This window comes from Pezoporus occidentalis, unplaced genomic scaffold (assembly GCF_034315485.1).
Source record: "Pezoporus occidentalis ecotype Australia unplaced genomic scaffold, CSIRO_AGI_Poc_V1 ctg252, whole genome shotgun sequence".
NCBI classification, from domain to species: domain Eukaryota; kingdom Metazoa; phylum Chordata; class Aves; order Psittaciformes; family Psittacidae; genus Pezoporus; species Pezoporus occidentalis.
The window spans coordinates 116,045-382,003 of record NW_026914416.1 but is presented as its reverse complement, the minus strand read 5'-3'; the positions used below and the strand labels follow the sequence as shown (position 1 = coordinate 382,003).

The window sequence follows — 265,959 nt, the reverse complement described above, 5'->3', positions numbered from 1 at the left end:
CAAATGCCCATCACCCTAAATAGAAAAATCTAAATGTTTCAAATTCATTTAAGTTTCTGCAAGGGATGGACAGTGGGGTGTGTGTGTAAATAAATGAATAAATAAATCACAACACATCTCCTTCACAGCTATTGAACACAGCTATTCCTCACACAAACAAGCAATGCAACTCTAAGAACAGAGTCCCTTTGAAGCCCAAGGAGCCACTAGAGATTTCCCCATTAGCAGTATGTTGTGCCTACTACTAGAATGCTCCAAATCCCCATACTAAAACTTGCCACCTTTAAAAAGTCCCATTATACAGAGGTACTATTGCATTTAGAGCTCACAGAACCAGCAGAGTTGGTGATGATTTCTGGTGCCCTCAAAGTTGAAAAGTTATGTTGATGACATTTCTTCTGAACACATCAAACTGAAGGACGTCTCCTCTCTTCTACATTAAACAGCAAAGAAAATACACTGGAAAGCTCCAACACTGAACTAGATTTCCATGAGATTTATTCTGGGATAAGAGCTAGCTAGAAATATTTATAGTGAAATTCAAACTTCCTGGAGTACTTATCTTCTTTGAAACACAAACCATTTAATTCAGAATATCAAATACATTGGTCAAGAAGAGCTCCAAGGAACTTGCTGCAGCTTTCCTGTCAGTGGCCTGAATATACCACAGTCTTTACTACAGCCAGAGCCAAACAGTCCTGTATGAGCTGGAACTCTATCATTACCTAATTCAGGCTGGGTAACTGCTCCCTCCAATGAGCCTCCTTTCACCCCAAGAAAGGTTTCATCCCTTCCAAATCCTAAAGAATAACACAAGAGAATGCCCTGAAAAATTATTGCTTTTGTGCTCACAGTCTCCTTCAAAAGGATACTAGAAATACACTATTGCTAGCAAAACACCAGAATGAAATTACATCTTTGAGTAAAGTCTACATCAACGTCTTCTTTGGGGTGTCTGTGTATTGCAAAAACCTATTAGAGATTTATGCTTATTTGGTGAAAGTCTCCACTACAGCAACCATATGTAAATTTATATAGAATGGTGAGTCTTAGAAGAGACCTTAAAGATTGTCCAGTTCCAACCCCCTGCCATGGGCAGGAACACCTTCCACTAGGCCAGGTTGCTCAAAGCCCCATCCAGCCTAGCCTTGTAAACTTACACATACATATTTGGGTTTATTACTATTCTGGAGAGATGGGGGATCTTTCTTCTTAAAAATAAGTCCATACACATACATGTATTTTATCTGTATTACCTAAAAAAGTTCAAGATAATTCTTAAAAAATACTTTTCTTGTAAAACCCAAACAAACAAACAAACCCCCCCAATAAGCTGTTGTGTGAGTCAGTAAAACGGAGAATACCTTTGGAAAGCATTAACTGACAAACAGATTGGTGCAGAAGGGGCAAGGAGTGGTAGCATTTTACACAACTGGGTGACTGGGACTGGGGGAAGGGAGAGGAAACAAAAGAGCCTAAGCCCTTGCAGAGGCTTTGGAGTGTAATTAGGATAATTGTTCTTGAGAAAACAGATCGAATGGGAAATAGCATCTTTTCAGATGTGGCTTTTTCTAATGAAGGGAAGCTGCTTCCTCAAGCTCAGCTGCTAAACCAGCCTTTCACTCCACGCTGTCTTAAATGATTACAATTCACTTTTTCTGGTGTCCTGCTGAGATGGCTTACTGTCTGGGGCAAGATATACCAAAAGGTCATAAAGTGCATTCCAGCCTGGAATCAGGCCTCAGATAAGCACTGTAATGGCCAGACACAAATAAAGTAAATAAATAAATAATTTTAGGCACCCATTTCCCAGAATAGGTGCCCACTCTTAACTGGGAGGCAGATATGCTGTCCATGATAGGCAAAACTATAAGCAGGTACGATCTAAATTTAAGACGAACTGGACTGAAGCAGATTTTGACAACATGAATACAGCTACAAAGGTCACCATGAGCTAATTAAATTCACTCAGGCAAGCTCTTGTATCCCTACTTTGTGCCTCTAAATCACTCAGTGTTGGTCATTTTTAGTACAAAACTTCATCTTGTTTTCCTTTAAATGTGAATTCCAAAAAAGGTACATACATTTTGTAGCCCAGGAGATGAACAGTAGACTGTACATCCCCTCTGCCCTTGATTTTCATGAGAACTGGGAGCACTGAGGTTCGGAGAACATGTTCAGTCCTGCATTTACACACAAAAAAAGAAGGATGAATGTAGCAACTCCCATTTCACAGTCCAGCATATTAAAGTACCCTGAAACTAGCAATAGTTTAACGCACTGGGTCATTGTTTAGGAGCTCTTACACATGCCATTCAGCTCTATCTGCCTTACAAAGGTCATATTCTTCTGGATGGTAAACATTAAGGCTACTAAAACTAAATGCTAGTGAAGAAGTATCTTCATCCAACTCAGTGCTAAAGCTGAGAGTATTTTCTCAACATCACTTTCAGCCAAAGTTTTCTGATTCCAGCCTCATGTAATCAAATGCCCATCAAATCCAAGTGCCCATCAAATCTAAGAGTTCCTTTGTTCCAAAGTTATTTCTCAAGCTTGAGGACTCAACATATGAAACTATTTTTTTTTTTTTTGCAGCTTTCATTTGCCTTCAATACAACCATCTGCTGTACTGAACTTAGGCAGTTTTAAGAAAATCTAAAATTTTTCAATGCCTTTACTGATTTTATTCTCAAGAATAATTACTGAAGAAGGTTGACCTAGACTTCGTTTCAGGCAAAATGAAAAGTTATCTTGGATGTTGTTCTCATCTCCATCAAAAGACCTTTAAAGTTATTACATTTTCCACAACTATTACGCTAATGGCTGAGAGAGTCGCCTGGAAAAATTGAGAAAGCTGCACATACTCCTATCACCCCTCTTTCACCCCCCTTTCTTCTACATCTTCACTGCCTTACCATGAAGAATACATTGCAATCTAAAGATTTCTTTAACTTTGTTATCAGACGGACGAATGTAACAGAACTGAACCGGGGAAATAACTATGACTGACTGCTTTCTGGTTAACTCTGCTGTTGAAAAGCACAATCTAAACAGTAACTTCATGTGGCCTGATGGATACAGAGCTGCTGCAACTATAAGGTATAACTGGAGACAAAGTCTGGTAGCTGAGAACAGACAATAGTATCACAAGCCAGGCCATGGCTGTTGAACAAGTTCCCTTGATTTGTTTTTTTACAAGAAGGCTTTTAAGCAAAAGAGACAGTGAATCAGCATAACAGATGAATCATAAGAATTCACAAAAGGCAGACTGATTAACAGTAACCTAAGGGGTTATACTGATCAGCTGCTTGTCAGACAACTGCAAAATCAGACAACTACTCTGGTATTTTTTTTACAGAAATGTATTCTTTAGAAATTGAAAACTTGGTTTATATGTGGTAGAGGAAAGGAGTGGTTTCTGAAAAAAAGAAGTCTCTTCAAGAGGGCTATTCATTACCCATACATTTCTAAATCAAGGTCTTGTATAAGATAAAACAAATCTTAGCAGATATACATTAAGCAGCAATAAGATAGTCATAAACACGGGAGCAATATACACATGCACGCATGCATATGAATACATCAATTAGAAGGGTTCAAGCATTTGCATTCATCCTAATTAGAAAAAGGAAATCCTGATCCAAAGGCCATAAATATATCAAATAGAAAGATGCACAAGTACTTCATTAGGCAGTGAATTAGATGTGAAAGACTGGACTGCTAAGTGCTTGCTTCAACAAAGAGAATGAGCTTAATACATACAATTGTTAGAGAAATGGGACCTTCTACTGCTCATGAAACTACTTCATCTGCAGCTTTAGTACTTACTTATTCGATGACACACATATCAAGAAAGTGATTTCAGCACACAATACTAATGCTAGTTTTGAAACACCCTCAGTGGTCTGTCTACTGTCAAGAGCTTTATGCACTCTAGCAAATAAATATATCCTAAAAAGCACTAATTTAATTTTGAATAAATTTGTCACAAGCGTTTTATTATCCTAATAACATAAAACACTACATAAAATGCTAAAAGGTGCCATAAACTGAATGTTCACTATGGAAAAGAAAACAACTGTAATTTTAAATCACCATCTGAAGATAAATGCAAAACCTGCTCCAGTCTTATTTAATTTTAAAAACTGCCATTTCCTGTATTCAATAATTCTTCCAGAGCAAATGATTTCATGCTCAGTTTTCCCTGCAGAGATACATAAGGCATGTATCAAGGATTCAATTATAAATTATTCCAGTACAATAGAGCACTAAACAGAATTAAAACTTGTTTCAGGATGCAAACAGAAATCAACACATCCCCCAAATGAGTACTTTCTCCTTTTACATAACATGAATACACAACCACCATTTACAATATATCACAGGTTTTCCTGAAAACCATGACATACTTCCAGCTGACTTCTGTGAAAATTTCTACTCTGTCAGTTCACTTTTCTACAACCATAAAATTAAATCAGACTGTGACAGATGGTGTCCAGCCTGTCTGAAGATATTATCTGCAGAATAAATAGTGATTATTTTAATAAGTTCTGCTCCAAATATATGTTTTGAAAGAATATAATTTCTATCTTGAGCTTAACTAACAGTAAAAGCTGCAATCATGTTACCACAGCAATAATATGTTCCCTAAGGTAGGACCTAGAAGAGCTGGGCCAAATAATTTTATTGGCTAAACACTGCTGTATTCAAAGTTGCACACACTTACTAAGACAGGAAAAAAATGAATGTCTAGATTTGGGGAACTACATTGAGTTCAGCACCCTGCTGACAGGTAGCTAAACCTCCTCTGTTACTGAACTCTGCTTCCTGAGTAACTACAAAAGCTCTCCACACATTACCTTGTCTTTGAAAGTCTTTCTTGGTAGATTACTTTTTTGCAAGTTGTTTTTTTTTCTTAAAATTAACTATTGGATAACAACCCATCCACTTTTTCTCAAGCTCAGCAGGTGATGGTTTGCAATTGCTAAGTCCTGATTCCACATTTCTTTCATATGAACAAGTCTCTGCTCCCATGAGGAAGCCTAACAGTTCCAAATAATACAGGGATTGTAGAATGTCAGCAATAGCAGTACATGATACCTCTATTTATTGCAATTGGGTTGACTGTCCCCATGCATTTGGTTCCCCCAGGTATTTCTTCTGAATACTTTGTTCCACTCTGGGAGCAGAATGATCACAAAGAAAAAGCATTTTTGAATATTTTATCTCAGTCCTGACCCAAGAAATAAGTCATAAGGGTTTTGCTTAAACTTGGCAGTTATGAAGACTGCAGGTCATAAAGACAGAAACTAACACTGAGGACTCTAGCACTGCCTGCAAATTAAAATGAAGTAGAACAGCTAGATCTTCATTTGATTCACAGAAAATTCACTCACAGCAAAATACAGTAAGATAGGTATGTTAATTACCCAGTATACTGTATATGGAAAGCGTGTTCTCGAAGTGCATAAAAATTCTCTCCTCCACCCTGCTTTCTGCACTCGATGCCTAAGGAACTGTTGCAACGCTCTCAAATGCTGCGCAAGAACGGAAGTATGCATACTACATGTGGCAGTTTACCAGCATCAGCATGGACCCTCCCTACCTGAGACACCACTCATCAAAGGGAGCTTTGCCCGCTTCATATTAGCAGAGCCTGCATCTCTCAGTTCATGTCATTCTGGCTGGCACAGGGTCAGGAAATGTAAGAAGCACCTGAAAAAAAACTGTTTTCTCTTCCTTCCACAACTCCAAACACAATCCAAAGTCTCTTAGTGAACACTGCAAGACTGAATACAACTGTAATTTAGTGTCACACTCAAATAGAGTTTGTCAAGATAAGCAGCAGATATGGTCTAAGACAAACAGCGTAAAACTCTTGGAGTCGTTACTTTCAGGATTGTCAGCTGCTTCTATCATACAACATTTTCCACACCTGGCAGAGTGTCGTGGTTTAAACCCAGTCAGGTAACTCGTTAACTCACTCCCCCCCCCCCCACTTCTTTCCTTCCCCCTACTCCCGGAGGGATGGAGAGGAGAATCGAAAAGAATGCAACTCCCACGGGTTGAGATAAGAACAGTTTAGTAACTAAGGTATAACACAAATCACTACTGCTACCACCAGTAATAACAGTGATAAAGGAAATAACAAGGGAAGAGAATACAACACCTCACCACCAGCCGACCGATAACTCGCCCCCCCCAGCCCCGACCAAGCACCGACCGATACCTCCTCCAACCCTGCAGTCTCCCAGCCCTCCCGGCTAACTCCCAGTTACATCCTGGGCATGACATGCTGTGTTATGGAATACCTCTTTGGTCAGTTTGGGTCAGGTGTCCTGTCTCTGCTTCCTCCTGGCTTCCCCTCCTCCCTGGCAGAGAATGGGGCCCACAAAGTCCTTGGCCAAACCAAAACATCTCTATCAGTTCTGTTCCCAGGCCGAAAGTCAAAACACTGCACTGCACCAGCTACCAAGAAGGAGAAACATGACTGCTACTGCTGAATCCAGGACACAGAGCAACATTTTTAAGCACCATATTTTAATATTGATTCTAGAATGAAACAACGACTAAGTGAGGATGATGTGCAAACTGGCCAAGCTCAACAGGTCCATAAATCTCCCAAAGGTACAGAACAATGATGTGAAAATAGTGTAATTCCACGCCAACATTATTTAATTTCAGAATTGAAGTAATAGCTCAGATACAACAAAACTCACATTTTCCTGGAATTCTTATTCCATGAATTTAGACACTGTCTGTGCTTCTAGCCCTTCCCTCTCTTCACTGTCTCAGCATACTTCTTTTTCATTTCATCCTGCTATATTGCAAAGGCTGTCATAGAAACAGGAAAAAAAAAAAAGGCAGAAATACAAAGAGACATACAAAAATCCTTTCTAAGAAACATAAGGACCCTAATCTGTTTACCTCACTGAAAACAACAGATTGAGAGATGGTGTGATCTGTGTCTGTTAGTACCTATATTGGAAAAAAGTATCTGATCTAGACACATACATAATCTAGTAAATTAGGGCAAATCTACAGCCAACAATTTGAATATGAATCTACACAAAGCCAGAAAATTCAATAAAAACAAGTTCTGTAAGTTATGCCAAAAGCACATGACACAAATCAATTTAACATTGCGTTATTTCTGTTGCCAGGAAAGTCAAGACCCTAACCTGCCCAAATAAAAATAAATGCTTAAAAGAACCACTCCTTCACAAAACAGTTCTATTGACTGAGAATATTTTGCAGAGGCCAATTTCAAAGATCGATCTTGTAACTGGTGTAATTCACTGAAGAGGGACTGCATCATTATACTGTTTTCATGAGGAGAGAAGAATAAAGTACTTCAGGAAAAAAAGTATTATTCCTGCTTGTTAAGTCCAAAAAAAGTTCAAAAGTTAAGGATTAATAATTACTAAAATGGATAACTGACTTATGGAAAGGAAAAACTGAAGTCAAAGTCAGGATCTGCAGAAAATTTTGTGATCTGCCTTCAAGAGAGAAAAAGAGGTTCTAAGGCATAATTTAGTTACCGGCCATTTTAAAGAGGAAAATAGCACTGGATCTCTATATATGAGTCCCAAGAATTAAAATACTGTGGTGACAGATCTGTCTAAAATGATTTTTGTTGAGGGCCATTGCAAACTTCCAGAATAGCCCATGTTTACTTTACTTAAGCAGAAATCCAGGAAAAAAAAACAGAGGATGCTACTTATAGACACCTACCTGGCAGGTTTATCACTTACATTTTTCCATCAATAACTTGTCTTCTTCCTCTGGACTCAAGCAAAAGAAACACAGGATGGAAATCATACTAATTTTATCCAAATAATGCTCTTGGGTGAGCCGTACTTCTTGCAGCTTCTTATGGGACACAAGTTTGCCATCTCATCATAAGCACCTCATGCTATTTGAGATATCCTATGGAGTGCAAGATAATCTACACAGACTTGGGAAATAAGTCACTGGAAATTTAGGAGAACCATGCCCCTTTTGAATCAGCAGCTAGATAATGGACAACATTCTCTGTGACATTTCACATCACACTGATACTCATGTTTATGCAACTGAATCAGGCCCCTAATGTCCTGGTATAGCAACACTACACTAACCAGCTGCCTATTGTCATCTCCAAGTCAAGCTGTAAGTTATGATACTCCCCAGTTTATCTTTCGTTGCTATCACAGACACATAAGGCAAGATTGCAACATGCAGCTATGACTTGGAGGATGCCCATGTGGTTCTTCTTTTGGTCACAGACTCTAGATGAAATCTTGACATGGATTTCTTTCAAGCAGAGCACTTTTCCTCCCAAAACAAAGCACCAGATACCCCAGTCAATCTGTCTTAATATATCTCAACCAATACACTGAAGCATCATTCCAGTTCTGGGGAAAAACAGGAATGTTGTTCTATCACACGCTGTTATCTTTGCCTCTGAGAAATCTAAACATAAAAGTAAACTGCTTTGCACTTGCGAAATAAAGTCCCCTATAAGTCTTCATCTCACAAGTGATTACGATCGTGTTTAATATGAGAACACCTTTCCCTGACTTTCTACATAGCACAAAACATATTTAACACAGAAACTCTTATCTGGACAAATAAACCAGAAATACCCACAGCAGACAAGATGAATAGCAAAACAGCTCTTCTGGAGCTTTCATTTGCATGCAGTATGGCATTTAGAGATACCACCAAAGTTCAAAGGTTTTGTCTAAAAAAGCATGAAAAATAAAAGCAAGTTGAAACAGTTACAATTATTGTCAGCAGCAACACATAGACTTTGCTGCTAAATACAAGCAGTTTCTTTAATTTTTGTGGTTACCCAGCAAATGTTTATAATAAAACCTTTGTTCTCAATTGACATTGTAAGGATTAGAAAGAAGACATGAGAAAAAAACCAAACAAACCAATTCTTCAGATGCTAACTGGAAAAGAAAGCATGACAATCCATGAAATTCCTATTAATGAAGTTTCACTTCACTTTTCTCCTTAGACAAGCAGCGAGGAATAGGAACAAATTCCAAAGTAATTTTAGCTTCTTTCCTATTATAAAAATAATTTTAAAAACCCACAGAAACATCACAGAACAGATGGACAAAATGCTATGCAATGAAACCTTCACTGAGGACTGTACTTAACAAACTGTTTGCTTTAAATAGCCACTTGGAAGCTGTCCCAGATCACTTCACCAAAACCAGACTTTACTATAGATCTTCTTTTGACACTGAGAAACCCTGATACCCAGGAATGGCACATTGACACTCCTGACTTTCAGGCCTGTGGTTGCCTGGATAGAATCCACATCTAAAAGTTGTGTACCAGTTTCCAATACAACATCTGGGGAGCAACAGGCATTCAAGAAAAGCTTATCCAAAGCTGCAGGCATGAAGGATGACAGCCAGTTATCTCAGAGGGAACAGTTGCCACCACAGGGTATTTGAACTCCTTTCTCTGTCTAGAGCATGGATACTCCAAATGTCCTCTTACAATCCTGGTGCCTTCAATTGTTCTATGAACTGTGAGAGAAGGACTGCTGTTTATCTGGTTATTTTTGTAGCACAGCTGGAAAAAGTACTGTCACTTTCAGATAACAGTTCAGTGGCATTAACACCTCTTCAGGCAGTGACAGGCCTGGATTCACTGTTAATGCAAAATCAAAAGTCAGAAACAGAAAGCAAGGGAGAAATAAATCATCACTTGTGTAGTTTCTCAAAAGGGAAAACAGTATTCTTGGTTTGTTCCTACAACTGTTAAAGCAAGCAGAAGCAGTTTTTTGAATATCAAAAATAACCCATTCCTGTACTTAAGCTGCAAAGTCACTAAGACAGCAGGCACTACCCTTCACATCTTTCTCTCTCTGGCTGCCTTTTCTAAACAAAGTAGTCACAGCTGCATTCATAAAGAGCACAGTTTAACCAATATGGGTGTTTTCAGCTTTACAATAGTTAGTTACAGCTCTTCCCTATTTCTCAATCCCTACACACAGCTGACGATGAATCATTTGTCAAAAATATTAGACGCATAATACTATAAGTCAGTGCTCTATGGGTGGCTCCCAGTTATTTGATGCTTTTTAGTCTTCAAGGTAGATCAAGGCTAAGGAGCTTTTCAACAAGAGGAAGTTGCAATCAAAATAGGCTGCTTCTCTCTTCCCCAAGATCATCACTAGTGTTTATATACAGCTTTCCAGAGGTCAAGACTAGTCTGGTCCAACAGATTACTGCTGCTACACACTGCTGAAAAATGGCTTATTTTGGCTCACCCACACACATGTTACGTCCTGTGTGCCACCCCACTCCAGCCTATTCAGATAGGTATAACCTATTTCCAGGCCAGATGCCAGACAGGATACCATTTTCCTAGTTTTATTATGATTTTTATATAAGTGTTTTACTATACCAGCTAGCAGATACTACCAAATAATTTACTTCCTGCCCTAGCAGACACAGTCTTGAGCTATGTCTGAGCACAATAAAAGTAATAATAAGAATAAAATCATCAATATGTCTTCATCCTACAGCTCCCTTCTGTAGTGTTTTCAGTTTTTCTGCTCTCCTGCTTTTTGCTTGCTTCCTTCACCTAGAACCTTCATTACTTCTGAAAGAAGAGAACCTTTAAAATTTCATTATTGCTGCAAACTTGGCTTGTTTTTTTATTTTTAAATATTATGAAAGGAAGAAAGGAAGACCTTTAAGTGAAACATTTATTGAAAATAGCAAATAAACCAACAATAGTTACAGGACTGACCACAACAGCTACAGCCTATTAGCTGCAATATTGAAGCAGTTCATCTTAAACAAGCCAAGAGGATGATTCAAGTGTTTCGGGATGTAAAAGAATAACAGCCAGACCTTTGGATAGCAGTACCAGCAAACAGATAAAGGCAAGCTTTCACTCCAATGGTTTGCTTTATTTACTATTAATAAAAGAATAATTTTATTTTTTATATCTACTTTAATATTTATGCATTTATCTTAATAAAACAGTTAACAACCAGGTTTATGTTCCTTGAAAGTAATTCAAAAGTTCATCAGAATAGACCTGTTCTGACATGATAAGCTGAATAAATGCAATTTTAGAGTAGTTACCTTGGTGACTTGAGAGATTTCTTGTAAACAAAACCATTGTAAAATTCTCCAGTCATTTCCAGGCCACAGAAGTGCTAAACCTAACAAGACTGAAATCTCTGTGCCTAAAAGAAAATGCTGAGAATGCAGATTCCAAAAGTCACTTTCTGCAACATCTAACATTTCTTTAACAAGAGATGTTATTTTTACTCTGCAATGCTTACTGTTCTTGTTTGTTTTTTGCCAGTAATAACCTACCACAGGACTAATTGGTTCAATTTTACATCTTCACAGAAAAGACAAAGTGCAGCCAGCAAGTCTTCTTTATGTTATTGTATCTCTTCTTGAAAAGACAGCTAGACCTAAATAAAACCAAACAATAATAATATTTTTTAACTTTCTCAGAAAATGTGTAGAGAAACACGGCTAATTTTCCTAATATAATTTTTTTTAATCACATATACAAACATATCTATATATAGATAGGAACTCTTTTACATAGACACTAATAATATATAAAAGCTAGGAAAAAACCCTATTTTTATTTGGTCATGTCATACAAGTTTTATGGTCAATTTCCACAGAACCATGGAAACCAATGTTTAGAATTGAACTTTTCTATTTCCAAGTTCTTTGCAGGCATGCATTTTCCAGATAGGTAAACACAGTCCTATTTATTACAAAATCATTGTATCTACTCTTTATGAGAAAGTCTTTTCTCCCTGCAGTGCTCAAGTCAGCAAAGCTTCCAGTGAAGTAAATAGAATATATGATCCTTCCTCTTCCAAGTTTCAAATTATTGATATACCCAAGCAGGACTTCAATGAATTGACTGTCATTATTAAGCCATATTTATATTCCAATGATCTCCTTATACACATGCTTTAGAGCTTTTCTGATCCCTATACAGTTTAGAAATAAGTTTCTTTACAGCTGAATATAATATAATTTTGCTTCCAGTTGTGGGAAGAGAGGAAGACACTACTTCAGGTTTCCCATTTTGCCCCAGTTATTCCAGAATTATGAGTGCACATCAGCTTCGGGCTGGATGCCCACAATCACCTGGCAGCACTGAAAGAGCTCAGAGATACTCCATTATGGTTTTGTTTCCACATAGCAGGTTATAGACACCATCACATGTAGTATTAAAAGGACTTCTCCCTTGCCCTGCATCACTGATCACCTCCTTTTACCCCAGTGCAGCACGGAATATAGTGCTGTTTCAACACAAAATCTCAAATGTCTCTGATCTCTTTCCATACACACACACTCCATGATTTTGTATTTATATACACTTATATACACAAAGATGTTACACAATGAAGGAGAAAAGCCAGAAAATACCAGCACTGTATGTCTCAGAACTGTAAGCATACAGTCAGGCAGCCCAGTGGCGTCTTACAGAAGAGGTTTATTCCACATTTGTCTATGCTTGTAGAAACACAATCCATGAGCTCCCTAACAGGTGGGTTTTTCCATACTGCTTTTCAAAAAACACAATCTCCCCGGTGACTTGTGAGGAATATCCTATTGCTCAATGCAGATAAGAAAAAACACCAATATGGTTCTTAGGTGTACCATGGTCAACAATTTTTGGTAATTAAATCAATATGCATATGACTGGAAAATGGAAACATGCATATGCTTCCGTGGTAGCCATACATGTCAGAAGCAAGCTGGTATTAATCTGCATCATGATTCTGAAGTCACCTAGATAAGTTAGAAAACTTTGTACTACTGCTGTCATCACCTCTGTACTCCCACATACCTCTTGTTCTCACTATACAAGATCTTTGAGCCCATGCACGCCTTCCTATCCCACCACTGTCTGTACTTAGGTACTTAAGGTCAGGTCTGGAACACACGAAAATAATGAAAACCCTCCCAACTGAATTCAGCAGTAACACTTCAAGCCTTTAGGCAGACCATTTGTCAAGTGTTGTGAAAATCTGTGCTTTATAAAATAAAATTGCTCTTCATTCTTACTGCATCTTTAAAGATGTGACAGAGTATTTTAAACTTGCTGCCTTTCTGTGAGAAGAAGAAACAAGAAGAACAATAGCTACAGAAATTAATCAGACAAAAAAAGGGTAGGTGAGAGTTAAAAAACCTCAGTAACTACACCAAAATGTATCCAAATCAACAGTTAAGTATAAGATTCTAACAAATAAATGCAGAGGGAGATGTTTTTAAATTTCCCCCCTCTTCCTGACCCAAATTAATGGTTGTCTTAGACTGGGCATTCACAGAAGAAATAACACTTGCTCATGTTTGTGTAAGTACAATAGAATCCTAATTATGATCACAGCCTACAGCTACAATAGCATGAAGAATTAAGACAGAAAGATGATTTATAGGCAGTTCTTGAATGTGATTAAAATATCAAGGCATCTGTTTAAAGATTTTGAGCTATTTTTAAAAAAATCCCTCCCTTCACACAGGCTGGGGTCTGAATTCCTAGAGCAAGTGAAGTTTTACCTTTTCATTTCATTTTATGATCAACAGATTGGGGTAAAGACTTCAAGCAGTGTTCCACAGATTCACTGGCATCAACACCTGTGTGGGTATCAGCACAGTCATGTAAAGAAACAGTATCACACAACCCTGCTCACAACAGATGCAGCTGGCTTATTTAATTAAACCCTTCCCAACCACAGGCAGAGTTGAAACAGTTCAAGATCCTGGGATAAAAGCTGCCAGGGAAGATAGACCCATTATTTATTACTCAGTAACCAAGACCAAATACAAAAGACTAACCAACAGCCTTTCCAATCCCACAGCTGCCATCTGGCACTGAATGATAAGTGAAAGCACTGCAAAGTGCTTTTCCCTTTGCTTTTATAACAGTGTAATTTGAATATGTGGCATATGGCACATTGCCATTTCCATTTTTTGAGTGCAAAAGCCTTGTGCAGGGAACAGGGAGTACAGCCAATAGAACCGGATCTGCTGAGAACTTTGAATTAAAATTCGTTGTTTCATGGGTGAACAGCAAACATTTTTCTTGGTTTACTCTTCATGTTCAACGCTAATTATTTGAATGAACTGTTAAGATAAACTTTTAGTAAAAGCATTATCAACAAGGGGTGAATTCTTCAACTCTGCTAAAATTCATTTTTGCCAGAAAGGATTTACAGCCTATTTATATGTACAACCTACGTATGAATCAGCATTCTTGTAGGAGCAGCAGAATGCCTCACACGCCAGTCTGGGGAAAGGCATAGAACTGTCAAATCTCAACACATGAGGATGACATGGGTGTCACTGCATTCAGCCCTACTACATAGCTGCAGAATTTGACAGCCTCTAGGAACTTGACAGCAAGGGGAAGCTCTGTCTGACTTGCCCGCAATGTGCCAAACATGAAATCATTGAAGAGCAGTATTTAACCATACATTCATAACCACCCCATTTCAGAGAAGTCAGCCTCAAAACCAAAGCTTCCAGGTGTTACAGACACTGCAGAGGGCTGCATTTTCATCTGATAAGTGTACATAATACATGCAACGTAAGTGAAAACGAGTAATTACTGATATGATGCCAAGTAGTCACATTTAGTTCCTAATGCAGATAAAAGTCAAATAAATACTGTCAAAAGAGTAATCTTTTATCCAACTTACATTATCCTGAAAAGTATCATAATCGAAAAGAGAGTAGTGTTTACAGACCTGTTTCTCTTGAAATAACAGAGATGCAAGATTCTTGGTGAATTTTGCTTGTACATGACATTTGATATTTTCTGTTATTTGATGTAAAAGACCAGGTACTCTTCGAGGAAACATTTTTTTTAAGTGAAAACAGAACACAGCCTCACAAATCCCAGGACCAGTCATACAGGAGAGAACAAAACTACGTTATACAAATCATGGTTTCACAGTGCAAATCTAAGCCAAAGGGTCTCCATCTCTAGATTACAATGGATCAGTATACTTGTTTAAATTTCTACCTTAACTATAAAGCAGCAAAACTTTAGAACATCACAGTCATGTTTTCATGATGCCCCTTTCATATTTTTCTCAGGTTAACACCTTATTTCTGTACCCATTACTTACCATAACCCATAGTTTCTGGGAGTAATAAAGTCAGTCAGGGACAGATGTAGGCAAATTCTCCACTGTCAATTGAAGTGTTATGGCTTTTTATTTTTTTTTCTTAAGCGCAAATCTGAACAGAAAAGTAAAAAACAAAACAAAACAAAACAAAACAAAACCCTACACAGTCTTTGCTAGTTTCGTTACTTGAAACCAAGTAATATAGCATATGCTGAGCAGACCAGTAAAGCCAAAGCATGCATTTCCATACAGCTCCAAAATACGATTTCACTCCTATACGTAAAACTACAAAATTCATTTTTTAAATTGACCCTGTTATTTTTGAGGGCTAGATAAGAACGTGGGTTGTAACATGACTGAAATGAGAGAGGGGAACAGAAGCTGGAATGGTGAGCAGAAGGTGAGCAATGGAGGAAAGAGAGATTGTACCAGATCAGAAGCACTATGGTTAATGACAGTGAAGCTGTTGACTGTCATGCCCGAGAACAGAATTGGTACTCGTTTGTTCACAAATATGGCAAAAATCCAGCTTATAATAAGCAAACTATCTGCCTATTAAGAAGTTTTGAAGGTGATATTCTTGTGCAGAATATTTTTCATTAACTTAAACTTTGCTTAAATGCATGATTGCATATTTGCATGTATTTGTCCTCCAAAATTATTTCAACTGGTCAATTATATTCTAGACACAATATGCCTGTAATGCTGTGGATCACCTCTTCATAGCATAAAGGCTGCAACTGGGCACCTTTTTGTCTACCAAGTTACAAATCTCACAGGAAATATGTTAGGTTCTCCAATTTCCAGCCACCAGGTAAAACTATGTTATTTAGGAATCATAGCTCTCTAGTGTCAACAACTTGAGCCCATATCAGTCACTAGCATCTCCTTGCAATTCCAAGAGAGAGTGAGAGCAAACTGCTGCCCTGTGAGGAATTAAAGCTTTGAGCAAAATGCTCTGAAAACAAACACATGAAATCCATTAATAAAGAAACACAGAGCCATTTACTGATCTACTTATACAAGACATTTCCTTAATACAAATAAGAAATATGTTATCTCTTTTTCTTTAATAAGCCTAAATTGGATTAACGTCAATAACATTTATCTAACCCCTTGGAGCATTCAATCTCCAATCTCTTATTCAGGCTTCTTACAACAGACATACCAGGATATCCCTCCAAGTAATCAAATGTCCACTTACCCTGCTTTTTCTGAGAATCTGGGAAAGAATGCACTGAGGTATTATATTATCACTTATTGGAGGAAAAAAATGTCAATAACTCAGTATTAACTTTTAGGATAGACGGTGTCACCCATCATTACATGGAAATTCTTTAGCAATAGGAAAGTAAAGCAGTGACTCTGACAGCATCTTTCTGGCTTTTTCTCATATGCTCTCTTTAAACTCCCTCACATTATGAAATTCTTTTATCCCTCCTCTTTTTCATTTCTCTAACCACAGAGCATAATATCTATGCTACCATTAGGACAGCAGAAAGTGTTTCATTTTCTCCACTTCTTGATCATGTAAGCCAAGTACAGAACCAGTTCTTCATAATCTGTTTAAACTACTTAGAAAGAACAAATTCAGTTATATTAAGAATGATACTATTCCTATCACAAAGTCAGTGGTCAAAGTGAATGCAGTATCTGGGTTTAAGGGTATTAATTGGGGAATGTGGGGGCCAGAAACAGCCATCACTCTCAGAGAGAGTATTCCTCATCTGAAAAAAAAAAAGGGCACTTTCTGGTTTTAGGAAGCTGGGAGGTAGGAAATCCTGCCTTTATAGTTAGCTCCCAGCTGACCCAGAGTGCATTCTGAAAGCAATTAATGTGCATTTGGCACTTGTTCCAGCATATGCAGAAACCAGGGCACACAAGAGAGACTCATGCAACTATGCAAACAGGAGCGTGCCTAAGACATACACTGGGCCTCGGAAGCTGAGAAAGGCTTATAGTTTGTTGCTAATTGAGGTGTAACACACAAATTGTGAACTCTCTTCCTACCTGGGTGGTAGGTGTGCTAGGGAGCTTGAAAGTCAGCAGGACAGAGGAGGCAGAGCAGCAGCCTTGCATTTTAAAAGGTCCTGCTTTTCTGTGCAGCAGAAGCCATAGGATCACAAAACTTTGCTGAAGCTTAGGCTTAATCCTATTTCACTTAAGGGCTGAAACTTCTTAGGGTCTTGTAGTCTTAGAGACTTCCAGGTGAAGCACCTTCTGCCCAGCTGTGGTGATAGTCTCCCCTCAAAACTCAAGAATTGCAAAACAAAAGATGTGCTGGTATGGCATGTCGCTGCATGCTGCCCTACTTCCAATGCTGCCAATGGATGTGCCACTGTATTTTCTATTCAGATTGCAGACCTTTTGAAAAAATAAATCACAAAGTAATGTATGGAAAGAAACACATCTTAATTAATACAAACAGCAGTCACGACAATAAGAAATTACTTCTAAAAACTAGCATAACTGAGTTGGCAAAGAATAAAAGGAGTCTTCTCATTTTGAGAAATTCTTCACAGAAAATGTTAATAATGGGAGAAATTACAAGATTATTTAAATGTTTATGTCCTTATTTTAATAAAACTTTGGTTGTTTTCTGTGAACCTAGAAATTTAGTTTATGACTGCAAGTCTAAGCTTGCAGAGTGTTCACGTTACAAGCAGGCACCCCTTGGTGCAAGAAACCAGAATGAGAATTTGGCCAAAAAATTGCGGTTAGACTAGCTCAATAAAAAAAATATCCTATGAAGCCCATGAAAACATACTATATTAGTGGTGCATTTGGCATCATTTCGCCTTTGATCCTTATTAATATAAACAATTGCTTTATTTTAGAATAAGCAGCAAACAGGTTCCACCACAGAGGAGTTTCCTGTGGGCAACAAGTTCTTTCTGAATATACACACATTAAATATATTTTCCTGCATACTTATGCTGAAGTGCTCAAGATGGGCTTCTGAAGAAAGCTAGACTAAATAGGATGATGCCCTTCTTGAACAAATGTAAGCAGCTGGCAATGTTCTGTCATGGCCTATAACGGGGGGGGAAGTCTGGGTTTGTTTCTAAGGTGACCCTGTGTTATGTATTAAGTAGACCTCATATATACAAGATGATTCTGGGAAAGACAGACGAGACTGGTGTGTCTGCTACCCTGAAGTAAGGTAGTCTTGGCTTGGGTCCAGCCAAGCCAGTTCCGCTGGGATATTCTAGAGGTGTTGGGCAGCCAGCATAAGTCACAGGCATAGGAAAAGAGGACTTTCCCCTGTTGAAGGTCTTTTTCATTTGTTTTGCTCTTTGCTTGTATCTTCTGCTGCTACTTTAGTCAACTTCTTGCTGCTGTACACATTGTATGCCATCAAGCATCAGTAGGGGCATGCATGTCCTGGATTTTTTCTTATTGGGTAAAAGGGAATGTATAATTAACATCTTGTCATCACTGGTTTTCAAATTAGTGTGCCAGGCAATTTTCACGGTGTTTGGGGCAGAGTCCCAATGGATGCTACTTATTTTGTGAGCAGACAGCCTGAATTAATACTGTTAGGATTTCTGGAGTATCTGGTCCACATTCAGACATCTTTTGCTGCTGGTCTATGCTATGGACATGTATAACCTGCTTTGTGCTTAGATCTGAACTCGCTGAGTCATGTAAAGAAACATAACTGTCTTGTAATGCTTCTGAGCAGAGCTGTTGGTTTCTATTCTCATTATTTAGGTAACAGCTTTCTGGAAATGATCATCTGGTGTAGGGTGCTGGGCAAACATGCACTAGGAGGAGGATAACTTAAAATGCAAACTCAGTAAGAAACACAGTTCTAAGCATAGAAAATATCATGTGTCTAACTTTCATCCAATGTACAAATTGCACAACTCGGTACACATAACCTTTTTGTTTCTTGTAACTTGCTGGTATAGATTTACTATTCCTAAATTCACAGATTGAAGGGGCATAAAAGTTAATTCATAGAATCACAGAACCAACCACCACAGGACGGTCTGGGTTGGAAGTGACCTTAAAGATCATCCCCTCCCCTCTACCTGTCCCCATGTTTCGCCAGTGCTGGAGCTGGCTCTTTGACAGGGTCATCCCTGACAGGCTCCAGCAGTTCTGTGGGGACTAAGGTCCCTCTCCTCACAGATAGCATCAAGGTCCCTTGGTAATGGCAGCCGTTGCCTGTCCTGCCTCCTCAGGCCCTTTTCTGAGGGGCTTGGATTTTAATGCTGGGTCAAAATAACATGTGCTTCTTCAAGTCACTTACTATAAGGGGCATTTAGCAAGCTAAAAAAAAAAACAAAAATGTATGGAGGTCAAATCTCCTCACTTCTCCTCCTCACCTATCCCTGGCGCCTGTGCTGGTTTTGGGCTCAGACACCAACATTGTACCTTGCAAAACTCCACAAAGACACTGGGCACTGGGCCCTTTCAGCCCTTTTGCTGCTTAAAATAGCGAAATCTGGGTGCATGTCTGGCTGCTGTTGCCTAAAAAGGATGCACAGAGCTGGGGGGGATGCAGTGGCATGTCAGTGGTATCCCTCCCTTAATGGAAAAATTGGGAAAATGTTGTGTATGCATGCCCATCTTTCACAAAGTAATTTCAGCCTGCAAATAAAATAAGTATAATTTATGTCTGAGTACAAAACGCCTGAGAAGTTCATTATGTTCACTCACCGCCAGAAATAATAGAAGGAAAAACCTTTTCATGCAACTGCATTATAGCAATGGTGACTTCAGTACCATGAATTATAACTTTTTTTTTTTCCCCCAAATGATGTATATTGTAAAGGCTTTGCCCATGCTGTGTTTGTACACAAACACTCAAGGACATGATTTTCAGCCTGGTAGCCACTTTGACTTCCACATTGGTATCTATTGTTAAATTGTTGAAATTGTAACTTAATAGTTCAACAGGAGATCAAAGAAAGAATTGCAGCTTTTTTTAACTGAGTTTGTGCATTCATTTGTACAAATCATTTTGAAAGCTCTCCCTGCTTCCTTCCTTTAGTCTCATTATTTGTATTTTTATGTCTTAGTTAATTGACAACTCTTGGGATTTGGGATGTTTTCTCTGATGATGCGTCTGGCCTCTCTTTCTTAGCATTCACTTTGCTCTCACCCTCCACAAGTGACATCAGGCTACACGGAATAAGACTGAGGGATCTTTAAAAATACTGCAGTCACAGTACTGCGCCTTAAGTTAACCCTTTACTTTCAAAAAGACTTCATTATAGCTTGAATGATTGACAGAGCATCCGAATACAGTATTTCCAACATTGTGCAGGTCTGTTTCTGGTGATCCTCAAGGTAACCAAGAATAAAACAAATTTGGAAGGAAGCTGTCACCTGCTGGTCAGATTGAGATGAAAGCCACCTGCACATGCCTGCGTAGCTGCAGGGCTTATCTTGGGAGCTTTATAATCACGTACCTTTAATGGGACTGTGCTAGTTGTAAACCAGCATACCTTCTGTATGTCAGCAGAGGTTTTCCAGGGGAACCAAGAATACACAGCAAGCAATCAAGTAACATCAGCTGGTTTGCATGGAAGTATTTACTGTTTTCATTTTGTAAGGACCGAGTTTCACAATTAATACAATCATCAACTCCCATGTAGCCTCAAAGCTGTTGTTCTAGATCACAGTCTTATTAAAGAATCTTTTTTTTTTATCCTGCTCTTAAGAAATCTTTTATTTGCAGCTTTTATCCTGTGAAGATAAATGCAAACTTTTGTGGAACTGATCAAATTAATTCCTTCCATACGTATAAAGCTTGCATTAATTTTGAGTTCACACAGTCGTTCTGCACAGTTTAGGTAGGCAGTCAGCTCTACCTGAACACAATTCCTTCACTGTCTATGGTAATCTTAGAGACTTCCACAGTTTATGTATCCCTTTTGCAACAGCCAACAGTGATAACTGCTTTACATATCCCAACGGTAATAATGCCCTTCCATATTCGAAGTATTTGTTAAAGTTTTAATCCCTACTTAAACAAAATTTCATTGAAAGTACATGGAAGTTTGGGGACAGGGGGACATGTCACAGTGGATGGATGGATGGATGGATGGATGGATGGATGGATGGATGGATGGAAATAGGGGGGTGGCATGAGACAGCATGACAAAACCAACTGACCACATGCAAAAGAGGTTAACCCTGCAGACCCCAGAAAGCATAGTGTAGGTTAAGCCAGAACTAGCACTCCACAACCATATTTGATTGCATATTTGATTGCCCTTGTTGTATAATCCCAGCTTCAGGCTTAAAATACAGACTGCTTCATAAAGAAAAGCTTTTCAAGCTTTGGGACCAACCAGATAAAATACAATATGCTGTAATAGGGCAATAGTTCTGGTACTAAAGAAGTAAGCTACAAAGATAACATGCTCTTCAGTTCTCAGACAGAAAATATGCAAGATCACCCACAGAATAACTACTCTGAAAGGCTGCCATCCTGTGGCACTTCAGGGATGATGTAGTAGCTCACTGTCTTGAGTTAATAGTTTCTATAATCTGGAGGAGGAAACATGTCCAAGACATCTTGTACGTAGATTAAACAAATGCTTAATCTTTTAATATATTTAGTTAGTTTCAGGAGAATGGTCTGACCTCTCTTATGAGTGCAGTTTATAAGCTGGGACTCAGTTAAAGATTCTTTTAGTTCCATCAAGAGAAACAGTGAACATAACTTTGAAACCTCATATTCGTTCCACAGCTGAATGTGGTATTGCTGTTACATTCAGCCATAAATTGCAGCTGCTGGATTTTCTGCATTGCATCTCAGGAGCACTTTACTTCCTTAATATATTTATTATTTGGTTTGAAAGACAATGGTATACAATCCTATAAGGCTCACTCCTTGAGCAATTAATGCAAGATCCCAGGTAAATCAATAGGATTTTTAGAAAAAAAAGGATATTAGGACTTATCCCTGAACCTGATTAACCTCTTTAACCTCAGTTCTTACTGATATTCATTTGCTGTTCACAGCATATAATGCATTAGTGCCAAGGTGTACATATTTCTTCTAGCACACTTAAAATTCATTATAAGAAAGCTAGAGAATATTAATTTGGCTTGCAATACATGCAGAGCTTACTGAAAACTAATGATAAGTTAGGAACAAGTCCTTCATATTTTTCATTCCCCTACAAATTTTAAATGAGGATGAGCTTGCAACTACTATAAAATATAATTCTATAGCAAATAATAGAGATTGCAGATGCCCCATACCTGCAAGTGTTCAAGACCAAGTTGCGTGATCTAGTGGAAGGTGTCCCTGCCCATGGTCGTGGGGTTGGAACTAGGCGATCTTCCTTTCCAACCAAAAGCATTCTATGATTCTGTGATCATAGCAAAACCACACTTCCATTCTTCAGAGAATCTTTGTTTAAAAGGTTAGGAAAAAAATGCGTACTTGACAAATTTTTCTCTATTAGCATAGAAGTAATGAGAAGCAATGCACAACTTTTAGAAATACATCTGAATTTTAAACTTCAGCTCCTTGAAATATTCTCAGTTACTTGAGTGAGGTTTACATCTTGATTTCAAAAGCAAAAAAATAAACAACTTTATTCGTATCCCAATCAGTTCAGCTTTCTTACATCCACACTCCATTATCTGCAAGGATAAAGTAGCTCATCTGCAGCCTTGACCTCAGATTCTTCTATCTGGACTAGCTTTTTTAATTTAGTGTCTGCTTTCAAGTAATATTACTTCACTGGAGATGAAATCCTCAGTCTTATCTATACTTTTGACCCCACCCACCCTCAAGCTATGATATCTTTCAAACAGTGTACTGTCAAAGCTTTTAAGAACTAACTGTAACTCCCTCCTATAGTACCCCTTGAAGCACTAACCACTTTTAAAAGCTCTGCAGAACAGGAGTCCTGCACCAAGGTACACGTGCCTCTGCATGTAGTGCCACTGGACCATTAATCTGCTCTTCTTCAGCAAAAACCAGTATGTACTCCATTCTGTATCTCTCTTCAGCCTACACTGGCCTTTCCACAACCAGAAAGGCATGAATTCCCACTCAGACTACAGCCTTTCCTCCTCTAGATGCTGAGCCTTCACTCTGAATGGAAAATAAAGTTTTCTCATGAAAAACCACAACATCCTAAATTCTAATTCCAGTGGTCTGAGAATCCTTGTCAAACATTTACTGCATCTTTCCCAAATGCCAGGAAACACTCTGAATTTTTTTTTTTTTTTTTTGTTTAATCCTACCTTGCAGGATTCAGTTCTGGAAGGTTCATGAGTCACAGCATTTTAAACCTTGCAGGAAGTACTCTTGCAAAGAGTTAAGATAGTCTTTTGCTCTGTCTGACTTTATAAAGCCCATATATTCCTAATTTCACAGTACTGAATTAATCTTAGGACATAACAAAACACAGTGTCACAGGAGATAAGAAAAAAACAAACACTGTATCAGCTCAAGACCATTTACCTGTTGTACTAATTCTCTAATCCCATTCCTTGACTTCCTTAGTTTCCTTCAGCCTGCAAACTAGCAGCTGCTCCACCAGACCATTAAGACTCAGGGAAGAGGAGCGTGGGAAATGCCACAGCTGCAGTAAAAGTAATTCAGGTGAATTCAATAATGGCAAGCATGAGTCAAAACCCTTAACTTAGAAGAGAGACTAGAGTAAGTGGAATCTGTATCCTGAGCATGTGTGCAAAAATTAAAGACCATCTTTAATGACTCACAGAGCTTAATGAAATGGCTCCCCATCCCCCAGTATAGAAACCTGATTTTAACAAGGGTTGGTTTCAGTCTCCTGATTTGGAAACCAGTGTGATTACTCAGGGGTAGAGGAGCTGAATCAAACTTTTTACTCTGGAGCTTGCTGATGTCAGACATCTTATGCATAGGCATCTTTTATAATATTTGTTACTAACAGAATTGAACCCACCTGACTTGCTTCATATTTCACCCTCAGATTTACTCTTATTTAATTACACACACTTTTTTTGAACTCTGACAGTAGGGGATTGATACATATATAAAAAAGCTTTAATGGTCGTGTTGTCTGACTGCTCTGTGTTCAAGCTTCCACATGTGCTTTACAGATCTTCCATCTCCTCCATTCATTACTATTTGCTAATCTTGAACAGGAAGACTAAAGCCAGTCATGATTTAAAATATCAAAACACGTTATAGATCTGTCTACAACTTCATGACTCATTTTCTTTGCATGATCATCTTTCCTTTGGCAAAATGAAAACTTTGTAAGAGAAGTCTGAGTTCTGTTTTATTTTGGTTTGTTTTTTTACTGTAATCCATCTCCTTTTACTATAATCCATCTTTCCTTTATATGTTTCTGCTTCATCTGCAGTTACCAGAAATTACTGTATCCCAGATGAAAATATTAATATCTTAATTACTCTCTAAACAAGGCTGAACCTGTATTCTAGTGTCATCCCAAATTCCTACAGTCCACTTCCAGGAAGCTAAGGCTCTGCAGTTACATGTAGTTGCAGGTTTTTTTCTAACATCCTAGTTTTGAAGGATAGAGCTTTATTTGATGAATGTATTTTTTGATGTTTCAGAGACCGGTAGTTAAGTTGAGGTTGTTTTGTTTAGCTCCTTCACTCACATACTTCAGACTTCCTTTGTCTTTCCCTGAATCATGAATCCTGTGGGGCAACCCTCCAGCTCTTCTCCTTGTCATTGCCTTTTTCCTTCAGTGCCAGTGAGACTTTGTAAAGAGAGTTAGTAGCATGGTGTATAGAAAAGGATGTTGAGGTTAGATACTAGGAGACAATGATTTATTAGGAAGGCAGCACATCAGTGGAGGGTTATCTATGCCATTGGGAAACCTCCATCCTTGAGGGCTGTCAAGACTGCTACACAAAGCCACGGCTGACCAAAAGTTCCTTCCAGCTAACATTTTTGTGATTCTGGGAAACACTACAAACAGGTTAAGGGATATCAACCCAACAACCAGTCTAGCTTCTGTTAGAAGCCTGTGGACTGTGCCTGGTTGTATGGGTTGCGGAAACAATTTAAGTGACATTTCCTTATTGTGTGGCTTTACACATCCAAAATCTCCAGGAGGAAAGACAAGCTCCAGCACTTGCTAAGCTATATGTGCAGAACAGCATAAGCCTGTATGTTCACTGTTTTGCGGATCAATAGCACCTTGATGTACAATGTCTTCAGATCAGTCATTAGGTCAGTCTTATCAGTTTCTACAACCAGATTTTTCTAGGAAGAACTCTCCAGAGAAAAATCCCACACCTCTTACAAAAGCACTGGTGAAGAAAACCTTTTGGCACAGATGATAAGGCAGGAGTAAGACTGAATCCCAGTTCTCCTAATGGCTGGAAGGCACAAGGAGACCTAAGAAAGTTAAGAATAAGGTAATCAGGCAATTAAAACCTAGGTAAGATAGGTTGACAATGTAAGACTAGATTTTTCAGGAGTGAATGCATGGATCAGGTCTTAGGCAGTGAAAATCCTTACACATGGCTCCACCTCTTAACCTCCCCGCACACTCCCCTTGAGTAGAAGCACACAGAGTAGAGCTGCCTTGCTTTTCAAATAGATTGCAAGAATCATGACCTTTGAAGGTCTCTTCCAACCCAAACTGTTCTATGATTCTATGTATGCAATACCCCTTTCTATGAACACACAGCGGTGTGTACATCGGGGAAGAACTAATGAACCACATTTCACAAAACACTATAGAATGGAATATTTTTGCCCCTTTATTTTTTTTTTTTTTTGGAGAAGTTTCAGATTTAATGAGATTCTGGTGCAGAGGGAGGATATTTGCAGAGTTATCACAGTTATTTTCCTTCTTATTAAGATTTTTTGCTTGTTAGATATCTAATACTTCAGTGCTCTTAAGTGTCTCTTGAAAGTCCTCATTTTTGATTGAAAAATAATTGCCATTATTGCAACACAAGTCTTACATTCATAACACTTGCAGCAGACATTTGAGTATTTACAGACTACAGTATCTTCAGATATATATAACATTCTATATTTACACAATGTTAGTCTAAAAGGACCAACAAGCACCCTAAGAACAGGCGTGTAAGCACTGATTCAAGACTTGGAGTAAGAGGCACGCAGCCCATGGTAAGATGCACATATTTCCTTGAACCTCATTCTTTTTTACATAAGCTATTTTACTAAGCTGTTGGGTTTTGCTCTGGAAAACCACCAAGCTTTGCAGGTTATATCTTTATATGTTACTGTGGCTGCTACATCTAACATTTGCTACTGAGTAAGAATAGTTCCAGTAAAAAACCCACTGTGGTTACTGAAGACAAAAAGGAAAGAATACAGTGTCCTGTTATACAGCTCTGAGGAAGTTTCATTTATCTTTTCAGATACAGATGGAGGGTTCTCTCTTTTCATATCATTGTGTATTTAGTTATTACTCTTCTAAAAATAATCTGTGAAGCTTGAAACCTTTTCAGTCCTTCATAGTTATTTTGAAAGCATGATTCTCACTGAGATTGAAGATGGTGAGACCAGCTTTTCCTCCTTTCCTTCCACTACATCAGTTTAAAAATGTAGAAATTCACACATTCAACAAGCTTTGTGTGTCAAGTAATGGCATTCAGTGTTAGCCTCAAACACTGGAAAACATGTGAGAAAACATTTAAAAGATAGATGTGGGTTTGGTTTTGTGTCCTTTTTGTTGTGGTTTGGTTTGGTTGTTTGTTTTTTTGTTTTGGTTTGGTTTGGTTTAAATTTCAATAGGGTAGGTCAATTCTTGTTAAAATTTATACACATATGAAAAGGCCTCCATGTTCTGGTCAATACCATGCGCATGCACCTATGACTGGAATAGCTACTCGGTACACAGAAATTTCCTAATTCGGTGTCATCTTAGACACTCAAGCCTGGTTACAAAGCACAAGCTGGCATTTTCTTTGGTTTTTTTTTTTTCCATAACTAACACTTTTCCTATATATTTAGACATAAAACATCTAGGAGATTTCTGGTTTATGTTCCAAAGGAAGCAGAAAATGGATTTAGTTTCATAGTGTAGAAGGCTTGAGGGTGTATTTTCATTCCTGATGATTTGGATTACAATGACTAGTAGAACATATGCTGAAAGGATAGGGAGAAAGGATATGCTGAAAGGTAGGGAGAAATATTCTCTATTTTCTGTACAGCTGCCACCCCTATGAGCATGTATTTATCAAAGAAAGACACTTAAACCAATTAAACAGTTAGGTTTATGATGTAGTAGGTCTTCTAAATTACCTTAATCTTTCAAGTAATGCAAACAATTAAGGCTGCTGTATGGGAGACTGCAGAATTGATAAGCAGATGGCCACTTGAAAAACATGTCTGCTCATCTCTGAGCACTATGCTGTATTTCAGAAATTAATTAAATACACTGTGGCACATAATAAATACTAGTTGGGGGCAGGGGTTTCATCAGTGGAGCAAGAAGGTCATACCCTGCTGTTGAAACTGGAAGCACGTTTGATATTTGCAAGGAAAGCGTCTCTCTCAACCTTTTAATTTTCTGTGAGCTTTGTCAAGATTTCTTGTTTGAAAGAAGGTATATGTTTTGTTTGGGTTTATTTCCACAATATGAGCATGTCTACACAAGTTCCAGGCAGCTTAATAAAAACATATGCAAAACTACAACAAAGCACCGGGAACAATGTCTATAGCAAAGTTCCCTTGAGTATTCAGTACAGAACTTTCAGTTCTGTTCTCTATGTATTCTCTACCTCTCTGCTCCCTAGGGGGAGTTAGGCCAGGCACTGTATGAACTGTTAGTAAAAAGTGTTTACCGCTTAAGTCTATATTCCTAAGAAAATCCCCCTCTGAATTAGTGAGCTCTTAGCCTGACTCTTCGAGCTACAAGCCCTGTATCCTGTGATGCATTGGCACTTCCTGCATAACCACACTAGCCTATTCAGCACTGAAGGGTCTGTGAAAAATAAGACATGCTGTCTGCACAGCACTGTCACAGTTGTGACAGTATGTCTGTACACAGAATGCACAGATAATCCACCTGAAAGCCTTTGCAGCACTAAGAATAGGGTTTCATTCCTACATTGCTTCTATCAGGACAACACCTCTCTTGACTTATTACTGTTTCCCCATCTCACACTTCCCATGTGTTGTCACACTTTGCCTGTTGCTTCTCTTATTCTTCTCAGCTTTCCAGTGCTGTTTTTCAGCTTTGGAAGGCCAAAAGATAGATTACCATTCCAAGAGTATACTAAAATAGACTGTGCTAAGTTTCTTGCTGCCATACCTGGACTAATTGTCAGAAGTGTCTCTGAATATCTGTATGCCATATTGCAGTCACTTAATACTACACAACTCTACCAGACATAAAATTTAGTAAAACAAGAAAGAAATTGGCCCAGGATGATAATTAAGTGCACCTTTGTTTCTTTCAGTGGAGGTCCCCACAGTACGGGGAGCAGTATCTGCCACACTGGTTTCATAGGCTCCTAGCGTTATATGGAGGAAGCGTTCCTGTGTTTGTATCACTGCTCTTTCCTGTGATCAAACTCACAGCACATATCCCTACAGCTTGTGGTTACAGTACAGGAGCTAAGGATCCTCAAAACTCTGCAAATACAAGCTGAACAATTACAGGAAGGCCACTTTACAGTGGCCATGCTGTGCTGAACAATCTTTAAAAGCAGTGAGGGATTTGGAAGTCAAAAAAGGAAAGAAAATTAACTCTATTTTCTGGGCTAGTTTCATTACCATCTGGTCAGCAGCTGCTCATGGCTGGCTGTTCAGACCTGAATGGCTGTTTTGGCTATCATGTGGATTTCAACCTTTTTGGCTATTTTTGTTCTGGATGGTATAGCACTTTTTTACTGACCCCTTGAAATTTTTAACTCCAAACAGGATTTGTAAGAAATTTTGTAACTTTGTTTTTGAGAAATACGGATGCTGTAGCATCACAGAATCCCAGTAAAACATTACCACGCTCAATTCATCATATGAACATGATACATTATTGCTGTCCTTGAAGGGTTACTGCTTTGACGTCAGCTTCTCAGTCCAAATCAAAGTCATTCTACTGATGTGTTTTATCGTGTTCAGTACACACCTAATTACTATCTACTCCTCTTGTGTAGATGAGCATTTTATTTTAAAATCAATGCAAAAATTATACCTAATGATCACAACTGATTCTTTCCTGACTTTTTAAAGCAGAAAATCAACATTTGCAACAAGTATGTTAATCTTTATCAACATGGACATTAACCTTCTTCCAGCTTACCATTTTTTTATTGTCTTTGCTGAGTCGCAGTGTATTTGGCTCCCCACAGCAATAATTAAAAACAGTATTGCAAAGCATGATTAAAGTATCAGAAAGAATGGCTTGCCTGAGGTATGCTTCAGTGTGTAATTATGGTACTAATATAGTGTATTGGAATTACAAGTTTACAAGGAATAGAGTATATATAGGCCCACTAAGACGATAAGGTTTAAACAAAGAAACTGTAGCTAGGGTTTTCTTTTCACCTCCACCTTTTTTCCTGTTTACCTCAACAGTACTTGAATAACAGAGAAGTAGAATATCAGTAATTTACTTAAATGTTCTTTAAAATCACTCAGAAACTACATCAGAAAACAAAAACCTGTCGCATCATAAATTCACACCACCATGCACTACTTACCTCTAATGTGTATGCAATCAAGATTTAAGCTCTTCTGACAAGGTGTTCTTCTAAAAAGCTGTATAGTAAAAAAATTGAGAAGTGTTTCTTCTCAGTTCCCCTATTGTAACAGCAACAATAATTTCTGACCAATGGTAGCAATACAGTTACAATTCTCATGTACCTTATTTTGACCCAGCCTTGTCCTTCTGCCTGCTGTGATGGCAAAAAAAACTGCTTTGACTTCAATATTAAGATGATTAAGCCCCATATTTTTAAAATGAACCCTCAGGTCTCAGTTCTTTTAGAGAACTCTAAAGGTTTCAGAAAGAACAAGTAACTTGATAATCCTGAACAATACTTTTTACTGTTTCATCTGCAGAGCACATGCTCAAATTAAACAGCAGCTAAAAAAAAGGCTGAAAATGATCCACCAGGTACCGCACCGTCTTGACTCGGGCATCAGGCACAGCTGTGTGACTGAGAACATCCACTCAATTGACTGAAATTATGGCTGTGTGGGCAGAATGAACATTGCCACTTTTATCTGCAGAGGTTCCAGAAAAGATTCAAATACACTGCTGTGCTGCCGAGGGAGTAGTTTTATGACTACCACACACCATGTATTCATTGCCTAACCAGACAGAAGACACATCTTTAGATCTGCCACACAATTCCTTTCATCAAAGTAAGATTCAGGCTCAAAATGCAAACTTCAATAGCAAAAGCTCTGTTCTCAATATTATATTTGCTTGTAGTTTGTTTCATGTTTCTACCAGTCTACGTATATGTACAACTCGTAGCTGACTTCCACAATCGCTTTCCCTCTTGCTTCAGTTACAGGCCATAGTGTCATTATAGCTCAGAAGTGAACCTAAGCAATGATCTCTTTCTCCCACTCTCCCTTGTGGGCACACTTCCCAAAGGACCTGCTCTCAGTAAATATTTCCCAACACAGAACTAAATGGGTCTGTCAACGTACCACAAACCTGTTCTCACCTGCTACACAGTCACAGGGAAGGCATTCTCCTTAACCATTATCTTCATTATTGCCTGAGTGAAACCTGAAGCTGCAGCTGTTAGCATGGATCCCAAGGTTGGGAGTTGGCAGTCTTTTCCAATTGTAGTAATACAGCAGGCCCTACTATAGCTGGGAACTGCCAGGGACTCATCTTTCAGTGCACGTGGTAAGCAACTGATGCAGCTACATAAACCTCTGTCTTCCAAATTTCATTTACCTCTAGGTGGATTGCTCCCTTCTCCACCTACCGCCTCTTCCAAGACACTCCCGCCCACCTGCCTCCACTTCTGCAACTGCAGAGCCAAGGAGAGACATAGAGGAGGAAAAGCACTTGGGCTGTAGCTATACAGCTTGGTGGATGTCTAAGCGTGAATGAAAAGACATTAGAACTTGAAATGCTGAGGAGCTTGGTGATGCCAGGAGTTGGCTCTGCATGGACCGAGCTACTTCCAGAAATGAATTAGCATATATACTGACCTGACTGCACCAAAAGAATAGTCAGGCTTTGGAACAGGCTGCCTAGGGAAGTGATGGAATCACCATCCGTGGAAGCGCTCAAAACCTGTGTAGATGCCCTTAATGACCTTTTTTAGTGTTGACTTGGCAGTCCTGAGGTAACAGTTGGAGTCAATGATCTGAAAGGACTTTTCATCCTAGTTTTTATAACTATACTTGTACATAGGAATACATCCTATGATTTTATAACTAGTACTTGTACACTTGCATGCTGCTGCACGTCCAAGCCAATAAAGGCTGCTTTGCCACATGGAATATTGGCTGACTGCAGCACTACAGGAACACTGAATGGACTGAGAACCTAAGCTGGTAAGTATGCTTGGTCTGGCAAATTACTAGAAATATACTCAGTCTCTGCTGGCTCCAGGACATCGAAAGCTGTCCATCTTTACTCAGCATGTCCTCCTGAGATGATACTAACAGCTCTCCACCTCTTTCCTTGTTAGACAAGTTTTTTAATAGCTTAGTGTGCTTTTGATCTTAGGGTCTGGCCTTGGGAAAAAAAGGCCTGACTATCTGCATATAGATTAATAGTTCATGAACTGTTCCCTTAATGGCCTTCAGAACTGCCTTCAGAAATGTTTCATTTCTGTTATGGTTCATATCCTGCTTACTTTCCATTATAGGCTCCTTTGATATAGGTCCCCCCAGTCAGACAGAATAATATCTATTAAGCCAATTGTAATACACACACTATTAATACTAAATTATACAAGTATTTCCATTATCTACATCCACTATTAGTATTGGGGCATGTCTGCACATCGGAGCTATTATGCAATTAGGTAGGTGTGAATTTGTAACTTTTCCCACACAACTCCCTGAATAAGATCTCACTATCGCACAAAGCTCACATCTGGAAGAATGAATTAAGCAAAACCTCACCAGAGTGCTCAGCTGAGGTTAAAAGTGGGAAGAGCTAGTACTACATCAATCATCCCTCTCTACCAAAATCCAGGTGCTGTTGTTCAACCCAACAATTAAAAACACCAGCTACTGGCATAGTTTAGCAGTGATGAACACCTAGAGAGAACTTTCTGTTACAAAGTGTGGGGAACTGATTTGCAAGTAGTGCTACAGGCAACAATCACAATCATTTTGAACGAACCGTATTTCAGCAATTGTTAACTGCTAAGGTCAGAAAATAAAAAGTGAGCATTTGTAACTTGAACAACAGAGAAAATATTGGTGCTTGAAACTACTTCTTTTGGTCTCAAGCCAAGTCACCTCCTAAATACTATACAGTTTTAAAAAATTACAGCCATGCTCATAATAGTACTTTAAACAGCTCATCATAGTATTTTAAACATCATGATAAAGTCCTGCTGAACATGAATCATTTTAAACCTCTTTTGCATGATGAGAGTAATACACATAAAGGTAGAAAGGATCTTCCTTGCATTTAGGAAATTGAGAAATGCAATTGTACTTCATATAAAGCTCATTATCCTGGAGGAAATTATCCTTAGGGAAAAAGGGAGGAATATATTTGCATCACACTCATTTTTCCTGCCTCAAAAATTTATTGCACTCTCCATTACTATTGGCATACTAAAGAAACTTGTTTTATTGCTGACAAGCATTTTTCCAGCAAAACTATACCACCAATGATAATTGTAAATACACACATTATGACAGCTTCTAAAAGCCTACTAGGAAAACTCCTTAGCTCTCTCACTGCTCTCTACAGCCACAGCAATTTCTATTGGCAGGGCATCTGCCATATATAATTTTATTGCCTGAGAAGTGCTGCTCTAGAGATGCTGAACAGTCAACAGTCTGGGGGCATTATCAGTTCCCACAGTGACTGCTGGTAATCCACAGTGAACTGTCTGACCTTCTGGGGCTCCCTGCTTTGCATTCAGCTCTTACAGCAACAGCTTTGCTAGGTGTTTCTCCCTGTTTTCCTCCTGTTAGCACATAGGACTAATAAAAGCAAGGAACTTGCTGTGAAACAGTAGGCCGAGCTAGAGGTGTTGGCCCAGGAAGTGATTTAGAGCTGGAAAAAGCTCTGAAAGACAGTTCAACATTAACTGCAGTAACCTTTTTGTAAAGAAAAGCTTTCACAAAGAATGGCTTAACTGAGGGCAAATTACTACCACCTACACATGGCAATTTCAGGTATATTCACTTCCTTGTTCTCATCTCTCCCATCTGTTTTCTCTATTTTTGCATGCCCACATCACAAATACCTGTTAATTTCTTTTCTCCCATCTCCACTTCCCTGTTTCCTTGCAGATTCGCCAGGGGCACAGAGAGTCTGGAAACACTCTCCTCTTCAATGGACAAACTCCAGAGGGAATTCAGAGTAAGAAAGGAAATTAATTAAGAGTTTCACTCAGCCAGGAAGGGTTCAAGTGCACAGCAGCCAAAGGCAACTCATGGTTTTGACTGAGTTGTCCAAACATGCAAATCAAAGTACCTGTTTATTCAGTGTGAATGCTATACAATAATATGAAATATTAAATATTCATTCTCTTTAGCAAATTATATCTTTCTCAAAAAGTTTTGGACCATCACTTTAGTGGATCAAGTACTGCTTAAAGACCTTAGAGTGGTAATCTTAGCAAGCTCCTTTCCTCCTCATTCTTACAAAAACTGAGATAAGGAAAGAACAAGAAAGACAGATTGAAGGATAGATCATTGTATATAGAACAAACCTTTTGCTTATAACTAAGCGACCTGGACTCCAGGTGGAGTCTGTAAAAATGATAAGGAAGAGAACTCTTCAGTCGATGTTTAGGGAAAACAGTTAGAACCAACTAAGGAGCTGGCAAACAGACAATGAGGCTGGCCAACTCCAAAGTTCAGCCAAAGGATGAAATGATGAAAAGGATGACAAAGAAACGAACACCAGAGGTCCCAAAGACCACTACAACATTCCTGTGCACATGCAGGAAGAATTTTCTAGAGATACGATATAATGTATAAGTAACTTCATGAATATACATGTAATGTAATGAATATGTATATTTAATGGTTATATAATCACAGGTTGTTTGGTGTTTGAACGGGACACACTTGGAGGAGCTATCCCCCGTGACTCCCGGCTCCGCAACATGGAATACCTGCTTGTGAACTTAAACTTTGTTGGTGAGTTCTTGATAGATGCTACAAATCAAAACCTATGATACCAGTTTTGCACATCATTTAACATAATATTTTATTTGTTAATTTTTATATTTTGGAAACTTGCTCTGTGAGATGCAGAAAGAAAAACATGTAGCATAGAAGTTGATTTGGAGAAAACTCCAGGAACAAACTTGCCAACAAAGTTTTCAAGCTGACAAGCAGGTATTCTTTATTGCAGCACCGGGAGACACGGGGGATAGCTCCTCCTAACGTGTGTCTCTCAATTGCCACACAAGCCATCCTTTTATAGCCACTGGGCATACATGCACATTCATGAGGCTACGTATGGATTACATAATTTTCCAGAAAGTTCCCTGCATGCATACAGAATTGTGGTGGTGGTCTCTGAGGGTCGTTTACTTCTTCCAACAATCTTCATCACTTCTGGCAGCCTTTGAAGCATGCCCAGTAGATGCTCATACCAGTTTAATCGGTTTGTTAGCACCAGAGACATAATAATCCTCCTATCCTCCTACTTATCAGTTAGTTCAACTGTAGCCCATCCTGGACACCTGCGGTTCCCAGATATTCCTTATCCCGGTGTCCTGTTCTTATCCCTGTGTCCTATTCTTCTAGACTGTTTTTGTTAAGCTATGTCACAACTATAACGATTTTTCTTGTGAGAATTCTCAGTATGTTCTCTAGCTGTACTCTTTCTCTCTATGTATCCTGCACCTCAGTAATTTTCCATTGCTACTGTTACAAAGCCATCAAACTTAACATTACTTAAAACTAATTCTAAAGGTTTCGACATTCCATTTTGTGATTTTGTGCCCCCTTGTCTCAAATTGTAGCAAGCTTAATTATTCTGCTGCACCAGAGGATTCTCACAAACAGAAAGGAAAATAGAAGTTTTTCTGAGCAAAACATCAGAATCTAACATTTAAAAGTTACAGTGAATGTCTGCCACTATTCCAGTCTACCATGAAAAGGCACATAGGGCACTATCATCTACCACAGTGACATGATGATGTAGCTGGAGATGTGATTAACAGTGGTAAGCATGCTTCCCCTCTCTTACTGTCTATCCCCCAAATGTACCATGCTGGGAGCCTGCTTTTAAACATGTGTGCTGTCTTGAAATTACACTTCTGAATGTAATGTAATATAATGTTATCATACCCTGTGACTGGACCAGAGCATTGTTAGCTCTATGAGGATTTTTTCTGTCATCTGTATTGATAAGTTGTAAAAGCATTGTCTCTTGTATGATGTGCACAAGGCAGTGACAATGTGCTAGCAATGAGCTAGCAATGAGCTGTTAACTGCCATTCTCAGCTTGGAGTTGGCATGTGCACTCCTACAACAGATAACTAATGTTGGGAGTTCACAGAAACACCTGTGAGAAAGAGGTGAAAGCAAATTTATTATTACACCTTTTTTAATTGATAATTGAAACTCTCTTAGCGTCCTCTCATAGAAGGTAACAGTTGGCTTTACAACATGACTCATTCCGTTACATCAGCTGGTGATAAACCCAGTTGTCTCCGCTAAAGCTTTGGTTTAATTCAACACCTTAACAGTTAAGACCCCTGAAAACACTGTCTTAATGAGATAACCCATGATCAACAGATATGTTACATGAAATCCTCATAGATTTTTTCAGAGCCTTCAGGCTCAGTCTGCTTTGACCTTAATTTCCTCTTGCTGCTTTCCACTCTACTGCATCAGAGGGAGCATGGTTTCACCCTTTGGCTACTGAGATGCATCGGCATGCCTCCCCAGCATTGCTTCTGCCAACCAGGTCAATTCACACATAGGCTGGACATGCAAAAGGCAACAATGCAGCAAATTCTATGATTCTATGAAATCAGTCATGGACCATGTGGAAATGGTATCATACAGGTGAGAAGTTACAGATGTTAGAAGAAATAGCATTTTGTTACTTACTTCTGAATGTAAGTAATACCAAGAATTTTGAGCTTGAAGATGACTATTAAGGACACAGACTTCATCACCACAGTCTAAATGCTGATGAAGCCTCAAAGGAGGAGGGGGCACTCTGGATGGATCGTGGTAAGAGTGGACATACACTGTTAGTATTTTCTAAGTTCACTGTGTCTGTTCAAGTTTTCCAGTATGTCTAGATGATTTCTGCAGAGACAATGAGGCGAAGTCTTGTCCTGGACTGCAAAGCAAGGCATTTGGAATATCAGCACTTAGCCATAAAAATGGAATTTGAGCACTCTTTGAAGAACTGACTAGGATACTTTTACAAATGTGAAGAGAAGCTTCAAACAATCGGACAAATCCTGCCCTACAAGAGCTTCCAAAAAAGCAGCAGTATGATCCCATACTTCTGGAGTCAGACGCCATTTGGAGTCAGACTGTTTAAGCTGACTCCAAATGGCACAGCTACAGAGAACTTGTCTGATATCTTATTGAGCCAGCACCAAGACTTCAACCACCAAGAAAGCTAAGCCAAAGAACAGCTTTGTGGCAGGTTCATCTCCAGGAAATGGACCACAGTGGCATAAGCTGAGTGACAAGAGCACTGAGAAGTACTGTACAGGAATAGAAACCTGGAAGGTAACAACAGCACCAAGAAGAGCTTTAAATCCATCAAGGAATCAGCCAAAATGAGCTGGGACAAATGGACAGAAACCTGAGCTTCTGCTCTGCTCCCGGAGTCTCTGTTCCCACTTTCCTAGAAGTTATTTAAGGAATTTCTCTTCTGCATCCAGACAACTAAAAAATGCTAGCAAGTTTTAACACCTGTAGTTCTGTGGATGGTTTATATTGTTTTCCAAGACTAAGTCCTAATTTCAAAGGGGGTCAAAATCCCTCTGATAAACAAAACAGAAATTCTGGGGTTTTAGCCTGGCATCAACGAGAAGGAGCCAAGTCTAGTCCAGCCTAAGCCCTACATTAAATCCACATGGAGAACCAGCTTCTCAGAGCCCCTGCAGAAATAAAAGAATGTTTTTTTCAAGGATCACGACTGAAGAAATCACTGCAGTAGCATCATTCAGTCTGAGTCAAGAGCATTTGACGGCAATCCTCAAAAAAAAAAAAAAAGACATAAAAATGTGAAGGAACTATATGCACCAAAAATGAAGATTTTTCACTGAAACAGTTTGTCTTATAAACCATCTCAGGTATGGTGAATGCAAAGAGTTGAAGATAAGCAAAAAAACACTCCAAACTGCATTCTTGTAGCCTGTACAAAGACCTGGGGGCAGACCAAGAACTAACCCTCAAAAGGCAATCACTGACCAAATAATCTAAGTTCAGAAACAGGTATGTACAAAGAAGCCTGTTCAAACAAATGAGGAAAGCATGCAGCACAAACAAATCACTGAAAGCCTCCAGTCACTTCCTGTGAAGACTAAGGATAATTGAAATTGAACACAGAATACTAAGTATATGGACTATAAATACCTTCCCTTTTTCCATGAGTATTTCAAAGCCTAGGGTATTGGAGGCAGATGGGAATGTGAAATGAAATTCCTACTCCTTGTCAATTTTGAGCAACTATCAGAAATAACATTTTATCAAGTAGCTGTCATTTTTGCCAGCATATCAATGGATAACGTTGGAGCTGTACCTTTCCCTGCTGCTTTGCTGGCAGCATTTTGCCATGCCCCTGTGACTAAACGTTAGGTCCTTGAACTAGTCTTAGGAATTGTGTACTCCTTTACATTTTAAGAGAGCAACAGAGCTTGAATGACATAGGGACTGCTAGAGGAAATAAAAATAAGAAAACTGCGTTACTTGTGAGAAAGCAGAACTTTCTCCACCTCAGGGACTACTGCACACATCTAGTGTAGGAAAAATTAATTCCAATTAAGAAAATACTTATCTCAGAGTCTTTGCTGTCACGTCAACAGATGTCAGATACTGCTTAAATTGTCAGTCGACTTTAAGGCCTACTGCATCAGATATCAAGGTCTTGCTCATTCTATTTAAAAACAAGAATTAACATAGTAATCTGTTTCTTTCTCTTACCATTATGAGGACATCTTTTGCTTGCTGCTGATATAAAACATAGAATCATAGAATGGTTTGGTTTGGAAGGTTCTAGGCTATGAGTGCACACTGAAGCCAGCTCATTTTAAGTTTCTCATCAACCAACACCCCCAAGTGCTTCTCCTCAGGCTGCTCTCAATCCATTCTCTGCCCATCCAGTATCTGTGCTTGGGATTGCCCTGACTCAGGTGCGAGACCTTGCTCTTGGCCTTGTTGAACTTCATGAGGTTTGCAACGTGCCCTTTCCTACTACCTTGAGATCTCCCTGTCTGACTTTTTCTGATTTACACACAGACTGGATGTGCACTATACATGTTCACAGTAAGCAGTACAATAAGCACGCTGGCTGGGACTCTCGATCTCACCGAACACAACGCATCCATAAGCACCATGTGTAATGCTGCATTGTAAGTTAACATTTCTCTGAAATGTAAACCTCATGTTTACTTCCCAGTATAATTCCCACATCTAATTAATACTTGTCTAATATACATGCCATAATGAAGAATGTTCTTTGATGCTCCATTCATTATTCTTTCTCAATTGGTATTAAAAAATAATTGCAATATATGCAAGAGACACTAGAGGGAAGCAAAGACATCTCAATAGCCCTCTCTAATAATACAGCTTGTAGTTCTAAAGGCAAAAATAAAACCAAAACATCCTTAACGTAGTATAAAAAATACCAGTTATACTTACTATATGAAAAGTTGCCAAACAAATTATTGTTTTATAGCACGGATTTGCTGTTTCTTTTTCAGTGGCACTCTGCATGCTGTTAGGCTCCATGCTATCCCCTCCAGGTCTTTCTTTGGTGATGCTGACAGCCTGGAAACTTTCACAGTTGTATCACTTGACAGTAATCTCATGAAGCATTGAGACAGTATGATAACTTGCTAATATACACTGTGAATACGGGTGGTGACTGTGTTAGTGTGCTTTCTTCCTTGATTGCTCTTTGTTGCACAGTTGCTCCAGTAATTTCTACTCTGGACATAATTATTTTGTTATTTTTTTCAGCACCCATCACGATGCACCCAGTTCATCCACCCCCCCGTGTGCCCCTTCACCAGCATTATAAAAAGGACTCACTTTCAAACACAGTATGGAGGTAAGTCAGATGCAAATATGGTCAGAACAACTGGTCTGTATTCCTGCTCTGAGCTGCAGTAATCAGGCATAGGGCTTCTTTAGGGTACCCCAAAAAGCTCTGGTTGACTTCCCCTAAAGTTTCCCTTTCCTCTCTCCCCCAACTTCTTACTCTGCTATCCACGTTTGCTCCCAAACAAGTAGATGTTTACCACTTCCACCACCGTCTGCAATTTTGCTGACTTGGTATCTTCATTTAGCTTTTATGATATAGCTGCCCTGGTACTTTCTACCCTGGCCATCAATTCTGTTAAGTTCATACTGCTTTATTTTGCCCATACTGTGCTGCTGATTCTCATCCTACTGTCTTTTTAGAAGCGACGCAAATCAGGGTTAACCACTAGCACATATACTGTAACATATCTGTTTATCTCCACTCCCCAGCAAGAGGGGTAACAAAAAAAAAACAAAACCAAAAAACATTTGATATACAAAATAAGCTGATGGTAACACAATGCCAAAAATAGCTTATATGTTAAGTGCAAGGGAGAAAAGCCTTGATATAAAGCTTGATTGCAACAACATTTCAATTTACCAGTTTAAATACAAGACTTGCATTAAAATATTTCTTGCTCTCTAGGGTGATTTTTTTTTTAAATTTATATATACACATATCCAGTTTAACACTTGACAGTAGTCTCATGAAGCATTCAAAGAGTATAACTTGATAAGTACACACTGTAGATATGAGTGGTTAATGTCTGTATGACCTCTTCCTTCAAGGGTTTATAACATTATGTTGAGTACTAGCCTCAGACAGGTGACCAGCCACCTGATACAGTATAATAACCCCCAAGCCCTTCCCCAAAGTCCCACAGTCAACACTTCCAGTTCTCACTGGATCCAGATGGTGTTGCCTCTTTCTGGTCTGCGAGACTCCACTGTCAGTTCTCCGAAAGTGGAGAAAAACTGCTCCATTTCCTTCTGCAACATGTCATTTCTCTTCTCTGCATCTTCCTTGGCTCGTTCTGCATTGCGCATTTTGATTTCTACCATTGTGAACTTCTTTCGCTCTTGATCCAGTTCTTCATGCAGGGCCATCATTTCTGTCTCTAGGGTGAGATTTCTCTGCTCCAAGCTGCAAAATGAAATAAAAGCAGACAGCTCCTGAGCAGCACTCCTTACTCGCTCAAGCAGAAATGCACACCAACAACAAATTCATATTTTTATCATTTACAAAGCTTAGACTGAATTTTTGAGAGGTGTAGCTACAAACCATGGCTTCATCAATGAACCATTCTTATAAGGCAATCTCTCTGGTAGCTCATTTAGAAAATGCCTAATAACAGCCACTGGCAAGGTGCACAGTAGCAAGTGACTCCATCTAATTCTCCAAGAACAGGCTAAATATTCCTTTTTCTTCTGGAAGTGTTCACACCCAGGTCCTGCTGCAATTGTGCTACTGTCACTTACAAAGTCAGGCTAATGCCCTGAATGCCTTGTTTCACTGCTAATCTCTTTTCTTCATCTGATTTATCTTCTACATCTATTTGCAAACACGGGATCGACAACTTCAAAAATAACAATCTTATTTCAGATCCAGCTTTCCAATGGAAAGCATTAGAAATCCCAGTAGTACTAAACACACAATCATCACGCATAGTAAACATTCTAAGAAAGGCTCCATTACACTATATACTGCACTGAAAATAGCTATGTGGGTGAAAGACTGCAATATTCTGTATGCTGCACTTTCATTCGCAGCTACTGTTGCCAGTAGCTCTCACATACTGTGATCCAGCTATGACTTGCAGTGCCAGAGGTACCAATGCAAAGAGCTGCAGTGCAACACAGGGGAGACAAGTCCTGAACAGCTTTATGGAAGGACCTCTCTTACAAAGAGTGCATTCAGCTCTGCACTGCTGTGTGCAGTAGTTAATACTAAATCCACAATTTGCTGATTGTTACAGCCATCCATCTTGGTAACCTCATTGTATGTGAGAAGAGTCCACACTATCTGTAGACAAAGATGTGGCTCTTCCTTTCCTTCTTTAACAGGTCTGAGCTGTGAAGGAAAGGTAAAGCAGCAGCGCAGAGATAGGACAGTGAGCAGAGGTAACTCCCAGATGCTGTGGTGTCTCAAGAGGAATGAGGACACTAGAAAGGGGTTCCAGCAGTTTTCCAGTCCTCAAAACTACAGATGGATTAAGGCATGCACTGCTTTCACCAAAAGGTGATGCCCAGTTACTCTTCTGGAGTACCTGGTATCAGTTACCCCAGAACTGAGTTACTGTTCTCACTTCTCGAGAACAGGTATCAAACTACTGAAAACACTCTGAGAGCCTACTGATTTTGGCATATTATACAGAAACCCACATGGTTGTGGCTTTGCTGTTGACAACAATAGGATAGCATGTCACAATCAATTGCTTTGAAACAAACTCCTTTGTATCACAAATGCATTGTATCACAAATGCAATGTCAGAATATGTCAACACTGAAAGATGGGAAACTCGGTGGTGAGCACTTAGTGACTGCAGCTAGTGCAGATTGCTAGTGAGCCACAAGAGGGAAAACTGCTTGCTCTGTAGAAGACAGTGAGATGGGAGAGCCAAACTGTCTTACCTTTTTATCCTTGTTTCATACTCTAGTTTTTGCTTGGCCATCTCTTGCTTCAAGCTGGACACCAGGCTGTGCAAAGCACTGTGATTGTTAGTACTGTTGGCCACAAATGTCTCACTGTTATCACTGCTGCTGGTAGCTCGGCTGCTGTGGCCCCCCACACTCCTCCTGTCACTTTTGTTCTCATAGTCACCCGAGTTTGAGAGGTCTTCATGTGGTGGTCCATCCAGCACAGAGTCTTCAAAGTTACCCGCATAAAAGTCCTGTTCAGGGCAGGTGGTGGTGGATGAACGACAGGAGTTGGAGTGCTCAGGGAGGGATATTTCACAAGAGGATGTTGACCAGGTGGCACTGTCCACACTCTGTTTGTCCTCAGAGTTCACCATAGAGAACTGCTGGTGGACATTGTCATAGGTGGAAAGCCGGTTGTGTTGGACTGACTCACTCACTGACTCCTTCTGCTTGTTATCCCTCAGTGTTACATAGCCATTGGGCACCCAGCCTGGGGTCCGACTGTTGAGGGTGTTGCTGTGCCCATCGGTACTGGAAACTCCCATCCGCACACCCCCGTTCTGCACGCTGTGTGTGCCCATCTTAGTCACTGGTCCTTTCAGGGATGATGTTCTCCTGGCTTGCAGGGTACAGTTTGGTAAGGTCTGGCTCTTCTCAGGGCCTTCCACAGAGCTGCTGAAGGACCCATTGGTGACAATGCCACTGCCTTTATTGAAAGCAGGATTTTTTTTCACCATGAGTGGTGGGCTTCTGGTGACATCTAGTTTTTGGATGCTGTTCCTGGGACTGCTTGTCTTGCTGCCTGGCAGAGCAGTTGGGGACTCATTGTCCATGCTTCCCTTTTGGGGAGACTCAAGTTTGTCCCAAGAGCAGCGCCTCACTGCTGTCTCCTTGGTGGTGGTGTTCTCTTTGTTCTGCAGCTGCCCTGCAATTGCTTTCTTTGGCAATTCATTGTTGTTGTTGCATACCTCGGGTCCCATTTGAGGGTCTGCATCCTTGGGAAACAGCTCTTCATGTTTGCTGATCATCACTGACATTAGCTGCTGGACTACTACTGTACCTGAAAGGCAATACCAAGCACATGGTCATTACTGGCCTGTTTTATTTAAGGCATTAATATATTTTATCCATCAGATTCCACAAATATACAGTAAAAAATCACTTATACAAACATTTCATTCACCTGTGTAACACCCTGAGCATTTAAAACACTTGAAGTGCCTCTGACAACTGGGCCAGATCAGCACCACCTTTTCCTTCCATCAAACCAAGTCAGCAAGACTCACAGACCTTCAAGAACAGGAACTTTTGTGAAGAAGCTATTACCGTGAGAGTAACTGCATCTCAGGAAGACCACAGAAGGAGATAATAGATAACATCATTGTAAATGGGATAACACCATCGCAAATGATGTGTTTTAACTCAACGTGGCAATCATTTTTAAAATCGAAGTCTTATTCTGGCACAGCACTTTTATTTAGTAGTTTAACAGAAAACAGGCAGGCAAGGGATTTGCAGCTGCTGAAACTATGCCACATTATAGCACAGCATAGAACTAATGCAAAGCACAGTTTGCTACTTGGTGCAATAAATGGCCACCTTTCCTCTTAAGGAGCCACCCCTGGGTGTGCACACTACTTGACTGCACTGTAATTTACACACTGGCATTTACAACTGGACTTGGGGTAATAAAGATGTAAAACTTTATTTTGTTAAGCAGACACTCATTAAGGATTATTAAAATATTTCAGGAACAAGGTCAAGGTAGTCAAAATAACCACCCATTTTCCAGCTCCCAGAGAGCCTTCAGATGTACATTGTGCCCTTCTAGTCCACAACTTCCCACTGTGCAATATCATTTCACATACAACTCCTTTGCAGTATTCTAGCTCTGTATACCCCACCGTTTAAAAATACAACTACTAAGAGGAAATTCAATGTAGGTACCTGACAACATCTTTTTTAGTGTTCCTGTTTATTTGCTAAGGAAAATTCACACATTAGAACTATGCATTTCCAATGGAAAATTTACTTAGCACGTTTAGTTGTATTCCTTCTGGGAACATCAGCTGTTATGTGCAGAATTTTGGACAAACATTGCGCTGTACTCAGTACTTTTACTACTGCATTGGTCAGGAAAAGATTGCTTCCTGATTGGAACTCTGGAAAATCTCTCTTGAACCAAACACAACCAAGTCCTCATCCCCATTATACAAGTATGGTTACCCATAGCTGCATGTTTGACTTTGTGCAAGAAAAGCACTTTGTATCTTCCAAAAAGCAAAGAACAGAGTGGCCATGAGCTCCAACTGATGCACAGTCTTTGTTCCTATACATTTAACTATGCATAGCCCAATTGCAAATCAGCATTGTCCCATGTCAAATCTTGAAGTTACGCTTGAAGTGGAGTCATAAACCTCCTTCATCAAACCTGTTTCTCATTAGTTAAAAAAATTTCCGTTCGATTTTATTTAGGAATGGCTAACTCCTCTCTCCCTACCCCAATTCTTGGTTTCTCTAGACTGTCCCAGGTGAGCTGAAGATGTACTGTATCCCATCAGTAAATGTCATCCTGTGAGATACCATTCTCACTGACTCCAATGGTATAAATCAGCTCTGTGACATCTCTCACTAATTCCAGTCTATTAAACAATTTGAAGTACTTTTTCTATTATTTAATGCAAAAGCTTGGGAAAAAAAGGGACAGTTTGCTGCCTGACCTAGAAAAACATTCACAGCAGTTATCTACCAGGCTGCTAAGATCTACAGCAGTGGCAGGGTAAGAGAAACTATTATTCCAGCCAGTCTGTCAGTTCTGAAGATGCAGAAATAGGTTAAAAGTGAAGTGATAGGGAGCAAACACACACACAAATGTAACTCCTGAGAGATATGGCAAGATAGCGGAAGAGAAGGAAAAAAAGCAGGAAACTCTCTTAGGGTTTCTCTTTTCTAAATACCATGAGAGATGATATAAGAGATGTAAAATACAACTGCAATGACACAGTGAAGCTTATCTCTGCACCCCTGCACATCTGAAAGTCACAGTGCATTTGAGACAAGTTACGTAGAGAAACCAGGGGGAAGCCACAAAAGTTGATTTAAGAGCATTTGGAGCTGCAGAGGCTTGATGATGCTCATGCACAGTCAATAAACATGCACATACATTGGACACCTGCTCTTGAAAACCATTTTAAGTCAAACGCATGATCAAACAATTCCCTGTGACAATAAGAATGCAGGCATTCAAGTGAACATGATGATTAAATGTGAAGTGTGATTAAGATGAGAAGTATGGCCAGCAGGCTCAAGGGAGGTGATCCTGCCCCCTCTACTCTGCTCTCATGAGACCCCACTTGCAGTACTGCATCCAGCTCTGGGCCCCCCAACACAAGAAGTGTGTGAACCTGTCAGGCAAGCACAGAGGAGGCCACAAAGATGATCAGAGGCTGAAGCGCCTCTCCTTTGAGGAGAGTCAGAGAGCTGGGCTTGTTCAGTCTGGGCAAGAGAAGGCTCCAGGGAGACCTTTGAACAGCTTCCATTACATACAGGAGGTCTACAAGAAAGCTTTTTACACAGGCATGTAGTGACAGGACAAGGGTGAATGGCATTAAACTGAAAGAAGGTAGATTTAGATTAGATAGCCAGAAGAAATTCTTCATTACGAGGGTTGTGAGACCCTGGCACAGGGTGCCCAGAGAAGTTGTGGCTGCCCCATCCCTGGCAGTGTTCAAGGCAGTTGGACAGTGCTTGGAGCAACCTGGTCTAGTGGAAGGTGTCCCTGCCCTTGGCAGGGGGGTTGGAACTGGATCATCTTTAAGATCCCTTCCAAACCAAACCATTCTCTGAGTCCATATTTAAAAACCCTTTCCACATGAGATTTTTTGGCTTCTCTGAATTACTGTTCAAAAAGCTAACCCTGACTATTCACTGCTTTCATACATGATTTAGAAACACCATGTTTCTGTTCATAGCCGCATAGTTGTTCTAAGAATTAAAAGGAAGAAGGAGGAAACATAAGTCTTCAGAAGAACAAGCAGATTAACAAAGTGTATGGAAAATTGTATCTGGGAAGGGAAAATCATCATACTCACAGAAAAAGAAGAAAACAACACACTCTCAAATAAGCTATGGACACTGTATTTTTGAGTTTTGGTAACATTTTCAGTGTAGAGTCTGTGTACAGCCCTAATTTCTGAAAATTATAAGTAAATCTCAAATATTAAGCAAAAAGTGTCTGAAGGGAGAAAAAGCATCATGTACTTTATGGAGAATTAGAGTCACAATTTATTATAGGAGGAGATCGTCATGGCCATATTTTTGTCTTAATATAGCAAAATGTTACAGCTGAACATTGTTGTAAATGCTGACAATTTGTTGTACAGCTGACAATTTGATCACTGGAGTGACAGAGGGATGCAATAGATACCACTGCTCTGTGGGGGATTCAACAGGGATCACTGCAGCATGAACCTGTACCAACTTTTTCTCACCCTGAAGAACCACAGGTAAAATATTAACTGCACTCCAACCACACATGCTGAATGAAAACACGCCATATTTGCAGCAAGTTTTGAGAAAAAAAGTGCATTTTTAGTGAAGCTGGCAGGCAACAGCACACTCTTATACAAAGTCTGTTTGCAATGCTCACATTTCAGTCACTTTTATATTAATCTGCAAGATTTAATAAAGAAGTTCATTTAGGTTGAAGAATTCTGTGTCTATAAAACAGAGAGATGGAAATTACTGCACATATTACATGGACTGTTATGCACTGTTAATAAACCTAAAGACATTCATTATTTCTATTACAAGTTATGTACAGGAAACTCACCTTCCATGATAGTCAGAGGATCTTCCACTTTGGGGCGAAGAATGTTGGGACCAAAAACAGTAGCCAGATTTTGCACACTCATTTTGTTTATGCCTGAGTAAGACTGGACTTCATCAAGGAATCTGTGGGGAAGAAAGAAGCCTTTAAGGAGGGTGTAAAAAGGAAAAGAAGTCAAAGCACGTGATGCTTTCTTAACATAGTTCAATTCTTCCATTCCAAATCCTCATGGAACACCTTGAAACCTCGAGGCTATACTCCTCAACTTCTTCAGATTTTCTTCAAAATGATACCTTGGTAACAAAGTCTAAATCTCAATCTGGACTGACTACAAGACAACTCTGCTGAAGACTGGAACTTTCTCCAATGTAACTCATCATCTACTTGCCTCATAGAATATGGCCAAAATGCAAACTGTCAGTTTTAAAAAAGTTGATTTTTTAATGCTGAAAACTTCCTGCAAGTTCACAAATTGCAACTGTGCAAGATGTGATTTTTACAATCTTAGATATATCCATGAAATTACTCTATATACTACAAGATATACACAGTTTTCAAGGATACCGTGCTTCAGGAGTGTACAGCCAGGGCAAGTAACTGCAGTTAGAAATGGAATCAGGGGTCCTATAAAGAAGACAGAATATATAAATTTCTACCTTCTTGCGTCTCTTGTGGAGTGCAGCTTGCACTCCTGACAAGAGGGAAGTCATAACTTGTGCACCTTGATAGGGCAAATTAGTAATTAGTCATGCAGTAAACCCCTAATTTTAGTGCATTCACTGAAGTTCACTAATCCTCCAACTCTGAGTAATGCTTTCCCTTCAGGGCACATACACAGACAGGTTTGCCTGTCAGCTCACAGTTATAAATACCATAGTGATATTCTTGCAAGAGCACTTACCTACAGATATATTTCAGCAGATTATAATTGACAGCTGGCAGGCTCTTCACTTGTTTCACCAGTTCTATCAGGCCCTTTAAGTGGTTTAAGGAAAAAAAAAAACAAACAAAAGTGGGGAGGCACAGTTTCTTAGTATTTTACCAGAGACTAAAAAAAAAGTCAGTAATTCCAATTACAAGGCAATAAACACACCACTGAGACTGCAGCATTAAATGCTATATACAGGTTATCATCAGAAATAGCTTGTAGAATCCATTTTGGATAGGGAAAGCTGTATTTGGCTAACAAGGATTGACTCTGAATAAAAATAAACAAGTAAATAAATAACTTGGTTTCATCCTGTCTTTCCCTTCTCCTTCACTCTTCTTTTCTGAAAAGCAGCCCCATTCCCCCTGATGATAGCAAGGCTGAGGCTCCCAGGAACTATTCTTTTTTGAACTAATTGGTGTTTTCATATGAGAACCTATTTGGGTATATTACCCAGTTCTGTCCCATTCTAGAGTCAGGCCAATAAACAGTTATTTCAGTGTGCACCCACCTGGGAATGGGACAAGCAGAATATCACACACTAATTTCTGTGCCCTGTGGAAACAGATCCTGGCTGAACTCCTTATCAACCAGTGCCTTTAGACTCTTTTTCAGCATGGGGGTTTTTTTTGGTACTTTTCCACCATCAGCAAAGTTTTGATTACAATATGATACCAAAAAAAATGCAAATCAAGATATGTGGATCATGATAGTGCACAAGTTTGCTCTCTCTGTGCTAAGAAAAACCCCAAGATGCACAGCTCTTTCAGTGACTGCACTTTTAACTTCTGCATGGTGGAAGGTCAACTGAAAATCTAGTCAGACAGCCTTACAGTGATACTGCTAAACCAACACAAAGAGAACTGAAGTGGGTCACCACCTACAGTAATTATAGAATCATATAATCATAGAATAATTAGGGTCCACAAACTGCCAGTACCAACCCCAGCACCAAAAGGCCACTGTAACTTGAACATGCTTTCAAAATGAATTTAATAAAGTGTTTGTGGCCTAATTGCTGAGGATCTACATAAATACATGCTGGATGAAGTTGATATAAAATTACTACAAATTTAATCTGAAAATTAGTATCTCTGCAAATATCAACTGCATGATGTCTAACTGAAGAGCTGTCAGGTGCCTTTGTATTGGAGCTATAAAGCATCAGAGACATTCGCAACACACACAAGCAAATAGCTGCAACTTTAGCTCTGAGGATCCCCTGCCATAACTTGTGCAAAGAGAAGCTCAAATTAAACCAGCTGAACAGCCCACTCCCACCTTTTGCAAGCAGCTGACAAAAATTTGCTCCCTGTAGCAAGCTGTGAAGAGCAGCAAAAAAAACAACAAAACAGTCTGATTTTGGTGGGTGAAAGAGATTATAACCATAGAAGCCACTTTGCCACAGATCTTTCCCCACCCTCCTTTCCATCAGACGGGAACAACTACCACCTCTGCTATTGGTAGTCATCAGATGAAGGCTCAGAAAGGAGATGGTCTCTCAGTTAGAAAAGAGGGGCTCCTACTCATCTTAATTAATTAGAAGATGAGGTAGGAGAGGTTCCAGTTCCAGCCAAATTTAAAATGTCAGAAAGGAATACACAACTTGGAAAGTAAGGGGAGTACACTGAAATCAACAGAATAAGCCTATTTGTATTGACTTTGAAAAGAAAAAAGCAGGTTTGACCTCATTACCCGTAAGCACACAGAACAATGTAAAAACAAGCACTTAAGTTTTTTTTTGTCTTCAGACTAACACATTGTAGGCCCATGCAACTGCAGGGCACATATTATCACTCAGATCTCTTATTTTGATTATTTGTGTTTTGTTGGTTTAGAGGAGTCTGGAAGGTGGCCCACTTCCATCTTTTTGAGGCCTTCTGATTCAACTACAAGCAATGAATAGAGTCCGTTGGCCTTCAATTAAAAGTCAGTAAAAGTTGGCTAAAAGTAAAAGTAAAATCCTGACGCTTAGAAGAAAATGACCCCAGCATCTACCATGTCCCTTCCTTTTACAGTTCTGGCCACTGGAAGTTCAGAATGATAATGCATAAAAATATAAGCCTCTTCCATGCAAAATGGAAGCTATTGACCACAATAATGTCTACTTGAACTGAATTCAGCAGTGTGCAATAAATACAGCCAAGTTTATGCTATGGGTCTTTATTTAGACTTCCAAATTACCTAGGTGGCAACAATTTTCATATAAAACTAGCCTCAATTAATAGATGCACACCTTAAATTAAGACTGGCAATCACTAGGTTCTTTCCTCCTCAAAATCAGAACAGGTTATAACATGCCAGCCTTTTATTTCACTTTACTCAAGTTGCCAACTCACCATTTCCTCATCCTTGCTCAGCATTTTGGCACAGGAAAGAAAATCTTCGTATTTTGCGTATGGTATGACTGGTTCTGGGAGTTCCCTTAGGTACAGCTTAAGCAGTGATGCCACCGTGTGCACATCCGTGTTGCTGTTGGGTTGGAATACAAGTTGTTACTGTGAATCAGAATAATACTGTGAGACTGACAGGTGAAAAACTGCCACATAACTTTTCCACTGTCACTCCAGATTTTACTCTTTGGTAGTATATGCATGTATAGATCACATCTGTAGTCTGTTTTGTTTTGATTATTGGGGTGTGGGGTGTTGTTCTATAAAGAACATAGGATACCTACAAGCAAGTCTGTCACTTCTGCTGATTTATTACTATGGATAATTACATATACGGCATTATTTGCAGGCATAGGCATTGAGAAGATCCTGACAGACATCTCGCATCAGGCATGCAAAATCCATCTTAACTGACACTTTTCATTTTCGCCTGAGCCAGCAACCAGGCATTCCATTTATACAGTGGGGATTATTGTCCTAGAGATGGGCCCAGCTCCCAAAACATACCCAGTATGCTGCAATTCCACTGTATCACCATCTGCTCTGGTATCCATAGTAAGTAAGCAACTTTTAAGGGATACCATGTATACCACAGGAGTTGAAAATTCCCTGCAGTTCTTTCCCTGACACGCTTCTTTTTCCTATGGGCTCCCACAGAATGGCTAGCGTGCCGTTTAGCTGTACCATTAAACCAAAAACCTGGATATACTTTACACACAGAACCATAAATTTATGGGAAATGGGTTTTAGCTCTATCCTGCACTGAGTGAGCTAAGGCATTGCAAGTCATCAAATAGAAAATGCCTGAATGCTAACACAACAGGTAACATTATAGGGCTGACAGTCAAAGACCTGGTATGACAAATGCTTTCTCATCATTACATTTGCAGAAACTTTAGTTTTCTTTGGATACACCTATTAGGAGCCTAGGCTGCTTATCATGCATACTAAAAGTAAGATGACTGGGAGAAAGATCAAAATCACAAGTTCAGAATATGCAATAAAACTTGCATGTTTCTGTGGTGTGTCAATTACACTGTGGTAACTTAGGAGTACTTCTGCGAAAAGAAATAAATAGAAATAGATAAAAACTACAAGTTATCATAAAAAAAATGCTCAAGTTACTTCTGACTCCATGTCTGGGTTTAGCCATTCAGGCATTTATTCAAACCCTTACTGGAATGTTCTACAATGCTTTTTCCCTTGTTTAGATAAAGAGTTCTACTGCAAGCTGATGCCTTCTCCTCTGACCTCTGAAAAAAATCAAGATCATGGATTCTAAATTATGCTAATTTCATTCATAAGAAACAGAAAATGCACAGATATTTCTACAATGCACATCACTGTGGATTTTTTTCCTTTTTAAACATTTTTAAAGGAACATTTTTTAAACTCACAGTCCCTCAAAGGGAACCACTGGTATTTGACGCACTTAGGCTTTGCTAGAGGTATGTTAATCATTATTTTGGAATGATCTCTGTTAAAACAATAATGGCTTTTACTAAGTTAAATCTTAACAAGAATGATGGGAACAACCTTACATTAATGTGGTACGGTAAGAGCAACCTAAGTCAAAATAGAAGAAGAGAAACAATAAAGATCTGTATATATTTAAATGTTATCCACCACCCCCCTCCTCAAAATAAATTCCCAGAGAACATTTCTGTTTCAGTCATGAATAATTCCCAGCCAAAATTCCAAAAAGCTCTACAAGGAAAGCACTAGTGCAAATCCACATTTTTAAGGAAGGTTCAAATTCTAATCCCCTGATTGCAGCCCTCTACTTGTAGACTGGCTTGGATTAAAAACAGGAATGGGGTAAACAGTGTTTACCCCACCCTGCTTCTTGGATGCATGTACAACTTATGTAAGGATGTTTCATAGTCAATACTACACATGAAACTAGATATAGTTGTACTATGTGATGAGATTTCAAATCCTAGTTGAGTTGGGCTCTAACCTTGACTTCTACCTAACCCCCAATCCAGATGCAAAGGAAGTGCACTGACATCCTTGCTAACAAAACTCTTTTCACCACCCAAAGGTTTAAAACCCAGAGCCCGGTAATTTCATAGGTAGCTGCTTGCATGTCTTGTTGCCATTGGAGCTATATTTTAGAGCACAACCATGGCATGCATGACCTGGCAGTTGCCACTATTCAGCCTTATCCAAGAAGCAAACTTTAGACAGATCTTCAGTTTCCTAAGTTGTCGGTGCTTCAGGAAAGCAAAAAACAAATACAGAAGGAAAGACTTTAGCTAGCCAGATTCTGAAGTACAGCAGCAGCCAGAGAAACCAGATGTGAACTAGCAACCTTAGGACACTGCAACAGGAAAGCGAGAACAGACATCGATCTGCAGAGAATTTTACTCTGATTGCTGGGCACTGATGGCCTTTATGAAGATTTTATTATTACTATTTTATTATCGTCATGTCTTGCTGAAGAACTGAATAATATCTTGCCAGAGACTATTTGCATAAAAGAGCGGCCTTTCCAAAACATAAAAGATTCAAACAGGTGGATTGAGAGAAATTACTGAGAACATTAAAAGTTAGCACACTGGGCTCCCAGTGAGGGGGTTAAGGAATATCATCTTCCCTCCTTTGTACTGCCAGGATCATGCTTTGTGCAGAATAATTTTACCCTAGTCCCTCAGTGTGAAGTGGAATACTTGCTTCTGCTGACCAAACGCGAGGGCAATACTGCAGATTGCCACAAGATGGTGGAATTGAAAGATAATATTTTGGAAAACGTGTTTTGTTACCTTTATTTTTTTTTTCCCCTAAACTGTACTGGAACACTGCTTAGGACTTAATCTTTCTATACAGAAATTACCATACAGATTTTGGCAGCATAAACAAACATATGTGTACGCACACACACTGCCTGCAAAGCGCTTTGAAGTTTTTAATTCTATTTAGCAACAGTTAGACAAAAGCCACAAACTTTCTACTTTTAAAGTAACTATTGGTATGAAGATGCTTCTTATTTGAAGATACTTCTTCAAATAATGTAACTAAAAGAATGCTTCATATACACTGAGGCCTGATTAGACCTTGGGAGTCTAGCAGCACGTTTTCCCTGGTTTGTTTTACAATACAGTGGGCAACTTAAAAATGGCAGACTTTAGTTTTAATCCACCTGTATTTTAGGTGTTTCAATCCACAAATCCCATTAAGTGCATTTCAGACACAGAGGACAGCTGTTTCAAAGGAGTGCGGCACTGCAAGCTCTCTTGAGGATCAGGAGCATTTATTCCCTTTCCAACCTGCAGTGTTCTATCCACAGTTTAAGTCAACCAGCAGCATTTATATATCTGCCTTGAGGGCATTTGTGTAGTTTGTAAGACATGGATCTTCCCAGGGCCAGTAGAGGACTTTTTTCTAGACTTTGTCCAGCTACAACTGATCAGTTTCAGACAAGGAGGTATTTCCCCCTTCAAACCTCGCCTCGCTTATATTCTAGGGCCATTACAACTACAGAAACTTAATGATTATACCCATCTTGGTATTTCTTTTGATATCTGACAGTGTAATATCAAAGTGTTCCATGATAACACATTCATAATTAACATGATTACAAGTGTTCATTAACAAGTATTAAAATAGAGCATGTCAAATTCCAGCAGAAAATCCTCTGTTATCTAAATTGGAACAACCCCCATTAATTGAGGTGGACTTTCTCCAAGTGCACAATGAACAATTCTACACTTGAAATGGGAAGAACAAAGCACAAAGCAGAAAATTGAATTCAATACAAAAAGCATCAGCAAGCTGAGAAACAGCCTACTTTGGCACAACATGGTGGAAAGTTTGAGAAAGATTACTCACCCCACCAAAACGTTAATACTGCTTTACTGTTGATAGGTTTCCAAAGGAGCATCCCCCACTCCACCACTGTCCATACAAAGGCATTCCAAATGCAAACGCACCACTCATCACACCACACGTATTCAAAGCCCCATTCATCTGAACTTTGTCATCAATATCCCTCATGGCATTGCTGTTTTGACAGCACTTTCCTTTGTGATACCACAGACACTGTGGAAGTGGCTGTCAAACTGATTACACTGCCTGGAGATTTTCACCCTCTCTGCCATGAACGAAAATTACTGAAGCCCACCAGGCCACCAGAAATCCAGTCATAACCCTCACACATGGACAAGCAGACAGCATGTTCAGTGAGCTGCAGTCAGCGCTTCAGAGCACAAAGCCAACAAGCCCCTCATAAACTCTCACAAAGGAAATACTAGCAGAACAAGGCCACATTAGAAAAAGATTAATGCTGTGCCAAAAATAGCTCTAGATCATGATGACACATAAACAGTCTGCATAAAGAACAAACAGTAGGGAACAACAAGCTGTGAGGCTATAATTCAATTTAGGAGTTCTGGTAATAATACATCAAGAACAGTACAGTTCAAACAGTCTGTGAATCGGTACCTCCTGGTATTACTAGAATTACAGCTCCATCATTTCAGATGTGTCACAGATCACAATCCTGGAAACAGTCTCCCTCACCAACATACGCTGTACCCACTGCAACATCTGCTGACTGTGTCCCTGCTTAGGTGCATCCATGTCTATAGAGTAGCTCTCAGACGAGTATAGATGTTTTCCTGACATGGCAGGATGAGTTCCTAACTGGCTGCCCAGTGTATACCTTTAATGCCAGTCTGCAGACAGCTTAAAGGAGATGGTAGAGCCCATGATAAACCAGTGATGAAACACAGAGTAAGCAACATCAAGGGAATATTACAAATGTACATAACTACATGTAGAGAGAATCAGAGTACCGTTACTGCTGAGAAGTCAGTACCCAGAGGCTAGGAGGGCAAAGTTCATGTTCAATAATGTTATAGTGAATCAGAAATGGTTAAACTGATTTTGGAAGTCAAGCTTTGGTCCAGAAACTCAAAGGTCAGGTAAAATGCATAACATTTGATTGTCCTATATGATTTATTCTATAAGCATTACTCTGTATATAATTTTCCTATATAATGTGTATCTAGCACAAGCAGTGTACTGTGCCTAACCTACGTATCAGATGAAATTTTGCCTACAACTTGTGAAACATATGAAAGCATTTCCCATTTTAAGCCCTGAGCTGTCTGTCCTCTTCTCCTTGCTGCTGCAAGAGCCTGGCTCTACCTTACATTAACAATTATATCAATTCTTGTTTTACTGCTTAGACTGAGAAAAAAAAAAAAAGAATGCATACTCTGCTCCTTTGTCCTTGTGCTTATGATGTTTACAATCTATGCCAGCCTAGAATCATAGGATAGTTTCAGTCAGAAGGGACTTTCAAAGGTCGTCTAGTCTAACCCCCTTGCAATGAGCAGAGACACCCTCAACTAGATCAGGCTGCTCAGAACCACATCCAACCTAGCCTTGAGTGTCTCCAGGGATGGCCAGGAATGAGTTATTCAGGGAGCTAAGTACCACAAGGAATTCTGAAGATCAGCAGACTCTACTTCCAAGTTAGATATCCACTTCAATAATTAGCAGCTAATTTCATTTGGGCTAAAAAGTGATGCTTTAAAAGCAACAATGATGACAGCAATACAGAACAGACAAGTGAAAAGACAAACTATATGGAAGAATATTAAAATTTGCTTAGAAAAATTTAGATCCTTAAAGAGGGACAATGTACTCTTTTAAGAAAGGTAGGCAGAGAGGCCTAAGAAACAAAAAAAAAATCCACCAGCTCCAGTGAATATACTGCTAGGTTGTTCAGAAAGACTGTTCAGGTTCTGCAAGATTTTGCAGGGATTATAAGTATATATAAAACATGGAAAATCACCACAAATACACTACCTGTTCTTGCCTACTGGAAGAGAAAGCCACAGATCTTGCAACCCTAAGAAAGGATGCTTTAAAAAACCCAGTCAGACCTTCCACATAGTAACAAAATGTCATGCTTTCTTAAAGGTGACCATGGCCATCTAAGAAGTCATTTGTCACTGACAAGGGAAATACCTGGCTGCTTTTTTTCTTTTCTTTAATCACAGCTGACACACCAACTCCATTTCTGAAACTGAAATTTATGCAAAGCAACTACAAATGTTCATTCACTGCCAATAACTAAAAACACACTCCCCTACAGCAGGATACCAATTAAACTGATTTAATGACCCTTGCATCACATTAGAAATGTGTCTCCTAATGTATATTTAATTGCTAGATTAGATCTTTAAGTTGTGCCATATGCAGAGGTTATTTCTGCTAGCTAGTTAGAAAAACGGCTGGAATTAGAAAGGATGTAGAAGAGGCTCCAGAGGCACAACTGATGAGCAGACTGTGAGGATCAGGGAAGGAAGCCTGGAACAGGCAGAAGCAAACTAAGAATTTTCCCAGTTGTAGCAGCTGTACCTCCGCTTTCTATGACTGTGAAAAATACTGATGGCCCAGTTTTCATACTAAAGGGCCTGGGGTGTTGGATGTTTCAGGTCAGTGTGGGTCTTCTCATTTTGAGTTTCACACACTGGTTCCACATACACAGCTCATGATTCTTCAGCAACACCTCATCGAACTATGAGATCAAGATCAAATTAATACATTAAGGGTTTTGCCACTCTCCAACTTGTCCTGTCCTGGACTCACTTTGCACGTTATAAATGACTTCAGAATCAGAACATCCAACTGCTAACTCATGTGAGAGCTACCACTTGTCAAACACATTTCATGTTTCAAAACATGGCTGCATTTTCCTTTAAGCAAAGCTGGTTTACTACTTCTACTACTGAGTTTACTACTTCTACTGCACTTGTTCTGTGGTCCTCTTTGCCAAAAGGCTGCAGACAGGAATGCAAGAGGCAGCCTATATTGTTTAGTCATGGTGACAGCTTACTGTAAAAAAGTGACAGTTCAAGTAAAGATCGGCTTCCATGAATGAAGAACTGTTTTATAAAATTTCAAGGCCAGGCCAGGTTGGATGGGGCTTTGATCAACCTGGTCTCATGGAAGGTGTCCCTGCTCAATGCAGGGGGGTTGGAACTAAGATAATCTTTAAGGTCCCTTCCAACCAAAACCATTCTGTCATCTATATATGGGCAGTGTCTCCACATTACCGTGGACAGCAGATGAACTCTGCAGAAGAGAAGATCTGTGCCTTTGGACTCCATCCCCCAGTGGATGTAAGGTCATGATGTCAGAGATGACATCTCAAAGCAGTATTAATCATGGCTGGATGATCTTACCTTTGTTTTTGCTTTTAATTCTAGAGGTCATGTATTTTACTGAACTAGCTAAGAAAGCATAAAAGAACAAGGATTATATATAGAAGCCTACACATGTATCAAAGCCTCTTCACTTGTTCTAAAGTCTTTGTTTGACTTACATGCACTTATACACAGAAAAAATGTCAGTATGAAAACTGGCAAACTCGTCAAACATCAGCTCTTTGTATTAGTTCCAACACAGATGACAGCAGCTAGCTTTTTTCCCAGAGCCAGTGACCCAGCACCACTAGAGAAGTGTGACCTGGATTCCATTGTTTCATGCCATCAATAGAACCATCAGCTCAGCTCTAATTGCAAAAATCTTTATTGATGTTTCAGAACAGGTAAAATGTAAATTAATAAACAGAAGCTAGGCAGATCTTGCACTACTGGATTTTTAACTAATAATACCATACAATTACAGATTAAACAGTGATCTTGAGATTCATGAGAGAAAGTAAGCATGAGCCCCTAATGTATATGTTTTTTTCTTTAGTCTTGAGCAATGTTTCATATTGTGGCCACTTTCCAAGAGCTCAACTTGCCAAATAGGTTGCATCAAACCTAGATACCACACTGCTGTTCAACACAATGACAAGTTACCCCAAAACAAGGTAATCACATAGGCATTATAAACACTGTGAAATGAATCTCACCTCAAAAGCTTATGAAAGAACCAAAGGTTGGAGAACAAAGTAGATGCACAATGGAAACAATGGCAGAGAGACAGAATTTATGCCTGCTAGACTTCTGGGCCATTGCTACACCTAAGTCAAAACTGCTCCAAACTTAAATGTAAGAAAGTAAACAGCAAAAGTACCCTTCACAATGAGACACACAGACATACAAGGTCAGTGTTCTATAAATTTTCAGCTTCAGAAGCAGAACTGCAGGACTAGCAATTTATAGGCAACTCCTGCTGATGTTTCTAATTGCTACAGTAGAAATTATGTGCGTTCTTCACAGCAGTAGCATGTAAAATATCTTCTCCTTTTCATCTATTAAAGCTCAGCTAGCATGCCTGTTCCTGGGCTCATTAGTGCGTGCTACAGATGTTGCTACATAACCTTGCAAAAAATTTTTTTGTGGCTAAGGCCTGGTCTCATTTGTTTCAAGTAGATAGAATTTGCGCACCCCTTTCAAGCTGTACCTCTCAGTGGGTGTTCAGTACATTATCTTCCTGGAGCTGGGGATTACTTGTTTTCTGAAGCATTTCCTCCACAATTATTTGGCTCAAAGACATAGAAAATAATAACCTTATGTTTCTGCCATTTGCCTACTTGTATCACTGGTAGATATGACCAGTAATATCTATTTTAATGTCCAAGTAAGAAAAACATACTGTCCTGGTTTCAGAATCCATTTTCCTTACCCATGGCTTAAACCACAGCACATACCCAACGGATGCTTCTTTACCATTTTTAAATAAGTTACACAGTATTTGAGCAGTCACGGAGTATACTACAAATATTTATCAGCTAACACTGTCATTTCTTATAGTCCTCTAGCTCCTTAAAGCTATTTTCTGGTCAATTATCCTAACTTTCACCTTCCAATGAGAAACTAATAAGCCTCACAGGAAGACAACTGACTTTTCCAGAGCATTATGAATCTCTTGACATTTCTTAAAGTGAGGGTCAGGACTGAGGAAACTGCTGGAGATAACAACAGCATTGCAGATGTTTGCTTTCTGTGCACCTATAATACACATACCGCCATGTGTAACGAATTTGCTCACTTCATAGGAATAGGGAAGGGAGAGAGGTAAATGATTTCCAGCAATCAGGTCCATATCATGCCATGTTTTTGCACTAAAACATCAAGTATGCTCTCCTTCCTGTTACTTGCATTGCTACCATTCAAAGGTCCCACAAAATAAATGCAACCTTTCTCCTAACCCACATTAGACCCACCAAATTGGAGTGAAGTACCCGGATTCCAATTTGGAGGCTTATTACAGATGTCACTTAGGGCACATGCTGAGGATAACCACTGTCTAACAGCCTTGGGAAATGGAATTTCATTACCACCATATTAACTCCAATCCAAGTTAAAAAGTCTATGCGGCATTCATAATCCACTGGTTCTCTTTCTCTAATTGCACACTCTGAATATGTTGACTACTGCACAAAAATTAATCTTACAGAAGGCTCAAGCTAGAAGCTACAGCTGTGTAGAGAGGACTGGGTTCTTCCTTGGCCCAGAAAATCCTCATTAGTTTTTGCAAGACTGTACAAATTTTGGAATACAAATTGGACCTGGACCCTCAAAACCATGTAGGTTTGTTATTATGGTCTTTTATTTTAAAGACCAAAGGCCCAAAATTATAAAGGAATACATAAAAGTAGACTTCCCTTCCAGTCAGTTTTATAGGTAACAAAACATCTTGAACTTGGTGATAAAGAAATTCTTCTTTTGTGGAACTGACTAAATGCCAGCATCACCACTGTGTTTCAAACGATACCAAGATCAAGGCAATCCAGATATTTTTGATTGAGCCAAACCATTAGCAATACTTTTCTTAACCAGCTTTTCACAAATGGAAATTCTCCAGAAATCGCTTTGAAATCGGACATCAAAGCCAGAAATAAAAGAAGACACTTTAGTGCCATAATAGGAAACATATATAAAAACCTGCAAGACCATGTCATTCTGTCTGTTGCTGCCACGTGTTTTACAGTCCTGTGGGTCAGTCAGTAGAACAGATTGTGTCCTGTCTAGGCTTCAGGGGGTTGGGAGAGATGGAGGATTTTACCTGTCAAAAGAAGGCTTCTCTCCACAGTCAAATGCATCCTGTAACTCCTTGACAAGATTAGCCTGCCCCGGCAGTCGAAAAAGGCCTTCTTCCTTCAGCCCCCGTTGTCGAATAAAATCCACACACTGTTCCACCAACATCGGAGCCAGGCGGTTCCCATAGCGCTTTTCATATCGGACAGTATCTTCCAGCTTCTGGCCAAAAATACCTGCATGAAAAAGAGAGCTGTGACTTGGTTGAGATCCATTAAAAAACATTTGAGGAGCCAATGTTTTCTATTACAACCCATACAATTTACCGGTCGTTTAAATGCATGTATAAGTCTCCCTTCTTAAGAATAAAATGCTAGATTCTGCCTTTATATTCTCATGGAAATACAATGCTGACATATTTTACAGCAATGCTTGAAATAATTATTTAAAATATAATACTGTAAATGACTTTTCAGATCATAAGCACAAAAAACCAAGAAATAAAACAAGCAGGATTTTCCATCACAAACATTCTGAATCAAGTGGTATCTCCATTTTCCTTGGTTCACGCCTATTAAAAGAACCCTAGTTCCTGTACCAGTTTCAATGGCATACAAACATTACCTTTACACACAGAGAGCAAAAGATTTATAAATATAACTCAGGATTTTGTTCTTACTAAGCCAACTTACTTGGGTTTCTCACATAAACAAAGATTACATTCCTGTAACATATTACCAATTGCATTATCTCTGTCTGCTTTAGCAACAATAAATTTTATGCATGAAGTAAAATACTGACATAAATGTTGAAATACATCAGAGAAACTGCAGGGAAGCTGCATTTGTATTTAACCTCAAAAGAACATGGATTTATTTTTTTTTCTTGACAGAATTAACTTCAACTTCTGAGGGTATCATTGATACCACTGGAAAGACAAATACTCATCATAACTTATTTTGCCTTTCAAACTGCAGAGCCAGCCATCATAGACAACATCACAGTAATGTTCAGCCACGCCACCTGTGATGGAAGCTCTCACTTGAGACCACCATTTGTTGAATAATATTGTGGCTGAAGTGAAGCAATTCAATTTCTAGATAATAACAAGACAATGAATAGTTCTAAGACAGTCATGATCAGAAACTAAAGACCAAATAACTACCTATGCTTGGAAGGCTCCTTTTCCAATTACGCACATTATAAAGCGTGTGAGTGGTAAGGCAGTAAGTCAAATTGTGCCCTTCACTGAGCACACACTGGTTTAAAAAGATCCAACAAGGAGAATAGAGTTGTTTTGGTTTGCTTTTTCTAAAGAAAGCCCAAAGTTGTGCTAGTCAGCTTTTGATTTGGCCCAAAAAATTTATTCACCAATAAATTACAATTACATGAACAAGTAACCACAAGCTAAGGTAGCATTCAAACTGAAGCATCCTTCAGTATAACCTTCAATGTCCACATTTTTCCTCCAACAAAGAAAGGTAACTCACACCTCAGGGCAAAGTTGCCTTGCATATGTTCCAGGATGTTATGGCAAGCAGGCAGTAAGCTACTAGTCACCATACTGAAGGTTTGGGGTTTGTATTTCAGCGCAATTATTTTTACTGTAGCACAGGAAATAACCGGAAACAGAAGCTGATGTCCAGTTAAGATACCCAGAAAGCATTCTGAGATGCAGAGCAGCATGTTTTATGATTTCTATGGTACCCACACTACAGATGCCAAAACCAGGACTAGGTAAGGAATATCCACATCCCACAGTCACTCTTTATTGGCTCATTTTTTTTCATGTTGTACAAAGCCCAAAAGTTAGCAAGTAAAGAAAGAATTTGTGAAATTTCAGACCAAGTCAAGCTTAGAAGAATACCGCCCAATGTGGAATACTTGATGTCCATAAAGTTCAGCCTCTTCATGCTGGCAGAAAAGTTAAAGTATGTTTTCTTAATTCTTACATAAAATACTTTTTCTTTGAATTAAGAATTAAAAATCCCTAACCCCCCTAAACTGCCTGTGGGGATGGCAGGAATATTAAACGTATGAGGTAAAGATTGTTGCTGGTCGACATGGAGGAAATCCTCAAGTCACTCCATTTGCTAAAATCAGGAGGAAGGTCCACTGAAAGTCAGTTAAGGAATCTGTGTGATTATGGGAGTTTAAGGATTTTCAAAGTCCTTATCCAAGAAGGCTGCTGCTCAGTTCCCTCCCTTCTGGCCAAACAAGCCCCATTTCCTCTGCCTCTCCTCAAAAGGCATAACCATCTTGGTGACCCTTTACTTCTTTATTCAACTTCCTCAGATTGATCTCCCAACTCACATACACATAAACCCTTTTATTTAATGTATACAATATTTGGAATATGATCTAAAAATGCTGAGCAGAGGGGATTAATCACTTCCCTCTCTCTGCTGGCTCTCCTCCAGACTGCTGACAAACCTTCCTTGCTGCTAGGTCTGCTGCTGGCTCACATCCACTTTACTGTCTCACAGGGTACCCAGGTTCCTTCTGCAGAGCTGTTTCCCTGGGGTTATTCCTTTTTAGCTATAGGACTTGGCCATCCTCCTCCAATTTGTCTTACGAACATACAGTCTGAGCTTCCCTTCAACAGCCCGTGAGATCTCTTGGTTTTAAACACAAGAGATTTTGCCTCTTTCCAAACAAAATCAATCAGTATAAGATAGGATATTCCACTTATATGATGTACAACTCATGCCCACTGGCAGTACGATTAGTATAAATTAGCTTTGTCCTACTGGCTATACTTTCTTCTGTCTATGCTAACATTCTTTAATCATTCATGTGCATACTGGAGCTTACACTTGCAGAGGAAAGACTAAGTTGTCAAACCTACCAGACTGCTCTGAAACTCCCATTAGTAATGACACTGCAGTCAAAACAAATCACTTCATAGTAATACATTTTTTGGTATGCTGCCTCCCCTCCCTCCCTCCCCCCCCCCTTTAATTTTGTTATCGTATCTAGCAGATAACAAAATCAGAATAAGAGGGTTTTGCACAGGTGGGAGCAAAACCTGTTCTTGTATTTACATAAACACAAAATGTATTGAAAACATGTGCCAATCATAAATTGTTAATGCAACCATAAAGCATTAAGTTGGCTGAAACTAGTGTCAAAGAGTATTTTTTAAGACAAGTAGAAAGTAACAAGTGATTCACACATAAAAGCTGACATATATTAACAGATATGACAAACTTGGTTCTGTGTTGTACCAGCAAATCACAAGTACTGAATGAAGAAAATCTTAAAAAAAAAAAACCCAAACCTGTATCTGAGGAAAAATAAAACCTGGTATAATGGAGAGTGACAAAGGAAAAAAAAACAAGTAATCCAAATTGGAGCCTATAATTTACCAGATCTGGTCCCATAAGTGTAAACATTGCACTGTTTCTACTACTGACTGCAATAAAGTACATTGTAAATTAAGGGACTTGTATTGAAACACTTAAAATACACATAGCTAGCAATGCCTAAAGGAGAGACAGAAAAACTACACCGCTTGTCTCAGATTTGACAGGTTGGATACAGATCCTACACAATCTTCAGAACACAGCTGCATCAAGTCTGGTTCCATATATACTTCATGGCTGTAAGGGTACGTGTATGAGCCCCCATCTTCACACGTCAGACAAAGCATAAGAGACTTGGCTCCACATCTAGATAAATGGTCATAATACCATGATAATATCATACCACACTCAACTTTGCAAAGCTCATAGCTAGTGTAAAAAAGTTGACAGCCATGTAGTAACCTGGAGTTAAAACTTAATCTCATGGAAAAACACCATGGTTTTTTCCATGTGTGGTGCTTCTGAAGTCACCATTTACTACACTCTGAGTCCTCCATTTGTTTGGCATTGGAATTCATCTCAGGCAGGCTTGGTTTGGTTTTAAAGTCTATGCTGAACTTCTCCAAAGGAAGCATTTCCTCCAGCTAGCACGTGCACAACACTGCACCAGGCAGCACTTGGCCCTGAAAGGGATCAGTCATGATAAGCCTGCATAAATACTGACTTGAAGTTACAGACTTGCTGATGCCTTATGGAAAAAATACTCTGGTGCCAGGGGCAGAAGTGGTGGAAACATGACAACTTTGCTTCCACACCATGTTGTCATAACTTCTACCTTATCTTTCTGGTATCTGTTGGGCTTTTTACTGTTTTGGAATAAAAGCCATGATCACTGCCCTGCGAGGTGCACCTTCTCTCACTGTCCCTTTCTAATGCTTTTACCCCCTCTTATGTTTCAACTACAGAGTTACTGCAGATTAATAGGTTACAAAGAGTAAGATGTTGGCTATTACAAAATAAAGGCAATCCTGTGAAGAACTGTGGTTGCAAACATACAGCTACTTTAGTGATTACCAGAGGCAGACAAGAGTGAACGCTATTAGCTATACCTGCTCACTATTAGCATCTCCTTTACAGAGAAGCAAAGACAGTCCAAGTTCTGGAGACTACAGTATAACCAAAACCAGAGATAATTTCACAAGTAAATTTCCACTACAGTAACTAAACAATAACAGCTCTGTGAACGAAATAAAAGAGAGCCCTCATAACTCATGTTTTAATCCAAACCCAAGTTCTCCTAAATCTCAGCATCTCCAAAATCTGAAAATGCAGAGATGACAAGCTGGCCTGTGGTTTGGTTTATCCTTGGGATAAGGTGCCAGAGGGGAAACAAACAAACAAAACCAACAGGAAACCTTGAGATTCAGGATGGCAGCAGCTTGGCTTCCTAAAAGCAGGCAGCAGGAAAATGGACAGAATTCCAGCTCTGGCTGGTCATTAGATTTAATCAGCAGAACTGCTTTTTCAGAGAGGCCCTTGTATGTCTTTAAAGCTAGATCCAATTAAGCCAAGATCATGCATAACATCAAAGAGGAAAATCACATGCTAGTAAAGGGCATGCCGAGTGGTTATTCATTAACTAGAACATTCCTGCGGCAGAAGTTTTGTAAACATTTTGAGGAACTAGGTTTCCAAGCCTAACAGATACCTATAAAGCTTATGGAAGACAGTACAGTGCTATACCCAAATTCTGCATTTGTCTAAAGAGTTGAGAAAACCTTGTGGTAATTTCAGTGTTCACAGTTAGAGTGTGTTTTTAAAATCTAAGAATGCTATTAGTCAATGATTTCCTTAGCTGCTGAGCATAGGCAGGGGTCACACTGCAAGTCTATTGACTCCACACTTCTGATTAAGAATAAAGGAGAAGGATTTAGGCAGTTGTCTCCTTGCTCTATAATGAACAGCTTGAAAATGCTAGAAAATGCTCTAGCTCTACCACAGCACGTGCATTAAGTGAGCCAGGTTTGTGCTTTCCCAAGCCACCTCACAGCAATTCAGATGACAGCATGATTTTCAGAGAGCGTAAAGCACAGACCGCTGATGCTTTCAACAGAGGGCCCACGCCTGTACATGTATTCTCTCCATGTGCAGCCCTTCCAAAACAAGTTCTGAGTTATAGGCTATACTGATCAGAAAGGGTCAGTTAAAGTGAAAGGAACTGATCTCAGCTTAGGATGTGAATGGGAATTTCTATTCTCTCTCAATTCTACATCAGTAATTCATTGACAGTGAAAATAACAGATCAGGTGAATGCCTTTCAACAGCAGGGCTGAGAACAAAGATCCTGGAGTAACACAGAGAAGTGGCTGTCACGGCCACAGAATTCTTAATATAGGGGGTCTAATTATTATTTCTTCTCAGTTTTCTCCAGTGTTCCCCAGCACTAAGTGCTCTTCTCAGAAGGTCAAAGGCAGGGAGTATATTCTTATCCTTCTTCTTTACAGGATTTTGTAACATCCAGGAGAGGAAAAATCCTACCAAAATTAGTGGAGGCAGAATTCTGTTCCCTGACTCATTCTCTTTCCTTCAAGCCTTCTCCTACCCCACAGTCAGTATGATGCCAGCAGGAGATAAGATAAAACTCCTGCCCTCCTAACACTGGAGGTTACTGCCTAGAAAAGACAAACCTAAGTAAGAGCAGAACTAGCTACAGGCTGGAAAGGAAGAGAGGCAATTTTAAAAAACATCACTGAGAACTTACCACAGGCAATCACATCAGGGCCTGCACCATTTCTTTGGCTGTGACCAATGCTACCTCCACCACCAAAACTCTGCTCACCCAAATTCAACATGCTGTTCAATGTTCTCACCACTGCATGCCAGCAAAGTTACCCTCAGCTACTGCTTTCTCTGCTTACCCTGCTTGTGCTCTCAGGAGGTTACTCTGGTGGTATTTCAACAGAGGGCATCTTCTCCAAATTGGATTTTAAAGATGCTTGGATCTGTCTCTGTTCAGATGCTGCCACTGAGCACTGACTTCAATGACATAACTTCCAAACAGGCCTGACATTTAATTTTTTGATGCTTATCACAATACAGTTTTGATCTGAATTTCCAGGAAGGGTTCTGCACCTTGTATTATTGGTGAAGATGATGATGTATCTCTGCCTAAACACACAGTGTCATGATTGCCTTGTAGTTCTTCCAAAGACAATGTTTTTTTTTTTGTTGTTTTTTATTTTCTGCATTGTGTTGCACAGCTGAGAACTAACTGATTTGCCTTATGCAAGTATGAGCTAGGTTTGCAGAATGTTGGTTTTGGGGTTTTCATACTTAGGTAGACAATCTACAAGTAGGAATTCATCCAATTAATAAGGCAATTGTAGTTAGCTTTATTTGTCTTTACAACCATAGTAAAAGCTTGACTGAAAGACCAATAAATGTTCATATTTCTGTTGTCTTCAGTGGGACACGGACCTAGTTAAACATGCACACCCAGAATTCTGCAGCTCTGATTTAGGGGCCTTGTGACCATGCTCTTGACAGAAATCATGTATGAGAAAGTAACTGGAACAACCAACATGTAGGGTAAAGCAAATTAGCAGCATGGCCTCCATCACTCTGCCCTCTGCCTCAAGTGTTGCAGCTTCACTTGGGCTTTTCCACATGAAGAGTTTATGTGTCAGTACATACGGGGACAGAATCAACAGCTGCAGCTCTTCCTGGAGCTAAGGCTGCAGTCAGGCACAAAAGCAGCTGTCTGCAAAATTATCAGGTAATCCTTTATTCAACTTCCAAATATTTCCCAAAGAGTTAAGTGTATAAACAGGGTACAGACAGCTCTAATTCACACCGACACCTTGAAATGCACTAGGATACTTCAAACAGACACATCCACATCCTCCTGGCCAGTCTCCAGATGGACTGAACTCCGGCAACCAAGGGAAATGCCGGCCTCAGGGTGGAAGGGAGGGATACAGGGGGCAAAAGGCTTTCAAGGCTCTCAGCTGCAGGCAATAGCTGATCTCTGCTGTAGTTCTGCAGAACTACAGAATCACTATGATTCTCATTTCAAGGCATTGCCCCTGACTGTCTGCACAGACAACCCCAAAAAGCAATGACACCAGCACAGCACTACTGAGTCTTGTGAGCAAAGAGCTGCATGGTCTTGCAAAAGGACAAATGGCAGCATGGAGGAACAGTTTAGGGAAGAGGAGGAGATGAAGACAATTGTATTTCAAAAGAACTGTGTAAGAGCATTTCTCACCCTTCAGAATAACATGAAAATTTAGCCCTTTAAACTTGGATTTCTCTGTCCAGCATAGTTTTTAAGGCAGCACCAATATTACCTTCTTCCCTCACACAAAGTTTTTGTCCTCATCATAGAGGTAATTTCTCCCCACACATCCCAAGCACAGTGGCAGCTTATCATCACTTGTCATCTCTCTTAGACATGTGTTTCCAGCTGACATATTTTGAAAGCTAGCACCCTCTTTGCCCTTCTCTCACCAGTACTGCCATGCTCTGCTTCAACAGGAGCATGTGCAATGTAGAAGAAAACTGGCTTTAAACATCTGTATGCAGCAGGTGGAAAGGCAAATGCAAGCTTCAGGGAAGCAGGATGAAGTGGCAATGCAGCATTTGCAACAGGACAGTGCACTGTAGGGCTACACTTCATCAGAAATCTCTGAATCCAAGGACTTGGTCTTCAGCACAGATGCTGCATTTATCATGCTGCTTCATGTTGCTTCGCTCCCTCTCTTCTCCCCCTCCTCCCACACAGACAAAATGCAAGCCCAAACTCTTCTCCCTGATGTTATGCCAAACCACAGATCTGATTCCCCCACTGCTCTCACTGATTTTTGCTCAGAGGCTCTGCAATAATCTTGTCTCAAGCCACCTCATTCAGGCATCCCATTCATGGGTTATTATGTAGAGGAGACATATCAGCTGGCTAGCTACAAACAAATGAACAAAGAAGTAAATAAATCATTTGTGGAATGTTGGCATCTGCATTGTTTAATGCCTTTTGTTTCGGTACTCTCATCTGCCCCTGCACACACAGTCCCCTCGACTCCTCAGAAACCATGGCTTCACTAGCAAGCAGAACACAGCGACAGAATGAACCTACCTTTACGGAAACTAAAACATCGCTTAATTCTCCTATAAGTAGTTTTAGGAATAAAAGGAGCTGCTGCTAAGGCACCTGGGCTGCGGACTCCAGCATTTCTGTCTTCAGGCATCATACAGGCCAGAGCCCACACTTCCCTCCAAAGCTTCCTTTTACCAGCTGCATCCAGACAAAACACCACGGCTGCTCATCGTTACTGACTGCTGAGGAGTTTTTACAATAGTGTATCTTCCTCTGGAGTTAGGAGATTTGTGGTCTTCTAGATCTTGGGTAGAGCTTGAAGTGATTTTAATGTTCTCTTCCCTGCTTCAATTTTGCTTTGGGGAACAGTTTCCTTCCGTCTCTCTATTTCCTTTCATTTCTTTTATTTCTTGCGGCGAGACAACTGTCTAGTATGCAATGGCACAACAAAAGAGTTTCAGCAAAAAGATGTATCTTCCATTCAAACAGAAGTGCCTGCACAGACGGAGGGGCAGAAAGACCTCTTCCTTCCAGCTGGAACAGGGGGTTGAGTGGCAGAGACTCTAGTTCCACAAGAAAAGGTCAGTGTTTTGCAGTGTGCAAGGGGAAAGAGAACAATACCAAAAAGGCCACTGAAGAATCCTCAGGGATACAATACTCCTTGCTGGCTCCCTTTATCACTGCAATTGAGAAGCAAAACCAACAGTCCCTCCGCCCGAAAGACTTTCTGTCCATAACAGATTCAAATGGCCTTTTATATACCCAGCTCCCTGTATGATGTTCGCATGGGCTCTCGCTTGTTTTATTGCCTTCGAACTACCAGAAGCTCTCACGGGAGAGGTGCGTCAGATGCGGCAGCAGTGCATCTCTGCGGCAGGATGCTGGGGAGCTGCTGAGGAATACGTGCCTCCCGGGGGGATGCTCTGCTGCCGCGCTCCCTCCCGGTCCCACGCCTGGCGATGGCAGCCGGGGCCGCTGCCGCCTGCGCCAGCCCCGCTCCTGCCGCAGGTGCAGGGAAACGAGAATCCGCCGCAGCGCAGGTTTGACTGCTCCTCCGGGAGACGTAGAGGTGACTTCAGGCGGCTGCCGTGTGCGGCAGCTTGAGAAGCGAACAGGCTGTGCCCGGCTCCTGCGGGAGGTGCCAGACCTTACACTACTACCCTGCTACAGTGCTCATGCTCCTTCTCCTCCCTCCCCCTTAGCTGCAAGCTCTGCCATTCAAGCTCAGGCCTTCCCTCCTGTAAAAAAATTGCCTTTTTAATCTAATCAGGAAGGGAATTTCATCTGCAAACAGGCACTGCGTGCCCTGGCTCATTTACATTTCTGTTTCCATCGAGAATCTTTTCCACACTCACCTTATTCTTTTAGTGCAAAACCCCAACCTGTTTCTGATCCCCTTAGCAGATTCCCACCTGCCCCCCTCCTGTGTTCTCTTTCTAGCACAGGTTAACAAATAACAGTTTAGCGATATGGTTAATCATTTACAGTGCTCCTTGGTCTGGTACCAGGAGTCCTTTCCCACTGCCCGACAAATTCCAAGTACCAGTGGCTCACCGAGGCTCAGGCATACCAACTGCATGTGCACACACACACACAGAGAGCTTGCTTACAATGCTTACAAGAATCAGAAAATTCAAATATTACTCAAAGTAGCTCTTGACTTGTATGACACCAGGCTACTGTGTTTCACCATCTAGTACTGAAATGTAGGAAGCCGATATGAAACATGTGTTTTGACTAATCAGCTGTTCAAAATAATTTGTGTTGCAAGTACTTGTTACTGACTGGTCATCATCATGTGACTACAACTTTTCTACATCTTGTTTATAGCTAATGTAATAGATAAAAGATTTTTAACTTCAGGGGCTACAGCTTGTGAAGTCAGGCTCTTGGACAACTTAAGCCAGAAGTGCCCTTCTATAGAAGGGCCAGACTGCCACAGCAGCTGTAACAACATCCATGTAGCAAGGGATAATAAAAGTACTGTTCAGTGACACATAATTACAGAACACTTAACAGGGCTTATTAAGATTGATTAAGATAACTCAGACTATCAAGTTCAGTAACAGTTAATAAAATAGGGGACATACTAGAAACACAGTTCTTAATGGTGACACATCCCATGATAGTGCTTTTGTCTTGTTATCACAGTCAAACCTTCTCAGTGAACACTGAACCTAAAATCATGTTCTATCTATTCTCATGTTTTCCAAGGAGTTAACTATTTGTTTCCCAATACAAATAACCCAAGTCAGTGTATTTGTTCAAGAAATCCAATAGGAAGAACAAAAAAAACCCTCATGCTTAGAAGTGTTTTAACTGCAATGAATTTAAACAGTAATTCAAGAATTGCACCCATCTCTTGTTTTATGCAAATCAGCAGGCAAAGTCTTCAGTGAGATACTTCCCTCAGTAATGAGGATTAAACACTCCTACAACGATGGTGTCCTGAGAATTTTCATGGTGGCTGGAAGGATTCCCAGCTGTACCCAGAAATAGCTCTTGCCCTATAAAAGCAAATGAGAGGCTGGTGAAGAAAGCATAGGGTCAGGACTCGGGAGATTTGGTTTCTATTTGTAGCTGTGGGCTAGAAACGGAGTTTCACCTAATCTCAGCTCCCTGCCTGTAAACACTTCTCCACTGCAGAAGAACTGCAAGCCTGCCTTTCCTCATTACCTTTCCTCATTATTTGCCCCAGGAAGACACTGTGGTGCTAGAAGCCAAGTGCAAAAATCAAAGATACTCTCTGAAAAATCCAGTTCTATTATGCCCTAAAATTTATTGTTGCTTCAGTAGCTTATGTTTGTACTAGACTGAAGTAAGAGAACATTGAGGAGCTCATCATGAGGCCTGCTTTACAAAGAGAAAGTTGGGGATGAGTAATCTTTGTGCTACTTAAACAAGCATATTTCTTACCCAGCCTAATAGTAGAAGACTCTACCTGCTCTCTCCCAAACCAACTTCCTGTAGAATCTTCCACTTTTTAAGACAAACCTTTCACTTTGTGGTTTTTGGGTTTTGGTTGGTTGTTTTTTTAAGCATCCGCCTGCAAGATCTACACACCCAGATCCCGGACTGGACCAGCTTATTAATGTGTAGGGCCAGATCCCAGTGAGATGACTGCTTAACACCATCTTTCCAGGGCACATTTCCCCAGGAGGAGCCAAAGAGAAGACATGTTTGAAGAGGTGTCAGGCAAGCCCTAGCTGACCGATTCCCTCAGCACAACCCACCAGTGAGGCCAAAGCCTTCTCCTAAGAGCTGTGTGACCTGAATGAAGCACAAGGGAAGATGGGTGGCTTACAAGAAAAGTTTAGTTTAGGATGCTAGTTTCCTTCAGTCCCACCAATCCTCTCTGCTGTGGTCTACCTGGAAGTTGAGAAAAATAACATTTGCAGTAAACAATCACAGTTTTCAGTGATAACTGCACTTCTTAATCATGAAACAGCACAGACAACCCTGCCTGACTTACTTTTCCAGCAACCTGCAGACAAGACCAAACCATCTGATACAAAATGGGTGCTCTTTCACAGTGGAAAAACATTTCTGCCCTCAAACTTAGATATTTTAGAGCTCTAGGAACAGACTGATTAATGTATTAACATTTTGTGCAAACATATCAGTCATACTCACATTATAATAATACAGACATTACCACCATAATAATAATGTTGATAATAATTTTCAGCCCATTCAATTTAAGAGGGCTTTTTAAAAAGACAGCTACACATCTGACACAAATTTTGGTCCAGTACTACTGAAATTATTAAGTATGCCAATCACAGGAAAAAGAATCTAAAGTTTATACTGGAGTGCATAGCTTTATTTAATGCTGGTCTTAGCTGTCGCTTGCAAGAGAAGCACTGACAGCTTCTTGTAACAGGCACTGATGAAGCCCATGGACAGTATTTTAGCTAGTGACCAAAGGAATTATCCCATCTCTCCCTGTGGGAAAGCTGATCTCATAGAAGACCAACCTTGTGTGAAAATTCCCCCTTGCCTTGGTAATGCACTATCATGTGCTATCCTCATCAACAGAAGTGGTTTCAGACAGCTTAAAGCATTTTAATTGAGTCCTCTGCACAGGAACATGCCTGATACCTGCACTACAAGTGAAAACAAAGGGTTTACTCCACTTTTTCTGAAAGACCTAGACCTTTCTCCTCCACCTCAAAACTCTGTCTGTAATAGAAAGACGGCAGAACCCTTATGTGTCTTTATGCGTCTGGGAGCCTTGCATGTTCCCTCACTGACTCACCTCCTCCAAATGGTGCCCATATAACCCTGCGAATGGATTTCACCCAATCCTCCATGTCATTCTGTGTGCTTGCCATAAGAAGGTACGTTTCATGATTAGCTGTCATCCGCTCTCGGTCTCCTCCTGCAAGAGAAGATAATTGCACTTAGAAACCCTTTTGCTTTCCTGCCCAGCCAAGTTCCTGCCAGACTGACTGCTGAAAGCGGTAATAGCAGCTCCATAGCAAGCAGACATGGATACTATGCAGTGGAGTGTTTATCGTCAGACATGGCACGAAAAGAAGGTCCTGTAAGTACATTCCCCATCAGACAGAAAGAAGCTGTCATGCTTCCAAAAGGAAATGAGAGGATAAATGTCATCAGTAAACAAAAACAGCCCCATGCTGTTCCAAGAACCACGGGAGCCTGCACTAATCTGTAACTTGATATACACACTGGAAATTTTGCAGCAGTTATTGTACCCTGACTGGGAGAATAAATGCAGAGAAAGATAAGTGCACTTTGAACAAGTGGGGATGACTCCATTTTTATCTTCAGGAACACAATGTGTCACATTCATGGCAATGATATTTGATACATCCAAGTGTTGCTGTGAATCTCTAAGGAGAAGGCACCCAACTCTAGCAGCTGACATGGTACAACTCACTGCCTTGGACGGCTCTAATAGGGATTAGATTAAGAGGGAACACACTGCTCTATTATCCTTTATTTAAAGGATGGGCCAACACTAAAAAGGCCAAAACCAGAACCTGGCTTGCCACAGTTCCAGGTTTATCACACTTGCGGTACTGCCACACCTCCACGCTAATGGATATGATATCAGTGCAAGAGCACATGGGGATTCAAACCACCTTTCTAGCACTGCAGAAGGAGCAAACCCTTCCAGATAGTGCCAGACATCTTGAAGCCCTTTCACTGAACCAAGGGCACGTATGTATATACACGCCACACACAAACATGATGATTTATTAATCCTGCGGGTTCTGCGTTCATTTCTTTCCAGCTTCTTCCATCCTATTATTGCTTCTAGTCATATCTAAAGCAACTGTCTCTGTTCATTACAGCTGGAATACTGCTTCTGGGAGGTCTTCTGAAGAGTGTCATGACCACTGCTTGCCTCTGCAACAGACAGGTTTCTAAAGAGAAATTTCTTAAGGGCTAGAAAATACAACCACAGCTTCCTAGCACAACCATTCTGAATGAACCCGCTTGTACAGCGCACACTTCACAGAATTAGGACACACAACTGTAAAAAGAACCTAAGCAAAATTTGGCAAACAAAATAGCCATATTTTCCCAGACATGGGCAGATTCTACTGAAGACTTGTTCTTAAGGTTTACATCGCTATTCAAAACTTAAATTTGAACTTGGAAGTAAAGAGAGACTCTTGCTTTCTACAGTCAAAATGCAGCCACTTCTGTGCTATGTTCCATCATTTTTACCTTTCAAGAAGTGGAGGATGCAGTTATGGTGAATGGGAAGCATTAGCATCCCAAATAGTAGTACTCCACATCAACCCTGCCAGTGGCAATATATGGAAAACAGACACAAATGGATTTACACTGTCTTTTAGGGTCTCATCAGTATGTCCTCAGACTTCTAGGCTTAAATCACCAGTGATTAGTGTTAATATAAAAGTTGGGTAATCAAAATTTCTGTTTTGTTCTTAAACAAGGAGTTTCATTGGGAAAAAAGAAAAGAGAGTAAGGACATTCATCTTGGTCTCTGATATCCTAGTATCCTTTACCACTTAGAGAGATTATTTATGTTTAGGATTAATGCAATACAAATGCTGGAAATGCTGGAAATGCTGTAAAATGAAAGCTGATGGAGGAAATGCAGGTGGGTTTTTCCAGAGAGATTGATTAAGTATGCCACTTAATGTGCAGTTAATTTACTATATAGGAGAAAACTTAAGAACACAAAGTATAGCGGAAGAGCCATGAATTCTATTGTAATTATTGGTCTTTTACTTGTGAAAAAAATACTAACTGGAGTCCTGATCAGGAACTACAAATTACACAGTCTTCTTATACATCTGAACACAGAAGAGCATGACTGCTTCATTGCACATAGGGACAGCACTTAGTTCTACATCAAGCTACAATTGGAAGATTTATGCAAAGCACAGATGGATGCATTTCTGAGTTGCAATCAATTTGTAGGGAACAGCAGTTGCACAAAGATCAGCTCTTCTACCTTACGGGCTGGTATAATGATGAGGCTTTGGGTGATACAGGCATATGTGAGCGAAGAGGAAAGCGTTGTTTAGTATATGATGTATGCAGAACCATGATGATGGACAGTAGTAGCTGGAAGTGAAATCCAGACGATATAGCAAAGAGAAATATTTGAAAGAGAAGCTAAAAACTTTGAAAATAAAGTCAAAATAGGGTGCAGTAGAAACAAAACAAAGGACTCCTCAGGCAAGATTTTCAGAAATTAATGTCTGAATATTAGCTCTAAATCTTTTTGTAAGTATTATGGCTTGATTATTTTTGTGAGGTGATGAGCAGGCAGGAGTTCCTTTCTGATACTATTTGAATACCATATGGAGGTGCATTTAGTGTATTCAACTGAAACATTAAAATGCTAAAATTTTACCATTTAGCATTTTCTTGAAAAATAAAAAATCAAGGAGACAAATGTGAAGCATCTAGGCAGGAGGATGTTTCTAAAGGAAACACAGTGGTTATGCTGTAACGCCAGTCTGCCTTTCACCATCTTTCAGTTTCCAAGCTGAGTAAGGGTTTCTGAAACTGTGGCTAAGATAAACATACAAGGGAGTAGGGAACTGTTTCACTTCCAAATTGGCCCCAATTTTTTTTTGGTGGAATGTAAATGTTCTTTTGAGGTTGGACATGATATTCTCAGCTTGGAAAAATCAGATTAATCCTAGTTTCTGATGTTCCTTCTGGGAGAAAATTCTCTTTTAAACAGTTGGTATGAATTTAATCCTTTTGCATTCCATTCTCAAGAATGCTGGAACAACGGTTTTCAAGAAATCCAAGATGCTGTTAAAAGGATGAGCAAATATTTCAGAGTTCAGACTGAGTACATCCATGGAATCATAGAAAGGTTTGGGTTGGAAGGGAACTTAAACATCATCTAGTTCCAACCCTGCTGCCATGGGCAGGGACACCTTCCACTAGACCAGGCTGCCCAAAGCCCCATCCAACATGGCCTTGAACACTGCCAGGGATGGGGCATCCACAAATTTGAGCAACCTGTGCCAGTGCCTCAGCACCCTCACAGTGAACTTCTTCCTAATATCTGATATGAATCTACCCTCTTTCAGCTTAAAGTCATTCCCCCTTGTCCTGTCCCTACATGTCCTTGTAAAAAGTCCCTCTCCAGATTTCCTATAGGCCCCATTTAGGTACTGGGAGGCTGCTAAAAGACCTCCCAAAAGCCCTCTCTTCTCCAGGCTGAACAAGCCCAACTCTCTCAGACTGTGTTCACAGGAGAGGTGCTCTAGCCCTATGATCATGTTTGTGGTCTCCTCTGGTCATGCTCTAGCAGGTCCCAGTCCCTGGTATGTGTTGGGGGCTCCAGAGCTGAACAGAGTACTGCAGGTGGGGTCTCAAAAGAGCACAACAGTGAAAGAATCACATCTGTTGACCTGCTGGTCACACTCCTTTTGATGCAGCCCAGCACACAGCTGGTTTCTGGGCTGCAAGAGCACACTGAAGCCAGCTCATGTTGAGCTGCTCATCGACCAGCACCCCCAAGTCCTTCTCACTCAGGGCTGCTCTGAATCCATTCTCTGTCCTCCTGTATCTGTGCTTGGGATTGCCCAACCCAGGTGCAGGACCTTGCACTTGGCCTTGTTGAACCACACTGGAGTACACACAGGCCCCCAGTTCATTATTTTCACTTACACTACATAGTGGCATTATTCCTAACGCCTCGATGACAGGTAATAGGCTGGGTTGAGCAAGTTATACAAATTACATTTTCAATTATTTTACCCAGGACTGTCCCATTACATCCTCTATTCTTCTTGGCTCAATACTGTTCTGTCATCTGAAACAACACAGAGATGGCCAGAAGACACACTTGTATCACCTGTATGTTTTAAGTGACTTACACTTCCACCAGTGAGAAACCTCAGTTCTGAAATACAGAATTCTCAAACTCATCATTGTTTTACTACCAAACGGTATCAGGTGTTCCATTTAATTTCTCTCTTCATAAAGAACTAACACAGTTTCCTCAAGAGGGGAATTAAGTAACTGTAAACAAGTCAGTAATGAAGATTTTGCTTTTTAAATCCTTCAGCACAAATATAATTTTCTGCTGCTACCCAAGCCATGCTTTTGCATTTATAATCTTGAACCACAGTTTTCCACACTAAGGGTGCATTGTCTTTTGGGCATACTAACTTTTCAACATAAAGACTGCAGCGTAATTTAAGTGCTAAAAGGCAAAGGACCGCTAACACAAGTACATTCCCTGGTGGGCATCATGCTCCACCACAATTTCCCCACTTGAAAAAAGCCTGGAAGACAGCAGGGCTTTTTCAATAGACAGAGTTGTTCTAATGAAGCTTTGAACCAGCTCCTGTTTGGATACCTGAAATCAGGCTCAGGAAATGTATTCCTTACATGTAACACAATGAACACTCTTGCACAGGTAACTTTTTCTGGGCTGCAGGTCTACAGCTGTCTTCAAGACTAAGTTCAGTGTCTTGCACAATAAAAGCAATTTTGTGCATTACACAGCTACCAAGTATTTCTCATAACAATTATGTCTTAAATACTGAAGCAAAAACTGTAATGCCTGCTCATCAGCAGTTACAATTATGTTAAAAGATCTTATTAATGAGGAAAACAAGAGATGTGAATTCAAATATAAGAGCTCTGATTTTTTTCAGAGCACAATCTTTTCAGGCATGTCTCATTCTTCCTCTCCCCCACTTCTTCTGACCTTCCTTTATTCCTAGTTCAAACTTCCACTGTACTTCAAATGGATTTCACAGTGACACACCTCATCCTCACATACAAATCCAAATAGTTCCTATTTCATATAGTCTGTTACTCCTCGACTTCCCTGTTATTCAGATGCTGGTGTCAGCACAGTTAACTGCTCTATTTTACCCTTCCCCAGTGCCATTCCCACTTGAAAAAAATCTCATCTCCTTGCTCAAGACACACCACCCAAAACATTTTGTTCACAGGTTGCATTAATAGGGAATCAAGCTGTGTAGACCCATCAGAGTTCTACAATTCACCAGCTCCTGAGCAGCAGCACACATTGCTGCCTTCTGAGTTAATCAGTAACATGTGGAAGTTAGGGGAATGTGTCTTTTGCACTGCTGTTCATGGTTTTCAGCTTTCCAGAATTTTTCAGTGTTGTCAGCATTGTTATGATACAAAATCCAGTCTGAACTGTCATGTTTGCTGTTCTATTGTTGTGACTTTCAGCTGTTTTCAGAGTTGCTGGTAATGATGATTCTGCTTTCTTATTATGCTGAAGTTCTGTGAAACCATACACAACAGCAAAAAAAGTATTTTTCTACATTTTTTTTTCAGCCGTACTAACTGAGATGAAATCACCTTCTTCTACCTGTATAGTGACGACTGGCAATGAACTTACAAAAGCAGATGGATTGCGGAACGTGAGGAAGATATGAGAAATACCAATAAACAAAAAAAAACAGAGGAAAAAAATTACCTGTGGTGCTCAAATGTTTTATTTCTACTATGCTTTATTTCTACTATCTTCACATCAGGCTATGTCATTTGTAGATCCGAATTGCAATAACCGAGAGAGAAGAGAATGGTTGGAGCCGGGACTCAGCTCTGGCACAGCATTTTACCCCGCCACTGACTGCACGTGGTTGTATCTGACGATACATCTACAGGATGGGTGATTTTTAAGGAGGAATGCAGAAGACAGGCAAAACAGACATTAATCAATCAGATGTCAAATGTCCTCAGCACTGAGGAGTTCCACTGAGAAGACCTCTTGACTTGAATAGCAAGGATTCACTAGTAATTGAAACCTTTCTCGAACACTGTTTTGTGTATTCATTAGAAATGGGGGGCAGCAGAACTACAGAAATGGCTCCATATTTAACTGCTTTAAGTTTGCCATCTAATTTTTGGAATATTGCTGCAGTGTCTACAGATGATTTCTCAAATTTAACAGTTCTTACCTTCTGAAATTACTATTTTACTTGCTTCTTCCAATAACAGTTAAAATCTGTGGAAAATATGACTTGCCTCATGACTTGCCAAGAGGGAATCAATATAATTACGTAGTTGGCAAGAAGTGTGAGGATTACAATGTCAAACATTAGTGGTGATACAAGACTTAGTAAACGACTTCATTGTTACCTGTCGTAACTGATTCTAAGAGAAAAGCATAAATACATATTATTACAGCAAACTTATTTTCTCTGTTCTGAATGACACACCTTAGAGATCAATTTCTGTTCTCCTGTCATTTGACAGTAAGAACCTTCTTTGAAGTGTCTCAAGTTGGACACACAAAATGGCCACCATGTTACTTGAAATCGGTTGATCTCTATTTTAGAGGAAGTCTCTGTGAACATATATCCATCTTTACTTCTAAGGAGAGAGAAGAAAAAGCCCCATGCATTTGCTGATTTAGGTATAGCCAACAATATAGAAAGATGCTTCAGAAGTAATTGACTGCGAGGACTCTGTTCTGGCAAAAAGCAAGATCCTGGAGCTGTTGTTGCTAGAAAGACAGCTGCCCTGTGCTATCAAATGCCTCCTTTCTTTTCAGCCTCACATCATTAAATTTCATTGAAGTGCAAAGACTCAACTTGCAATGGATTACTTTGAAAGGTCAGTTCCACAGCACATATTTGTACGTCATTTGACCTAGCAGGAAATTAAAACTTCTGATGATTTTAGGTAAGGAAGGATCAATACGTGAAGTCCTCAAACATAAATTAACACAGGGACTAGGAGACCTTACCTATACACATTGGTACATGAACTTCAGGCTGCAAAGCCAGCATACTAAGATGCCAGACCTGGACTGTCCTCAGACTGTAACAACATTCAAAGCACGTGCTCACTTCAGCTCTCAGCATCTACTCATTAAGCTCTCAGATGTTGATGAATATGGAGTATCCTGAGCCTTCAGCAGGTACAAATAAAGATGCTCTTTTACCAGTCTAAACATGCTCTTGTGTGCACAACACAAGGGGGAGAGAATTAGTACAAAACCAAAGCTGAACTGCTAAATTCTTGTGATGCTCCTTTAGAAGGAGGCCAGTCAAAAAGAGCAGCTTTGATCAGGAGATAACCATCTGGTAGCCCAGGCAGTGAATTGTGGCTAAGCCATAACTTCAGCCAGTCTTTGAAATTCTGTCTCATACAGTGGCCTATGGTCATTCCTGCATACAGACAAGCAGACAGTGCTATTTATTAATTCTTATGCAACAAAACTGACCTGCTAAACACAGAAAATGTTGTCTGTCTTCTAATTTTACAGACAATTATTTTGTAAATAGACAGAAAAGTCGCAGTGTTTCCAACAGATTTCAAGAAAAGCCGTTTCCCTTCTCCAGAAGAAGCTGACCATACTCTCCCCACTTCTGGACACAGTATTTTCCAGTCTGTACTGAATTATGCCCAAACATAGAAATACTTCATTTCTCAAGAGAACAACCAGTTATTTAAGCTGCTATCTGACTTCAAATTTGATCACAGATAAAAATAATAGCTCTTTGTGGCATAGATACATCACCAAAAGGATGCAAACATTCTAACTGAGCAAGTATATATTATGCATCCTTGTAATTTCATTATAATATCACTTGTTTAATAACACAAAGTCATTTTAGCGATTCAGAAAATCAAGAATAAGTTACTCAATAAAACATGTGGGCTAACTGACATATGCAGAAGACAATTACATAATACAGAGTTAAGTTTCAGTGGAAGATGACCTTGCTTATCTCAAGTAGCAGGAGATTTTAATCATCAGTTCAGGACATTTGTTACACAGCTCATCTGAGATCAATCATCTCCAGGAACACTGTGCCTCTTTGCACCATTCTGGGCTATCAGCTCAATATTAATTCAAGACAGAAACGTGCCATTTAATGAATTAACAGCTCAACTCTCCAGTCCTTTAAATGTCTCTGAAATGTCTAATTCAAGTGGCAGCTTTCCTCAAGAAAGAGCCACCAAACACCTGTTACCTGCAGAGCATAGACAGTGTACAGCTCTGTAAATCTCCACCTTGAACAGAGCAGAATGAACAGAAACCTCATTTCAATTTTGGTTTTTGTTATATGTATGCCACAGACACATGTTGATAATACAGTCCACATTTCTCCTTCTCATTCATGAGCAGGGCCTGAAGGAGCTGGCAAATGAAGTTGCTAAGCCACTGGCCATCATATTTGAAAAATCAGGGCAGTCAGTTGAAGTTCCCGATGACTGGAAAAAGGGAAATATAACCCCCCTTTTTCAAGAGGGGGAAAATGGATGACCCAGGGAATTACAGACCAGTCAGCCTCACCTCTGTGCCTGCCAAAATCTTGGAGCAGATTCTCCTGGAAGGCATGCTAAGGCACATGAAAATCAACAAGGTGCTTGGTGACAGCCAGCATGGCTTCACTAAGGGGAAATCCTGCCTGACCAATTTGGTGGCTTTCTATGATGGGGCTATGGAATTGATGGACAGGGGCAGAGCAGTTGATGTCGTCTACCTGGACTTGTGTAAAGCATTCGACATTGTTGCACACGACATCCTTGTCTCTAAATTGGAGAAACATCAATTTGATGGATGGACCACTCGCTGGATAAAGAGTTGTGGTCAACGGCTCAATGTCCAGCTGGAGACCAGTAACGAGTGGTGTCCCTCAGGGATCGGTGTTGGGACCAGTCTTGTTTAACATCTTCATCGCTGACATGGACAGTGGGATTGAGTGCGCCCTCAGCAAGTTTGCGGATGACACCAAGCTGTGTGGTTCAGTTGGTACCCTGTAGGGAAGGAATACCATCCAGAGGGACCTTGACACGCTTGTGAGGTGGGCTGACGCCAACCTCATGAAGTTTAACCTTGACAAGTGCAAGGTCCTACACCTGGGTCGGAGCAATCCCAGGCACAGCTACAGGTTGGGCAGAGAAGAGATTCAGAGCAGCCCTGTGGAGAAGGATTTGAGGGTGTTGGTCGATGAGAAACTGAACATGAGCCAGCTTCAGTGTGCGCTCACAGCCCAGAAAGCCAACCGTATCCTGGGCTGCATCAAGAGGAGCGTGAAGAGCAGGTCGAAGAAGGTGATCCTGCCCCTCTACTCTGCTTTTGTGGGACCTCACTTGGAGCACTGTGTGCAGTTCTGGTGTCCTCAACATCAAAAGGACATGGAACTGTTGGAATGAGTCCAGAGGAGGGCCACGAGGATGACCAGGGCACTGGAGCACCTCCCGTATCAAGACGGGCTGAGGAAGTTGGGGCTGTTCAGCCTGGAGAAGAGAAGGCTGCGTGGAGACCTCCTAGCAGCCTTCCAGTATCTGAAGGGGGCCTATAAGAATGCTGGGGAGGGACTCTTCACTAGGGACTGTAATGATAGGACAAGGGGTAAAGGGTTAAAACTTAAACGGGGGAAGTTTAGATTGGATATAAGGAGCAATTCTTTACTGTGAGGGTGGTGAGGCACTGGAATGAGTTACCCAAGGAAGTTGTGAATGCTCCATCCCTGGTGGTGCTGAAGGCCAGGTTGGACAGAGCCTTGGGTGACACGGTTTAGTGTGAGGTGTCCTTGCCCATGGCGGGGGGGTGGAACTTGATGATCTTAAGATCCTTTCCAACCCTAACTATTCTATGATTCTAATAATCCCAGAGTGCACTTCTAATTTGCCTAGGTCTTTACTTTCACATTGACAGTTGGAGTCTACATACCACAGGATGCTCTTTTTAGCCAAAGATCACTTAGGTCTCATTTCTGGCAGTGTAGACTAACAGAAAGTACTTGCAAGGAGAAACCCAGTGTATTTTGAAGTATTGCTTTTTAAAGGACATTGCATGGAATGAAGTAATAACTCTGTTCATGGTACAGAAAAATTGTAAAATGGATAATATACATACATTTATAGATAGTTCTTGTACAAAGAAAAGAGTTTCTTGTGTCCATTTGCCATTTCTTTGAAACACTGGAGGAGGACCATGAAGGAGATGAGGCTCCTGCCAGCCACAGCCCTACCTCTGACACATAAAGATGGCCCCTTCTGCCCTCTATGCTCACACCCAAGTCAACTTCCCACAAAGAAGAAATCCGCAGAAGCCCTGACACAATAACAAACTCAAAAACTGTTTGGCAGCAGCATACACATCATGTTCATCATGGAAGTGCTCATCATGGGTTCACTCCTTCTTAGGAGAAGAGCCAGGAATTCTTCAGTCCCAAAAAATTAAACAACACTTGAGGATGATGCCATCTATATGAGTAAGGAAACAGCAGACATCAATGCCCTCCATCAGTCAGATGTGGCAAGCAGGGATAGTATGATTCATCAACTCCAACAGTAGCTGTTTGGAAATTAAAGGAAAATTGTTCATTGTCTCTTCTCACTCACAAGTGCTTCAGTGGGCTAGTCAGAGAAAGCCTATCAAAGATTTTAGGCTCAGCTAGTCATTGGCTTAAGTGGCTTCAAGGCCACTGTTAACATGCAGCTTTAGCCCCTCATACTAGTGGTTTTGCCTCTCAGATGCTCATTCAATCTAAGAACAACTCACAGATGTGCTCCTACAATAAACTAGTAAGGAAGCAGTTACATAGTTAAATCTGAGCCAGTCACTGTACACTCTGTTCATGGCAGGGAAGAACTGCCACTCATTGGAGCTATCTTTGGAGCCTCCTCTGAGATGAGATGAGATGAATCACACTGTGGAGATACAAGTTCTCTTCTAAGCTGTTCATGCAGGCACACTTGGCATTGGGTCACCACACTCACTCTGAAATCTGGAGAAGTGACTTCTTACAAGGGCATGTAAGGACAGGACAACAGGGAATGACTTTAAACTAAAAAAAAGGGAGATTTAGATTAGACTTCGGGAATAAGTTCTTCACTAGGAGGGTAGTGAGACATTGGCACAGGTTGTCCAAGGAAGTTGTGGCTGCCCCTTCCCTGGCAGTGTTCAAGGCCAGGCTGGACAGGGATTTGAGCAACCCAGTCTAGTGGATGATGTCCCTGCCCATGGCAGAGGGTTGGAATGAGATGATCTTTAAGGTCACTTCAACCCAAACCATTCTATGATTCAATGATTTTATGGTATAGCCAGCAGCTGCCAGGCAAAGAGAAGTTCGCTATCATAATGAAAGTCAAGTGGCTTCTCCCATGTGCCATGAAACAGCCTCAGACTTTACTGGATGCTGTGGTCAATCTTTCAGACACAAACATGATTAGCCCTGAGTCTGAATTAATTTCTTCCCTTGCAATTTTCTCTTCAAAATGAAGCATTCAGTTTAGCATTGTTTTATACACTCAAACAGAGCTAAATTGCACGTCTGCTATTTAGCCCAAAGCCAGGAACAGCAGGCAATAAGTACAGTAGCCTTAGAGGAGTCTATGGGAATGACTCCAGTTTGGGGGTCTCCCTGCTTCTACATGGAGATCAAGAGCAAGCAGTGTCACTGAACCCTTCTCTTAAGAGCTGCTCAGCCAATGCTGGGAGATGCAGAAGTGCTTTCCTACATGTGTCTGCTTAGGCTTTCAAAATGAAAAATGGAAGAGAGTAAATGAAAATACATCAAAGACAATATTTAGATGACATCCAACTGTGTGTTACACTTACAGCCCAGTTTTAACTTCCTTTCAAAGAATTCACCTTCAAAACACCTCCAAGATCAGTAATATAGCACCTTTAGATTACAAATAAAATAATAAAAGCACCCAAAGGTAAATAATTCGTTCAAAGCTTTACAAGAAAAAAAAAAAAAAATCTATTGTACAGCTCTGGAAAAAGCAGCAGGACTTAATCTCTAGGGCTGTGCTTGCACAGGAAGCACACTTCCACTGACACTTTCTGATCTAGCAAGAAAATAATTTGGATACAAACTCTGAATATTCAGGCTTTTAAGCAAGTTCCTTATATTCTTTGTGTTTCTTTCCAAGAGTATTCTGTTGTTAAAACACGTGTTGATCATAAGGTGAAGAGGAATACCGCTCCCATCACACATGCTACTCTTTTAAGTTGTAAACACAAATATTTCTGGTAGAACTACACAGTAACTCTTAATTCTGAAAAAAAAAAAAAAAAAAAAATCACACAAAGGGAAGAAAAACTTAAATTGATTGTGGCTAATTAAATGGGAAAGAGACTAAAACTTACTACAACTTAATTTTTGCTTGTCTGTATATGACATCTTCTTGCCATGGACAGATGGTCAATACCCAGTTAATCTCACCATGTTCCTCATATATTAAATACAATGTCAGCTGATGCCCAGCGTCACAAATGACTGTGACAACACTGAAGTGGAGAGAATAATGCTTGACTGCCAAGTAGCTAGGATTTCTATGAGCAGAAAAGACTTGCTCAAAATGAATGGCACAAGAAGTGAGCTGAATGACCAAAAGACACCCCGCTAAAAAGACAAGAAGCCACATTACTTATCCATCTGGAGCTGCTACAGTACTCACAGATGGAGAAAGAAGTGACCTGGCAATGAGAGGAAGCAACTCAAACCAGGCTAAAAATCCTCACCAGAGCAGCAGGATATAGAACCAGGCTGTACTGAGATCTGTGCTGGCTGTGGCCAGGCTGCTAGCCACACCTGAGTAAACCTATGTGATACTTCAGGGACAACACTCACACAGAATTAGTTTTTAGTCCTTGGATAGAGACTTCTGAGAGGGGAAACATACTGTCTGATATTCAGATTACTCTGTTCTCTAACTGGTATACACAGAGTAAGTAAACTTATACAAAAGAACTTGATGATTTCTCCTCCTATGAAGGATTAGCTCTCAATGCCTTGAAAGGTGTCTGGCAGCAGTGATCTGCAAACCTTCCTTCTTAGGGAGCCTGAATACTACAGATACTTCTACAAGAACTTCTGTTCCAGACAGCAGTATGCTGGCAGATCAACAAATGGATGAGCACTGACCCAAAGGCCCACAGATCCAGACCTGTACCCCAGTGACCAGGTTGGTCCTTTTCCCCGCTAGCCAGTTAGTATAGTAGTTATGCTGTGTATACCCATGTCACCATGCCAGTTTTCCAAGAGTTGGGCACAGGCAAGGAGAAAGAACAATCTCTTGTTTTCCACTCCGTTAGCAAAATGGGGACAAATGCCTTGTACCTTACTCTGCTCATTATTTTGAGATTAAACACTGTTTAAAAGCTGGTAAAATAATTATAGATGAGACAACATCCCATGGAAGAGAAAATTAAAAAGGCAGCGGGATCTGAGGGGAGAGTATAGGTTAATTTAAAACGATGGTAGAAATAAAATGATACAATTAGAATGGTAAACAAATCTAGAGGTAATGAATCACTATATTAAACTAAATGTCACTATGCATTCTTACAGCGTATGCATAATTCTCAGAAGAATGCCTTGAATAACTCTGAAGAGCTCAGATGCACCAAGACTGCAATTTGAAAAACTAATAGCAAAGTTTAGCATTCAAGGACTGCTAATAAGATTTCTGCAGTTTAATAGCTTTTCTCCCTAACATAGATTTTGCTTGGCCATGTAACTAAGCTCCCAGATCTCTACTCTCAACCTTCTAGAGCAACTTCCATTGCTAGGTCTCCTAGGTCGGGGAAACAGACTTGCCACCACACAGGCTGAGCCACTGAAAGGTGAATTCTTTCAGTAACTGCTTCTCAGCAAGACTCGGGTATGATGTCTAATAGCTCTGCTCCAGTAGCAGTCATAAAACAAAGGTGTTTGTTTACACATGAATGTGTGGTAGGAATGAAACCCTATTTGTGGGCTGAAATCCCAACAGACCCATCCAGGCATCAAAATTTGAGACTTCCAAAGAAAAGATTCCCAGAAATAAGGAAAAGTCTCCTACCGCATTCTTTGTGCTCCTGAAGCCTAAATCCTCATGAAAAAATATAAAACTCCTAGCTAAACTGGGAGCCAATATTGCCAGGTTTAGAGGAGTTTTTTTAGCTATAAAACACTTATCTCTTTGAAGCCAAACAACTTTTTGGAGAAGATGGGGCATTTCCTGCTCCCTCCCCCCATATATTTTCCATAGACATCAAGTAATAAAGCATGAGAAGGTTCCTTTGGTGATACAGCTACATGGCATCCTGACACACATCTCAGAAGAACAGTAAGCTTGGGGATCTCCCTTGGAACTATCAAGTCTCTACTCCATCTCAGTTTGGGGGTCTCAGATTTCATGTTAGGTAGCACAGCAGTCTGTCCTTGTGCGCAATCCCCTGCTGCAAGCAAAGGGGTGTCTCAGTTTACAGCACAAAGGGAGTCCTAAACCTCTGCCAAGGAATGCTAGATGATGAGGAAATAAAGCAGAGGTGCTAAAACTTGTTTTAATTTAGTATTTACATACACACTGACAGTGTTGAAGATGAAATATTCATGAAATACCAACTTGCTGTAGTTCAGTCTGTAAATTGTTCTAGAAAAACCCAAAGAACAAAACAAGACTGACCAATTAGCACTTGCATCAATAAGAAGCTAAGAAAATAGCTGGGGCTTATTAAACAATGTTAATCTAATGGCAGATAAACATAACCAAACTCTCATTTCACCTTCCACCTAACTCTCTATTTTCTTCCTACTTGTTCCGTGTGCTTCAGTGTTCCAAGCCATATAGCCCTGATCCTTCATTCCTGTGTTTTCTATCCATCATCCTGCCTTGTTTTGATTCTCGGGAGCAGGTCCACACTGTATGCACTCACAGTTATGATCCGTGAAATCTGCTGGTGGACTTTCTGAAATCTATATGGGAATATGAATAGCTAGTCTGAAAGCTGTTTTCTCATCAAATGACTCCATTTGTGCATCCACCAGAGATGCCAAGATTGGTACCCATCCATGACAGATGAGAAATGATCATGAGCCATTATATTCATTACATGAGTCATTACATTCAGCAGCTGCTGTTTCTTTAGGAATTTCCTTAGACTACCTATTTGCTCAAGCAAGAAGAATTTCCCACCCTTGAGAAGGGAGAGTGTGCAAAAATAAAGAAGGAAAAGCTACATCCATGTGACAAAGACGAGTGAGTGACAAAGGAAGGTTTCAGGAGAGATGGTGTCAGAAGGTGTCAGACAGAGATGTAGGAATATACCTTCAGATGAGAGGGCAAGTGGTGCAGGCAGGGCACACATTCCCAGACAGCAGTGAGCAGCTCTCGCCTCTGTTAGAGGCGGAGCAGGTTCAGCACGAACAGCCTGCCTGCATGCCTTCCCAGACTTTTTTTCAGAGAGTTTGTATGTAAAGGACAGACCAAACAAACCCCAATACGTTTAGGAATGCTGCTGATTTCAGATTATTTCCAATCTCTTGTGCTTTATCCCTAAGTCAACACAATTGTGTGCTTAGTAACTCCACACAAGGTCTAGCCGCTCTTTTTTTTGCTTGTTTGTTTAAACGTAAGCAATACTCCTGACCTCATGGGTCTAAAGAAGTAACCCATAAATTGCAAGGCTATCACCTGTGGAGAGAGCCCACAAAAGGCTGTGTTTGTGCTAAGATAGGCTCTCAGAAGTGACCTCTGGGGACCAGATAATGGGTGCAAGTTTGTGCTTGGAAGAGGAGTTACTAGGTGAGAGCAGAGCCTGGGCTCTTCCTATTTAGGCTCCAGACATCTGAAGTACCTGGATTCCCCATCCAGCAAACTTGGCCCTCAGTATGACTCCGGATCAACACTCCCTATTCATGTACTTTTGTGAACAGCCAACCAATACCGAATAGCTGGCTTTTCTCCATTACTTGCTTTATCCCAGGTACCCCATCAAACACTTAAATTACCTTTGCTAATTATTTTTCCAGGCTAAAACAAGCACACTGAAATCTAACAACACATGGAATAGCTTCACTCATCCTCCCATCACACGATGAAAAATGACGTCTCACACAAGGACCACCAGATCCACATGGCCCAGCCATGCTGCATCAGAAGAGAGGCAACTGGAGGAGAACATCTCCTCCTAGCAGCAGCACAGACCTCCCTTACAGCTCCATGAAACAGATCTGCACAGGAAGAGATCTGCTCATCAGTTAACTACCACCATAGCTGTAAAAGGTGTAATGCTATTACCTGCATACCAGCACACTGCTACTGAACATCCAATAGTACTATGGTCAAGTTAGCCCCATCCAACTCCACTGAACAAGCAAATCATCATGGCAATCTGCACCATTTCCAGTTTATAAGTGGTTTGAAGATATAACACCATGCAGAGCTCATTATAGTAATCCACTCCTGAAGTAATGAGGTGTTGAATGAATTTGGTAAATAGTGCAATAGAAAATGGTTATATTCTAATGAGGTGCAGATGGAAGTAATCTCAGACACCCTATTCCCCTGCTCCTTTCTCTACATTTTGGACAGTGTCAGCTCCAATGCATTAATCCCAGGATCCCACCATTTCATTACCCCACCACCCCTCCTAACCCATCTTACATGGGCACAGGTACAAAATGGTTATCCAAAGGCCAGGATTGTATGTATACTGCATGAAATCTTCCATTTCACTGTCTGCTGGTGTGAGACAGCTGTGACACTGACATATATGACAAATAGGTACATTTATTTTCTTTTGCTAAACTGCGCAATAATGCTTCAAACCTATTGAAGCAGCTGCAAGCTGCCTCAGTGAGACCTATGAACAATAGTTTGTTTGCAAAACAGACTAAATTTCTTTGGGATACTAACAAACAAAACTGAATTTCCCAGACAGCATGTCCATTTTCTTTCAGAGATGGCAAGAGAACCACAGCTGGGGAAAAACCACAGCTAAGCACCAAGCCTGTTGTGTCAGAGGCCGGTGACAGCTGCACTTCCTTCAGATGCTACGGTAGGAAGACGCCAGGTTCATACCTTCAGTAGATGGAATTCTCAGCTTTCATGCCAGTGAGCTCTCTAAAAGCGCTGAAAAGGAAGTTTTGCACAACATTTCTCCAACTGCACTTCAGAGCCATCCTAGAACAGGCTATACACACCCACCTCAGTTAATACAGTCCTTTGTTTACTCGTACAAACCAAGAGAACCCTTCACTGAATCACAGAATCAAGTAGGTTGGAAAAGACCTTTAAGATAATCAAGTCCAACTGTTACACTGCTACCCACACTATTGTAGAGGCCAGAGGTACATGTCACCTCTCGTAGCCTCAGTAACAGAACAGATTCCCTGTTGTCATGTACCAGGAGTTGTAGCTATGGGCTCCTAACTGGATTTTCTCTGTCCAGTTGATGGACTGCTCCCATCACCACCACAGCACAGTTTACTAAAGCCCCAGAACAACATTAGAAGCTTTGCACACCTTGCAGACCAGCTCACCTTGGCCTTTGTTCTTGTCAAATCTAGTTGTGTGGTTCTCACAGAGACACTGACTATTTTACAAGTGGGACAATGGAAATGCTGTTTGAAATGTGCTAATACTATATGCTGCCTGTATCTCAGGTCATAAGCAACCTTTTAACTAGCTCTACAGCTTTTTGCTCTGATATCCATAGAATTCACCTGCAGCTCCAAAATACATTTCTTCACAGTTTGCCTCTCCATCTCCCCTCCTTGCAAGGGGCAACAGAGGCTTACAATCAAAAGAAGACAAACAAGGATATCAGCAGCCTACCAAATCTGCTTGAAGGCATGCAAACAACAACTCTCACCTTGGAAGCAGTCAAAACAAAATTGTATCTTATCTCATTCCTACCACGGGCATTTGATTAGCCAGAAGCACAGTTAACATGGTGAGAAAGAAGTAGCATCACTACACACCGGAAAATCTTGCCTTCATACAACAAACCAACCCAACCGTAAATTTACAACAGCAAATTCAGAACAGTTACTTTATGAAAGGAGGTGGCTGGGTACTCAAAGTCAGCTCTGTGAATGCCATCCTATCAGTAGGGATTAGGCCACTTGCCATTCCAGCCTTAGAGTTCAGTGTCCTTGTGTATAAATTGTTTGTAAAGGTATTGTTAGCCTTGAAAATGCAATTATTGCTTGGACAAGGATGAGGAAGGATGGAAGGGTTGAAGATATTTCTGAAGCATGAAAGGAGTTTTCTGACTTGTGCATGGAGGTGCAGGAGCCACCCTGGAAGGTAAAGTGGGGGGACAAATTCCCCCCCACAAATTGCAATATGCAATTCCATTATAGAAGAGTAAGACTGGTAGGTCATACTTGGGATAATCTGCTAATACTATCCAATAGACAGGGTTAGAAAAGAAATTGGGAGGTTCATGTCATTTGCATCACAAACTATACAGGTCAAACAGTTTCTCTGTAGCAAAGGGTTAGGTGAAGCAGATCAGCTAGCTGAGTGAAATGAACTCCATTTTGAGGTTAAGATGCAGGTCTGGGAACTGAAACATCGCTGTCATCTAAAACATATTTACTAGGTATTTTGTTTGCATGTGCATATGGTTTGTTTAAAGAAATTCAATGCTACCCATGTAAGTTACCCCAATGTGTGCAGTATCAGGTATATAATGAACTCCCATTGAGGCCAAATATCCTACTGTAAGAAGGCGCAAGTTGAGGGACACAGTGGGACAAACCACACTGAAATTGTTCACAGGCTGCATTTGGATAAGGGAGGAAGAATGTATATACTGGCTCAAGTTCTGAAATAAAACACTGCATTTTCTAACCTGGGCAAGTGTAGAGAGGCTTTATTTTAAAAAAGAAAGAAAGAAATTAGCCAAACATATTTCCTACAGGCTAACTCATTTCCTCTGTATTTAGTCCCCAAGCTGTTAACTGATAAAGGAGTTGCTGATCCTGACGATGGACTCCATCAGGCAAATAACATTCAGAAAGCCACTTTTGACAGAGATACTGCAGAAATTGCTAAGTCTTACAGCCAGGTTCTGGGAATCAGTAATTTATTTGTTTATTTGTGAAGGCAAGGACCTGGAAGCTATACCGTATTAGAAATCTACAAGAGACTCATCAAAACACAGAAAATCAGATTAATAATATTGCAGATGACAACATACTTGGAAACAGTAAGAAATGGATAGCAAATGTGTCACAATCCTGTATGCTAGGTGATGACATTTGGGTATGAAATATGTTCTCCTTTCTGTACCCCACATGCTGAATACACTGCTGCATGCAGTACAGTCCCCTCAGCAGCATCACTGAAAGTTCAATGTACTGTAAAAACAAGGAGACTGCAACACAGGCTGATGGCGAGACCTTTATCTACTGCTGCACAGAATTTCAGTGGCTTTTTCTATCATGTGATCTGAAAACAGTCAAAGATAATAAGAAATATTTAATTAAGAGGTCTCTGTGTATTTTTCAGTGTTTGTGATGACACAGAGAAAAAGGGGCTACCTCAACTCCTGATAAAAGTAAGCTCTATGAGTGGTCTGTGAGGTTACAAGCAGAATTTAGCCCTATCAAGTAAGCCCAGACTTTGCACTGGCCTATCACAAGAACAGAAATTCACTGACACACCAGTTTTCAAGGCACATATGATACTTGATATGAAAGTTATTGACATGACAAAGTTGACATTTGAATAGACCATATATTGAAAGCAGTCATGGAGTTAATCTCAGCCTAAAACCTCTGCTGCAAATACTGTAAACACACAGTACACAGTCTGTACTTGAATTTAAACATAAAAAAAACAAGAATTTGATTCATAAAAATAGAAATAAAATTTCCCAACCAACAACAGAAACACCAAGTAGACCCAAAGCATAACTTCCCCATCAGAGAAATTAATGCAATTAGAGTCATAAAAATCTTTACAAATCACCCAAGGAACTGACTCAGCAGCTCTCAACGTCTTCCCAAGCCTGCTGAACCAAGCCTTGCTGTTTACAGTGTAGGCATTTCAAGCTCAGTTGCTCACAGGGATCCTCCAAACCATTTTGAGTTTCAAGATCCAGTTTCAACAGGAAAACTGACACTTCTGAATCAACAGCAAGCAAGCCATATGCCCTTTATGCCCTCCTGCCTTCTCCCTGACTGGTGAGGTGTATCAGCCACACAACAGGGGGGAAACACCAGTTATCAGAAGTGGCACTAACTCCTAGGAGAACAAAAGCCTCAGGTACGGTCAACAAAAAGATAAGCATCTGGCTCCTTCTGCACTGGGAATAAATGGTATTTAGATCCCAGTGCTTCTTGAAGGACATACTTGAGAACTCAAGCAAGCTGTACCTGCCTAGCAGCAATGGGCTGACACTTGCTTCCTCTCTCTTAACCAGACCTAGAAAATGGTCCCTGCACCCACCTTGAAAGCACAAACATGACTGAAACACAGCAGTGTGAGAGCCCAGGAGGCAGGCACCCGAGATTTTCAAAATCACTGATCATGAGTGTGTCATGGTATCACCACACACAAGCCTCAGACACAATAAAAGAGTAGGTCCCACATGATATTCGCATGGTAAGCCTTTGAAAACAGAAAGGTGGGTACAGAAAACCTCTCTGGTCTGAGAACCACTGAGCTGTGTACTGGAGTTATCTAAAACAAAAAAATCCCCAAACTAACCCCACCGACACAAAACAAACAACCCCCCACCCACCCAACCAAACCCAACTCGACAACACACTTCTGCAGTTACTGCAGACATGCGCTCAAACCTATCCACAACCCCAGAAAACAGAGACTGTAGTGATGCTATGCTGCAATGGAGTGAGTCAGGGGTGAAAATCCCTATGTATTATGCAGAAACAACACCCCTAACCAGTGGGCTACAGACCTTACTGCTACAGGAGGGTCAGTGGCTGTAGTGATGCTGCAATGCATTCTCCATGCCACGCTCTGCCCCTGGAGGCTGCTCAGGCTGCTCCTCTGACTCAGACTGGTGGAGAATTTGGCTCAGCTGCTCAAAAAGTTGCTGGGGATTAACCTGCTCCTCAACAAATTCCCTCTCTGTAACAACCTCACATGCCACACTGCACCAGCTGACAAATCAGATGCAAGACAAACAGCTTTTCGGGGACATCCATTAACAGCAATAAGCATATATTCATTATGTGTTTTACCAGCTCTGGGTAGGGGATGCTATTTTTCCTTGTGTAAATCAGTCTGTAGCAAATTAAGTCTCTAATTTCACTACAGGGATTTGCATTAGCTTCCGCCAACCTTGACTTTAAGTTGCTTATTTCACCTCAGCCATCACAATTTCATTGACTGCAACATGTAAGTAGAAACACACGTTTCTGCATCAACACTTTTTCTGTATCACACACAAGAAACCAGATAATTCTAACCCCAATACAAGGTGCAAATTGGGAATATTTCCACTGAGAACAACAGTATTAAACTGGCCCAAACACATCAGCTGCAGGCTTTTGCAAGCTGATCTTTTAACTGGAAATAAAAAATGTAAATCTCTCTCCTTTTTCTTTCTCAAACACCTGTTGATATCAATAGTAATCACGTCATGGAAGAATGCATATCTGAATATATTGGAGCCAAAAGCATTACTCCAAAAATGTTTAATTTTCAATTTTACAGAAAACACTGCAGTCTTTCTCATTTAGCTTTCATAAAAAAAAATCTATTTTTTTAATCAGCTGTAAACATTAATTTTACTATGTAATTATGCCCTCAAACTAACTTGATCAGGGAAACTCATCTCCCCCAAAAATGTGTAACAGCCCACTGAACATAGTTCAGTGACATGGTTAGGAATAAGACAGGACAGATACTCTTCTGTTATACCATTTCAACACAGCAGTCAGAAGATTTTTCTTTCTCTCTGCAAAGCCCACATTACCTAACAGGCCGTGAAAATGAACCCAGCAGCCACCAGCATCACAGCAGCCAGCTCCTGCAGTTACACTGCACATACACACCATGGAGAGATGTGCTCCAGGAAACCTTCACCACTGTGAAGCACCTGCCTATCATTGAGCTTATTTCAGTGCAGTGGAAAAGCTGGCCTGGAAATCAGGCAACTGATTCATTTCTGAGCTTTGCACTGCACAAAATCAACCTTCTGATCCCACCACTGTCTCCCACTGCCATTGACAAGCCTGGACATAGCGACATGACAGGCCTTGCCAACAGCCAGGCTCTGCTTTGCTGTCAACACACAGTTTCTGTGTAGGGAATTCAGGGCACTCAGTCTTACCTTTGATGCTTTTAAGTGCTACATGTCAACAGTTTATGGTGCAGTTTCTCCCACTTGCTAAATATTAATTAAAATATTTTCCTAAATAACCCATTGAATATCTATCCTGAAACATTTTCAAACATTTATTAATTTAAACTGAAGTTTGTAATCCCTTAAGGACCTTACACGATACCCAGTTGCCATGGGTTAGGCATTTCCATTGCATTTATCTCTGGACTAATCCTGCCTATCAAGTGGCATTCATTAACCACAGACAATTACTTAATCCACTATTTTCATAACAGAGGACACATCCCACACCATGTTGTCATACCATTTTTTCTCTCCTGTGAGGGGAGATGCAAAAGAAAGGATGATGAGGCATCAGTATTGATCTTAATTGTCAGAGTTACAAAATGTCAGTTGCAATAAAGCTTTCTTCGCAGTGTGGGATTTGCTTAGATCTACCTCTCATTACAACATATGGAGCTGGTATGCTCACTGCCTGCTAAGTATCCTGCTAAGGACTATTTAGAGTAGAAAACCTTTCTAGTGATAGAAATGTAATTTCTATTAGATTCACTGCATAACATCTCTCTATTAGGAATCTTAAACTCAGCATTGTTCAATGCCACAACCTTTATTCTGCTGACAGGCAAAGGTAAGCTCAAATGAAAAGCTGCTTTAATTCTTAATTTACTTAAATTACAAGTAACTTTCTACTGTCTCTGCCAGTGCCCTAAAGAACTCGGCAGTAATGGAGAGGCTTTGCAGAACCCCCAGAAGTCTTCTCAAAAATAAGATATGATAATACAGCAATCCCTGTAGAAATGTGAAGTATTTTCAATAACATTATGACTGAACATTAATAAAGGAATCCACTTCTTGCAATACACATACAGTGATATTTCTGACAATATTTCATTATAAATATTCCTAGAGGGCAGCAGGGATTCAGCTATGAAGATACCACTGACATCCACAGCCCTGATGGGAAGAAAGCAGAATTTAGGTTATGATTTATTAAAAATTAGCTTTCCTTTTGCACTCATTCAGAGCTCATTCTTTCAGATACAGTTACAGGTCTTCAGTTCACCTAAAGCACATGTTAACACATACCAGCATGGCGTTTCACGATGGAATGCAGCTGTCTTCGAGGTTTTACATTAACAGATATTTTACCTTAGTTTTGATTCATGTAATTGCCACACTAAGTTCTGGCAGAAAGAACACAGTAAAAAAACACACTTTAAACACCTACATATTGATGCGACAGGTATATTATCATTGTACAGTGACTGCAATACCTATCGAGGATGATATTTCCAACTCGACATACTGTGTCTGTAATTCAAGAGCTGGACTTGGTAACAGATAACATTGAGCATACAGTGGTAAAATTACTAAAGAAAAATGAGATGGAATTACAAATTTAATTTACTCTGACATATTTGGAAGAATATAGTTGGCAGATTGTCAGGTGAAGGTAGTAGAGACTGTGAGCCTGGGGCTGACAAGGGAATAATTTACATCATCTCGCAGCTCCTAGTCCAAAGCCACAAGTGGTCTGTGCAAACTGAGCTGAAGCGGACAGGCTACAGAGGCATGCAGTGACTCCTCTGGCTCCAAGTCACCCAATGGCCATGGTGACAAAGCAGTCTATTCAGTGCTGACCACTGCAGGACAGCAGGTAGGCCCACGTGCACCAACTCCTCCGGCACTTTGCATAGGTGCTGAACGTGATGTATTTACCTGCAAAACTAAGATTAATGGTAGGGAGAGGAAGGAGACTAAAGGATAAGAGTGTTTCCTTAGTTTTCTATATTCAGGATATTGCAGACAAACATCAACTGGCAGCTGCAATTTCTACCAGGTGCTTTAAACTATACAAATAAATATGTGCAGCCATAGTTATTGCAGATGGGTCTCCTGAAAACAGAGCTATGGTGCAGTAGCAGGTTGTGGCTCAATGCAGATAGTGGGCAGGAACCTGTTTCAGGTCTAAACGAACACTTTGCTTATTACTTGGCTCTGGTGAGAGAACATCTGCTCTGAACAGGGTCACAGAAAGCCATCTGCCTGCCCTGCTGTATAGGCATCAGAGAACCTCCACAAACAGCCCATTATGGCGCATTTCTGACCTGGTCCTGTTTCAGCTATTAGTGCTTCAATGGTCTCAGCTCATTTCTGAAAAAAGTCTCCAAAACCTACTGGCTACAGCACAGAAACCAGGGGAAGAAAGCAACCAGTCTAGAAACCTGGGCACATGCTGGGTGATGTTTGGTCTTGTCCATGACAACTATGGCTAACAGGAGACAGTGCGTGTGGTCCCCAGCCCAAAGCTGGACCAGGAGCACAAAGGAGCACTCTGCCCCATTAATCAGCTACAGATGACATTTCTACTCAGAATGTAACTCTGCACTGCGCCCAACCCCTGAACTCCAAATGCAGCATGGGTACAGCGGCATTTATGGTACTGAGCTTCTATTTTGTGGCTTACATCTACAGCTGCAGGCATCTGAAAAAACTCTCTGCTTACTTAACCTTTTGTTATAGATTCACAAAAGGACCTTAGTAAAATCAGGCTATTGCAATCCTGAGGATTTTTTATTTGTTTAGACAATATGCATGAAGAATGAGAATGTAAAATATTGATACAAACAAAAGACATTTTACCATTTTCCATGCTGATGTGGAAAAGCAGAATGAAAATACAATTTACACTGAAATTCCTTCTCTCAGTAGGTAGGTATTGGATACGATATAGCACAAAAAAAAAACAAACCCCAAAACAGTCAGTTGGGAAGTTAACCATGCTGCAGCCTGATATTTGCAACTCAAACCTCCTTTTAGTCCGAGTATGTCTTTTCATATGTGTGCAGAGCAAAAACATGCAAACCAGCTCCTGTCTTGGCTTCCTCAGCCCTATTTCTCGTACCATGATTTCCACTGAGCCACCTGAGCCTCTTACACTTGGTCTAGTTGCATCATTAGAACTTTTAAAGTTCTCGTTATGGTTAAAATTTGCCTGGTCATGGAAATGTGTGCAGACTTTCACACTCTCCTAGGCTGCAGTATACGTAACCCGTGGTATTATTTTAACACAGGTAAATAAGCCAGCCCACAACAAGTAATTCTGAATATGACATGCCTACTGCTAATATGTTGGAGATGCTTGGATAAGGAGAATTAGACCCAAAGACTTGATTCCAGGTATGCTCGTCATTTAGCATATTGGCTCTTTAACTAATTCTTTTGTACTGCATTTAACCCTTAAGGCATACCTTAAATACCAAGACTGTATTAAGAAGCCATTCTTAAAGCACATAGCTGCTATGGCAACAGTTTTTGTAGGAAGCAGACATTCTCATCTCTCCATAAAATCATCAGTTATAATAGCACCTTGTACTCCTGGTGATACCCCAAGGAAATGCTTTTGGTCACAAGTGAAGCAGGCAGACTGCTGCTGCCCGCAGCACCACTGTTTTCTGCAGCTTGATGGGCTTTCACTGGAGATTTTCTTCCTAAATTAGGACCCCTAAAGCAGGTTAAATAGCCAAGGCTGCCTCACACAGGAATTACTTCTGATGAGCTGCTGAACAGCAGCAGCTCTACTCTAATCTCAGCACTGGCAAAAGGCATTAATGAACACCACAACTATTACAGCAAACTGGCATGGAGAGATGCTGAACAACTGGCTACTGCAGCCATTGATCTATTAAAAAACACAGCCTTTCCAGGTTGCTGAGCACCCGTGGTATATTTTAATAAGAGAGGAGAAAGGTAGCCCTTTCTTTTCATGATTTCCTGCTGGAGAGCTGGCTTCATGCTGGCCTCATACTGGCACAGCCGTAGCAACAAGGATAACAACAAAGCATCAAGACAGACAAAATCACAGAGACAGAAACGCAGTAACTATTCAAGAGAAGCATTTTCATTAGTGATTGCCCTGGACCAGAATGCAGCATCTGAACCCCTTCACCCAAAAAGCACTCTGGTACAGCTGAGATGTGAACTGGGACTTTGTGCCGAGTCCATGCCATTTTTCATGTAACGCTTGGTATTAGACTTGAGTTGCAAGCGTCACAGAGGAGAAGAGAATGCAAGAGTTAGCTCTTAGGGTGCCAACAGCTCCTCTCTCAGTATAGCTTTGGCTCACAACTATGCCTTTTGGTAATGCACATGTGGAGCTTCCCTTTACAAGAGGCCATTATAGCTGTGGAATAAAAGCCAGTCATGAGAAGGTGAGGACCCAGATGCCAACTTGCTAATGACCCCACAAAGATGAAATCAGAACCAGGGCGTGACCACCAAATAGCCTCAGCAGATGCTATTGGGGCTGGCTTTCTTAGAACAACAAGAAAGAATGCACCAGAAGCAGCTCAGCTATTTCGGACTGGCAGAAGCTTTTGCCTCACTGCAATGCTGCCCAGACAGCCTTACACCCAGCCAGGTAATTGTTCATTCCCTTCAGAGCTGCAAAGATTGAAAGAATATATCACATCTGTGCTGTCCTTGAAACACTGCCACTTCATTTTCATCAAACAGTGTCATCTGCTGCTTCAGGAGACAAGAAACAACCCTCTGCTTCCCTAAAAAAATCAGAAAGAAAACAAATGGCTCCATCCCAAGCAAAGCCCTCTGCTCTATTGATTACATTTAGCAGCACAGGCATGCCTTTTTGCTATCCTCTCTCCAGCCTGGTGTCAACAGCCTGCCCCAGGCTCTCTGCATTAAGTCTCCACAGGAAAGATGTGACCCGTGATGCGTAAGATTATTATTTTGTTTTTTTTTAAATGCATTTCCAGTCCAGCCAAGAAAAAGCAACAGGCTCCTTCACTGAGGCTGTGAGGCAGAAGGGTAATCACAGTCACTGAGACTACTGAAACACCCAGCACTGGAAAGCAATATAGGCCTTTCGGAGAGGAAACACTTCCAGTTCCTCAGGCTCTGTGCCCTCACACATACAAACTTGCATGGCAAGGAGAGGAAGGGTGAAGGAAAACAGGGTTCAGACAGGAAAATTAACAGCTGTAGCAACCAGGTTTGCTTCTAATTGAAGCTGCTCTTAGCTGGGGAAGAGACTGAGTGTAGGAAAGTCCATATTTTCTTAATTCACCCCAAAATTTAGGCTTCAGTCTGCTCTGTGTCACTGCAAAGTTGGGGGGACTTGTGCTTTTCTTGCTGTTGTTTATGCAAATGTCTCTCAACAAATACCTTTAGTCCTCACCAGAAATCTTTTTTTGCATATCTGTCAAGGGCTGTGGCCCTAAGAGAACATATGTTTTAATATCACCGGGATCTTTCTGTCATGTGTATAACTCAGTTAAGAAAGGAAAAGACACATAGGAGAACATATTTTTCAGCAGATTTCTGTAGACCAGGAAAGCACTTATTTTCTTTAGCTGCTGCTGCTATAAATCAAAATGTGTCAGAGAATCATAGAATGGTTTGGGTTAAAGGGACCTTAAGATCATCTAGTACCAACTCCTCTGCCACGGGTAGGGACACTTCACACTAGACTATGACACCCAAGGCTCTGTCCAACTTGGCCTTGAACACGGCCAGGGATGGAGCATTCACAACTTCCTTGGGCAACCCATTCCAGTGCCTCACCACCCTTACAGTAAAGAACTTCTTCCTCATATCTAACCTGAACTTTCCTTGTGTCGATATGAAAATATTAAGATATCCTTATTTATAGCTATGTGAATAAGTGAGTTCATGGAGTGCTGGACAAAGAAAACCAGTCACTTCACTGACTCAAAATGGCAAGCTTTTTGGAATCCTTGGTAAAACAAATCTGAAAATGCTCATGCAATAAAAAAAGAAAAAAAAAAGGTAATCCAGTATGCAAGTAGTTTGTTCATTTTATGCCATAATTGTATAGCAATCTTGGCAATTTTAGAAGCAAGACGAAGTGCTTTCAATAGGAAAAACATTTCCAAACCCATAATTTGTTGAAAATATAGAATCATAGAATGGTTTTGGTTGGAAGGGACCTTCAAGGGTCATCTAGTCCAACCCCCCTGCAATAAGCAGGGTCATCTTCAACTAGATCAGGTTGCTCAGAACCACATCTAGCCTGGCCTTAAATGTCTCAAGGTATGGCAAATCCTCCACCTCTCTGGGCAACCTGTTCCAATATTTTACCACTCTCATTGTAAATCAGATCTTAAGCCAAAACCTTACTGCTCCTCTATCACTTCCCAATCACCCCCCTTTCACCTGAGAAATACCTCTACAAAGTGTTGCTCTAAATCTACTCATACTTTTTACCTGGTGCATTTGGTGAATTCAACTTCACCTATAGCTTCAGTTAACCAACAACTCTGCCCAAGGGCAAAGGCAAATTTTCCAGCCCTCTTTTACCACAGCACCCAAGCATCGGTTAACATAAAATACTTTTTCCTCCCTTACTAGCATCATAAATTTTGTCTTGAATAAATAAAACACTGCTTGCAGTGACTGTGCAGTCACAAGCAACAGCCAAGACTCTGTAGCTGCAGACAGCACTCAACCTGGGCACAGCTCCCTGCGGCACCAAGCACTGGCTCCAGCCACCCATCTGTTCAGTTCCCCTCTGCTCTCCTCCACCTACGCTGGTCTCATTGACTGGAGTAAAACGAGTGTAAACATTCACTATCACACTGATAACTTGTCCACAGGCACACTGATCATTGCCAGCTCGGTTTGATACCATGGCAACACATTACCTGGGACCTGCTGGCCAACTGCAGTATTCTGCAAACACGCTAGCATTTTGTAATTCTAGTAACAAGCCTTTAAGATGGGCAATCAGATATATAATATGGGGAATTAAATAACAGGCACAAAGAGCACGAGCAATGTCTTTGGTCTGTCAATGCACAGATCCAGGCAGATGTGTTTGTGATGTCTGGTTGAAGAGAAGAACCCCAGTACCAAGAAAGGGGGTGGCTCCCTGGGGCGGCAAGTCCAGCTTGGGTTGAAGCCCATGAAATGCAGCTCAGTTTTTTTGCCTGGGTCAAGCAGCTAACTGTCAGCATGAAAGCTGCTCTCAATTCTCAGTGTTCCCAAATGATGATTTAGGCTTTTTGTTCATAATGCAAACAAATGTTTCTGCCCTCACAGCTTTGATCAACAGCCACACTGAAAAGCAATGTATACTGGAAAATTCACAATTGCAAACTATTGTTTAATGTTCCAAAATGGTGACTTCTGGTTGAAAGTCTTATACTAGGATACTTCTAAGGTAGTGCTTACCCCTTAGTTGTTACCCAATTGCAGTCACCTTTCAACCATGACATTTCATTGCCACATTCAGGAAAAACATTTAGAAAACAATAGCATATCATATACAATACTACACATACTGTAATGCATTCGCTTCCTTATACGTTGCGAGGAAATACAAAGCATGTCTGCTTGTCACACTTTGTGTGCCAAGTTAGTCTTGCTTAAGAAGCTATACCGAAAAGACATAAAAATGACAATTTGTTAACTTAGCAAAAAAAAAATGTAATTCCCTTCCTCTAGCCTTTACTTTGGCATTCTTGGTAGCTGAGCTCCAGGAGCCAGCATTACCATGCTGTTTGTCTGGGTGGAGCCTTTTCTGAGGGTCACCTTCAGCCATAAGAGCCAAAACTGCAGCAAACAGGCCCTCAATTCTGGCCTTCAGAGCTGACCTCCAGAGCTCAGGCAGACAATCCACAGCAGATCCCCTTTCCTTCTGCTCTTCCTTATCATTCGCACTTGCCCGTCTGAGGCACCTTCTGGCAGTAACAGCTTCTCCTGGCCTCATTTCTCCTCTCCCTCTCTCCTGCCATTCTCCACAGGAGCCTCATCCCATTTTCTCAGGAATGCACCACAAGAATACTATATCCTAGTCCATGGGCAGTATTTAACATACTGCAAAATGTTTCTTTCCAACTCATTTACACTTTGTTATTCTTGCACTCTTCCATCTCTTTGTATTTTCCCTGAGTTCTTCAGCTAAGACCTAAAAGTCAGATCCTAGGTCTACAAAACAGTCTTCCACAAGGAAAGCTGTTCTGTGAATCGCTCTTCTAATGAACAGGGGAAGAAACTAAAACCCAATGAGAAACACAAGAGCGATGACAGCCCTGATTGAAACCTGCCTGGTAACTCCTGCCTGTATTTCAACATCCACTCAGCCACAGCACATAATATAACCATTCTCTTCTGAGAAGTCTCAGTCAATATTAATTAAAGGTTCAGGCATTTTAACACAACTGGCAGACCGCTTTCTCACTCTTCACAACAAAGGCATCATTTTCTTGCTCCTGCTCTTCCAAAATAATCTCTGTCCCTGGGTAAATTTCGATTTCAAGGGAAAGTGCAGAAGGTCTCCAAAACCTCATTAAAATGCTCTTTTCATTGGGCAAGGCAGATGTTTTCGTTTGCAGAAAACCAAATGGAGTCCCAGGCCAAGGGCAAATGTATGCCCCAGTAAGGAGAGAGATGGCAAGGGGCAGTCTGTACTGGCAGGCAAATTTCTCTGTAATTTGCTTTTGTGAAAGGTTAATCCCTGTCATGTTTCAAGGAGGCAAACACAAACCTGCTGTACATGCAGCTGCATACAATGGAAAGATCTTTACAGCCAAGGGCAGCAAGGTCAGGAACACTCATCAAGTTCACATTTCTCCTGGAAAGCCATGCTGAACATCAAGTTTCTGCATATGAGCCACTGCTCACAGTCAAACAAACATGACCTAAGGAATATAAACCTCCATGTGTGGGGAAAGGAGCAGGAAAGTACAATGTGCAGGTGTTACAAAGGACCTTGCCTGTCTCAGGCATTCCATATGCTCCCTGACTGTGCTAGCAAGCTATGACAAAAATGAGCCATTAGTATTTCCAAGACTTTAATGAACAGATATGATGGACATGTGGTTTATATAATACCAAGGCTTGAAAGGCCTAATAAGTGGCAAGGGAAGCACATTTTTGTGAGCAACACTAGAGCAAAGCAGACATTTGCTGCTCCTACACCATGTATCTTTAAGCTGAACCTCAAATAGTTCTGAAATTCTTTAGACCACATCCTTTAGGTAGCCTAAGACACAATTATCTTGGGGAAGTCCCTCTAGCTCTCAGCAGAACTGGTGATCTAAACTTTGAAACTGAGTTACACTAGTAGCAAAGAGCAGAAACCTGCACTAACAGCAAGATGAGCATCTGGGTTATCTGCGCTTGCACGGCTTTCACACACCTTGGGATCCTGCTTTCTTCAGAGGGACTGGCCTCAGCTGATCCAGATACCATTTTAGAGTTCACACTGTGTAAGTTCAATGCAGATGTGGCAAACAGCGTGAAGGAGAGGGTATGTGTGAGATGCTACCACCTTTTCTCTGAATACATTGATATGATCCCAGCCCCTGAAAATGAGACAGCTGAAGCATGAGATATGCAGGCAAGTCCAGTAGACTAGTGTGTTGAGAGAGCTGACCCATGAGCAAAACTGCTTTCCTCAGCATCTGGGTCAGAAGCAAAGTCCTTTATGAGCACAGTTGGGTGAACAAACAGAAGGAGCCAGTTCCTTCCAACCCGGTGGTAGCAAAGAGGATGAAAAACAGTTTACATGCAGCTGAATACCAAAGCAAGCAAAAGGAAGACTGAAAATTGGGAGGGGAAAAAAATAATTAATTTGTCCGCAGCAGGAAGTCTTTTCTATCCAGATCTGAAATTATCACCTATAACTGAAGCAGTACTACCTCCAACTTCAGCCTGCCTGCAGCTTGCAGATTTTGTTGAAATGACACAAAATACCACATCTGTAATCTCCACAAAGTAGGCTGTCACTTGCAGCTCCTCCCCAGCCTCCCCTCAGAGCTCTGCTTTCAGCAACTCCTGCATCCAGTTCAACCAACCTCTCCTGGCCTTTGGTTCAGCCAGGGTACAGAGGTGATACAGATGCAGCCATTCCTTCCACGCTATTCTCCTGTGCTTCCTCTCTAACAGCTCCCATCTCACCAACTGCTCTATTCAGATATAAAGGTTGACAGCTGAAGTATAGCACTGTAAGGAAGAGATGCCACAAATAAACCTTCCAGTACTCCACAGGTCATCCACTGAAAGACAATCACAACAAATCCAAATTTATTTCTTGAATTAAATCGCTAGCTTTTTTCCTCAGAGCTGTGTTTCAGAATATCCTTGAGTACTTACACATTTTAGTATGGTATTTCCCCTGCAGATTTACAAGAACACTTTACCCTATAATTCTTTTTCACTTCATTTTAATCTGAGCATCTCTATTTCTGCTGCATTCAAAAACTCTCTTATAGCACGCCTATGTTAAAAAAGTAGTGATTTATTTTGAAGTCTCTGACACAAGATACTGCCATTACATATGAAGTGTGAGAGTTACACTAATGTTGCTGTTTGCTCACAACATTCCAAATTACCACAATTTTATGTCACTGTGGTATGTAACAGCAACCATTATACAGCTGGCACAGCTGCAGCAGAAATTTAACATATTCTTATTTTTTCTAATTCTGATCTTATTTTGAGAAGCCCAGAGGTTTTTTCCCTTAGTCTTGTGATACATTTTTAATAGAGAAAAAAAGAAGAACCAAAACAACCCACCCCACCCTCAAATAATCTTGCCTTGCAATTGTAGGACTTCCTAAAATGATTCTCTCCAGGAAAGAACAACAAATTGTATTTCTACTATCTAAAAATTGTGAAGCTCCTAAACAAGACTTCTATCAAGAGGTGCTGAGAATTAGCACATGCCAACATATACACAGGCTTTTCTAGCACAGACTCAATGGAAATCTGTCATCAGGAAGCACAGTTCTGCATTCCACCTGGAGGTGCATTACAGCCACAGCTCCTACAACCTCGTTCTGAGGAACTGACATAAATTGGAATTTCCACATTACAGAAAAGTTTCAGCGGATGTAGGCTTTTGCAAACAGATTCCAGTACACACTGCACTGATGTAAATGTCTTCATACCATTACAGGTTGCAGTGTTGGCAAACACATTAAACCAGAAATGCAACAAACATATGATGATATTTACCCCGGGACAACTTGTAGGTTTCAGTAAAATATTCTGAGAAAAGGACTTGTCCACCACAAACACAATGTCCCTTTAATCTCCAATGCTCCTTTTACTCACCAGTACAACACCAAAAAGCACACAGAGTGCCTCTGCTCCTTACTGCTGCTGCTCCTTTCAACTCCCAGCCTCTTTTACAGTTTTTCAGGATAGAGAGATATGGTGGTTTATCCCAGCACAGCCCCAGCTTCAGCTGGTAACAGGCCGTATCCGTGCAGCTCTCCACGGCTTGTACAATGTATGTTCTACTCCCATTAGGGCAGCTCAGTCTGCTGCCCAAACAGCCCCAGACAAAGATTACGCTGCCACAGCGGTTTCTACATGGGAGAGCCATTTCTTGTTAATGCCTGTCATGCCTGTAGCAGCATGAAGCTGCTCTGTGCAACCCTGTGACCTGAAGTTGGCAGGGGGTGAGAGATGCGGCTGCCTACAAGTCAGCTGGCTGCCAACCACCTGAGAACAAGCTTTCCTTTGGGACTACTGTTTAAGGCCTCTTAAACAGATGTAAAAGTGGCCTACAAGGGTGGTGGTGGTGAAGAGGAAGAAGAGACAGGGCTACTTAAATCCACCATGTTATACAGGTACAAATATACTCACTTTTTTTTACACTATTTAAGTATACAACAACCTTGTGCTCTGGATATTAAGTGCAAAAAAAATTAATCTAAGGGGAGTATTTCAGCATAGTCACAAAATTCAGATCAAAGCATGGTTTCAGCTGCACTAGGGGAATATTTTGGGTGCTCTGAATGTACACAATACACCAAATCAGTCAAAATGTTGATCAAACACATCAATGAGCTGGGACATGCTGAAGTAGATCAAATACCGACAAAAACCAAAGGAGCGCGTAAAAAAAAGAATGGACAGCATGGTAGTGATTTTGCAATGATGACAAGTGACATCGATCCTACAGATTACAGAAAAAGAACATGCTTGTCATCTGGTTTTGTGATGCATGGATCTCAGACTGCAAATGCTCAGGAATTCGGTACATTACATTTTCAAGACTAAGACTACATTTTCATCCTCAAGCCTGTCAGTTTTCTCCAAACTGGAAGCTTGGGGACCACCAAAGAACATTTTAAGCAGTGGCATCCCAGAATTTCCTCTTCCAGATCTGATAATTAATCAGCTATGCAGTACAGCATCATGCCTGCTTATCGCCAAGAAGCACTTCCTGATCCAGACTGCAGATGCTAAATGACTTCAGTCACATTAGAGAAAAACATAAGATTCTCTTTCCTATGTAGCTGCTCACCACTGGGAATCCTACCATGAACTCCGAAGACAGGCTGTCAAAAAATGAACGTCAGGTCCACTCTGTCCTCCTGACCCTTTGCCTGCCTGTTTAAGGGAACAGACTTATGCTAGTTCAAAATGACACCGGAGAAACATTGGTTCCACCTTCTGACATAGCAAACACTACACAGGCAGACATCAGGGAAAAAGGGTAAGAAGCAGAGGGTTTGTGTAGCTTTCTTCTTCCCCCCCCCCCCCAAGAAAGCAAGCTTTTCTAAGTCGGAGTGAAGTCCCCTGCCAGTATTAGTTTTCTGCTCATAATTATGATTAAGGGAATTTCAAACATTTTGGTATTTTCAAAACAGTTCGTACCTTGAATTATCTGAAAAAATACCCAAGCTTTTAGCTTGCTAACAATAAATTATTTCCTATAGGCTTAACATGTAACGAAGTCATTGCCAGGTGTGAGGTCCCAGCTCGCAATGTCTTGTTTCGTTTCCTGGCTGCAGCAGGACCTCCTCTTAGGTTTGCTTTGATCTGGAGGGTGAGCAGTGGCAGTGACACCACCACACACAGCTCCCTGCCACACAGTGAGAAGTACTACGCTGCCATACCAGGCTGCTGTTAGGCATCTGCATCCTTAGAGTGCATCGTGTCAGCAAACTAAGTTTTTGCAATGGGCATCAAATGTAAATGCAGATTCATTAATACAGGGCTGCTGTCTGGTATTTATTATGGGGTACTAACTAGTTTTAAACACTGAACACAGCAGTGAACTTACCTAGGAGTCCGAAGTATCCAGCAAAATGTCCCTAAAATGCTGCAAACCAATCTTTTGGATTTACAAATCATGAGATAACTATGGATGCAAAATCTTACAGCAGACAAAAAGTCACTTCAGCTCTATCAGTTTAAGTTTCATTTAACCACCTGAATCACTCTTACATTCCAGACTTAACAGAAATAAACACTGGACGCAATGCAAAGAGTCCTTAATGCAAAATCACAACTTCAATTGATTATTCAGAACAATGCCCAACAACCTTATGTCCCGTGTTGGTGCTTGTGAATTGAGAGGCTGACAGCTTCACCTTGCAGTATCTTCCCATGCCTTAGGTAATACATTCCCCCCTCAAACTTCTCTTCAGTTGGAATGGCTGACTGGGTTGGTCTGTTTGCTAATAAATTGGTTCCCAGCCTTTACAGACCTGATTGTGGGTCTGCTGCTCTTAATTTTGATTCTATTTTTGTCTGGTTTTAAATGAGTATTACCATCACCTGCTCTTGTTTTAGTTCTTAACTCACTTGATGTATTATAATTCTTTATCAGCCAATTCTGTAACAGCTCCCCAATTAAAGTCTCAAGGCAAGAATTCAAAGCAATTCTAAAATGACAACTGCTGTTTCAAACCAGAGTAACTATCCTGTGACAGCACAGGTCAAGGCCACAGGAATCTGTCGCTGTAATGCCTCCAGCTTTCTCTGCTTTAATAAGGCTTGGGGGGGGGGAGCAACTCTGCTCTCAGGAGAGAGACATGCTTTTATTACTGATCAGTCGAGCTGAAATCAGTTGTGCCTAAGCTTTCCTTCTAGCATCCTTGTATAAAAAAGGGGGTTATTTTCTAGGAAGAATAGGAGAGAAAGAAAGTATGCGAGCTGCAAACGTCATAGCAATAATACCTTAGAGTTAACTCCTCATTGATTCTCATTTCACCTAAATCAGCTCATCCAATTTTGCTGTTGCATGACTGCACTTATTATTATACCTACTTATCATGTGCCGGGTAAAAGAAAATGGTACAACCACTGCCAAGGACTTCAGTAAATTAAGGTTTTGCCTTCCTTGCCCAGCTGCTCTCTGCTTCTTTGCGACTTTCACAGTCAAGAGCATGTTTTGTATAAAGCCAGTGCTTCAGCTCTGGCTGAAGTGTTTCAGAGCACCAGCAGCAAGGACTGCCTTCCCACGGCACTTCTACTGCACTGCGACTCTTACACAGTACTTCTTTTCCTTTTCTCTCAACAACAGAGAAGCTTGTGTTGTCCCCCTGTATCAGGAGACCACATCCTGCAGTCAGGACATTCAAATGCAGAATAAAGCCTCAAAGTCCTTCTAACATTAATCATTCTACATTCAGCAAAAGTAAACACCCAGGTATCCAAGGGTAAAAAAGAATTCCCAAGTGGGATGGAATGTGGTTGAGGTGACACACATGACTGATTTTCACAGCTGTGTAAGGACAATAATGATGCCCCCTTAAGCCTCTTTCCTTGGTGGTCCTTAAAACTGGGTATCAAACCTTGTTATCAATAAACATGGTACCTTCTGCTCATGCTCTACACACTCCCATTTTTCTGATAGTCAGTAACAGCGCAGTTGAAATATTTTTTTCCCTTTTGCTCAGGACAGAGTCAGCAGCATCCTGTGATCAAAATGGGAGCAAGATCCACATTAACACTGTATGTTGCCTCTTCACAAAACCTCCAGCTTTGCTGGCTTTGCATCAGCAGCCTCAAAGAAGGATCCGTCCCCTCCTTGCATGGCAGTACACCACACAGCAGCTATGTTGTGCCATCAGCACCGTCTGCTCTGTCTGGTCCCTGCTTTTCACAAGAGACAAATGGCAACAGCCTGACAAGTGCATTAAAACTTCAGCTATCCAAAGGCAGCCAGACAGAAACTTTGCGCACAGACCCCCCTGGGTATCCTTCTTTGCTTTAGCTTCCTAAAAATATCTCTTTAGAGGGAATGAGGCTTTCAGGGCTTGCTTGTTGCTTTTTAACCAGTTTTGAAAAGAACCCCTCAGCCGTGGACTTTTGTTGCTTTCAGCAACTTACAGGTCAAACAGCAGAAGATGTACTGACAAAGGAAACCTGACCTACATCTTGCCTCACTACGCTGGGTTACATCTTTCCCCATGCATACTTATGTAATAAGGAGAAATGGTGCACATCAAAGGGTGTTCAGGAATCGTGACCTCTGCTCCTGCCTCCCCAGCAGTGTTTTGCCCGGCACTGGTGAATTCCTTTAAAATTTCTCCACCACGTTTTCCTCTTTCTGCAAAAAGCAATTGAGAATATTTACTGACCCTACAGGGGAGACATAGCACTTCAGTTAATTAAGGCTTGTAAAGACTATAAGATCAGCCAGAGAAAGGCTTTATAGGAATGTAAAGTGTGTTGTAAACCCAGAAAATGACCCAGCAGAGACACAAAGGTCGTATCTGAAATGAAGTGTGTCAAACAAGGACCCCATTTAGATTTAAAGAAAAAGTCGCTATCTAAATTACTACAACCCACCTTTCCCACTGTACCTTAGCTGAAATTTCACACCACGGTCATCAGAGAGGTCATAATTTCACAAGCTACTTGGTGGACTTAAAAGAATGTATTTAAAGGCAATTTGCAGTCAGGGATGCCTGGAAGAAACTACTAACTATAAATGTTGGTGTATTATCTGCTTTCAACTGTAAAAAGACAGTGTGAGGGCCCACAAAAGCACAAGCAAAAGTGCCTCTCACAGCTACTTGTCACTAGCTTTAGGTTAAGGCCTCTTTAGGTTTTGTTGTTAAAAAGAGAAATCACCACCTTTCAGTACTTCAGAACCTGAAAGCTGCCAATGACTGCGTTCTTACAGGGCTGAAGGACAGGATCTCCTGAGCTGCAAGGAGAGTGAACAACATGCAGACATAGTCAAGAGAAGGTGTGTGCAAGGGCAGGGGACATGCTGCTGCTTCTACCTCAGCAACCTGCAAGGTTAGCAGTATATTTTGCCCCCAGGGAATTTCACACATACCACTGTAAAGCAAGGTACCATACATCAGCTTAAAAAGTTGCCAGCTGCCAGCTAGACCAGCCAGGATCACAATACAAGTCACGGATCAGGGAAAATACCTTGCAGTCCTTAATGTAATAATTACACAGCAGTGACTGAACTGTTTCACAAGTCTCACTGCTGCCTCAGGACACTTCTGCTAAATGGGAGGATGCAAACATAGTCAGGATCACAACTTGGCCAGAGAGGGAGGGCTGGCAGGTGAGGATGAACCTCCCAGGAAAGCCTGGGTAATGTATACTTCCATTGGTAAACAACAGCCACAGTGAGCACCTGTGCTCCTGCTGGCCCAGCAAATGTTTTTGACAGTGCCCTTAAAGCTACCAAACCTTCATTTAATGCATCATCTCTTCTGCTCCAAATCCCCACAGCACTGTATCTTTCCCCTAACAGTCCTCCCTATACCATGTGTGCATCTTGAGGCATTACATCAGGTTTTGTAAGGTTGGAAGGAACACAGGAGTAAGGACAAAGCACTTAAGCAGCTACCCTTCCCGTTTTGCCTAGTGAACAACAGGCTATTCAGGGTATCCAAAGCCCTTTACAAAGCAGATGTCAAGAGCGACCTCACACCCTTTTAGGACCAGATAGGGATTGCGTAAGGTAAGGACTTCTATGAAGGATCTCAGCATCTTCTTACCATTGCTCCACCTGATAGCTTCCCCTGTCCTTGAGCAGCTGCCTGCCCCTCAGCTCTCCCATCAACAAGCCACAGGCTCTGCCAAGTACCAGGAACCCTGGGGAAAAGGCAAAACTGAGCTGTGTATTTCCCAGTCTATCATCACATCTTTTAGAGATGCAGACAAAAAGGCAAAGATAAGCCCAAGTTCATTTGTTCCCCTCAGGATGCCAGTACTTAAATGCACTAGTTTGTGGTTCAAGATTCATTCCTGGCTATACTCGTCACTGGTAAGGTGCACAACCTGATTTCTGCACAGAGAGAGTGTGTGCTACAGCTTACACAAGCTGCAGAAAGACAGATGATGTGATTCGGCAGTGAGGTTAGTGGCACTAACTCACCAGCATGCTGTTGCTGAAAAAAACTTTGAGTTTGCTTAAATCTGGCCAATTGACCTTGTATGGTTTCAGCACCTCCTTCTAATGACTGCAAAACTCCCAACCACAGCATTTCTGATTCACTCATATGCATCCAAAAATCTGATTTACAGACTTTTGCCAGCAGTAACCAGGATGAAAGAGCTATTTGTGGATCTAAGAAAGAAAATATGATGTAGATAAGCGAAATATAACAATGAAGTCATAATCCAGTTCTCCAACAATTAATTCTACTTTCAAATCTCCTCAAATTAAGCATAAATGAAAAAAATTATTCCCTGAAGACACATTTTTTATTCAAAGCATCCACAGCTCTCCTGATTCTTAGTGACTAAGTAAATATATTACACACACCACTTTTAGTAAAGAGAGATTTTTTCCATTTTATCTTTGACCATTCATTGCAGGCTCTGCTTGCATAGCCATCTCTACCATGTTTTATGTCATGCTGCCTACATTTTACACCTTCATCCTACCATTTCATTAGTTTTGTTGGGAGTGTGAAGTAACAGAGATCTTCAAAGACACTAACCCTCCTTTTCTTTCATACTGAAACAAAGATCTCAATGGCAGGCCATGGGAGGACATGAACAAACACTGCCAAAACACACAATATTTTTTGCCTGGTAACACAAACCACCAATTGGCTCCCCAGATGGTAGATGTTCAAAATCCACAGACAAGCACAGTAGGGTTTTACTGTGAAGAGGAAACATTTTGGGATTTTGTCCACTTAATATTGGAAACAATACCTTTTCATTACAAAGCCAGCTCGTTTACAATGAAGATATCCCACAGGGAGAATAAAGTGAACCAAGCGAAGCCTGAAATGGAGTGTAAATAAGGAAGCTGAAACAACTGCTGGATGTTGTTAGCTCCTCCACACATTTTCAGCTCTTAACTACATAGATAGGTGAGTATTATCTGTATCATCCCACATAGGAAAAGTTCAAAGCTGCATCAGGAGAGGTTTAGACTGAACATTAGTAAGCATTTCTTTACCGAGAGTGTGGTCAAACACTGAAACAGCCTTCCTACAGAGGTGTTCAACACAGCAACCCTGTCAGTGTTTAAGAGACATTTAGAGAATCCCTTTAATTATATGCTTTAACTTCTGGTCAGCTCTGAAGTGGTCAGGCTGCTGGACTGGATGATCATTGTAGGCCTCTTCCAACTGAAATATCCTACCCTATCCTCAAGCATATGGTATTTTTTTTAACAAATATTCTTTGCTGCTTCTAGCTGCCTCCCTTTTATTTATTGCTAAGTGTAAAATGTTGGTTCAGATACTCATTGGTATCTTTCCCATCCATGGAAGCTGGGCTTTCTGTGTACAAGTGAGGGCTCCAGGAAGCAGGTAACAACACGAATATCTCCAAGCTCAGCTCGGTACCTTTACAAGCTACCAATAATATTGATCTGCAGTCTTATCAAACCTAATGTCCTGGGTTCAGCAGTAGCAGTCATTTTTCTCCTCCTTGGTAGCTGGTGCAGTGCAGTGTTTTGACTTTCGGCTCGGGAACAGAGCTGATAACAATGATGTTTTGGTTTGGCCAAGGACTTTGTGAGCCTCACGCTCTGCCAGGGAGGAGGGGAAGCTGGGAGGAAGCAGAGACAGGACACCTGACCCAAGCTAGCCAAAGAGGTATTCCATACCACAGCACGTCATGCCCAGGATGTAACTGGGAGTTAGCCGGAAGGGCTGGGGCACTGCGGGGTTGGAGGAAGTATGGGTCGGTGCTTGGTTGGGCTGGGGGAGCGAGTTATCAGTCGGCTGGTGGTGAGATGTTGCATTCTCTTCCCTTGTTATTTCCTTTATCATTGTTATTATTGGTGGTAGCAGTAGTGATCTGTGTTATACCTTAGTTACTAAACTGTTCTTATCTCAACCCATGGGAGTTGGATTCTTTTTGATTCTCCTCTCTGTCCCTCCGGGAGCAGGGGGAGGAAAGGAAGGGGGGGAGTGAGTGAACGAGTTACCTGACTGGGCTTTGCAGTTGTTCGGTGGTGAAATTCCAAAGTACTGGAGTACACCTGCATATTCCCAGAACTGCCATGCCAACTCCTTAAGCAATGTCTCTCAGTCAGACAGCCCTCCCAGTGACTGCACTGTGCGCATGACCCCTGAGGTTGTTATGATGTTACCTGCAGAGACAAACCTAGTCCTGGCCGTTCACAGAGCTGTTAACAATAGGGGACAGCTTTGCACTGGGAAACCTGCATCCCACTGGTGAGCACTGTAGCAGCTGTGCTCTGAGCCAGTGTAGTAGCGCTGTTCCTACCCTCAAGTCAGGAGCTCTCTTCTTTTTCTGAGGTTGGATGAGGAACAGCCTGGAGACCCACAGTTCAGTCCCCAGCACTCTGGCATCCAACCAGACAGGAAAATCTCTGGGAGCCTGGGAACTACATTACTTTCTCATGGACAGTAAAATTCATGGCTATGTTTTCAAGAGTGCTATTCCCACAGCTGGGGTTGGGTTTTCACAAGGAGTTAAGAATCTACCTGCATATCTGGAAAAGGGGAAGGTTGTCAGAAGTATCACAGACAGAGCAGTTCCTGTCACAAACCTGAAAGACCCCAGTACGTTCCTGGTCATTCTGAAAGTCTGCCACTTACTTTCATCATTAAATCAAAAATCTATTTTTCACAATATCTCTTCCCAAAAGCAAGTTATAACTGCTCTTGTGCCAGCAGCAGTGAATGTGGAGAACTTGCAACATTTTACATGCACTGTATTAAAGCACTTCACAACTATGTCTTGGAAGAAGAGGGAGCTGCAGTCTATGGATAATGTTCAGGTTAAGCACTTCAGTAATCTGCTACCATCTGACATTCACAGACAGAAAAGACAATGAGTTCATTCAATGATTTAAGGATTAGTATGAGTTTGGGTTTGTATCAGACTTGGCTTAAGAAGGATTAGCTGAATTCATTAGAAAATGAAGTTTAATTAATTCTAGTTAAAATTAGCTAATGAATTTCCAGGGTGGGGAGAGAATAAAAAAAGAACCCAGAAAGCAATTTTAAACCAGTCTATGTAACTGTGATTTAGAGCTCTGCATTTACAGGACATGAAAAGAGAATGAATTTGACAACTACTTATCTTCATCAATAAGCTCAGAAACTAATATTTCTTTGAATTGACATTTAAGTTACAAATTCAGCCCAGACGTCACAACTTACTTTTGAGCTGCATCATTTGGTTTATAGCCTGTGAGAGATACCAGGTGCAGAGCTATGCGCAAACCATGACTTTTTCACCCCATCTGGAACAATCTGAGATTTCTGCCCCATCTCTGAGCCTGCACAGACACCAAAGTACAAGTATAACCCAATTTTGGGAAGAGAAGGCAAGAGGCAGCAGCAGGCCATCTGCAGAGCAGGAGAGGGGAGCTCTGCAATAACCACAAACAGCTCCAGAATAGGGGTGCTACAACACACTCCATGGTAGCACCTTCTCTGGCTGTGCTCAGGGCATGACAGGTGACCGGCAGCACAGCATCTTGCCCACTGACCTAATTAAAAGGCTTAAGGGTCTGAGGGAAGATAAAGAAGGGATTTTATACCCAAATACTGTGTAAGCACATGCTCACTTCATAGCAGCTCTCAGGAGCATTACAACTATGTTCCTCTTACCTTTCATATTGCACAATCCACACTACCAAAAACCAACTCAACTGCTTCTATTTTGGCCTGAATTCTAGCTGGGTAGTTGACAATAACTGCAGGTAGTTGAGAATAACTGTAGTATCTCTGAGGTAATGGAGTTTGTCTTTTGCTTTGGGGGCTTTGTGTCTTTCCAACAGAGACATACATGAATATCAAGATTAGATGATGCAGTTAGTCACACAGACTGACTCCTGTGCCAGGCTGACTGTAGCACATACCAGTCATGAACAGTATCATTTACCTAAAAGGTATCAGGACTGTACTGTGCACAAGTGTCCTTTGTGCAAATGCAAATATGGTACTAAGACATACTGGTAAGTATTTCCAGAAGTGGTTTGCTCGCCCATGAAATACTCAGGATAACAGGAGGAGGAAGACAGTAAAATACAATGCTGCTTAAGAAGCAGCCAGTCAACCTTTCCAGCAGTTTGGTAAAGTTTGTGCATTTGATCACCATAAGCAGATAGATATATAGCTTTAATCTACACAGATATGTACAGTGTCTCCCAGAGAAGTACTACTTGTCATAGCACTAAAACATTTGTCATTGGAGTCTTAATGAAATCGCATACATTTCCATATTTTTTCCAGAAGAAACCCCTACTAATTCACCTTAATTACTCAGAAAATATAATGAATTCTTGACCACACAGACTCAGTTTACTAAATTCAGGTCATGGGGTAACTGACTCTATTCCACTTGTCTTCATTTCAGTAACCAGTGTTAAGACTGCCAATTCACCAATCAGTGTCAAAGACTGTTTCTGGAGGATAAAAACCTAGACTGGCCAGAATCAATGAGACCAACACGGGGTATTTGAATATGTTTTTAACAAGTCCCAAAACATTAATTATCTAATCTGACATAAACATGACTGATTAGCTAATTATCTGAATTCAGTTCATACAAACATAAGTCAACACATGCCATAGCTATTCTGCTTGCACCATCTGCACTGTTTACGTACAAGCACACATATCTAGCAGGAATATGCTGTAAAATTGACCATGAAACTGCCACCTCACCTGTCTTTTCAAATGCACCCAAAGCTGAGACAGGGAACATGATCACAGCAGTGCAGAGAGCAGGAGTAAAGGTTGGACTTGATGATCTTAAGGTTTTTTCCAGCCTAATTGATATTATGATTTCTGTAATACCAATTCCTAGTACACAGAGGAGGCTGCAGCAGCTCAGCGTGCTGAAAGCCCGGCAGGATCTTTTAACACAGAGTTCATGGGAATTCAACAGTTCCCCTTCGTTGCACTGTCTAACAAATAACTCAGAAGAGGCAGCACGTCATGCTATTTTAAGATAATGCTATCACTGAGGGCAAAATATAAGTAGTTATTTTAAAACACAGCAATGCAGCTAAACTGTACCAAGGCTCACCCTGAAGTCTGGGTCTGACTCTGAAAGCAAGGATTTGCAAACACTGCACTAAAGAGTTAAAACAAAAGGGTGAAAATGCAAGAGAGCAAAGTACTGTTCAGCTACCCAAGGCACATTAAATATGCTAGTTTCCCTGCCTAAAGTCCAGCTGCTGCTCCAGCACCCTGCGAAAGCCTGGAGCGCCCGTGTGAAATCCTCTCTTAAAATAAAGCACACTTTAAGGAGCTGTTACAACAGCATCAACCCGTGTGAACCGATGAGGAGGCGGGCAGGATGCTGCCGAAACCCGATAGCTCAGCTCCCTGGCAGCATCACAGCGGGCTGCGAGACAACACGTACTAGCGTCCGTCTAGGAAGTCACTCCGCAGCTCCGCGCTCTGCCCTGCCAGGAGCACAGCCTGGCACCAGAACCACCACCGGCGCTTCGGGCGCGACGGCCACTGACGCCGGGGCCAACGCCAGCCCTGCCCGCGCTCCCGCCTCTCCAGTGATTCCATCACCCAGGAATGGCAAGCACCTCACCCCTCGGGGCGCGGTGCTGCCGGGGGGAAAGGGGGAGCCGCGAACGGGGGGACGAGACGCGCCAGGAGCGGACCCTGCACCTTCCGGGACTGGCTTCCATCGCGTAGGACCGACCTGGGGACAAACGGAGGTCAGGAGAGCTGCCGGAGGGGGACCGCGGGAGACCACGGCACTGGGGCAGAGCCGACTGGTATCGGGCACACACACACACACACACAGAGGCAGACAGCAATCCCTCCGTCCCCTAGTCGGATTTTAACAGCTCCTCCTCAGCCGGCTGGCGGGGTAAAGGCAGGCTATCTTTTAGAAGTTAACAGCAGAGACAGAGGACTGGGTTGTAGTACTTGTTACAGGCTACTCACCCGGCACTGCAACGGCTGTGTTCCTTTAAGAGCAGAATGCCCTCGCTTTGGGAAACTTATTTCTGGTTTGCTATTGTGATTTACTAACTGGCCCAAGATCCTGTAAAATCCCAGAAAAGGCTAGGAAACGAGAAGAGACAATTTAAAAGCTGACGGTCAGGACAGGAATTTATGGAATGAAATCTTTAAGGGCAGGAGCAGACAGAGCCAGCCAGCTAACGCTTTCATGCCCTGTCTCTGACCAGCAGATTCATTTTACAGGATGATTTAAAATACCTGCTCGTGATGATGTGTGCTCCTCTGCATCAGCTCGGAGTCCAAGGAGTAGCTAGCACGCTGCTGTGCGTCCTTCTTCTCCTGCTTTTTTACAGCAGACCCCTCACGATCACAATGTCGCAGTTCCCTAGGCCTTACAATCAAGTGGTTTGTTGTAAGAGAACTAAAAATAGCGCTGAATTTTTTGCTGAAGCACTTGCTTGAGTGAACATAGTGCCAGTCAGCCTGTGCATTAGCGAGCTGTACAGACCTTTAATATTAAATATAGCCCAGATCCTCCTGGAAATATGGCCATTGAATTTCTTCAAAAGATTTTTTTTTTTTTCCTGTTAAAGCAGCACAGAATAACTCCTGTTTCTGAATGCTAGGAGATGAAATGAGTGCAGTTGTTTCAAGAATATCCCTGGGGAAAGAGTGAGTCACATAAGCTGCTTTTATAATAAAAGATCCCTGGAGGAAGTGCATCTCCTTAGTAGTCTCAGAGCTGTTTAGAGATCCATATGCCCCCCCATAAAAAATAAAGCTTCACATTGCAACCTGGTCTAGTGGAAGGTGTCCCTGCCTATGGCAGCCGGGTTGAAACTAGATGATCTTTAAGGCTCCTTCTGATCATTCTAGGATAGCTGAATTTTTCAGTTTTGTGGTGTTTGGTTTTAATAGTTAAACACCCGATTCCACAGCAAACTTAATGCTAGCATGGAAAACAGAGCACCATTTCATACTGGTTAACACCATCAAGAGGATGATTAACAGAAGCATCTGTCCTGCAGTGCTGTTAATGAAGTCTGTGGAAAAGAGTACAAAAGTGGCCCATAACCATGCTGCATATGAAAGTTTATGGTGTAGGCTAACAAGTCTAAGGAAAAAAAAATAATCAGAGGGAATTATTTTTGCAAAGCTTTTTGTTACTGTGGCCTAAAAACAATCACTGAAGACAAAGGTTGCAAAAAATGTCATTCAAGACATAGGTGTCAGTGCTGCTGCCAGTGTCCATGCTTGGATCCCAGAAGCAGATTCAGATGCAAAACTTCCACTCAGCACACACCAGACTCTCATATTCACTCTGTGGCACAGGTAGATAGGCCAAGAAATAAGAATGTGCAGGTGATGGCTGGCAGCAACAGCTTGTGGCATTTTAAAAGGCTGGTAAAGCTGCAATCATTCTCCTGGTAGTCACCAGAGCATGCCTGACAGCAAGCCAGTATGTCTGAACTGCAGGGAGTGAAGTCTTACTACTGTCAGTAGACATGACTTTGCATCATCTAGAAATTCAGACTCTATCACATAACATAAAACCAGTGAGCAGACAGCATCTATAACTTTAGTCTGTGCTACGCAGAGTCACTATATGACTATACTTAATGACACTGCAAGTCAGGGTAAGTTTGCAGGAAAATTATTCCTTCACCTCAACAAATAAGCTGCCACTGCCAGAGAAGCTTTACAGAAGTAGTCCTCAAGACTACAGTAGTACTGTAGATACACACATATTTACATATATACATACAGAGAGAGAGAGAAATCTCTATGTATTTTTTTTTTAAAGGAAGATTTTAGGATGGAAGTAAACACTATAAAGTCAAAGAGTTACTGGGAATATCAGAGAAGCAACACTGACTTATGTTTGTTTCACTGATTTTCATAAAAGGAGTAGGAAACCAAACAGACCAGGGTGGTTATGTGGCCAGTTTGGCTGTTAATGTAAAATTGTCTGCTACATTTTTGTTTCCCCCCATACATCTCTGAACATTGCTTTGATTTTGTTTTGCAATAGGACTGCAATATTTTTGCCCTTGTGAAAGGGCTAGGAAAGTCCTCGTACTGCTTCCTATTGCTGACAAAACATGCTGCAAGGCAGCATATAACATCTATACAGCAGCAGAGGCAGCCACAAACATAACAATATTCATTCCTGCTCCACTCCCAGCTATTCCTTATGGAGAGAAAGAGCATTAACAGAGCACAAAATTCCCACTAATTTAGCCTCACTTTGCCATCTGTTACTTCCCATGAGTTCATCCTAATGAGAAACTACTTCAAAACACATTTGAGGACCAGCTGCACCCAATGAACTCACCAGAGGAGGAGAATATTCTCCTCCCAATACATCACACTCTGATGCTACTCAGGAGCTTCTTCCCCTATGGAAATCAAGCAGAATGCTGCCATCAGTATGAACGCAGCCCTGGGTCACAGCCTTTTGCAGTCATGTTGACCAAATATCCCACTCAATATTATTCTTTTCAATAATGCAATGTTGTTCTTCTCAATAATTTGTAACTCTCTACCCAGTCACAGGGGCATTTCCCATCCCTCAGGCCTAAGCAGACAGCTTTCTGCAGCTGTTTCTCCTGCAGTGTGTTTGTCTATGGAATGATCATAGAAAACCAGGTTGGAAAGGACCTCAAGGACCATCTGGTTCAACCTTTCTTGGCAAAAGCAGAGTCTAGACAAAATGTCCCAGCACTCTGTCCAGATGAATATTAAAGATGTCCAATGTTGGGGAATTCACCACTTCCTGAGGAGATTATTCCAATGGCTGATTGGTCTCATTGTGAAAATTTTTCGTGTCCAATTGGACCACGAGTAACTTGTACCCATTACCCTCATCTTTTCCATGTGACTTGTTGTAAAAAGGGAGTCTCCATCTTTGCAGCCACTCTGTAAATACTGGAACATGGTGATAAGGTCTCCCTGAAGCCTTCTTTTCTCAAGGCTGAACAAAACCAGCTCTCTCAGCCTTTCCTCACATGGCAGGCTTCTTGGTCCTTGGCTCATCTTTGTGGCCCTTCTCTGGATCCTCTCCAGCCTGTCCATGTCTTTTTTGTATAGTGGGGACCAAAACTGAACACAGCATTCCAGGTGTGGCCTGAAAAGAGCTGAGTACAGTGGGATAATGACATCTTTATTTCTGCTGGTGATGCCCAGGCTGATGCATCCCAGCGGCTTTCTTTGCCGCAGCAGCTTACTCACATTGAGCTGCTTGTCCATCAGAACCTCCAGGTCCCTTTCCACAGAGCTGCTCCCCAACCAGGTAGATCCCAGCCTGTGCTGCAGTCCTGGATTATGTTTTCCAGGTACAAGACCTTACACTTGTCCTTGTTGAATTTCATAAGTTTCCTGTTAGCCCCCTCTTCCAGCCTATCCTCTCTCTTCCAAAGTATCCATTTCCCCTGTCAGTTTGGTATCATCACCAAACTTCATCAGGGTACAACTGATCCCATTTCCAGATCACTTATGCAGACAGTGAACAGTGCTGGGCCCAATATTGATCCCCGGGAGACCCCACTAGTGACAGGTTGCCAGTTTGAAGCATGATACAGAACATGATTCCATATTCTGAAGGACTGGTCTGGTAAGTCAAGAAAACCCTCAAGTGCACAACTAATGCTTAAAACCTGTTCAGTGTCCAAATCACAACTCTGAGTCTTCATCGTGGAAAAGGCAAAAGAGTGAGTTACACTTGGGCTACCTTATCCTTTTTGGAGGCTAGGGCTTTTTAAAAATAGTTTCTAAAGCACAGGAGTTGGCTCCTGATCAAGCACAGCAAGTCAAGAAGATAAACACTTTCTGTGTGTGAATGGTGAATTACACATTTCACCTAAACAAGTCAATAGCCTCACAAGATGCACTATATGAAAGATCAGGCTCTCAACTTCTGAATTCCCTCAATAAAAATTACACAATAAATAGCCTTCTACCTTTCCTGCAGTTCATGGAAAAGGTAAGAAATCCTTCCCTGTTCCTTTTGTTGTCTTACACTTCTGCTCTCTGCTGCACCAGGAAGTATTTAGAGCAGTCTTCCATAAACAGCACATGTTCCTGTGTTTTGCCCCAGCACCAGTCACGGCACTGTGAGGCTGCGTTCCTGGAGTTTTTGGACATCAGTTGACCCTGCCTGGGCAGGGAGCAGCTGTGTGTGTAGGTGGGCAGGGAACAAGGGGAGGGACAGGGAGATGGGAAAGTTACCAGCTTTGCTGCCTGCAAATGTCACGATGCCAACTGTGGCTCCCTGTGTCCAGACTCTTTAGCAACTTTTCCTCTCCTGCCAGCTGGCTGGGATAAGGGAAGGCTGTTTTGCTGGACATTTTGCTTTCTCTCCTGGTACCAGAATTACATTTCTTACCCAATGAAACAGACTGTTTAGTAATTTCTGTTCTGCCTCTAAGGTCTGGAGTCTGCCGCTTGAAGTGTTTGCTTCGTGTTTCCAACATCCCTTCATTATTACTTGTGAGACCGTAACTGAGCACACTGGGATTATTTTTAATACTTCATGTGACTTCAGAAAGCTTTTTTTTTCCACAGTGCATACTTAAATGGGACTCGAGCCTCTTCCTTCAGTTTTAGTAGTTTAACGCAGGAACTTTTTCAGAGGTGCCAGCTGGGCTACACCCATGCAAAAAGGCAGCAACACCCAGAAATGTGAATTGTAAGGATCATACACTAATGTAAACTTAACTGTCCAGCATATCCCTTGTGTTTTATGACATATGTTGAATAATATGATCACATATATATTAAAGAATGAGGCCTGAAGGAAGACAGTTCACTCACACTTCTGAGTGAACCTTTAAGATACCGATCAATCCCCACTGCTTAGAGAATTTAGTTTGACAAGAACACTTTTAGTTCTTTGTTAAAAACTCCTAGAAGGAAGTCCAGATTTGAATCTCTACATTATCAGCAAGCCTTGTCAATAATCTCTATTGAAAGTAAAGCTTTCAGCTTGGTCCTCAATGTTACTAAAAGTAGCACTATGGTGATAAGCATTATTAGACATTCTTATGAGAAGCTTAACTATTCTTTCAATTGAATTTGGTTGGATAAAACTGTGCTATACATGTTCCTTGGGTAGGTGTCACATGCACAACCATAACTGCAAACTAAAGGATGTATCAAGTGGGAAATGAGATTACAGTCACACAAAATGAGAATCGGGCACAAAAAAATATTTCCTATGAGATAACATATGCAGCATCTGGTTTTGCATATTCTAACACAGAAATGAATCTTCCCTGAGTGCTTTCCTCCATTTCCTTCCAAATTTACTGCAGTTCACATCTAATTCAGCTGATACGTAAGAAATGAGCCTTTCTCCACTTGTTTGTGCATTTGGGGTTTAAGCTGCTTATATTCACACAGCCCGCAGGGATGCCCAAGTAACTCGAAATATAACATGATGAGATCTCCTGGAAGCTTCTGTCAGCTGTACCATGTGAAGGGCTCTCAGCTGCACAACCATTTAACTTGCCCAATTACATTTCTGGCTGCTCTTCTGCCTTGCAGCTTAGAGAAACCCTCTCTAGGAGCTAGGTCAGAAGAAGGTATTGCCAAAATATGCTGCTTTTTGAATAGCTTACTCCAAAGGGGAACAGAGGCATGAGAAATGTCGTAGCAGGTCTGGAAGAAAACATCAGTAAAAAATACTTTGCTGTTGTAATCCATAAGGACAACATCTTTTCTGACTACCTCTTATATCTGTTTGTTAAATTTGACATGCACAGGTTCATAAACACAAATATATACACAAATTATACTTCAGACATTAAGTCACATTCAGTTTTGATGCTGGGAAAGTATGGTGTTTGTGTGCTGCATCTGTCTTCTTGATATAAGCAAATACCAGCTGTTACTTGCTTGGTTTTAAAATGAGTAAACAAAAATTTATTAATTAAATATGGAATTCATAAAGCTTAGATGTGGATTCAAAACTTATTACACAATCACATCAACTGCGAGTCAAGGAGAGCACATGAGACAAGACGGATACTCCAGTATATTCTCTGTAGTAGTAACTTGGCACTTTATTTACACATACCATTAACATCTTGTCTGACATAACCAAGTACGGACTTTGGTATCTCATGTACTAAAGTAAAACTGAGTCAACATATACGTGCGTGTCTCCCTCTGCATCACAGTGAAATGCTTGTGACAGCACTGTCTTCGTTTCAGACCCAGAGAGGAAATCAGAAAATAAGCAGAGGTTCTGAAAATGAACATGGTTTTTAGGTTTGACCATGAAAAATAACCCCTTCAGTGAGCCAGAAAAACACATTACTTGCTCTTACATGGGAAACAAAACTTCTGAAAAATCTTTGCTTTGGGAAACACAGACAGCACATCCTGCAAGTCAGAGGGTTTGTTTCCCAGCAATTTGTTCAACAGCTCAGTGACATGTGCCACCAGGGTGGTAAAGTTCATCTGCATATATCAGTTACGAATCCAACTGTTTAAAGATGTTCCCTCCTGGGCCATCAGTTCAAATACAAACCTGTTCTGAAATAACTGAAAGCTGCCATAGCCTGACATCTGCGAAGCAGCTCTTACGAAAAGAGACAGTGGTTCACCCCATTGCTGCTGGAGAAGCATCACCATAAAAATGACTGTAATCAGTAACACCTTAATATTCAGCTCAATAAAAGAGGCCAAGGGCAGGGCACAAGTAGTAGATGGACTCTGTCCTATGATTTCTTCTTGTTCTGGACAGAGGGGCTTACAGGAGATGAGACATACTCTCTGCTCTTTCAAAATTTGTGGGTGTGTTTTCTGTTACCTAACAACTCTCAGACACACTTGGCAATACTGTAATTTCTGTTGAGCTATGCTAAATCAGATGCTGATAACCACCATTTTCCTAAGACAGTGGAAACATGCTTCCTTAAAAGTGCTGTGCCTTTTTGCATCCTCTGTGGGACCTTCAAGGGTCCTACAGAAAACTGTGACTTATAGCTAATTTATAATAATACATAGATCACACATATGGAACCTGATGCCAGAAGAGACCGGTCTTATCCTGTGTAACTTGGTCTCTGCCAGGAGATAACTACTGTTCCTTTCCCATTAGGGCACATAATGTAAGCTAATATTTATTCCAAAGTTTCCAAGAGAGAACAGCAATAAGGGGATAATTAGCTGTGCACCATTTCCCAACTCACAGACACATCATCTGCAACTTGACAGCTAGGATCCGTAGGTTATCCCAAAAACATGGACTCAACAGCAAGCTGGAAGGTAAAGCTAAATTTCTGTACTTTGCATTGCTCTACCTTTGAGAAAGGGACAAGGGAAAACACAGAAAGCAGGCAGAAACCTTACTTCAGTCCACAGATGTGCTTTTGTGCAGTGTATAAGCAGAAACAGAAGAACAGCAGTGAACACTCATTTTCCATATCCTTCATAGGTAAATACTAGAATAATAGGGGTCTACTGGGCATTAACTACTGTCTTCCAGGGGCTAAAACAAGAGAACAGTTATTCCTATGCCTAATGTTAATAAAACATGTTTGAGAAAGGAATTACATAAACAGAGAATTCCTCTAGGCTGCAGTAAGCAGGTAAATATTTTTATCCCCCTTCCACAGACAGCAAAATGGATGCAATGAGGCAACAATGATATCTAAAGCAGACCTGAGAGAGGCAGCTCCAAGAACAGAAATGTAATGCATTTGTTCCCTAGCCACTGCCACTACTCACTCCACTACTGCTGCTCCATTGCTAAGTAGGTTAAAATAAATTATGTATTTGCTTTGCCCAGCGTAGAGGTGCCCTTAGCACACACCCCTGTTCTGCAGTGAACATGGGGTATAGCCATGATCTTATTTCCAATTGCTGAGCTGCAGTATGGGGTGGGCATCCCTGAGGGATCCCCAGAACTTATCACTCCAAAGAGCCTCCTACCCCAACAGCCCTTTTTTGCTGTTGTTGGAGCTTTGTTGTCACTCACTGCACAACTTTTAGCAGCTACTCAGAAAATCCTTCATTTCTTGGTGAGTCCAGAGAAGTTATGAGTATCCTTCAAAGGGCAGGACCAAAACGTGCTGAGAACTGAGCCCTATCAGAAAACATCTCGGCTTCCTGCCAGCACTCTGTGAAGGATCAGTTTTACACACAAACAGAGGCTTGGGCATAGATTCACAGCTCAAATGATATTTATGGGCTTTTTACTTTGACAGGGCTGGTTAGAGCCTTCCACCAAGCTATGCTCCCCTGACCTCTGCAAGCAGGTTCACTGCAACCCTGACATCTGTGGACATGAACACAAGATGCAGTTTCGCTTCCTCCTTTGGGAAACAAGAATGTGAATTTTTGTACTGTAATCACCCTTTAACCAATCCAATATACTTCCAAGCTCAGCACAGTCTCTGTTTGGATAACCTTTTCCTATACTTTCCTCAATTGCACACTTTTCCAAGGACAATTGATAAAAGGTGAAAAAAGGAAAAGCAATTGTGCTTTTCCCTTTCACCCCGAAGATGTAATCCTTAAGAAGTGCCAAGACTGAGGCACCCTGAAAGCTCCTATATCCTATGTGCATTTGTGTCTATTACAAGCATATTCAGAACTTTGAGGAACTAAGCAAAATCAAACTCAGCTCCGGGTTAAGGAGGATTAATCTCTCCATGTGACACAAATACAATCCACAAGCACCCACAAAGCCTTGGCTTAGGTGTTCTACATATGCCTATATCATACACACTATCACACCAGGAGACATAACTGTTTAATAACATTTGGAAACAGCCAGTACTATTTTCTGAAGGATCAATAATGAAAACTTTTTCAACCAGTGCAGCTGTACAGTGACAGGCAACCTTCAGAAACAGTACAACACACAGGATATGTTGCATCCTGTAAAAATCCCTTACATAATTTCAACTGGAGTAAGAGTATTTCAAAAGCATACATGAATTTCTCATTAATACTACAAATACAGCATTTCCAAACTGCAGATCTGCATTCAATATCAGAAATTTCCCTTAATTTTGTGTATTCTTTTCTGCTCCGTTCCTTGGCTTTATACCTATGTCTAGTAGCACATCACTTCTTCATCTGATGCTCATACTGCTTTCTCTTTAAAGCCTATCCAGGTAAAACATGTATACAGGCATGGTATTACAGCCAGATTAACAGCACTTATAAAACCCCAGTGTCCTTCCATGTACTAGATGAGCTACAGTCCAGCATCATCAGATTTACAAACAAACCTGTCTTAGCTGACATCCTTTATACAAACTGAAACAGCTGAAAAATTCCTGCAGTTACAGTGATTACAGAAAAACTGAGAAGAAAATCAGTGCAATTGCATCATGGGCATTTGCCAGGAAGTTTGTTACCTCTTGGGTAAAAGGTGGCCTAGCTGGCCAAATAGAATCTAGGTCCTAGTTCTTATATTTTGAAGAAATTGGATACATAAAAACTAAAGTAAAAGTTGTTACTTTGAGAGTCTGAAACTATTTTCCTGCACTCTACCCAGACTACTAGATTTATCCATACCCTCCTATGCAGTTGTTCAGACCTTTATATCTCTTCAAGTCCTGACAAATCCTTTCCCTTTAGGTTGCTGCAACATTTGAGACACCATCCTGCAGTTGAAAAGGTAGGAAGCAGGCAGTACTTTGTTTGAGCTCATATACTGCAACATAAAGATGATCGCACTCACAGACTGTTGGCAGGCAGGTAAATAGTTACCTGAGCTTAAACAGTCCAATACCAGTATAGCAGTACCAGCTTCCCAAACGATTCATCTGTTCAACAGCTCTGTATGGGGGAGCCCAATTTAAGTAATACACCAGCCACAATGCAGTTGCTACTTCAGCAGAAACAGACCATTCCATTAAAAAGTTGGATCAGTACAGTTCAAAAACTTAAATAATATTGATTCTGGATTAATATTTTCAATTCACGCCCTTCTTGGCCTCCCTGGGAATTGAACCTGTCTACACAATTAAACTGTATAATGATTTTCTCTAAACCTATAAAAGCCTATTACTTATAGCAGCATCTCTTCATACAAAACACCCTGCTCTAAATTATTACAAATTGAAAAAATAACAAATACTAAAGCATAAGCTGAATACACTCAGCACATTATTGTGGCCTTTCAATACTTAAAAGGGGCCTGTAAGAAAGATGGGAAGAGGCTTTTTATACAGGCCTATTGTGATAGGATGAGGGGTGATGGTTTTAAACTAAAAGAGGGGAGATTCAGGCTGGATGTGAAGAAGAAATGCTTTACAATGAGGGTGGTACAACACTGGCACAGGTTGCCCAGATAGGTGGTGGACACCCACCCCTGAAGACATTCCAGGCCAGACCGGATGTGGGTCTGGGCAGTCTGATCTAGTTGAAGATCTCCCTGCTCATTGCAGGGTGGTTGGACTAGATGAGCTTTGAAGGTACCTTCCAACTCTGTGATTCTATGTTTATGCATTTAAAGCACTGCAAAATTTTACTTACCAATTTCCATCCGAATTAAGAGCAATCTTCTCTTGAGCTATTTGGTACTAAACCAGCAATACATTGCTAGCAGGGAATAGAGGAACAATGTAACTTTTTACTCCTCTACCTTCTATCGCTGTTCTGGCCTATGTAAAACCCTCACCAATAGTGGCTGTACCAGTGGATAATCATCTGTGTGCACAGCAACAGCAGCTCCTACAGAACCTTCCATACTACACCCCCGGTTAAAATGCTTTCTCTTGTTGGCAGTAGCTCCCTAGCATCAGACTTTTCTTCCTCCACCAGCCATACCATTCTTCCACCCTGACGAATGGGAGCAGTGAGCCAACACAGCATCAACAATGTGGCCTGGCTAAGGCATATCTTAAGTGTTTCTTAATCTGTAGCCCATACTGGCTATATATTGACTGAGGTTTAATTATGGAAAATAAATAATTTTCATACACCTTGTACTACCTAAAATCTACAGCTGCAGTTGTGGCCAGCACTAAGTAGTTAGCGATGTGTTAGCAAAACAAGACCCAATAGCAAATGCAAAGTTGTAAAAGAAGAATTATGCAGCTCAGAAATGAGATGCTGCAATATACATCTTGTTACAAATACTCAAAGCCTGACACTTCAGCTTACTAACCCTAGTGCTCAAGGGTCATGCACCCTCCTGAGAATAAGTGGAGCATCGCTGAAATATACCCTAAGTCTAAGAAGCTGTGGAGAAAATTACAATTATAACGCACCCAGATGGCAAGATCTTATCAAAATTTAACAGGTCAATCTGCTCATTTAATTTAAACGCTTTCCCTCTCTGTGGTTAATGGCAAGTCAGTACAGCAGAAATGGCACCAAAGCAGATGTTAATAAATTTATCAAAGCTGCAGGACGATTGCTGTGACTACAGTGTCTTTTGAAGGACTACACTATTTACATTCCCACTGACCTCTCATGTCAACTCTTGTAAATATTACTTCTCCATTGGCTGCTCTACAGAACAGTGTAAGCCAAGTTCCTTGGTGAAAGTCACTTGCTTTGAGAAAGCATCGTATGATTAGAGGCAGCCTTTTTTAAGATTTCAGGAGAAAAACCTTTAATCATGAAAAGCATGCCTTAATTTTAAATAGATCTTTCTCCGCTTTTTCTTTTATCTTAACTGCTCCCATGAAAAACTGCAGTCATGAGTTAAAACTGGAAAAAAGAACTCAGAGATCAGTTTGGCTAAGACAAGGAAAGGCCTGTATCATAATTCACATTTCGGTGGTATCAAGAGCATCCATAGCAAAGTGAACTCTGCAGGTGCAATGAAATCTGCACCGTGTACCCTGCTGTTCAAACCAGAGCTGTAACCCATGCATGATCAACCCCTTCTGTGCAGAGCAGATCTGCACAAGGAAAGGCAGAGAAGTGCCAGCAAGCTTTTGCCCCAGGGACTGAACCACAAGAATGAAATATTTTTGAAACATTTGCATTACAAAAAGCAATTTAGTTACCAACAAAGGCAAAATTAATTGCTATCAACGTCAAAGGGACACAACTCTGAATGACGTGCGACCCTACACCCTTGTTTATGGAGGGCATCTGAATTTGTGTTAAGACAATACTACATTTTGATGCGGCAACATTTTCTTTTCTAGCTAGGCAAGTTACACTTCAAAAAGCTAAAATATGCAATGTATCACAGTGAGCAGTTTTATCTCAAAATACTGTTCAAAGAGACAGAGGCACACAGGAATGCTGCAGGGTCAGACACACAATGGAGAAGGGCAAGGAGCTTTCAAAAGAAACAGGGCTGTCAAGTTGTGCTGTCCTCTCTCTTGAATCAGAGATGCTCAGAGACATTAAGAACTATAGTTTATGGAAGCAGTGTTAACAGATATATTGCCTGTCTTCCATAACAATTGCTCAGAGAACTTTTCAAATTTGGTTACTATCACTTCAGTTTATCGGTATGAAAATCAAAGCAGTTAGGCAGTAAGTGGCTCATTTGATTTCAAGTGAATATTAGAAGATAAGAGGCTGAAAAACTACCTGGGTTTGCATTTAGGTGATTCACAAGCTGTAAACGTAAAGTTATGCTTCATAGTGGTAGGGATGGTGCAAAAAGAGGAACAGAACCTTAAAAGGACCTGAAATGATCTTCAGCATCTTCTAACATAATTGATCCCCCAAAACCCATTTATAAAAATTACTGTACTTCTCTTTGTCCTTTTACACCCACCTTTGTGCATCCCATTGCTCACATTTAGCTGATAGTGTGGATGGCCAGAGAAGATGTGGCTGCCCCATCCCTGGAAGTATTCAAAGCCAGGCTGGATGGGGCTTTGACCAGTGTGGTCTAGTGGAAAGTGTTCCTGCCCCATGGCAGGAGGGTTGAAACTAGATGACCTTTAAGGTCACTCTAACCATTCTATGATATACCAAATCATACTTATACAGAACTACCAAATGAACAGCCTCCTTCTGAATGTTCTCTTGCACTTGGGTTTTAAGGTTTTGCTTAACATCAGAGCTGCCTTGGCTTGGCCATAGCCTCCCTTCACTTCAGCAGGTGGGGTCCTGCCATGCCTGCAGCACAAGGAAGGAAGAAATGAACTATTAGTTCATACAGAGAAACACATAATGGATGTCTTCAGGTAGTAGAAAAGATTTCTTTTCAGCCCAGAAATGATTTTTATCTTGCAGGAGCATGGGGATGAGCAGTTCACAGGAGGATTGATTAAAATGTAAAAGGGCAGGACTAAAAGGGTGGTCTGACCCTGCTCAGTCACTGTAAGGAGGCCAGGCAGTGCTCCAGATGGAGGCTGGGGATTCACAGACCACTAGTTACTGTGCCATCATGGATCCCTAAGTGTGCCTTATATGCACAGTAACTTGTTCCTGCCCAAAGCTAATGTACTGAGAGACAAGATAAAAAAATGAACATGGAGCAAATTCCCTGATGAATTAGGGACTAATTATTTAATTATTATAATTTCAGCAGCAGTGATTCCTTTCTCATTAAGCACTTATTCTTAGCTACTTTATAGCAAAATCCAACTGTACTCAGCTCTTAGAGAAAATAGACTATCTTTTTACAGAACAGGACATAATGCTGAGATGTCCACATCTAAGACAGCTGGTAAATTATTCCTTCATTTTCAAGTTTAGTGAACACAACTGTGTACTTCTGTCTCAGAAAACTAAGACCCTGTGCAATCACTTATTTTCTATTTGCTTCTTAGCATAAATGGGTATAAATGTTTCATGAACCATAAATGTTTCAAGAAGAAGATAAATGTTGAGCAATTACAAATGTAATCTTCCTCCATTTTAATGTGATATCTATTTGCACTAAGGGCAGATGGATCACTTGATGCATCTGCATAAAGTGGCATGGTAGCCAGTTTTGCTCCCTGTCTTTTCAAAAACATTGTAAAGATATTATTCATTTGCTAATTTAATAACAGAATTAAAGATAATTCTGATAAGTAGATGCGCATCCAGTTGTCCTAGCTTTGATGTAGGGGTGATCATCTGAATCAATGTCTGTTAACAGAAGAATTAGCCTTGCTGGGAAATAGCTGAACAGTAATTTCCTTGGATGCTGTATAGAGTACGTAACTGGGAGGAATAGAAGATGTGAGTGTAGGGAAGTCTATGTTACACTGCACTCCTCAAACATAGGTGGTAAGTAAAATGAACTCAGATCACTGTGCTGTTTTGATCTTGTACAGGATAAGAAAATGTCTTACGAAATGGTTGTAACATACCCCTATTAGCTCTACAACCACCTGCACCTTCCCCTAAAACACTCATGGGTGCAAGAGATGCTCACATCACTGCTGGTCCAAGGAGGGCTGAGCCTTACGAAGGAGCCAGGCAAGAGCAGGTACTGCAAACGCATGCACAAGCAGATGCTGTGGGCTCTGCTCCCAAAAGGTGGAAGATAAAAAACACTTTGTCAAGTGGAGAATGGGCAATGCGGTACTTCAGTGGCAATGCACATACCCCAACACAGCCCATCCCCACTTAGCCAATACACTGTTACTACTCTTCCACAGTTACCTTGTGCAACTCATTACTCACAGAGTGACCCACTGAGCCAGTTCTGCTTTTCAATGTGATTAACTGACCTGGGATCCCTCCCAGTTATCAAGACATCTAAACTAGTATCTGCTTTGAGCTGGACAAGGGAAGGAAATACTATACATTCATAGACTTATTACCTGTTAAAGTAGTGAAAAAAAGAACAAAAGAGTATTTAGCTAATTGATATTAGTAAGGGGCTTTTTTTTTTGTTGCTGTTGTTAATTGGAAGCTCATTCAAACACTTTCTTCACCTCTGGGATAAAGATTTCCAATAAGAGTTTTAGAAAGCTCAAGCTGATTTTGTTTACTTTAAGAGAAGATAAAAAAAGGAAGGGGGGGGGGGAATATCAATACAGGACAGAGCAACCTCTCAGAGACATCTTGTCTTCCTTCACAGAAAGGACAAGCATATCCCCAAACCGCTGCATTACTCTGAAAGAAGTCACGCCAATTTTCGTAAGTTTTTCTTTTCTTTGGTACATATGCTCTGGAGGAGCAAGACATCTTGAACTTTGGGGTTTAGCGAGTGTTCAGCTGTAAAGTCATCTAATTATGCAGTCAAATCCTTTGGGAGTCACTAGACTACTGAATTTTCAGTGTATATATATCTATATGCAGCAATGTAAATGTGAAGAGAGACTCTAAATTACCATTTATCATGTTATTAAAATAACTCCTAGCAAAGTTACCTTTTCCATTAAGAATAATGTCTGGTATGATTAAAAAAATACCTAAATGAAATATCATTTACCTGTTCACAATTTCTACTGTCACTTACACTTGCTTTTCTTTGAATTTAGCCATTGAAACTTAGTGAAAGCAGTCTGCTCGTTTACAGCATGATGTCAGCACACTTGAGTTGCACATACTGGTCTTGAGAATCTCGTATTTCTAAATTATTCCACTATGATAATCATAGAAATATTTTTACTTGTGCAGAGTTTTGAAGAACACACCTTTCTTCTGCAAGCAAAGTAAGAAAATACCAACTGTGCTTGAGATGACACTGTCCTTCAATCTTAGCAATAAAGTGTTCAGAAAAAAAGAATATTGCTCACAGATGGGATAGTTCTAAGTAACACTAAAAAAGGTTAAACAAAACCAGAAACCTCGAAAGAGAAGGTAGAAGATACAAAACAGCTAAGGAAGCGATCTCAAATCACTCAGGATTTATTATGCTGTAGGATTCATTACTTTCACAGATGCAATGTTTGATAGCCTGAATTCCAAGATTCAGCAATTTTAGTGGAAGGAATTTGTAATAAGCCGTGGGAACTGCTGGATTTGCGGCAATTAAACATAGGCATGGGAAAAGATGTTATGCTACGTGGCGAAAGGGAGTTCGAGGTATTGTGCTAATCAAATTCTTGTTGCTATTATGCTTAAAATGAACATTTTTTTTTTTGTGGAGCCTCTAGCAAATGGAAGGCATTTGAGGAAATGAAAAAAAAAAGCAATCTTGTTTGCTCTTTGGAGAGGTGTGTGCCTCTGGGATTTTGTCCCTAAAAATAGTATTTGTCAGCTGCCCATCATAATCCATAACTCAATTTGTTTATTATTATTTCTTAATGTAAAGCAGCATAAGTTTCTCTTTTTCCCAGAACATTTCTGCTAAGGGAAGATTAAAACATCTCTTGAGATCTGAACACTTGTTGCTAATGCTTTAAAGCAAAGCTAGTGGCAGCTGCTGATCACTCAAACTACTGCCATTTTGCCTGACATATTAACTCAGGGCATTTCTTGCAGGAATACAAAACATGATCTTCTTCTAACACCAGTTTAATCCTATTTTTTTTTTCTACATTGATAAAAGACAAAAACTAAATATAAGACTTAGCATGGATCTGCTGTCACTCTCCTATCTCAGATGCAATAGTCGGATTATACCTGCTGTCTGAAAACACAGCAAAACATAAATCACTTTCTAACATGCTAGCAGTCCCATGCTAACTTTCAAAATACTGTGCAAGAACAGTAGCAGCAGAGAGCAGAGGATGGCACAGCTTTTTTAATCCACTAACGAAAAAAGGAGTGTTAATATGCTAAGGTCTCTAAAGAGTATGTATCCTGGTGGGCCAACATAATGAGAAAACTGTGATCAGCTGAGACCTCCAAGATGGGGAAGGAACAACAGGAGAGCTCTAGTTTTCATGTGTCTATGCAATAGCCCCTTCTGATCTACAAATGTCTGATTAGCTGAAATGACAACAAGCTGTGTGCCCTCCAGCTGGTACTCATGACTGAAATTTAATGAACCAACAGTGAACCAAAAACAAAAACAAGGGAAACAATAAAAACATAACATAAAAACATAGGAAGAAAAATCAAATTAAGAGTAGTTGCATGTCATGATGAGTAGGAAATTAGATTAATTGTGGTTGTGTAAAGGTTAAGGAGTGAGACTTCTTTTCCCACACTTGAAGGGAAAAAAAGAAAATGAAAAGATTTTTCCAGGTCAGGGTTTGTTTACAGTTATTAGGATAAAGGTCTAGGGCTTATGGGAAAAATGTGTCTCCAAGTGGATAGCTTCCCCTTTTTTTTTGAGCAGTTCAGTATGGCCTGCCATGGCTGCCTCCATGACAACTCCAGAGATGAAACAGTTCTGGGAACAGACATGCCAGAGGGAAAAGCATGCAACTGTCCCTGATCTGCTCTGTGTCTCCATTAACATCAGAAAACTACAAAACTTTTCATGCACTCACAAGATACACTCAAGCTTTTGGTAACTGACTTTCAGTCTCATGCTCTATGGTGCCATCACAAATAGAGGTTCATGCACTTTGCAACATTGATGGAGCCAGCTGGTTTCTCAGCAGAGATCTCCAGGGTGGATACTCCCTCCCCAGTATACATACTAAGTTTACAGTCACTTACATCAAGGGAGGTCAGCTGGCTGCTGCAAGGAGGAGAGAAAAACACTGACAAAGGGCTTGGAAACCTGATCCTCTTTTCCTAAGGAAACTGAAAAAATTACAACTTCGTAAGCATAATTATTACTGACTCAACCTCTTATTCCTCCTCAGAATTCCCTTTTACACTCAGGTCCAAATTAAAATGGGATTTTATAGATGCATATACAGAGACAGTGAAGTATAAAGCACAAACTCTTCCCATCTCAGAGCAACGCATTTTTTTGCTCTGCTGTATTTCCCTACAGGAGGACAGAAAGCCAGCCCTGCACAGAGGTTGCTCATTGCCGTGGCAGCTGTACCCTGGAACAATCGAGTGTCCCAAGCTGACAACCCTCAGGAACCTCTGTGACCTCAAATGAAGTTTCTGAATACCATGACCAAAATGAGAAGTGCTACAGGTCACAAGGGAAATACTCCTAAACACATTAAGCATACTTATGAATACTCTGTGACCCCAGGGATTCCTTGTCATACAAACCCATGCAGTGCTGCTGGGAGCTCACGTCGCTCCCAAAGCAAATTCACAAAGTCAGAGTCTGTGTGTTGGTGGTAATACTAAACTGTGACATCTCATCTGGTTAATACAACTCAACTATTCCCCCTTCTTTTCCCAGAATGCAGTGAAGAGAAGGAAAAGCAGTCAAAACTGCACATATTCCTTCCTCCTGAGCTCTATGGCATGTCCCAGAGGGAGTGAAGGGAGAGTGCTGGCTGTGGCATTCCCAGAGAGCTCAGAAACATTCATCCCATTATTACCCAGTAACTGGTTTTCTTCTCAGGCCCAGGGCTGACTCATGCATCTCAGCCTAAGTTGTATGAACCACACAAGTCTGTGGCATTTACCTACAAGCAGCCTTCAGCAAGAGTGCTCAGGCACATTAATAATATCTGTCAGGAAGAGTCTACAAGCCTTTGGGCATCTGTGGGCCTGAAAAAGCTGATGCTACTGATAATAAGGTAAAACCAACCTTCCTGATGAAAACTCAACTGAACCTTGATAACTCATTGCCAACTAAATTGTGCCCTTGTGTGGTATTTTATGTAACAAGGCAGGTTTACCTTTATTTCCCAGTACTCAAATAGCCAAAGGCAGATGTGCAGTGCTTGAAGTTCCACTGACAATGCAGTTTGCCCTTTTAAAATTTCATTTGATTGCCTTCATTTTCACAGAGGGGAGAATGGAAAGGTCCTGGTAGCACTGGCAACAAGCTCTTAGCACACGGTAATTTTTATATATAAGTAAAATATGAAAGGTTTCCTTAAAAAAAACCCTACTGTTAATTTTTCATACCAGGTGACTGGATACTGTGAGAATGACTTCATTGATGTTCACCAGCAGCTCATGGAGAAAAAAAAAAAATAAAAATCAAGTATACTTTTATGTTAAACCACAGTAAGCCAGTTTGACAGGATGCAGAATAAAGAAGGCAATTCCTCAGGTTTGACAGAATTAGCCAAGGAAAAATCCCTAGATGCTGTACATGGCAAGATATTTTGCTGTGCAAGCAAAGCCTCAGAAAAGGCTGAGTTTGTCCAATGTAAGAATCAGAGAATCACCCGTGGCTGTGGTAAACACATGCTAATTATCCACATCAGCTTTTGGAACCACGTGACATGGTCACTTGAAGAATTATTAAGCCGTTTCCAAATGAGATTTTTTTTTTCCATACATTCCACTTAATGGGAAAATACAGCATGCAAACTGCAAGGGGGAGTCAAGCAACAGACTATAGGAAAAGAACAGGTATAAAGAGCCTGAGCAAAAGGCAGGCAGCAGTACAAAGGAAACTGAAGCATCATTACATACGAGATCATCCTAACAGGATACAAAGCCACAGATAGGCTCCCTGTGCTTGCTCAGTGTACTTCCAAATCGTCACTGTCCCTACCAGAGTTTATTTTCCTCTTTGGTAAGAAATTTTCCCAGTAGTGAATATTTCCATTTACTCACTCATGACTGGAAAACTTTACTGAATCCGCAGGTTCAGTGTTGAAACTTGCTCTGAGTATGTCTTCAAGGAATCACTTCAATTTGCTGACAGGGTAAAGCATCCAGCCACTGCAGCTGGTTACCCTGCTGGGTCCCGAAAGCTCTGAAAACCTCTCAGAACTGGGGCCTTGACACTGAGGAGCGCAGAACACCATGAGCCTGGACTCTCCTTTTTTGTACAGGTACTACACATCTCCCTTTCAAACTCCAATTGTACACTGGAGCAGAGGCCTCATGCTGACTGTGCTTCAGACTACATTCCTCAGCTCCCAGACCACTCTGTTTGTTTTTCATCAGAAGCAACAGCCTAAAGCAATGGAAACTGTGGGAATTAGCTGCAGTGTGAAAACACCATTTACAGTACTTCAGTGTTCAAGCCTCTCAGACAATATAAATTCCTCCCATATGGATGCCTGTTGCTAGCTAGCCCCAGCTGGGACACAGCACATACCCAGAAGGATCCCTGGAAGCACTGAAGCTGGAAACTCTCTTATATAGGAAGAGAAAGTCAGAATAGATGGGACAAATGTGCTGAGCTGCTGCAATGCTGTGGGATTTAGGATGCCTTACATTGAAGGGAGCAAAATAAACCTCTAGCAATCACACTGGTGGAAAAAAAGTGTACATCTCCTTTGCATTATCTCTGTGATGTGAGACTTCTATTCAACTATGTATGCAAACAAAAGCCTGCTGTAAAAGCAGTCAACAACATGCTAATGCTTACTTGGGGGATGTATTTCTGTATCTCTCTCTTCCCTTCTCTGTACCCTCTTCAATCATGTAGCTGCAGACAGCAGCATGGGGTCCCCTTTATCATCTCAAGACTAAAAAAGAGCCACCCCCCTCAGCTTCTCCTCTTCTGTCACTGCCTCAGCCACTCCCCTGAGAATTCAGTACATCAGGGTCTTCCTTGTGCTGGGCAGCCCAGACTGGACCACGCATCCTTCTCTCACCCTGCTGCTAACACAGCCTGGACTGCAGTTAGCCTCCCTTGCCCAAAATTGTTCAGCTAATGCCTGCTGAGCTGCTTGCCCCTGTGTGCATCAGATCTTTTTCCAGGGGGCCAGAATTCCTTGACATAAATCTGGCCTTATGTCTCTCTGTTACAAGAAGAGTTTGGGAAATAAATCTGGAGTTTGTGTAAAATCCCTGACTCTCAGAGCACACAGAAAAGGAAGCAGCTATGATGTTTCATTTTGTTAGCTTTATGTTGTCAGGATGCCAGTAGGACGTGGTCTGGAAAAGGAGAGACGGATTTGTTCATGCAGACAACATTCACCAATTCAAGTGAGAAATGCAGAGCTCCACAGAAGCTCCAGCAGAACAAGTGATGCCTGTGTGGACTTCAAACTGTGCTCACTCAGCCAGCACCAGCTAGGCTGGTTGTACACTCACACTAGGAAGCACAAGTCTTTAGGAGATTTTATGTTGTGCAATATTAGATAAATATTGTAAAAGCTAAAATGACTAGTTGAAATCCCTTGGCACCAGAGGAAAGGCAAGGATTTTTGTCTGAATTCTGGTACAGTTCCTCTGAGCAGGCTTGAGTAGACAGCAGCACTGCCTCAAGTGGTATCAATCCACTTTCAAAAAGCAGCAGGAAAACATCCACATGCACTGCTCACTAAGGAATTAATGTAAAATATTTCAAAGAGTTTGTCTCATGTGAACAATGTTGTGACAGATAACCCACATCTCTGCTGCTTCTTGTTGTATAATGCCCTGTTACTTCCCAATTCCTCAAAATGCTATACATCTTTAAAATTCATTCTGTTACTTGAAAACAGTACTTCAGCTTTTCACCTTCAACTGTATATAAAAGAAGAGGACACCATAGTGCATTTGAAATACATCAAATCAAGCTACAAATAATTTGAAACTGCATTTTCTTAAGCATAAATGCGATCCCCATAAAGTAAGAGACAACAGGTAGCACCTTCAAAGATAACTGCTTAGGCAAAAGGATTGACAAACTTATGCTCCATCAGATTTCTAGCTGCTCAGAGAAATGGAGAACTTTTGCTTGAGGTTCTGGTGAAACTGTAACCTTACACAGGTACATTAAGATACGGAACGCACAAAAATGCCAGCAAGAACCACATCTAAAGAACATGAGAGTACCAATACCACTATGTTCCAAGGGTACACTCAGGCAACAGCTTAGCAGTGCTTCAGGTTTTCCTGCTTCTTTAGTATGCAGTGAAAGTGCATGCTGATTTTATGACCTTTCCACAGAACAGGCTCATTGAATTGCATCTCTTCATGCCACCTGGTGCAAGCCATGCATAACAAGCATGCTGTACACCCAGATAATTTTAAGTTTGCAAAATTAATGCAAATGTGTGTCAGCACTGCTTCCAGGACTTTTCCATAGCCTTCACAAACAGTTCAAATACAGGGGAGATGATCAGTCTCAGAGCACTGGCATCTTCCAGCTGTTAGGCAGCCCCAGATTGACCATCTTGAATAGCAAAGGAAAGAGTGGTCAAAAAGGAGGGGTGGGGGAGGTGGAAGAGGAAGAGGAGGAGGAGAGATTAATGACAAATTACAAAAGTAGTCTGTAATTTTAAAGCACAAAGTACCTTCCCATTTAACTTCAATACGCGCAGACACCAAGAATCACTTTTTGCTGTTCAAGTGATGGCACAAAGCTCTAGTGTCAATAACAAGAGTTTGAAGCTTCTTGGTAGCATGCTCCTGGACTGTGCATGTGAAGCATTAAAAAAAACCAAAACCCAACCATAAATAACTGCACTTTACTGAATGGCATGGAAGCAAAGTGCTGGAAAAAAATCAGGGCACTGTAGGTTATAGCCAGCTCTTCAGCAAACCCTCTCTGCCAGAGACCAAGGTTGTACTGTGTGTCCTGTCAAGACAGGCAAAACACGGAATCATGGGCCCTTGCCAGTATCTCAAAAAGGTTCAACATGCAAAAACTGACATTTTCATGCACATCTGAGCAATTCACCCACCCAGGCCCACTACTGACTTGTGCTGCTGTCCACCAAACAGCAGGGATTGCAACAGCCAAGTAGCAAATCAACAGGCTGCTGGCTACTACTGGCTGGGGCATAAAGCTTCTTTGGGCAGCTGCAGACCCAAGGGTGTGCTGTTCTTTGACGTTCCTTGCAAAACAGTTTGTCCATTCTCTGGCCATGTGTAAACAAGCATTTTCCCATGCAAATTTTTCATAAACAACAGATGGACACTATTTTTCTTAGATATTCATCCAGGAAATGCAGACAAACAGCACCTCTTGGGTTTCAGCAGGCAAAGTAACAGAAGATGCACAGACAGGAAGTATCAAATTCTTGTCCTTCTCCACTGAAAGCACTATTAGAACAAAGGTATTGGCATTATTAAACTATTTTTAAAAGCCCTCAGTATTTCAAAGAAATGCAGTACATCATTCTCTTTCTGATGACTTGACCTTCAAAAAACGTACATTAGTGAAATATTTCACATTTACTCTCAATCTCAGCATTTTCACTAAAAACCTTATTAGAAGGAATCCATAAAAGTCAGTGAGGCATTCAGAAGTACACATGGACTGGACTCATGAGTTACAGTACGCAGCAAACCGTGATATTTTAATAATCTTTTGCATTCCAGTGCATGCATACTTTGATGTCTTTAGAAATAGCTCTGAACAACTACTGCCCTCACACACTACAGGAAATATGAACTGTGAGCACAAATCAGAAGACATAACACTATCAGCACACATGGACAACTTTATCTCTTTGCCTCTTCTAAGTTCAAGCTCACAAGTCATTAACTGCCAATCTCTTCAGACAGTAAATGCACAGCTGATACTCTGGACACTTTTTAATAGCCTAAAAGAGCAACCAGTTTTCTAAACAGGAACTAAGAGAATTCTGGCTTACCATTTATTTTCCAAGCTTCCTGGCTTCACTGTTTTCTTGAACAGGACACATTCAACTAATTGAAATAGCAGACCCATGACAATACTGTGTTACCAATACTGAGAATTTTTAAGTGATTTGTTTCAGCCACTGATGTTTCAAGAATAAAAGAAAAATTGTATTTTTAACATGTTTATTACATTTTTGGAAGGAGAAAGCAAATAATTTTGCACACACTGTTTTATAGATAATTCAATCTCCCATCTTGGCTTGCTCTGTGTTGACAGAGCTCTCCAGCAAGCTACAAATTACATTACCTCCCAGGTTTTAGGTCCCAGGGCTTCAGTTACAAGAGTGGGCTTTTCCTGGCTTTTGCAGTTAACTAGCTTCTTCTGGAATGAAGTGCCCATTCCATGCTGGCCCTCCTCAAACAGATTTTTTCCACCAGATTTATTAACTCTATTCTAGTTGTCTTTCAGTCTCCAACTGGTGTCTGGAGTATGTGTCTGCTCAGGCACATGTTTCTGCAGGAATAACAGGCACACAACCTGGTGGAAGAGCATACACACTTCACACGTATCAAAGACTTAAGCACACAAATACCACATCCACGCATCCTGTAACAGATCCATAAAAAACCTAAGTGTAAAGATCAATACCCTAAATACTTCCAAGAGCACATCTTGTGGCTGGGACAGGGATTTCAGTCTCCTGTGCTGTATGCAGTCTAACAATATCTAAGCTGTCTTACCAGTTTAAAATGGCATTAAGGTACAAGCGCATACGGTCACCCTATCTTCCAAGACTAATGTTATACAAGGTAGGCAACACTTCTCCACATTTCCACTTCTTTAACACAGAATTCTGATATTCCAAGACTGCCATTCCCATCCCCAAACTAGATCAAGCTCACTCCTTTCTTCCTATCTAGCTCTAAATCTCAGCCTGTCTAAAGCTCCCAAGGAATATAATTACTTTAACATCTAGAATTTAGCTGGCTACATTAACATTAATATACACACACACACATATATATATATATAGTGTCTGTAACACAAAATTGCCACTTAAATCAGGTTACCACAAAAAACTACTTTGAGAAGGGCCAGGGATACTAGGGTAGGATTTGTGACTGTGTAGTTTCCCCAGCGCTAACATGCATACTGTTTTGGAGGGTTCCCACATTCTACATATAAAGCCGTATCTTTTTCTCAACAAATAATAATCTCTCTTTTGCTCTCTGCATGCTGGCAAAGACAAAAGTGAACATATCCAAGTTATTTTCCAGGAGAAGCATGTTTTATAATGCTTCCCCCTCCTGAGGCTTTGTAACTAAATCCTGCCCAACTACCAGTGATCCACATCAGGCTCAGTCACACCCTTTGCAGGGCAAGGCCCAACTGTGATGGAAATTAAAGGTCATGCTGCACCCAAGAGCCCCAACATTCTTGTTCTCTGCAGAAACCTGCTGCATCTCATAATCCCAGCCTTAAAAATTGCCTGCCCAACAGTTTTGAGCTCCATAAAGGGCTTCATTAAACCACTGCTCAATTGTACACTTGGCTGTTTGGAGAGGGACATTTTATAAGGCTTTAAGGTGAAAGAGGGGAGATTTAACTAGATATTGGGAAAAAATTATTCACTATGAGGGTGGTGAGGCACTGGAACAGGCTGTCCAGAGAAGTTGTGGCTGCCCCATCCTTGGCAATGTTCAAGGCCAGGTTGGACAGGGCTTTGAGAAGCCTGGTCTAGTGAAAGATGTCCCTGCCCATGGCAGAGGGGTTGGAACTGGATGATCTTTTAAGGTCTCTTCCAACCCAAACCATTCTATGAATCTACAATTCGATGATTCTATTTACAACAGTGCCTTAAATCAGTAGAGGGAAGGGGAAGAGGCAGTGAGTAAGTGTCTCTGAAGGGTATTTCTCTCTTTTAATAGGCCTTTGATAAATGTTTTTAGCTCTTTTATAATAAATCCCTTTATAAGTAGGTCTGGAAGTACAACACTCAGCAGACTGGAAAATCCTATTACATTGTGATTTATTTTCTTCCACACCTTATGGCAAATCCTTTATCGTTCAAGGGTACTTAAAGCCCTAACTAATGCTAGGGCTTCACTACACATGGCACCACACATGTATGCAAATCTTAAGGACTTCTGTGTAGTGCTCACATTCTAAGATCTTAGGGCAAACTGTACGCTTACCATGCAGCTATGCAGAATGAAAGCACTGTGTCAGAAAGGAAGGGCTTGCTGCATGCAGGCTAGAAGCAAGGGAAATACATACGGATCAGATCATTTAATTCCATGCTTACAACCAGTTTAGCTGGCCACTGCATATATCACTGCTATAAAATAACTAATAAGTATGACTCAGAGCCAGAAAAAGTGCTTTAATTCACCAATTTATCCCTGCTTTAGCCTGGTAACACCCTCTGACCTTCGTGTTCAATAGAACTGAGTTCTTAAGCACTAATAGAAAAGGCACACCTCTTTTCTCCAAAGGTGGGCACAGAACAACCTCCCTGCCAAGGCTACACTGGGAACTCAGACATTCTGGGTCCACCTGTTTCTTCATGTGTGACAAATACCACATGGCTCTAACAGATATTTCAGTGGTTTTGATAACAAAATTCATGCAGTGCATAACAGCCTATGAAATAATCTCTAAAACTGGACACACATCCATATACAAATCTTACTGGCCTCAAAGGAACAATTCCAGACTTACAGAAAGGCAGCTGTGAGGCGTGTACCTTATTTTCCTTGAAACACAAGTTTGAATCTTTCACTGAATAGAAAAAACATGATGTGATAAAAATCCCTCAGAATTTTTAGTCCTTAAAAGAAAAATGTAGTAATAAATCCAGTTATAAAAACCCATATTTATTATCTTAATAATGCAACATAAACTGGGGTTATCTATCCTGCATAAAATCTTTTTCACTGTTCTGCTTTTACTTCATTAATGAAAAATTGAAGGAGTAAGCCACAGATGCTTGTTTTACTTGAGTGACTGCAATACCAGTCACGCAAAGGTCTGAATTTCTGACTGTATCCTGAAATTACTACCTGTAGATATATCAGATATCACAGTTATGAATGCCAATATCCCATGAACGCAACTTGGCTCACAGTTATCAGACAATGAAGTTCATAAGGAATTAAATTCCCAGCTAGTGCTGCTAGTTGCATTTCTCTTTTATTTACTTTCCGAGTTAATGTAAAACCTTCAGGTAGCCTCCAAAAATTTTGGCTTTGGGGAAATACAAGTGTCCACCTGGTACCACAGCTTGCAGATATGGACATTCTCTCCTAGAAATCAGTATATCTTTTCATAAACCTGAGCTTCTTTAAAAAAACCTTCTGTATTAAAGCTTTCATTTGTCAAGAACTATTTGTCTTAGGAAGGATCAAGTTAACGTTTATGTGGCATTGAAGACAAATACATTCCCCCATACTAGATCTTTAGGCTACATTCTTACTTCCAGAAATAAAATACTGGTTTGTATCTGTCTCCTAGGGAGAAATAACAAGCAGACACTGTTGAAAGGATCTAAAAATCAGATAATGACCCTAACAATAATTATGCTACATAGACTATATTGTAGGTGGAGGGGTTTTAGCTGCTGTCATACAGTTTTTGCAGGTCTGAATAACTGGGCTAATAATTATTTATAAGGTCATGGCATTTCCTACAGTGCAGTAAGTGAACAGCCATCAAGGTCAGACTGGAAACCCGCTCTTTGACATAGCTTGTTGGTATGTGCTTTGCATTTGATTTCACTGTTAACAGCCACAACAAAAATATATTAGCTTGTGCTTTGCTTGTATGCTATTGTGAAGCAAACAGCTCTACTTAAATTTGGCTAATTCAACAAACTATCCATTGGGGTTCTTTCTGTCTAACCTCTTCCATCAGATTTTAAGACCATGACAGTTCCACAACATGAAATGACCAATGGACATCTTGAAGCAGCATTGCTGGGAGCTTGTCCCACAGCTCAGTGGTACACTAGGAAACACTGACAGCAATCACCATGCACAGGTACTCCAGCATGTTTTGGTTATGCTTTGTGCTTTTTAGTACCAAAGTTGAGCAGAATTGCATCCAGTTTTATGCTCCAAAACATACCAGAAAACACACATGAAGCAGAATCAGCACTGTTCCTCTGTTCAGAAAAACTAGGGGCTTCCTAAAAACTGGAAGTAAAACTAGAAAAAATTTTACTTTCTGGTTTTAGAATTCCCTTTCATCCACCAATCTCTTATTTCATTTTAGAGGCTTAAAATTAATAAATTATGCTCCCACAGCTCACAAGCATGTTTTAACCTTCAACATGAAGGTGTAACTCTTAAACCACAACCACTGTAAGCCATAAATTCACTATAAGCATCACACATTTTACACCACCACCAAGAAAGCAATGACATGGTCCAAGCACTTGGAAGAGGGGGGGGGAAGGAAAAAAAGGAGACAATGAGCACAGAGGGGAGAGCCGCAGCAGCAGCAACTCGCAAGTGAAACCAAAATTTTTCTCACATTTATCTGGCCAATACTACTTCACTCCAGCAAACATCCACTCCTGAAGGAGAAACGTATTTGGCTTTTGCTTCCTAAGAGCTTGTACAATCTGAAATGGGACATGAGCTCCCAACACAGCTGCAGGAAAGCCACTCAGCATAAGAAAGCACCAGTGTTTGGCCAACACAAGTCAGATAAGGGGAGCTGGACAGCCTCCAGTTCTCCTCACCTGCTGCTGATGAAGCACTATGGTTGCAAGCTATGTCAACTGCAAATATCAACACCTTGGCATTTGCAGTAACTTTGCTTCTTACCTCTGGTTAATACCACAGCACTGAAACAGAGAGCAACTCAAACCTTCTCTGGTTTATGGTATCAGCAACGGTTATCTTACTAAGAGGTAAAAAGGTCTAAACCTGTCAATACTGTCTCCAGTAGTGCTCCACCAACTGTGTAAACTGTCCTCTGTGGGCATCTGTCCTTTTCACTGCTTGGCACATTCAAGGTGCTTCAGCAGGGAAAGTCTGAAAATGCAAATAGATCCACAAAGGCTGCTCAAATGAGCAGCTGCTTGACAGTAAGTTTTAGTGACAGCACAAAGGCACTTTAAACAAGATGCATGGCAATCAAACACACTGCAGGAGAACAGCTGAGCACTCCACAGCCACCAGTGGTGATGGTTCAGAAAAAGAAAATCAGAGCAAGGGCAAGAAGTCCAAGACAAGCAACTGTTCCAGGACCACTACCCCTGGTAGCAGGGGACACTGACAGAGTGGAACCAAAACGTAGCACCATGCTCCTGATGGGTCTCAGCGAGAATGAGGCCTCCCTGCTTGTGGAACTAGAGATAATAACCAGTTTATTGACTTCCAGTTTTGTCCGTTTAACTTCAAATAGCAGTCATTTAAAGGCCCAAACGTATGTTTCCAGGATCAGCATTTCACCAGCTAAGCAGTGGCTCCAGCATTTATGAGATTCACACACCTACTAAAGATTTCTTTACCAGTTTTCTCCCAAACCTTGAGCAATCTTGTTTCCCAGGCAGTGAAGATCAGGAAGAGGGAAGATCTTGAAGCCTTCCCTTTAATGGCTAGACCTTATTTGCTAGGACACTTCCCTGGTTGAAATAATGTCTTCTTCACTTGGTCCCTCTAGAAAGCAGCTTCTGAAGATGAGCAAGTTCTTAGCTAGAAAGTACTGGGAACAGCTGTTTATTTTAGTGCTATTTGAAGTCATTAAGTAACTACACCACTAAATAATCTGGGGGGAAGAGAATAAAAAGAAAGTCGGCTCAGGGTAAGAAGTGTTTGTACACGAATGCCCTCTTCCTTTTTATTTTGCTTCCTGCCATTAAAAGAATATAAAGTTCATCTTTGGCCAAGCCTCATGGGACATGTTTTCATAATGTGAAACACGGCAAGCGTGCTGGCTGGTTACATACAGGACAGAACAAGCGTATCTATATTTCCATATTAACTCCCATAAAAATTTCAGCAGCATCAAGGGAAAACCTGCATTCCCCACTCACCATCCCCCAAACCCCAAAAAACAAATACACCCAAACCCAGAATATTGTAAAAATTTGGGTAGAGGCAAAAAAGGTAAAGAATAGCTACATGCTGTTTTTGAAGTGGCATTTCTATAACTGATAAAGCTTTATAAAGATGAAACTACACTTGATTCTTCATTTTAAAATATGTCACTCTTCTAATAAGCAGCAAGTAAAAAAATCTTTTAGGGGAAAAAAAATCCTATGTAGGCAATAAAAATCTCACACTACACACAACACTGAATTGGTATGTATACATATAAATATAGGCAAAAGAGCTTCCCAGAAGGATGCCTCTATAGAAGATGCGGGCAGGAGTTCTAATGCTGCACTGTTAGTTTAAGTTTCTGAAAACCATCACCATGGATTTTATCAATACTAGGCATAAATTCAGACCTCACAAAGCAGAAAGCTATTTGGTTTTAAACATACCATCTATGCAAATAAACAATACCAAGTATACACACACACACACTTGCATTTAAGCACACATATCCCTCTGCTTGAGTATAAACATACCCCACAGATGCTTTCATTATTAAAATTGGGTTGCTTATCACTAAAGTAGAACCTGATCTTTGCAAACACTGCTCTAAGTCAATTTAAGAGAATCCATTCCTAACCAGGAAAAGTGAAATTTTAGATACTGTTCTTATATAAAGCTCAATGCATTTCAGAGGTAACTCAACCTCACAGTTGCTGGGTTGTTGTTTTTTTTTTAATGTAAGAAATTATAGGCAAGGAGCACTTTAGAGAGGACATGGCTGTTGAGTTTCTTCTTATCCTTTTCATGTATTTCTATAATGCAATAAGATCAAGAAAGAACAGCAGACTGATTTTCACTGTTATTGCTTGATTTTCTACTTGAGAACATACCTGCAGAGCTGTGGTATATCTTATAAGGCTTTTGGATGCAACCTGGAACAGACTTCCTGACCACATACAGTTATTCAAGTCCTCACAATGAATCTATTCCCCCCCCCCCAACATTTACATGCGGGAATGGAAGACAGAGGATGCTTAAACATAGCTATTTCAGCTAAATTCAAATTTGATAGTTACCAGTTTTCAGCCTAAAATCCCCTTTTCCTTTTCAAGTTATTATGGTATTTTCCATAATATCCTGTCATAATTGGGCTGCAATCTTGTTTATATTGAAGTCACTGGGAATTTTGCCACCAAGCTCAGAAGACAAATGTAATGCTGCAAAGTTCTAAGTGGCAGTATGACAGACAGAGGTCATTAAACGTTTCCGATAGAACCAACAATAGGAAAAATACGTTATAAAATTTTTACAGTATTTGGGAGCTTGCTTCTCGCAAATCATTACTGGAATTAGTGAGCCACTCACAAGTAGGACCAACACACAAGCATTTGACTAGATTACGTCCCCTTTACATTAATGAAAGGGTATGTTTTAATTATAACATTGCAGGCCATATACTCTCTCACAAGGTGCTAACGCAGGGAAACATCTTTGTGAGAGAATTCTGATCTGTTACACGTTTCTGTTCCTTTCTGGGGCAATTTTATTTCAATAATAATATGCAGAAGCTTTGCTGTACTGATAAAAACGTAGATCCATCTCCCTGAGAAGTCAGTTTGCCAAACATTTTGATGTATTTGAAAGATGAGTTGTAACACCACAGACCAACACAGCTGCAGCTTCTCAGATCATAAATACTGACTTTCCAAAACAAGCCCCTATGAATCTGTCCACTATGATGGAACTACACATAAAGACAAGCGGTTCAAAGACCAGAAAGGTGTCACAACACAGTCCTCACGGTCATTCAAGTTATATTCCTATCCCTCTACAGCCTGAAACTGGAGGCAACCAGGAAATTTCAAGTCAAGATCACCTTTTATTCTGAGCGCGCACATTTCTTTATCCCAGGCAGTACCGTGCACGCTTTGTTTTTAAACACACAGTATTATTTACATTGCAAATACATCAGAGGATGAGAAGACAGCTCCAGCTGACACTGGGGCCAGACCTGGCATTCACAGGCTCCAATCTGATCCCAGTGCCTTGGAGTCCCTGCTGAACCAGCATTCCCCCTCCAGCAATACTACCCACTGCTTATTTTTAATTACTCTTTAGTAGTATGTTTGAAATAGGCTCCAATCCCATCTATCCTGCTGAACACAGGATCAAGTACTACCCATCAGCATGCACAGCTTCTCCTGACCAGCCTGTGTCTGCACCCATGGAGCTGCACACTCTCCTCTCTCCTCTATGTATCTGGAGGGAAATTCTCACATTTTGCATTTCTGCTTTGGATTCTCTGCTACAAATTGAGCTTCTCTGTGCAACGAGGTCAATGAGAGACAGGCCCAAATACCTCATTCTCCAAATTTCCTGAGAAAGCATTATTAACCTGAACATTAAAACCAGAAAACAACAAAACCAAAACCTACAACTTGTCCCCTGTAAAACATCTGCAAAATATTATTAACCTCGGCTTAAGAATTATGGTTCTTTTGCTTACATCACATAGGTGAAACACTAGTTAGCATAGTGTCTGGAACATTGTACCCTAACCACTGAGTATTTAAACATTTAATAGCAGAATGGGAAAAGAACAAAAACCAAAACCAACTTCTTAGGTGCCCAGAGGCCATTTGGGGCCAGACTTCCAAGTATTCCCAGAGTTACACAGAGATTAAGGTCAAGTTCCACAACAGACACTTAAAATTCAGCAATCTTCAGTAACTGCATGGGTGCACTTCACTTTGAAGAGTGCACCTCTTCAACCTAAGCCAATTTTGAAATACATTAATACAGGCTGGAACATTTCATTCTTATATATTATTAACAATGTAATACACAGGTATTCAAGAAGCCTTTTCTGAAATAGCTGCATGTGTCACACACATCCTAGGTAATAAATCTATAGTCACATAGTACAATCAGTCACATAAATGCCGTAACCACAGTGTACAGCATCTCTCTTAAGCATGCATGCTTCTGAGCAAAACATGAAGTCTAGCTTTTTTCCAGCATTAAAGGGAAGATTATGGCAATGGGTTATAAGCAGTGTTTCAGGACTGAGAGTAGGTATTTCTAATCCAGTCAAAAATACCATTTCAAAGTTACCCTTTACCCTTTTAAAAGCTTGAAGATGATTGCTGTGCCCCTTGCTGACACCACTGCATCTTGACTTGCTAGCCCGTACCATGCGGGCTCACAGAAGCAAGAAGGACACTGCCAGCTCCAAAATCAAGATGTTTTAGTGTTGAGCAGAGGACCAGAAGGCTTGAGCATTTAACATTTGTCACAGACCTTTCTTCTGAAGATAGTTAGCAGAATGGATGATCTGACATGGCTGGGAGCTTAGAAACCCTATCTCCAGGATCTCTTAGAGAGACCTAGATGTAAGAAATCCTACAAGACACAAATGTGGAAAGTAATGCAAAAGTCTGTTTTGGCACTCTGTTTTGGCACAGCAACTCACGCAGCATGATCCAGTGTTGGTTTCATTCCCACTACTAGTCATTAGCAGTCTAAGCTCTTATGGAAATAGTGAAGCAGTACTTATGTTACAGTTTGGAAGCCTCCATGCTGTTCCGCACTCTTCCTCGAAGTAGAGAGAGGCAGGAGTAGTGCACATTGAGGCTGAGAGCATTTTCAGGAAACAATCTGGTGAGCAGCAGCACAAACAGGACAACCCCCTTGAGAAAACATTGTTCATCAGAACATGTCACAATGAAAGAAAATCTGAAGTATATCATACTTCAGGTTAATTTTTTTAACACCACAGCTTTAAAGCTCATTTTCAGTCATGTGAGAACCTTCAACGACACGAGCGGACTGTTTCCTAGAGAGGAGATATAGCCTAACCAGTTTTAGAAACAACAATTACTTTTCAGAGAGATGCAAGGGATGATTGTGCTTTATGAAAGTACAATGTAAAGACTATACCTAATTTTCTGGTTTACTACTGTTCACAATACAACAGGACAGTTCAGCCTATAAATACATGTGCACATAGAAAAATAATTTCAATTAATTTAGAGGGCTTACAGCACTTATATGTATGATTTTCAAGAATCCATTTTAATACCATCTAATTCTATAATTTCTTCTATGTTTTCCAATTCTTTTATTTATGTTATATTAACTACTTCCATCTGCTATATGGCTGAACTACTGGCACCTTCCACAGAGGTGGGCTTTTTCTGATTATCTTGATTTTTTTCTTGTACATAGCGATTAATTTGTCCTTATACCTCTCGCCTGCCAAACACAAACTTCTGTCTAGCACCCAGAACTGAGGGGTTTTTAAACCCTATTTGTTCACATAAAATGGTTCCAGCAGGTCCTATACTACCTCAAATGCTCTCCAATTTTCAAGTAACCCTGGAGAACAAGACACCTATGGTATCATTACCATGGTATCACTAAGCTGTTCTTTTTAATTACAAGACAGCATAGAAAGCATTGTGAAGTACAAATGCCTACTAGGAAAGCAACAGGAATATAATATATATATATATATATACACACACACACATATATATCAAGCAAGGAGAAAGCAAGCAGAACACTGAAACCTAAAACTTACATTCACATATGAAAATTTTGCTTGCACAAATACATGGATAGAAAGTAATTTGTAATTTCAATGCAAATTGAAGAAATTGTTTACAGATTTATTTTCTCTTCTTGTAATTTATATATATATTATTTGAAGACAGATTTATATGCCTGTCAGGGGAGAAACAAAACAATCTATTCTCAAGTATACTTTCACCTGCTGCCTGTCATAACTTGTCAGCTTTGAGATTATACTAGTGAGAAATTCTGTTAAGCACTCATTGCCTTTATTTTTTGCCAGTTTTGCTTCCAGGACCTGATACAACATCTAAGGATGCCCATGAAAAAGCCTCCATCTGTTCAGGCTCCTTCATACTCAATGGAGACTTCTTAATGGGATGATTCACCTTGGTAAGTAAACCACTGGAAGAGCCAAGATATACCAAGTTTTTTTTTTTGTTTGTTTGTTTGTTTGTTTTTTTTTGTTTGTTTTTTTTACACAACTGATAATATATGGGATCAATCTCTTTTTTCTTTCCAGCACACAGCATCATGGTTCTATTTTGGCTAACAAAAGACATGTTTCTCTGCCTCTGCCAGCTTGGCATTGCTCACAAATCAGACAATAAATCAATATCAAAAATCACAGTCAGCATCCTGCGTTGGTTCTCCAAGCTCCACAACTTGATCATTTCAGCTTACTAAATTTAACACATCTCTGGAGTTTCCCTACTGGCTTCCCGAAAAGACAGTCATTGCTCATGTTTAATTTCTGGACATAAAATAGTCACACAGGAAAAAATGACAATAATAAAGTCAAGAATAGGGCTTTGCTGAGAAATATGCAGTGAGGAGCTGCCAGACGGGTGAAAACTGAATTCCCCAACTTGAAAGTCAAGGCTTGGCTCAGTTCTTCCAAGCCATCATGCACACAACCATGAGACTTCACGTAATTTGGTAGGAAGTTAACTACATTGGTGGCATAAGTTTAAATTGAATTACACTGAGGCCAAATTCTCTCCTTATAATGAAGAAAATACAGGATGACTTCAATTCACTTAGACACTGTAAATAAGTCTAACCACAAAACTTTCAACTTTGAGGAAGAGCATCTGTATCTGAATGAGGTAGATTAAGTTGAGTAGGACAAACATGCACTGTAACTATGCACACCAGCAAATACAATCGAGGTGACCAAGAGTATATGGTAACAGAATACCATGTTCTTTGCTCATGCAAGACATTGAATTAATTAAATAGACTGGATTATGCAATCCAGAAACAAAGCTAGAGCAGGAAAATAACTTTGAAAAGATCCAGAAGACATCTCAACAGATCCAACCACTCATCTTCAGCCCACTAAAAATTACTGCTGTGAAAAACACACAGAAATCCAACCTCTTCTTCAAAACATCATCCAAATGCACAGTCCAAACAAATTAACAAATTTTACTAAGGATATCATACTAATTTTCCCCAAATACTTTTTTTTTCCAAGCAAAGAACTCTACTCTTCAAAAAATGCCATCTATAAGGCAATAGATCTTCTCTTACATGCCAAAGCTGGTAACAGACACAAAACATGCAAATTGGATGGAGATGAATAGGGAGTAAAACACAGCTGTGCCTGTGTGTGAGAGTACCTACTCACCATACCCACCACACACCAAGTCACTCCACAAGCCCACAAGCTTTGCTGCATATGTCTACACTGATGTTGGGAGCATGATCAACATAGGCTAAGGCTTAGAGCATCCCATGAAAACTTGAAAAGTCTGGCTTGCTTAGCAACAATGGCTGACGGGGGTGTGCAATAGCCTGCAGGCAAAAAGCACTTTAGCAGGGTGAGGGCAGAAGGAGCATTAATATGCCTTTGCAGGGCATAGGTAGCTTTCCAACCTTACTTGGGGAGGGCTGCCTTAAAACTCCCCACGACTGCTGTGGTCACCATAAACGGGAGGCTGCAGAGGGCAGCACTGACATACACTTTGCTTGCATTACCCAGTACACTACATCACAGGCAGTAACAATGAAACATTAACTTTATTAACCTTATAGTTGCACGGCTCATAAAATTTCCTTGATAGTTAAGGTCTCCCTGAAAACTAATGGACTCTTAAGGGTATCAGAGTTTGCACATGCTGACACTATAACTGGCCCTGGCAATGAAAGTTCTGCCATGTGCCCCCATTGCAAGAGACTTTCAGAATCAAGCTTTTTTTGTGAGTCTGCATGACGTCTTTGGTCAGTAAGAACAGAGTGGTTTGCAAAGGGTAACAGGGACATAGAGTGACAAGAACAGGACAGGCACTGCCAGCTCTCAGAGACCATAGCTAGCTCCAAGGCAGGAAGATGTAGGAGAGAGGAAGTAAAGGCTCATCAGGGATGAAAAGGGCATTGCAATTCTTTCCCTTAGCTGGACAAAGAAAGAGCTAGAAAAAGTCACCGAGTACAGGAACAGCCAAGGGCCTGGCTACAATATCACTGCTTGCTGCCACAGGATACAAAATCTGAAGTAAATTGGAAGCAGCAGCAAACAAGTGGTGCTCTCAGCTAATTGCCTGGCACTGTATCAGGGCAGAGTTCACCTTGTTTACAAGGTCTTTACATTTGAAAGGTCTCCATTTACTACTTCATCACCCAACTCAGCAGGAGGAGTAAATGGATTTGGAGAAGCTGATCTGTATTTACAGTGAGTTTAAGCATAGACGAACTACTCAGTATGCCTGTTTATTATCAGAAATTAGGAGAGGGATTATTTGTCATACTACAGAACAAAATATCACTGCGGAGCACAGTCAGAGGTCAGGCACCACTGCTTCAGACGCACAAAAATCCAGCCTAGATTTAAACCTCATTTTGTTTAAGAGCTGGCCAAGATTCATCACTTAAGTACATAAATTAGCAAAGAGAGCACTAAAAGAACTGCCACACGCTCCACGTAACACTGATCTCACCATCAATTCACAAAAAGCAATTTTCACATTACTGATAGAGAGAACATGAATTGAACTGAGCAGCAGGGCTGTACAAGGCCTTGATTATATTTCTTTGCAGCAAGTTATGCCACTGAAGGAGGCAAGGGTAAGATAAAGAGCTAAGCACAGTATTTAATCTTTACTTATTCTCTTCAGAAACAGGTTAAGTACAACCAACCTCCAAGGATGGTCTCAGCTACATCAAGGCTGAAATTGTCAAAATGATTTGGTAGAGATTTTAGTTGGGCTCTGAACTGCATGAATTACCTGTTTCAGAAAATAATAACAATGTTAATATTGAAACAATAATCAAAAAAACATCAAGGAATGAGGGTGGTAAGCAATTAAAATGAGTTTTAAGTTCAAATCCATGTAACTTGGTAACATTAGACTTGTCTCGATTTCACATATAGAACAAGATGCACAAAACACCTTTGGAAAAACATTATGCATCACTGCCTATTTCAGACACAGGGATTCAACCAATGGCTAACACTGAAGGGGCATCACATGTGCCATCTGGCACTAGTAATTACTGATGGGCATCTCTGGATGACAGATCTTTTCACAGTAATTGAATCTATTGAGTAACAGTGTCACCAGTCAGACATTTAATTAATATGGAATAAAAGCATTATTAAAACTTTTCCCCAGCTTTTGCTGGCACAGGGCAACTTACGAACATGACTGAATCTTCAGGGCATTTCTAGGGGACCACTGTCTATTTATTTTAAATAACATGTGGATACATAGCTTATGCTGTTAAAACAGAAGAGGAATTAAAAGCGAGCTGATGCATTAAAAACACAGCTGCAGATCCAGCAGTACATAATGGTACTCCAAAAACATAAATTTCAGTTATCCCAGCTCCAGTGTCAACACTCTCTGCTAAATATAACCTGAATTGTGGATTTATCACTGGGGTGTGTAGGAGTCCCAAGAGAACAAAAGCACTTTAAAGTGGAAAATGACTTTCACATTTTTCTTCTCTCATCATCTGCATATATGGACAAAGCTATACTCGAAACACTACAAATCAACATAGACCTACTATAGCACCATTAAGAAAGGCCACTTCTCTGCAAATCTGTGTGGCTTTAAAAAGACTGACATGTACAAAGCCTTTGCAGATTCTTTAAATGGATTTTAGTGCACTGAAGTCTAACAAAGCAATTACAGCATTTTAAATAAAGGCCAGTTAGGTATTACAAAAATTCACAAAGATTAATAATATGGAACTACAATAAATGGATTTGCAATCATTTATGGCAAAATACTGCTCTTCAATCCACATGGATCTCCTCTAGAGACAGAACAAACTTCTGGAGGGGCATGTCTGACCATGGGCCCAGCTCCCACCATAATGACAACTTGCAAAAGTAGCATCTCAGGCTCTCCTATGTCTGTGCTACTGATCTCTTGCCATCTTCCCGGAAGAACTACTGAGTGCTATAATTGTGTGTTGCACAATTGCACCGTTTTGCAAGTCCACAACACATTTCTATTTTTAATGAAAGCCGAATTATGTAAAAACACTCCTCAATGCCTTTTTTTAATTGTGTATTAAAAAAAAATAAAAAAAAAGAAAGTTTACATTTCAGTAATCATATAAAATACTGTGCTTGGCAAGTAATCCATTTCTTGCACTGTAGTTGCACAACTAAGTTTGTTATTAGTTTTAAGCTACACTCACACCCTAGTCATATTTCATAAACTATAAAGTAATCATGCATATATGTCCAGAAAAGCAAAATTATAGTTATCTGGAACATGCCAAAACATATTCTTAATGATATCCATTCCCTATAATTTTTGTATCGAGTGCAGCAGTGGTAGAAGGAGACACAGCAAGGACTCACTTTATCTAAACACTTGCAGCAAATCACCACCTGCAGTGTATCTGGCCATACATGTCAAAAAGGAAAATAGGGATCCAATAAACAGAATGAGAAAAATTTGGGAACAGCTAAAAATGGCAATGGTTTCAAATATCCGTCACTGCCAAAACCATGACCCTTCTATCAGCATCATCCAAAACAGAACAGATGGAAGCTAAACATGCTTTTATTCATCACAGGCACGTTACATACGGCCGGCTGATCTCCCTGCTTGGATTCTCTTACACCATTTCGGAAGTGCTCCTCTGCAATACTGCAAATGGACAGACAGCATGCACATGCATGCATGCCTTGCATGAACAAGTGTTATAGTACAACTGTTCTTTTGCCTGTACCATAGCTTAAATTGACTTTCTATTGACAAGGGAATAACAAGGTCTTGACCCAAATTATTTCATGTTCCCCTGACACAAAGCCACTCCCCTTTATATAAATTTTTGGTAGCCCACTGTTTAATTCCATTATTCATTCTCCTTAGCTCCAACTATTATTGCCTCTCATACCTTAATGATAGAATTACAGATTTACTGTTTGTCTTGCCTGCTGCTAAAAGTGTGCTCTCCCACCTCTGTGCTATTTTATTGCCATAGCTGAGATGCTAGTATTTTGTTCTCTGTACATGGTGCTTTAGGCAGTTTATCTGAAGTTTTTCCTGAAGCCCCTGCTATCTTTGTCCCTGGAAAGTGAGGTCTACACTTAGAGGTAACAGTAAGCCACAATACAAACTGAAAGGCATAAAGCTGCAGGTGTCCTGCCCTTCTTAAGGAAACCAGCCCCTAGTATAGCTAATCTTGTTTGGGGATGCTTATCCAAGCTCAGCGAGGTCTCCACTGAGCCAGCTCATTCTCCCATCAGCCTATGTAAACCCCCTGTTATTACCCCTCTAACATTACTAAGAACTTTAACAGTGCTATTGTCCTTGACAGGCACGTTATTCCATCACAGTCTGGGAGCCCCTTGCTAGACCCACTCACCCTGGTGAAGTATGCCCTTTCACCACACAGAAGCAGAGAGGCATGCAGTGTCCAAAAGTGCCCTTGACCCTCTCCCCCAGCATTCACACCACCGCAACATGCAAGGCAGAGACACAGTTGCTGTTTTACCATCACATCCCTCCCACTCCCATCTCTTGCAGAAGACAGCAGCCCAGCTGGCATGCTGCCAGCTCATTCCACTAAGGCTGAGAACAATGATGCCCTCTTGTGCTCTCACAGCCAAGTCATGCCAAATGGTAGCAGATGGCGTCTTTCCCCCAGACCCCATAGCTGCAACACTACAGTTGGCAAGCCGCAAAGATCACCCTTTCCTGGGTGTATTCCTTCTCCCTCCTCCATATTGGCATACAGCAAACTGGCTGACAAGGCTGTCACATTTTCCATAGTTGCCCTGAAAGAAGCCCTTTGCAGAGAGGATCCCCCTGCCAGCCTTGGCTGCACACAGCCATGCGTGGACAAAAGGGCAGGCTGCCCCCAGACATGGAATTGTTGACATGGAGCCGTTGGAGCAAATCCAGAGGAGGCCACGAGGATGATCAGGGGACTGGAGCACCTCCCATATGAAGACAGGCTGAGAAAGTTGGGGCTGTTCAGCCTGGAGAAGAGAAGGCTGCATGGAGACCTCATAGCAGCCTTCCAGTATCTGAAGGGGGCCTATAAGGATGCTCAAGAGGGACTCTTCATCAGGGATTGTAGCACCAATTCCCCCTTGTCCTGTTGCTAACTTAAACAGGCGAAGTTCAGGTTAGATATAAGGAAGAAGTTCTTTACTGTGAGAGTGGTGAGGCACTGGAACAGGTTTCCCAAAGAAGTTAATGATCCATCCCTGGCAGTGTTCAAGGCTAGGCTAGACGGGGCCTTGGGTGACACGGTCTAGTGTGAGGCATCCCTGCCGATGGCAGGGGGGTTGGAAATAGATGATCTTAAGGTCCTTTCACAACCCTAACTATTCTATGATTCTGTGATTTATGTGCCACCTGAAACACACACCATGGAGCCAGATTTGCAACTTGTTTCCACCCAGAGCAGCAGCCCTTCTCCTGCCACAGAAGAGACTGTCTGGTCTGCAGCAGAAGCCAACAGAACATCAAGCACTGCTCCTTGGTATTTTTCCTTCACTAATCACCACTGAAATTGTAGACCAGCTCCATTAATATCTGACAGTCAACCTTGCACTTGCAGTTTGAAGCCATCGCTTCACAAACATACATCAATCACACGTGCTACCCTGTTATTTTTTCCAGAAAGTAACAACTAGCCACTACATTATAAATATAGCCACTAAATTTATGAATATAGCAGGGATCTGAAACACAGCACAGAAGATCAACATTTCATAACCAGTTATGCCCATTAGCTTTATAAAAGATATGCAATTCAATTAGCAGAGGTTTCCATCTCCAGAGGCAGCAATAAAGCTACAATTCCATGAGATGAGATACGTCTCCCTGGGTGAAGACATTCACATGACACAGAAAGGTTTTCCTTTCCTGTCAAAGGGAAGGAGTCAGGCTAGCCCAGCTTTTACCATGTTGAATCATAGAATCAATACCATGGTATAACTGTGAAACCGGCAGAAATGAGGTAGAAATTCTGCTTTTCAGCCTTAAATTTGACTCCTGTCTGTGCTGAAGAAACAAAGACAAGCGAGGTCCTTACACTCACAATGAACTTAAAATGTTTTGTCCCATTCCTCTAATGCATGGCTGAAAAAAAATAAAGGAGAAAGATGATACTTTATTTAAATAACAATCAACGTTCCCCTACTAGCACCAGTAACAGAAAAGAGAGAAGGTGAAAGATCCTGCAGAAGGACTGGGTGAAGAGCAAAGGCCTTTTGAGCCTCTTACTGCCACAGTCACAGGGTGCACGATTAGGTCAGGCAGCAACACCCAAGCACATGAGAAAAAACAAAGCATATCCTGCCTTCAGATCTGTAAACCTTAGGAAAACAATCCAATTTCTAGTCAGATGACCTAGGAACTAGGAAGTACCGTATTTTGGGAATGCTTGGCTAAACCACCCTTCAATCCAAATAGACCTTACATTTCCCCATTATTTCAGAGATGAGAGGGCTTCACAGGCCTGCATATTTTGGCCTCCCACACTGAAGGCACAGTTTTTTTGGTGCACCAAGCAGGTGAGATCTGCCTTCAGACTCAGACACCAGCTTCCCAGACAGCTTCAGGCAAGTCGCCTACTCTCTGTCTTTCCTGCCATTTTAAGTGGGATACTACCAGCTATTTGACAGAGGAAGTAGGTGTTTTAATTGATTTACTTTTTTCACCTGCAGAGGTTACTGCTGACAATTAAAATTTCATTATCACAGAAGACTGGCAGACATCTGTACCACAGAACACCCCACGGATAACAGTATCTTGAATGTCTACACTTCACAGCATCCCTCCATAATATTTCTGTCTCGCTTCTTCCTACAATGCTATTTTCATTATTTCTTGTAATCAAGTACAGATAACCATTTAACAACTGACATACACAAAGTGCACACAGGAAACTGTAATAAAAACATCATCTTATCGTAAAACTTTCCATGTTGACTAAAGATGATGGATCACCAATTTGTGAGCAGAGGCAGACAGCAAAGTAATCATTATCACAATTCATCAAAATAATGACAGCAACCCCATGGCAGGGGGGTTGGAACTAGATGATCTTAAAGTCCTTTTGAACCCAAACCATTTTATGATTCCATGAATATGGATTTTTAGGAAAATCTTTTCTCAAAAAGCTTGAATTACCATCGCCTCCGATTTTTCCTCGTACTGTCTCCCCACCTCACAGAACTCGTTTGGGAATCGAAGTTTCAAGCTGCGCTTCATGATATGCCAAGGATACTGCTGGCATGAAATGAAGAACTGAAGCCCTGACTGGACTTCTTGATGTCGCCACTAGAGGGACATACATGAAGTCAGTAATTGTCAGGGATGCCATTCAAAGTGCTATTGTAGTTAGGAAGATAAAAGGCACTTTACTTTTTTGAGACACAGTTTGTATTTATACACCAGACAATGCCAAGCGTATCAACTGCCTGATTCCGTAGTGACAAACAAAATGGTGTGTCCATAGCGCATAGTTAAAGCGTATAACACAAACATGAATGAAGACCTTACTGTAGCTGGTGCGATTTATTTTCAGCACAGTGCACTATCAAAGGTCAGAAAATTCCTCACAGCTTAACAGACCAATGGAAAAAGCCAATAGTGCTTCTCCTCCCACCCCATTTACTCCCCAAATGACTATCAAAAATTGTCAGAGCAACAAACTCTCGTTCCAGTAACCTGGCTTTGTGGAAACTATCTCTGCATGTCTGTCACTACTAAAGCCATTTGCCAACACAGTCAAGCTCCAGTGCTGAGGTGAAGAAAAAAAATCATCACTGTTATGATTACAGCTGGTGGCATTTAAAATAGGGTGGGAACAATCCATGCCCCAACTTTTTCATTATACAAGCTACAGAAAACAAATGGGTTTAGGAGTTTTCAGATGTTCTTAATCTGTCACCTCTCTTCAAAACAGATCATAACTGGGAAATAGCGTTCAAAAAAGCAAGCACTATTACAGCTAATATAAACACACTCACTTCTGGTCTGTAATCTGCACTCCTTCACAAAGATAGAAAGGACTTAAGTTACCAGCACATGCTGCATACCCCAGAGAACATACTTAGAAATGGCTTTTTTTTAATTTTTCTTTTAAATAGTGCTTGCATCTAGATTTAATTCCTCCATCTTTAAAAGCAGATGGCCTAAACTGATGCAATTTCTACCAGATTAATAATAAAAAAAATAAAAAATATATAAACATTCATAGATAAAGAAATTATGTTTAAAACAGCTATTACAGGCTCTTGTATGTTAAATAGAAGTGCTGGACTTCTACTACAAAAGGGACTGCATCTTCTGAAAGGGAAATGGTGTCCATCTCCCCTTGCAGGATACACAGGACATTTTCTGGTAGTTCTTTAGTAGCCCAAGACTGAGTCATACCAATCTTGCTCTTTAAAGAGATGTGATATAACGAGGGTATCTTCCATATGAAAGAGAGGAGGCAAAACTACTCATATCACTGCAGGTGTGTGTCACAATTCCAGTGTATTCCCTCAGTATAAAGGTTTTAAAAACTTCTTGCTGACTATCACTAGTTAAGATTGACATTTCCTTAGCATCATTAATATGCAAGGCTTGTACTTCTCACAAGGATGCAGATGCTGTCTCAATTAAACATGTGGACATGAAGGCACAGAGAGGTAGTATCTGGTACAATGTCATGGAAGGAGACGCTGCTGGAACTGGAACACAGAGCAGGTATCCTGAGCTTGGTGCCTTTCCCAGGTGTTGCTCAGTAGCCATGACAACAAAGGCACAGAAAGAAAAAAAAAAAAAGCATGCTTAAGAGGGATATTGCATGCACTGACCTGAAAGGAACTGAGCTTGAAATTAGCAAATGTTACGGTGCCAGCACAACAGCTTGGTGGCATGACCTGCCATCTTATTGCACCAGGATCTAAGACTGGGAATGATTTGGGTTTTGTTTTTCTAAAATCTATGAAGGGGACAAACCTATTATGAGCACGTCAAATATTTGTGCATCATGAGAACTGCTGCTCGAGATGGAAAAGAGTTCATTCCCACTGAGCCCTCACCATTAACCTTGTGAGAAACAAGCAACACAGCTTCAGCCAGCTTCATTTCTCTGGCTCACTGAGTCCAGGCATTTTCAAGGGTCACTTAAAAAGAAAGCAGTTTAGAGTTGTTACAAGTTTCTTTGAAGGACAACAGTAAGACAAAGTGTGCCAATATGTCTACATGCAGAGAGAAGGCTCCCCACCAAATACATTTTTGAGAAATCACTCTGTTAATAAGGATGGCAATGTGTTCAGGAGAACTTCAATAGGAAATGAACAGCGCTCAAAGCTGTATTGGCACAATGCACCATCACACAGAGATACAATACCTATGCACAGTAATGCTGGTGCCCGTTTGATTAAACAGCCTGCCTGCTCCCTCCAGAAGATATCAGAGGGACAATTACTTCAGTCGGCAGTATCAGCAACGCCCTTGAGGTCCTGTACTCCTAACAACTAATGAAGAGGCACTGCTGGCTGTCAGCACATACAGAGGGAGGCATTCATCTTTGTGGCAGCACCAATTAAATCCACCAGGGTCACACCAGGATGAGATAGGAATTCAGCACAGGAAACAAGTCAAAGCAGCTGACTGCTTTAATGCTTTGTTTTTGGGGTTTAGATCATGGGGGAAAAGGGAATCAATTTTGTGCTAGCCATGCTCATAGTGAAGGGAACATCAAGCATCTGCATGACAGTAAAGGTGGAGAGAGTACTTCAATGCTTGGGCGTGTGTGCACGTGCCCTACGGAAAGGCATTTTTTGCAGCAGGGTAGGAAACCTCTTAATACACAAACAATTTTCTCCAGAAGTCACAAGAAGTGAATTTGTTTAGCGCACTGTGTCCCTGACATGCTGCTAAGACTTCAGGGAAAGCTACTTGCTGTACATGTGGGTGTATCCTCACCTTGGACACGGCAATTACTCCTGAAAAGATAAAGCAGGAAACTCTTGCCCTTCTTTCTCGTATGGCTACATCCTTACAGAAAACAAGCAGTTCTACTTCAAAACAACAGGGCTCAAAACCTTCTGAAACATTTCCATTCTCAAAACATCATGTTGAGTTACATCAGTCACAGACAAACATGTCACATAATCATCTGCCCCATTTGGTGCCTCTCTGCAGAGTCCAACTTTCCCCATCCCACAGAAGCCCTGCTGTCATGTGACTTCTAGGACCTCAAAGTATTGTTATCAGCAGAATATCGAAATAGAAGTTACAGTAACTATCCAGTATCCAACCTGTTAAGCTACATGGGAGCACTACAAAGAAAATTGTTACACAAAAGAAAAGATTTACCTGTAATTCCTGTTTTGTCTTACTTGTTTCACTTAGGGAAAAAACCTAAGTGAACTTGCCAAATCCACATTTCCTTGCTTTCACGGACCCTCAATTAAAACCACTGCCAATGAGAAGGTGACAAGAATTATCACCTAGTGCGGCCTTCCTATTTCAGATATTTGAGAACTGACGGTGGAAGTCTCAAAGGGCTTAATCTGCTAAAGCACTGTGTATCAACAGGGAACTGAAGAGTTTTTAATAACTTTACAACACACTAGCAGACATATATCTTCACTACATGCTTGGAGTCTAAAGAACCTGTTAACTGACAATGAAATCAGTGTGACATACATATATGCAAAAAAGATCCCTCCTGACTCTCCGCCATAGGCACACAGACATAAACAAATCCAGGCTGACTCAAACATAAGACAGCTATCCTGCAGAAATGAAATAACACTGACCTTTGGAACTAAAAATATAATTTAGCTTTGAGGAGTGAAAGCCTATTGCAGCAGGAGAAACAAAATAGTTTTATTATCCTTCCTCAAACCCACCTCTTGCTTCCTACCAGAAGTTAATATATAGGAAATTTTTCATTTCAGTTAATATGTAGGAAACTTCATTTGCCATATGGTACGGCAAATGAAGACACAAAGAAATAAAAAAGCCAGTGGACACCTTTTTCTTTTTTTTTTCCTGCCAAATGAAAAAAAAAAATTCTAACATTTTCAAAGTCCTGGGAACTAATGTTTCACTGCATTGCAGAGATTCCCTAATAAAGCCATGGGCTGTTGGGAAATGTTGTGTAGTCAAAGGCTTCACAAGTCCATAAAGCCAACCTAGAAACCTGATGAAATATTGCCCACTGCTTTGAGAGAGCAGAACATCAGAATTTCATGCCAGAAAAATGAGATTCAAACATGCTGTGAAGAGCAACAACTCAAGTCCTTCAATATAATAAGTCCTTCACAGGGCACACTCCTCAACAGCCCTGGGCATCATTTTTCTAATGTCAATTTGTAAAACCTACTGCAGGCTTCTAAATTCCCTGAAAATAATTCTTACAGGAAAAGCTGTGATGCAAAGGCAGCCAAATGTTCAAACAGTATCATTGAAGACTGCTGGAGTATCAAAACTAAGTCCTGAGACAGGCTTGTACACAGCAGTGGAGTGAAACTGCTTTTGTTTCATATCCTTTGCAGCTGAAGCATTCGAGAAGGTAGCTCAGGTATTCTAAGTACCTGTCATGTTTTGAATTATATCCTGTACTTCTGCTTGAAGAAGCAGAAGCAAGCTGTCTCACTGCAGCAATTCGTTTGGCCTGATTTCAGTTAGTACCACAATAAGAACCAACAGTTCCATTGAGTAGCATCACTGAGAAACTGCTGTCTGAAAAGATATACTTATAGAAAACAAGCATGCACAGAGAGCACTCATTAAACCAGAACAAAAATTGTGGGATTTTCCTCAGAAGTATGTTTGGTTTTGTTCTCCTGACTTCAGCTCTCAGGCCTGACAAACGGACCTTAAACAAACGGAAGTGTACAGTGCTGAAGGTAATTCCTGCTTTCTGCAGTATTCACCATCCATTACTCAAGAACAATCTCATGTTCCCTGATGGGAAGGGAGATAGCCCAGGAGCCATAAACACAAGAAATCATCAGACACACAAGTGCAGAGAAAAACAGCAGCAGGGACTACAAGTAACTTCCCTGAAATGTTACAGTTACTTCCTAATGGTCTGAATAAACCCTAAGAATGAAACCATGCCTTAAACTGCAGACACATAACATGAGGCTGCACCAAGAATGCTTTTAGAGGGATGAACAGACTCTGGTAACTCAGTATTACCGAAGTACAAATTCACCCACACAGACAGATATACATGCCAGGCTATGATACTTTGCCAGCGGTGAAAAGTACAGCACAGATATACAACGCTTCCAAGCAAAAGATTCCACAAGGAATGTCAAAGATCAACATTTGGAAAAGTGTGTTTTATTTTAAACAGTATTAACTAAATATGAACACTCATGCAACCGATCAACTCCAAGAAACCGGGGGGGGAGGAATCTTCATCACCATCTCTAGGACAACTCGTGCCTTAGAACACAGCATGCAAAGAGATCATTTGCCAGCAAACATGGTCTTGTAAGTAAACTCACCTTCAGTGCTATTTTCTTATGAAATCTGCATGTAATACAGCACAAGGGCTAAATAATATAGGATTCAATAACATTGAGGTGCTGAATGTGATCACCACTAGAGTGGAGATCTGGCTTCTTACCTATGAGGCCAAACTATAAAATTACTTATCACTCTCACAGAGCAGGAAATCAGACACTGTATAAGAATCTCAAATAACAGCAGATGGGGAGGTAGCAGTATGAACAGTTTAGTTTTGAGCATCAAAGTCCAGTCAACTATGAAGAATATTCCCTTGCCCATTCAATAACCATGATCTCTTCTAGGCAATTACCTACATAATCCCAGATTATTCTGATCTGATGGTGTTTCCTGAGTGCACCAGGAGATGAGGTTTCAAATTCTGGGAGCCCCTACAAGCATCCTGACATCCTTGGGAAAGCTGCAGCCTTCTCCTTCCAACACTGCCTTTGTCCAAAATACCTTCATGTAGCAATCCCTGGAAAGTCCAAGGGACTCCAAAAAGGCATTTAAGACTTGTGTGTAAATAATGGATGAGTCTGAGCTTCCCCATCTTTGTGCTCAGCTCCTCCTGGTGCAAATGAGGTGAAGAAACTCAACTGAAGCAAGAATCAAGTCCCCTATCTACAAACCACCACACATGCAAAGTACAATGCTTTCACGTGCCTCTGTTCTGCACCTCCATTCCTACAGGTGATGTTTAGGTCACAAAAACACAGCTAGGTCACCCCATTAGTTCAGTGTGAACACAAGCATCCTCCTCCATTACACCTGCATATCAATATAAAAATATCATGTTTCCTTTAGAACAGAACAAATACATAGAATGAGATTTTATCTTCTAAATAAAACTAGCTAACAGTCAGCAAATAAAACAGTCACTTGAACAAACCTACTGACAAACTTTGCTGTATGTGTATACTCCTCATTAAAAAAGATATTTATTTAAACTCTCTTTTGGTTTCTGTTGAGTACAAAAAAATGCCTCCGAGTGCAAGAGAAGCTGTTAATAACCACAGACATCACCTCATGGTCGCACTGACTCCGCTACAAAAAGAGTCCCGCACAAAAGTGTGACATGGGCCTCATGGTGTACAGAAGACAGTTTCACTCCTGTAACTTAACTTCGTCAGCACAGCAAAAGAGAAAAGGAACAATTTTAAGTATTAAACCATGCCACAAGTTAAGGAATGAACAGAATGTTTTCAAAATGCAAATTAAAGGCATCTGTATTTTAATTACAGCATCAAAGCTGCAAGATACTTGTCTCCCCACACATTTCTTTCATTCATCTTCAGAGATGGCTGCGTACAGAGAATTAGTTTCATAGTATAAACCTACTCCCACGTACATTCTCAAAATAATTTGCATGTATTACCAATAAACAAACGCACACAAGCTTTCATGCCGCCTACAGACCTGACGGACAAAAAGAGGACTTGTCACTACTGCCTTTTTGATTATAACTAGTTACTTCAATTTTTAATACATGGAAAGCAGAATCAAAGAGCAGCACGAGCTTCAGTACCATATATTTAACACAATGTTCATTCAAAATGACAAAATGAAAAACAACCCCTGCAAATAGATCCTTTGCTATATAGCTATTTTCTCATATGCAAGCTAACAAAGGCTAAACAGAACCTTGGCCACAATATACAATTACTAGACTATCTTTAAAGGTCCCTTCCCACCCAAAGCATAAATTTTTCTCTATTGCACTCAGTGAGCTCAGTTTTGTGGCTGTCAGCCTATAAAACTTTTATACTGAGTCACTAAGAGGATACAGATGACAAACAGCTCCATTAAAAAAGGCTGACAATACTTGTCTTGAGAAGCAACAGTGACATGATGCTGGCAAAGCTCACTTCATCTTTGCTTAACATACAGCTGACAACACTTCTATAGGTACTCTCATACCTCCCGTCAGCCTGAGACTCAGTTTTAATTTCATCCCTCAAAGACCAGTGCTGTGGCATGAAACGTCCTATCCGATTTCCCAAAAACTTCTTTTTGTCATGAGGCCTTAGCAAATCATCTCAAAAGGAAAATTATTCCAATATGAAGTCACTATAGCTGCATGCACCAGTGCTATCCTACACACATTCAAAACCCCATACTCAGAATTCACGAATAAGCTAAACAATGCACCCTTCCTGATTCTCAGGAAGGCTCCAGATAAACACTGAAGGCAGCCCAAACAGTAATTGCAAACTACTTTTTTAATTCGAGTGTACAGAAAGATAGCATCACAAATATTTTTGGAAATCACAAGAGTGATCGTGCTCTTCCATCAGCATTGCCCATCAGTTCACCAGCTGGTACTCCCAGCTATGCCACCCTAGGCTTTTCAACCTGTACATGAAGGATGACCCCAGTCAGGCTTGGCACATAAAGGCTCAGGCTAGAAGCAAATGGAGTCGGAGGTGCTGACACTTTGAAAACCAGCAATACACAATCCAAATATGGGAGCAGAAGCAACACAGATGGTGTTTGAGACTTGACAGTCCACTGGTAACTCAAAACCAAGGTGAAACACTGCATTGTCTGGAGGCTTTCTCAAATTTAGGCAACACCCAGGTACTGTTTCTGCAGCCAAGCGTGGTCTGATCTCTCCAAATGTGCTGTACGCATCCTACAGGCATCAGTGATGTTTGGGATAGCATCATACACAGAAAATGAATGATCTTTGAGGAAGGTGCTTGAACACGGACAGAAGGTCCTGCCTTCATAACGTAAACGTTTGACTATTCAAGCCTTATTCCACCACCATTTCCTACTATCCTGTTATCAGCCAGAATTAGGGAAGATTACAAGCAGTACCCGAGGGAGCTTTCTGCAGCTCAGTTGTGGCAGGTCCTATGCAGGCAGTGACCCTCTGGTGCCATATAGCCACCTGCATGCTTGCATAGGAAGGTTTTCATGTCTGCACCACACATGAATCCCAGACCTGCGGTTAAATACGCCACACTTAATGCCAAATTCACATAGACCAGAAGTATAATAAGCACACTCAGGGTGAGCATTATCAGGCATACTAAGGTGTCTCATGAATCAGCACTTACAGAGCACCAGCTTCGGCAAAATCTATTATATCAATGTCTTCACATGTGATGTGGCAGCATCCCAGCCCTTTCGAGATAAGAACACCCTTGTTTTGTGCACTTTCTCAGCAGCACCTCCTAGTTTAACCCGCAGCAGAAACTAAAGCTGCTTTTCCCATGGTCATGTCTGTGAGAAGGAGACCACCATCCCTGAAATCAGTGCCAGCGTACCTTTCTGCTGATCTTACCCCTCCACACCCCCTGCCATAGGGCATGGACCCTACTGCTACAACTACAGAAGGTCAGCTTCTTTCTTTGCTATCTACAACATCCAGAAGAAACACAGGATTAATTTATGAAATGACCGATCAGAAGCCCCATTTTTTCTGGAAATTTTAGGTCAGAAAGCATTCCACATGTTTGGGGGGGGGGGGGGGGGGGTTAAGAGGAAGGCACTTTTTCAATTGAAAAGAATGAAAACAAGATTTTAGCCAAGCCCAGACTTCCAATGTTAATAATAGGTTTCTTTCAATATTTAGAACATATGAAAAAGATACAGACCACATTGAGAAACTTTTTAAAATGTGATTGATTCAAGCTGGGGTGAATGTTGAGCAAACCTCACAGACACCATGTTGGCTTTCTTTGCATACTAGTCCCTTACTACACACAGCTTTCATAATTAAATTCTTTGCCATGTATAAAAAGAAAAAATTAAGCTGCACTGTACTGAGCTGCATCTGCAAATTCCAGTGAGTGACCATCCTCCTTAGCTTTGAAATCTACTTCATATTTCTTACACTTGTACAACATACCACAATCTCTGCATATCAGTCAAGACAACTACATTTATGCCTTGACATAGAGAAGGTTTAAAAGTAAGAACAAGGTGATGAGTTTTAACAAACATCCTCTATTTACCCTTTTAAATAGCCATTGTGGGAGTAAATTGAAAAGTAATACAGGGATTAAAAGAATATATTGAATAAACAGTGGGCTAACCAGATGCTGAAACAGTGAACCATTAAGTCGGAAAAGACCTTAGAGTCCAACCATTAACCTCACAACTGCCACTAAACAATGTTCCCTAATCTACACCTTTTAGATACATCCAGGGATGGTGACTTGACCACTTCCCTGAGCAGCCTGTTCTAGTGCTTGATAATCCTTTTGGTGTGGAAATTTTTCCAACCTAAACCCTCCCTGGTGCAACTTGAGGTTGTTGCCCCAGACTCCCTCTGGTAGTCTTGGATGGATCCCATCCAGCCCCATAGACTTGTGTGCGTCTAAGTGGTGTAGTAAGGCACTAATCACTTCTCCTCGGATCATGGGGGCTTCATTCTGCTCTCTCTTACAGCTCGGTGGGCTATGTACCTTGAGAACAATTTGTGTTACTATTAAAAACAGAGGCCAAAAGACTTAAACTCTTTTATTCATCTCAAGTTCCAGACAGAGCTCTCTGTGCAGCCACGCCAGTAGTCTTCCCACCACCTTGTTTTTCGGCACTCAAGGACATACTGCTCCTGTGCCTTTAAGATTTCCTTCTTGAAGGATGTCCAGCCTTCCTGAACTTCTTTGCCTCTCAAGTGTCTCTGTCAACCAGTCTCCTAAACAGTCTGCCCACCAGAAGTCCACGACAGTAAAGGTCAGCAAATCATTTAAGCAATCGACAGTCAGGAGTACCACTACGTTGACAGTGTAATATTCTTTAGACAAATCTACTCCAAGGGAAAAATACCCAACTAAAACCAAGTTCAGAGTTTCAAAGCAGCACTGCTTGCTGGTAAAATCTGTTTATCAAACCACAGTGACCAGGAAGCATTCTTAAGTGACAGTACTGATGCTATCAAGTCAACATGCCACACTGGGAAGCTGTTGCTGCTAGGTTGTGGATCCCTTTGTTACCACCAGGGACACTACTGCATAGCGCCTAGTATAACCTAAAATAATTACCAAATACACTTGCATTGTTGCTATGCCACTCAGTGGTGCAACCCCTTGCTGGGAACAATTATGCTTTAAACTGACAATTAAAAAACACATCCTTTCCCTATGCTGCCTGGAGGTGAATGAAAAAAAAATCTGAAACTATTAACAAACTAACCAGGGCTTTTTTCCCCTTAAATGGAATCATTAATCACTTTCAGCTTCTGTTTTGGCAGAACAGACACGGTCATTTGTCACTAAGAACAAAACTGCTACGACTTTCTACATGGAGTAGAATACCCTACCTGGAACAACTTCAAAAAGGAATTTTCCTGGGCTTTCTTCATTGCAGGGATGCTCAATTACTCTGTTGCCAGGCAGAAGAATGGTGCCCTAAAGAAAAAAAAAAAACAACAAACATGGGATTAAAACTGCTACCACGCTTCTGATAGATTAACGCTCCTTTTTGAACTGGGGTGTATATGAATTTTTGGTGTTGCGCCTGGGCTACTGAATCCCAAAGGGAGACTTGAGGACAGATTACACCAAAAGCCAACATCATAGGTCTCCTTAATTAAAACTGAGGCATTCAATAACTGGTTTAGTTTTTTTTTTTCATCTCTTGGGTTTTTGATACCATGCAAATATTGGTACCTATCACATGTACTAATTCCACGGTGCTGCAGGGAAAATCTGAGACTAAAAGAAAGGATTAGTTTGACCCTGTTGGTGAAAAGCTATTAAGCTACATGTGTGAGGCAGATTAATTTACCAGCTAGGTTTCCTGGCTAAAGCCAAACAGTATGTGCACAGAAGAGTAACCTCAAGTTGGGGAGCACATACCCAGATCCTGCTCTGTGGTTTTTTGCCACACCATCCTGGAGAAGTACAATGAAAAACATCTCACTTCCACCCACTGGCAGCACCAGTGCATCTCACAGCAGCAGACAGGCATCTCTCAAAGGCACAGCAAGAGCCCTGTTTAAAGATGCATTTGCTACGGGCAGATATGTCAGATAATAGCCACGATGGGCTCCGAACACCTTTATCACAACTTCACTACCCTGAGAAGGCAGATGGGGAATTTTAGCTCTGCATATGTCCCTTTGCCCCTGCTGTCAGACAGGCTCAATATACTACCCCTTTCCTCTGAGAACTTTTTCATTTTCAGATATTATAGGCCCTCCTAGTATTATTTCCTCATCAGTCAGCAGGCACTCCTTAATGAAATTATTTTGGGATGGCTGCCCCAAAATTTTCAGAGCTGCATCCTAGAAATTGTATTAGGTACAAGCTCTCTATCACTGTTAATGGGAGAGAAAACCTACTCATCAATACTCTTCAGTTACTGCATAACAAGGCTGCTGTTCACCAGCATGTACAGCATCTCATGAGAAGCCAAAGACAGGGTGCACAGATATTTTGTCAGATCATAAAAAAAATCACCTCCATTAAATACTAGGCTACTTTCTAGTGAAAACAGATAAAATAGACAGTATTCTGCTGAGGCAGTAGTAGCAGCACAAATTAGCAGTTGTAGGTGTTTTCCCTACTCACTGCATATACAGATGTATTATAAGCATTAAGTCCCTTGGGCCAACAGCTCTAGTGAAACTTTCCCTTCGTTCCTGCTATAAGCAGCAACTAGCTGTCACACTCCAAAGCCTTCGTGAAATACCTTATTAGGCAAGAACAGTATCATAAGCAAAGATGATTATATGAATGGTAAAAGATAAGTCACAAAATAGCTCAACTTCTCATATAAGTGCTAGAGAAAAACAGCATCTAAGACTGGACGGGATTTGAGCAACCTGCTCTAGTGGAAGGTGTCCCTGCCCATGGCAGGGGGCTGGAACCGGATGATCTTTAAGGTCCCTTTCAACACAAAGCATTCTGTGATTCTATGAATATATTTTGTCTGAGAATCATGGGAAAACAGGAATAAGAATCTCTAAAAAACATTTTCAACTACATGTATTTTATGTCACATGCAATAGACCATTAAGACAAGTCTAATTTTCTTGACCAGTTTATCTTTCAGCTTGAGCTAGCTTTACCTAAGGAAAGCTCTGCCAAGCACACAGGATGGGCAGATCAGTCTTCATCTGGAGTAAATTTCACTGGCTCAGGACCTTGTGTCAGTGTAGGCAGCCAAAGTACATATGCCTTCTGTAAACAAGGCAGCAAATGAAAACTGCATTCAGCTTTGCTGTCAACTCATTAGCAACTCACAGACATGCTACAGTCTCATTATGATGTGATACTTTCTGATTCCGTGATGTAAAACCCTTGTAGTATTTACTTTACAGTGAGCTGTCTTAATGACAGAACTTTGAGAACATAAAAACAAAACAGTCATACTATTTATAACCTCAGCATCTTCATTTCACAGATGAAGCCTATTTCATCTACTAAAACGTGAAGCCTAAAGCCATACATAACAGCTAAGTTAATATGAAGGGAATTCAGAGAGCAATACCATAGAGAACACTGCAGTGGCTGAAAAAGAAAACATGTCCTCAAGCAGTTAACTCTATTTTACTGTCTATTTTCAGGGCTATTATTGGAAATATCAGTGCACGTGAAATATTAAAAAATGTATCTATGGAGGTTTTTTTTTAAATAAGAAAATAGCTTTGCTTGTGCAACATGCACCTGCACACCTCAGACTAGTGGGGAAAGCCTAAGAGAGTAACTGTAGCTCTTTCACTTCCCGTTCTGTCTGCTTTCACACCCATCTTCTGCCTCACCACATAGGAACACTTCCCCTTCAGTGAGTTTTGTAGCTATCTACACAACTGTACCAAGGCTATCTGGTCTTTGTCCCTTTGCTTAGATCTCAGCAGCTAGTGATATGTTTTACACCAGCACACTGACACCCAGGGAACACACTGTACTGTAACAAAACCCACGTGGCCCCTCATGTGGCACAGCCATATGGCTGCCGAGGTCTTGATATGAGCAGGGGTACCCCAGTACTCCCATCACTCTCAGTCCTCTTGCTCAGTTGCCTGACTGTGCCCTTCCTTACATCTGTCCCATCCTTACAGCTTGGATAATCCTAGGAGTACAGACTACCAGAGAGGTTCAACAAATTAAAGCTCTGTTTTTTCCCCTTGATTTATCTAACTTCAGGGGGAAATGCAACTGCACTGTCTTAAGACACCTAACAAGATAGTAATTTGCACATAAAAGATGAAGGTGATTTCCAGAGGAAGTACATGTTTTGCCATGGGTATCAGCACATGTAAGTGTTCCATAATTAGAAAACTTCACATTGCTTCATATCAAACTCAACAAATCATTCAGAGCTGTTTAAAACAAACCCTCAACTCGAGACTCCAGATTAGACAATATTTTTTCAAAAAAGAAAGAAAATTCCATGGTACCAGCAGGGAACAAGACATACAGTCTACAGAAATGTAGAAAAAAGGGGGACTGAGAGACAAATGTGGCCCTGACACAATTCTCTTCTGGGTCCCATTGCCATTTTGTTTGTAGGCTATGCCTCCACCAGGTCAGCAGCATTTCAGAGAGTAAGCCCACGCTGTTTTCCAATTTCCAACACCTGTGTCCTTACCAGGGCAGTTCTGCTTCTCTAGCAGAGTGCTCAGGGTGACTTACAGGATGCAGAAGTCTGAGTTGCTCAAGAAGCATTGGCCTTTTCCCTAACCAAGTCTCAAGCCCACTTTCAAAGGAGCAAAATCCACACACATGGATTTTACTACAGTACACTGTTGCTTCAAACCAAAGATCACAGAAACAGAAAAACAATATTGTTATTAAAAATGTGCATATCTAAAATCTTTAATGAAGAAAAATTACTAATCAGTTAACAAAGTGCCTGATAAAATACTGTAGTGCAGCAAGACTGACATAAACCTACTTTGGATTAGAGTCACAGCATTACAGTCTTGCTCAAAGAGATGTTTTATCCCACACTGGTCCCCTGCATCTCTTTCAGCACTGTTAGGCAGATGAACTTCATGAGGAAAATGGAAGAGGAGACAGGATGGCGATCACACAAGTGATTCATGGCAACCAGCTGACAGCTAGTTTTTTCTGTTTCAAACACTCTGTGTAACGAACACTGAAGCAACCCTGTGCCTCTTTGTCTTCTCATTACTCTTCTCTAGGTACACTTTCCCCAGCTTTGTTTGGACTTCATTTTCTAAAGCAGACTTGCCACTTACGTTCAAGAGATATCAGGCTTTCCCCAAGAAACTTTATGATACAAAGAATTTTCATGCCTTTAAGACATTGACTGGAAACTACAAAGGCAAATAGATTATTTTCAATGCCTCTGGGTGGATTTTACTCCAAAAGCACATAGACATGTGAGGAAATTAACTACTTTCTTGCCAAAATATTGTCATCTGTATTTATTCAAATACAGTTCCCCAAAGTTTAACTGGTTTATTTGCTTGCTCATAGTTTGTCCTGTCACCCCTTAAAAACATCACTTCAGAAATCTACAACACCAGCAGTTACATCAGATGTTCTTCTTGTCCTTCTAGCTTTGATGATTTATCAAGATCACTGAATTTTACTTCAGCTTTGAAGATAAGTGCTGCATTTGCATATCTGTTTCTCTTGTTTCATGGGAAACTCTTCCCAGGAATTTTTTCCTGGCACTTTTGTACAGTTTCAGTTAACTTTGAGGATCTTCACATAGTCTCTTCCTCTTTGTTTCTAGAGTTTGGTTAACCAGTTAACGACAATAATGCAGAAGTGGCCACGTTGGTTTGGCAGCAAACGTTTCCAGGGCTTTATCTCTGCCAGAGTGCAGTTCCTGAACAAATGCAGACTCATGCTTCTCTGCAAGCTGAACTACATCTCTCAGGACAAAAAGTCCACAGAAATAGTGCTGAGGTGGTGTGCAATCAACTGCTATTCCCCATACTGAAGTCTAGCATCTCCATAGAAAGGGCTAAAGAAGAATCAGCTCTCAGAAAGGCAAGGAGGTAATCAGCCAGGAAGGAGGCAACTGATAGGAGGATTAAGAGTCATAAAGGAACTTTGGGTCCATGTGTTGGTTATATGATTCACAGCCACGTGCAAAAAAGTGCTGCTCGGATGGTTTCTTTTGTTGCTGTATCTGGAAATTCTTGAGTGTCATATTAAGAACAACCATGTACTTCAACTTGGATGGTATCTTAAAAATACTACATTTAGTGGATAATACTTTTAATGTCACTAGTATTTACAAAGTCACAGCCTGAAAGGTGTTCACTGTATTTCACAGTAAAGCCTGTAATGAATCCAGAGTAAATAATATCCCCGAGATGCATACGCATGCACATGTATACATATATGTATATTTCTACATGTACCTGTACTGTGAATTCATAAACAAGTGATGCATAGCAAAGAAGGACAAAGTGGACACGCAAGCTGGTATCAGTTAACTATAAATCTATAAATCCTCATTCCTTATGTAACTACTGGTTTGGCCTCTAAACTATCACAAAAATAGATTACCTCAAGTCTGAGCAAGCCCCTTGTGCTTTCAGGAACCTACAGACATGAGGCAAGGAGGAAAATTTATAGCACAGGCAGAAATCCACTTGTACTGAGGTCAATAACAAAACCTGCACTGTGCTCACTAAAAAAAAATAAAAAAAATAAAATAAAAAAAAAAAATCACAATTTGACTGCAGTAACCATAAAAATCCCATTTTATTTCCACCATTACAATGTATTTCCAAGATGCCAGTAAAATCACTTGCTGCAAAAGGGCACAACAATCCTGAAAGCTAGCGCTTTAATTTGACTACCTGCACAGAGGTATCTGTGTTTCAAGCTGGGACCAGGGTAAGTTAACAAGCTGGTTCCGAGTACTGGACCAGTGCCGTAACAGAGGCAGAGAACTGCCTCAGCAGCATATCCCAGCACACTGGGCCATGCAGCACAGCATTACCCAGCACTCTTGACAGCACACTGCCTGAAAGTGACTTGGCTTGCCCTGTCCAGTGCAACACCTGTTTTGCCCTCACCCTTGCACAATGCCAAGCTGGATAGAGCTTTGAGCAACCTAGTCTAGTGGAAGGTGACCCTGCCCATGGCAGGGGGTTGGAACTGAATGAGCTTTAAAGTCTGTTCCAACCCAAACCATTCTGTGATTCTATGACTGTGAAAGCAAGCTTAGCCTTAGTCTGCAAAAGAAGCATCCTCTGCCAGAAGCCAGCTCTTTGCTTCAAATTCCCTGGCCTCTCTACCCAGTTAAGTAACAACGATCAATTTCATACATTTCAGTGTCATTCCTGTTGCTGCCCTACAGTTATGATCTATCAAGTTATTTGGTGTGATTATTTCACAACACATCTATAGAGGGGTTACCATAAGCAAGCCTAAAAGGTTGCAACTGTGACTACAGCAGGGTAATGCTCTGACTAGAACTGCTGTTCTACAATTAAAGCAGGAAGTATTTTTGTCCAGAGATCTTACTCTCATGTTCGTTATGGGTTTTAAATCTTGTTGGTAAACACTGCATAAAGAAAACAAATTTTAGTGATTTTACTGAATTGTCACTGTTATATATCCATCACGTGCTAGAAAACCTGACATTACAGTAGCAGGGCAACGAAGTTAATACAAGCTCTTATTATAAGAGAATGAAGGAAACAGCTGTTCTATTTTTTAAGAGAGTGAGATTTTTAAATTGTTATTATAAGAGTGGACTTTTATACCACTTAAGCAACCAAAGCTCTAGAAGTACAGTTACTGCAGGAGGTGATGTAGTCTGTCTTGCAGTTACTGCAGCATGCACAGGGCAAGAACAAGTGCTATTTGAGGCATCTGGGGGGTGACAGGAGGTTATTCAGATTTTGGAAGTTACGTAACATGCCAGGAACAAAGACAGAGAAATTACACAAGAAATAGGGTTGATTGGGTAAAATGCAGTCAGTGCACAGCATACATTTTTCTAGCAAAAATTCTATTGCATTTGACATTTTCTCATCCCACTTTGTCAACACATTACTCCAATGTGTTTCCATTAAAGAACAAGTACTATCATTTAGTTTTCAGAAATTCCACAAACAGGAGTATAAAGGAGATTCTTTCCTTACCTAAGGAAAGGTTCGAGACTACCCCTTAGGTTAGTTTTCCAAACAAGAAGTAAATTCAACTCTCTGTGGAGCTTACCACTACATGTACTGTTTGCCTGGCAATGAGCACCAAAACATTAATCTAACATGAGAGAAGGAGCTGGCAGTTTTACTAGGATGTGATTAGCCTCTTTAAAGATTTTTCTATCTTTCTCTCCCGCCACACATCTCACTTAATGGTTGAGTGCCTTTTGTGCTCCAGAGAAACTTTTTTCCCCTCAAGAATGAATCAATCTTGGCTTGAGCAGCCACTAGAAAAAAAAAAAAAACCTCCCTTTTTTGTTCCACAAGAGAAAGCAAGCTCATACCAATTTAAGCTGTAACACCACAAAAAACTAAGTTTGCTTAAAACCAGTAGCTAGATACAGGCATAGTGCATGCCTCTAGTTTTCATTCCAATAGCAGGGACAAGAGAGAAGAGTGACCATTTCCTAACCACGTCTCAGACAATGTCTGAAATTATTAAAAGCTCTTTCACTTTCTGAATCAGTTTCCCAGCACCAACCTCTACCTTACAGCTGAAAGTAAAACTTAACACATTCTTTTCCCACCTCTAAATTCTCCCTGCTATTTTAAAGAGTTTCAGACAGATCCTGGATTAGTATGAAGCAGCTTTTCTTTCTAAAGCTGATTTTCTGTGGTATCTAGAGAAGCTTTAACACCTATTTTACCCAGCCTCTCCTGCCTCCTCCCTAATGAATGAGCTTATTCAATTATATGTCATCAGCCTCTGTGAGAAACACTGCTTCTCCTCCAGAGGTTTTGCTTTTCTTCCCCAAGTTTGGCACAGCAGGTATAAGGAGCTGGGATATCATTACAGGGAGTGAGCTAATTCATGAGTAACACTCTTGAGAGTTATCTCAGACATGAAGGCATGGTGTGCCTCTGTTCCCACACAAGCACTTCCAGCAGGAGTAACTGGGACGCGATTTGGGAGAAGGGAGACAGATATAATGGGACTGAGCTCAGTTAACAGAATAGGTTACAGGGTTCAGTGGCCAAAAGAAATTGCAGGAGCTATATAATACAAGGTGCCTTCCTGGGGAATTCATTCTGCAATTGCCATGTTGCTTACAGAAAGGACCCTTGGTATTTTCTGAAGACAAAGGAGACATGTACAAATAAATTTTGGGACTGCATTGAGTTTAAGGACTCATGCGCACAAGCTAAGATCGTTATTAGATGCATGCATGGAAGTTTTGATAAAATTAGGCTTTGTAATGATCATTACATTATGATCAATAGATAATAATTGGACTGGGCATTACTGAATTACTACAGAAGAAAAAGGCAGCTATGAAAACTCTGGTAAATAAGAAATTTAGCTTATTATTAAATGAAACTATTTTCCCAAGGGGAAAAAAAAAAAAATAAAGCACAAGGCACCAGAACACAGAGTACCGACTCTTGCTTTACAGACCTCTTTTGAAAAGGAAATTTACAACTCTCAGTCATGGAATGTCTAAGCCAAAGCAATGCAATTATTCCCCAAAAGGATGACAGCTGACAGTACAAAATTCCAAGTATGGCCTCTCATTTAGATAGAGAGCTCTCCAGTGACAGTCTTGAGTGACAGAGGTGACACTGTGAAAGAATGCAGCATGTATTATTGAGCAGGTTAAATCAAGTCAATCATTAAATACCGAACTAAATATTTTTCAAGATAAGATTCAGAGACAGGAAAAAAGGCCCTGAAACAAAGCTTTCCAGTCCATCTGGGTTTCTTATTTTGAAAAGGTGGCAACCAGTGCTCTCTGCACACAGATGCCTTACCTCCAAGAATCAAGTGGGTATCATTTATATGATCAATTTGTGGTCTAATTCCCACTGCTGAGGAAAAGGATTAGGATCCAGTCCATGGTGGAAAGAAAAACATTTAGAGTGACCAGAATAGATAATGACGCGCTTTGGTAGGTCTCATTCTGAATTATGCTTTTACATTGCAGGAGGATTAATTTAGCAGGAAAACAGTCTGTGGAAACACGAACACTGCATACTTGCTGAAAAAAAATACAGCTGGGTGATTGGCTTTCAGAGCAGACTGTCAAGACCTGACCACTGTAACAGCTAACAGATGAATATAAGTGATAGATAGCACAACACAAAGAAGCAAACATCTCCCTGGAGCACAGATGATGGAGCAGCAAATAACTTGTCTGTTTGTCTCCAAACTGAAACACTGAAAGCCTCGGCCAGAACAGTGGGCTCAGCCTGGAACCCCGTGCTGGAAGGTGAATGCAGACCCTGCACAGAGAAGGAAAAGAAAACCAACACAAGTGATCAGAGCACTATAACACGCAAATTCTCTAAAAGCTAGTCAGTGGGCTAAAAAGAGCTGAAGCAATTAGCTCCAGAATAACCATGTGTTTCAGTGCATGGCTTGCCACAATTTTCTGAAGATCATCAACAAGGACTAAAAGAAAAAAAGAATAATGCCATGCAAATAATAATCAAAATAAATAAATAACTTAAAAAATAAGATTTATCCATTTCTAAGTCCCAGGAAATACTCAGAGGGGCCTTTAGAGGGGAGGGAGCTCACTCAGATATCTAAGGCAGGTTCACAGGAGACCCTGCTACACACACCAGCAGGAACCCTGCACTTATTCCACTACAGCACCAGGAAAATCATCCTTTTACTATCAGTTAAATGAAGTTACCCTAGCACCCACAGTCAAAAAAATCCAGCAGTAGCTAAAATCATGGTCAGCTAAACCCCAGGTGGAGATCAGACTGTTTCTGACCATCAGAAATAGCAGACATCTTTCAAAGTTTCTCATACAGGATCATCATCCTTCCTCCTTTCCCAAACCGTTTTCTTCAGTATTTTTTATAGGCTCAGCTTATGGTGACAGTGTCCCTTACAACAACCTGTTTCTGTTCTTATAAAGCCTCCTAAAAGAACAAAGGCTTCTTAAACTGACTGAAAAAAATCAATCAAGAGAAACAATTTTTAAGTATACAAAAACCACCTTTGTTCACTAGGTCCAGTGTGAACAGGAGAAGAAACAAGTAAACAGGCACAGATCACAGTCTTGAGAGACTGAATTCTTCAGCTCTGAAGCACTTCAAATACAGATAAAGGTGGATGTTTATAAGGAATGATTAACATTGTGTTTGACCTGAGAAAAAAGATGATTCAAATCAGTTTGCATGGTTTTGTTTTCTTGTTTATGCCTTGCATATTGCTTTTCAGATGTGTTGCTTTTAAGATGTAAAGTCCTTTCCAACCCAAACACATACAGCTTTTTCCAGGAAAGCTATACATGGCCAAGCATCCTACCAGAGGTCATTTCCAGGACAGTACATCGTAAAAGTTGAAGTTGCTACAGATTTCCTAGGAATTACATATAAAGTGCAACTTTCACAGCATAAATAAAGAAATGTGACAAAGACATGGAAAGGGACATAGAATTCCACTGAAATCAGTTTTCCTTTTCCTGTGCAAATATTCTTGCTAGCTTTCAGCTATTCTTTCAGCTAGCTTGCTGAAAGCTTGCTAGCTTTCAGCAATATTCTTTCAGCTAGCAAGAATATTACAGTAGAGTTTGCCTGTCCTATGTAAGTTATAATCTTGCAATTTATTTATTGAAGGAAAAAAAATGTCTATTTTCACACGGAAAAAAAAAATAGAGCTTATCAAGAAAGGGCTATCTTTCTTCTGCAAGTTTTTTTAATGCCTATATTGCTTGTTGCTTTAACTTTTAAACACTGCTTAGCTTTTGTCCATATAGTAAATGTTATATGAGCACGGCTTAGAAATGCTACTGTGCTACAAATACCCCATTGATACAAACTAAATAGCTCATTTAGCTTTCTGGCATCTAACGTAAGATACTCTACTGCTCTTTGACTAAGGGATTACATTAATTAAGCAGTGATTTTAGGGAGACTGAGGTTGCATCTTCTGTGCTATCTGAACAATTAAAACACCTGGAAAACTGATTCACTGATTACAAATGACTTCTCAAGCAATACTATTTGTGTACAGTAGATTTTTTTCCAGGTTTTACTTTCAATTCAGCTTATTAGTCTGCTTCTTCCATCCTGGGATATTGTTTCTAATTTTAAATCGGGTAGTTTCTCATCTTTATAACTGATCTGAATTACAGACTTTTATAGCTTTTGCAAGAGAACTAGCTGGTTTTTAATCAAAGTATTAGTAATGTGTAAAAAAGTATCCGTAAATGTTCTTATAATGCAACCTAAATATTGAGCAGAGAATTCTGGCTGTTTAAAAGCTGCCTTAGAAACCAAACTGTTTGATACCTGATAGATATAAACACACAAAACACTGATACGGGTTATAAACACACCGAGTTTGCCATGGAAAGCTGATGCTTTTGGCAAGATGAAGGTGTTCTAAAAACTAGACCTTTGGGCAAAATAAACACCTACATAAATATTGTGATAGGAAAAGGGGTAATGGGTTTAAACTTTGACAGGAGAAGTTCAGGTTAGATATAAGAAATAAGTTCTTTACTGTGAGGGTGGTGAGGCACTGGAATGGGTTGCCCAAGGAAGTGGTGAACGCTTGGCATCCCTGGCAGTGTTCAAAGCCAGGTTGGACAGAGCCTTGGGCAACACAGTCTATGATGTTGCGTCCCTGCCCATGGCAGGGGGGTTGAAATATCATATGATTCTATAAATTAAAACATACTCTCGCAACTTCAGGTAGAATTTTGGAGAGAAAACATAAATCAAACACTTGTTATTTTCACCCAGAAGTTACTGCATGGTTCTATAGCTGAATTTGCTTTAATGCTTTCCTATGTGCTGGGAAAAAGGGAAAGAATCTATTGTTTTCCCTTGGGTATTCCTTTCCTATATTCCACCTTTGACAGCCAGGACAGGAAGGCCAGCTTGCTACTCCGAGAGGAATTTACAAGGTGCACGATGAAAATCACATAGTCATAGGATAACACAGACTGGAAGAGTCTATACTTAAAAGGTATCCATGCAAAAAAAATCCACACCTCTCACCTTTATCCCAGCAGTTTGGCTGTAAGTACACTATGGGAGACCATAACCAAAGTCTTGATGAAGCTGAGCCATATAGCTGCTCCCTCCATATCCAAAAGGCCCCAGAAGGACTCGCTCTTGGACCTTACCAAGGACCACAGGGAGGCTGACCTTTTGAATTAAAGATGCATTTTAAAAATAGCCAATATTTTTCAAGATTATGTTGTCTTAAAATAGGATTTACTTCAGTGAGAATAAACAAGACTTTTCTAATCTGGATTTTTTTGCTCACTTCTAATAACACTGAAGGTATTTTACAACATTCTGTAAAGGTATATCAAGAATAACTGAGTGTTCTTGGTTTCCTTACAGTTTTTTGTGGGGTTTCATATCTAAGTACCAAACCATCATTTATACACTTTTCCATAAGACAGCATGACATGCCTTCTGCAGACCTGTTTGGAGGGGTGGGGTAACTTGCACAGTGCCAGACTGTCTAGGGTAAAAATGGATTCAGGGTGACTGGAGACCAACATTATTAACTGCACTGCAGCAGCTGCTCTGTCCCACACTGTATTAATATAAATAGTTTAGATTCCATGCTGCTATTTTAATAAATTACAAAAATATAAATGACCATGAAGGTCTTCACGGTCTGCAGGAGAGACCGCAGTAGCCCTACAAAAGCAAAGGACAAACTGCAGTTTATGCAAGAGGAGAAACCAAGACAAAGTTCACACAGCAGGTGAACACAAACAGAACTCCAGGTTTTCTGGCAAACACAGTAATACTCTGGCCAGCAGACTGCTCCCTGCCTGGAGTTATTGTTGAAAAGGGGCCTTTCCTCCAGCTAACGAGAAAGAATAGTTCATACCAGTCATCTGCTGTCAGTACTCTGGAATCTGCTTTTTTGAAAGAGAGCTCTGAAGTTTTAAGCATTTTTAGATGCACATCTATTTCTGTTGCACATTTATTTTCTTCAAAGTGAAAACACAGAGCAAAGATGTCAAATCTGTTAGTCCACCAATCTGCAAGTGAAAATGTTTACTTTGGAGCCTAACCAGATGTGGCCCCATTTTCTGGCATGCTCACAGCTACAGAGCATACCGATTACAGCTGGGAGGCTGGGATCATCATGGGAAACCAAGGTACTGATTAGGACACTGCAAAAAAGGGAAGGGGGTGCCTCAAATTTAGAGTTGCTTGTCACATTATTTTGTCTTGTGGAACAAAACATAGTTCAGCCAAAAGGAAAACAGAAAAGCTTCTGAATTCTAATCTCACACTTGAGCCATTGGCTCAAGGCCACTTCAACAGGCTGCTTCAAAGCCTGTTGAAGTTAGGATAGGCAATGAAGGTAATTAATGAGGTTTTCTTACTATTTTTTAAGGCTTTAATTTTACAACTGCTGTGCTGCTACCAATGACTATTATTGATCATGCTCATTATTTGCCTGTGTACCTCATAAATCTCCTCACAGCTTTCTCCCTTGCTATTCTACCTCCTTACCTACTGCTTTTACTTTTTCTAGCACCTTTCCTCCTTCTACATCCCTTATACAACAGAGGACTTCAGTATGGTCATTGCATAGCTTAAACAGAAGCCGAGTATTGTTTACTCAGCCAGAAACGTTTTCCATATCCACAGTAGGTGAAAGACAATCAAGGAACTACATAACAAGCATCCACTATGCTCCTGGATGGGAGAGTGGTAATTCATTGAAAAACATAGGAAGAAGGATCCTACAAAACTGTAATCTCCTAAACCATTGCCCAATCTAAAATCCTTAAGGAACACACTTAACTCATCAGTAATAAAAAAAAAAAAAAAGCAGCACATAAATTTCCTGCAGACTCTCAGAGGATGGCATTTGTCCTTATGCAGATGGTTCAAGTCTGACATACTCCACATCTCTTAATTCCCCTCTAAAGACAGGCTGCAGAAAGGAGACATGGCTGAACCCATCTCTCACTGCTGCAAAAAAACCCTCCACTAAGCCCTGTCTTACATGGCTTAGCTCACTCAAAGGCTTTCTCTCTTTCACACACAGATGTATAACATCCTAGTACATTTTTTGTTTACTCAGAGAAATAGATCCTGTTCCATTTAGAAAATCCAGAGGAAATAATTTCCCGATAATCTCATGGTATGAGACTGGGTGTCCTTTGGCTCCTAAGAAAACACTAAGTGGCTTTGATAAAAAGCCCATCCTCATGGCTGAGTTGCATGAAAGCTGCATTTAAGATTTAATGGCATTCCTCACCAATTTGCTGTAATTCTAATTAAAACATTGGAGTTGCTCCACTTAGAAGCATTTGCTCAACGACATCTCAGAGTGATTGAGATAAGAGAAGTCTCAGCAAGTGACAGCACTAATTTGACTTTTTCTGTTAAATAAAGAACAGTTAATTAAATCTTTACCAGGTGGCATGCTGTGTGTAGGCTCTAGACAGATTTATCATGGTTTTCATTTTAAAATATTTCTGTGAACACATTTGCCGAGACAAATTATCTTGTCCAATAAAGCATCCTGGTCAAGGCTGCCGTTTTAACCATTACGTGAATCAAATAGTGTTGTACAAATGTTAGCATTGATTTTGACAAACAGCATCTTATATTGATTTATGATTTATATATCTCATTTATTATTAAAAAGCTCTCTTCTTTAGTTTCCTATTCCAGTTCTGGTATTTTTTGCATTTTAAATAGACAATTGTCGAGGAAATATTGAACACAAACTGATTAACTCATTAAATGCAGTTGGACAGATACCCCGAGTGAAGCAGAGAGTTGTAGGTGAACTGCTCCTGCACAGGCTCCATAGCAATCCAAGAAGAGACATCTAGACTCAAAGGCACATTTTGGAGTTGGATGAGGAGTTGATATTAAATGCTGCTTTTATGGAAAAGCAAGATTTCAGCCATTCCAAAGCTTTTAACTGAACAGCTGTCCTGGGAAACATCTGTCTAAAGGAAAAGGGATTACACTGTTATGATTTCCCAACTTACTCAGAAACTCAGTTATTCGTATATGCACCCAGACGCACAAAAGCCAGACACAGTTCCCACTTTTTCCAACAAGCACTCAAAAAAGAGGTCCATCCTGTGGACAGGTCAGGTGAGACTGGTGCACGTAACTCCCAGGCTCAACAAAGGGGTTAAACTTTTCCACTGCAGAGGCAGACACCAGGGCCTCAGAATGCCATCCATCTAGGTAGGACCCTTTCACAAATGCTTGCTATTTAGCCTGAAAAACACTTTATTATGTATACTACAAAAAAAAAAAAAAAAAAAAAAAAAAAAAAAAAAAAAAAAAAAAAAAAAAAAAAAAAACAACAGTCCAACTGAAAGAGCCACTGATTAATGGCCTAAATCTAAAAGACAGACTTGGATTCAAACTCGTTTTCTGCCTGTGTCAGCTGAGACATCCAAAGAGAGGCTTGGAGCTATGCAGAATGAAGCAAGTTACCATCATTTCTACTGTTACAATCCATTGTTGGAGCCTTAATCAAGAAATGAGACTCCCTGGATTACGCTTAGCGAAACAGAACAAAAAAAAGCTCTCCAGCCTGAGAGCTCCCTTGAATTGCAAGATGATAAGCAAACACAAAGAGTAACAAGTTCATTTGAAGCAACAGTATCCAACTATTTTTAGCAGGGTTCGCCTTAGGGAACAAAAGGCTACTTTTCGCAATTCTGAATTAAAACCCCCCACCTCTAAACTACCTCCTTTCCTTCTCCTAAGAAGAGTTTGTATCAATGATCACTCCAGGGCAACTTCTCTGTCTTCTCTGCACCCCCCTCCCCCCCCCCTTAAAGTAGAGATCAACAGACGAGATATTATTCCACTCCAAGAGACAGATTTTTATTTTGAATCACAGGTTTGTACAGCCCTTTAATGACCCCCCTCCTGAGCATAAGATCAAGGCCTCTGTTCCCATTTATACAAGGACTAGACAAAAGTTTGATCAGAAGACTTTAGGATAAAGAAAAACATTTTCTAATACAAATGGCTTTATCATCTAGGAAAACCAATGCAAGTACTGAAGATTGCAAATGCTCCTGTGTGATATTTAGTGCACAGTCCTCATCACTGAGTTTCAGAGCATTTTAACTGATACATGGATGTTTCACACCATATATTCAAGACTTAAGATACCTCTTGCAAAGAGGCCTTTTAAATATTCATGCCAGACAAATAAATGACAGCCACAATCAGCCTCGTGGGATTCTTGTGTCTATTATTAAACTGAGACAGCTACAGCATCTATCCAAAGGGTGAGTAGGATGCAGCCTCAGATTTTAGACACTGCCAGGATTTTGGGCTTCTGCCACTCATTATTATATATATCATGCTAGTATCAAGAAAACTGCAGTCTGTCCTGGTCTCTGTTGTCCTGTGCAAAGACTTGCAGCAAAAAGACATTTGAAAGTTAAGACAGAGGATGTCAGAGCAATAAGCACCAAGTCCTTTTTTGGCATTTAAACATTTAAAAACTATTAATCACCCTTTCGTCACCAATTTGGTATCAACTCCGGAACTTGCTATTCTTAAAGGAAAAGTATGAGCTCTAAAACTGAACTTCCCTCATTTGCAGAGGGGGGAAAGGATCCATTTGATTAACCCAAGCTGAATAAAGACACTGCCGCAGACCTGCTGTATTGAAGTTTCCTGTACTAATCAGTATGGTACCGTCTCAGCTTCTTCTCTACTGTGTTCTGTGCAGTTGTTTTAAGCTTCAGCTGCTAAAGAGCAAAAAGTATTTTTATGTGCATTGTTGCTAATAAAGACTTAAATGTCCTGTACTCTGGCAAGACTCCTCTCAACACACTTTTACACTGCCTGATCTATTTTAACAACCTTGGAATGATTCTCATAAAATCATAAAACTATAGAATAGTTTGGGTTGGAAGGGACCTTCAAAGCTCATCTTGTCCAAACCCTCTGCAATGAGCAAGGGCATCTTCAACTAGATCAGGTTGCCCAGAACTCCATCCAGCCTGGCCCTAGATGTCTCCAGGGATGGTGCATCCACCACCTCTCTGGGAAACCTCTTCTAATATTGCACCACCCTCACTGTAAAACATTTCTTCTTCACATCCAGGCCGAATCTCCCCTCTTTCAGTTTAACACCATTACCCCTTGTCCTATCGCAACAGGCCCTGCTAAAAAGTCTCTTCCCATCTTTCATATAGGCTCCTTTTAACTACTGAAAGGCTGCAATAAGGTCTCCCTGGAGTCTTCTCCAGACTGAACAATCCCATCTCTCTCAGCCTTTCCTCATAGGAGAGGTGTTCCATCCCTCTGACCATTTTTGATGGAGGCTAGTATCAGTGACTCCACCAAAACCAGCATTCAATAATTAAAAACAATAAAAATCCATCACAATCCAAGACTGCTGGGTTAGTCTACACAGTGTCAGCGCCAAATCTAGGACCATCACCACAGGCATACTTCCCAGCTGTAGCTCAGGACTTCAGCAACTGCAAAGTCTAATATAAGGCTACACCCAAGCACTCACAAAGGTGCTCCAAATTATGTTACTTCCTGCAGTCAACTATTACATGTCTTGCTCCCAACATTTTGCCTTCCCCTTCAGCATTACAAAGAAGTTGCCCCTTTGCTTCAGTGACGACAATGAGAAAATTCACAGCCAATTTCACAGCCTATTCTGCCCACATCTCACAGGCTTTGATGGAGCCGTGTGTGGCCAGCCTCTGGGCATTTACTTGGATGAGACCAGCACCAGTGAGTGCTGCCCTCATAGATCTGACCCCGACAGGCTGGAGAGGCTTCTTTTCCCACGTTGCTGACTTCCTGAAAGGGAGTAAGAACAGCTCCAGAAAGCCACTCAACGGAAATATTTCCAGACTGTCAACTGAAGAGTAAAGAGGATTTCCAGACTGCAGTTTGAGGTCATTCAGTTTTTATTCGCTACACAAGCCACTCCACTTGGCAGAGAAGGAAGAAAGCCTCTTTCCCTAGCAACAAGTCATGTTGTACACACTGCTTATTCAAGGCTTTTATCCCAGAGGTAATAGACTTAGAGAAGGCTATTCTTAAGCACTAATAGGCTAAAAGAACTCAATTATTTTCATTTAAAGACTAACGAGGGTCTCTTGTGAGCTATTCACTTGTTACTTCAGGAACTATGTGGCACTTGTACCACATCTAAGTAAATAAAAGGAAGGGAGGGAATAAAAAATAGGCACAGACACAGACCTCCTATGGTGCAGAACTTCTCTTTAACCAGGAAAAGAGAAAGATCTTCAAAAAGTCCATTACAGTACATAGAGCAGCACGTAAGGGTCAAGCTGTAGACAAAAATTATTACCATGTAACTGCTTATCATCCCTAATTGTTTGGAAATTTTTACAGCAGCATTTAGACTGAGTATGGGATGGAAAACCCTGTAATGCTGGTTTTCTCAGGCCACTCGATACTGACCCGATACCATGATTAGTCTAATGCACAAGAGCTGCCTTCTGACAAGATTAAGAGATTACGTAAAATTACAAGAAAGAGGACCACTATTATCACCTTGTCATCTTCACTTTGGGGAAAGAGTCCTTGTGAAAGCTACCCACTTTATCTTCCTCTATGGCAAACCAAAACCGCCTGGACAAGCTTCTAATCACACCTTAAAAGCCTTAAAATGTATAAGGGGGCTGCTAACCATTGCAGGACAAAAAATTATTTCTGGTGTTTGAAAGCAAAGTTCCTTTCCTCGTGCTACCTGTAGCACAATATTTTTGATTGAAGTAGCTGTTATTTTCTACTCATTTCCTCTTTGCCATTTAACATCGGGAACATGCCAATGAATAATAAACATTGGACATGGGTCAGGCTTTGTCTCATTCCTTCTAATTAAACAGACATACCCATAATCAAACTTCTCACTAGATATTCACAACTCATGAAGCAGGTATTATCACATATATGTAGAGCAACATGTATTGAAAATAAACGACTATTACAGCATTGTAGCTATGCATTCAACAGAAGATGTGAACTCTTTACGTTCAGAGTGTAGTTCACAATAATCACCCTCAAAGAAGCTTTACTAAGAAACACAGCATTCAATAGCAACATCTTAAGCACGAAAAGCTAACCACAAGATGAACTCTCTGTTTAAGTAATAAAGCTCATGTTCCAGAACATTTCTTGGAGATTAACGACCAGCTGAAGGAGTTGATAACCAGAAGCAAAGACAAGTGAATGCCCTAGGAAATGTTGCACACAGCCAAGCTTGCTACCCTTACTGGAGCTGGGGAATAAAAAAGAGACCACGTTCTATTCACTGCCTGTCCTTAGGTCTCAATTGCTAAAATTACTACTACACTTTGACCATTTCAAAAAATGTGCATTTTATTAAGAAAAAAAATAAAAAGCAAATTTAAGTATCTGAAAGGCTCTCCTCCAAATGCAAGCCATTGCTGAAAACTCAAGCTCTTCTGTCCACTAGCCAGCATGTTGTGAGGCAGCTCAGCAAACACTTAATATTTTATAGTTCAGTTTCACAGAACCTTGATAAAATATAGAATAATTTCCATATGGTCATGTGCTTTCTTTAAGCCAATATATTGATTTTTAATTTTTTCTTCAGTAATGCTTTCTTGTGTTATTTTAATTATCCACTGTATCATCAGTGTTAGCAGCAGCAGCATCAGATGACAAAGCAGCAAACTGCAGTTTTGTGCATTCAACTCATCCCTGAAAGGAGCTTCATTTTTCATAGAGTCAAGTGTATCCAATTGAGCACTGAGAATTCATCACTTCCACAAGTTTATCTCAGGTTTTATTTGCACATTCAGGTAAGTAATTTTAAGTTAGCAAAAGGCAGTCTGACTCCCAGTCTAAACGCCCAGGCTACTGAGTCGGTCTTTCACAAGTCAGAGTAAACATCTTAAGAAATGAGAAAACCTTGACTCCTGGTGTGCAGTAGAAATAGAAGCTATATCAAAATTGCCTTACAAAACAGAGCAGTTACCTGCTGAAATTTATCTGGCAACACCAGCAGTCACTCCTCAGATTGTAATGGCTGAAAAGCATGGTCTTATCTTAGGCTATTTCATCAAAAGTTATCTGACCTGAAAAACCACCCACACTGCCTCCACACAGGGCAGCTGGCTGCACAGCATAATGCTTCCCTCACTTTTAAGACTTCCTTCTCATTGTAGCTATGTTATCATAAGCATTCTGCCATAAGCCTCATCACCACAATCAAGGACATGCATTCTACTCCAACAAGCTCTGTTTTTTACTACAGTTGATTGATGGTGACAATGATCTCTAATTTATTGGGACTGTTACTCTCTTGATCCAAAACTGTTGGGAGCTGTCACCCGTGCTCATTCACCTTCTGTGTTTTAATGACATGGGACAGGGGAGACCCTTTCTGGAAAGTTCATGCAGGAGTTAGCACTCTACGGTTTGATGAAATGATTCTGTAGAATTCAAAAGCGGATGATATATTCCTTAGAGAAATGTTTCAAGGTCATTAAACTTTTCAGTATTTCAGAGAAATCTCAAGTATAAAACAATAATATTTCTGTTCCACTCTTTCATTTTAAGTGACACACATTTCCATAAAGGTTATGAAGAATTTTAAGTTTGGAATAAACAGTTAATAAATTTGAATGTTAATCTCATTTGTTCCCCTCTTTAAACAGAAACTGTCCCTTGGTTTCACAATCTGATAAAAAAACATAGTAGCAGTGATTGCCTATACAAGAACTGACAGTCCTGTGATGAAAAGTGCTAAGTGCAACACAGTATCGTTTAAAAATCCCTTGTAGCTATCTTAAAAATCTATCAAAAATCTAGTAGCACTAGTAGCACTACTCTGCAGTAATGGTATTTTACTATTACATTTATAGACTTGTAGAAAGGTATAAAAAGATCTGCCATTTTTACTTCCTCATAGTTGAAGGTACAGGGCCCTTACTCATTTTTTCAAGACAGGGCATCTACTGTCTCTTGTGAGAAATGAAAAATTACTGCATTATAGTAAGTTTTGTTTCCAGTTTACCCCACACAAAGCTTATGGCTCCCTCCTGCAGCTAAGTGAAGCGCACAATGCAGATCAAAGAAATGACCATCTTACAGAAAAATTTTCTAGAGAAGAACTACAAAATTTCAAATGCAGATTCCTGCCAGCTGCACTTACATTCAATTTGCTGATAATTTAGAGAAAATACAAAAGACATTTTATTAATCCTTAAAATAGTTACAACTTTTCTCACAGGTGCCTGGCACAGCACTGTCAACACCAGCAGCCATGCCACAGCCTTCAGACACCACACATTACAAGAGGGTATTATCCTGAATCACCAGCTCACACGACTTGTGTTCCCTATCTTTGGCACACTTTCCTCAACCCATTAAGAATACACTGAGGGGCAACAGCAAGGCATTTATGCAATTCAACCAAGCGCATCCAAGCTCTAAACACACTCGGATCCATGTGTTCTTAAGCAAGTTTATAAAGGCCATTTCCACCATTGTGATCCTAAATAATAAGAGCCAGGCTTCAATGAATAGTTGCCGTTTTCATGAAGTCTTTATACGACACGCTGCCTCCATTCTCTGCAGCCACAGGGAGCTCAACCCTTTTTATCCCTTACAAAACATACTCCCTGGGTTTAAAAGAACATTCTTCTTTTAGAAAACAACTTTGTAGTTTCACCAAGGTGAACAGAAAATCTCATTCCTCTGCTCATTTTCACAGGATTGGTTGGGTTGCTCATGCATGCAAATGCTGAATGCATTAAACTTTTCATTCCTTTTTCTGGAGGACTGTTTCTCTGTTTCCCACTAAAAGGAAGACCTGATGCAGACAGCAACACAAAAATGTAATTCCAGGAAAAGAGGATATTTATTTGTCCATCTTGCTAATGACAGAGCCTAGCATTTGCAATTACTCCTGCCATGACAATCTCAACCCAGGTTAAAAATCAGTGACTCAAGTATTATAACACCGATTACATAATTTACCTGGGGTTTTCTTTTCCCATATATGCAGCTGACAGTTTTGAAAAGGTCTTACCTTAATTAAGATTATCCTTGCATGCCACTTCAGGAAGAGTCAATGGCTTCATCTTAGGCAAAAAACTGACACACACAAAAATGTGCACCCTATTGTAGACTTAATCCACAGATTAAACTAATGACCATCAAGTCGATCCTTTTTCAATATGCTAAAAGCCCCCCACAAAATAAGGTCTGTATACTCTCAAAATATTAAATGCAATTGTTTTTTTCTTTCCAAATCCTATTAAAATATTATCTCTACATGCTTTCACTCACATTTCACAATGTTTTTAACTTTAAAAGTGTTTATTAAATTATTCATACACTAAAACTAACAGTGGATAATTGAAAATATCTGAAAACCATAAACCTAGGCTTTTCCTTTTGGGCTACTAAATTTCTGCCCACAGAAGACTGCACAAGCCTTCATATATTTCACAAGCCACTGAACAGGTAACACTCTCTGAAATCACAGTTCAGAAACTCTCTCTGTTCATTTGGGTACCTGCCACACTAGGTATGGCAGATTATAATTTACAGCTCTACAACCTTCTCTTCCCCCAAGACCCCAACCTCAGCTTTGGTATTTCCAAACATTCCCAACACCCTCCCACCCCCAAGGGTTTTTTGACATTTCATCCTTCCACTCCACCAATGCAAAGGGGAAAGAATATGAAAGGATGGTGTTACCTGGAATAATACTAAGGTGTCAAACACTACTATTGTGTCAAAATACAACAGCATCCTAAGCATTCTTTGCATCAGAGTTTCTGATGCAAAATGGGACTTGTCACCAGAGGTAAGCGACAAAGGCATTAAAGTTTCTGCCACTCAGGAGAAACACAGGCATACACAGAGCACAACTCTCTTCACACTCACCTGAAGCATACATTTTTTTCAGTGGGTATTCCTCCTTCATTACCAAGCTAATTCAGAAAGAGGTATATACACACGAGTAACAACAAATCTGTTTCTCTCTTTGAAGGGAGAAATGACCAGGCCTGAACACTGGTCACTACAGACTTTTTGAACACATCAAAGCCCGTGTAAAACCTGTACCACCAGCAGTTAAGCAAAGCATAGCCCGCAGTATGCTCTTAAGCAGCCCTAGGAGACACAGATGCTGTCTGATAACCCAATCATTAAGAGAAATTGCACAATGGCTGTGCTGCATTTCTCATCCAATGTAGGACAAGGAGCTTGCTAGCACACAGATGAAGAAAGTTAACTGTCTAAATAATTATCCCTGGCAAGCCAATAAACTCACACCTGACATTGCAGATTCCCAGTCAGGTCTCCTGCACCCAAAGCTGCTTCTCTGAGATGCCAGCAAATTGTCTCCCTGCCCCTTTTCTGATATGCAGAAAAAGCTGTAATGATGTGTTTTGACATTCTCCTTATTCTTACTTGGGTCTCCACATCATTTAAACAAAAATCATGCCTTCCTATGACTGTGTTTTTCAAACAAGCATTTGCAGAAATCCAGAGAAAACCAGCTATAACTGACTCTCTGCCTGGCATACACTGCTCTCAGGAACATCTCTCAACCATTACACAATCTGTTTTTTCATCCCTCCAGCTGTAACTGCTATTGCCTAGCATAATAATAAAAGAAGAAGAAAAAATAAAGGAAGATTCTTTTAAGATCCTATTCCATTTTCATGCCAATGAAAACTTGCCCAGGCACCCATTTCAGTGCCACCTTCTAAATTTAGGAGTCCCATGTGTGACATTCCTGGCAGGTAACACCAAGGTCTATTCTGAATCATTTAGGCCAGTCAGGAGTCTATAGAGCAGTTATTGTTTATTAATCTATTACTAACCTTAGTGGGTTTATTGGTTTGCATGGTTGTTTTGTTTGTTTTGTTGGTTTTGGGGGGTTTTGTTGGTTTGGTTTTTGTTTGGTGGTTTGGATGTTTTTTTTTTAATATATATATAAATACAGTAGAAAGCCAGGATCTGCTCTTATAGCAGGATTTAGAGCATTCCCACTAACACTGCTTTCACTGTTACAACCTAAATAAGCCTTAAACAAAAAAAGACAGCAAAAGAAAAAATGTCACCACCCCAAAGAAAAAAAAAAAACAACAAAACAACAGTTTTAGCAGATATGGAATAAATGTAAAAATATTTATATACCTTTGGAGAATTTGTACAACAAAGTTTAAGTCAATTAAACTGAACCAAGAGTCATTAAAGTGATAGAATATGTTATGTATCGGGGGGTGGGGTGGAAGTAAATTTAACTCCTGAACTGCTGCCATATTCATAAGCCCCCAAGTGACACCTCCACTCAGAAACACACAGCTACCATGTCACTGTAATAGCAAACACAGAGGCTGCTTTCACATGCTGGACTTCAGGTTCAGCACCTTTGTCAGCACCTGCATTTTCTTTGTATTGTGTGCAGACAATGCTTTTCAGAGTACTTAAATGCTTTGTTAGACAAGCTGGATACAAAACCTAAAACATTTTCTATTCCTACCTTGTCCAAGAAATTCTGGTTTTCTTAGAAAGACCTCAAAGAAGGACACTGGATTCATCTGAAAGTAACATGAGCTTGGAGCTTCAAAGCAGGATCACTTACACTTCAGAGAGGAAGTCAAAAGACTCATCTCCAACACTCTACCATTCAAATACTATCTTTAGCATTTTCCTTTCAGACAGTCTTCTGTTAGTTCTTTTCTTAGAGAAGCACAGCTTCTTGCCTCTTCCCCAGCAAAACTCCACCACTCCCCCAAATCCAGCCTGACCCACAGCAAGTCTGAGCTCAGCAACCCTTCCTGCTACCACCTCACTCCTGCTGGGCACACAGCAGCCAAATTGTTGGCTGTCTGTGTGAGCAGCTAATAGAAAAATCTGTCATTCAACCTTCTCACTGATTACACACGCATTAATAGACTCCACAATGTGCAGGAATTCTTTTCTGGAAAATATCTATTATTCACAGTCACCCTACATAAAAAGCTTTTATGCTGCTCCTGAAAGTTTACAACACACTGGGGACCTGCTGGACACAGTTCACAGCATAAGGAAGGTGGGGGGGGAATGCCTTTAGCTGGTTTCATTCTTCAGCAGCCATTTGTCCCATTGCTGACATTACCACCAATTTGAGAGAAGCCTATGTATTGTTCTAGCATCTCAGAAATGCCTTGGCATTTTACTGTCTGGCTTGTTTAACATTATTATTCTATTGCCAGATGTTAATTTAAAAGAGTCTGCACACTGAAACTTAAGAGGGCATTCTGTAAAAAAGCCCCTTTGTCCCTGTATCATCCACACAGCGTACCTTCATGAGCTCTACTGTGAGATGCCTAAGGTTTTAAAAACAATAGTGGCTGAAGTCTTTTATGAGAAAGCACTAAAAGCCAAATACTGAAGCTAATGCCATTTGCAGATGCACACTGTGTCTCACAAGTTGAGCCAAGCAGCATAACGCAGGCAAATACTTATCCTCTGAAGAAAACTGAGAATGCGAAGAATGGTGGTTAACAGATTAATGAAAGTCTTACCAGCTCTGGAAGTCCTGCTCTTCCTCCCCACACCTGCAGTGAAATCCTGGTCCTGTTCTCTAGCCACTCATTTAATGTGCTCTTCCCTCAATCTCAGATTACATTCTTTGAGCCTACACAACACGGCTAAATTTTCTCATGCAGGCCCTGCTGACACTTCATTCCCCATCCCAAGGTCAAATGCTTACATTCGCATCCAAACTCCCACAGCACCATGTGCAAGCCCCATACAGCTCTGCATGCATATATTTAACCCCTCTCTGAATTTCCCCCTGCTTGCACCCTCTTGAAGCTGCCAGATCAAATTCACACTCTCCACCTAGTCAGCTGGACCAGTTCACATTTGAACTAGATCCGCAAAGCACTTTCTCACTGGGATCCCACTACTGGGCAGTGTCCATCTCATGTTGTCTTTCCACCAGTACACCCATTCCAGCAGCAAAGAGATGGCAGGACAGGGGTGATGGAAATCCATCATCCATGCCCTGCAGATGGTCTCAGTCCTGATACATGGATGCTGCTAGAAGAAACCAAGTGTAATTAGTACTTAAGGGCCTTTCACCCCTGCCTTTCTTCTCCTACTTCCCCAGCTCTGCCTCTCCCCCAAAGCACAATGGGACAGCAAGGAAGAGGAGCAGAACACTGTGGATATTTACAGTGGAGAAAACAATATAAATTAAAACCAAACTAAAGAAAGGACACTTTCTGGCAGACTCCACCAAAGTCAAATATGCAAGGTTGCTCTTTTCTTCAATGGAAACACTTTATTTTGGGTAACAGGGTAACCTGAAAGCTTATGAAGGAATATCTGCTTAGGTACCCATATGAACTCAAGTTTTTTGAAGTAAAAAATGTCTGGAAAGCATCCTGCATTTCTAAGGTCCTGTAGCATACTGGGGACATACAACTGTTGATCACTGCACTGGATGCAAGTCACATGTCTGCCATTACAGAGAACAACTGAATTACCATGCACTGCTTTTGAGAGCTGCACTAAATGTCTGATACTTAAACATATTCAGGAAGGAGAGTATTTGAGAAATATTGGAATATTCAGAGAAAATAATTTTGTTGTAAATAGAATGAATATGCATTATTTGACTATTTAAACCCTTTCAACTTCTGAAATCTGGTGCATTTAAACAGCAGTACTGCTGGTTTTGTAACAGAGACCCCATGTTACCCAGAAAGATAACGGGACAGCAAACTGAGCAGGACCCCCAGCAATGGAAAAGACATTGAGAGACACAGTTGGAGTACAGCTCCACACACAACACTCCATTTTGTTAGGATAAAATTTCTCCAATAATTCGAAGAACAGCTCACATATAAGCTATTATGAACAGTATCATCAGTATCTGAACATCAGGATTTTCAGCAAGCCATAAATAACCATGGAAGTCCCAGTGCTGTCATCTTCTGAGGTACCAAGAAAAGTAGCATTTTAACCTAGCAGACCTTCCTTCTAATTAAACATTTAATTAGAAATACTACTGTGCTTATATGTGAGTCATCATATCAAAAAAGTGCAAGAATACAGCCGTGTTGGAATGCAAGCCAAGAGTGGGTATGCTGATTTTACTTTGTGTTTTTTCATGGCGTCTTAGTAACTTAATTAGCTTTACTCACAATGTTAAATACTCTAACATTTAGACATTTAATCAGCCTTTTGTGCATTCAGAGCAGTAGGTATGTTTTCTTCACTCAGTTAATTGGATACTTCTTTCCTGTGTAGCAAAGGGACACTGAAATAATCACCATGTTTGCTAGACCAGCTATTACACTACAGAGGTTAAAACAAATGCCCTTGTTTGGTTATAAAAGTGAATATAACCTGTTTCTTGCAATCACAAACACATCCACAGGTCTAGTGGGAAACATTACCTAATACCAACAGTCATACTGCATTGGTCTTAAAATCCTAGTTTCACACATGAGTGAAGGCTGAGCTTTCACGCTCCAAAGTCACAAATGCCTTGGAAAATGTAAAGCTCCTGCTTGCAGAGGAGAAGGGAAAAGGACCAGGCCTTCTCTTTCCAGTGCTCTTTCCAGTGAAGACTGCTCCACAGCTGACAAGAACCAGGGATAGCACTGATGTTTGCTAGACTTACTAATTATATTGGCACAAGTACTTTGTTAGAAGTTGGAGACTATTTTAAGAAAAAAAAAAGCTTACCATTTCCTCTTTGACATAAGATGTGAATCCTTGTCTGCAACTGCTGAGAACAGCTTGGTTACTCATAAAATGCTAGACTGGTATTCACCAACAGCAATTCACCTATTCACCTTGGTAAGAGCTAGAGGGTAGAAATTTATTTTATGCATTTCTTCTTACCGTCACATTATAAAATACTGAAGATTCATTTTACTCTACACCCTCTACTTCAGCTCAGGTTAACCTAGTCAAAAATGAAGCAATTAGCCAGAAAATTGAAAGCCAAATACTTCAGTATATCAAAAAGGCTGACACAGAGGCTCTGTAAGCTTTATTTTTCAGCTGTGAATCGTACTTCTTTTTCCCAGATAGTGTTGGCTAAATAAATGACATTATATAAATACAGAAAGAAAATGAAGAAACACACCTGGAATAACACTCAAACCAAGGAAACAAAAGGAAAAAGATCTTCTGTTGATTTGAAGTTAGTTAAATGCAACATACATGTTTTACAGCCTGGACTATGAATGAAGTCTAATATTAGACTTCCAGACAAATCTGTGAATTCTCATACTAAACAACATACCTCCAGAAGTCCATTGTTATGCACGTCTTGCTGAGCCTCACGCCCATCATAGAAAGATACTTGGGGACAGAAGAGTTTTAATACTGTATGGAACTTCATACCTTCATTTAGAGGGAACAAAGTAGTTTTGATGTTCATGAGACTGATCTGGCATTCTCAAGAAGCACAAAGAAGGTTACAGCACAGTAAACTTCACAGTGCTACATCTCGTTTTCTTTCCCAGCACTACTGTACATCTCATCCCAGCTCTATCCCTGGCCATCCTCTCTGCTCTTAAACATTTATGTAAGGAACTGTGCAAACAGATTCGTCTCAGTCTGTCTTTTTCCTTTTCTGGGAAGTGCTAACAGGAGTTGTAACTAATACAAATCATTATAGCATTTCTCATGAGGTGTTTTCTCAGTAAGTTCCTCTAGGCAATCTTTTCCCTGTTGAAAGGAATTATTTCTGTAACACAATGTTTATATAGCACAAAGTCTGTTTCACTCATGGGAAACTATATCATTACACTGAATTTAAAAGTATGAAGATGAAAAGGTAATACTGCATTCAACAAAAGATAGCAAGAAAAGCTGAGACTCGTTGTCAGCTTTATTTAACCATAAATCACTTTATGGTTAGTAATTGCGTATTAGAAATAAAAGTGTTTATAATATATTTTATCATATATATTAGACATTTATATATAATTATATCTATAAACATATAAAAATATACAATTAAATACATCATTACACAAGTATTATTTATATATAATTTATAATATGTACTCTAATATAAAATGTACTGAGCAGCAACTTTGTTTGCAGAAAAAGTATCAGAAGAAACACAGCACGTAAGTAATTTGCTAAATATACTTTCAGCTTGCAAAAGCTAAACAGTTTCAGTAATTGCTGGTACACAATGGGATAGGTATCACTTTTCAGCCCAGGGAGGAAATCTGGCACCTTAACAATAGGCAGTATGTGGCAAATAGTAACTTTCATAAGAATTACAGACAGAAGTTTTTAACAATATCCTTTCTCCCCACAAATACTAAACCTCTTCTTCAGGTATGGAATATCATTTTTTGCTTCCAAGTGAGGAAAAAGCAAAGAAGGAACAAGCGAAAACTGCAAGTGTGTCTCATTCTCACTCCAAAACATCTAAATACTTCCATGTCTTTTTCAAGCTGTTCATTTACTTTTTCTTTTTGCATCTTGCTAGAGTATTTGTGCTTTTTAGAATGTATTTTTAAGGTACTAAAGCTATGATTAAAAAGCAAAAAAAGGAGCTGATCCCCACCAAAGACCAAATGGGCAGCCTGGTGGGTGGCCTCTATGCTCTTCTCAGCATAAGCACAGAAACACACTATTTACTAATAGATACAGGACCATGGCATGCAGGCTTTTCATTGCTCCCCATCCTTCACACATCCAGCACTATTTCAAGGTTGAAACAGTCATCCCTCCAAAGTAAAGGAGACCTCCCATTTTTCCTTTGCTTATGGGAAGAAGGGAAAACTTAAGTTTGAAGCAACAGACATAACGAAAACACAAAGGGAAAAGGAGCAGGTAAGGAGTCCTAAAACAGAGCTGACACCTATGGATTCGGTGAAGAAAGCCTATACTGCAAGGCCATCATACAAGAAGATTCTTGTGAGATCCCCACTGTATTCTGGCAAATCCACATACAGGAGCTTACTAAAGTATCAGCTCATTACTTAAACCACAGCCTCATGTCTGTTTTCTATCACCTGCATTACCAAATCATTACACTAATGTTCATGTCAACAGGTTTCCAAAACACATCTCTGTGTCTATGGAACTCTTCAATTGCTCCTTGTCATTATTCAAGAGTTAAAAGCATTTGCTTTTTCTTGGAGATGCTGCGATTACTCACCCAGAGCAGGAGCTCTTTGTGTGCAGCTGCATATGCTTTTAATGGGGTTTATTCTGCAGCCAAAGCAGTAACAGAGAAAGCTTTTGTTAACTCAACGTTTGTGCTGCAAGTCTGCTGAAAAGGATGTCCCTCCAGTATTAGAAGTTAATTTAGCTGCTTCTGCTACCATTCAACCCTTGGCCTCTGTTCTGAGGCTGCCAGCACAAATACAACCTGTGATGGCCATTCTCATAAACTTGTTCTGTATGAAGGGATTTGAAATGTCTGGCTCAGCTTGATCAGGGAGACGTGTCAACCCAAAAGCTCTAATAACCAAGACATCAAGGAAGAGGCTTTTTTCGCCCACAGTGTCTATGTTACATAGCTTGTTGTCAACATTTTGATGCATTTGAACTTGCACAGGATTTAATGTGATAAGCCTGAGCTCACAGAGAAGAGCATTTATGCAGTCCCGCTGAATGAAGCTGAAAACAGTGGACTTGTACAAATGCTGCTAAAAAAATTGTTGCTAGATTCAGTCCTCAGTTACTACAGCTGCAACATTAAATAAGTCCTTCAGCAATATGCAAGAAAATAAGCAAGCACACCTAGGATTCCTTTAAATAGGGGTGTTAACTATGGCCTACACAAGACAACACAGCACCAATTGAACTTTTCAACATTTCAAACATTCTTTTCATAGCATACACTAAGATAGTGGTACCTGCAGGAGTGCCAGCTTATGAATTGATCAAATGTCACTGAATTTGATCAGTTAGGTTCCAAACTACAACAGCCATGTCTATTATCTCAGTTGTTAGCCCTTAGACAAGACAAACTTGTCACATAGCTTCTGCTACGCAAATTATTGGAGTGCAAAAGAAAAACTTTAATGTCCTGGTTTCAGTTAGGATAGAATAAATTTTCTTCCTAGTAGCTGTGTTTTGGCTTCAGTCTGAGAACAAAGCTGATAACACACTGATGTTTTAGTTGTTGCTTGGTAGCGCTCAAGGACTTTTCAGTCTCTCAAGCTCTGCCAGTGAGGAGGGGCACAAGAAGCTGGGAGGAAGCAATGGCAGGACACTTGACCCAAACTACCCAAAGGGGTATTCCATACCACAGCATGTCATGCCCAGTGTATAAACTGGGGGGAGTTACCCAGAAGGCCAGGTCGCTGCTTGAGTCAGCCTGGGTATCAGCCATGGGGGGGTGAGCAACTGTATCGTGCATCACTACTGTTTGTTGGTGGGTTTTTAGTTTCATCTCTCTGCTTTTATTATTTCCATTTTTAATATCAATATTATGTTGTACTTTATGTCAATTATTAAACTGTTCTTATCTCAAGCCACGGTTTTTACTCACTTTCCAGTTCTCCTTCCCATCCCACTGTGGGGAGTGGTGGTGGTGGTGAGTGAGCGGCTGCGTGATACTTAGTTACCAGTTGGGTATAAACTACAACATTTACCCTTAAAATGGTTAAGGCTCCACATATGCTTGAGAATGAAAGCATTCAATTTACTTAAAGATGAATTTAGAGATTGATTTCCACGGAATTTCACCTCATACCCTCACAAGTGCTGCATAGCAGAATTCACATTAGTTGCTTTACGCTACTGGTACAACAGCTATTAAGCAAGGAAAGCTAGACAGAAACATCTAGAGCGGACCACTGCTGCCTGACTGAATATAACACAAGGCACTGCACTGCACTAGAGTTGATAATACAAAACCACCCACATGACTAAGAATTTATAGTTTAGCAGCTTTCAGACAAGAAGGTAGCAACAATGAAACAAGCAATGACAACCACCACAATGTAACCAACAGCAGCCTGACGCTCTCCTTACTCCTCTACACAACTTCACTAACCTGTTAAATATACATTCACTAGCATTCACCAGAAACTAACTTTTTGTCTGGCAGGCAACAGAGAAAAGCAGGGAGTAGCTCCTCTCTCCTCCATGCCCCAAATCCTGTCAACTGGCATGATCCAGAAATGGAGAAGGAAGAAGGGAAGGAAAGATGGTGCAAGCATACAAAAGAAATGCAAGACTCATACAGTCTTGGCAGCCCCACCACGATGGAAAAGCAGTTTTGTATCATGCAGTGGCTTCTTACATCTGGGAGTATTGCTCATCCATGAAATGCAGTGAAGCATACTAAGGGTTTAACTTTACTTCAGAGTTAGTGAGCTATTACAAACAAGCTGGTTTCCTAGGCCCACAAAGCAAAAAGTGGGGGCAGTTCTCTGAACATTTGGACTAAGCAGATGCACTGGCCACCAGGAACTGAAATTAAGCTGTTGGCTAGTTTACATCTCACTAGGACACCTATCTTTTCCCATCTAACAGCAGCTGTTGTCTGAGTCTAATTATACACACAGTTTATACAACTCACAGTAGCACACTTGAGAGCTTTAGCTCTGAATGCACACATGGTCAGTGGTGCTAGCATTTTCGATCAATGCCATGAGGTATTTTTGCTTTGTTCTATTATAAAAATATTTACTAGAACTTATTTCCAATTTTGGATTAATTAAAGATAGAGAAGTACGGAAAGATGCATTTGTTCTTCCCAAATGGCTTTGCAAGAGGTCCTGGGGCTGTACTGCCTGCCACATAAACAGGCAGAATCAGGTGGTATCATCTTTTCTTTACCATCTTGACTTTCCTAGTATGGTTATAACAATAGAAAGTCCCAGTGGACTATGCAAGTCCAAATACCTTGAAAGGTTCATATTTCCCACCTACAAAACTGTCTCAACTCAAGCAATTTTGAACTTCAGTCACTGGACTAGTTTTCTGAAGCCTAAGATGAGATGGACACATTCTCAGATTTACACAGCATCTAGGCCCACTGTTTTATATTTTGGGGCAGGTGAATGTCAAAATGCATTGAAGAGGCTGTGGAAAATACATGCAAACTTTTAGTTTTAGTTTAAACTGAAGATCTACTCAGGCAGCCAGTGGAACTGCTGAGGGCATGGGGAATAGGAGGTAACCATTTAATCTGCTATTTTCCAAGCCATGAAATGGGATTGGGCACACTGAACCATGTCAGAGAGAGACAGCCTTACATCTGGCCATTTCTGAATAGTATAGATACTGGGAGAGGTAGGGGAGCAAGTTATTTTGCCAGCCAATGTGTTTGGAAGCAAAAGAAAACCCAGTGGAAGCTGGGGTCAGAGCTCGATCAGAACAGAGAGAACAGCAGCAATGCAAGGACAAAGACTGCACCTGAGAGCTGTTTTGAAAATTCACTAAAGTTCAGAGAGAAGTAAAAGCTACAAGCCCTCAGGAATTAAGTATGCACAGATTCTAAACTAATTAGTACCAGAGCAGGATAGTAGTTTGTAGATGGTACCAGTACAGTCACAGACAATGACACAACTGCTACACTGCTCCTTGCATTGAACTGAAACTTAAAAACCATCTTCTTGGGGAAACTGAATTTCCAACTGCATAATCTGGGGCAAAGCACTGGGAATTGCCTGATTTTAGCACAGAATCCATAACCTTGCACAGTGTTTGGTGACATTCCTGTAATTAACATGGCAGTTAATGCTGGAGGAGAAACCTTTTTTCTCCCTGTGACAATTTTCAAGACTTCTACTGGGCTAAGCCCAAGGCCTCCTAAGTTTTTCAAAAGAATAATCACTGAAAATTCAAGGCCATATTTTTGGTCTGAAAGATGCAAAAAAAAAAGGGGATTAAAGTTGGAATTCAAGCCTCCAACTTGAGTACCTCAGTAACTGATCTAGCTATTCATCTCAGGCTGAGGACAGAAATTCAGTCCTGTGAATCTGAGAAACCTTTTGCAAGCAACAGAATAATGCTGTAAGAAACACCCTATTTTCAATTAAATTTAGCATTACCACAGTAATCCTTTTAGTACAAAATTCCCATGGGTATCTATCCACAAAACTGTATTACACCTTTAAAAACACATAAATCACTGCAGGAAAAAAAAAAAAAAAAAAGTCACTATGAATAAGTTGCTGAAACCTGCTGCAGTAAATTACTTAAAAACTTACAAAGGCATACAGGTATTAGAAACAGCAGAACCTTCTACTGTACGTAAAAGCTAATACCTATCTTTCAATAACCATCCCTATATTCCAGAAGTTTCAGTGCTTCAGTTACAAAAGCCTGCTTATATTCATGTACTTGAGGAGACATTCTGTGAAAACCCACAAAAAAAAGATTCAAAGCAGTCTGGGGCTTCCACTTCACTCTTCACACTGAATAGCTACTGCTCAGTGCGGGTAGCAGCTCACCACGTGAGAGAGACCAAGCCTTAGATGACTCTGCCTGTTGCCATGCCAGGTCATATCTGTTTCTGTCTCACACAGTAAAAACCATGAGATTCTGCTATTCACATTAGGCAGGAAACAAGTCTTCCTGCCTCATCTGAAAGTCAATCAGTGACAGAGTTAAGAAGTCAATTTTTTAGTTTAAAACTTGAGAGACCTTATGTTCAGTGGATGTAGATCAAGAATGATCAGAAAAGAAAAAAATGCCCTTGTCATAAATATCAAGGTATGTTACACAGAGGCTTCTCTTCCTTCAACTAAGTGTTTCAAGAAACAGGATATATCATTACACCAGGAACATACAGCTAACCCAAAATCTGCTTCTAGTTTGCACAAATACAAAACTGGAAGAAGCAGTACCCTACTTTAGTGAGCTTATGCAAAGTCATAAGCCATGAAGGGAAAGAAAATAAAGGAGAGCTCACACTCCAGACTGCTGAATTACCATGGGTTAACAAGAACAACCGAGCCACAAGTGCGCCAAGCTCGCTGCTCCTACACTGCTAAGGATTCATCCCATAGCACACATCCATCCCAAGACCATTTCTATTTCTTAGACTAATAGCAAGTGTTGTACCTAAAAAAAAAAAAAAAAAAAATCAAAAAATCTAAAAAACATTACTAGTGTTCTGGACACTTGCTGTTTTCACATCAAATACCCTACTTTGCTCCATAGAGTTTTGAGCCTGGCCCACAAAGGCAAGCATGCAGTGACTTCACATCCTCCCCTACACAGGAGCAAGGGACCTGCTCTTACACATCACGGCAGTATCTATTGAGAAGCTGTTCTGCTTGCTATGCTGCTCTTCAGTACTTACACTAAAGCTGGTTCTTGTAGCTTTCCAAAGACAAGGACCAGAGCAAATAGTACTCTGCTCTCCCTTACTAAAAATCCTCTAAGGCAAGAAGGAGAGGTGTTGATTTCTTGTGATGCAGTTCTGAAGTGCATATACAGTTAGGTTTTTTCCTCTAGCCAGAAATGTTATCCATTCCCTTTTAACTTGTAAAAAAAGCATGATGCTCAATCCTTATCATGTCCAATATTAATACTGAAGATTTCCCCTACCGACAGGCTAAGTTTCAAATTATGTAATTATTACATTAATTTCTATATAACATATTCATTAGAAGCTTTATATTAATTTTAAAATGCAACTGAAATCTGTAATGTTCCTTTTAATGCCATTAAATGGATTTTTCTGTCAATGAATTTTTTACATAAATTGAGTTAAAAGAGGCAGACATATTTTGCCAGAAAGCAATACTTCAGAATATTCTGTTTGCAGCTGTATTTACGATTCCAGCTGCCACTTACTTACAGTTTCAATCAAAGACCAATTAAAATTCCACATTTAAGATTCACACCTTAGCATTCAAATCTGCTGTCCCTTCCCAGGGTTTGTCTAAGATGCTGTGAGCCACTGAATACTGCTTAGCATTACTTACACCAAACAGTTAAGAACTAGGATCTAGAGGATAAAAACTGTGCAGCAAATGTTCAGAATGGGATATAAACTGAAATAGCAGATCATCATCTGCTTTCAGGCCTACATCAAGTATTTCTTGAAAGCTAGTTCATAGTTTTTTAAGATCTCGCTACTGTAAACACCTCAAATTCAAGACCATGAACCAAGTTGAGTGGCAATGACATAAAGTAAGTGCCTAAGACTAAAACACTGCTTTGACTGGATAAACTTGCCCATTTACAACCTCATACTGATGGTGCTCCATCACTACAGGTTACCTGGTTTTGCTCCCGTAAACACACTTCCTCAGTAACACCAGGAGAGTGTAACAGCAAAGCTGCAAGGAGATGATGCTTGGAAGCTCTCTCCTGTTGCTTATGAAACTACACAAAGATTATACTGTCTCACTGAGAAGGTGCTGACTTCCTCTGCCCATCTTCAGTTAAGACCATGCCAACCCAAAAACAGATAGAGAAGTCAACCACAGACAGAGAAAAAAACAAGAAATACATTTTCATGGTCTGCTTTTAAACAACAGCTGTACTGTGAAAGGGGGAATATTAAATGCCAATTTCTTTCAGCTGCCCACATTTCAAGTTTGGATAGCTGACCTTCAGATCTAGCATAATACTAGCTTTCTAAAGCACAATGCGGCTGTCAGGAGTAAGGTGACTTACAAAGACAGTAAAAAAATTGACAAGGCAATATCCAGTATAACTTCCAAATAGTCAAAATTACGCAGAATTATCAGACATCATAATTTATTTCTTCACATGCCTTGCTGATTTATTTGTTAGGTTTCCTGTCTTCTGGAATTAACTAGAGTTTTGCTATCCATACCTACATCTTCAGTAAACAGAAATGCCATCTTTGCCAGGTCCCCAAAGCCATTTCAAGGATATCAGAGCAAAAGGTATCTGCTATTCTTACTGGTAAAACTACAAGGGAAAGATTCTTGTGTTTGATGATGTTAAAGAATCAATGGCAATTCACTGACCTTGACTATAAGATGAACATCTGTGTGCTGATTTTTCTGCTGCTGTTCTTCACTAGCTCAGGATGCCTACAAGCATCTGAAACAGGCTGGCAGAGACATTTTCCTATACTCACACTGATAGTTAATGATTAAATTTAATAGTCTAACATCAAGGGGAAGTATACATATTGACTAAAGTGCATGTGATAGCTACCTGTATTACTAGCAGGAAACGAGCATGTTTCAGGAATTCCAAACATTTACTGATGGTTTAGACACAAATGTTATTTCTTTTCTTTAATCCCACCATACACAGTCACCTGCAGAACAGTCTGACAGATAATAGAATTTTTCTGTAATTCAATCTGATTCACATCTCCATCACATCCAAAAACAAAAATATCATGGCAGAATTTCTGGTGCAGACTGGACAGAATCCAAGCCCAAATGTTAAGCGGATTGGTGCGCAGGACACCTACTGATTTCATACCAGAAACTGGATTTTGCTTTCCTCTAATTTGCATTAAGGCTGTGAACACAAACTCACTGGCTTGTGTGTCCCCTCCTGCTGTCGTTCTTCCACCTTCTGTAAATGTACATAGAAAAAATGCGCAATTAGAGCATTCCTCAGGACAAGTAATCGCCACTCTCTGCCTCTTTCCAAATACAACCAGTCGGTAAGCAGAATAAAAACTACAATCCATTTGGGGAAAAAAAAACAAACCTCATTAACTCTCTTCAATTATATTATTGTCTAAAAGAATCATTGTACAATTGTACATTATACACGCTGTATAATCCAGTAGTGAATAAACAGTATTTATCCTAAATACAGACCAAATATTACATGGCTAATCTAATAATAAGTACTGCTTACTATTTCCTAAGGATATCCCTATGCACTGAAAATTTATGCTATCAGTGGAGTTCTTTGCTTTAGCTCTCCACAGTAATAACAACAGGGTTCCAAGAAGGTCATAGTGATTTTCTTATCTAAGTTAATGCAGCAAACCCTTCAGTGTAGTTAAATGGAAAAAAAAAACACTTCTGTATATGGCATTGAACCTAGGATGTATTTTAGGAACTGACAGTTGTGCAGCTTGTTTCAGAAACATTTCAAAGCTACACCAACATGAGAAACTGACTGATCCTAATCTGGAAAGGCCATTCCTTTTCCAAACCTATTGGCTTATTTTAAGTTACACTTCTGCTGGCACTTCTCCCCTCTTCCTGCAGCATCTCTCAACGGAAAACTCAAACAAACTTTCAGTTATTTAATCAAGTTATACCTTATCTATCAAAGGTATGAGAAGACCAAATTCACTACCTCTGTTTTGTAAAAGGTAAGTAGTGAAGTCAATAAAATCTTCTGAAGTCATCCTACAGGTCAGTGGTAGGCAGACAAGATGGTAATTTGGGCTCCATAGCGCTGTACAAAGTTCCACACAATACAGCATTGTGTCATCTCTCAAAAAGCAATGAAGTCCTTGCATGCAAACATACTAGCAGATGTCAAGTTCTAGGAAGCAGAGCTGTATTCTGGAAACCCAGCCTCTGGCCCATAGACATTTTTGTTTTGATGGCTGCTTTTACCTTCTTCATAAACACAATAGATACAGTGAAAGATACATTTGATTTCCCAGAAATTATTAGCTGTTTAATATTCAAAGTAGTCATAAAAACATGTTAATTGTTAATATGCAGTGTGTTATTAACCTATATGATCTGTGATAATTTTAAGGACAAACTGCTACCAAGGCTGTGAAATTGATACTCAGAAATTAACTAGTACAAGAACCTTCTTTGGGAACAATACCTCAAGACTGAACAGTTTTCTTGACATGTGCACCACAATACAAGCTGTAAAGCTTGACAAAACGCCATGACCTGTTCCATACAGGAAGATAGATTAGATGGGCTTTACATGTCTGAGAACAACTTGTTAAATTGCACATAAAGGTTCACCATCTAAACTTTAGTAGGCATAACAAATATGAGTGTGGTTATATTTTAATATCTGTACAGAAGTAACACATGTCAGGGCTTTTTCTGAAGTCACAAGCATCTAGGAAGTGATTAATACATAGAATTATAATACTCCTGTAGGTACTAGTAGAAGATCTCTCTTAATTTATTATCACAGAGGCTCAGGCCTGCCCTACCTTGAGGGGCAGCATTATTTACTCTACACTTATGGCACTCTCAAGATAAACGGCCTAAGGCATGCCGGTGAAAAAGCTAAACAAATAGGAAAACACATGAGCATTAAGAAGCAGTAAATCACAGCAGAAAGACAGCAGAAAGCAGGGTGTCCCACATTACAGACGGCAAAGTATTCAGGCTGCAGTCTTACAGGATTTCCTATTTAGGTAGATACAAAGTAGGGATACTCCACATTTTAAAAAGCAGAAAAATAAGCAGTACCTTTTCAAATACAGCTTATTCATCTGCCTCAGTCAAGTCCGTCTGACTTTCTTTTGCTACTTTAACTTCATGTACACTCCACTCCATTTAAAATTATGCAATCATAAACCTGACCTGGAAAACGAAGCTGTAGAAACAAGCCTAATGGGGAAACCACACTAACTGCCAAGGCCTGATTCAGTTTTGTATTCACTGTTATCAAAATCCCAAGTCATACTGAGTCAGTCACAGACATGAAAAGGTTTGTTTCTTTAAACACCAGACAACTCTGTTTTCATTAACTTATTTCCCTCTCTCACCTCCCATCACTCACCAAGGGCTTGGTTTCATCTTCATCTTTGAAATAGTAAAGCTGGTCACCCTTGAGAACAAACCAACGTGTGTGCCAGGTCTTGACAAAGCCTCCTTGCTTCCGCAGCCACCCGCACTTAATGGCACTGTGCCGCCCTTGGCTCGGTGTGGGAGTCTCTGCAGAGCCATTGTGTTCTTCCATGCTGGAACTGGGCAAGTCTCCTGCTGACAAAAAAAAACAAAAGAGGAAAAGGTAAATAATTAGATTATTATCCAGGCAGTAACTTGCTCTTTTCAACTCAGCTGGAAAAGAAATATGCCCCAGATACAAAGGTGTGCTAGAAAAGCATTTAGCATCTGTCTGCTTATTCTTAAGCACCCCATCGGCTGAGACAGTAACAATAACAAACTCAGTTGCTAAAAAGCAGGAAAGAAGCAAAAGATTTGTTCAAGTACAGTGTAAGATATTTCAACTAGCACTGAGGAAGACATCAGCTGTTTCTTGAGATGAGCTCTCCTGGATTATAGGCAGTAACAAGGAATGAATTTACAAAACATCTTTGGACTAAGGAAAGCAGTGTGCTTCTCACTACCGTACCTCCCCATTTAGTATTCCCTGACAGGTTTGCTGTTTTAAGCAAATATTAAAGAAGCCTCTGCTTCTCCAGGGCTTAATATACCCCACCAGACAAGCAGGCTTTTTTTGGTTTGTTTTACTAAAGCCCATTTAATGGAATGGTGGCAGTAAATACAAGAATAGCAAGCACCACTTGACCAAAGTGAGTGTGAATCCACTCTTTTTACAGACATTTTGCAAACCATGCAGAATTTTGGTGTGTCAACTCAAGGCGCAAGAAGTGTGTCAAAATCAGAGCTGAAGTGTGGAATTAAACTTGACAAAGTTTTATGTGGCTGCTCAGCCTTGTTAAAACTAAACTTTCTAACTATCTCTGGACAGAGATGGATCTTCCTGGTGGATTTTGTACACACAATCATGAGTCATGTTTAACCTTCATGGTCAAAAGGCTCTTCATGCTTCCCTATTAAGTCTACTAATAAGTCTGTTAAGCTCAACAAGCTCATGATTTTGAGTTTCAAGTTCTGATATTTTCAGTTGAAACACAAATCAAAGTGAGACATATACGTGCCAACCAGTGTTTACCTAAACAGAATAAAATATGACTATAACCACAAACACACCAGTGTGCAAAATTAACAGTGAAATTTCACTGTGCTTAAGTGCTTGAAGAACATGTTTCTCTTCTTCGTAGACTACCACTGGAAGCCTTTCTTGCCTAGTCAGGAACTTGCACAGCTGTTACACCCTGAGAAAAACAGCTTCATAAGCAATGATCTATTGGTTCCAAACATCAGGATGGGAAAAGAATAAAACGTTCTAAACACTGCAGGCAGGAGACAAGTCCAAGCCTGGCACTCCAGCTCTGATCCCCTGTACAGCAGTATGCTCCTGATCATAGTAAAACACATCAGCATTTCAAGGATATGTGCTCAGCTTCTAAGGTAGACCAGAAACAGAAACACACATTCATTCAGGAGACAAAGCCATCCCTCTGACAATTAATACAGCACTTTGGATAGTGCTGCATCATTGCAAAATAAACTGCAAAATAATCAAGCAAGAAGAAATAAATAGATCAATAGACTCCAGTCAGGAGTGGTTTTCAGCCCATTTTTTCCTTTGCCTTCTTTCTTCCTACTATTCACACTTATGCTCCCTTTGGAACAACTTCTCCACCTACCATAACTGATGTGCGTTTATACCTTTTGCTTTTAACACCCACACACAGCCTGTTGTTGTGTCCCTGCTTTGGGCTGGATCCTGGAATCTGATCTCCGTGATTAAAACTTAACTGCCCTGTGCACACTGATGGTAACGTGCCTCAACATGAGCACAGAGTTTTCACAGCCAAGTACCTGTTGTGGGATCAAACCTTAAATCACTCCTCTCAGAAAAGAGAAAATAACATCTTCCTCCTGCCCCTTTAGGATTTACCTAGAGTCACCCAGAACACTTGCACTGTTGCATTTACCTGAGCAGAGTGTCCTTGCAAAACGTACAAATGTGTCTGGCTCTCAAGAGAGCAAAGATTGGGGGTTTTGTGCCTAGGATTGCTATTTCATTTGAACAAGAACACACCAGCTGATAAACCCTCAGACCACACTGACAGAAGGTTTCTATGAGGGTTATGTATCTTCAGAGTACAAACTCTGAAAACTGCAGCTCTAGGGCTGCAGAGTATGTTAGATATTGCAGTGAGGTTTCTGAACTGAAACTTGCCTCCTTCCAATCTGCAGCTGCAAACAGAGATTTTACTAGCACTAGAAAAATTAATAGCTTGCTTTCTCAGTGCCTTTTCATAAATGTCTGCCCACACTTCTGGACTCTTATAATATTTTTAATTCACTTTGCTCTGTAATAATTAATTATGAATGCAACAAATCAGTGGCCAAGCAGCCTCTGAAAACTGTAAAGCTTTATCCCTGGATGCACAAGCTCTCTCACTTGTTACCTTAGCTCTTTAGGAGGAGGAAGACAAGTTAAGCAAAGTAACTTAGAGTAAGCAATGGTCAGACAATCTCTAAGAATCTACTTCATCCATACACAACAGGTTTTATGAAACTGACTTGCACCCTACCTCTGCTCATCACCATGTATGGTGAAAATGCGGCACCATTTCCAATGAGGACAGACTTATCTGTGCTATGTGAGATCATTCTCTCCAAAAGGAAATGCACCCAACTCATAATTAGTACTTTTTTTAATATGAGCAGAAATTTCTTGGATGCTGCTGTGTTTTGGCTAGTCCAAAGTAAATGCCAAGGAGCAGCCCTCCAACTCACATCCTTAGGAAGTGAATGAGCAAATACATTGTAAACAGCGGGTAAGTCATAGCAATTGAAAAAAAAGTGAAGAACAAAACCATTACCCTTAGGCTACCCCCTGCTCCTTGCTGCACAATCACAGCTCTCAGCCTCATCTAACCTGATCAGTTTATCTCTGCTACATAGGCCAGACTCAAGGCAGGAACAAAGGAAGAGTTCAAATACAATAATTACTTGTATCACTCCAGTGTTAAGGACACCAGGTCCCCATTACACTTGGACCACAAACAAGAATCTAAATACCAAAGTCAAAAGCAATTAACTGCTTGGATGAAAGGCTATTTTTAATTTAATCCCTCAAAGTCCTGTTTCACTGATGTTGACACCAGTGTACAAACTAGGCGTGTGGATTTTAGCTAGCCAGGGAGAAGGCTTGATGTACATCTCTTTGTCTGGTAAAATTTGTATCTTAAAGTATTTCTGCAATAGTAAAACAAATGAGGTGTAAGAAAGATGGCATTCAACTGCTCCCAAGTCCTCACAGGCAAGTATAAGATCTCCTTTGAAGCAGTAGTATGTCTTTGGACACTTTCTATGCAAAACAGTTGCATTATTTCATTTATTAGTGATTTAAATCTCTTCAGCAGCCAAAATTTAGCCACCCAACTTGTTTTTGCTAAAAGGAATTGTATTTAGTCATGAGATTAAGTTTATTTGTTATTTTGCATCCCTCTTTGCCTTTCAGAAAATGCCTACTACAAACCAGACTCAGAATCAGAAATTCCAGCAGCTGGCTCATTTTCACTAGTTGTTTTTACAGCTGTTTCAACACCAAGATCATAAAAATAAATTGCAGAAATATCAGGGCGCTGGCACTGATGCAGAGAACAGTGAGGTGCAAACACTATGTAAATAACACATGACAAAGTGTGGAATTACATCAACATACTGCAAGTCCTCTCATAAAATAAGGCAGAAAGCCATGCATTTTCAAGCACTAAATGAGCGCACTCCTCAAACCCATCTTCTGAACGGGAAACATAATGTGTTTGCTGCCAGAGTCAACTCTACTAACTTGGCCAACCTCCAGTTTTGGTAATGACCAGAACTGAACAAATGCTACACGGTCTATTTGTTTGGGGCTGGCTGTGGGCTAACTCTCCTGGGCTTGTCTGGACATTGGGAGTGCAAAGTAAACAAAATGAGAAATGTTCCCTGACACACTGGCCCTGCATCAACATCTTAAAATCCACAGAGCCCATCACCAACTACTGCTGCTGGTCCCAATCCAATCACCTTCTGCTCCCATAAGGGCATCTGCCTCTCACAATAAGTCTGTCTAGAAGGCAAATAACTGCATGTATGTTCTCCTTGCCAATGTGGAAGGTGCCACGCACAAAAAGCAGGGATGTGTTTCTCCTCAACTACAACCCACTCAGTACCTGAAATATGGAACTGGGCAGCACCCCCAGATCCCAGCACTTTGGCAGGAAATAGTCAGAGAAAGTCATTAAGGCACAGCAAATCCAGTTACAATGAATAGTCACAGGATTGCACCACGATGACCCATTTGGCAAGAAATTATGATGGTTTGCAGTATGTTTTTATTCCCACTGAAATTTCCCATGGCCAAGATAGCACATTTTAAGCATGCAGAACATCATCTGAGTTCACTTCCAGCAACCCTTCTTCATCTTTGCCATTGCTCAGATGCCTTATCAGATCCTTTGCAGCCCAATGTCAGCCTGGCACAAAAACAATACAGATGAGAAGCATCTAAGCACCATACTCCTCGAGCCTGTTGCACGGTCAAGCCCCAAAAGGGCAATCAACGCAACAGATAGCCGGTAAAGGTCTGCAGTTTTGCAGCAACAGTTGGCCAAATGAGGGAGGTGATCCTGCCCCTCTACTCTCCTCTCATGGGACCCCACCTGCAGTACTGCACCCAGCTCTGGGGCACCCAACACAAAAGGGACCTGGAGCTTTTGGAGCAAGTCCAGAGGAGACCACAAAGTTGACCAGAGGCTGGAGCACCTCTCCTGTGAAGACAGGCTGAGAGAGTTGGACTTATTCAGCCTGCAGAAGAGAAGGCTCCGGGGAGACATTCAAGCAACTTTCCAGCACCTGAAGGGGCCAACAAGAAATGTGGGGAGGGACTTTCTACAAAGGTATGAAGAGACAGGATAAGCGGGAATGGATTTAAACTGACAAACAGAAGGTTTACATTAGATACAAGGAAGAAATTCTTTACTGTGAGAGTGGTGAAACACTCACACAGGTTGCCCAGAGAAGTTACAGCTGCCCCATTCCTGGCAGTGTTCAAGGACAGGAAGGACAGGGCTTTGAGCAACCTGGTCTAGTGGAAGCTGTCCCTGACCATGGCAGGGGGGTTAGAACTAAATTATCTTTAAGGTCCCTTCCAACCCAAACCATTCTGATTATAATATTCCAAGTATCTGCCAAATACATATGCAGCCACATATACACATATGAAATTTATAAAAATCTGTGACACAATGGGTCTGTATAAAATTAGATTACTTCAGTATTGCACCACTTACATGAAGAGATAGAACTCACTTTTCGAGTGATGTCTAATTCTGAGTTCATTTCTACTTATTTCCCATGAGCTATATAAATGCCTAAGTTTAAGGTTATTAGCATCTTTCTGGCATGGAGTGCTGTCTCTGACCAATGAGTTTCCTTTTGATTTTTCTTGGTGTAGTCTGGCTAGGTAAGAAATTCATAAAACCATTTAGCATGTTAAATTACTGTCTGCATTTATCTTACTTGAAGTATGTTCCAAGACACCTGAATCTCTGCTACACAAGGCATGTGTGTGTGAGAAACTGCTGCAGGAAGCAAAAGAGTGGCCTATTTGTCACCATCAGGATGTTTCCAATAAGTTGCTACTCATCCATTGTGTCAACAGGATTTTGCACATGGAAGGAGAAAACATGTCAAAGATGTAAAAAAGTACTTTAAAAGAGTAGACTAGTGCTTAGCAGCCATTTTACAAGATGCACACTGCAAGGCATGTCTCAAGTTCTGTCTCTGCAAGGACAGATTTTAAAGCATTCCTGCCTTGCTCTTTTTCAAAAGCTGTGGCAGTGCACTTGCCAGTAGCTTTCCTTCACAGGCCTTTAGAACAGACGTTATACTTCTATATCGAAGGTTTTCCAAGACATCTGAGAAACCTTTTGCACATCTGGCAGTTAATACTCCTAATCACAGATACAGGTGGCTCTTCTGCATTCTCCAGTCTCATTTTGGTCCTATCAGGGATAGCTTGAAGGTATTTTGTTTGAAAGAATTTTTCTTCCAAAGCCTAAATAATTACTACTTAGGCAATAAAAAATTGGGAGAGGTACTATCATCAGTCAGATTGTAGAAGGCCTGATCCACTGCCCAATGAAGCTAAGGGAAAAACTGCCATTACTCTTCAATGCATTTTGGGATCAGATGCAAACCCAAGATCCAATAATTTTGCCAGAAAACTGAGGTGTGGGTCAATTATAACTCTCTAGTACATGATCTGCATTTCAACGCCAAAACCACCCTACAGATAATCCTACAATAGCCAAACTTTTGCAAGCCTACTGTTTGCTTACAGGAATTCAAGCACAGCTATAAATAGCCTAAATTAAATGGGACCAAAAAATTTATGAAGAACATAAGAACGTATTCAAATTCTTGTGAATTACAATGGGAATTAGTTAGCAAATTATGTCAGACACCTTTGAAAACATCAGCTTTTATGCATGTGCATTTCTCTTCTGTGGTTATGACTGTGCACAGTTTAAACCCTATAGATGAGGTCTGGATACTTCCCCACATCATAATCCCACAGCACCAGCTACATTAGTCACAGTGTGAATCTGCCCACTGTCTAGGATAACTGATAGGCATTAGACCTACCTTTTAGGAATCCCGTAACAGACTAGTCTCCCCAAAAACTTCTGCCCTATTATGTTCAGGACAGCACTTTACCCAAGCTGGTGGACAGGAAGCTGAAGTGTGCCAGATGCTTTGCAGTTGCTCTTGAAATAGCAATGATCAATAGTAGTGCCTCCATATTCAGAGTGGCTTTGGTATAAAATGCTGACAGATGGGGGAACTACAGAGTCAGAACCACTTCCCTCTGCTTTGACCCTTCTGTAGTCAGCATTGAATGGAGCTCAAAGTTAGTTTTAAACACATAATTTCTCTACTCCTTTTCATAGAGCAACAAAATCATATTGGCTGCTTTGGTAGAAATATCTAGGCAACTGAATATTTCAAAGCTTCCCCTGTATCTGTCAGCAGCAACATTTAGACAAACCCTTTCTTGTCTTTCTATTACTGTTGGTGGCAGCAGGAAGCATAATGAAGTTGCACAGCTAAGAGCATTTTCCCCATTACAGACTGTCTTCTGACAACCAGAAATGACACTTTGTTCTCTTCATCACTTCCTAATCCCACTGCCTTTTCTGAGTCAAGACGGACTCCCACTGTAGGAGACTTGTGTAACTGACAGACATTTACATAAAATGTGTACAATGTGCCTGGCTGTCTTTCCTGAAGTGCAGATACACCATGTCTGATTTAGCAGTGATTATGAAATGCCACACCACAAAAAAAGTTTTGAAGCCTTAAGGAGCAACTTACAAGGTTATTACTGTCTGTTACACTTTTGTATGTTACTCATTATGCACATACATCCCCAGCTGTTTCCTCACATGGTAGCACACAGCTGCAACACAACTACCAAAGTGACCAGAAAAGTGAAAGTGTGATAGATTGGAGTAGTCCCTCATCTTCCAGGTTTCTGCCCTGGCTTCCACTTCAGGTGTCTTAATCTGTAAAACTGGCAATGCTAGAGGCAAATTGCACACAGCAGAAAACCAGCTGTAGCTATCTGGAGAAGCATACAAAACTACAGACAAGACAGAAAAGAACCTCTGGTAGCTGAAGGGTCAAGTGATGAAAGATGGACAAAGAAATGCACAGCAGTTGGCAAGTCTTGCAAGCTGAAATACTGAGCAGCGAAAAGGTCAGGGAGTATGTCAAAAGCAGCATCTGGAACAGCAAAAAGATACTCCAACTCCCACATGTCTCTCACAACCAATGGGTTATACTGCATCTGAATATCTAAACACTAAAAACCCTCAAACCCTGTTTATAGCTTCATACTTTACATGGAGAAAGTGATCGTAAAGGCAGCTTAACAGTAACTTATTTCCCACATGTGAGTGGATGAATACTTCAGTATTCACTGGGTTCACTTACAAAAGACTTGATTACGAGTTATGTCCAAACATGATCTCAGAAGATGATCTCTCAAAGCATAAAAATAATCTCTGGCACTACACTTTGTTTTCAAAGACTGATGGCAAAATGCATTGGGAGTATGGATGTCAGCAGCTCTCTCAGTGAATCACAGAGAATGCAATGAGGCTGCATGCTTTATCCAACACAACAGGAGCTTCCATGTTGTGTTCACTGCATTCACTGCAGTTCAGGCCTTCCACATTCTTTGTAAAATTGACCAACAGAATTAAGATGTTACAAGCTATTCCCTAAGTATGCTGGTAGGCAGGCAAAATATATTTCAGTTTGCTGACAGCAGCAAAAGTCCCCTCCCAAACCTGCTGCAATTATTAATCAAAGGAACACACAGGTTCTGCAAAAAGGGTTTGTGGTTTCTGGAAAGTGGGAGGAAGGAAGAGGAACATTTGCTGCCTGGCCTGCACTTCAAATTCATCTTTCTCAGAGCAAACACAGTCCCAGCAAAGCCCTCATTCTGGCAACAAGAGGTTAGCACAGCAAATACTGGCTAATGACATCTCCCTTGATCCACAGATGTTTAGAGCATGAGGAGCCTTATTTCTGGGTGCCTTCATAGAAACTTCAGTGAAAACAAAAGAAGATTCATCCCACCCCATAATTACCTTTTAAGTCTAAGCGTTAGTTCACATTTGATAAACAGAAGTCTGTGGACTTATTTTTGACATATTTACTATTACCATTTCATGCAAAATTACTTCCTTCTGCTTTGTGAAGAACAATGTAATGTGTTTCCTTTTCAGATCAAAGAAGTTCAAGTAACAGCAGCAGCATTTGGTATCTGGCTGAGAGATCCTCTGAAGCAGACATCTGACACTTGGAAATGTGTTCCCCTGAAGTACCATGGCATCACTGGAACGTGCACTTGGGAGCATCCTGCCCCAGTGTCTCAGAGGAACTGACAGAATTACAGCATCTGCATGCACTGAAATTCAGAATTACCATGCTCATTTCTCACCCACTCCAGAGGCTCATAGACAGTGCAGTACCGAGAGGCAACTGTAATGGCACGTGTGTCCATGTTACACATGTATTGTATGCATCCAAAAAGAGTATATGGACAGCAAACAGCTAGGCACATACTGTACACAGGTAGTGAGCACCCACTCAGCTTCAGAGAGCACCTTGGCACCTTCCCAAATTAAATAAACACAGGCACATCAGAACCAAAAGCTTAAACTTGGCATACTCAATGGGGCATCCACTTCCATTCCTACTAAACTCACCACCAGAGCCAAGACAGGTGTTCCTCTCTGCATGCCAACCCCAGCAGGACCTAAATTTAAAACAGACCTACTTTTAAACTGAAATCAATATAGTCTCAATGCTGTTCAGACATGTTTTATATTAATGGTAATTGCCTCTGTTACTTAAAAACATTAACCATACTGACATAAATTTCTATGTTATACTACTGAAGACAATATAGTCACCATTTTTAAAAGCAGATATGTATCTTTACATGGAAAAAAACAGCTCAAAATAAGCACCATTACTTTGTCATTGACACTCCCATCTTTTGCCCAGGAAAAGCATTCCTTTGTGCTTACGGAATTAACATTTTACTTTTTAAAAGCAAAATTAGCATCAGGAAAACAGTGTCCACAATCCTTCCTATATATTTTAGAAAGCAGCAATGAGTATGTTATGTCATCTAAATTGTTCTAGTAAACGAAAAATTATACTATACTACACTAATAAAATCACTCTGGCACTGCTCTTTCCAGTGAAGCTCTAAGTGAATTCTGCCCCCAAATTCCTAGGCTAGGACCAAGACACTGCCCCTTGACTGTAAAAGTAATTCATATGGAGGAATGGTATAATACATGTGATCCTTATCCTTTAAAACGTCAATCTGTGCATGGATGCTGACAGCTACTCTTCCAGCTTGTACTGGAGGAACCATTAAAGACAAAGATGCAACTCTACCGTATTGCACCCACAGTCTTCATTTTATTACTATATCCCACAGTTAAAAGGTAATAGCATTCTGTGTTCACTCATGTCTTTTTGTTCAATGCATAAAATGCATGTGAAATCTGCACAACATAGAACATAACTGCATGCTACCACAGTGAGTAGCCTTCCTCCTCATATTTGTCTGCTATGTGAATTGAATGAGAAGCAGAATTCAAAATCAAGAGCATGTTAGCAAGTCATCTTCAGCAACCTGGAAGTTAGCTAAAACCATATAAAGATCTTTTTCCAGCATTGCTCTCCCCCACCCAAAAGTGAAGACCAAGTTAAGTTATTCACTTAGTAAATGTTTCAGGAACAGAAGACATGGACATGTTACTTACCTACACAAAACTTAAGATTTCTTGGTTTGTTTACTTTAAAAAAGCACCAGCTAGTAGAAAAGCAACATCAGGCACTCCCCAGGTTTTCAGTAGGCCACAGAGACGCAGATGCATTAACTAGTACTAACACCTCAGAGGAACAGCCACAAAAGCAGAAGAGAAACAACCCAAAGATGGCAGGTCCTGATGCTGCAGCCACTTTGAAACTGTGCTATGCATGTTCATGTTTACATAGTTCAGTTTATTCAGTGTCTACTTTAAGAGAGGCAAAGTATCCTGAGAATATAAATGCCTTCTGCTATGAATGACAGTGCTCATCAACAGCATAAAATAATGTTAAGAACAAACCAGCAAGATCTACCTTCTCTTTGTTAACTCCCTTTATAGTAAGGAAAGTCTGTGTCTTACCTAAGTCACTATCTGTAGAGCAGCATATCAGCATGCCCAAGGGAAAGGAAGTTATCACCTACATTCAGAGGACCTTCCTATTTCACGTTACTGTAGTCAAAGCAACAGAAAAGCCTTGCAGCCCTCCCCACAAAAATAGTCCATTTCTGTATGGACATCATTGCACTGCACTGTTGCTTTTTGATTTTTCTTTCTCTCCCCATTTATCCTGACAAACAGCTGTAATTTCACAAGCCTGCAACTACTGCCTTGGACAATTACTCCTTGAAAAATGAATCCCATGAACAGCTTCCTCTAATTTGTGCGTGAAAGGGTTAAAAAAACCTCATTGTTTGGGCTTCTCTTTTTAGAAACCCAAATGTGCAGAACTTACTTCAGCGTTACCCATGTTACCACTAATTTTAACTAAGCTCATCCCTTACAGCATAAAGTTGAAAGTACACATGGACCTGGATCTAGGTCATACGTAGCACTACCAGAAAGATACAGTGCTATATTAAACAAAGGATGTTTCTTCTGCACCAACAGTGCCCTCCCTTTTCATCACGCTTACAACACTTGTGCTTAATTCTGAAGTAGGGTCAGCGCTAGCTTTGAAAACAATGCTAGTTTACCTCCATGATACACATTTGCATTTTGTGATGATATAAGTTACTCAGCACACTTCAGCTTTTCTTCTTCCCACCTCAAAAATTTGCTGACTGTAACAAATCAACAGGGAAATAAACACATAAGGATAACTCTTGAACAATACCAGTTTCTTAGGGAGTTGCCAAAAGCCACAAACCATGCTAACACATCAAGATGCTTGGAGACCCAGTTAGATAATATTGCACTCTTAATTTCATGACAGTGTCCGGAAGTTACCTATTAGTTTGCTCAGCTAGCTAATAACACTGTTTCATCCCCATCCCTACCCTCTGCCTCCCTCCAAACTACATCCACAATTAGGACTGAATAAAACTTATTCCCATTTGCAGCACATCATCAGAAGCAATAAATCACAGGACAGAAAAAGTAACCGTGTTCATGTGGCTGTGACAGATACAAGTTAACAGCAGACAACAGTCACCAACTTGCCAAGCAAGCATGGTTTGAGGACTAGGACCACAGGCTGATCTACTCATTTTGCTGTGCTCATGCAATGCTATCATGTCTCTAGCAATGCTGTTGGCTGAGGTCCTTGATTCTGTGGGAGCATGGAGTTAGCTTGTTCTTGACCAGCAGAAATGTACATTCTTGGTCTCAATGCAGACTGCTCTTCCTCTTGCACTTCAAAAGGAAAAGCAGTTTCATGCAAAGTAACAGTCATTCCTCTCTCAGTACCTATCCTTTTAGCTCTTTAAGCTTCAACCCTTTGCTGACACCAGTCTTTTAAAAATCATCCTCATGAGAAGAAAAATCACAACTCCTCTGTGATACATACTATCAGTCAACCAGTGTTAATCAGTTAACAACACAGAACAACAAAGTAAAGAAGGAAATAAAACAGAAGGGCCTTCCTACATGTAGAGTATCAGAATGAACAGGGTCTTCCCAGCATAATAGATTCACCATATAAAGCTGGGAGGGACATACTTCCTAAGCAATGCCCGTAACAATAAAAATCAAGGAAGCTTGATCCCCAATCAAATGGTATGAACAAGGATTTTTACCTTAAAAGGACAAAAAAATAGAACTGCACTGATCTAATTCATACTCCAATCTAGAACATGAATAGACAAAAAGGAGAACAGAAATACAGTGCAATGTAGCCCCTTGCACTTCCATATCAAGTATATCTTCAAGACACTATTGCGCTCATGAAGAGAGATGTCAAGACTCTCAAGTGACATTTTACAAAAATTCCTACCCATATTATTAATCTCTTATTATTAGTTGAACTGTTGATTTCCTTTCTTGTACAACTTGTACATGGTAGTGACCGTATCCAGTTTCAAGCTCTGTTCAAGGTCCAATTCATCCTCATGTTCCTGCAGTTTCGCTTTTCTAGAAGTTTCAGGAGCCTTAAGTAATGCATATGTAAGTCTTATCTTCCCCTTCTTTCTGGTGGCTACAGGTTATGGAAAACAGGACCAAAAAAAATCAAATTCCTTTCATAGAATAAGAATTTTTCCCTCTGTCTTTGTCACGTTTGAATAGTAATTTCAAAAGGATTTATTTTTATAATTAAGGACACCTTTTTTTCCTCACTTGTAACCTTCAGGTTATCTATAACCTCTGCCAACACTGTCATGCATTTCAAAAGCAACATGTTTTTTCAGTGCGGGAAAACAACAGAAGTTTAAATCAGTGCCTCATAAATTCAAGCAGCTCCTTACTTGCCTAAGCACAGACTGTTCAAAGATTTATTTTTGCAGAATAAGGTGCATTCTGGAAAGCATAAATTACATAAGGTGACTGCTAACAGAAATACAGTAATCAGCACCAGATTTTATTCCATATGCAAGCCAGTGCAGAAGTACTCAGGAAAAGTTGTAACTGTAACTTTTATTATTTTAAAACTATCAGCTATGTATAATTTTTCATCAGGAATTACAAACCTCTAAAACAAACACTGCAGAAAAGACACTATAAGGCAATTAATCTATTCTTCTAGTAACTTTACACTTGACTTCTCTTTGCACCTACAACACTAACTACAATTGTATGTTTTTTATCTACTCTTGATAAGCTAATGATTTGAATGTTACGCCTGTTCTAAGTTGGAAGGTAAAATTTCTAGGTATCAGCCCCATAGGAAGTCATTTTTGCTCAAAATTGTCTGTTTTACATCAGCTTGATTCATCACTTACCTAAATTTAGGTTTAACTAGAACAGATGCAGACAGAGTGAGATTTTTCAAATTATCTTCTAATAGATATGATGGTTCTCAAGACCATTTCAACATTTACAAATGGAAAATATAGTTAATCTTTTAAAAAAAATAAAAGGTTAGCCAGTGTAAATAATGGATGACATTGCAGCAACAACTGGGTTTTCTAGAAAACTCAGAGAACTTTGTAGTCTGTCTGCAGGACAGATGCTCTGATTATTGTCTTGTGACTCCAGTTCTTTCTTTACAGTAGATCTGAAAAAGCTTTTCTAATTTTTCACTTTTTTTTTTTTGTTTGTTTGCTTTCAATTATTCTTAAGGCCTTTGTCTTTTAGAAGACAGAGACTGCTGGTGCCGTTTCAGAACAGTTAAACAGCAAGACTCAAACAATTCCGTGACTTTGTATTTTTTAACAAAACAGTCAAATGTCCTGAAAGAGCTAAAAAATAGCTTTCTACATCAGATTTTCAGAATTAACCGACAGAAGAAGAATCAAGCACACCTAACAGCTGTCAAACCTGCGGGTTTTGTGGAAGGCATTCAGCTTCCCTGACAATAAGCTGGTAAAGGAATCAGGAATCTGGATGAAACACATACAAAACACACCAATGCTTAGAAGCACCAATGCACATTGCCTCTTGAGATGACAAATTTGCCATGTGCTTCAGTGAAATAAAAAATGAAATTGTTCATTTGGTTGCTATTTGTGACTAGGCATTGTAACGGAGTGATATCATCTACTTACCTTCCACATCAAGACCAGCTGAAGAGTCTAAGCTTAAGATACTAAGATATCAAACATCACCAACTGTACTTTGTTAGGATATGCAAGAAACCTACAGGACTAGCTGTCTTATTAAGGACTTTAGGTCATCACACAAACTCATGCAACAAGACCTGAGCAGTGGCAGGGTTCCTCTACCATACACCAAGAGTTAGTGTCAAACCACAGCCAACCTAATGAGTTCAGCACTGGCTCATTGCAGCCCTTTAAGCTCAGGCCACACCAAAGAGGTATGGACCCTAACCTATAAATAGATAAAAGCAGCTAGAATTTGGAAATCATCTCCGCTTTACATAAATACAGGAACAACTCCAATTTGATGCTTTTGCTCACAAAGTACTTGCAGTTACAGTTCAACAAGAACAAAATTATGTTTCCGGCATTCCAGCTTTCTGCTAAATTAGATGCAGATGATGAAGGTTTTTTCCAAACATATGGTAGACAATGCAGCTGAAATCTCAGCTAGGCCTTGAAAGATCCTGTACATAAAGCATTAAGCTTTCTACAACACACTGGGAATCAAGGGAGGGAGTAGCTACTATGATTTCACTTCACAGTGTGATTTAGGATGATATTACGAGACAGAAATGTTAAAAGAAAGTAATAAAAGCCTTTCATGTACCCTCAAATAAAGTCAGATGTTCAAGTCTCATGTATCTGGACAACCTCTGCTTTCAATGGAAGCCTGATCTCCACTTCAAAGGGAGGAAATTAGACAAAAGGAGAAAGAATGTACACCTCTCAGTACTGTCAGGCCCAGGAAACCCAAGACCAAAGGACTAAATTCATCACTTTCCCAACGCCCTCAAGACAGACCAAAGCCTACAAGATATTTAACTGAGAGAGAAATTGAAAGCACAAGCTTTTCCAGTCTTCAATCTCAGCGACCGGTTTATAAACCTTGCCCATTTTATTACTTGAATAGTCAATGCACAGAAAGAACATTTCTGTATGTCCATTAGTAATACAGCTTCTGGTTAGGGCTGCAAAAAGAAGCAATGCCATTTGCCATGTGTAGGTGGCTTAGTTCTTTTAATTGGTGTTGAAGGCAGCAAACAAAAGTTTAACCAGATTATATGTTTAGCTTCCTCAATTTTTAGTTTGTCCTCAAATATTAACACTGAATACAAAACATTGAAAGCACACAGATAAAACCCAGATTCCCGGCTTTTTTCCTCCATTCTGAAAATACTTCTAACACTTTAAAAGTTATTCAATGGTGAATGAATTATTCTTCCAATGCTCCATTCTTTGTTATGTAGTTTGATAAGAATTTGGTTTGATCTGTAAGCTCTGCAATAAGTAGTTTTGCCACTTGGGAGCAGATTGTATATTTTTCATGTGATACCTTTCTCTAGTACTTGCTGGTGATTATTCAGCAAATTGTCTGCCCATGCTAGAAGTTGATGCTTTAGTCCTCACACAGAATATGTTTGACACGTCTCCAAAGGAGCAGCTATTTCTGGCTTAAATGCCACAAAAATTTTGTGAATAGGTTGCAAGTTCAACCATTACCACTGCATTTCCAAGCATACACACAAGTTGTTCAAGTAGGGTCAAATGTTTCTTATCAGACATACATATACTTCACTGAGACTATTCACATGAGTAAAATACATAATATAGCTAGTATTACTCATCTAGCCATACAGGTACCCTGTTCACATTGATACAGATTCTGTATAGCTACTGAAGAGTTAATATTGTTGAAAACTTATCTGTGCATTGCTAACTTTTCAACCTTTTCATGCAACTCCTATTACAAGACAGATATGAATAAATTCAGCTGGAATCCACACCAAAACTCACTATTTCCAACAGCTTTTCTTTTTTGAGATCTTGCAGGGAATGCAGGTTCTTCAACTATCTTTGCAAGAACATATTCTGAAATAAGTTTGCTACAAAGAAGGCAAGTACAACCTGTACTGGCTGGCTTCAGAACAACAAAACTAAAAATCTGTTTGAGTTTTACATCTATCTGCTCCACTCATACATCATCTATAGTCCTGGACACAAGCAAAGCACTGTTCTATCAATAGTGTATCTATTTTAATTGTCACTAGTGCTCCAAATGACAACACACCCAACTGCTGCAGTGTAAACTCACACATGCTCAAGCTTGTGCATGTACCAGCAAAATTACAAACTGAGATGGTGGCTAGCCTGCAAGGTACTTATGAGGAGTTAAATTCAATTTAAGCCCAGGTAATCTTTAGCCTTTTGAGAAGGAGGGAGAAAGTTGCTCTGAGTTTTTACAAAACAGTTTCCATTAAGTGGTAAAGTTGCACTACAGGTGAAATTTTCACTTATGGTCCAAAAGTTACTGGTTTACATCTCTGTTTCTGGGATGCTGTTTTTAAACAGATACATGAACTTTATAACATTCCTTTAAAACAGATGCAAACTACAAATTACATGTGCATGAAAAAGCAGTGCTCAGCGATACATACTTTGCAATGGATGCAATAAAAAAGGAACAATAAGACCTGATCAGGGATGATGGTAGTGTCAGAAACTGTACTTTAAAATGGCATGTCTATCAAGTAACATATTCAGGTTGGGCAGATTAGGATGCATTCAGCCAATAAGTTTGTTCATTAATTGGTCCAGCACAACTGTGTTGTTAATGCAGGAAATACAGATCAGTTAACCTATAACTTGTTTCATTTAGATAAACTGATTTTCATAAGAACCGGTATGAATCAAAACAAGGTCAATCATTTTGCTTTCTCACATTTGCCCCTCTACTGAATTCGTGGTTCAGATAATGAGTTACAAACAGGTATTTGTAGCTAACCTAGCCCACAGCCATGCAAGCTGCTTTACTGGTTGGCAAGACAGACAAATACTGGAATCCATTCCTGGCAAAATTTTAAAGAGAAACAAGTTCTTGAGACACACCACCTCTTTGATCTTGAAATCCCTCCCTCCTCAGCAACCATTTCAGGATCTAGCTAATCTTTCACTGAAACTGAAACTGAGCAGATGAGATCCTTTTCAGCATCTGAGCATTGAAAATCCTGTAAAGCCCATATTTTTCAAAATTATTCATTATTGCATTTTTGTAAATTTACCTCAGTTTATTTCTTCTGCTCAAAATTAGCAAATGAACATTCCATTTGTAAATATTTTGGGACTAGCAAAGTATGTTCCCAGGAATTTACTAGGCAAGTGTTTAGTTACTACTACTTTTATCCAGCTCAGTCACACAGCTTTTCCTGCACAAACACCCATATAGGTGATCCAAGCATAAAACTGACACAGCTGTGCAGCTGCGTTGAGCCTATAACAGCTCTACATCTGGTTCAACAGTTGAGAAATAAAAGCAAGGTAAGGCAAAAGCAGTTACGACAAACTCCATTTGCCTCTTTCAAACAGCTGTGGAGAATCTAAAACCAGGCTCCACCTACTGTCCCTCCCCTTCCTAGAGACCTGTACACCATAAAGAAGAGGGTAAGGAAATGCTTCTGACCATATGAATTGGTTCATTTTTGTCAAGAAGGGTAATGAGCTATGAATGCATGGGTTTGGTAACTAAAAGATCTGTCTGCTGTACCAAAAGGGCATTTTGATTTGCTGGTCCTGTAACAATACTGACAATCTCAACCACTGCCATGGGTGAAAATGGTGCAGAGGTGCATATCAGAGTATTTTATGATGTAATTTTCACTGAAAAGCAATGCACAGAAGGAGAGATCACATGAAGCAGTACAGCCATAACCTCTCCATTTTACTTGGTTTTGCAACCCCAAAACATTTGCCAACTATTTTGTAGACAGAGTCCAAAAAAAGACATTCAAGAGAAGCATCTAACTCTCTCAGTGACATTTGCTTCAGACCGCTAATTCTGCAAGATACAATCAACCAGAGTATGAGGACACAAAAGGAAATGGAAATCACAACCTGACTACAACCTTTTCAATCGCAAAGCAATCACAAAGTGATGATGAGATCATCTCCAATGAAAACTATTTGTTTCAGGGGGACAAATTAAACTAGTGACCAACATATCACTGACACTATATATCCAAAGTTTACAGCTATTGTGCCACCACACAGAAACTATAAGAGAGAATTCAAAGTTTGATGAAAACATCACAGCCAGCTGTTTGCATCTAGAAAATAATGAAATCCTTGTAAGAAAAAAATGACAGAGTTGTCAGATGGCAGCCCTTTCACACTATTAGAGGCAAGATTTATAAAGAATTTTAAATGAACAGCAATATAAACAAAGAAGTAGACATTTATCATGGTGATAGCTTTAAGTTAATAACTGGTAATAAATCTCTGTATGTGATTTACTGCCAAATCCATGTACAAGCACAAGTATGCACAACAACTCCTAGGAAGATGAATAGCATAATTTTAAGATTAAAAGTGCAATTATGTCCACATTCCTACCATACAGTACTGAACCTTAGATTTCACATTCTCAAGAACCCCTCATCTTTCTAAATATTTACTCATCTGAAACTTGAATCCAAGTCCTACTTTTCATCATTTCAGAAACATCCCAGTATCTTAAAAGTCAACACATGGTATATTATTTGTTAAATTAGACACCAGTTCACAAAATGTTCTCAAAATCAAGCAATGCAGCATTTGAGTTGAAAAAAAATAATGCAAGTGATAAGCTCCCATTAATGGTTACAATTATTTGAATGAGTGTAAGTTGCTGGCCAGCTTTCTTCAATGAAATTACAGTGTGGCAAAAGTCCGGGAAATAGGAATCCAACAGTATGAAAAGGTGAAACACACATAATGTAACATTAGCTCTTCTATGGAGACAAAACATGAGTTCAATTCAGAGCAGATGCTGAGGAGAACCTGATCACATCCCTGTGTCACACTTGACATGGAGGACTAAACCACAGTTTATACTTTGAATTACTCAATTGTGAAGAACACAAAGTGGAAGAAAAAGAAGAAAACTGACATGCCATCACCACAGTTGACAGACACATCTGGATATTATGAAAGCAAAATATTTTAAACAGGACTTCCAGTTCTCTTGCACAAGCATACATTAGATGTGCTAAGCATGTGGGAAGCTGCACGGCACATGATGAATGAAAAAAATCAAAATCAGTTTTAAGAGGAACAGATTTCAATACAGTCTTCCAGAACAAAGCTGCCATACTATCTTTATGATGGTTCACTGGGGAAATTGAAGGAAGGGAAGGGAAGGAAAGGGAAAGGGAAAGGGAAAGGACATAAGCAGCTCTGGCAGCAGTCTGACATTTCCTGAGAGTCTGCTGAGCAATATGACCCAAAAGATTTCTCACATCTGGGACTTGGGGAGCATCCTGGCATAACTCACCTCATGGTCCAGAACTTTTTTAAGAATCTACCATTCAAGCAGCCCTGCAACAAACCTTTTCCCAAGGAGATATTTAAAGTGTGGATCTGCAAAGCAAAACCTTAGCAAGCTGTCCTAGCATCCCTGGCAAAGAAAACCAAAAAAGGTTTCAATAGTGGTAATTTGGAAGCAATGGAACACTTTACAAATTTGGCACAATTTACAAAACTCAGACTTTGTCAAAGCTATTCTGGCTTTTTTCTTCATATCTTAAGGCAGTAAAGTTGTTGATCTTGGATAGAAACCTGCTTTTAAGATTTGTAAGAATGATTTGATTCCTCATGAGAACTGCAAGAATTGCATTTGATGGACTAAGAACAGAGGAAAGACTGCAACTCTGGCCTACTTCTTGCAAGATTAACGTTTGAAAAATACGATTTGCCTTCTCTGACAAAAACAGCCTGAAAGGAACACAGTAAACATAGATGTCTTTCTTCATTACAGTTCCTTAACAGTGGTAATATATAACAAATTAGCTGCAAACTTGCTGTCCAATTCAATATTGAAAATAATACATCATATCAATGTACCATCAGTTTGTTTACCGAGTTTGATTTTTCTCCACTGGAAACAACAAAAACAACTTGGAAGACATTCAGGGCAGAGGAATGAAGATGAGCATTTTGTTGGACTGACACCATGACAGCCACAGAAAGAACACAAAACATTCCACAAATATTTGAAGGGTGCAAACACTAAGGAGAAAAACAACATACAGGGGAAGATGACAAACATACGGCAAGAAAATATGTGGCTTGGGAAGTACATCAGCAATATCCACTAGCAGCAATATAAATCATCAAAGTTACCACTGCATGCTTAAGTGAGTAAACAGTCTCTTGCTTAGACAACAAGAACAAGCACCACCTTTCCACTGCCCAGCAAAAGCCCTCAGGTGTTCGGTGAGGTGTTCCTTCAGCTGTTCAGACATGCAGGTACACCATTTGGTGTGAGTTCATTTTTTCCACACACAACACCTTCATCCAAATTTGTACTAGAAAAAAAAAAAAGATGGTCTGAATAGTTTTCAAACATCTCTATCATCCTGATGACTACCATTCCATAAACACAAACCTGTTCATGAGGGCCCTATACATAAACAGAAAATGTATATTCCTGAAGACATGTATTTTACAGTTTAGCCAAAAGATTTCTCTGTATGACTACTGCCAGTTGCTTCAGATTTCCCACGTTTTGAGCTTTGCATGATTTCACATCAAGCTCAAAATGTTAAGTGTGGTTCTGAATTTATGAAAATACAGCAGTTCAGGAAAACGCACCTTAGTATCCCTCACTGCTAATGTCCTCCGTATGTGAAGAAATCATCCCATTGTTACAACATTTTTGACTAAGACAGCATCTAACTTGTGCAGGTCAAAACCAAGGATTTAAGCATACAAACAAACCTGCGAATGCATGCTGGACAAATCAGCAGGAATGCCATGAACTATACAACGTTCTTTGCAGGAAGTTTTCCTCTTTCGAACAGCAGATTGACACAAACAACTGGAATAACCATAAAATGATGTTCCACATATTTCAACTTACTACTGGCTTTCTACTACATTTATCTGACTCCTGGTTTATGGGTATGTGCTGTATTTTTCTCAGCAATACTTTCTCTGACCTTTTTATTTGGTTTCAGGAGATACTGAACATGATATAAATGGAAGCTTTTGTTTGAGGAAAAATTACATCAGCTATCAAAAGCCCACAGCAGATGTATCTTGAGGTCATGAACCCAATCTCTCATGCAATCAGAATGCCAAGACACTGTCAGCAGCACTTAGGATAACAACAGTACTAAGTCCAATAGTAATAGCTTTTTTTGAAAGAAAGGTGTGTCAAACTATTGGTAAAACAGTAGGAATTGTGGACCTGCTGACACTAACCTCTACAGCAGGTCAACACACTAAACAACAGTTAAGTCCAAAAACCACTGAAGGCACCTGTCCATACTTAACTGTTCCCAGTTTTCTGCACAGCAGCTGCTGCGTTTTCTAAGCATTCTGGCAATTTTTAAGAACCTGTCTGAAAACAAACATGGCAAACTGCTAAACATGCTGCAGGGTAGAGATGATAAAAGATGCTCAGTGGAAATGACCCACCATTTCACCACGCGTGAGGAACGTGTTCACCCTAAACTTGTCCATGAAATTCTCAGAGCCCCCTCCTGTGTTAAACATGTACCACGTACACTACCTGACCAAATGCACACAGTAATGAAGTATTATTCTTTCTGGTCCATTGTACACAGAGGCTCCAATTACAACTAGCTCTCAGGTATGTTACAAACACAAGACACTTTGAAGCTTGTCTTCTGCTGTTTCAGAGGACTTTGTTTTTATTTGCCAGCCCTGCACACCCACATAGGGCCAGTAAAAATTTGGCTGTCAATAAGAATGATAAAATTTTGCTGTTATTATAGCATATATGTATTCAGCCATCTAAAAACCTTACGAGAGCTCAGTGTACTTTGGTAACAACTAAAAACTTTTCTGATTAACAGATTCTCACTTTAGCTGCAAATCCTTCAGCAAAATTAGCATAACTACGCAAAAACCTGTAAGTTATCCTGAAGACCTTACTCAATTTAACTTTTTTCCCCCACCCCAAATGCTCAAATTAATGCAGCATTTTTTTAAAACACCACCTTGATCTATTCAGTGTTTTCCCAAATTCTACAGCAAGGCAAAAATCAGTATTTTACTTGGCTGTGCTTGATGTTTGTGACCTATAACACAATATGTTTTCCTGACTGATGGAGAGAATTTTGCTTACAAGAAAACAACTTGCAAACTGTTCACATTTAACATTTCCTTTTCACAAATGCCATAGGAAGTTTAACAGCTGTTTAGAAGTGCACATTCACGTTACCAAATCACATAAAGCATGACTATTAACAAGCAGCAAATACACTGAACTGCCACCTTGGGTAAAGGGAAGCACTGCAAAAGCTGGGAGAGGCATGGCAATTATTGATTTTCTACCACAGAGATTTTTTTCCCCAGCTCTGCAAAAGGCCTCATTTCATTTAAATTTCTTACCAGTATGGACAACAAGAATAACAATGTTTAAAACAATCCAACATTTCAAGGGTGCAGGCTGAAGTGTCATATTTTTTCTGTTCTCCTGGTTTCAGCTGGGATAGAATTATTTTTCTTTGTAATAGTCGGTGCAGTGCTGTTTTAGCTTTAGTCTGAGAAAAATGCCGATAACACACCGATGTTTTAGTTGTTGCTCAGTAGCGCTTACCCTGGTCAAGGACTTTTCAGTCTCTCATGCTCTGCCAGTGAGGAGAGGCACAAGATGCTGGGAGGGAGCAGAAACAGGACATATGACCCAAACTAGCCAAAAGGGTATTTCACACCACGGAACATCATGTTCAGTACAGAAACTGCAGGGAGCTGACCATGAGGGGCCGACCACTGCTCAGGGACAGGTTGCGTATCAGTCAGCAGGTGGCGAGCAGTTGTGTTGTGCAAGAATCAATCACATACATTTGAAGTTCATCTTTTAGCTGTTAAATGTTACCATGTCAAACAAAAAAAAAACAGTTATAATTCACTCACAATGCCAAATTTGAGCCCAGATGCTACTAGCACTAGCTAGCAGCAACAGATCTGTTCTTTCAGAGTCTCTAAGAAAAGCAGCTCTGATATATCTATAAAGTAAAAACACATGCAAGAAAAATACTGCTTCCTTGTTCATGAATTCCTTGTCTGAACACCAGCTTACCAATTCAATCCTGTCTTAAGCGTACAAGTGTTAAGACCAAGGCTTTCTTCCCCATTTCCCAACTCCAGAGGCTTTAATATTATTCTTCCATCACTAAAACACCTACCATGAAAATTTTTTTCAATCTCTGCATCTTCCTTGACTTTTTTACAAATTTCATGACCAGAACAATCAGCCATTCTAATGTCACAATGGAGCACCAAGGCCTTGATGAGATGCTACTTAATAGTAGTGTATTATTTGTTTTTCATTTAAAACACAATTTAAACCAACAGACTGACAATTTTATTATACTATATGACATAGCACATATATATGAAACAAGCTCAGTAAACATCCCATTACATAAAATAAACTCAAACAAACCCAAAACCAAACAAAACCACATCACCCCAACCAAACAGTAATTATACTGTGTACTCTTTTGTCCCAGGATGGCAAATGAGTATCCTCCGTCTCACCATCATCATCTTGGAACTCAGTGACCTTTTCATGTCAGCTTGGTGAAAACTAATGTATTTTCGCATAGGCTTTCAGCTAAAACACCCAGTCTTCCTGCAGAGTTGTTTCAGCACCACCACCACCACCAAAAATACAACAAGTTGCAGCTTAAAAAGCTCTGTAAAATTTTTAAAGGCCACTTAACGGGGGAGAAATTACAGGATCATGTCATGATTTTCACACTACTTTACTTCTTCCTACCTTATTAGCCTCAAATATTCTGCAAATGAGGCAAAACACACAGTTTCTTTTTGTTTCACTTCCAGTGAGTCTCAGAACAAACTATTTGCTCATATCAGTTTCCAAGCAATCTGTCTAGGCATCCAAGTTTACAAAGTAGAAATACCATTCAAGCCTCCTTGTTTTTAAACGTACACAAATCAAGAAGCTTGTTTAATAGACCTTGCCTCTATGATTATTTCTTGATGTTCTTGACACGGAGCATCCCCACAGAAATTGTGGATGCCCCCTCCCTGGAAGTGTTTAAGGCCAGGTTGGAGGGGGCTTTGCGCAACTGATCTAGTGGAAGGCATCCTTGCCCATGGCAGGGGGTTGGAACTGGATGATCCTTAAGGTCCCTTCCAAACCAAACCATTGTGTCATTCTATGTTTTCCAGTAGATCATCTTTTTGTTTTTACAATAAGACTTCAACCCTTTCCTTGCTAATTGTCTGCAGCAGATGCTAAAAAGCTGAGCTTCTGCATGCTTCTGAACACATACACACATACACAAGTCTACTTTTTCCATACCTCCAGCAACACACACAGCTTGTTTCTGAGCTCAGATTTTCATCCTATTTTTCAAGCACAGACATTAACTTCACACAAAATTTAAGGAGTACCTTGCTACCACCAGCTCCACACTTTGTATTTTCCAAGTTAGCATCCATAGCTGTGCATGTATTCTTTCAGCTGTACTGTCATCACAGCCAATATTCACCACACATGAGCTGCAACTTCCAGTAATCTCCCAGTGCAGAGTGATTTTAGACATACTTGCTATTTGGTTTCCATGCTTTAGGCATTTCCCTAATGCTTTTGATTATTCTCCAGGGCAACATTACCTCTTTAGTGCTTGAAATCATAAAAGGGTGGATTCATTTCATGAAAGGGGAAAGATTTATTCAAAGACAAGAATAAATCTTGTCTAGGGATATAAAACCTATTCTATCTCTCTTACTTATTTTCAAAAGCAATGGGACAGGTAAATGCAAATGCCTGCAGCTGTAGGCACTGCAAGTTACAATTTCTAAAGAGCAGAAATTCTGCATAGGTATTAAAGATGGTCAGAAGAGCAGTTCTTTCTGGAAATCCTGAACTACCTTAGCTGCTGATATTACCAAATATTCCTTCAGCAGAATATTTGGCTAATGGTCCAGCTTTTCTTTTATGTACGCATGCCATAACTGTAAAAACGGAAAGGCAGGGACTCTTTCTCAATTAAAATATGCTTGTTTTTTATCTGTCTTTCCATCCCCAACATAATATGTTAGAGAACTGAAAATGGAAAACAAACACTATTTTTCAGTATATAAATATGTAAAGAAGGTGTGCACCACACATATTAAAGAACAAGACTTGATAAAGTGCAGTAACATGCAAAGAGAAATCTTCCATGAGAAAGATGTAGATTTAACAGGAAGTATCATGGTATTTTTTTCAGTACTTCAAGACTACACTGAATATGATGCGTCAACCAGACCTCACATGGACCTCTGATCCCCAGACAGGAATGAAAGGAGCATGAGGCTACAAATAAGTAAAGTACATGACACTGTATTGACATTAGAGCTCTCTATTTAAGGTACATGACAGAAAAAATTGAACAGCTTACTGATCTGTCACACATACAGCAGCACCTCCAAGATCCAGAAGAAAATGCTAAACATCTTCTCCAAGAAGAAAGTACAAAAAGAAGAGGAATGCTCCTGCAGCTCAAAAAATCAAACCACTGAGTGAAAAAATGTTACCACAGCTGCCATACTCGTTCTCAAGAGCCACGTTGTATGGAGATCTGTCAGATATTTCAGGTCATTAGAAAATAAGTACAACCTACCTAAGGTATCTGCACATCTGAGTGGTATCACAGGCCCCAGACATTCAATTTTGGTTTAAATTACCCAGACGATCCCACCAGCCTAAGACACTGCAGGCAATTATTTCCAAGGGGGAGCTAAATGGCAGGTGAAAGCTTTTTATGAAATCCACGGGAAAAGAAAAAAGCAAACAATTTCTCACTGGTCATTTGGGAAATAATTAGCTCCTCGTGGCACATTTCCACGTCTATCAATACATCCCAGTCACTCTGTCTACAATTTAGCTATCAGGCAATCACTCTGCAAGTGAAATTAGATCTATCCCGGTCGTAACTACCTGTCCACAGCAACACCTCAGTGATAACTGCCTGTTTTTCATATCCTCAGAGGGGAAACTGAAATACTGCAAAGGCATGTCCCTCTGAAATCTCTCAGTAGCACTGTTTGTATCCCATTATTCCAGTTTTTGCTCTGCCACTGTAGTAGCGTGACCTTTTCTTTATTGTTTTATTGACCTGGATTCATTCAGCACTTAGTATAATGGTACAGACTGGAAATTATTTCCTTCCCTGGGTATTTTCATCAGGTATTGTACAGTAATTTATCATTACTTATTGGGCACCTAAGTAAGGTGCAAAATACTTACTGCATAGTCCTACATAGACTAATAATAACTAATATGTCCTTTTGGCTAAAGTACCATTTCCCAGTAGTCCCAATGAAAGTAAGAAATGGTAAAACTCACGTTTCATAGCCTTTCTGTTTATGCTGGGAGATGCAGATCTCTGAAGCAGTGTCCCAGGAGTGACACCACCAAATAACATGCCAACATCTGAAGGGAGTCTCAGCATTTAGGATTTTATTTCTAATGCTAGCAGAGGAACACCCCGATGCTGAACTCCTGTACTTTTCCAGTTGCCAAGGAAAGGTACCAGGAGCTGCGCGAGCCTGCATTGTACAGCAGTGCTGCACAATGGCTTAATCTCGTTACGTGATAAATAGTCTTGACACTGAATGTGCCATGTGGTACACACTCAACCGGCTGCTTTAGCCCTTTCCTGGCGTCAGCCAAGAGCACTGCAAGCTGTGTGAGCTCAAGCTGACAGCAGAAGTGCAAGAGGTACAGTTCACCACATATTAAACAGGAGAGGACACAACAGTCAACTCCAAGATACTTGAATGCTGCGCATTAAAAAACACACCAAGCTCCCCAATTTACAGTCATTATCACAGCTGCCCCCTGCTCCTTTCCAGAAGCTTCCCTCTTCCCTTACGCCTGGCAGAAGACAGCATGTGAAGGGAGTTATGTGGCTACTCCCATACAAAGACCCACAGACCACTGCAAAGGCAGAGACAACAATTATTTCTAAATGTGGTAAAGCCTACCAGTAACAGCTGACCAAACCAGGAGTCAAATCATCATGGCAAGTGACCAGAACTGTTTGCAACACTTGCGCTGAAACCTTGTAAATTCTTCAAAATCAGTCAAGCTACCAGAAATGAATTAACAGCTGGCTCATGCAGAACAGAATCATCACAGTGAAAATGATAAGGGTCCGGCTGTGATGCAAGCATGTTGATTTGCTATCAATTATATTTGTGCCTTGGCACATCTCATCATACATGTAAAATATTCCTATGGTTAGGGACAAGACTATTCTTTTACAACTGTCCACACATGATAAACAGGCAGGACAGTAAAGGACCACCAGAATCATTAAGCCCAGCTTCTGAAGGCCCATGGGAGCCAGCAACACAGTTACTTCCAGACAGTGAAAAAGCACCATCAAACCAACTAATTTAATATCCCCCCCTCAGTCCCAACCCAGCAGTCCCAGGAACTCCCTACTCTGTTAGAATTTTTTTTTCATCCCAGTGTACTCGTGGACAGTCTACATCAATCTACCCCGTCATCATCACCCAAAATAGTTCTGCCCCCTCCCTGATGTTTATCCACCTGATGTATTTATGTCCTGAGGTTAAGGCTGCTCTCTCATTCTCACTACAATGCACAAAGCCAGGTCTGATTTTCTCTTAAGAGTACTGAAGCATGGTGGGTTACGTTTAGGCAGCAGACATCACACACATACCAGGTTACATGGAAAACTAAACAACCCAAAAGCTGATCAGATCTTTTGCTTACATATTGTTTTTCTTAAGTTTTTCTTAAGTTTTCATTACTCAAAAAACACTACTTACAATGTGCCTTCTTACAGGTTCTTGCTGCTTACTTAGTAGCATCCCTGGAGAGAAAAACCCAACCTAAGAAAGCCTGCTGGCATCAAGACAGAGTCTATACAAATGTATGTTTTTCTAACTATCATTTATTATATGTTTCTGGATGATGAAGTTAACCGACTCCCATTTGAGCCCTGCACTCTCCTAGGAACAGAAGGGGTTTCAGCATCATGCATTAGATGTTAATAATGTTTGACATTCAAATTAATTTATTGACTTTTGAAGAATTTTTACTTAAATTGTATTTAAAATGGCACCTTTAAGACTTCCCACTTCCTTGCTATGGAATTGTACTTTCACTTTTAAAACAGCAAATAAACGCATCTCACAGCAGATGCTGAATGACATTTTGCAATACGTATGAACAAAATTAATCCCCAATCTACAAACCAGCTATTGACTGGGGGGGGGGGAAGGCTTGCTGCGATGCTTTCATTTGTAAACTTCATTTTTAGCCACACTGCAGAACTCTTGTCAGAACAAGCTTTTTGACTGGGACTTTTCCTGCCCACTTCTAAACTCTGCACATTTTACACTGAAGTTACTGAGATCAAATCAATTTGGGTTCCAGCAGTGCTATTAAGATCCTCGAATGACTACAGTCAGATTATGACTTTCAGAGCCCATTTGCAGAACTCACATTTTTAGGACACCTCCATTTAGCAATACTGAATACAGAGCCTAGGCAGGCTTTGTACTTGTAAACATGAAGTAAGACTTCACAGTCCTTTTTAAACTGTGAATCTACTATCTCCATCACTGTCTCCAAACTAAAAGGCATTGCAAGTTTTTGGTTTCTCTAGGCAGGCCCTTTAATGTTTGTCTTTGTTGGATTACTTCTTCAGAGAAATTTACAAAAGAGAAGGAAAGAGAAACATCTGTAGGAACAGCTGCACAAATACTGCAACTGCCAGAGATAAGATTTCTTTCTAGCATCCAGGACTTCTTTTGTGTGTTGCAAGACCACTTAGTAGTGATAATCACAGTCACTATCCATGCATCTGACACACAATTTTGATCTCAATCAAGGATAAGAGGTAAAAGCTCAACACAAGCCCACTATAGAGAGACACAAACACACACAGAGACAACAACCAGAAAACCAAACCCTTGAAGGAAACATCTAGTGGCTCTGCCATAGTTACTTATTCAGCAAATAGGCTGCTTGCTCTGACTTCTTGTGGACAAGCAAAATACTATAGTAGGTAATTCATAATTACAAGCAGACATACAGCAGAGCTTCTTCCCTCATCATCTCACATGTAACAACATTGAGATCCCAAATTACTCATAACACTTTCCAAGACAAATTAACCTATGATATAATTAACTAAATAGTCCCAGAAGTCTGTCTTCATCTCCTAGATACATGTGTGCATTCATACACTTGTCTCTGAACTGCAGCAATCTGTTATGCCCTAAAAGGAAACATTGAGAATGAGTTCTAGCAGGGTTCAGGATAGGAAAACTGAAGTCCTAACAGAACTCAATCTGGCCAGGGACATTAAGGGCACCATGAAAAGCTTCTACAGGCACATCAGAGATAAAAGGAAGACAACGGAAAATGTGGGCCCCCTCCAGAAGGAAACGGGAGACCTGGTTACCCAGGACATGGAGACAGCTCAATGACTTTTTTTGCCTCACTGGCAAGAGCTCCAGCCACACTGCCCAAGTCACAGAAGGCAAAGGCAGGGACTGGGAGAACAAAGAACTGCCTGCTGTAGATGACCATGCTCAAGACCACCTAAGAAAACTGAAGGTGCACAAGTCAATGGGACCTGATGAAATATATCCACAGGTCCTGAGGGAACTGGTTGATGAAGTTGCCAGGCCATTTTCCATCATATTTGAGAAGCTGCGTCAGTCCAGTGAAGTTACTACCTCTGGAAAATGGGGGATATAATCCCCATTTTTAAAAAAGCTAGACCCAAGGAACTACAGGCCAGCCATTCTCACCTCCATGACTGGCAAGGCCATAGTGCAGATCCTCCTGGAAACTATGCTAAGGCACATGGACAGTAAGGAGGTGATTGGTGATAGCCAACATAGCTTCACTAAGGGCAAACCATGCCTGACAAATTTGGTGGCCTTCTGCAACAGGGCTACAGCATTGGTGGATAAGGGAAGAGCAACTGACGTAATCTACCTGGACCTCCGCAAGGCATTTGACACTGTCCAGCACAACATCCTTGTCTCTAAACTGAAGAATCACGGATTTAATGGACGGACCCTCAGTGGATCAGGAGGAGAAGGACTTAAGGGTGTTGGCTGACGAAACTTGACATGAGCCTGCAGTGTGCACTCACAGCGCAGAAACCAACTGTATGATGGGCTGCATGAAAAGGAGTGTGACCAGCAGGTTGAGGGAGGTGATTCCCCCTCTCTGCTCTGCTCTGCTGAGACCCCACCTGCAGTCCTGTGTGGAGCTCTGCAGCACCCAAAGCAGGACCTGAGGGAACAAGAACCACAAAGATGATTAGAGGCTGGAGAACATCTCCTATGAAGACAGGCCAAGAGTTGGGCTTGTTCAGCCTGCAGAAGAGAAGGCTCTGGGGAGACCTTAGAGCAGCCTTCCAGTACCTAAAGGGAGTAATACAAGAAATCGGGAGAGGGACTTTTTACAAGGACATGTAATGACAGAATCATAGAATTATAGAAAGGGTTGGAAAGGACCTTAAGATCACTGAGTTCCAACCCTCCTGTTCCACTCACACTAAACCATGTCACCCAAGGCTGTCCAACCCGGCCCTTAACACTGCCAGGGATGGAGCATTCACAACTTCCCTGGGCAACCCATTCCAGTGCCTCACCACCCTTACAGTAAAGAACTTCTTCCTTCTACCCAACCTAAACTTCCCCTGTTTAAGTTTTAACCTGTTACCCCTTGTCCTACCACTACAGTCCCTAATGAAGAGTCCTCCCTCAGCATCCCTATAGGCCCCCTTCAGATAAGGAGGAATGGCTTTTAGCTGGCAAAGGGTAGATTTAGATTGTATATTAGGAAAACAGTATTCCCTGTAAGGTTGGTGAGGCACTGGAACAAGTTGCCCAGAGAAGCTGTGGCTGCCCTGTTCCTGGAAGTGTTCAAGGCCAGGTTGGATGGGACTTTGAGAAACCTAGTCTAGTGGAAGATGTTCCTGCCCATGGCAGGGGATTGGAACTGGATGATCTTTAAGGTCCTTTCTAAACCAAACCATTCTATCATTGTATGATTTTATGCTTCATGCTATATATTGATAACTGCAATTCTTATTTCCCAGTCCAAGCCCAGGTAGGTTAATACGATTAATAGGCTAAAGGTCAATATGATTAGCACTCCACTACAGTAACAATCAAAGTAGCCAGTTCTAAATACACATAGCCATGGTGGGAACAAGATCTTGGAGCTATCATAGAACATGCAGTTCCTCAAGGTTTAGGGATTTACAGATTTTTTTTTTCTCAAAAAATACTGAAAGAATTAGCAACCATTCTGGGCATGGGGAACTGTAACCACATCCATCTCATCTACGGAGTAGGATGTGAAGAATAAGAAGCAAAGCTAATTGTCTGCATCCTCTGCATCACTTTTCTTTCTGAAGCAACTGAAGAGGGGCCTTTAGCATACTTTAAGTACCCTTGACTGTAGTGCTCTCCCATTTGCTAAACAGTCATTTATCACACTAGGATTGTCAGATCACAGTAGTACTTTAGCTACTTTTTCCACCCTTACATACCCGGCTTGACAGCCAGCACTGCAGAGAAAAACTCCTTGAGTAAGTTCCAACATGCTTCAGGGGTTCTTTTCCACTTGAATTCACATGATCCACTCTTGTGATGCATTTTCTAAATACTCATCCTGTAAGACTGTGCCCACACATCCCCACAGCACTACCTGGAAACATGGTTGTGAATTTTTAAAAAAATCAAATGCACAAAGATCCATCACAACTTGCTTTGCAACACCAGCTTTTATGCTTACATATGTCCACACACTTCCAACTGAAAAAGGCAAGCTTTCACACATTGCAATGGTCTGCTGTGGTCATTCAGCTCCTTTCCATCAAGCCACAAACACAGAGACAGATGTTTCCCCCTCCTACATAAGTAACATCAAAACACAAGAGGGTCAAAACTGAATAAATGGATGCCTACAAGGAGCCTAGCATCCCATCTCCAGCTGTGACTCAAGCAAACTCTCAGGGACAAGCAGAAAAACTAAGACAAGAACACAACAAGACTTTCATCCAGCTACCCCTTAAAACTGGGTTTTGCCTTAACTAACCACAGTATTTTCTGCAAGTACTTGTGCATCTTAATTACACCTTATGTACATCTTGTGCACAGTACTATCTCCTTCATTTGCTTTGAGCATGGCACCATCCCTCCTGGATACACCCTGGGTTTTCTCTATTGGAAGTAAGTGAAGAATTGGCCTCTGCTCACTCTTTCCCAACCACTCATTTATGCAGTTTTCTCAGTCACCTCATCTGGCTGACAAGTTCCTTCCTGCTTCACTGTTTCTTGGACAGAAGCTGTCCTGTGTCCTTGATCATTCTTGCTGCTCTTTTTAGAGGCCTTTCAAGCTTAAGCTGCAAACTCCTAGCACTTTTGGGAAGCAAGGGAGTCCCCTGGTCTCACTTCTGTCCTTCTCCATTATTTTTCTTCTCATAACGGAGGATGTGGTAGCCGGGAAAGTTACAGAGCGAGCTAGAAAGGGAGCTTATGGAAAATCCAGAAGACTGCTGCCGGAGCCAAGGTCAGGTCATTTGAGCAGGGATTAAGTGGAAGGCTATTTTCTCTACCTACTGAAGGAGCACTTTACCTCCTTGCAAAACAGAGAAGTACCTCAAAATATGGAAATAGCCAACATATTTTGGCCCAGACCACACAAACACAGGAAAAAGCATGTTTGTTTCACTCAGTTAGTGACATCTAGAGGGGTGGACACAGGCAAATTGCTGGAGTTTTGGATTTTACTTTTTATAACACTTCATGATTGTTCAATTTGGCAGGCCAAGAACACCAGTCCAGTTAAAATTTTAACTGCTTTAAAAGTAAAGGCGGATGTGGGAAAAGGACGACAGGAATACACCAGTTACTTCTTGGGAGTAACAGACATGAAAAAAATCTTTGCTAAAGAGCTATTAATCATAATTGCTATTACACAGAATTGCACAGAACTAAATATAGGAAAACTAAAGGTATGCCATGACAATAAACTATATAAACATTGTCAAAGGGTTCTACATGTTGCTCAAGTTTGTCTCATTGAGCCAGAGCATAAAAGCCCCTCCAAACTAATCAGTACAACAATAAACAACAGAAGTTTGACAAAGTTAAAAGCACTGAGCTCATGTGCTCTCTCCTTCAAAGGCCTCTGGCACGGCAGAGCATGACATTTTCATTAGCAAAGCCCAATGGAACAAGAGCTGAGCCAGGCAGACAAAATTAGTTCAGTTAACAGATAAGTCAAAAACCATGACTGTAAACAAAAAGCAGGATCACACTGCAGGTGGTTTCTAGTCTCAGGGGAACTATCTTGTTTTGCAATTTAGCTAATGACATGGAAGAAAAAAGGTAAGAAAAGAAAAAAGATAATGACTGAAAAACAGTGCATGTGACAAGTACCAAGGAAGTCGTTAATTACAAAGAGGAAAGGCGACTGACATACAGCCATCTGTGTTCTTGCTCACCAGAAGTTGTGAAGATCTGACAGTACCTGAGAACATCCTCCTGAAGGAAAACTCAAGGTCCCTGTTCAACACAACAGCCCCATCTCTAGCATCATCACAAGACTATTTAACAAGGGAAAAATAAAATATACAGATCATTATTGTGTCTCTGGATTTCACAGGACTGACCCCTAAGTATTACTTTCTAGTGCTAGTATCCAAACATCTAGAAGCATTTTGTAAAACTGGAAACCATTTTTAAAAGGCTGAAATAATTAAAGAACTGGAGAGCATAATGAAGGGACTCTGTTTTCTGCTTTTGCAAAGCGAAGGTAGAGAATAATATAGTAACTCTAAAGGAAGCAAAAATTTGGATAAAGAAGGCTACTAAAAGAGCTAGTAAAAGCCAGAGTTAACAAAGGTGGTAGGTAAAGACAGTCAAATAAAACAAATTTGTAAAGCATATAATTTAAGACTGATGATAATTACTCATGTGATACACTGCAGAGCATTAAGAGCCTATCAAGTGACTTTCTGTTAGCGAAACAGGATATTTTTCAAAAAATAAATGATCTAGCTTATAATGGCAGCTAATCAAGGACCCTTATGGCTCATTTGGGGTGTATAACCAATTCAACATGAAATAAATTCACAGCTTCACTCCAGTCCTTACCATCCACACTTTGATCACTGGAATGTAACTGGCAAAATGGTGAAGAGTGAGTCAGGAAATGTACAGGAAGCTGAAGAATAGGAAGATGTTTCTCAGCATGCAGCCCCTCACACCAAGATCATCCACCTACAGACTGGCTGCCACAGCTGGATTGTGGGTGTACCTGTTGAAAGCAAAGACCACAGAACCATGAGGCTTGGGAGGCATCAACTCCCAACTGCTGGCTGTCCTATTGAGCTTTGGAAACCACAGGGACCAAAGCAAGCTGCTTCCTAATGCCGTCCAGCTACTTCTGGGAGCTCACACACAATGTCATAGAAGGGTTGGGGTTTGAAGGAACCTTAAAGATCATCTAGTTCCAATCCCTCTGCACAGGCAGGGACACCTTCCACTAGACCAGGTTGCTCAAGGCCAAGTTGAACGGGGCTTTGAGCATTTCCAGGAATGGGGCAGAGTCCTGGCAAGGTAGCCTCTCCTGCCTCCCATAGCAGTCCTGCCACCGAAGCCTGTATGTCCTCCTCGCTGCTACAAGGCTGGGATTTCAGCTCTGCATATGAAATCTTTATCTGCCTCAACACAGGACTTGGGGATGTCTGCTATGCTGCTGAAGCTGAAGTACAGCCCCATCTTTGAGACGTCTGGTATTTTCATACCCTTTTGAGTGCTATGTAGCTGAGCCAACTTTCTCCCTCAAAAAAGGGCAACTTTATCAAGCTTTTCTAAATAAATGCAGGCAACAACTATAAAAAACAATTCTGTTACATACTTGCTTCTTAGCACAGTAACAGAAACTAACATAGACCAAATCTTATTACTAGGACTTTTTGCAGTCCTACATGTAGGAAGAGAATCTAAGCTGGAAATTTGGCTTCTACTGTCATTTTAATTTTCTATCCTCCCAAGACTGGTAGTAGAGTAACAAGTTTCATAAAAAGCTGTGTACTTCCTTATCAACCAACACTATTGGCAACTCGGCTTTCTGCAATGTTGATGATTCCAGGTAAGATAAATCGCAGACAGTAAATGAAGAAAACCTGTACCAAATATTCTCTTTCAGCATTTTGCTTGGTTTAGAATGCCAAGAGAAGACAACCCTTTCTTTTCCTTCCTGGCTAAAAGCTAACATATAGTTCACTCACTCACAAGACAGTTTACAATGCTAAAACCCTCCCAATCTGACAAAGTGTTGCACTCTGTTCCAGGAGGTTATTTAAAAAAGAAAAAATCATGTCAAGCATTCCCTCTGCCCAATATAGATAAAGCCAGTAAGTAACAGCTCCAGGAATAAAGCATACTTCCAGAGGCCTTCAGGTCACAATAAATACCAAATAGCCTACAGGAAAGACAGCTAAAGGTAATAGGATCCAAATCACTTCAAACTGCCCATCTTGAATTTCAACTCTTTCCTTAATTTTTTTCTTTCACATGGTGTGTTGAAAAAAAATCAGATATTGAGTGAAGCAGCAAGAGAGGAAAAGGTCCTGAGAGATGTGCTATAGCTGCAAATGGAGCTCGCAGGGTCTTTCTATTCTAGTTACTTCTGCAGACATGGCCTTATCAAGAGTTCAAACTATTACTTTCTTAATTTCTAGCTTTCTGAACTCCATCTTCAGAAAACTGAACCTAGCTACAGGACCACTGATAAAAGCGAACTTCATGCACTGACCTTCCAACACAGGAGAGGCACATCTTAAAGGAATAACCCACAGCCTCCCTCTCACATAAGTCTTGCCTTCCACACAATCATGTTGTTAGCTGAATTTTCTACACAGCTTTACATTTTTTACTTACTGTGAGGCTTTTTGTTGTTGTTGTTGAGGAAAGAAGGGGGGGGGGGAGAGCAACACAATATGTTCCAAACTAAATCTATCTAATTTCATTAAAGAATGAGAGTCAAGTAAAGAACAAGAGAAGAAAAAAGCAGGTGAGAGACAGGACACCAACCAAAGAAGAGGCAGATTTTATACACCACAAAGAAACATGAGTTCTAAGCACATTTATTTTTAACACAAGTCATCAGTATAATATACTAGAAGATACCTTTTGCAATAACAAATCCTGCCACAACGTGACAATTTCACACCACTGGAAACAAGCACTTGACACTCAATCCTTCTTTCTCTCTACCTCTGCTTGTAACTCTGCATGCCTTCTGTGAGTACAGGATGCAATTTATATGATTTTTAGTTAGGACAAGACACATTGCCCCTTGTATTGATAAATCCTGCTCCCTTAATTCTTATCCCATGGGGAATCCTTTCCCCCTGAACATACAGGAGTTATTGTCATCTTCTAGGTACAGAACTACTCTGCAAAAGAAAACTCAACTGCATCTTAATACCTGCTGATCCAATACGATCCAACCTGCCGATCTTCCCAGCAACCGTGCTACTTAACACAGACAATTCACATTATTAGACAAATCCAGTGTTACAAAGTCACTGTGCTACACAGGGCATTAATCTGGGTTTTTATTTCTACCTACACAGAAGAGTACCCATCTAAAAAAAAAAAAAAAAAAAAAACCAAAAAAAAACCACAACTCACTGCTGTTTATCTGCAGTCATGTGTTGTAAAATGTTTGTAACATGATCAAACATAAATCATTTACTACTCTCCAATTTGCTGAAAGAAGAAAACCCCAAAACTGACAATATACATTCAGGTTACAGCTAAGAAAGATAAATATTCCATACAAGCCCAAAAGAGAAGACTCCCTTGTCTTAACAAGAAAGCCACTCAATAGCTTTAGACACACACTTCAGATTCCCTAACTCTTCTGTGATTACAATCAAAGCCTTATGGCAAGTCTGTCCCAGTGAGGACTGATCTCCACAAGCCTGATGCAGATACTTGAGGGAGATTTTAAGACAGCCATCACAAAACCAAAGATTTAACATGGAGATCGCAGAAAGCACAAAAAGGCTTTTACTTATATTGAAGCCAACAAGTAGTCAGATGACACATACTCTGCTTGTACCCCTGACACCAACAAAGAGAAATCCTGTTATGAAGTATGTAACACTGTTAAGGAGTAACAGCACACACCACCACTTAAAGATGCCTACACACCCACATGCCCGGCAGACAAGAACAAACGTTAACACGCACAGACAGCTGCTGCCTCTGCTTCCTGGTCTGCAGCAGTTATTTGTCCTGCAATGACCACGGGACAACCCGCATCGATGCTACCTACCGTGCGTTCAGCTGCCCTGTCGACCCAGTCCAGCGAGAGCTCCGAAACTGCCCCGGGGCAGGACTCCTACAGTCCACAAGCAGGCTCAATCTCCTCGCCCATAAATGCGGTGGCTCCCCCAGACAAACTCGGAACCGCTGACAGCTTGTTTCAGCCTGACTGCACTCACAAGTTTCTCCTCCTTCCCTTCCCCTCCGCGGGCTGCCAGCGCCACGCCGGAGCTCCGCGCTCCCAGCGCCCTCCCTCCAGAAAGCCCCGGCGCCACACGGCTCGCAGCCCAAGAAGTTGAGAAGAGTGTCCCCGTCCGCATGGATGTGTAAATACACACGGTGCGAGGAGCTGGAGCGGCCTCCCAGGGCCGGCCCTCAGCCGCAGCCCCGGTTTCGGGTTTCACTGGCAGCCGGCTGCACTGCTGGTGCGCCGCGGAGGAACCAGACTCCGCTACAGCTCAGCTCCTCGCAGCTTGCGATCCCGCGGGTCGCTGTCCCGCGGTGGGCGTTTCGGAGAGCCGCACGCCCTAGCGGGTACGGCACGGCCGGTGGAACGCGCGGGGATTCCCCACCTTCAACTAGATCAGGCTGGCCAGACCCACATCCAACCCGGCTTTGGCTGTCTCCAGGGATGGCGCATCTGTCACCTCTCTGGGCATCTCCGCCACTGTTGTACCACCCTCACGGTAAAACGTTTCTTCCTCACGCCCAGACTGAATCTCCCCTCTTGTAGTTTAACACCAGTGCACCTCGTCCTGTTGCAACAGGCCCTGCTAAAAAGTCTCTCCTCAGCTTTCTAATAGGCCGCTTTCAAGTACTGAAAGGCCACAATAAGGTCTCCCTATAACCTTCTCCAGACAGAACAACCCTAACTCTTAAGACAGGCTCATGTCTTAATAGAAGAGGTGCTCCATCCCTCTGGTCATTTTTGTGGCCCTTCTCTGGACACTCCATCAGGTCCATGTCTTTTCTGTACTGAGGACTACAGAGCTGGACAACCTGGTATAGTGGAGGGTGTCCCTGCCCATGGCAGGGGTATTGGAACCAGGTGGTCTTCAAGGTCCCTTCCAACCCAAACCATTCTATGATTCTATGAACTAAACACATTTTCTGTGGTCTTGACTCATCTACTTTCTACAGTCTGCATCTCTGCAACTTAGTACCGATAGCCTGTTTAAGGAGGACTAAGGATTTTACCGTGTGTAGACCTCATAGAGGCTTCCACAGGACCTGTACAGGCAGGACCCTGTGACTTTTCCACAGGCCCAGCTCTGACTCAAGCCACACGGCAGAAATCAGAATAGGAATTATGATGGAAACCGCAGTTGTAATGTGGTTTCATGAACTGCCATTCCTTCTCTGAATGGCACGACTGTCGTCTGCTCTCGGGTGACTCAGTGAGCGTGAAGGCTGCACTTTTCCTTGCGCTCAGGGCAATGAATGACACGTAACTTCTGTCCTCCCTCCCATCACCTCAGCCCAGCACACCAGACCCCACAGTACTGGTTTTAGGTGGAAACACAACCTCTCTTGGAAAATCCCAATTGCTCTGTCTCACCGGTCTCTTCTTTCAGATCCCCATCAGGAGACAAAAAGCAGTTTCTAATACTATACTACAATAAGATCATGAGAAAAAATTACTAATAATAATAGTTGAAACAGCACATTACACTTTCAAGCCCAAGCAGAGTTTCACATACTGCACACACTAACAGTAAAACCCAGCCCATTTTCAGCTTCTCACACCACATGTGATGTTCCTCTAATGACTGGAGATGGCAAATCTGTAGAATCTGGAAAAGCATTTTGTACGACCCAGAATCTCAGCCTCTGACAAGTGTCCAGCTTGGACAGACCTCAACATACTCCCACCAAACTCCCCTCCCATGACCCATTTCTCACAGTTCTGTGCCAATTCCAGCTCCGCCCAATGTGACAGTACTAAAGAATCCTGAGTACTACAAGAATTAGTTGCAGCCTTTTGAAAACAATCAGCTTTCCAACAAATTCCTCAGATTTATGAAGGTTTCCAATAGATGAGGTATGAAGAACATTTACGTACTGTAACATATGGCACATTACAGCTTGCAGCAGTGATAATAGGATACCACTGCACTGGAGCAGCTTCTACTTTTAACAGAAAATATAATAGTAATAATAAAAAACTCATTCATTTGTCTGGTTACCCATACTAAATGAAATCTCTTACCTCTGCCTCTCACTAATGTTGCAAGAAGGGTCAAGACCTGCAGCAGCCAGCCCAGATATTGGTGCCTAAATAAAGGGGAATGCCCAGGATGCTTTCCTCAGCTTCCCAGCTTGCTGTGATATAAACCACCCAGAAAAGAGAACTAAGCAAGATGCTCAGTATGAGGGCTAGTCCTTGTTCCTGTCCCTGGAAAAGAAGTCTATTGAGATAAAACAAGGAGGAAGCAAAGCCGTCCCTATAATCTCCCTGCCAAACTCAGACATGAGGCCAATAGAGGTCCTCAGCATCAGATACAGCGTGCCGTACCCCACCAAAATGCAGCTTGTCCCAACAGCCACACCAGTTTACAGAAAACATGAAGTCTTTCAGACTTAATGCCAGTGTAATCTTTTTTCCAAAGAGTAAACAGGGTATACATATGGGTACTCAAGAAGAGAAAGTAAATATGCACAAACTTTAGATGGTGAGCAGTAGGACAGAATTAAACACACACACAGCAGGATACCTGGGCTAGCCTTCAGCTTGGTTAGCTGCCATACAGGCTCACAGGGAGAACAGCCAGAATGACATACTAGAAAAAACATTTTTTAACAGGCTGGAAAGCCTTCCACCATTAAGGACTGTGAGCGCTCTGATGAGGTGCCTGTACATATGGGAGCCTCACTTTATGCATCACAGTAATCAACATCATATAAATGCTTAACTCAGCCACTTCTGTAACTTTTGAGTCTGCAGATCTATGCCTTTATTTGAAGAAAAGCCATATTAACACACAAGACCTCTTGTTTAAATTAAAGGAAATTACTGTTCAGTTGCTGTACTGTTCTCTTAAGTAACCGCAGGGAAATTTCCAGCTACCAGAGGGAAAGGAGAGTGGCACAATGTACTTCCTAAGTGCAGAGACACACAGGAAGTGAGCCACAGGGCAGACTGGAGCTGCTGGCTGCAGCAGTGGGTACATGCATACCCCCTGGTCCTGCACCAGACCTGCTAACACACAGCAGAAAGATCACAGCCTTGTGTCCACAAACACAGGTGCTTTCAAAAACTGAGCTGCAAAGCCACTCATCCTTGAAGAGCTGCACATTTGAAGTCTGACTATTAATACATAATCACAACAACAAGGAGATCTTTTGTAGTCAGATTTCCTTCCTTACTTCACTTGCTGGTGGCCCTTTGCTACTGTTCTTTCTCTCTGCAGTCGTTATGGTTTGTTAGCTGATACTCTTCTAAAGCTGAGTTTCAGATTGTAAAACAATCCAGCAATGGGCTCATTGCACTGAAATCCTTCAGCCTGAGTTACTTTTCTATGTGGAGATCATCAATATCCGGTAATTCATTAGCTACATTTGTGAAAGATCAGTAGGAACAGGTCTGTAACTGAAACAGTTACTCCAACTCCATTTAATACACAGTTAAGACTAAGAAAAGCCTGGTTTGGTGCTGGTAGGTATCCAGCTAGTTTTCCATGCAAAGACGCTCCCATCTAACTCCTAGGGCACCAAACCTGAGCAAAATGAGACATATCAAAGACTTCACATGGCAGGGAACTAACCTTTTGAATCTTCTCATCCTATTCTCTCTGGTTATGTTGTGCAGTAGAACAGGATGGACAGTCATTTTTCAGTTTCATGGAAATCAGTATTCTTAACTCACAGATTAAATCTGTTTTATCTCCCCAGTGCCTGGAATATTTTGGAAGATGTGGGATGTTTTAAACACTACTGTTTTAACTTTTGTTGGATACTTTTTATTGCTGGCTCACTGCTGTTTCCTTCATTCATCCAATATTACAGCTGTCAATAAGGAAAGAACTGGAATTTAATATGACAGGTTTCAGCAAAATTTAATGCCACAAGGTAGAAAACACAACCAGAGCTTACCAAATAAATATTCTTCTGTATCCTGTAAGAAAAGGATGAGCCATACTCAGCACCTTGACAAGTGGCTTCAATCTTTACTGTTCCCATAGGGACAGATTTTGCAAGATGTTTCACAAATGGGTGAAGCTAATAGCCCTAAAGAACAGACATGCAAGTCTGTTGGAGACAGGGCCCAAACCTGACACATCTGAAAATGGATTGAAAAGTGTAAAGACTTCCCTGCACATACAGGAAACTTCTCATGGTCATCAGGAATGTCTGGATAATTTGGGCACCTTCAAATCTATCAAAAATACAGCTGTCCAGCTGGGAACCATTTCATCTCAAAGATCCCAGAGGTATCTAGACATCTACTTTCCTCAACTGCAGCAAGATGTTCCTCAGCAGTCTGTGTATTTTCTGCTTTCCCTGCCTTACAACTTCTTTCATCCCTGTACTTGCAACTGAACCTCACATGCAACTTTTAGTTGCACACAGGAACATAATTCCTAACTACATGTTCTGTTTTCCAGCCTACATCACTTGGACTAAGATAGGACTCTTAAGATAGGCATGTCATGCATCAAGTTGCATGAGAGAGCTGGAATAAAAGGTTTTTCATCACTTCCCTCTTCCTTTCTGTAGAAGTGCTCAGTATAACCTAGTGTTTAGGTTGGATATCAGTATTCAGCAGATAATTTCTCATACTCTTACAAGAGTCCAAACATTTTTATCTGGTTTACTTCCTTCAAGTCCAGATTGTTGAGTCTACAGTTGTACTAAAAACATTATGAAAAACAATATGAGGCTATCCTGGACTCACAGAAGGAAGCTGATTCAACTGTGTTCTGACTGAGGAAAAGATGGTCACCCATCTAATATATGCTTGAAATTATACTAATTCCTTAGAACCGGAAAAAAAGTGTCAGAATACACAGACTAGAGCTTCAATAGATATAGCGATGATTTATGGTGTGACAAATCAATGCAGAAATGTAGAAACAAGACAACAAAGATCAGGTATATCAACAAAAAGCTTTAAAACTAATGTTTTTGTTTAAGCACTTGGGAATCACAAGACTTGATTTTTTCACAAGGCTGTTGCCAGAGTCTCAGAATAGATATGATTGTACACCATTTGGCTTTGATTGTCTAAACATCTTCCAGTATTTCTTCAAGATTACTTTGGAATCAGCCCTTACTAGCATAAACATACTCTTCTTTCCCAGCCGTAAAGCAAAATTTATTTGGACCCACAGGACAGTCGGAAGGTAACTGGCCTTGTGTCTTTGGTCAGAAGCACAGAACACAAGCATACGCATCCCTACAAGGGACAGCAGAAGGCAGGAAGGAATAGAAATAAAGACCCCCTTTCTAATGTAATAGTGAATCTTGTTTTGTTATAAGTTAAAGCTCAAACCAGCAAGGTCTGGATCCTATGTGCACAGATGGAGTAGAACACAACGTTTTACTTCTGTTCCTTTCTATAGGGTAAAACCTTCAAATATACAGATAGCATGAGTTTTCTTCTCAGTTTGACAACGGATATTTTGCAGAGTCCTTGATTCCATGCAAAAAATAACAGTTTTGTTTTCTTGGGGTTTTTTGTGCTTGGTGTTTTTTTAAGTACATTTAAAAAACTGACAGAACAGGATCTTCCTTAGAAGGGGAAATTCACATGGGAAAAAAAGCTTTTTATCCTGTCCCTCTTGGGAACACCGACATTGAAAAAAAAATTAAAAAAATAAAAAATTAAAATCTCTTCCCCTAAAATTTAACATCTACACTTACATTGCACAATACATTACATAAAACTCTTCAATTGTCCATTTAGCAGCTGCAGCAGCCCAGCTGAAATTAGCAATACCAAAAATATTTTGTGTCAGGTTTCATTTGGTGATACACTCTCTCTCTCTCGCTCTATATATATATATATATGTATACACACAAGAGTGCAGGTAGCTTAATAGTAGTGTTTCTGCTAACTGGTCTTAAAATGCATAGTCTCACCTTATTCTCATAGGTGTAGACTTTGAGCTACTCCACTTTCATAACCAATGTACCAATTTAAGCCGTAGGAAAAAAACAAGCCATAAGACCTCAGAGGATCTCACCACTGGTGAAGTAATCTCCTCAAGTGACTAGAAAGAGAGTATTAATCAACAGTAAACAGGAGTTTACATTGACTCTCAATAGGCTGAATGAAAAACCAGAAATATCCACCCCATAAAGCAGCAGTAAATTTACAGGGGAAAAACAGCACCCCACAGTGAACCTGACTGCAGGAATGAATTTATTGGATGGGATGAGTTTAACACAGTTAAATCAACAGGTAAAGAATTCAGAAAACCTCAGCAATGAAATTCGTTGCCATTGTGTCTGTATTTCACAATTCCCAGGACTTCCACCGAGCTGTCTGCACACTGTCCAGAGAGTACTCATTCACCTAACTGTCAAGGCCAATCACCGAGTAGAAGTAAGAAAACACCACAGAGAACATCCTCCTGGGGTGCCATTGTACTCCTTCCTTTGCTTTCTTGTAACAAAAAGCTTTTCAGCAAGTGTGTAGGTACAGTTATTGCAGAAGGCACAATTTGTGTCCATTTAAAAATCCCCAAGTCCAAATCTATCACAGCAATAACTTCTGCTGACATCTGCAGCAAAACATCACCCTCTGAGTCAGTTTCTGTTACGTTACATCAGTAAAGAACTACCATAGAGGGGTAGGAAGCCCTTGTCTCAAACAGCTTTCATTAGGAAATGTCTATTCTTTAGTTGAGAAAACAAACACAGCAACTGCATTGTATTTTACCCTGGTGGCACATGGAAAGTAGGAATCTAACAGAAATAGTGTTTAACATCAACAGATTCCCCAGTGGCAGTCCTGATCTGTTTGACTGCAGTTCTGAAGAGTGACTAGCTTCATCATATGAAGTACATCATCTAAGATGCAGAAAGAAACAGGCAAGATGAACATAGAATCACAGAATAGTTAGGGTTGGAAAGGACCTTAAGGTCATCAAGTTCCAACCCCCCTGCCGTGGGCAGGGACACCTCACACTAAACCATGTCACCCAAGGCTCTGTCCACCCTGGCCTTAAACACTGCCAGGGATGGAGCGTTCACAACTTCCTTGGGCAACCTGTTCCAGTGCCTCACAGTAAAAAACTTCTTCCTTATATGTAACTTAAACTTCCCCTGTTTAAGTTTGAACTCGTTACCTCCTTTCCTATCCATGAGCAGTTCACAACAAAAAATAAGACAGCAACAAATAAACAAAATTGTTACACAATGTGTCCACAAAACACTCTCCTATAGGACACAACAGGCTTAGTTACCAAGGACAAATTAGAAATTTTGGGTTTGAAGACCTGTATAAAGCAGAAAAAATTCTACATATAACATTTCTTGGTCAGCTTTTCTTGGTAAGAAAAAAAAGTAAGGCTAGTAGAAACAAATCATAGAACCGCAGAATTGTTTGGGTTGGAAGGGCCCTTAAAGCTCATCCAGTTCCACCCCCTCTGCCACAGGCAAGGACACCTTCCACTAGACCAGGTTGCTCAAAGCCCCTTTCTACCTGGCCTTGAACGCTGCCAGGGATGGGGCCTCCACAACTATGTAATACATTATATGATGCAGATTTAAACTAGCACAATAAAGCCAAAAAAGAAAATCAGAAATGGTGAGATGCAATCCTACTCAAATTTGGTGATTTCTAATCCTGACTACTTTCATCACAACCTTCATTGTAAACTCAGTTACACCTTGAGTACCAAATACCTGAGTACTCAAAGCTGGAGTGCTTGCCGTTCTCCACTATGCATCACATGAACTGGACCTAAGGAAAACCCGAGTGCTATTTCAGCACAGCAGTATTGCAGTACAGTTATCTTCATGGCTCGTTCTGAAGCTCTGCCTAACTTGGAGAAAACCTTCTTTTGTTTGGACACTATGAAAGCAGACAGTTAAGTGATGTGATATTCACCACTTCCCAAACTCATTAGCATAGCATCTTTCTACACAGCTTTCTCCAGTTGTGTTTGTCCTATGTTTGTCCCCTTTTTCTCTGAAAACAGCACTCAGATAGTGAAATCACATGGGTTTAAAGATGACACATTGCACAAAGTCCTTGCCATTGCTCTGCAGTAAATCAGCTATGAGCTCTTAAAGCATGACCAGAGATTTTGGGGGTAAGCACAAGCTATCTGCTGCACTGTAGCACAGAACTGAGTGCTCAGAACTAGAACAAACACAGCCACAGCTCCCTGCTTCATCTGGAGAGCCAGTTGAGTTTTTGTCGTGGTTTAAAACCAAGCAGAGGGCTCATTCACTCACTCCCCCCACTTCTTTCCCTCCCCCTACTCCCAGAGGGACAGAGAGGAGAATTGAAAAGAATGCAACTCCCACGGGTTGAGATAAGAACAGTTCAGTAACTAAGGTATAACACAGATCACTACTGCTACCACCAATAACAATAATGATAAAGGAAATAACAAGGGAAGAGAATACATCACCTCACCACCAGCCAACCGATAACTCGCCCCCCCCCAGCCCGACCAAGCACCGACCCATACCTCCTCCAACCCCGCAGTGCCCCAGCCCTTCCGGCTAACTCCCAGTTACATCCTAGGCATGACGTGCTGTGGTATGGAATACCTCTTTGGCTAGCTTGGGTCAGGTGTCCTGTCTCTGCTTCCTCCCGGCTTCCCCTCCTCCCTGGCAGAGCATGAGGCTCACAAAGTCCTTGGCCAAACCAAAACATCAGGACGGAAGTCAAAACACAGCACTGCACCAGCTACGAAGAAGGAGAAAAATGACTGCTACTGCTGAACCAGGACAGTTTTTAAGCACTAACTGACAGCTGCTTAACATTTACTCTGCTCCACTATTTGCTTTGGGAGCTTTCAGGATCTCCTAATTAAGCTCTTCAAATTCCAAGAGGGGATTCAAGTGACAGATAGTTCTAGCAACAGATTCAATATTTATAAATCCATAGCAGTCTAGAGTCCTTTCTCTTCCATTCTTTTGGATGCATCCTGAAGCATGACTGACATGCCTCCATTTCAAACAGTGGCACTTACTTCAAGATACTGGGAGAGCTCTTGCGCCATGTAATTTTAAATGTACAGCAAAATAAGGCTTTTATCTTCATAGTCCAAAAGCCCTATTTGCCACTCTGCATACTTCGTTTTGATCAAACATAAATAGGGGCCTCTTTCTGCTATCTCATACATGAATGCCACTCTTGCATTCTCTCCCACATACAAGCTGTTTTCAAGGCTATTCAATTGACTCAGAGTACTTCCACTATGTGTTTTATGCTTTCCAGGTGCTTAATAATTTTTCAACAGAAAAAACTTCAACTACCTCTTGGGTTTCTCTCTGTAATGTCATTGTCATCTGTTCTTCCTCTCCTGGGGCTCTGTATTGATACTCTGCTTTTCATCAAGCAGATGAAAAGCAAGAAGTACTTGTACTGCAATACTCCCTTTGTGCAAGAAGAACCCTATGCACAAGAGCAGGATTTTTACATCTGAGTATTTTAAAGTATCCATATTAATCTTGTCACAGAGGTCCCCTACCATCACAGTTTTCCCAACATTACACAACACAGATACAGTGAGTGGAGGGGTTGTCATGGGCAGAGACTGCATAGGATCAAATATTCAAACAAAGCAACATAACTGGATACCTGATCATGGCAATAAAGGCTGCTGCTGTCATCTCCACATGCCTCATTTAGTTTTAGGAGTATTTTCCAGAACCTACTGTATGTCTGATGACCTGTGTACTCAAATTTTTTAATTTCAGAGATTTTATCAAAGTGTCATGGCAAATGACCTCCTCCTCCAGGCAAGCAGCCACAGAAATGAAAAGGGTCACTTCTTGTAACAACGAGATAATTAGGGCTGTTACTTACAGAAGAGAAAATGCTTCCCTTCCTTTAATACCAAGAGTAATGCTTTCAAGTCACCAAGGCAAAATGATAGAAGTTACTACTTCCAGTACAATCCAGGATGGATAACATGCAGACCTCTCAATTTTTGACCCCTATAGTTCATCAAGCAAATCTTTAATCAGAGCTGGTGAAATTTGTATTAAATACATATATAAAGGACCTGGCATACAGGTTGTGCTGTGGGGTTTGGTTTTGCTTTTTAATTTAATCTCATTTTTGCTGAGATTAAGTGGTTGCCCTTCACAACCATTTAATGCAATGCTATCCATGGGAATCAGCAGACACTGCTCCCCAGCTTCTTCAGAGCTGTGGAAGAAACCACCTGTGACAGAAATCCAGATCCAAAAATGGAAAAACTAAGACTGGACCTGGTAATTCCAGAATTAAGAACCTCATCAGCTACTCCCAGGAAGGCATTGGTCCTGCAGTTTTCCTCATAAGGAAACTCATGATCCTCATCATCATCTTCTAGCATTTGGACTCAAATGCTGAAAAACAAGGGAGTGATCTGACTGAGGCTACCAGTCATTCACACCTGCCTCACACTGTGCATCACTGCCTGTATCAGGTATCAGAGAAAAGAAGGTAGAGAATAAAAATGCATGCTAAATCCATTTGGGACAGCTAGCAAGTGAGACTAAATAACTCCAAATTAGGAGTAATATTTACCTGTATCTATCAAAGGGATAACTTTCCAGCAACTGTGCTTGACTCCCCATTACTGGGACTCTCTAAAGCTTTGAGATTACATACCAGGTAGAAATTACAGGCTTCCCAGCATTTAATACCACGTTTCCTTCAGGGTCTCTTATGCCCCTGACCATCTCTGCAATCTTACATGTCCTTTCAGACCCTCTATCATTGCTTATCTCCATTTATGGAGAAGCAGTTCTGAAAGACTGAGACAATGTCAAATAGCCAGAAATTTTCCACTTGCAAGGAACCCTGCAAGGAACATTTATCATGCCAATGGTTGACAGAGGAATAGCCTCATCCCCACCACAGGAAGTTCCAAACCTTAACAAGTTAAAAGTTTCTCCTCTTATTGACTCTTTTCCTTGACAAGTTGCTCTCCTCCACCCCCCAGGCTAGGAACTCTGAACCTGATGCTCCAATACATTTATTTTGCAAGCCTCTTTGACTTTGAGGTAAAACTTTTATTATCAGGGAAAAAACAACAGAGGGACTCTGTGACAGTAATACTTGCTGAGGTCTACTCCACCCAAACCTCCCGTTGCCCAGCCAAGATCCCCTCACCAATTTGTGTCCATAGAGCAAGAAGAAAACATAGCTGGTTAGATGAGAAAAGAATCTTTCTGTGGAACCAGATCAGACTGCATCTACCATTAAGACCACAGTGGGAAGCAAATCCCTTTAAGAAAGGCTGCCAGAAACCTTGCCAGTTCTCAGCCAGAACCTAGCTGTCAAACACAGAGCAGGGCTTTATAGCAATCTGAGCCTTTCTGCTTGCCAGACCTTGGGGACCAGATACAAGAGAAAATGCAGTACTCTTGTGACTGGCTCCCCCCTCAGAAAACAAAAGCCACAATCATTCCTGGCTCATCTACAGAAGTGCAATGGCATGAAGGTTTGGCACAGCCATCCCACTTCCCCAAACAGCAGCATGTCGCTATACTGCTAACATGACAATGGAGCTGAAAAACTCGGAGTAGGAAAATGCATCCCAGACTGTAAAACCATTCCTACTGATCCTTGCATAGAAGTCATGTACAAGTCAATCCTGTAACTGGAATATTTCAACAAATCTGGGTGTAACCCCCCTCCCTCCTCACATTCCCCCTTCAAAAAAAAAAGAGAAATATAATCGTAGTGTTGGAACCTTCTGGATATCCATACTGTAGAGGTAATGTCCCATTAACTTCTCTTCAACCTACCTGGCATGTCTCAGAAATGAGACAGATGTCATGAGGGATATAAACAGAGAACAGGATCCAGCCCAAAAAAAGCAATGAGCTAGAGGCCATGAGATTTGAGTTCTAGTCCAAGTTTCTGCCAGCCAAGCAAATCTGGGCAACCCATGCTGCTATTCTGTGTCTTTCTTCTTCCTCCCCCACTTCTAACACATCTGTTTCAACTTAAGCTCTCTGGGACAATGACTCTCTGTTGCTACAATGCCCAACATGTTGTGCTTCCATTAGGAAGCAACAGAAACTTTATATGCATACAGTGACTGTTGGATACTCAGGCTCAGTTATCAAGATTCTGGCACGGGACTTTCTGTATTTTCTGTTGTAGATGGACAGGATGAAATCACCCACTCTGGAAGCAAAGTAAATAGGAATTTGTACTGTGAATCCCATCTCAATGGATCAGGAAACGCGTCTAGTATCACTTCAAGCAACTGTATAAAGCATGACTAAATAATGCCTTGCCAATTTTTACAAAGACCATAAAAATCACAGAGCTCTCACTGATTCTAGGACCTTTTCTGGCACAGGAAAATTTGGGGCAGAGCCTCATAATTTTTTCCATGTTTGGTTGCATGTAGATGGCCTGGAAGAGGGGAGGAAAAAGTAGCCCACTATTGGTTCCTCTATGTGGGGTAAACAGTCTCAAAAGAGCAACTGAGAAGCGGCCATCATTTTGCTCTTATGAACTCTGGGCTGAAAACTACTTCAAAAAAGCAAATCACATTTAGACGCATCTCTTGTTTTGAGATACACATTAATATAAATAATATGACTCAGTAACTTAGTTTCTCCAAAGCTTACAGACACAGGGCCAGCTGTATACTGCAGCAGAGCAAGATATCCTAAGCAGACACACCACTGACCTACCTGTGGGCATCTACCTGCAGCAGTATCTTGATTATTAAAATGATACTGCCAACTGAGAGATAGGAAGGGACTCCCAAAGGAGAAAAAGACATGCTCAACACAGACTGTGTTTAGAGGAGAAAATAAAACCATTTTTACTACTGCTAAGTCATATACATTCACTAAACTCTGAAAGGCGTGTAAAGGCAGAAACATTCCATTTCACAGATGCTTTGATGGCAATATTCCAGTGCTGATACTTCTGCTCAATTCCTCCCCAAAGCCATCTGCATTATACTTATGAACTACAATCATTAAACCGTCACTTATGCCAGCCAACTATGCACTACACGCCACTGTTATTGGGAGAAACAAAGATGAAAACCTCATTTATAACACTAAGTCACTCAGCCCAAGCAACATCCAAGAAATTGATTTAAACATTAATTTAAAACCAGTCACATAAATTCTAGTATACCTTCTATTTCAGTATGCTACTGACTCATGGCATGTGGCCATGAGTCAAGAAATGAGAATGAAAAAGTGAATAAGGACATTGGGAAGCTAAGGATCCAAGTTAAATCCATACCAAATTGTGCATAACACACAAAACCAGACAGGCCCAAAATAAATGTATCAACTGTGCAAAAACTGCTTTAAGATGCACTAAAAAGAAGATGAAAGCACATTAGTATGTAAAATCTCCAAAATCCACAACACAATTTGCAGGTACCTATTACACTATATGGCACAGAAGCTCTCAGCTTCAAAGATCACAGGTGCTCCATTACGACCAATGATAAGCATCACTTACCATCTGGGAAGACTTCTCTATACAGACTGCTGTCTATCATCTGCACCTTTGGGATGTATAGACTTCTTTGTCAAGACTGAGAATGGAGAGCATAAACTGAAATGCCTTTTCTGACTACTCCTGAAACTCAGACATGCCCTCCTCACATACCATCTTTTCTACCTATTCACCACTTGATTGCTACACCTGATGACCACATCTGCTCTGCAGCAGGTCTCAGTGGGTATTTGCACACTCCACATGAGCACAGATGAGAAACAGTGGAGGATTTCTTCTGACATGCGACTCAAGTCCTGTAGTACACACACCTCATTGTTTCTTATTCTCATTATGTCTGTTATTTCTGCACTCCTGTTACTGTGGAACAGTACTGTAGTTGGATACATAGCAATAGGTACTGGTATGTCTCCTGACTGAAATGAGTGGCAGAAGCATCCTACTGTGCCTAATCTGGAGACTTCAAGTATCTTTAGCATAGACTAACTGAGGAGAGGGTACTTCAAGGGCCCAAAAAGGTACCGATGGGCTTTTGGTATAACTGCCTGAAGTACACAGAAGATCAAGAAGCTGCCTATCTTGCCTGGTCTCTCAGAGGATCTTTCTGTTATAGGGTTGCTATCAGTTAAAGAACAGCAGGTGCCAATTGCTAGCATGACAATGTGCTGGTGACAATACTCCACCACTCAAGGCTTGTTGGTTCCATCCATAAGATGACTCAGCAACTGGAAAGTCAAGGACTGATGAGTAAGACTCATTCAACCTTTGATAGTCCCATCTGGCCAGTACAGAATTCTAAAGGAGAGTAGAAGCTAACATGAATGAAGTCATGCCACCACCAAGTGCTGCCATACTGGACATGATAGAACTCCGATACGAATTGAGTCAAAGCAAAGTAAAAGATATGCGATAGCTGATACTGCCAACACATTTTTCTCAATCTCTTTGGCAGCAGAGGGCAGGCCACAAACTGCACTTCACTGTTGATGCTTTAATACTGGTTTTACAAATATTTTAAATCTCTTCATCCATCACCACAGTTCAGTTAAGTCAAAAGGTTAAATGCTCTGGTACACCCACTGAAAATCTTTCTCTGTAAAAGAAAATGTTTCTATGAATTACACTGTTAACTTGTGTCATCACTGAGTGAGTAAATGGTAAGCTTTGGCTTCACATGATGAAGTAGCAAAGTAAAAATCTAATACAAGTGAATCACAGTTGGTTTTAGTAAAATGTAATTACTTTTAATCAATTGGACATTTCCTGTGGGGAAGAAGAACCAAACCAATGACAGTATCATCACACAGTAGAAAAATCTTGTTAGCAGAATGAGCGGAATGAATTATTTGTCTGTCTCAAAGGTGAAAAAACAGCCATTATTGTTCACATTATCAGGAGCAGCCAATATGAAAACTGTAACAGATCATAAAATAAGTTCACTGGGCCCTTACTTTTCAGTATACTAATATGGAATTTTAGTTCATAGTCTCATTTTGCAAATATTTTGATAGCACAGGCTGAGAAGTCAGTGATTTTGTGTGGCTGCTTTTGTGAATATTAGCATCAAATAATAAATGTTTATATCTTTTACAGACTGGAGGCAACCATTTACTCTGGCTTATAACAACTATTCAGTTCTAACCAAAAATCCTAACATTTTGTGTACAAGATGTATGGCACATTTTAGGATTAGCATGGGGTGAACATGGTGCAACAAGTCGTAACTGTGACAGAATGCAACAGACAGAACAGAAATGATCTGGATAGAAAAGTAAACTATTTAATTTAGGTCTCTTTTAAATAGAGTGGCTCCTAAAAAGCTCTAATTGGTTTTCTAATATGTGCAGGATGGCCACAATTCAATAATAAACAATGCCTTTACATCCAATTCCATTTTGTTTCCAGAATTTTTAGGAAGAATTGATTTGCTCTGAATGCTTTTACTTAGCAGCTTTCCCATCAAATAAATGGATTATATTTCATTGACAAAAATAGGATGGAAAGACTCCTGTGTTTTGGGGGTTGGTGGTTTGGTTGGTTTTGGTTTGGGTTTTTTTGGTGGTGTTTGCTGAGCCCAGTGGAAAAAGAATATCTGTAATATTGGACAAGAAGTCTTGAAAGATTTCTAAAAATATTTCAAAGACAAATTTAAGCATATAAACAGTCACATAAAGCACTCAGACACTACTCGTGCGTTATAATGTCACCAGGACAATTTTAGTGTATATGTTCTTCCTTCACACCTCTCTGCAGTCCTGTTTGCTGTTCTCTCTAGATACCATTATTCTTTCCTGCAATTACGAGTTTGCTGCACTGGAGAAGAAACCATTGTAATTCATTGATACAACTCATGTACCTACAGTCTCTCAAATGGCATGAAAATCATTCAGGCCTATCAATTGGTCTCAAACGTATGTGTCAGAGTTTCTTGCACATATCAACTTCAGATGTAAAGGGACCAATTCCTTCAGCACTGAATGCATTCAGTTCACACCTGAATGAACAGCATTATGCTACAGGTTCCTTAGGAAAACAAAGAAAAAGCATTATGCCTGCCTCTCACCCTAAAAAAGAAACACACATTAAAGCCTTTCTCCATGTGGTGATGGATGACAAGGGTGCCTGCTGGGGCAGCGCTACACACTGACCTGTGCTCACAATAGTATTTTTAGTCAGAAGGGGAAACCAAATGCTAGGCTTGTGTTATTCTTCAAACACAGGAAGAAAAACTACAGTGTTGCACCCTTCTGCAGAAAACTTAATGACACAGACACCATTTCTTCAGAGGCTTGAGACTACTGCCCAACTCTTATCACCGTCCTTCTGCCAAACCAAACTTTCACAGGCCGACCTGGGATATTCAAGGCAATCAGCTCCTACCTTTTTTTCCACAAAACTCATGCTTCCATTTTGGCCAAAACGTCTTGTAGCATCACCTTCTAGGAGTATTTTTGCATTTCTGCCTTGTAAAATAAATGCAGTAATCAAGCAAGAACAAATACTGAAGTAGACCTAAGAGAAAATCTATGCCTTGATGATCAGGTGCATTGCACAAAATAGTAATTATCTACTTGGGCTGTCCCCACAAGTGGCCAAACCAAACTCCAACATTTGAACAAGTCCAAACACCAAACAGTCCTGGATCAAAGTGACCATTTTATAGCCTCAAGCACATTTCCAAAACTTCACTGATACTTCTGAACCTGTAAAAAATTAAATAAATTCTTTTCCAGAATCTCAGGCAAAGCCAGCTGTTTACTTCATCAGGACAGCTCACCAGATAACGTTCAGCTGCACAGTCACACACTAGTGACAGTTACAGCCTGAGGTAATGAAAAAACTCAGACTGGAGTTTCCCTTATTGGTTAGGTTATTGCTAATCTAAATAAGTTGCACCAAATTTCACAGAGATATAGATTTCCCAGCTCCATAAATAGAGCAAATTATGGGTACTTAAGATCATTTAAATTCAGCCACATGCAAAATTCAAAATCGCAATTGGCTTCTATGCAAATTAAAACATCTGGTCTCATTTTCATCTGGGATCCTTCTCTTTATATTTTAGTCTTTCTTTGTACAATTGCAAAATATTCTCTGCCTAGCATGCATTATGAATTCTCTCTTCTGAAAGACCTACGCTCTCAGTGCTGATCTGCATACCTTAGC

The 265,959-nt window shown here is 40.6% G+C and overlaps 1 protein-coding gene and 2 long non-coding RNA genes across 13 annotated transcripts; all 3 read right to left on the bottom strand.

Annotated features, from left to right (window-relative positions):
- Positions 1-10,708: 10,708 nt before the first annotated feature.
- Positions 10,709-23,756, bottom strand: LOC134166112 (uncharacterized). The gene is made up of 4 exons (XR_009965754.1): positions 23,577-23,756; positions 13,560-13,637; positions 12,850-12,935; positions 10,709-11,443 (listed from the first exon to the last, which is right to left on the bottom strand). It is a non-coding gene; the product is annotated as an uncharacterized LOC134166112 (long non-coding RNA).
- Positions 23,757-39,874: 16,118 nt separating this feature from the next.
- On the bottom strand, positions 39,875-248,825 carry ARHGAP24 (Rho GTPase activating protein 24). 11 transcript variants are annotated; one of them, XM_062623418.1, is made up of 10 exons: positions 248,686-248,825; positions 210,837-211,036; positions 171,435-171,522; positions 72,850-72,972; positions 60,223-60,430; positions 50,194-50,326; positions 47,828-47,901; positions 46,930-47,051; positions 42,090-43,158; positions 39,875-40,602 (listed from the first exon to the last, which is right to left on the bottom strand). In XM_062623418.1, the coding sequence occupies exons 2-10, from the start codon at positions 211,014-211,016 to the stop codon at positions 40,359-40,361; spliced, it is 2,241 nt and encodes a 746-aa protein (XP_062479402.1). In that variant the 5' UTR covers positions 211,017-211,036; positions 248,686-248,825; the 3' UTR covers positions 39,875-40,358. The 11 variants fall into 11 exon arrangements, with proteins under 11 accessions (XP_062479402.1, XP_062479403.1, XP_062479404.1 ...); XM_062623419.1 differs by having other exon boundaries at positions 210,837-211,039; positions 248,686-248,764; XM_062623420.1 differs by lacking the exons at positions 72,850-72,972; positions 248,686-248,825 and having other exon boundaries at positions 210,837-211,039.
- Positions 187,683-194,314, bottom strand: LOC134166109 (uncharacterized). The gene is made up of 3 exons (XR_009965753.1): positions 194,196-194,314; positions 188,887-189,013; positions 187,683-187,942 (listed from the first exon to the last, which is right to left on the bottom strand). It is a non-coding gene; the product is annotated as an uncharacterized LOC134166109 (long non-coding RNA).
- Positions 248,826-265,959: the final 17,134 nt, after the last annotated feature.

Excerpts from the sequence above, each read along its gene's own strand:
- ARHGAP24 (XM_062623418.1), bottom strand. The coding sequence starts at position 211,016 with ATGGAAGAACACAATGGCTCTGCAGAGACTCCCACACCGAGCCAAGGG. Across the intron at positions 171,523-210,836 it reads AAGATGAAACCAAGCCCTTG|GGCACCATTCTTCTGCCTGG; the intron begins GTGAGTGATGGG and ends TTTTTTCTTTAG. Across the intron at positions 47,052-47,827 it reads CTGCTGAAATATATCTGTAG|ATTCCTTGATGAAGTCCAGT; the intron begins GTAAGTGCTCTT and ends TCTTCCCCACAG.